Below are 269565 nucleotides of genomic sequence, written 5' to 3'. Positions count from 1 at the left end.
AAGCACCATCAGTTGTGCAAATACAGCAGCAACAAAATACCAGCCAGGGAGACTGTTGGACCACTAGACAACAAAGAAATGACAGGAGGATTTAAAGAGGAACACACAGAGACTACCCAAAGCTGAATGAATTCTCTGTGCCGGTCATCAGAGAGCTGCTTTTACCACAGAAAGCATCTATGTCAAAGGAACACACTTTGAGGATTAACTCTGGAACTTTGAGGATTAACTGACACATTTAAAAGAAACAGGATGTCTGGGAAAAAATTAATCATTCACATCTGGGTAGCATAAGCTAGTGAGTTCTCAAAGAGCTCTAGGGTGGAATTGCTCGTTTGAAAAATAGCGTGGCACCTTAAAAATTAACAACTGCTTAACAAATACTGCAGCAGAGGCTTTCTTATTCACCAGGTACATGAGGTGTTACCATGAAGTGGGCAGATGTACAAATGGAGGAAGGGAGAACAGAAATTATTTCAAAAGTGATGTAGGAGATCAAATGTATTATATCACAATGCAGAGCACATCTGAAAACATCCAGCCAGAAGAAAGAATGACCTCATCAGAGAAGATGAAGAATTCACAAAGCAAGTTGAAAAAAGAAAACATAAATCTCAACAAAGAGGCAACTTGTTTTGGGACTGAGCTGGCTGCTTCTGGTCTTGATTGAATCCAAGCTTCATAACAATAAATCTACACATTTTTTATTTCCAGTGTTGCAGACTGAAATTCTGAAAAGCAATTAATGGAGTATCCAACTAGGCTGTTCCTCTGACAGAATGGCATTTCTGTTTGCAGCAGAGGGAACAGCAATTTCTGCTACCCCCCACCACCACCACACACACACACGCTCTGTGCCCCCCCCCAACCTTTCCCTGATTCAGGGCCAAGCTACACATGACGAATGACACTTGAACAGCAAGTGGATTGAGTGGAGGGCAAGTGAACAGGGAGAAATACACTTGCCGTTCAAGTGTCATTCGTCATGTGTAGCTTGGCCCACAGTCTGTATAGGTCTGTTGACATGTGAAGCACCAGATTGATACAGCTGAAGGGGGAAGCAGGAAAGCACTGCTCTGCAGAGTTCATGGATGGTTGGACACACCCTGGGGAAAGAAATTAATTAGTGCCACAATGGCTTCATTCTGAAGTCTCTTTTTGAAACTTTTAATTAAACTTATATTATATTGAATATACAAAGAGGCTGAAATTCTCCCTAGTAGCTTAGCCCTCCCCACTCCCCTATTAACTGTCTTGGTGACTTTGGGCCATCACATACTCTCACCCTAACCTACCTCACAGGGTTGTTGTCAGGATAAAATGGAGGGAAGGAGAATGATGTAAGCCACGCTGGGTCTCCACTGGAGGGGAAAGGTGGGGTATAACAGATGTAAATGAATAAATAAATAAAATGCCTAGTTGTTTTCTTGCATAGAAGCAGTCCTGTTTGTCCAAAGCAAATGGTGAAGGCACTGCTGGCACATGAAAGCACATATTTCGGAAGATGCACAGATGAATAAATCCTAAAGATAGCAAGACTGCAATTGCTGGTCCTGTGAGAGTATAAAGAAAAAAAGGACAGCTGTGCTTGATCACTCTAAAGATGCATTTAGTTCAGCTAGGGTTGCCAGCTCTGGAGTGGGAAGTTCCTGGAAATTTGGGGTGGGAGTCTGGGAAGGGAGAGACATTGTGCTGGGGGCTAGATTCTTACAGACTACAATGACACAACCTCCACCAGTCAGACCTATGCTGATGTTTCACTGAGCACCTCAGGGGACACAGTTTTATCTACTATCTAACAACTTAATTGGGTGCCTACTGATTTCTAGGAGTTTTTCTCCCTCTCCCTTAAGTTCTCACTTTCCACTTTTCTCATCTCATGCACTTTATAAACCTCTATCATGCCACCGAAACACTTTTCTCTTCCTTGCAGAAAGAGTGCTCCAGATCCTTAATCACTGAAGTTGCCCTTTGGGGGCAATACTAGGGCTGCCAGATGCCCCAATGGGGGCAGAGGATCCCCCACTCCCAACCTCTCCCCCCACGGCCACTCACCTGGCCAGCAGGAAGAAAAGGCCCAGGGAACAGGCCTGGGAGCCAAAAAACTTCCCAAGCTAGCACACAGCTAGTGCAGTCCGGTGGCTGGCATGCTGCTGCACTTCACAGGGCCAAAACTGGGGAGTTTACACCAAGATATGTGCCAGGGGGGCAAGGGGATCTGGCAACCCTAGGTGCTACAGTATCCTTTTTGAGATACAGCAACCAGAACTGGGCACAGCTTTCCACAGTATCCCACTGCTTTCATTCCCTTTCCTAATAACCCCCAGCATGCAGTTTGCCAATCTCTCCTGCAGCCACAGACCAAATTAATATTTTAATGGAGCTACTCGCCACTCAATGCATGATCCTCCTAACCACAATAGTTTCCCACACCTACTCTGGGTAATGTATGAGATGGCCTCCACCCTCCTGCTGACTTTTTATCTTCATGCCTGCTTTAATCTTTTAACACCATATAATTTAAAATAAGGGTGTTTGTTTGGCACTGTGCAATCCCGGGTGGAACAAAATCTAGCACCCTGGCTTCCTCACCCAGTTGCTGAACGGTCTCACTTGCCTCCTACTTTTGTGCAGGTGTTGCTGTAAGTTTAGGCAAAAGGACAGGGCGAACGGTCCCAAACTCCAAAGCAAAAGGCACACGAAGGACACGCCAAAAGACCGCTGCTGCAATCCAAAGCTTTATTCACAAGTGCCGAGGGTCAAATCAAGAAGACAGGGGAGCGCCCACACTCTCCGGCTGCTCCCGGCGGGAGATTGGCAACGGGTTTGCCTGGCTAAATTGTCCCGTTTCGCAAGGCTCACAGCTTCATCAAAAGCCACAAATAAATTCTTAGTGTAAAGCGTATTTCTTTTACTGAAAAATAACCTGCTAGACAAGAATCAAGTTTCTTCTTAGTTTTAGTTGAACAGTATATATACATATACACTTTTCTTCCACATGAACAACTGATTTCTGGAATAGAAGATCAGTGGGATGCCAGTCAAGAAACTGAATGGTATGTCTTGTTTTGAAAGTGGCAATAGCAGCACTGACATCATTGGAATCGAGACGTGCTCACTGTGTAATGTACAAACAGGCCGGGTGTCAAGGACCACAATTCACCATGTGGTGAGATGGCTCAAAAAAAGCACTGGTGATATCAGTGACAGAGTTGTTTGTAGGCTGAAATAATGGGGGATAAGGCATCACATTTGTCTGGAGCTCTGTCAGGTCTACACATTTAAGGCACCATCAGTTCAGAGAGATGCAGTGGTTGAGGAGACCATCTGACCCATGAGTTGGGTGTAGGTAGAGCTATTCAATGCCCAGTTTCCTACACATTGCCTCACTGTCAACCATAAAGGGACAGTCATAATGTTCAAGGGTTTGTGGGTAGTCAGGGTAGAGTTTAAAAGCAAGAGCAATTCCTTAGCAGACCAGAAATCTTGGATGGGGACCTCTTGGGAGATCTCCAGCTTGACGATGATGACATTTGATTTATATATCGCCCGTCAGGACAACTTAATGCCCACTCAGAGTGGTTTACAAAGTATGTTATCATTATCCCCACAACAATCACCTTATGAATTGTGTGGGGCTGAGAGAGCTCCAGAGATCCAAGGACACCCAGCTGGCTACAAGTGGAGGAGTAGGGAATCAAACCCAGTTCTCCGGATTAGAGTCCTGCCGCTCTTAACCACTACACCAAACTGGACAAACTGTAAAAAGAAAGCTTAAGTGCTTTTGTTGTTACTTCAGATCTGCTAGCACTCTTAGTATTGCCATTATTTTTCTGAGAGGGCTCCTATGTGCTTAACAGTCAGAAATTCAATGGGTGAAATTTTTTTTCTAGACGCATAACTAATAAAATTTTTACCTTTTGAATTTTTGCCTCACAGCACAGGAAGCAACAGTAACTGTTATAGGGGCGCCAAATGGCCTCCAAACACTCAAAATCAGAATTTTATAGTCCTAGTACACAATTAGTACTCAGCTCCAATTGACATTTACCACAACTCTGCACTTCCTGTAGGCACAGTGGGACAACTATGGCACTGATTTGCTCCATTATAAGGGATTTACAAAGAACTGCTTTTCGATTTAGGACACAACTGCTTCCATTTAAAGTATGACAGCTTGTTTTTAGCACAGAAAAATATCTCACCTTCCAAAAGTAGTTGACTGATGCCCAAACTTTAGCACAACCCTGCAGTCCCTCTAGGCAGGGTAGGACCAGTGTGACACTAGGTCTGCTAATTTCCAGGTGGAGCTTGAGGTTCTCTTGGAATTTACAACTGATCTCCAGACTCCAGAGAACAATTCCCCTGAAGGACGTGGCAGCTTCAGAGGGCGGACTCTACGGCATCGCATCCTTGTGGACTTCCCTCCTCGTGCACTGCCTCCAAATCTGCAGAAATTTCCCACACCAGAGTTGGCAGCCCTGTGTGGCACTGATTTGCCCCATCTAAAAAGGTTTTATGAAAATCTGCCTATTTAAATTAAGGATGTAACGTTTAAAGAATGAGGGTTTGTTTTTAGAATAGAGAATGTCTCACTTTAAAAATCATCCATTCACTGGTTCCTCACCAGTCACCACCACAGATTGACCTGCCCCCCACAGAAAAAAAAAGTGGTAGGATTCCAGATTGACCTGCCCAGCTCAAGATTCCCTGTAGCTCAGGGTGGATCTTCATTATCTCCTTTATCATACATATATGAAAAGTCATCTGAAAGTCATCTCTCTTTAGCCTCACTGAGCCAGGTGGGAAGTTACTTATTTAAGCAACATTAATTCTACAAGTTTTACCAATATAGCTATTCAACTTTTTACCTTTCTGACACATTAACAATTCACAGGCAATCAAATATGCATAGGTGTTCAGGTTTGGCTAAGGTTCTGATGGTTCAGAGAAAAAAACAGATTCTCTTATTTGAATTTGGACAACCCTATCTCCTGAGGAAGGCTGGCTTCAGCCCTCTGAACCACACCCATTATACAGCTGTGAGTTCGGGGAAGAATAAAAAACGTTTAGCACGATATGAGGATGCTGCTTTACTGTCTGAGATAAATCTAGTCTCAGATATATAGCAAAGAAAAACAAAAACCTAGTTTCTTTACAAAGCACAACTAAAAAGATTGGGGGGAAATCAGTTCCCTTCCTTTATTTTCTTTTCTCGGAAAATTCAATAGTTTCTGCACATCCTCCTTTTTATCTGAGGATGAAACCCACCCACGCACCCACCTGCCTCAAGTCTTTTTGTGCAGATCAGAGATTTGATTTGTCACATCAGATTAGAAAGGCAGGGTTTCATTTAACCCTTTGGGTGCCATGATACAGAGCTTCACCATTTCCCACTCTAAAAAGCACCGCTCTTTCCCTTTCCTCGTCTTTGAAAAACAACCCTTGCCCATTCAGACTTCAATTTCTGCTTTTCAAAGCCCTGCATTAATGGAGCTCCTTTTTAAAAAAGGAAGGAAATCTGGATATCATTTCTATGCCTCCCTGTCACTTTAATTCCTTATTGTTTTTCCTACCATAGAGATTTAGTGGGCCATCTTACATAATGATTCAAGTCTGCTGCACACACACTGCAAAAAGAAATGCAAAGACAATGTGGCAGGGTGCAAATGAGAGGAAACTGAAAATAAAGCCTCTAGAGGTTGTTTCAGCCAGTTTCTGTAGCTCGAACTTCAACAGGCATTTAAAAGGTGAAGCTTATACTGTTATGAAGTTATGCAGACACTGTTAAAGATACAGCAATGGAAGCTAGTTGAACAACTGACAACCTTATAAGCAGCTTGACCAGATGCATTGGATCCTCATATCTGTGCAACTGCCACCTTCCCTATGGTCTGCTGTAGCAGTTTTGCTCATCTGCACAGGGCCTTCTGCAGATATCACCTTGCAGCTGGGCAAAATCAACAGCTGCCTGCGTATGTGCTTTCTCTGTGGTGGCGCCCACCTTATGGAATGGCTTGCCTGAGGAGGTCAGGAATGCTCCCACTCCCCTGGCTTTCCACAAACTAAGCAAAACTGAATTATTCAGGAGGGCTTTCTGCCCACATTATAGGGCTGTGCCATAAGATATAGCTCAGAGAGATGCCTTGGTAGGGATGGGGGGACCATACCCTACACTATTGGGTACTGTCTGCTGGTGTAGACATGTGCCTGCTAGGGAGTTTCCACATTGCTAAACATGCCGTGTAAATTAGTTATAGTTTGTTTCAGGAACGTTTCATCTCTGTTTGGCTTTATGCTTGTTTTAAAAATTTTCTGCTACCATAACCTATTGTATCTCTTTCACTGCAAGTCCTAACAGTTGTTCAGTCAATCCATCCATCAATTTTATTGGTTGTTGGGGGTTTTCCGGGCTGTATTGCCGTGGTCTTGGCATTGTAGTTCCTGACGTTTCGCCAGCAGCTGTGGCTGGCATCTTCAGAGGTGTAGCACCAAAAGACAGAGATCTCTCAGTGTCAATTTTATTGTTACAGTCATCGACCAGCACAAACAAAAACATATTGTAAAAGTAATCCGAAAGGTCCATTTAAAATTGGGTAATAAAAGTAATAAATTAATTGGGTAATAAAAGTAATAAATTAAGAGATAAATATTGTACCATAATAGATAAGTTTATCTATAATAACAGAACTTATTCAAGCTGCTACAGTTGTTCATTATTGTACTTTGGTCAGAGAATGTCCTAAGTGTTGATTATTTTCTATTTCACTTGCACTGTGTAATCCTCCTTGGATCTCAGTGAAAAAGGTGGACTATATAACAACAACAACAACATCTGAACTTACACTAATGTTTCTTCAGGCAGGGACTGAGAGACGGAGGAAATACATTAGTGCTTAAGGTGCCATGCAGCATCAATGATGAATGTCTTGAATTGCCTTACTCTGAGTCAGACCTATGATGCACTAGCCCCATGCAGTCTACTTTGATCAGTGGTGGTTTTCCAGGCTCTCGAGCAGAGCAAGGTCTCTCTCCCAGCACCTTCTATTTAACAGTCTACTTTAACTGGAAATACCAGGAACTGAATCTAGGACTTTCTGCATGCAGTGCTGGGCCTCTTCCACAGAGCTACTGACCCTCCTCGAGCGCAAGGCTCAGCTGATGTTGCTGTTATCGTGCCAGAAGCCAATGACAGACACATTGAGACAGGTGCTGGAAAAGCAAAGCCATACGACAGAGGGCTCAGTATGCTGCCAGGATTCCAAGAGCTGTATTAATCAACCAATCACAGTTCCCTAAAGTCTGCAGGCAGGTGACATTGTACACCTCAGCTGCTACACCAGTACTGAAGTGCTGGAGAGAAGGTTGATGCCAATCACCCCTAAGGTGGAGATAATTCCAAAGAAGAAAATGAGAATCAGCCAGGGAATAACGAAGGCTTAGGTAAGGTAAAGGTAGTCCCCTGTGCAAGCACCGAGTCATTACTGACCCATGGGGGGACGTCGCATCATGATGTTTTCTTGGCAGACTTTTTACGGGGTGGTTTGCCATTGCCTTATATATAACGAAGGCTTATCTTGTATAATAGGAGGATAGATGCATGTGACTAACTTACTCCCAGGCAAAAGCTTCAAAAATAGAATGTTGAAACCTTTGAATGAAAGCCAGCAGGGAGCGTCTGTGATGCAAGTGCTTCCCAAAGACTGCCCAGCGAAAAGTTGGCAGTAAAACAACTTTATAAACTTCTATTTCCCACCATATTTATTGATTTAATATGACAGAGATTTATAAAGTGATGCATGGTGTGGAGAAAGTGGAGCAACAGAACGTTTTTCTCCCTCTAACCACTACACAACCCTGCCCCTTTCCCAATCCTCAATCCTTTTCTGATCCTTACAGAGTAGAATTGCATGGTATGTTTTGAGATACTTGTAAAAGAAACGTGTGGGTCTTCAAATTTATTTATTCAAAACATTAATATGCAGCATTTCCACTCGAATACAGTCCCCAAGGCGGCGAATATCAGACATTAAAATGTTAAAATAACATTTAAAATGCATATATATAAATACAGTACAAATAATCACTGATGGAGACACTGCCCACAGAGAAAGTTTTCTGACACTGGAGAATGAATAATAGTGATACTTATTTACTTAATGGCTGAGTAGCTATAAAGCAGATACTAAATGCCCCTAAGGTGAAAAATAATTTATTACAGGAAATTGCAGATCTGACTGGGAATAATTGCTGCCCATCTTGTATCATTTGAGAAGGAATTCTCCAACGCCGGAGAACTGCAAGAAGGCACAGTCTTTTCAGTAGGCACCCCTCCTCTCACACCAAGGATTGTGTCCCTCCTTTGAGACTGGTGCAAGGCTCTTCCTTCTCTGCTTGCTGTATTCTGGATTTGTCCTCAATGCAATAGCTTTTCCTGTACAGGCTTCTGAAGAAACGGTGATATCAACAAACCACACCAATTTCTTTCTTTTAAAGCTTCAGAATGTTTAAGCTCACAAGGACTGGATGGCCCTGTCAGTGGTCAGATTTGCCCTCACAGTATTAAAAAGGATTATGAATATGGCAAATATCATAGGCCCCTCTTTGGATGTGTTTTAAACACAGAAACGCTGCCTAGCCAGGCAGAAAATGAATACCAGATCCCAGCTGGGAGCTGAAAAATTATGAGCATGTGAAGCGCCAGGCGAGACCAGCTTTCAGCCCCCATGCCCTGGAGATATGCAAAGTTCCTAAGACAATAGGTCTTCCCAGTGTACCTGAATTAATCAACACACCCTACCAATCTTCCCTTATCCACTCTCCTATTCTAGGCTATTCAGGGCTCTGATAGCTTCCTCCATCCAGCCATCACAGATCATCAATCATTATTGACTAGCAACAAAGCTCGTTGTGGGGAAAAATACAATGGGCTCTAGAAAGGTTAGGGCGGGTATTACGTCCTCCTCTGTCACTGATCCTGGCCGGATAAAGGCGGGCGGTGGGCATGGCCACCTCCTCTGCACCTGATCCTAGCCGAGTGAAGGGGGTTGGGCATTGCCACCTGCTCCACTCCTGATCCCAGCTGGGTGAAGGGGGTTGGGCATAACCTCCTGCTCTGCACCTGATCCAGACCAGGTGAAGGGGGGCAGGCATTGCCTCATGCTCCACTCCTGATCCTGACAAGGTGAAGGGAGTGGGCATTATCACCTGCCCTTCGCATGATCATGGCTCGGTGAAGGGGCGTGGTCATTGCCACCTGCTCCTCGCCTGATCCCAGCTGGGTGAAAGGGGGGCAGGCATTTCCTCCTGCTACACAGATGATCCCAGCTGGGTGAAGGGGGGTGGGCATAACCTCCTGCTCTACAGCTGATCCCAGCCATGTGAAGGGGTGGACATTGCCGCCTGCTCCACACCTGATCCTGGCCAGGTGAAGGTGGGGCAGAAATTGCCACCTGCTCCTTTCTTGATTCCGGCTGGGTGAAGGTCGCAGCAGGCATTGCCTCTTGCTCCGTGCCTGATCCTTTTTATTGAACACCTGTTTCTTTATTGAGGGAGTTCTCTAGAGGGACAATCCTTGTTTACATAGGTGGAGAAGATCTCACAATTACCTGCCTCTTGCTGCCTCTCCTTGCACACCAATTTCTCCAACTCACAAGCAGACCCCCCCACACACCATTTTGGATAACGGCCCATAGTAAAATATTTTTGGCATGAAGCTGAAAGGGAAGAGTTGAGTCTAGAAGAAATACACACACAAGAAAAACTTTTTTCCAAAAAAGATCTCTCAAACTTTCCCCAAAGAAAAAAACAGAGACTCAGAGCGGAACTACAAGTGACAAAAGGCACAGGTTGGACACTTGTCAGCTTCCCTCAAGTTTTGATGGGAAATGTAGGCATCCTAGTCTTGCAGCTTGGCTGTCTGACTGCTGTCCAATGCACTTTTCAACTGTCACTTGTCCAACATTCCGCCAAGCTGCCTACATTTCCCATCAAAACTTGAGGGAAGCTGACAAGTGTCCAACCTGTGCCTTTTGTCACTTGTAGTTCCGCTTTCAGATTCACCACGGAGGGGTATTAAAATAGGGACAATGGGACTGTACATTAAAGCCATTCTATAAACCTTGCTGGCCTCTCAAGCTTTTAATGTCCAGAGCCTCAGGTGGTTTATCCATTGTGCTCTAGAACTCTGTATAAGCACATCCATGAGGTGCAACTAGCACTGCTTGGGGTTCAAAGGTGAGCCGGTTCTTCGTTAGTTTCCTTCCAGTAAAGAAGCTAATGATTTTCCCAAGCAGGTGTGTTTTGCCTCTCCCTTTCCCCACCCCAAGAAGCAGCTCTTGCTTGGGGCTAAGAAGCATGGCTGCTTCTTTGACTTCATCAGCCCTTTTCAAACCAAAGCAGCTGCCTTTTGGATAGTAAAACACCATCTGCTAAAGGGACATTTTGATGCCTGTTTGGACAGCACCACGTAATACTGACTTCTCTGCTTAATGTCTTGCATCTTGCTGTGTGTTTTATCACCTGCACTCTGCCTTTGAACCTCTTTCTCTCACCTCAGTGCTCAGCTAGTCTTTCTCTGAAGACATTCCCAGCTTGATCCTTAGAAGAATCATTCCTGCTGACAACCTTACTTAGAGCCAAACTAGATCAGTCGAGATGCCAATGGCATTATCTTATCATAGGATCCTTTTTCTTTTCAAGCCAGAAACACTGGGCTGTAAAAATAAAAGCTCCTAGAGAAAGAGAAAATGTATTTCTGATTTGCCCTGCATGACCTGCAGATGATCAACAAACGTAGGTTGTTTTCTTTTTTCCTCCTCTTCCTCACACCACAAGGACACTGTCTGGAGGGCACAATGATGAAGATCTAGCCCCGTTGTATTAATAGCAATAACAAGTACTTACTAGTTCTGTTCAAGTTCATAGGCAACTTTTGTTCAAAATCTGAAAACCAAACCCACTAGAGATGGAAGCATCCTATGGGCTGAAGCTGTGCTGTACTTTGCCTGTAAATCTAGTAACTTTGTTTTTAAAAACTTACTTTACTTTAATGATACTGCTCATGCAGCCTATTCGGCTCTGAGCAGTGCCACACTAGAATTAGAAGAATTAGAATTAAAGGAAGAGTTTTTAATATATAATCTGTATAGCATTAAAAATTTAATAAGTTTTTTCCTTAACCAATTGGGAGAGAGACTTGGCTACTGCTAAAGCAATACTAAAATCCACCCCTGCTAAAAGAAGCCTTAAATTATCCTCTATATTTCCTGGGTCCTGGATATAGGGCTTGATCCATCTGTCTCTTGCCATGTTTAGAATATTGCATTCAAATAGACAATGTTGAAGAGTGTCTATTTGGCCAGAGCCGCATTGGCAGAATCGCTCAGAGTAGGGGGAAGAAGAAAAAAAACTTAAAGGAAAGCTAAACATCCAGCCATCGGCTGTGTCTTAAAGAGAGGCTGCCTTACTATAGGAAGTATATTTCCTTATAGCTAAATCTATTGCATTTGTTTTTTCATGTTACCACAATGTATACTTAATATTTTTTCTGATCTAGCAACAATGATTTACATCCTAAATTCTAGTGGCCTGTCACGGTCATTTCCTTCCATATAAGTGTATGTTTTCTTGATTCACATGGAATGTGGAGGCCAATGCTTTTTTCTTTTTTTAAAAAGGTCCCACTACTAGTATATAATGAAATGAAATCTGGCCCTCAAGTCAAAGTTGACTTATGGCAACCCCTGGTGGGGTTCTCACGGCCAGAGACTAAGAGAGGCAGTTTGCCATTCCCTGCCTCTGCAACCCTGGTCTTCATTGAAGGTCTCCCATCCAATTAATAACCAAGGCTGACCCTGATTAGATTCTGAGATCTGATGAGATCAGGTTCTTCTGGCCTATCCAGGTCATGGCACTAGTATATAAGGTTCAACTTCCCCCTCCCTCTGCAGATCCCAACTAGGCAGTTCCTCTGCGTCCATTATCTCCTTCTGGGGCTGTGGGGGGCAGTCTGGTGCATGACAATCAAGACTTGGGAGAGCCCCCCACCCCAAAAAAGTGGCAGTACCCAGTACCAGTGAATACAGTCACAAACCAAGTGCATCTACTATAGAACACCCTTCCTTCCTCCAAGGGCTCGCTCACTCCTCACTCAGCAGAAAGGAACATTGGATTTAGTTCTTTATTGAGTACATTTGGTATGCCAGTGTCTATCACCACATTTTGCCACACTGCAACGCCTGTGAATGGGGAGGGGGGGAAGAGACATGCATTTGGCTATTCAGTAAAATAACGTCCTGGGTCATATATACATTTTAATGGTGGAAATTCTGTAACTGCTGCACCACACCAGCTGCCTTAAAGTCAGACCTTTGGATAAAGTCAAAGGGCAAATATCATTGTAAGAAAGGCATTTTATTGTACTTGGGGCTGACCTGGAAAGGATTTGAGTTTCAGGATGGAGTCGTTATTCTTTCATATTTAAGTTGCATTATATCAGGCCTCACTACCTTTCATAATGTTATGTGTAATTTCATTACGTAGATCTTGTTCCTTCTGATCAACAACAACATAGAGGCTTCCTCTGTATGACCCTAGCACATCAGGAAACAGAAGACAAATGCGTTCTTCAGAAGCAGAGAAGTGTACCAATTAGGGTGTGCAGGCTGCACAGACTTGAAAGCAGGGGATAAAGGTTGTGGGGGGCCATGAGGGAAGAACTGCATGTGTTGCACTCCAGAGCATTTCTGAGTTGAGCTGGGAATGACGTTATTCCCAGCACGATGCAGAAGTGATGGTTCATGCGCAGGGATGATTTGATAAATATCACCCCCCCCCCTGCCCCAATCTAGTGTTTGGCGACAATTTTTACCAAATCAGCCTGTCACTTCTGCATCATGCCAGGAATGACGTTATTTCCAGTGCGATGTTGAAGTGCTCCAGAAAGCACGAGACCACAGTGCAGGGGTTCTAGGCAGTGGTCATGTTGGGACAGGTGTCGGAACAGGTGGTGGTGGTGGTGGTGGTGCCTATAGTGGCAACATTGGCCCAGGTGGCTGTGGCAGCAGCGGTGTTGGCTCTGGCATTGGTATTAGCTTGGATGGTCACAGCAGCTGCATCATCATCGGCATGGAAGGCAGCAGCAACAGCCCGGAAGGCGGGGACAGCAGCCCGTGACGCAGCAGCAATGTTGGCCTGGAATGCAGAGCCAACATTAGCCCGGGAGGCTACAGCACCATTGGCCCGGGAGGTGGCAGTGGCAGCCCGGGAAGCAGCAGCGGATCTGGAGGCGGTGGGGACATTGCCTCGGGATGGGGCAGCAATGTTAGCCTGAGAGGCCGCAGCAGCATTGGTCCGGGCGGCGGCGGCGGACCGGGAGGCAGCAGTGGACCGGGAGGTGGTGCGGACATTGCCCCGGGACACAGTGGCAATGTTGGTCTGGGAGGCGGTACGGATGTTGGTCTGGGAGGCGGTGGGGATGTTGGTCCGGGAGGCGGTGCGGATGTTGGTCTGGGAGGCAGCGGGGATGTTGGTCCGGGAGGCGGCGGGGATGTTGGTCCGGGAGGCGGTGGGGATGTTGGTCCGGGAGGCGGCGGGGATGTTGACTCGAGAAGCCACAGCAAAATTGGCCCGGGAGGCAGCAGCAGCAGACTGTAATGCGGCAGAACGGGAGGTGGCAGAGGACTGGGAGGCGGTGGACTGGAAGGCAGTGAGAACCTTGGTCCGGGAGGCAATGGGGACATTGGCCCGGAAGGCAGCAGGAACGTTGGCTCGGGAGGCACTGCCGATGTTGGCCCGGGAGGCAATGGCAGCATTGGCCTGGTAGGCCCTTGATATTTTGGAAGTGGAGCCATCAGTCAGCAGGAGGATATATAGAATTGCTATCCAGCATGTCATCAGGCATTTTCTCATGGTGGATATTCTGTAAAGCAAAAAATGAAGGAACCTTGTTTTAAAAAATAAACGCCTGATATTTATAATACGTACCGTGCTCCCATCCTCCGCCCCCCTCGCCTCCACTCACCTGGTCGAGGGGGGGGGCACAGGAACAAGCCTCCAGGGCATGCTCCCGGGGCAGCACGAGTGACATCATCGCATCGTCCCAAGCGAGATTACATCACCCAGAACTTACATCATCACACAGGTGCAGGAGCATGTGCACACTTTGTGCATGTGCAAGGAACAAAGAGAAAATAAGTGCCAGGTCCCCCTCTCCCACTGAGATGGTAAAGAGACCTGGCAACCCTATATCCGAATCACCTGGTGATGCAATAGAGACTCTGAACCAATATCTGACTGCTGTAGTTACATGGTGGAGGGTAAACAAGCTGAAGCAAAATCCCAATAGGACAGAGATCATGTTGCTTAGGAAAACTGAGGTCCTGAAGGACATGGTGCTCCCCACTTTTGATGGGGTCCAGCTAGGGTTGCCAGTGGCAGGCAAACTCCCAGGAATCTGCCTCTCTGCCTACTGATTGTTGGTGATCAGCAGGAGGAGGCAGGCCTCCAAGAGATCCCCCAATGTTGGCAGGCATCCTGGGCAAATGGCCCCACATGCACTCCTTCAGCCTGCATCAATACATCATTCCAGGGTACACTGGAAGAGGCAGCATCACATTTCCCAAAACATAGGGCAAATATAGCAGAGGTGATGTCGTCATGCAGAGAGTTGAAGATGTGCCTGCACACCACACGCGAGCATGCAGAGAAGATTTGAGTATAACTGCCTGCCTCCACCCCTCCACTCCTGTTGGTTGCCACAGGGGATCTGGCACCCCTAGGTCCAGTTGAGTCTCACTGATTTTCTTAAGAGCCTAAGGATGATATTTGATTCAGCTTGGAGAAGCAAGTGGATGAAGCTGCAAAAAAAAATACATACTACTAACTCCATTTAGCTCAGAAGATGGCTCCTGCCTTGGTTCTGCTGACTTGGCTGTGTGGATCCACGCTATGGTTACTTTGAGGCTAAACTACTGTAATGCACTGTATGTGGGTCTGCCCTTAAAGTCAATTCAAGAACTACATTTGGTACAGAACACCACAGATCACCTCTTATCAGACACCAAGTGGAATCTGCTCATCACTCCCTTTCTGCAGATTCTCCGTTGGTTACCTATCCATTGCCAGGTTCAATTCAAGGTGCCAACTGTTACCTACAAAGTCCTTAAAGGCCTTGGACCTACATACCTGCAGGACCACCTCTCTTGCGATCGATCCACTCATCGAGCAAGTCCTTCTAACGTTACCACCTTGCAAAAAGTTAAATTCGGCAATTCATGCGCATTCTCTCTGGTGGCTCCTAGTTTAGGGAATAGTCTTCCGGAGGCTATTAGAAAGGCCTCCACATTCTGTCATTTTGGAAAATGTGCAAAACACAGTTGTGGGAAGAACAATGCTTCAGTGTACTGGTTCAGCTCAGGAGGTGACATCTATTTGGGATAAAGTCTTTCCTACACTGACTAACTTGTAGCCTTTCACAGATGAGTTTGCATGTGTTTCCCCCCAGCACAACTGTATTATTTTATTGCACTGTATTATTTTAGATTCAAATACTATCATATCTTGTAATCCATTTATTGACTGACTGATGTTATCTTATTTTGTAATCTGCCTCCTGGTTGATGGGAAATTTGTTTCTGTTTTTTAAAACCACATGTAATATACCTTGGAAAGTGAGAAAGATGGACTATAAAGAAAATTAATTAATTAATTAATTCAAACCCCTCTCTTTTCCTAGCCCAGGGGACAAGAATTAACTAATTTAGGAATTCCTACACTATGGAAATGAATGAGTAACAACTATTTAAGCCAAGAAGTAGAAGCCATTTTTTTAAGCACAGAAAAAATTAAAGAAGTGACTGCAGAGAGAAGCTTTTGCGTTATGGGACTCGCTTCTGGATGAATGTGGGAAGGGAACTTGCTTGTGGGAGCAGGCATTGCCAGATGTTTATGAGAAACACAGCATGAGAAGAGGGGGCCCACCAAAAATGTTGCCGATTCTGATGGGGTGATGTTTGGAGGGGTGCTAAGCCAGATATCGCAATGCTTGTGGCCATCCCAGAGAGTGGCAGAAGAGGTGACACTGGGGTGGGTCAGGGCAGCTGAAAGAAGGGGAATCTCATTCCCCCTGCCTTAGCTTCCCACCTACAAAATATCCTACTCTGTTCCTTTCTTCTGCCCTCCCTCCAAAACAGCATTATTCTTTTCCCCTGAGAACTGGTCCTAGCGTGGAAGCAACTTCACTCAGCTCCTGAGGCACTTGAATGCCAAATCCCAAGAATGGTGCTGCCTCTCATTTTGACCAATTGGCACATTATGGAGAGCACAAATCAGGCCCAGGGCCCCCAGGAGGCCTTTTTCCTCCTGCAGTCACACACCAAATCAATATTTTCATGGAGCTGCTTGCCATTCATTCACCAATCACCCTACTCACAGCTTCTTCCCACACCCGCTCTGTGCAACGCACGAGACAGCCTCCCTCTCTGACAGCTTTCGACCATCATACCTGCTTTCGCCTTTTAACACCATTTAAATTATAACTAGGGAATTTATTTAGCACTGTGCAACCATGGAAGAAACAAAAGTTAGCACCCTGGTTTCTTTACTCACTCACCTCCGACTCCTACCTTTGTTCAGAGGTTGCTGTGAGGTTTCCTCACTGGGGTTGTAGAGCTGAATGGAGCTCCCTGGAAAGCTGACCCTAAATATTGTACAGTAGTAAAAAAAAAAAAAAAAACCCCACCCCCTTTGTGTAATCCAATCGCAGTGATTTGGGCTTAGATTGAAAGAGAGGGTGTGGTAATTAAGGGGAAGGGATATTGTGGGGTCAGTTGGGCACTTCCTGGAGCAGAGATCAACTTGACTTTGAAATCCAACTCTTTCTGGGCTTGCAAAAATCTAACAAAAATCCAGTGTCATCTTAAAGACTAAGAACATTTATTTCAAAGTTAGCTTTATGAGTCGGAACTCATCATGAGTTCTGTGTATGTGCTTTCTCCGCACCAAGCATAAATTTATTACATTTTAGATAAATAAATATAATAGAAATTTATAAAATTGTTTTACAGTTGGTTGTTTGCTAGGCACTGTTTGGAATGCAAATATGACATGGCATAATGGAAGATGAGAACGGGGCTGTCGCCTCACGATCAGTTGGGTTCTTCTTGTCTTCATGATATCTGCTCCTGGGATTTCTGAGCTGGGGTGTGGTCATTACCAGCCACTGTGTAAACTGAATGTTTGAGCTTCATTTGAGCTTCATTTTCTCCCACTGCAATTAGAGGGAAAGCTCCTAATACGGCAGTGTCTCCACAGACACCTCTCTATACGCTCCTGTTACAGATCTCCCTCCTAACACCTAGCCATTCCCTTTCCCAAACTGCCTTGTAGTCCCACTTCTGAGCACCATGGCTGTGAGGAGTGTGATCCATTTTTTTAAAAAAAAATCCTGTCTCTTTTTAATTCAGATAGACTTCACTAGATACCACCACTAGGAAACCCTTATTAGCGAAACCCTTATTAGGGCTTAAGACCACACTCATTTCTGGTTTGGCCATACCTTTGGACCAGCCACAGTACTGATATGAGCTGCTCCTAGACAGCTGGTATGTTTCCTTATTAGAGTGAAAAATCCAGCTTGTGTTTGTGTGTGTGAGGCTTGTCTCTCCCAAACCCACCGCACTTTCCTTTCAGCACATTTTATAAAGATGACAAACAATACAACTCTTTCTCCAAAAGTTATCTTCCATATCAAATATCCAATTTTTAAAACTTCATTGACTATGCTTACCTACTGAAAACACCAGTATTTGGGAACACTCCATACTATAGACAGATAGAGAAATAGAGAGCACTAGTAATATGAAAGGAAATACAGCTGTGAGTTAGATCCATTTAAAATGTCTAAGCATCCAGTCCCCACCACCACCAATCAAGAAAAATGAACCAAGGCTCTTCCTCTTTTCAACAGCTAATTGAGATTTTACCAAGGTTTTGCTAAAGACGTGCCAAACAATTGCACTCCAGGCCTCTGTTTGCAGAATGGGACCAACATTTCTACAGGACCATCTCTCTCAATATGTTCCCCGGAGGACTTTGCGTTCCTTGGATCAACATTTGCTGGTTATCCCCAGCCCAAAGGATGTCCATCTAGCCTCAATCAGAGCCAGGGCCTTTTCTGCACCTACTGGTGGAACTCTCTTCTAGTTAAGATCCGGGTTCTGCGGGACTGACTGCAGTTCCACCAAGCCTGTAAAATGAAGATGTTCCACCAAGTTGAGGTGATGATGCTACTTTTTCTTTGGCTTCCTCTGCCTTGCTTTCTTCTACAAATTTTGGTAGATCTTTGTCCACTTAATGCACTGCCAACTACAGTTACAGCATTTTAAATGTTTCGTGGAGGCCATCAATTTGTTTGTACTATTTAATTGATGTTTTAGATTTTTAGATAAGTTTTATTGTTACATTTATTGTATCTATTTTATATTCTATTATTTTTGTAACCCACCCTGAGGCTGCTTGAGGGAAGGGTGGGCTATAAATAAATAAATGGAAAGCCACTCCAGTTTGTGAGTCACCTTCCTTGGCCAATCAGAACTTGAGGTACAAATTCAAAATTCCCTCCAAGCCTCTCAAATGAGACACCTGGCACAAGTTGGGTAAGGGTTCCCTAATCAGACTCACAGTCCGAATCCAACTGGTGACCACTTTAAAGTGGGATTGGATGAGACTGAGTGAAAAAGCTGGCTAGATAGAACTCATAGTCAGTGTTGTGCCTTGTGCTTCTTAAATCCAAACTCATCATAGAAAAGGCTTCTACCAGTTTATCAGCTGTGATCTTGAACCAAATATAAACCCATCCATTAGAAACAGCTGGTGCTGCTTTGAGCTAAAAGGTGTGGTTGCATTTTTGGCTTCATTAGTCCCTTGCCAGGAAAGAAGTGACGAGCTTTCCAAGCCAGTCTGTTCTTCTGTCCTGCCCCCACATACATCCCATCAAAATGCAGCTCTTGCTTTGGGCTAAGGGATGTCACTACTTCTTTTATTTCATCAATATCTTCTCAACCAAAGCAGCTGTGTTTTAGGTTCCTAAAAGGCATCTGCTAAAGATGTACTTTGGTGCCTGTTTGAACAACATTGCTCCACCCTAACGACATTGACCCTGCTTGGATCTTAAGTCCCCCGAGACTACCTTTCAAGTTCCTTTTCCAACCTCAGCACCCATCTTGCCTCTGATATTTAGATATAACATTCCCATTGACAATCATATTTAAGGCCAAACCAGCTGGGGATAAATGGCGCTTCCAGTATTTTTTTTCTTTACAATTAAACCAAGATCACCCTGGTTCCTAAACCCAAACCTGAACAGTAGTCAGTAGTCTTTATAAGGGGACATTGCCTGGAGCCACCCACACAGTGAGACCCATCTCTTTGTCATACCCTCTGGCCTTTGGCAGTCAGAAGCATGATGAATACATCCATCTTTGTTAACAGGGCAGGATCTCTTAACTAAGGCAGATCTTTCTCAAGGTACTTTCAAGACAAAGTAGCCAGATTGCCTGATGTATCCAAGAGAACATTAATCAGTAATCTTTGGAGTGACCCTCCAAATCTCCTCATATTCATGGCCTTGAGTAACAACCCAAGCTTGTAGGATCATAACCAAAGCTCTTAGAATCTCCCTTACAATATGACTCTTCTTAATGATTCAATCATAAACCCAGGAAGAGCCACCAACCCATACCCAACCATTGTGAGCAGATCTGAGTCACACCTGCCATTCATCCCAGATCAGTCACCAGCAACCAGATCCATCTCCTGGTCTCCATTACATCATCCTATTATTTTTTTCAGGTGCCTCGCTTGTAACAGTAAGTTTGAACTGTCCTATGACAGCCTGGATCCTGACCTTCTCACCAGCAGGGTCTCAGAACTCACCAATAAGAGTATGAGCCCGCTTTCTACCAATGGACAGCTATGTCCTGCTCTTTTGGCCCAATGCCATCATAGAACCTAATTCTGCACCAAATTTGGCCAATAATGCCATTTCCCTTATTTGCGATCAGGTAAATTGTAGCATGATAATAACCATATAATATATCGTTGACTTATAGAATTCAGTGATGGCTATCAGCTTAGAAGGCTTTAAGAAGAAATCAGACAAATTCAAGGAAGATAGGCTCATCCAAAGCTGTGAACTGTGCTGACTATATGGAAACTGCAGTATACCTCTTAATTCCAATTTCTTAGTTATAAGTGGCTCTGGCTTCCATGTCCTCTGTGTTCATTTTCTGAGATGTCCAGTTGGTCACTATGTGAAACAGGATTCTGGGCTCAATGGACCACATGTCTGGTCCAGTAGGGTTCTTCTTATTTTCTTATAGGCTGTGAGCAAACTTAACGCTATATGAACTCAGGTCATCAGAAGCAGGCAGAAGGAAATGTTGGAGATTGCGGAAATGGCAAAACTAATGGAGTTGCTGAGGGATAAAACGACAGCCAACTTTGTGAAGACCTGGAAACCTTTCATGGACTTTCTATATGTAAAAGAGAAGTCAGAGTTAATGATTTGCAGATATGAACATTAGATTTATAAGGCAGGCAATAAATAATAGGCTGAAATATGGAAAAAAGGTGGATATCTTGGCAGTAAAGTCAAAGTTATATACTTAGTAAAGATATGGGTATTACGGAAGAGTTATTGATTATGTAATGAGTTTAAAGAAATTTTGTAAAATGTCCAAAATGGTATGTCTCCCTCGATGCTCTTTTTCATTCATTCTTTTTTTTCATGTTTATGTTCTTGTTTCTTTATGTGAATTTTTGCTTGTTATCTGTTGTAATAAAATTATATATATATATATATATATATATATATATATATATATATATATATATATATATATATATATATATATGAAAGAAGCAGGCAGAAGGAACAACAGGTCTTTGACTCATTTCTGGGCTGAGGAATTCAACTGCCCATTGGGGTTGACCCAAATGTTACCTCTCTCAGGGCCAAGCTACAAGTGACAAATGACACTTGAACAGCAAGTGGATTGAGTGGAGGGCAAGTGAACAGAGAGAAATACACTTTCTGTTCAAGTGTCATTCGTCACTTGTAGCTTGGCCCTTAGCCTCCTCTATCCAAATAAAACCTGAGAGAGGTGATCAGTTTAAAAGCAAGAACAGGTCCATAGCAGAACAGAAATCTTGGTTATGGACTTCTTGGGAGGACTCCAGCTTAGTGTGCAAGTTTTAAAAAGAAAACTTAAGTGCTTTCATTACTTTGGATTTGCCAGAACTTTTAGGATTGCCATCATTTTCTGGCAGGGTTCCTAGGCCCTTAACAGGCAGAAATTCAATAGGTGAATTCTTTTTCTAGAGATGTACCAATAAGAAATACCTTTTGGATATTTTGCCTCGTGGCACAGGAGGCAACAATAACAACAACAGAGGAATATGCAGAATATGCAGAAATGCTCGGGTTTTAGCTAAGCTTCGGCTGGTTCAGAGATTCTCTGATTTGAATTAGGACAACTCTATCTCCTGAGGAAGGTAGGCTGCAGCCCTCTGAGTTTTGCCCATTTTAGAACTACATGTTCATGATGCAATAAGAGATGAATTTAAAAATTGCACGTAACACGATGTGAGAATGTTCCCTAATTTCTTTGAAAAGCATGAGAAAATTATTGGAATAGCATGGGGAGTGGATTTCAGTTCCCTTTATTCTTTTTCTCCAAAAACTCAATAGTTGCCACATCCTCTTTTTTATCTGAGAAAGAAACCCTCCCCACAAGTCTGCATGTGCAGATCAAACACAGGTTAGACAGCCCAAGGATTTCATTTAACCCTTTTTTACAGAGCCTCATCATTCTCCACTTTAAAAAGAATTACTCTTTCCCTTTTCCATCTCAGAAAGACAACCCTTCCCTAGTGGACAAAATCAAAGACTTCAGCATATCTGCTTTTCAAATGCCCTCTTTAATGGAGCCCTGGCTTAAAAGAAAAAAGGAACCAGGGTATCATTTTTATGCTTCCCTGTTGCTTTGATTCCTTATTGTTTTTCCCATGGCAGAAATTTGAAGGGCTATTATGTAATAAATCATGTTTGCACACACACTGCAAGCATGCAAAGAAAACTGCAGGGAGAATGGAGGGCCCAAACAAGAGGAACTGGAAAAGAAAACCATTAGGGGGTTTTCAGCCACTTTTTGCAGCTGTAATTTCAACAAGAATTTAGATTTGCAAGAGTTAGCAGGGGAAGCTTTTAAGGGTATGGAAGTACACAAGCACTGTTATCTGCTAAATGTTGAATCTGCTGTAAAAGTTACAGCAATGGAGGCTATTTGATTAATTGGACAAAATCTGAATTGATGCCATTGGGAGAAAATATATCACAGAGTGTATTTGCTAATGGGCATTTGTGATGGTGCCCAGATGTTATCATATATTTTGGGTTATTGATTCGTAAAAATATTAAGTATATGGTTATGCTGAATTTTAACAAATTGATTGTGGGTATACCCTTGGATTTGGAGAGATGGGCAAGTTTAAATCTGTCACTATGGGGGTAAAGTAAATACACTCAAAAGGAATAGAAGGATTAAAGTCCAGTGGCACCTGGGTCTCAGTACTCATATATGAGGTTCAACCAATTCCCCCCTCTCTGTGCAGATCCACCCAGGCCGCTCCTGAGGGTTGACCATCTCCTTCTTTGGATGACAGCACAAAAGGACCAAGACTGGGGAGAACCACCCCAAACAGGTGCCATTACAGAATACCAGTGAGTACAGCGATACACACAGAGAGAGCGCACGTGGAGCCAAAACAGAACAACTTCCTTCCTCCAGTAGCAGATTCATCACTTGTATATGGAACCAAATTTATGAAAGATTCAACACCATTTTATCTGCCCTAACCATTGGGCAACCAATTAATAATGTCCTATATACAAAAATAATACAAAACCAAGGACAATGCCTCTTATGGGACTTTAGGAGCTTGACAAAACAATATTGCTCCTTACAATAAACTGGAGGTTCACAATACACTGTAACCCCTTATAATTCAAGGGTCCATGCACTGACGATACATTGCCGTTGCTGTTGAAGAATTTCCAATGGAAAAATCCATGTGATCTGTAGTAATCCAACAGGCTAGTAGAAGGGTCCCCACAAACACAGGATGAACACGTATTTTTCCATTGCCCAATGGTTAGAGCAGATAAAATGGTGTTGAATCTTTCATAAATTTGGTTCCATATACAGGGACGTTTGTCTTTTCTTGCTATCTTACCCGTATCAGCCCCTTAGCTGGTTCTGCAGATTCATCACTCAGCAAAAAGACACATTGAATTATTTCTTTATTCAGTCCATTTGTTTTTATTACAGTATCTATCATCTCTTTCTGACAAAGCAAAAAGACCAAATCTAGGGGATGTGCAGTCAGCTGAGAAAAACAGAGTCCCCTCTGCAACATTACCCAATCAACCAAAAAGTTATTCAATTCCAAAGTACATGCAATGCATAAATCACATCTGATAGTATAAATTCATAAATATATAATTCATAATTAAGTATACAATGTACAATATTCATACAGCCTCTGACAGATACAGTAACCAACCACTTTTATCTGCAAATGTATATGGTCAATTAACAGTCAATAAAGTGCAGAAAGTGCAAAATATACGGCAGGTGGTGTTGTGTCCTTCAGCCGGCATCTGCTCCCAGTGTTGAATACCTTGCCCTACGGTCATCCAGCCGTTTCCGTTTCACACGTGCTGTCTTCACACTGTGCTTCCTCAGGGGAAGAACACAACACCACCTGCCATCTATTTTGCACTTTCTGCACTTTATTGACTGTTCATTGACTACATTTTCAGATAAAAGTGGTTGGTTACTGTATCTGTCAGAGGCTGCATGAATATTGTACATTGTATACTTATTTATGAATTATATATTTATGAATTTATACTATCATCTCTTTGTGCCAAAATGCAAAGACTGTGAATGGGGAAAGGGGAGAAGAGGCAAGCATTTGGCTTTTCAAGAAAATAACGTTCTGAGTAATATATTCATTTTAATGAGGGAAATTCTTCCTGCCCCTGTGATTCCAGATGGATTAAGAGAAGTGACTAATCATAAGACATACGGAGTACTTGGAGCTGGAGATAACAACAGGAGTACGAAACAGGAGAGGTGCTGTCTTCCTGTTGAGGGTTCCTGGATGGCTGTGAATCTCCTCTTTCATTGAGACTGGGAGTCCCGGAGACTCTCTGGCCCTGGAAACGGCATCCACGTGAGCCACTTCCGGCTGTGGGAATTCGCCTGGGAAAGGATTTATAAGATGATTACATAAAGATTGAACATTCCCAGCCTCTGACACAAAATATAAAAGAAGAGGAAGTGGTGTGATAAGCATATTCATTGGGAAGTTACTTACCTCGGACTTTCAAAGCAAGATTGTATATGAAATTGACATTGTGATTGTACATGGAATTGTAAATTGTTATGTGAGTTGCACTGCGCACTTTAGAAGGTATTGAGCCTATGGCTCTTTAACTTAAAAAAGATATAATCGGATATTATTGCACAGTACACTTTAAATACTTGATTGTTTCCACGGTTTGTTATTGCTTGTAACGCCTAACAGTTTTAGAACAGTCCATTTAGAAAGGTCTGACAATGTCCCTTAGCACTTTCCCATGAGTACATCAAGTGGCCATTTGTTGCTGAGTAATCCATATGCCAAAATATTTAACTGGGGATGTCTTTCAATGAAAAGAACAAGGAATAGAACTGAGAGGGAAATGCATGTTCTTGATTTGGGGCTTGTTCATGCATCCCACTGCAGCTGGCAGGGTGAACATGTCTCATCTTTCATGTGGAGCATGTTCATTTTCACTTCTCATCCTTTCACATTTATTATATGTTGGAATACACTGAAGCTCATTAAGATTTGGATGTTCTTTCTGGTCTGTCAAATTTTTTATCCCACCCTTCGTACAAGGAACTCCGAGCAGCATACATACCTTCACCTCATCTCCATTGTATCCTCACAACAATCTTGTGAGGCAGGTTAAGCGAAGAAAAAATGGATGATCCAAGGTCAGCTGTCTTAAAGTGAGACCTTTGAATAAAATAAATTGAATTGAGTATAAGAGCAGACAGCATTGTTGCTGCAACTGGGGCTGACCTGAAAAGGATTTGTGTTTCAGGATGCATTCTAATAATAGGCCCCACTACTGATAAAAAATGGTAATTTTGACCTACATTTCCCCCCTTGAGTGATAGAATGAATGGCCTCTTTCCTTGCAAGCTTTTTTGTGTTGTAAAATGCAGAATCAAAGACTAAAAAGAATGAGTAAACATGGGAACTTGGATGTTCTTAATACTCTGCAGATATAATAGCTCATAATGCTACGGTACTCAAGAAGGTGCATAAGCAAGAACATGTTCTTCACAAAAAAATATGTATTACATAGAGTTACAGGCACTACAAGGGAAACTGTTCATAATGCTATGTGTAATTGCATTACAGAAGCACAGAATCACAGAATCTTGTTACACAAATCTTGTTATATAGGTCTCGTTCCTCCTGAACATCGGCTAGATCAACAACAACATAGAAGCTTCTTCTGTGTAGCCGTAGTATGTCAGAAAATAGAAAGCAAATGTGTTGATCAGCATCAAGGAAGCGTTGGCCAGAAGGGTAGCAATGTTTGAACTGAATTTTTCTTACTCAGCCTTGTTAAAATTGATGTGAGATGCAGCACTTTCTAAGTGGTTACTGCTGATAGCGGCAATAGTATCATATGCAGCAGCTTCCTCTTCCACGTGTTGCATTTCAGGCTTGGCAACTTAGTGTTCCCTGGATTGCTGTCATGATGGCTTCAGGAACCTCCTCCAGCAGTGCCCAACAGCAGCCAATACTGTTCTTTGCACATTTTGTGGACCTCCTTTCGCAACTGTTTGATTTCATCAACTGCTTGATTCCAGGTGGCTCCATAAACTTCTCCAGTGTAACATTGATGCAGTCTCTCACAAAGACATCCCGTAAGAAAGGCTGGTTGTACTCCAGATAGTAAACTTGGTCCGAATAATTATTGCAGTTCTCATATCACCACCATTCCTCATCAGTATTGTTAAAGTGAAAACTCATATTTGACATGGAACTACCCAAGAGGGAGCCAACAACGCCCCCCCCCCTTGTAGCAACTGTAACTGTTTCTTCAGCCACTTGTAGCTTCTCAAGCTTGAGAGACCAACTAGATTTCCAAGGTGTGAGCTTTCGAGAGTCAGAGCTCCCTTTGTCAGACACAGGGAGTGGGAAAAGATAGGAGTCTTTAAAGTCCAGGCGCTCCTACCTTTTTCCACTCCATGTGTCTGACAAAAGGAACTCTGATTCTCAAAAACTCACACCTTGGAAATCTAATTGGTCTCCAAGGTACTACTGGAACAAAATCTTGCTCTAGCAAACAACCAGTAGCAAAACAATCTTAGGAACTTCTATTATATTTATTTTATTATATAAACATCTATTTATTTTCTTAAAGAATAAATTCTCCTGGAATTTACAACTAATCTCCAAACTACAGTGATCAGTTCCTTCCTCTGGAGGAGATGGCATCTTGAGAGGGTGGACTCTATGACCTCACATCCTCACGGAATTCTCTGTCTTCCCTAACATTGCCCCCCCCCCCATGCTTTGCCTCAACATCTCCAGAATTTTCTGGCACCAGAGTTGGAAATCCTATGTGGCACTAATTCAGCCCATCTAAAAAGGTTTTATGAAAATGTGCCTTTTAAATTTAGGACATAGCTACTTCCATTTAAGGAACGAGGTTTGTTTTAGAATAGAGAAAGTCTGACTGTAAAAAAAATCATTAGTTGACAGGTTCCTCATCCCAACAGAAAAAAGTGGTAGGGTTCCAAATTCCACCTGCTGGACCTGCTCAGCTCAAGATTCCCCATGGCTCAGGGTGGATCTTTATTATACATAAATGACCCTAGAAGAAATCTCTGTTTAGCTTCTCTGATTGTGATCTGGGTGGGAAGTTATTTGGAACATTAATTCTTCAAGCTTTACTAGTATAGCTATTCAACTTCTTACATTTAATATTTGTATTATATTTTTATAACTGCTGTACCTCGCCCTGAGCCCACTTGTGGGAAGGGCGAGTTAGAAATGTAAATCATCATCATCATCATCATCATCCATTTATGACACATTAACAATTCATAGGCAATCAAATATGAATGGATGCACAGATCTGGCTAACCTTCTGCTGGATCAGATAAAAACAGGGATTCCCTTATTTGAATTCGGACAACCCTATCTCCTGAGAAAGGCTGGCTGCAGCCCTCTGAGCCTCACCCACTACAGAGATGTGTGTGTAAGAATAAGAGATGATTGAAAATTTGGCAAGTAGCATGATATAAGGATGGTGCTTTACTCTCTGAGATAAATCTAGTGGCAGATATATAACAAAAACAGAAGCCTAATTTCTTTAGAAAACATGATTCAAGAGATCGAGGTGGCATTGCGGGGGATCTCAGTTCCCTTCCTTTATTCTCTTTTCCCTGAAAACTCAATAGTTTCCACATCCTCCTTTTTATCTGAGGACAAAGCCTTCCTGTGCAGATCAGAGATCTGATTTGTCTCATCAGATCAGAGAGGCCAAGGGTTTCATTTAACCCTTTGGGTGCCATGATACAGAGCTTCACCATTCCCCATTCTAAAAAGCACCACTCTTTCCCCTTAGCCATTTCTGAAAGACAGGTTTCTGGATTTCTGGAAAGGAGGTTGCTGATTATGATTATGCAAGAGGTTACTACACCATTGGGAAAAAAGATAATGGACTTAGTACTTGAATATGCCAGGAAGCTGCCTGGTGTGTACTGGCTTGCAAGGATTCCTGATTTTCCACAGTTTGGGGGAAGGTATTGACTCTAGTTCGACTTCTCTGCTGATGGAACCCATCCAACCATAGAAAGAAATCGAGTTAAGAACATGCCATGCACTCAGCTCCCCAAGTTTCAACTGCTGTTTTTGAGTCATCTTACTATGCCCTGACTACTCACAACCCTTGAACATTCTGACTATGCCTGCGTGGTTGACAATGAAGCTATCTATGTAGGAACCTAGACATTGTACAACTCTGCCTACACCCAGCTCAACCACCTCAGAGGTCAGATGGTCTCCTCAGTCGCTGCATCTCTCCAAACTGCCTTAAAAGTGTAGACCTGACAGAGTTCCAGACAATCTTGGTACCCTATCGGCCATTATTTCAGCAGAGAAAACCTACCACAATCAACTCCCACAGGACAGTGGTCCTTGCCACATGGCCTGTTGTACCATGAGGATGTCTTGTCCAATGATGTCAATGCTGCTATTGCTACTATCAAAACAAGACACACTACTTAGTTTCTTGACTGATTTTAAGGTAGGCATTCATTACGAGCTCCCAACAATAGTTTCTGGTGGTAACGTGGACAAAGTCCAACAGAAAGTCTGCTCACGTTTGATATACATTGCAGAAACCTGGGCCTGCCTGCATCGTAAACTTGATGGATGCCAAGTGTGCTTTTATCTATTCATTTGTAAGAGAAGATGTGGAGGAAGGAGGATTTTCTGAGGCCTAAGAAGATATGGCTGCACTTGACATTCAGATGCTGGGACTTGTTCACAAGGTTGCCCCAAATACATAGTTGAGAAAAAATCCCTACTCTGTTGTTGTAGTCAGTCAAAATGTTTGGGGCTTGTTGAGTAAGTAGACACAGAAACAGAGTTGAACACCCTGCTAATTCCTGGTTTTATATATACATTGGACAATCCTTCCACATGGTGAACATTACATTGGGCTTTCTGCATATTCATCCCATGAGAATCAGATTCACTTTATTCATTGGTTTTGGCTTCGATTCTTGAATTCTACACTTTGAGGGAGTTGAACCAAAGTGGTGTCTGTTTTTTTTATTTCTGCACTAAAAAAATGCCCCATTTCAGATGTTTTGTTAACTGACCAGCTGAGGACTTGTCAGCTTCCTCAGTTAATTGCTCAGAAAACTAAGGCTTTTAAAATCTTTTTAAATGGCACTGACAGTGCAACGTTGCTTTTTTAAAAAAATAAAAAAATAAAATGCCAAAAAAGGATGGACTAAAAAGTACCGGAAGCACAGGTGAAAACTTTAAAATATCATGTGGGCTTCAGGGCTTTCTGTAGTTTTGCAGGGTTCCCTCCCCCCCCCCCCAGTTGATACAAGTTTTTTTTTTCTTTAAGGCATAAGTGTTGCAACATTGCTGTCTGATTCTTTAAAAATTCAGGAAAAAAACTGGATTGGTTGTTGTTCAACCAATCAGGATGCAGGGGAATAAAAGGGAGGGCGAAAGGCAGGGCCAGGGCCAGGCCTCACACTGAAGAAAGCATTCTGCACTTTAAAAAAGCCCCAGTTTGACTTTGCTGGGGGGGGACATTAGGGTATGCACACAGGGAGAAAAGCTGCAGGTGCAGCCTTTCTCCATGCGGAACGTAAAAAATCTGGGAAGCAGTTTAGAGACTGAATGGGGGTAATTTGACCGTGGGTGCAGAATTCTGTAGAGAAATCGATTCGGTATGGGGCCAAAACTGATGACAAAGTCTCATGCCGAAAAGACCTTATACGCATGGTACATAAAGTGAATCTGAGAGCCAAGCTACAAGTGACGCTTGACACAGGTTGGACACTTGTCAGCTTCCCTCAAGTTTTGATGGGAAATGTAGGCATCCTGGTCTTGCAGCTGTAATGGAGAGCCAAGCTGTAAAACCAGGATGCCTACATTTCCCATCAAAACTTGAAGTAAGCTGACAAGTGTCCAACCTGTGTAAAGCGTCATTTGTAGCTTGGCTCTAATATTGTATACTAGTAGTTAGTGGGTCTTTTTTGAATACATTTTGTAACATATGATTTGTGTGTGTTGCCATCTAGTGGTCAATAGGGAGATTCATTTGTTTAGAAGAACAGATTGAGCATGCTGAGGAAGGGGGCTGTGCTTTTCCCTCATCAGCAAAGGGGGTGGGGGTGGGAAGGCAGGTCTTTGTAGACTAAGAGCCAAGCTACAAGTGACGCCTTACACAGGTTGGACACTTGTCAGCTTACCTCAAGTTTTGATGGGAAATGTAGGCATCCTGGTTTTATAGCTTGGCTCTCCATTACAGCTGCAAGACCAGGATGCCTACATTTCCCATCAAAACTTGAGGGAAGCTGACAAGTGTACAACCTGTGTCAGGCGTCACTTGTAGCTTGGCTCTAAGTGAAACAAAGCCTGGTAGCCAGAGTGTCAGTAATCTTGCTGCTGAACATAAGCAGATCTGGGTGTGGTCACTGCCTGGATGGGAGACTAGATTCCTATACAGCTGCTTTTGAGTTCCTTGATGGACAGGTGGTGAATGGAATACATAATAATGGAAATGGAATAAATGAATTTTGCTGAGGTGGTCTTCAGAATCCTACAAAGGTAACAAGGACAGAATATTAGCAGCATGGCAGTTCTTGTTCCTAGAACTCTCATCGGCTTATGGCTGTGCAAAGGAAGCTGCCTTACAGCGAGGCAGGCCGTTGGTCCATCTAGCTCAATATTGACTGGCAGAAGCTCTCTAGCATCTTGGGCACAGAAAGGTCTTTCCCAGCATTTGCTACCTGTGTTAGGTTGATTTGTTTGGCCTGTTAGCATATCTGGATTTACTGGGACTTAAAAACTCACAGAAAAGTTGTGCAGCTTAAATGAACAAGGTATTTTCCTTTTTCTTTAACCCCATAGTTTGGCCTCCAAATGTATAAATTATGCCCCTTGACCTCACTGGGCTCCACCTCTTATCTCAAGGCCCCACCCTCTATCAGATTTCTGTTGTTCAGCAACTTGTAACACTAGTGTATAGTGAGAAGCCCCCAAAATGGGGGCAACAGTTGTAGAAGAATCTGATTTATTGACTGTGGAAGAAATCCTGAGCAATGAGGCGGGTGCATGGGTGGAAAACAAGAGCAACAGAGATGGCATCAAAAGAACTGGAAAGGAAAGAGGATGCTGGTGGGTGTGTGATTTGAATGATTCCTCCCAGCGAACATTCAACCTCCTTTGCCCAAGAACCCTCGCAAATAACAAGCAACAGCATGGAGCTTCTCCTTCCCTGTGAAACGCTGGTCATTTTGCTGCTGCTCCCCCAGACACCCCCCCCCTTCTTCAGAACTGGGAATTATTGCCCTCCCTAACTACTTTCTCCCACTTTCCTCTATTTTCCTTCGTTAGCCTTGTATGCGTGCTGTGTGTGATTTTTCTGTATATTTGCCTTGTATTTTTCTTTAATAAAAAAACTTTCCTGTTGAACATCTGCCTGATTTATTTGAGCATTCGCTAAGGGAACAATCCCTGTAAACATAGGTGGAGATTCCTAGTTATCTCCTCTCACTGTGTCTCCTTTAATGTAATTCCCCCAACCAATTAAAGAGAACTTCTATTTGGGTAACATGGCTGGTTCATCATGGGAAAACAGTACCAGGGAAGGGCTTAAGAGCCCCCTCTCCCCTACAGTGCAAGCCAATCCAAATTGACCCCTGTGGTCCTGGGAATTCAGTTACAAGCATTGAAAACACAGCATACATCTGATCACCACGACCTGGGCGGACATGAGGGAAAATGTATTGTGCTCTTAGACTTTTAGGATCCAACTAGATGGAAGCTGGGAGGTCCATGATGGAGTCTCCCTAGTGTATTTTTTAAAATGCAGTCACAAAGCAGTGATTTGGGTCAGGGCTGTGCAAGGGTGGGGACTTAATTCAGGCTTCCCTGTATGATTTTGTCCCTCAAAAGTGATGCACATCTGGAAAGAAAAAAGACTAACAGCCATCTTTTGCCTATGTTTTTCCTTCCCAAGCTAACAATGGCACAGCATAGGATCGCCAAATGCAGGTGGGGAAATTCCTGGAGATTTGGGGGTGGAGCCTGGGGAGGGAGGAGTTTGGGGAAGGGAAAGAGCTCAGCAGAGATGTGATGCCACTCCCTCTGGAGTTGCCGTTTTCTCCAGAGGAACTGATGTCTGTAATCTGTGAGCCATAATTCTGGGAGAACTCCAGGCTTTACTTGGAGGCTGGAAACCCTAAGCATGGGGGTCAATAGGCAAAACCATGCAGAGGTGGACTGATTCAACAATCTTTTGCTGCCCTGCACAGCTGTTGTCAAAATTAGAGCCAAGCCTATTTGGCTTATTTTTTAAAAGAACTCTGGACAGATCTGATCACAGCTCCCTAACCATCTCGTTTGACCATTCTGTTTTTCCATATGATGATATCAGTTTAACTTCAATGCCTTAGAAAATGTGTACACCACTCTGGAAAGATAGAAACTTTTTAAAAAAGCTTTATATGTAAAACTTTGATCTACTACCATTGTACATTTCCCTACAAATGGGGCCGTAGCTGATGTTTTCTGCAGCCTAATAGACCTTTGGGAAAGTTCCTAGTAAGCACTGTGGCTCTAAGCAGCTGAAAGATAAAACTCTTTTAGGCATGCCAAGCCCTGGCTGGGAAATCCCAGGAGATTTGGAGGTGAAATCTGGGGAAGCAGCGAAGGGACCTTAGTGGGGTATACTTTCATAGAGTTGACCATCCAAAGTAGATATTTTGTTCAGGGAAACTGATCTCTGTAGTCAGGAGATCAGTTGGAATTCCAGATCTGCAGGCCCCACCTGGAGGTTGGCAACCCTAACTGATTGCATGTGCAATATTCCTTAAAATCTGTATGCATGGGGGAGGGGGTTCTGATCCATGGAAAAGACACTGGGAAAAGAGGATAGTTACCCCACCGCCCTCCGCCTTCAGGAAAAAGCAAAACAAATAGAAATATTTAATAATCCCAGCAATTCTTGTCAATAGAATTTTTGTAATAGATTTTATACTTTCCACTATCATTCTGAACTTTGCAACTATGCAAACTAATCACAGAAACATAAGTTGAATATTTTTAAGTCGTTCAGAATAAACATTCGTGAATGAGCTAAAAAGACTTGCAAGAAACAGGCTGGAAATTAAATTTCAAGCTTTTATTTCATCTTTTTTCCACAGGAATTATTAGTATTTATTTACTTAAAACCCTTTTTAGCCACTCTTTTACTATGCAGGAACTCAAGGCAGCTTATAAGATAAATAAAATAATAATAAAAATACAGTAAAACCCCAAGAATTTAAAAACACAGCTCACAACTGCCAGTTAGGAAAGCTAATTAATTAATTAAAAGCAATCCTAACTAACACTGGGCTTTTCTGCACACTCAACTTCTGATTCTGAAATCGGTTTAGGTATGATTCTTCTGCACGTCTGCCTGCCCTTTGCATTTTTACTGTTATGAAGTCGATTTCTTTTGTTCTGCATACTCCTTAAATAATCAGGATTTTTGCATGTTTATAACACTATATCGATATAAAGATTGATTTTTTTTAAAAAAAAGAGTGAAAATGAATGCATGCAAACATTATGCAAAATGAATGCAAACATCATTTTCGTAGCACTATATTGACCTACTGTAGTAACAATATATGCAGCAGGTTCCCTGAATTCCCAGATTTCATTTAAAATAGGCTAGAGACTTACTTTTTAAAAAATTAAAGCTGGGAATTAAGCAAACCTGTTGATTGTATTGTTACTACAGTAGGTCAATATAATGCATTGAAAATGTAATTTTAGAAAAAGGCAGAAAACAAAACCAGGAAAGGGGGGGGGGAGAAGTGAAGAGGAAGAGTGGGTGAGGGGGAGGAGTTGTTTGATGATGATGAACATCCAATCATCAAAAAGTGAGTTGGGGGTGGGTGGGACAAATAAAACTGAAAGAAACATTAAGCACAAGGGAAAAGACTGGGGTAAAAGTGGTCTCAAAAGAACCAGAAAAAGGAGGGAAACCCGAAGCAAAAACTAAAGGTAAAAAACCAGATACCTAAATCAGAGGATAAATCAAAACAGTATGGGGTCAGAACAGATGGAAAATACCCATTTTCAGCTGCCTCCTAAAGACTGACAGTGAGAGGGCCAGGGGCACCTCCCTGGGGATGCTGTTCCGTAATTGTGAGACTGTCGTAATCATATTAGTATTGAATGGAAGCCTTAAACACAGGAAGTGTTTGCAGAAATTACTCCATCTTCTACTTTTTCAGCCATTGTAATGTAGTGGTTAGAGTGCCTGAATTGGACTGGTGATCTCTGGGGCGGGAACTGCCATTGGTGACAGTGTGATGTCACTTCCAGGAAAACCTGGAAGTGACATTATGCTGGTCTACAAATCACCAGAAACTCTATGGTAAAACTTCATTGGCTGTTGTGAGGAGAAAAAACAATGGGAGAACAAAGAACACTGTCCTTAAGCTCCTTGGAGGAAGGGTAGGATAAGAATATAATAAAAAAAAATTATAACTTCTGTCATTTTCAAATGTTTTTCTGTCAACTGTTGTTTTATAGTCTAGGGTTCTTATTTCAGTTACCTAGCCTTGCCATGATCTTGTCCATGTTGCTGTTAAGATTTTTCATTGAAGTGGTTCTTATTTTTATCTGCTAGGTAGCTTGTTGCTTCTTTTATTTATGTCATCCTCCTCCTTTAGTTGTTGTTGTAAGCAATTCTGCTGTAGTTTTATTTCTTTTATTTCATATTGCAAAACATGACTGCATAAATTTTCTTTGACAGCATGTTTTGATAGGGGAAAAACAGAAGAGGCCATTCTGAATTTATTGGAACTGGCCACTGTATAAAACAGTATGCTGGATTAGATGGACCACTGGTCAGATTCAACAGGGCTCTTCTTATGTTCTTATGAAACAGATGTTTCCTAGATCAGCGCTTCTGTTAGACAGCAGAGGCAAGAAATTTCAATAGAAATAGAAAAAAAGTAGATGAAGCTTTTTGAGTTATGTAACATTCGACCAGGAGTCCACAGGCTGCTTATAAGAAGTGATCATATGCTTTGTGCTTCTTTACTTCTCTCCTAGAAAATTATTTATAAAACCTTGTCCTGCATCTTTGCATCATACAAGGGAACAATGAAAGCACAGTCTGTACCTGGAGCCAGTAGCTGACCAGTGAGGTTTCTGGTGGTGTGTGGTGTTCTGATTTTTCCACAGACTGAAAATTGCCCCAGGGAATTTTGTAGACTATTTAGAATGAGGGCACAGAAACCAGAACACATTCTCAGATGGCGTATGCTCCAAGATAAACGATTGGCCAGATTTGACATCAAACACACACCACCTACTGCTATATATTTTGAGAGAAACCCATTTTGCAGAATATAGAAAGCTCCTCTCCAAAAGAAAAGATCTTCCAAAAAGGCAACTAGAAAGCCATCTAAAGAAGGTAAGTTATTCCCACATTTATCAGGTCTTTGCCATGCTCATAGCTTCTCTGTTATACTAATAACATTTTAAACTACTTCAAATGGACAAATAGTGAGCTCATGTTGTGATCATCTGGACCAGAGCATAATACCCTTATAGGGTCCAAATGAGCAGCAGAGAGCAAATGGAATTGCCTTTAGTTCTCAGCTAGCTTTGCCATGATCTTGTCCATGTCGCTGTTGTGGTTTTTCATTGAAGTGGCTCTTATTTTTATCTGCTAGGTAGCCTGTTGCTTCTTTTATTTATGTCATCATCCTTTAGTTCTGAGGGAGCTGGATTTTGTTGCACACCAGAGCAGATAAATTGCCTGAATTTTTTTCTGGAAATATTTTGCGTTCAAAAACTCTCAAGCTGGCAAGGTTTTAATGGCCTGTTATTGCACATTAAAATCCATGTGTTGCTTTTATCAACATCTCCAATCAGATGCTATCAAACTATCACTAAAGTGCATTGAAAGTGCATTATCCAACATGTTGGAAAGCAGTGACGGTTTGAAGAGAATAGCAATAGCAATAACAATAATAATAAACATTCAGGATGACTGAACACTCACTCAGAGCAGTTTACAAAGTATGTTATTATTATCCTCACAACAAACACCCTGTGCGGCAGGTGAGAATGAGAGAGTTCTGAAAGAGCTGTGACTGACCCAAGGTCACCCGGCTGGCTTCAAGTGGAGGAGTGGGGAATCAAACCCGGTTCTCCAGATTAGAGTCCCGCACTCTAACCACTCCACCAAACTGGAGCAAGAGAGCTGTGCTTGCCTCCTTCCCTGGACTTCCGTATGAGCTGCGCACTAGCAGGGCTTGAAAGCTGTACTCAGCTCCTTCTGTACATCTCTTGGAGGTCTCTTGTTTTGGGCTTGCAGAGGAAACCAAGGAAAGAGCTGAGCACAGCATAAGTAATTTTGCCCACACACACAATGGCAGGTTGGTTTGGGAGGATCATCTAACAGACTTTCCTTTTTCAAAAGCTTTCTGTGTATCTGCAGTTAGCAAAACACTGGTGCACTACTGGGGCAGGAAGAGGTTATGAAGTGGTCTCTGGGATGGTATGCCATAGTCAGACTAGTCTTCTGATATGTGCAGTTCTGAACCAAGGTTCAGTAATAATAAGATAGGAGGGAAGGCAGTATGGCATAGCCCAATCTTATTAGATTTCAGAAGCTAAGCAGAGTCAGTACTTGGATGGGAGACCAACAGCGAAGACTCTGCAGAGGAAGGCAATGGCAAACCACCTCTGCTTCTCATTTGCCTTGAAAGCCCCAGCAGGGGTTGCTATTAGTCAATTGTGACTTTACGGCACTTTATACACACACAACAATAAGATACTCTGAGGGTACTTTTGGTGAAAGAATTAAAACTCAATCTTATCAACCAGTATCAGGGCCAAACTACATGGCTAATCCATTATTGGATTGGGGAGGGAGAGGCTGGTTTGGGTAGAGGCTACACTGCTGGAAGAGAGGGATTTCCCTACAAACCTCATTCAGGACATGGGGAAAAGACAGGCACATTCTCATTGTCTGTCTTCTTTCCCAAGTGGGATTAATTGCAGCCTAGATGGGTGAGAGAGTTTGGTTTCAGTCAGGAAAACATTGCCAAGACTGCTGGAAACTACAAAGGGCCCGTCCCCACAAATATTCCCTCTGGACCTCCCTCAATCCAAATAGAAAGCAAACATCATATGGATGTAAATCACATAATTTGCTGAGGTCCTCAGCTGCCACCCGCCCCCCCCCCCCAGTTAAGCAACAGCCCCTGAATTTTGCACTCTTAGCACCTCCCTGCATCCCTGAACATTGCAAAGGAAATAGTTAAGTATCCGACTATGTTCCAAACCACATCCCCAGTCTGAATTCCTTTACCCCACCCTATCTGCTGTGTAGAGTCAAAATGCAATCACAGGACTCCATCGAAATGTCTTGAGGGGCCCAGTGGGAATGAAAACAAAAGGTTTGTTTGAGGAAAAATTCACAGAAAGGGTTTGGGGTTTTTTTGTGTGTGGTGGGGGGGTGGCGGTAAAATTTGATGGCAGTTCTGGGCAAAGGGGCATTAAGGGAGAAAGGGCAGAACCATTTAAGCAGAAGACCTCCTGACAGCTGAGACCCTGGAATGTGCAGCCCCTCCCCCAGTGGGCAAATAGACTACCACCCAGAGCCATCAGGAGGAGGAAAGCCAAAACCTCTTCTCTTTAAGTTCCCAATCCACACCGAGTCCCTGCATGCTTGGGCAATGAGTTCCATCACACTTGACATGTTGACTGTCTCGCAGTCAGGTTGGGGAAACCCAGACACTACACATTAAAAATTACAATGTGTATTTTAGCTCGTAGAGATGGAGTGAACATTTTGTCAGATATATATCAGGAGGTGGGAAGGGAAAGAGAAAAGTTCTCGCCCCCATTATAATATTTGCTGGCTAATGTCTGGCTTGGATACCAGAGCCCTGGTTTGATTTCCCACTTACAGAGCTGACTCTTACAGTCACTCTCCCTCCCTGTCTTGGAGAGTTGTTGTAAGGAAAGCAATGGGGTCCCACCATCTTGAGCTCCTAGGGGGAAGGATGGGGTACAAATATGAGGAACAAATGAGGACTTGACAGAAGTAAACAGAGGTTTTTGAATGTCTCTCCTAGTTCAGGGATGATCAATGAGCTTCTGATTGCCATTGGACTGAACATGCTTATTTTCTCCTTTCAAAGACTACAATGCAGAGACATCTGGCTGCAGCAGTCCTCTTGGTAGCCCTGTGCAGTGATGTTGGCCTTGGTCGGAGGGGCGGTTCAGCAGGTAGGCGCAACAAAAAGACCTCCACCAGTAGTGCTACCAAACATCCAGCCCCAACAACGGCATCCACTGTCTCTGGAAATCTCTGTTACGGTGGTCCAATGATTGACAATGTAGCCTTAGAGCCTCGGGATGCCAAATTTTACCAAGATAATTGGAAGGATTTTCCCCGTGGTCTTCATTACCCTGACTGTGCCTCATCTCTGCAGCCTAACATGACCAAAGAATCTCGTGTTAGTGAATGTGTGAGCTTCACAATGACTTCAAGCAAGTTGAACTTACCTGAAGGAAGAAATTCAAGTGACCAAAAGGACAGAGTGATGTGGCATGTGATAAGCCACTTGTGTGCAGAAGAATCGTGCCATCACCCATGTTCAAGCAGCGGAGGCCTTGGTTACCTAGGTCAGTTACTGTTTATCAGCCTGATAAGCTGTAGTGTTCTAGCTACAGGATAAAATCACAGGGGGCAGATCACTAATATGAAAACCATGCAGGAAATAATCAAGGAGCAAAAATTTCCTTTCGTGCTTGAGTGTCTACTATTGAGCAAACCAATGAATCAGCAGGAATATACGTTCTGTGATCTTTCCCCAAACATCATTTTTGCCAATGTACACTAAGCATTTCACATGCATGCAAATAGCTGTAACAACACAATCTACTACTGCTGCAGTGAATGGTCCCTGTGTTTATTGTATACATACACGGGAGCTATGCTTTTAAATGTCACAGACTTGCTTTTCATTGGCTTTCGACCCTACTGCTATTTTTCTTGTTCTGCTCCTATGTGAATATGTTTATCTACCGAGGACACACTTCATGTATCTGATGAAGTAGACTCTAGTCCATGAAAGCTTCTGACACAATAAATCTATTAGTCTTTAAGATGCCACTAAACTCATTTTTTTTAAAGCTGACTTTAGTGTTTATTTGGGGTTGGAAAAAACAATGCATCTGTAGCCATCCCTTGCTATAAGAGGTATGTGCGGCCAATTCAATGTAATGTTTCCTGCCAAAGAGTCAGAAAGGTATGTGGAGGAGACTTTAAGAGACCTGAAGGAGCTATGCTGTTCCTATGTTGACAGTCTCTCTGCTGGGCAAAACTTTTTGAATAAATAAGTATTAGATGTCTATCCTGCTACAGAGAGCCAGTTTGGTATAGTGATTAAGGGTGGCGGGACTCTAATCTGGAAACCGGGTTTGATTCCCCACTCCTCCTCTTGAAGCCAGCTGGATGACCTTGGGTCAGCCCCACCCACCTCACAGGGTGATTGTTGTGGGGATAATAATAAAATACTTTGTAAGCCACTCTGAGTGGTCGTTAAGTTGTCCTAAAGGGCAGTATATAAATCGAATGTTGTTGTTATTATTATTATTTTCCATACCACTTCCTACAAAGCAGTTCAAAATGACATACAAAATACAGTAGAACCAAAATTTAAAACACAAAACTACAACACAAAGATCGATAATATAGAGCAACGGCGCTGGGTTGGATTCAGACTAAATTTTCCAATGGCAGAATAAACATTTCCTGCCTCCCTCCTCCCACTGCAGCCCACTGATCTTCAAGAAATGCTGCTCCTGGGGGACAGGGAACCTGGAGAAATGACTTAAAGTCAGTCTGCAGCAGGAAGGGGGAACCAGAGTAAACAGTCAATTCATTTTGGATCTAACCCCCATGGTTTGGAATCAGTCCTAAAATGTTTCCATTCTAAAACCCACAAAAGAGAAATATTCATTTGAAATCTTCCCCTCCTTCCACCCACAAGAACAAATTATCTCAAGCTGCATCTGTAATGTTGGCCTGGCGCATTTTTATATCAGTAATGGAAAGACGGGTCCTTCATTTTCCATACACTGCAGCATGCTTTTGACCCTAGAATGCACCAGCAGAAATTAATCTCACATTTCTGACTAGCAGCTCCTTCACCAAAAAAAACCCCTTCTCCTCCCCCATGATGCTCATATCTAAAGAAACAAATGGAACAGATCCCATTAGCTGCATGAAAAGAAAGCAAGACAATGATGCTGGCACAGGGCCCAACCCACCGCTGTGCTTTTGCACCATTCCTATTCATTCCAAAGGGGATTGCTCGGAATCAGCTGCTGTAACGGAACTGGATCCATAGTCTTCTGTACTGTGCACTAATGTGATGAACCTTCTCTAATGACATCCCTTTGTTTCTCTGACTCCAGCTTTGCATTCCATATATGCCCCAGACACCAGAGATACACCCTTAGTAGTTTTCCTTCTGCTTCTATCACAATCTGAAGTAAAAAATCTGTTTCCAAACAAGTCAATCTATAGACCAGTGATTTCCACTACGCTGCCACAGGTGCCCATTTGCTTCTTTGACAAGCCATCGCTTTGACAAGCCAAAGCACAGAGCCAGTCCTTTCCTCCACCTGAGAGATTTCTTCAGAAAAATCCAGGAGACATGCAGAAGGTTCCAGGTTGCATCCCTGGTATCTTCACCTTAAGTATCTCACGTCTTCTCAGGGAGCACCAGGGAACAACCACCATCAAAGAAGGATTCTTGACTTGCAAACTCTGTTCGTTTTGTCATTGGCCCTGCACCCTCGGCAGCCATTTTGTGATTGCCCCTGTGGCAGCCATTTTGTGGAGGCCCCCAACTCTCTGTCCTCAAAATTCTAGAAGTGCCCACAGGCTCAGCAAGATTGGGCACTCCTACTAAAGATCAGGCCTTGAACATATATCTGTGTATGTGTGTGAGAGAAAAAAAAACTAGGATCCCCCACCTTCCTTCTCTTTGTCTTTAGGATAATACGAGTTTACAGAGTGGCTGAGTTGTGCAGAAGTTAATCCTGAAAGTTTCTCCTAGTCAATGTTATCAAGTCTTACAGTTTTATTGCTAAGCAGATTCAAAAACATATTGGGACAAATCTACAGAAAGCTGAAAAGTAGAGAATACAGGAAATAATAATTAAAAAACAACTGTTGCTTCCTACACTCACTCAAAATCTCAGACTGTCTTTCCATCTCAGAAGATGGCTCAGCTCCATAGTTAGTGCCTGGGCTTAGCAGCAGGGCAAAGTGCAAAGCATTCAAGGTCATAAAAGTGTTGCTACTCATATTTCCAGAGGCAAGGTGACATCATACAGCCTTAATCTTGTCAGATTTCAGAAGCTAAGTAAGGTCAGTACTTGGATTCAAGACCACCAAGGAAGAGTTTGCAAAGGAAGGCAATGGCAAAACACCTCTGCTTCTTACTTGCCTTGAAAGCCCCTTGCTGGAGTTACCATATGTCGGTTGCAACTTGAGGGTACATAAACACATTTCTAGGGCTTTCAAGAGGCAGGAAATTTTTATTTTTGGACCAATAAAAAAGCGTGGTGCTGGTTCAAAACTCCCACCAAAGAAAACGTTAACTAATACACTTTACTTTAGGATCCTAGGATGTTTGGTTCACAGTTCCAAAACTGGTACAGCATGCAAAACAACAAGCTAATTTCAAAGAGGAAGGAACAAGCGTCAGACTGGAGACATACTCCATTGATTCCCACCCACCCACCCCACACATATCATGGGTTTACAGGAAACAGTGAAAGACGGCAAAGATGCAACATTCTGTATGATGATTTCTCTCTCCTCTGACCTCCTATCTGGGATATGGACTTTCTATGTCCATTTCCAGCATTTTGGGGTTTTACTGCAAACTTGAAACAAGACAAACTTGTTCTGTCATAAAATATATAGATCAGTCCACAACAGCAACTGCAAGCCAATTTTTAAAAAATTAAATAAGCATATAGCTTCTTCCCAAAGTTATGGGCAGACAGGTAATGATAATTTTTTAAAAAAGCGTTATCAAACCACATTCAAATGAAATAAAACTGAGTCATACTAAAGCACAAGAGAACCTCTTAACTGTCTTCAGCTTATATTTGACTCCCAAATGCTAGCTTAAAAGTCGCACTTTGGGGTACATTTGCTCAGTGCGTGATTGTTCATGCAAGTCACCTCTTGAACAATGAAAACTCTCATGGGAACAAGTACAGAGAGCACTGCTAAGAGAACACCCTCAGTTTATTTGGAGGAATAGGGTGGAACATACGTCTGCCATGAACTATATCTGGGCTGTCCAGTTTTGTAAAGCAAAGATACTGTTCATCCTCTTGCTCTTAACAGACACAGCTACAGTAATGTTGGTATATTTCCTTCAACTGCAGCTTGTAGTCACTCCAACATCAATTAATGGTTCCTAGATGAATTGAACTTGGTGCAAGCTGAGACTGACTGTGATGAGACAATCCAGTTTATTAGATGGCCAGCGATTTCATACATACTTATGCTTGTGCAACCTTTGTGAGAATCCTAAAAAAACCTCTGCATGTCTATACCGATTTGGCAGATGTATCCATCTCTATATTTTGAGTATGGGTTGATAAGCAGAAATAAACACACATCCTTTGACAACAACATTGGAGAGGTTATTATTTATTCATTTATGTATTTATATCATTTATAGTCTGCCTTTCTTACTGAGACTCAAGGCAGATTACACAGCGTGAGATTAGTACAATTAATTTCAAGGACATTTCTATAAACAATGCCATAGGGTAAATAAATACAACTTGACAAAGACATAGCTTTAGTAAGAATCCAATACAAAGTTCAAATGTTGAAACAGAACATAAGCAATTCTAGGGCTGACGTTAGACCACGTGAAGCACAAGTAGCTTATAGGAGCACATATTTAAGACAATATTTAAAGAGCTGAATTTTTTTGTTTGCAAAGACACAAATTGAGCAAGGGAAAGCAAGCAGGTATATAGACTTACACTGTTAGTACTAAATGGGTGTGTGTGGATATTGGGCATACTTTAGTGCCTGCTGATTCATTAGTTGTGAGCTGATACAAATTTTGATAGCAACAATCTAGACAATTCAATTTGGAGCTCACCATGTCTAATCAACGGAGTCAAGTAAGGTAAGTTCACCTGGCAACTGTTTTTATGCAGAAGTTCACAGCGTGCCTAACAAATATGTTTTCTTCTATTTTTTTCCCCATTTAATCCATTTTTGTTGGTAAGAGTTTCCAACTTGTTTGTTGCTTTTAATGCCACTGTATGCTTTTAAACATCAGGTATACCAAAGTGACACAATACAAAAAAGCACAGATTTAATGGTAAAAACCAGGAACTGGCACACACACACAAAAAGATGACTTTTAGGTTCAATTTACACAAGGGAGAAGCAAAAATCAAAATGGATTTCCAAGTCCAAATAGCAGTGCTGGGAAATGTGGTCAACAACCATATTCCTACAGAAAAAAATAAATCTTTCAAACAGCTGTGTCCTTAGCATGCTCCTCACTATGGTACACCCACAGGTGCTCGGCTTGTGCTTGCTGTCTCCTTCTCTTTGGCATACTACTCACTGACCTGGTCTTGACACCAGTGAAGTCATACTTCTGGCTCCTCCTCTTCCTGCCTCATGACACTGTTATATGACTTCCTGTCATGTGATTGCAGCTCAGTGTGTCCCAGGTCTGGAATGGTTGAAGAATGCTGCTTTAATTAATGTAGGATTGGCAGGGATCTCCTGCTCTCAGCTGGCTGGCGGGGTGGGGTGGGGAGAGGGAGAGGAGGAAATAGGAAGGGACTTACTGGCAGTGCAGAACCTTGCCAACAACGTAACATTCTGAGTATGTTATTCCCTGCGTGCCTAAAAGTGATGTCACCATCACTGCATCCTGGTAAGTGTCTTTCACCCCCCCACACTGGTTGCCAGAGAGGACTTGGCAACCCTGAAAGTACTTTTATGTTGCCATCCACAAGTGACGAGACATTTCTTGCTGTGCGATTAAGCGCTCAAATCTTGAGCTGTTCCAAACAAGCTATTTAAATTATTCCTCTAATCCGGAGGAATCAGCAGGACATTGTGCATTTGAAACTGTAAGTCAGTAAACACTCCACTGGGGGAAGATGAGGGAGGGAGAAATTGACTGCTAATTGCAAAGACCGGGAAAGGACACTTAATGAGAGTAGGTAATTCAGAGACATCGTGATTCACTTGAAAGGCAGGGTTGGTACATCTACTTAAGAGGTCTTTATGGAAGGGAGGAAATGCGCACACACACAAACAACTGCTGCTGAAATCAAGAACATTAGTTCTGTGTACAGAAGTGATCCCATTAGTGAGGCTGCTTTTCAGCAGACTGAAAGGACAGCAAGCAGTAATATGGAATAATAATAATAACAGCAACAACAACATTCGATTTATATACTGCCCTTCAAGACAATTTAACACACTCAGAGTGGTTTACAAAGTGTGTTATTATTATCACCACAACAATCACCCTGTGAAGTGAGTGGGGCTGAGAGAGCTCAGAGAAACTGTGACTGACTCAAAGTCACCCAGCTGGCTTCAAGCAGAGGAGTGGGGAATCAAACCTGGTTCTTCAGATTAGAGCCCTGCCGCTCTTAACCACTACACCACTAGATTCAACTACCACTAAAAACCCAAGTCCCACGACAGCAGTCCATTCTTTATTTATATTCCACCATTGATCTCCAAGGTGCTTTACAGAACACAAGGTCTTTGCCCCGAGGTGCTTCCAATCTAGTATTTGACATGAGGAAGAAGAGGTGTGGATAAACAGGGGACGAAGGTGCGTGCACTCTGGGTACATGTGCTTTGGTTTCAGCAGGGAGTGATCACGATGTGGTGAATAGAGTGTCGGACTAGAATCTGGAACAGCCGTGTGCACATCCCTGTTTGTCCATGGAAGTTTGCTGGGTGACCTTTGGGGAGCCACAATTAGCCTAGTCTACCTCACAAGGTTGTTCTTATGAGGATAAAACAGAGGATGCAAAAACAAAGCATGCCATTCTGAGTTCCTTGGATGAAGGGCACAATAAAAATGTGCCAAATAAATAAATAAAAAGGGTAGGTTCTACCAAAGGCATCACAAGTTAGGCTGGTTTTGAGATGAGATTTGAAGAAAGGGGCCGCATAACACAATTTCTTGGGGGACAGTTCTAAGGACAGAAAGGGGGTGTCATCTGAGAGGGAGGAAGAGACCTTTGGATGGCTAAAGCTGGAGAAGCGACAAGAAGATCAGAATGTTCCAAAATATGAACCTGCACCTATGGGCTCTAGCTTTGAAAGAAGGAGGGGCCTGTGCTGCTCTCCTCACCCACCAGCTGCAGTAGCAGTGCCTCAGCCTTCATGTTCCCACAGCTAAGGTGGCAGGGCTGCAGAGAGGAGACGTGAAACTCAGTACTTCTATACCATAACCCACTATTTTTATTTCATGCTCTGCTCAGTTTAGCAGACGTTATATCATTGCCTAACACTAACATCTGTTCCGAGGGATGACTCATTCTAAAAAAGCACTTTTGGAGAGGAAAATATTGTTGCTTTCCTCTCCAAAAGTGCTTTTTAGAACAATTTCTAAAAAGCATACACATAGAAAGTGCTGTCCTTTACAGAAAGGAATTTTTTCATTGTCTGCTCTAAAAAACCATTGTAGGTCGATGTGATCTACACACACAGTAGGAGTTCAGGGTACTGGAGGGTGCCCCTGAATGCTGTTATCTAAGCCTGCTCCAGACAGGCCTTTCTCTGTTCCCCAACTGAGTTCTCTTGCCAAGCAAAGGGGAATTTTACTTGGGGTGTCTCCAGCAGATCTCAATGGTGTCATGTCTCATGACCTCCCAAAGCCTGATTCAGAAGGTTCATCTTCTGAGGAAGAGGGACCAGCCCCCTGCATCCCAGCCATGTATCCCCCTTTGCAGGTCATAGCAACAGAGTGCTAGGAGGGGTCAGCCTTCCCTACAGAAGACAGTGAGCAACATCCCCAGAAAGGGACACCACCAAAGGTCATCCAGCATGGCAGAGGAGGGGTGTGAACCCTGGCCTCCCAGAACATTAATTGAGTCATCCTGCTTTTCTCGGTGCTGCTCAGGAGAAAGAGCTTTGTTGTTTCTTGCAAGGCAGGGCCTGGATGACAATTGGCTCATTAGACCAATGGGAAGTCCTGTGTTCTCTCTCCCCGAGACCAATGGAGAATGTTTAGCATTTTACTTTGGTTGCACCATATATATTTTTTCCCTACAAAATCAACCGTGGAGTCAGAAATGTTGCGAAGCACAAACCCAAATGTAAACTAGGTAGGCAGGGGAAGTGTTATGATTATCACCAATTCATAAAAGATATAGCATGCACTGGGCTGTCTTATCAGTAGGTCTCCAGTTCAAATTTCACCTCTGCCCGAAACCGGCTTTCCTATTCACATTGTGAGTCTCTTGGCTTTTGGCTGGAAATGCATGCCATCCCTTTGCTAATTGCTGCCATTCAGCTCGCTGTTAAAGGGTCCAGTTCCAAAATAAGCAACCCTGAAGGGTTTGCCCTAGATGCCTGCAAGGGCATCTTTGAACATGTGCAGAGTGTTTCTGAAGAAATCTAGTTGAGTTCTCATGGAGGATGGGGGCAGGGAGTTATGTAGTAGAATGTTGCACTAAGATGAGGGGGCCCAGGTTCAAATCTCCATAGAAGCTTGCTGGGTGACCTTAGTCCAATCACACTGTCCACCTAACCTACCTCACAGGGTTGTTGTGAGGATAATTGGAAAAGGGAAGGATGTAAATTGGGGAGAAAGTTAAGATATAAACGAAATCAATAAATCCCCATCAACAAAAAGATCTTTCAGACCAGGACGTAGCCCAAAGCCTACAGTTAGTAGCTTTCATAAAACTCCAACCAGAAAGTGTTGCCTACTGAACCCTTTTTTGCGATGCGATGATGATGATAACCAGCGACTTGGCAACTTGGCAACAGGGATGAGTCACCATACACACACCAAGAAAACCCCACGCACGCTACCACTCTCCTCCTCCTCCTCCTCCTCCTCCGGTTGGCTTCCACCTGAACACTTAGTTGCAAGACACTCCACTGCTCCCCTGGAAGGACGCAACGCGGCCGCTTGCGGAGACGAGGCAGCCGAGGCCCCGCCTCCATCCCCCCACCCCGGAGAGAGCGGGCGGGGCTTGGCGAGGCAGGAGGCCGGCGCGCGGCTCCTGCAAGCCCGGAGGATGCGGCGGGTCCCGCGGGCGGGGCTGGCGCTGGCGCTGGAAGTGGGGGTGCGCGCGCTGCTCTTAGGACTTTTCTTGTGAGTGCAAAACAAAAGGGGGGGGGCGTCGTCGTTGTTTCCGATCGAGGCCATAATGCATATAATACGCGGGCCCTACACCTACTCGGATTTTGCTCTACGTGTGCATTCAAAGAAGGGGGAGGGGGAAATCTCTCTCCGTAGTGATTGCAATGAATGGCTTCTTCAAGGTTGGGGACTACCGTAATGCATCGACTATGCTGGTCTTTTCAAAAGCTGGGCAATGTCTCCGTCCCATATGCGATACAGAGGCTCGCTTCTGTTTCATTGCAGGCTTATTGCGTCTCTGTGATATTTCATGTATATGGAGCATCTTGCTGGCGACGTGGAATTTCCCTGTTGGGTAGAGATGTGCTGGCTCTGGCGTTGCTTCCTGCGTGCGTGGGAAATGATGAACCTTTAGTCTTCTAGACATACTTTTTATAGGCCTTCGTATTTCGAAAGAAGAGCAGCCGTTGCATTTTTTAAAAAATGGGGTGGGTGCCTTTGGTGCAGCCTGCCATCCATTTGCACCGCATACGGCTTAACCGAATAGAGTCTGCGTAACTCCTTCTCTGTTCCATCCTGAATTAATTACATTATTGTGATGTTTAAAAAACTAGCGTTCACAATTAAAGGGGATTTGGCTCCTTTATGGAAGGGTGAGTTCATCAGTCACCATTGGGCGTGGTGGCTAAATGAAACCTCCATGTTCAGAGGAAGTACACCTTTGAATGTCAGTTGCTGTGCACAACAAAGGGTATGAGGGCTTTGATTTCAGCTCCCTGTCCAGCTGTGCTCTTGGGGCATCTGGTTTGCCACTGTGGGGAAGAGTACCAGATGCCCTGATCTGGCATAATGAGTTATCTCATGATTTAGGAGCTGCGTGTTGCTCAGCTCCCATCTGTTTCTTCCCCACCTCCTCTTTTTGTTTTCTTTACTATTCAGCTGGAGGCAAAGTTCCAATGAACTCAAATGCCTTTCTGCTTCTGTGAGTTTTGTGTTGATCCTAATAAAAAAGATTTATGCTACTTTTGCTGTTTGGGTTAATGCTATAGAACTAGACAACTAAATTTGCCATGTAAGTCGATGAGGGAAAATCCCAAAACAGGAAGAGTATTAATACCTTTTTATTGGGACCAACCAACATACCACAAAACAGGGAGTGAAAGGTTTTTGAGTTCCCCTCATTGAGAAGGATGGGGTAGAGGAGAGAGTTTGGTTAGAGTGTCCGACTAGGATCTGGGAGATCCAGGTTTGAATCCCCAGTCTGCCATGGAAGTTTGCTAGGTGATCTTGGGCCAGTCATGCTCTCTCAGTCTAACCTACCTCATAAGGTTGTTGTGAGTATAAAATCGAGAAGAGAACAATGTAAGATGCTTTACGTCCCCGCTGGGAGAAAAGGTGGAATATAAATGAGGTCTATCAAATCAATAAAAAGATCTTTCAGGCCAGGGCCTGTAGGAATAGCCCACAGTTAGTAGCTTTCATAAAACCAAGACCAGAAAGTGTTGCATACTGCAGGGCTGACAACACTTTCCTAAGAATAAGGCTTACTGAATAAAATGGGGTTTACTTCCAAGTAGACCTACTTAACCTCACTCCCTAAATGATATTGCTGTATGAACACAGAGGACTGTAAAGCTTTATCTGACACATCTGAAGTGGCTAAGCGACAGGACTTTCCCATCACCTTCGGTCCAAGTTCCCTAAACTGGAGATGAGAAGGATTGAATCCATCGCCCTCTGCATACAGATTTCACAGATCTACCACAGTGGGTATAACCCGGGATGGTGCTGCCTCTTGGACTCTCCTGGCAGAATTATGGCAGGATAGTGGCCATTATTCATGGATGCTCCTTTGTCCGTGGTGCTTCAGTGGGGCACATGCAATAGAAAAGCGTCTAGGGATCAGCATTATCCTGTTACTTGTTTACATGCTTTTGCAGTACTAAAGCATCAGATAAACGGAACGTTCCCTGACTTGAATTAGTTAAAACATTTATAGACTTTTTCTTCACTGTCTAGGGGAGTGTGCAATTGCTAAAAGTGTGGAAGTATAACATGCCTCTCAAAAAAGCAATCCAACTCCATTAAAACAAAACAGCAGCTAGACCCAAGTTAATCATCAAACTGGTGACAATAAAGCAGAGCTATAAGGAGGGTAAGAGATGCCCCTGTCTTTCTGCAGTGACGACAGTGGATGTATTTGGGGTTGAGATGCCAGCTGGAGCCTTTCCAGTTGAACAGGCTGAGTGCCGACTCTGGCGCTATGTGGCCTTGCACATTCCCTTTCCAAATTAAGTGGGAACTTCCTCTGTGTAACTTGGGCTTTTCAGGATTCGGTCGGCACCTGCTTCTACAACACAAGTGTTTGCCACAAGGAGAGAGGCCTGCGCCCATCTTTTCTCCCCTTGAGAACAAAACTTTTGTGAACTGTAACAATGTCCCCATGAACGTTGCAGACATCTCACCGCATTGTTACATCATGTTTGTAGCCCTTGACATGTATGCTCCTCTGCGTGCCTGCTTAGGAGTAAGCCCCATGAATGGAACTTATTTCTCATCACAAGACTTGGGTGCAAGCGGCTTTAGAGGTTTTATCTGATTCATGCCCACATTAACGAAGGGAGAGAAAAGTGATTACTGCAAATGGGGAAATCAAACCCCAAAGGCTCAGACAACATGCAATTCATCCTTTACGTGATGCTCTCGATAACCCCAGAGATCCAATAACAGCTTGGCATTCTAGCTGCACATCGTGGGTGGTGGAACAGGGCTGCTCTTACCAGTAGTTACCTGTGACATGATATACCCAGCGTGGTTTATCTTGTGATTGTTTGACAACCTAGCATATGGCAGAGAATAATTTCCATTCTCTGGAGGGCAGGCTTTAAATCTGTTATAGAGACTAACATAATCTAATCCAATCTTAGCATTAAAATCTCCTCCAATGATTACATATGCCGTTGGGTTATTTAAAATGATTTGCCAAATACATGCTTCCAGTTCTTTCCATTCTGATTCTATTTGTGTTTCTGTTTTTGCTGGGGTGAAATATACATTCATTATCACACAGGTAACCGCTCTTACCAGTAACTGTTATTCATCTGTCTTGTGCTTGTATCCCCCTTTCTGTCATTGTGGAACTTTAGGTGGCTTAGGTGGAATTGCTAGGTCATGTCTTAAGCAGGCAGTGACCAGAGCCTGCGTGAGACTGTAGCCAATCTCCTTCCAGTAATAAACATGGGGCCCAAATAGCCATACCGCCGTTTGCCTTTCTAAAGCAAACAGATGAATCGGCCGTGTGTGCACTCCAGCAGTTGAGAAGGACAGAGTGCAGCCTCCAAGGGGTACTGTAGAAGGGTTGTGAAATATGGGGGGGAGGGTGGGAGGGTGATACATTCAAGTTGCTAGGATTACCAACCCCAAGGTGGGACACACAGGTCTCACAGAAATACAACTGATCTCTATACAACAAAGATCAGTTCCCCTGGAGAAAATGGTGGCTTTGGAGAGTGGATTCTATGGCATCATACCCCACTGAGGTCCTCTCCATGCTCCATCTTCAAAGTTCCAGGAATTTCCCAACCTGGAGCTGGCAACACTGCTAGGTGTGAGTCTGATCAATGCCTGGGCTGGAGTCTTCTGAATGTGTGAAAAGGAAAGAAAAATGATCATTGTTGCTCTTAGCAACATTGTTTTTAAGAACATAAGAGGTGGAGGTCCATCTAAGGCAGTATCCCACTTGACACTGTGGTCAACCATTTTATTTTACTTCATTTATATCCTGCCTTTCTCCCTAAAGCAGCTTATACACTTCTCCTCTCCTCCATTTTAGGGCCAAACTACAAGTGATGAATGACACAGGTTGGACACTTGTCAGCTTCCCTCAAGTTTTGATGGGAAATGTAGGCAGCTTGGTGGAATGTTGGACAAGTGACAGTTGAAAAGTCCATTGGACAGCAGTTGGAGAGCCAAGCTGCAAGACCAGGATGCCTACATTTCCCATCAAAACTTGAGGGAAGCTGACAAGTGTCCAACCTGTGTCATTTGTCACTTGTAGCTTGGCCCAGTGTCTCAGAACAACCCTGTGAGGTAGCTTATGCCGAGAGAGGGTGATTGGCCCAAGGTCAGCCTAACCTACTTCACAACAACTCTATGAGGTAGAGTCGCTACATGAGACACCTGGGCACATGTTCATCAAATGTCGAGAGTCACAATGTTAGCCAGGAAGTGTAACTTTAAAAGACAGAGACAGCAGAGATCACTCCAGAGGGGACAGATTTTCTCACAGCCCTCCACCGCCTCTGGTGTGCCAGACTGTCTCCCCTTCCAGAGCTTTTACCCTGCTGCCCTTGCTTCTCAAAAAACTTTGAATTAACTGAGCCTCGGCAGGGCAAAGGCTCCAGAACAGGAGATGCCAGAGGCAGCAGAGGACTGTGAAAGAATCTGTCCCTTCTGGAGCAATCTCCACTGGCTCTTTCTTTCAAAACTACGCTTCCTGAGTAACATGGCGTCTCCCGACACATGAAGAACATGTGTCAAAAGTATTGTGTAGATTAGGCCTCGTAGATTAGGTTGAGAGAGTGACTGGTCCAAGATCACCCAGCGAACGTCCTTGGCAGAGTGGGGATTAAAAACTCAGTATCTCAGATCCTAGCCCAACACTAATCAATACTTGAAGTCCTTCATCATGGGACGAAGTCTCTGGCCTGCTACTTTATATGGCGGTATCATACCTCATGGTCACCAGATTCTGTTTTCTGTAGGATCACTGAAATTCTGCCTCCATTCCAGCGGGTCATTCAGCCTGAAGAGATGTGGCTGTATAAAAACCCCTATGTGGAGTCTGACCATGTGCCCGCCAAGCCGATGTTTGTAAGTACGCCTTCATTCCAACCATTTTGTGCAGTGTAAGCTGTTCCTCCAATGTGGGTATGTGTTCTGATTGGGCGCTGCTTCTAATCTGTATCCTGTGTGGCATAGATAACGGAGCATGGATTCACAAGGTAATGTCTGTGGTACTGCAGATGAAAAAACTGAAAGTAGGGTGATAGCACTGTATCTTGATAAAGGAAGACAAATCTTTTGTGGTCAGAGTTGTTTGTTTCTCAGATCAAGATCAGTCAGTGTTGGGGCACCGAATGTATGATTTTTGATTGGTGTAAATTCATCAGTCAAACAGTATTGGTTGTCATCTTTTTTAAAAAAAAGGTAAACATTAGCATATGCTCCAGTGCAGAGCTCTGTTTTCTTGAGAGAAGATCTGCTCCACAGTTTAAATTAAGGAACTACTTTTTGTAAGAGCTGGACTAAATGGCTTGCAAGGTCTTCTCGTGATATTATCCTCTAAAAGGAGGAGTACCTAGGGTACCTGATATGGGGCACTGTATTGATACACAGTCATGCAGGGTAGGGGTCTCTGCTTACACAAAAGATTCCTTGTGGGTATGCAGAAAGATATTATCACAAGGGTGGGGGAACCCTTAAAACCAGCCTGATTTGGATGGGCTATGCTCTAGAAGACACAGAAAGTTGAAAGCAGTTGAGTGTCAACTGGGAATTGTGCAGGAGAAAAATGTATTGTCCCTTTAATGTGTGAAAATGGGCAGAAGCGTCTCTTAAAGGAATAGGACACTTTTTCTGCAGTTGGCAGATGGAATTAGCCTGCTCAGGGCCCTGAGAGTTTCTAGAATCAAGGAGGGGGAGGTTTTAAGATGTATTCACAAATTGTTTGTTTCCCAGTTCCTGCAATTCCTTGCGGGCCACCAGCTTGTTCAGCGGTATTTGCCAATTGAACACGACATTGAATGATTAAATAATATGAATAGAAACATCACCAAAATGGTGGCTTTATTTCTCTTTCTATCTGCATGCGTTCAGCAGATATATTAACAAATGTGGATTGTTTTAAGAATAGTTTGATGTGTATGTGTTGACAAAACCTGAAACTCTGTTGTGACATGGCCTAAAAGAAGACAGTAGTTTTTAGAACGTTACGTGATCTTGAAATCTAGTTTTATCGCCTTCAGTCCCAGCTAGGTCCTTTGGCTAGGCCAGTTCCAGTATTCATTCACTCCAAGCAAGGGCATACCCAGTACTTCTTTCTATGCCAGCACAGCTGGGCTGAGTGCAGGAGCTTGGTTCAGCCATGGACAGCTGTACAGGTTCAGGTTACCAATCTCCAGGTGGGACCTGGAGATCTCCCAGAATGACAACTGATCTCCATGCTACAGAGACCAGTTCCTCTGGAGGAAAGGGTAGCTTTGGAGGGCAGACTGTATGGCCTCCCTCCCATCTGAGCACCCTCCCCTCCCCCAGGAAGTGCCCCCAAGTCTCTGTGAACTTTCCAAGCTGGAATTGGCAATCCTGTGCACTGCTAGGGGCTTATCTCTGTGGTGTATTTTAGCACCATCCACAGTTGTTTGGGGGGCTGGATGGTTGAAGGCCTCACTTTTCAGCCACTGGCATTCAAAAGCAGCAGAGTAGAAAAACAAAACAGCAGGATAAAAGACAAAAGAAAAAGCCCAGCTGAGAGTGCTTTCTAAACAAGAGTACAAAATGACAATATTAAGCAATTATGTAATGCTTTTGGTATACTTCACATACATTTTCCTGATACAATTCTTACAATGGCCCTACAAGGTAGGCTGGGATTGTTATTTTCATATGGGGGGGAGGCATTGAGCCTGAGGAGAAGGGCTTAACTAAAGCTGTTTAGGGAGTTTGGGGTAAAATTTGAACTTGGGACTTCTCAGATCTCATTCCTTGGCCACTGTGCTACAAGCAGCAAGATTGATTTATTTACTTTATGGCCTTCCTTTCTCAATAAAACCATTATAAAACAATCTGGACAAAGGTAGTTAACAGAACTCTTTAAACGTTGAAATGAAGGCATAGCATTACAATGTGATTGCCCAGAATACCTGGGGAAATAGCAAAGTCTTTGCCTGTAGGTTCTGTTCCCTCCCCCCCCCCCCAGTTTTGCTGACTGTCTCTCTCTTCCATCATATTCCAGTTCATTTCCTTTTTATCTCCTTTGGTCCTGATTCTTCTGGCCAAATTCTTCATGAATGCTGACCAAGAGGATACACGGGAAGCATGTTTAGGTGAGCTTGATTGGGGGTGATAAGCAGGAGGGGAGGGAAAGCATTTTGCTGTATGGTGGCTTAGCAGGGTCAGAATTGTATTATTGAGATGAGATGGCTTTTCCACCTGCCGTATTTCTACCATCTCTGAAACAAATCTGTCCCCTCCTGATAATCCAGGTCTACTTCTAGACAGGAGAGCAAGTGTAGCGTAGTCGGTAGAGTGTCAGACTAGGATCTGGGAGAACCAGGTTCAAACCACTCTGTCACTGAATCTCACTGAGTGACCTTGGACCAGTCACTCCCAGACTAGCCTACATCGCAGGAATGTTGTGAGGCTAAAATGGAGGAGAGTGATATACACTCTTAAGCCAGAGCTCCTTAAAGGAAGGGTGGGATAACAAATGTACTTAATAAATAGATCAATGTACCTTCAGAAACTCTTGACCCCGGCAGAGACAAGTTCCTTTCCCCCATTTTGCTGAATCCCAGGAAATGCTCAGCTTTGCAGGAATCAGAACTGAGTTGGTAAGAGGGCTCCTGATGACGCATGTTCTTCTTTCTCCAGCGGCCAGCCTGGCTCTTACGCTAAACGGAGTCTTCACCAATGCTGTGAAACTGGTCGTAGGCAGGTGAGACCTTCTTGGGAATGTATCTGCTCAACTGCTTCTTCTGGTCTCTTCCATTCCAATATTTCATGTCCAAATGATGAGAGATTTGTGGCGAACACATCTTTGGAAAAGCCTGCTTGATTTCCTTGACCTCCGATTTTAATCAGATTTCAAGCTGACATCTACCCTGCCACAGCACGTGACAGGTGGTAGGGCATGTCAAAACTCCCCTGTTCAGTCTCCAGCATCAACTATTAAAGGTTCTTGGGCAGCAAGCCTAGCACATACCTCCACCCAAACCCCTGTACGGCTTCATACCATCAGGCTGTACCACTGTGACCTTCTGTTCTTCCCACTCTCAGCCTCTTCTAGAAAATCAGTTACCTGGGGATTCTTTTAAGGTGTCCCTTTCTGCAGTGATTCTCCCACTGTTTTCAGAATGCTAAAATCAGTCTTGTGGATTCCTAATGAGGATCATGCATGGGGAGGGGGAGTTCAATACTATGTGGTTATGCCAGTTGAAATGAATATTCCCCCCCCCACACACACACACACATGCATTGTCCCCAAAACGGGGATGGGGGACAGATGGACAGGCCCTCTTTTTTCCTGTAAGGGCTAATTACAGCACAGCAGGGATAATTTTGATTAGGGGAATAAACCTTCCTCTGCATGACCCCTTCTGAACTGTGCAGCTGATGTGAATGATCTTAAAATGTCAGGAGGATCCAGTCATAGTTCCAGCAACATCTGCTCTAATTTGATATTCATTCAAGCAAAGGCAGAGACTTGCACGTTCTTATGAGACCCCTGGAATTGGTTGTCGCAAAGACAGTGGATTCTTTGGCACCTGCAAATAGCATTGCATGGTGGCTGCACCCTCTTTCAGACTCTTGCTAGCACTGTGGAGTCTCATTCTTTTGCTTCCATTCCTTGCTGCAGGCCTCGGCCGGATTTCTTCTTTCGCTGCTTTCCAGATGGACGAGCAACTGTTCAGCTGTTGTGCACGGGTGACGCTCAAGTAGTGACAGAAGGACGCAAGAGCTTCCCCAGTGGACATTCTTCATGTAAGCTTGAAGGTTGCCTGGATGTGCCGCTGGCAGGCACAGGAAGCACTGATCCAACAGAAAGCTCTGATTCGATTTGATAACTGTGGGCTAATCACTAGATTTTGAGTGTGTTCCTAAGTCCCTCCTAGATCTCTTTAACTATGCATCTGCAGTGAATTGAGCTAGAGGTCCCCTCAATAGCCAGGACCATTAAATTGTTCAGATAGCATATACTAAAAAGCCATCTATGAAACTGGGCCATCTGTCCATGAGCTCTGATGGGACAGCCTATGCACGCCAGACCACAGTAGGCACAGGGTAGTTTCATTGGGAAGATTCGTTTGTAGAGCTGATGGCTCCGGGTGGCTTTGTCAAGCAAACCAAGCCAAATGCTGCAGGGAAAAGCCAAGCAGAAGGCCTCTCTGTATGACTCTAAGTGCACCATAGGCTCAGGCTTTTCCTGTGCCATCTCATGCCTTAGCATTTGGTCCTATGAACAAGGTCCATGTGCACCAGATAGTCTCTCCTACAGAGTGCATTGCCTCTTGTGACCAGCACTTCTGTTAGCACAAGGCTCACTGAAAAACCATTGATCTTGCACAAATGGAAGCACTAGTGCAAGAAGAAGCACACTCCCATGACAGAGACTATCCAGTACACATGGAACTCGTGCATAGGATCCAATCCTAAATATTCTGCAGTTTATTTTTGTTCAGGTCTGCAGGAATGTAGCAAGAAATTCTTGTGCTGCACCTGAAGCATTGTGAAAATTAGGATCTTACAGCTTCATGCCTTTTGTAATGCTTTTGGGGGGGGGGAGGGCTGATTCATGCATTACTGGAGCAGTGATTTCTGCTTCCTCCTAGTTCCTAGTAGCCGTGAGTGACAGAATCACGTGAGGCATTAGCATCCCCTGAGAGCCAGCATGGTATAAGGGTTAGGGTGTCAGATTAGGGTCTTAGATGCATTTGTGGGAAGTTTGCACATGATCTGCCTGTTCTAGGAGATTGTGTTGTTCAACTAGTACAGGGTATAGCTGTGAGAATGTGGCAGTTGTGCAGGTCCTGTAAAATATGAAGCAGCTCCAAGAAGGCACTTAACAGTATTGCCACTCTCACCACAACTCAGTACCAGCCTGCTGTATAAACTGCCCAGACGAGAGAGCACACCTTCCCAAAGCTAACCGGCTCCTGTTGTTGAAGCTGAAGAAGGCTGGGCTCTGTTGGGGTCTCACAGTGATCCCCCTCCTGTCTTGCAGTTGCTTTTGCTGGTCTTGCCTTTGGCTCCTTCTATGTGGCAGGGAAGCTCCACTGCTTTGCGCCTGGTGGCCGTGGGCAGTCCTGGCGCCTCTGTGCCTTTTTAACGCCACTCTTCATTGCAATGCTGATTGCTTTGTCTCGTACCTGTGATTACAAGCATCACTGGCAAGGTGAGTGAAGCCTTCCTGGAACTTTGAAGATACTGATGGAGCAAAGGATGACAGTGGGTTGTATTCTCTAACCGTGGTAACCTTACCTCCAAGTCAGGGATGTCAAATTGTATTAAGCTGTAGTGGGAGCCTCCCTAGCAAGAGTTCTCAGGGGCCAGACCCTCTCCGGCCTTGCTTTTAGAGAAGTGGGAAATGTTTCCCTGAGTTCACACACAGGCTCTGTGCAGATGAAAGAGCAATCCCAAGGCTCTTCTGGCTTGACTGAAGCTGGTCAGAAACCAATTCTTCCTCTTTGGTCTTGATGTCATCTGCCCTCATATCTGTGCTTGGAACCCACTGTATAGTTATGGTCATGGATGCCAGATGAACTCCTGTTGCACGTCCAGTGCTGCTTTGGGATTGCTGTCGCAAACCAATGGCAATTCACTAAAGCCATCAAGAGTTTGTGTGTTGGGTAAGGATGGGCTTTTGATCTAATGCAGTAATTATTGGGTGGGGGTGTAGAACAGACTCCCAGATGTTGTGTTGGGTCCAGACTAAATTGGCAGTTTCCACTGATTCCCTCCGTTTTGCAGACCCCCTCATGTCATTCCTCAGGGGCCCCTATCCCCAGGAGCTATTTCATGGAAATCAGTGGGATGCAGTGGAAGGAGAGAAACGGGAAAGTTTCATTCCACCAGTGGAAAACTTAGTTTGGTTCCAACCCGTTAAGCAAGTGTTTGTTGATTATGGAGGCTTAGGCTGAGAAAAGAGTTGGGTAGCCCTTCTAATGTAGATGCTACTGCCAAGATGTGCCAAACTCCAGGCGCAAAGGATGAGACATACGTCCAGGTGCCCCAAGGTGCTTAGCTGAGTAGATACTGTGAGGGGAACGGTGTTCTCAGAACCACATCCATAACACTGCCTGCAGATATGCCAGGGGAAAGTCTTATCATAGAGAAGGAACAGCTAGTCTTGTATGACCTCTAGCAAAGTAAAAGCCGTAGGAAGAGTTGCAATAGACCACACTCATTCCAAAGAAACCACTGTGATGCAACCTGCCGCATTCCTAATGCTATACACACAATGCTAGGGCCTGACTACTGTGCAACTTGCACATTTAGTGATCCCCAGCATGCAAAGGCTCGTGTCCCCCTGCAGTTGCACCTCCAGTTTAAAGCTGATGGATCTGCACTATTGCAGCAATGATACCTGTGACAGGGTGTTTTGCAAGTCAGGGATCCCAGGTTGAGTCCCTGGCATGATCTATGAAAGTGTATCTAGTAGCATGGCTGGCACACTCCTCTTCCTGACATCATGAAGAGCTACTGCATTGAGCTTAATAGGCCACTGATTAAAGCTGATACTGTCTTGTGTTGGACAGGACACTCCTCCTTTGTAACTGGATTTCCTAATGAAGGGAGGAAGCTTGGAGTTGTCCAACCAGATGCACAGCTTCTGAGATGAATAGTATATTTGTTTTAATTTAAAGGTGCTGTTGTTAGATAGCTTCCATTGAAATGACCTTTGCATTTTCTCTCTTGTTCCTCTCCAAGATGTAGTGGTTGGCTCCGCAATGGGCTTGGGATTTGCGTACATTTGCTACAGACAACATTACCCTCCTCTGACGGATCCCGACTGCCATCAACCACTGCAACGCAAGTCCAGACTCTCTGCCCCTGAAAGGCAAAAGCTAACCCTCTCTGGTTTCAACCTTGATGTATAAAGAATGCCCTGGAGGAGAAAGGGGGTACAGTCCTCCACTGGATCCTGTACCTGGAGGGGAAAAAATACATGATTTCACTTTAAAGGGCCAGCAGCAGCCTCCCTGGGGCTGTGGGCATGCTCCTTTCCTCTTCTTCATCAGCCTGTTGGCAGAGAAGAGAGTATTGCATTTGGTTTGCACTACAACAGAGGCAAGCCATCCTCTCATCCCTGACAGCTGCAAAGGATCAGCCCTGGATTCACTCTAAGGCATGCTGCAAGAAGTGTTTATCATAGAACTGTGGAGTGGCAGTGGGATCTAATGATAATCCAGTCCAGTCCCTTACTGCAAGGCAGGAAACAGCTGCAAAGTACCAGCTCTGGTTAACTCAAGCAAGCTTGGGTGCATGCTAGATCACCATGCATAATAACAACATGTATGCAGCATGGCTTTAGCATGGAGGGCAGGGTACCTTTGTTTTCTGCCTACTCAGCTAGCACCTGCCTTTTTTAATACTCCCAACTCTGTCTCACACACAGAGGTCATGTAACATTTAGATCTGGCTTTCAGGAGTCTCTATTCCTCTGGCTGCCTCCAAAAAATGGCTCTGTGCTCTAAGATCAGATTTTTCTTTGCATATTTCACAGGACAACTGTATGGATCTTGGTAAGTGATGCCGAATTTGGAATCTTGGCCATTTTAGCATCCATTTTGGAAGATTATACTGTAGCCTATGAAGCAAATCTTGGGAGCTTGGAGGCAGCAGCCATTGATGGTAGAGAAACTACAGATATGGTGGAGTGCCAAAGTCTTTCTGTGGTCAGCATGCTCCTAGTTTTGGAGCACGGCTAACTGTTCCCTAACCCTCACTGCATATCAGCTTTACTTAGCTTCCCTTTTTCTATTCATTCCCTAATCTGTATCCTGAAAGAATGCACATTCTGAAAACTTGGTAATGGAAATGCGCACACAATCTGGTTCATTTGTTTTGAATGTAGATCTTGCATATTTTTGGTGTAGTCAAGCTCTAATCGTGCCAAGACAAAAGGCATGCCTGTTGAATCAGGTCCAGGCTGATGTACCTTTACAGCAACAAAACCAGGCAGCAGGTTTATATTGAGCTTTTTAGGGATACGCAGGCTGTAAATACTTTAAAATAACTTTTTCTATCATTCTAGAAATTTAGAAATTGCCTTTAGAAATTGCCTGGGGTTGAATTTGAGGGCCAAAACCTCACAAGATGCAGGGGATCTCTATTCGGACCCCAGTATATGTGTTGTAGTTGAAAAAAAGGGCCACTGTGGGTCAAGGCCATGATGCTGGAAAGGGGTTTCTCCCCCCCCCCCCCTATTAGAAATGCCCTTCTCCATCTGCATTAAGCTGTAGGATATAAATAAAAGCCTGCACCTGGACTATTTAAATGACTTTTTAAAGATTGTTATTGATTTTACGGTTTTGTGATTAATTCACTGTGTTTTATGAATGTTGTTAGCCGCCTTGAGCCCATTTATGGGGAGGGTGGGGTATAAAATCAAAAATAAATAAATAAATAAATAAAACAGATATAAATAAAACAGTCAAAATATTGGGTACCCATCTTTTTCTTATTCAGGGGCATAAACTTAAATCCTGCCTATGCAGCCCTGCAAAATCCCCCTCTGCCTCTGAGCTCAGAAAAACAGCATGGGAGGGAGTGGCTGAAACCTCCCCCCCCCCGCCCATATAATGGCCCCGATTCAAATTGGATCCTGTGGCATTTGGGATAATAAGTTCGCTGCAGCTGCTATCTGGCCATAGGGAATGCAAGTGGGATCAGGTTATCCCTCGCCCAATTCATGCAAAAACTTAACTGTGTAGGGAGGTTGACTCTGTGGCATGTGAACATGGCCTAATTGATAACACTCAGAAATGTCATGCAATTTACAGTGCATGTGAATCAACACAAAGAATCCTATTAGCAGTGCTAGTCATTTTCCCATGGAGAAACACACCATCTGACTCTCCTCCTGACTCGCTTCTATTAGTGAATGTACGGAAATGGAGGAGAGCGTTTTTACACAGAAGCAGCATGTAAGATGTAGGCTAGCATGTTATTGCACAAAAACAGGAAAAGCATTTGCCTTTAGAGCTGGTCATGGTAGGTTGAAAGCAGGAATTATATTTCTTTAAAATAAACCAGTGGCATACCAGACAGCCCTGGGAAACCCAAAGCTGATCCAAAGGAAGGCAGTTTTCTCTTGTTGCTTCCTCTTCTTTTTCCGCATTAGAAACTAAAAGTATGTTGCCTCTAGAGAGGGACGTTCCACTCTGCTTTTGCAGGCAACAGCTACCGTCCCAAGTAAGAGAACACTTTGACACCTGCTTATTTTCATCTCCTGTTAAAATGAGGCTAGCCTAAACATTTGCCGAGGGAAGAATTGTAGTTTGTAATGTAAGAAGTACAATGTTCAGTTTTCCTTTTTAATATTTTACATGTTTTTAGACACCAAATCAGATCGTTTGAGTCTCACAGTTGTCAGTTTTTTAAGTGTCCAATAAAAAAGCCAATACTTTAAAGAACGAGAGTCAAGTCACTGTGATCCTTGAATTGGGTTTCAGATCCCAGCCTGACCTATACCTGGTAAGTAGAAGGGGGGGGGGGTTTGGTATTCAACCTTGATTAGTAATTGGATGGGAGACCTCCAAAGACGACCAGGATTGCAGAGGCAGGCAATAGTAAACCACTTGTGTTTGTCTCTTGCCTTGAAAGCCCTAGCAGGGGTAACCATAAGTCATCTGTGACTTGATGGCACTTTACCCCAGCAGCACCTTTGAGGGGATCTTCTAAGTCCTGAGGGAGGAATTGGTAGATATCATTGCAACTGTACAGATGAGTACCTGCACATTTTTAAAAACGAAGAAAACACCGAGTATAAGTATTTGTCATCTGCCTTCAGTATTACTAGTGAACGGCAGAAGAACTGTACAATGTTAAAACTGGTACATTCAGGAAAAAAACATTTTGCTGCTTAAGAGTGGCTGCTTGCTGGTAAAGGCTTTCCCTTGCAGATTCAGTACAGCAACAGATAAGAGTAACATGTGCTACTTCCATGAGGGGTAACTTTACTGTTCCTTCCATAGTAAAACAATGACCACTTGTTTAAGAGCAAAAAACCATGGACTTCTGAACTATGTATAAGATTGTATAAGGCTGGGCTGTTTTTAGTTCTCAACTAACCAATTGTAAATTGAAGGATGCTGCTTGTACCATGTTCACCTAAGCCTGGGCACTTTTCAAGCTGTAGTTTGATTTCTGGAAGAACTTCTGTGTTCACTGGGGCTTGAACATGCAAGCATAAATTAACGTTTCTCTGCACACACGTCTCTGCAAGTCTGCCTCTCTTTGGCCTCCAAGGTCATCACCTGACGCAGCGTGCACCATCAAATATTGTATCATTTAATATTTTAGTGACTGCCCTTGGGTCTGAAGCTGACTTTTAATCAGTGGAACACAGCCCAAGCGTGATAGCAGGGCCCTTGTTGGCAGAAATCTCTGTCTTATTAAGCTCTGTATTGCAAACACAGATCAGCAGGTCTGCGTCAGCAGAACCATTCTGAAAGCAGTTGCACGCTATGGTAATTATGGTTGTGGTTACACCAGTTTTATGTGAGTGCTGATTGCAACAAACATGAACTGTGAACAAGGTATGTGTAACCTTGGGTGGAGGCTCCAGCCCACAAACATGGATAGATCATTTGTCATTCACACCTCACTGTTTCTTACAACAAATTCATGAGGCAGGCAGCAACCACAACTGTTTTGTAAAACATGGAGCTGTTCTAAAAGGAAGCAGGTTTTTGTGTTTTGAAATAGCCGTGTGCTCAAAAGAGTTTAAAAAACAAAAAGGACAGCATAGAGTAGTGGTAGCAGTTTCACAGTTCGGGCTACTTCTCATCCCTTATACTGGGAAATGGGGGGAAGATGATTGTGTGGCTGGCTATATTTTGAGAATTGTTGAATATATTTCTGTCATACTGTGTATGGCTGCCTTCAAGGAAGCTAGATTGTTGGCCACTGGACTTCTGTTTTATGTATGTTAGCAATCAACTACAAATACTTCAGGTTGCCCATAGATTGCTTTTTTCCACCTTTGCTTCGGGGGGGGATCCTTGCACCATTAGTACACTTTAGCATTCTCCTTGCAGAAGACAAGAAATACGCCAAAGCCATGTGTTTACTGAAAAAAGGTTAAATAACTTTTTTAATAGACATATTTTACAAAGTGCATAAATTTCAACAGCTGTTTTGTGACCAGACTGGCCAAGGCTGGATTCTTTCCACCCCCAACTTGCAGAGTTTCTAACCCAGAACTTGGTCATACCACATGGCACTGCTCAGTCACAGCTGTGGCATTAGTGGACGATGAGGTGAGCGAGGCAATGTCAACAGTGCAAACACATAGGGAGAATAATAACCCAAGGGAAAGGATGCTTTGATACAGAGTACACAAAGAGTATATATAGCATGATCATCCCTCTCCCTCCCACCGCAAAATATCCAGGAACAGATTGACGGCTATTGCACTTGTTGAAGATGTCCTGAAATGTGAGCAAATGCCTTAAGAACAATGAACACTTCATGTGACTAAACAATCGTGCCAAGTCACGGGTCGAATGCACATGTAGTTGTGCAACCTTAGTCCAGTCCCCCGTTTACCTAATCTGCATCCACCAGGTTGGGCGCATGAAGCAGTTGTGCAATCATAGGATAGTACCCTGTGTACCTTAGTGACATCCACCATGAAAACCCAGTCCTATTTGAACAGGAACATAACTGTTTTGGTACACATCCAACTACAACAAAGAGGAGCCACTTGGCCCACTTCTTGAATTATCACCCTGGTTATATGGGCTATCTCCTAATGGACATTAGCCATGTTTCCAAGGAAACTGACCTTCAGTATAAAAAGTATAGAGCTGCCATTACTCAATGCCTTAAATGCAACTATGAAATGGGCCCTGAATAATCATGGGCCAACTTTAACATCATGGGGAGGATTCTCTGGGGAAGCAAGAACAGGCCAGACTTAATTGCTCATCATTGCATTCTATGACCCCGTCACACACTGGAAATTACATGTGGCAATATATAAAGTGGATGTCTACAAGTTGTAGTGGTTCTGCTTTTCCCCAGTAGGTCAGAGTTTGCCACACGTACCTGTGTTCAGTCCCTCATAAATGCAGTACCCGGCACCACCGATTCTCTGCCTACATTGGATTCTTCTTCCAATGTTCTCACAGCAAGACGTGCTCTTCTTGCTGAAGATGAAGGAAATATGACTGCATAGAACTAACACCAGGAGCCTCTCAAGAACTCAGGACGCTTCCTACCTTGTGGAACAGTTGCTTGCACAACGCGTTGCACTGAGAACTCTCAACAGAGCTGAGGAAGCCCACACCGGAGATCGTGCTTATCCTTGGGTGCTGAAGCTATTAGGACTATAATGAAAACACACACAGCAGGCTCACAGTGCCATAACTGGAGGGGTCACATCCTGGAAGTGTATAAAACAAGCAAATTTGCAGTTTTCCAAGCAATGGTCTGTTTCTCTGTGTATTTTTCCTGCTGCAGCAAACGTCCAACTGCCAACACAGCAAGGCTGACCACAGTGAGACCAGAGTTTAATTTGGAAAGCTTTGGTCTGTAGCTCCACCTGTTGGGCAAAGCAGCAGCAATGAAGGGAACAGAAAAAAATCCACAATAGAAAACAAAATCATAATGCTTGAATATCCAAGTGCTGCTACAGAACAAAGGTTTATAAATATTGATATCCCTCCACAGGCAGAGTGGTTATTCACTCAGACGTGACTTCACCCTAACCAATACTGCTGTCTCATAACCAGAGGTTTTCAACCAAAGAGGTGATGAGAAGTTCTAGCACCAATTTCGAGCCACATCTAATACAGTTATAGACATGACAGCTGGCATTGCAATTTATCATATGCCTCTAGCCGTAGGGCACAGCCCAGAGAGTCAGTCAGCAACAAGTACAGTATGATTCAGGCAAGAGAGAGAAAAAATGCTTGCCACACTTAGAAAGGTACTGGGATGGGGAATCCTCCAGAGCTCCAGGCAGTGGGGATGAGGCATGTCGGGCACATCAGCAACAGATGAGAGAAGGTGGTGGTGGACAACAGGAAATCCTGACAAGCTTCCACTTGGGAGTAAATCTAAGGAAAACAGGAAAAATCAGCCATGTTAAGGCAGTTTTATTTATGAAATACTGATTTGAGAAGGAATAGGAATTCTATTATGGCTGCTTTCAGAATATTGCAGGTACTGAATAGTGAGGGACTAGCCAACACTATTAGGGAAGAATGCTGAATACATCCAATAGTATAAGAGATCTCTGGAACTCTGATAAGATCCAACAACTCAGTAAGCTCAAAAAATACGAGCCAGATAGATCAGTAAACTGATACATCAATAGCACTTAAATACTGTATATCAGTTTAAGGAAAGGTGACACAACACCTTCCATTATTTTATTTATTTAATTCAATATATACCCCACCCTTCCCACAAGTGAGCTCAGGGCAGCTTCCAACAAATATACTGATAAAATACAATAAAAACCTTATTAACGCATTAACACATTAAAATTCAGATGCCATCAGACAGATTGGCTACTGCAAGATCATCAAAAGCCCCGGCACCACCATGATGTAACTCAAGGATGGCTGCAAAAGGAGCGTGTGGTGGTCAGGAGGGGGACAAAAAAGCTGGCCCCTAGTCAAAGGTCCAGTGGAACATCTCCATCTTGCAAGCCCTGCGGAACTGTAACAGGTCCCGCAGGGCCCGGATCTCCATTGGGAGAGTGTTCTGCCAGGCCAGGGCCAGGGCAGAAAAAGCTCTGGCCCTATTTGAAGCCAGCCGAATGTCCGTTGGGCCAGAGACCACCAGGCAGTGCAAGTTTCAACCAGGAGAACAGGAAGTATCTCTGGGAAAAGGGTACCTTTCCCTCCCCCTGTGCCTTCAGTGAAACCAGGTAGTCTGTGCTAGTCCTTCCGTAAGGTGAACCAACACACGCAACTCCTAGAGATTAATCAAGACACCGCCTCTCATACCATGGTTGGTGGACCAATATAATAGTCTGTGATGCTACTTACAAAGAAGTAAATTAGCACAACATACTGCTACACGGAAAGAAGTTTGCTGACATTGTTACTTATTATCTTGTAATGTATTTAAGGATTGTGTTTTTGAGACTGTTAATAGTCCCTGAGGGCCATTTGCCCCTTCCCCACATCAAGGCCAACAGCTCCCCTGCCCCCCCCCCATAACAAATTCCTTACCTCTGTTCAAAAAGACCCAAGTGACTCATCACAACTAGGCAGAAATTCACACAATACCCATATCTAGATCTGTTTCAGGTGGGTAGCCATGTTGGTCTATAGTAGAAGATCAAGATTTGGGTCCAGTAGCACCTTAAAGCCCAACTAGCTTTCAAAAGTCAGAGCTCCCTTTGTCAGATTCATATCTGACAAACGGAGCTCTGACACTCAAAAGCTCATACCCTGGAAATCTAGTTGGCCTTTAAGGTGCTACCAGACCCAAATCTTGCATATCTAGATATATTAACTATACATAGTGCCATGAAGTAGAACTGCCCCCAAAGAGACTGAAAAATTTTGTGAGCTTTTGAGCCTGCTAATGTGCCTGGCCTGTTTTGCTTTTGAAACTTCAGAAGCCTCCATCATTTTGCTTAACGGGCTGATCAAACAAGCAGAGCAGCAGAAATGAAGGACAGTAGACAATTCTGTCTGAGAAGCAGGAAAACTTACATTTGGTGACTCGACTGATGCAGCATGTCAGTCAGGCTTTACAAGAGAGGCTGGTCCAGGCTAATGCCCTGTGTTTGGTAAATCTCTTTCAGCAGCAACAGCACCGTGTCCTCCGACTCCCTGGAGGTTAGGAATAAAGAATTAAACAGAAGAACATGTGAGTGCTTATTTCATGCAAGCACACATGGCAAACCTGTCTGAGTCAGATGTGGCAAACCAATCGAGTCTTAAGCACCCAGTAAAGTGAACCAGTAGGTCAGACCCTACCACATCACTCAGATATATGCAGCACCTTCCTCCAGTGTCCCGGCTCCAGAGAAGGGCTCTGCACTAGGCTGAGAAGTAGGATAAAATGTCCCTTATTGTCTGACCTTATGGCTACTAATAGGTGTAGGGAAGAACAGGAGCGAAATTGCAGCTGCTACTACAGCTGTACCCATCGGCACTGATTTCAGAGGTGAGAATGGCAAAGGAGGTAGTGTACCTTCTCCGCCTAAACTTAATCTTTTTTTCAGCTTGGTCAACACAAAACTAGGTAGAAAGTTATGCAGCTGCCCTTGCCATTCCTTTTGTATCTTAATTCAAAGTGGCAGGAATGCCCTAACAGGTGCCAGCTGCTAGACTTCCAGAGGCTGGCTCCTACCCATAGGTGCCCACTGCAGACTCCTAATTTAAATTTTTAAAATATTAAAAAGGTTTCAATAAGTTTAGATTTCAGACAGCAAGTTTCCACTGGAAAAAACTTGATGCAGAGCCAAAGAAGGTCCATTCACTACCTGAGTTCAATTATGAACTTGCTTAGTGGCCTCTCTCAGCCTCAATTCCTCTTCAGGGGGTGGGGTGGGGACAGGAAGATTAACCACTTACTTCAAAGAAGGACTGCAAAACTTAAGTGATTGGAAAAAAAACATTAATAAAATGCCACACTGTCTGACCTGAGCTTTTCAGCAGCAAAATTTGCTAAATTTCATAGAAACAGCTTTTTCCCAATTTTTAAAGCTGTTAAAAAATTCAACAAAAGGCTACACATGAGGATTTCTTGAAGCAATTTAAATGTTATTACATACCAATAACACAAGTGGCCTTGCAGTGCAAACAAATATTCGTTAAAGCTTTCAATAGGTTTCTCTTGAAGCACATAGTCAACGCGGTGGCCCCCATTAAGCATACCCACATTAATTGGTGTGGGTTCTTCTTTCACTGGTATAGCCGGTTCGTCAGGTTTCCCATCTGAATGAATGAATAAGTAAATTAATAGAAAGAGCTAAGATGACACAAGTTCCTAGCTTGCGCAGGACAAAGCCTGACTATCCAATAGCAGTGGGCATCATAAGAATTCTGTACTGTGGGAAGCCGTCTGTATATGCAGCAAGCAACACCCAGGAGACAATGCCTGCACCCGTTCAGACAGAACCAGCATCTGTAATTTTAGCCAAAGAGCTACACTGCCGTGTGCTTGATAGATGAGGCCCAAAGGATAAAGAACAAAGATCCAGAAGGAACACTGGTTTTTTTAAAAGGATAGCAAAAGGAGCCCATATCTATAACCAAAGAAACCCAAATGCAACTCTCAAGATGATGCAAATCATTCAAACATACCTAGATTAAAATTGTTTGCATCAACACTCTTAATGGACTCTGAGCCAAGAATCTTAGCTTTTGTACAGCTCAACTGTTTTGGGGCAATGGCTACTGCATAGCAAAGGCACTACCGTAAATTTTCCTGAAACAGGAAGGATGAATGATTCTGCTGGGCAGTATCCCACACCCTGCTGCTTTTTTGCTGGCAAAGCATAACTCCTCCTTCCCCTCTCACTAACCGGTTTGCTTCTCTGAACTGGTTTCAGTTTCCAGTTCACGTTCAGCATCTCCAGTGGCCCCTGCCTCCACAGCTGGCAGTGAGGCTCTGGTGAATGACTGCCAGGCTATCCTCAAAGAACCTAGCAAGTTGTTTTTGATGTCAGTGCTCATCCGCGTGAGGCCCTCCTTCAGCTCTGAAACAGAGGAAATAGAAACGGTCTTGCAAACTGAACTTACAGGAGCCCGTGCTACAATCTAGAAAGCCTGTCATTCACAAGTTCTATCAGCATACCACGACATGTTTGCCTCCTGTGGATTAACACACTCTTCTCACTTCAGCTCCAAGCAAATTCTGACATCTTTATGATCTCCCCATTGGCCCCCTCAATTCTATTCCTGTTTCTCACATAGTTGTGTTGTCATCTCCACACATACGCTATCTTCTCCTAATCCAGCTCCAATTCTTGTTTCCCTGGATCAGTTCCAAGATAATGTTTTACATCCAGTTAAAAGCGACTGAAATTACTGTGCTGATATGTGTAAGAGGTGTCCTTTCAAGACGCATCTTCCACACAGCTTCTTCAAAGACGAGGTTAAGAGACGGTACATAATGTTTTGAGGATGTGCATTCATACACCTGCATTTGCAGAAAACATCTGAGGAACTCTCTCAGGGATGCAAAGAATCTCATGGAAACTGGATACACTTGCCTCTCCTCAGCCGCTCTTATTCAGGCAGTCACTGTCTACCTGCCTCTTAGAGGTACGCTTCTGAAAGCAGAGTCCATGCTACTAGAAGCAGCATTCGCTATTCTGAGACCATGATGACACATGGCTCTATGGCTTAAGCACCACATCTGCTTTAGGTTTGCACTAACCCCTTTATGATCAAACTTAAAAACATGGATCAGGCCTATGACATCATTTCATTTCCAAGTGAAGCTGGCTGTGTAGTTCACGGATTGGCTGGTCCTTTTAACACTTATAAAGTTTCCTGTGCTCTCCCCCCCCCCCCCCCGCCATTCAAGATCTTTAAGTTTTGTTAAAATAGTCAAATAAAATTTTAAAAGGACAAACACCCCAAATATCTAGTATGAGGAGAGAGAATTTTAAAAAGTCTGCCTGAATAATGGTGGCTGGGGGGTAGGGTGGAGGGGGGGAATGAAAATTCATAGTGGAGTTGGAGCCATAGTGGAGTAGCCATGATAATAGAAGAAAGTGGGGAGGGAGAAGCAGAGCTCATTCCGCAATTGAAAATCCCACATATACTCCTGGAAGAGGTACATCTGTCTTCCGCCTATCATGGTTTGGCTGGAAACGCACAGGCTGACAATAACCTTTCTGGAGACCCTCTTTTGGAGCCAAAGCTAGTCCCTGGCTATAGACAGATAACTCAGAGCTTTCTGCATTTTGTAATCCTGAAAAGCCGGCATATCTCTTTTTTGATGAAAGCTGAGACATCTAGAATTAATATTTGGGTAAATGCTAACAGCTATTCAAGAGGGGCAGAATACCATTTGCATGAATAAGTTCAAGCACCACAAGGAAATGCAAAGAAGTTTCTTGGAGCATGCCTGCATTCAAAAGAACAGTATCTGCAGAAGGAACATTCTCAACTTTACCTAAATGCATCCTCTTCCTGCCTTTATGATGAGGAAGCAACATAGGTTCAAACTCCACATCAGGGACAATCAAGGGCTCAATCCTGTATGCTACTGGGTCAAACTACAAAAGAAAGAGCATAAAACATTATACAGTATGTATTTGCACACATCAGGAAAATAATCTTCCTTTCCAGCTCCCTCTCTTAGAAAGACTCTGAACAACTTGCCATTTGCCAGAAGTATACAACTGCTGTGGGTCCCCTATTGTGGAAATGGGTTGCAGCCTGTGGAGGAGTAGGGTTTAACCCTTTGCCTTTATATTATTGTTCTAACCTCAGTCACCCTCACAAATCTATTCTTTAGGAGGGAGGGAATAGGAAAGGGAGAACACATGATGCCTGTTATATCTCCCTGTGTAGTTTCACTTCAGGGTGGGTGGAGGGCTGAATTAAGAAAATAGTACTGGGGGGGGGGAGTATTTATACCCCGCACTATCAACCAACATTGGGTTCTTGAAAGGGTTAAAAAAAAAACCTCTGCTACAGCCACAATCTAAATCTCTCCCACCGTAAGCCAACTCCCACAAAAACCTACTTTGACAAAGTTCACGTTTCTACAAAAGAGCAGACGATCCCAGAGATCAGTCTAATCTTGAGACTCAACTATAACCAGCTAAGCTGAACACTGGGCAACAGGCAGAGATCTCAAGTGGAACAAAGGAATAGCAAAGCTGTTTCTCTAGTCCAAAGTTCTGTGATTGTGAATCCAAAACTGTGCATAGGGAATAACATTTATGAAAATAAAAATGATGAAAGGTAAACATGACTGCCCAAGTAATTTGATGCTTATGCTTTACATTACCTTTACAAGTAACATATTTTAAAAAGCTTAGGGATGAGGAACAAAAGATCTCAATGTCTTGCAACAGTTAAGACCCAGGAGGAGAGGAAGAAAGGGAAGGCAAGGGTTGGGGACCACTGAGTTGCTTGAAAGTATTTTCATTTGGCAAGTTTTTTTTTAACGCCATGTGCTTACATCCCGTTTTGATGGGGGGATGTTGCTTCTCATACGTACCGGATGAAAGATATTGAAGAAACCTTTGCAGGTGGGCAGGCTGTAGGTCGGATCAATCCTTTTTATTCCTCGTACAGTGAGAAACATCCCAATAGGAGAGCCGAAGGCAAAGAAGTTCTGTGGCTTGTAGATCAGCTGAGGGTAGTTGGCAGAGACCTGGCAGAGTTTAAATGCAACATACTATTTGAAGGAAACAAGCAATTTGTGCATAAGACCACAAGAGCAAGATCAGGCCAAAAAAGGTCCATCTAGTCCAGCATACCAACTCCCACCCTAACTAAACAGCTACCTCTGGGAAGGCAATTAGCAATACACAGAAGGGAAAAGTCTCACACCAAAGACCCAATTATACATTAAGAGAATAAATACTTGTGTCTGAATGTACTATTCTGTTTGATTACCCCCCAAATTCTACTACATGAGAAGGAAAAAGAGGTCTGCCTATTCACTTTCTTCGCAACATGCGTATCTTGATACATCTTAATCACTTTCCCTATTCCTCTTGGTCAACCTTTTTTTTGTATGAAAAAGCCCCAAACACGTTAGCCTTCTCTCAGAGGAAGGGTGCTCTCATTTGTTTCTACTGCCCTTTTTTGCACTCAAGTATGTGTCCACTGAAGTTCACACGTGTGAAAAAGGAAATTCACTTGTGCACATGTGTGCAAGTAAAGTGACATCAAGTTACATGCGACTCCATACAATTTTCAAGGGAAGAGACATTCAGAGGTGGTTTGCCACTGCTCACCTCTGTGTAGTGAACCTAAATTTTTCTGGTGATCTCCCATCCAAGTATAAACCAGGACTGACCCCGCTTAGCTTCTGGGATTTGACAAGATCAGGCTAGCCTGGGCCATCCCTAGCACCCACATATAATACATACCTCAATTATGAAATGCAATGCTGTGGAATGTTGTGGTGGATTACAACTTAATGAGGTTTAAAGAGTGAGATTTACCAAAACCTGTACAGAATCAATCTGTCTTTTGGTTTTAAATTAGCAAGAAAACATTTTGTATTCCATCCATACTGCCTCCAAGAACTCCAAGCAGGTTTCCAAACAATCTTCCTAATAGTGACAAAACTCAAACCTATTTAAGCCTCAGAGATTAATTATACTGGGAATCTGTAGATAGCTCAATAGGTTATGCATTGCCTGAGACACCTGCCTAAATATTTGTGCCATTTTGGACACGTAAAGGCTCAGAAATGTTAAGGCAGAAAGATTCAGAACCTGCATTTTTATGGGACAGCAAATTTTTTGCAGCAGTATCCTTTCCCCTACAGCCCTGGAACTGGACAAGGACAATCCAAAACAGACGGATTTGGCCAGTGAACACAAAGGTGTTTAACACTGGGCTGCTGGAGGCTAACAATTGTAAACTGAAATACTCCGCAGCTGTGGCATTAGACACTATGCTGAAAGAATTACAGACTGGCCATTGGACAACACTGCCTACTTGGTAAACTTATAATTGATCTGGCCTAGTAACACTTTTCTGGATAGTTCAACAGTAAAGTCCAACAGGCCACCTTTCTATCTATGACGCTGTTAATGCAAGACTGACATAATATCATGACTTTAAACAATCCCAAGATTGCTGGGGGAGGGTTAGGGTTACCTGTCCCGTCACAACATCCGGACATCGGCAATTTGACTCTGCATTTAGGGGTTTTGTGGTTGCCTCCTGTTTGAAATCGCCGTCTTTCCAAGCTGCTGTAGGGCTCTCTCTTTTGGAATCCTGCAACAAAAAGAGACGGTTCTCTTCCATGGCCATTTTTGCCAATACTATCCTTCCATAGTTGTCTGCCTATGAGGCTGCTAGAGGAACGTGCAGTTCCCCTTGCAAATTAGCAGTAACAGTGCAACTTTGGCATCTCTGCATTTCAGCAGTGCACCAGACATGGTATCAGTAACTTGCTGATGGCGCTGCTTATCCAAGCCACTATAATATTTAATTTTTGTGTCTATCATTTTTCAAAGACTTGGAGTAGGCACTAATATATTTAGGTGTGAATTATTGTTTTGTACCTTAAGATCTTACAAACAATAGTTATAACTATGCCAAGCTATCTGCTAAAAATATTAACAAGGGGACAAGCTTCTGCTTTGGTTGCACCTGGGGATGGTTTTAAACATTCTGTCTCCCCAAGCAAGGTATACCCATACCTCCTCTCAAGCCAGTGGTGGCTGAATTACCACAGTGCCGGCAGCCAATGGTGGTGTGGAGCTGGAGGGAGGTGACAGGTGTAGGCAGCATTCATCACCTCCTCCAGTACCAAGGTAGCCAAGAGTCACCTTTTCGAGCCCTAGTGATATTGGCAGCACTACAGGGTTCAGCTCTGACTTGGCTACAAACGCAGGAAAGAACACCCATCAAAGCTCTCCATGCTGCACCCACTCCAAGCAGACACCAGGGTGGAGAACCAGCCCTGATTATATCAATTTTTACGCTGTTATCCAAACTGGATGATTACAATCCTGCACGCTGGTGGCAAAAAAAAGTTGCTGCTGGTGGCGAGACTGGGCAGAAAAGCAACCAACATACTTTCTCCTATCTCTACCCTGCTGAAAATCACAGCCTCCTAAGGCTTCTTTTCATCTTGGGAGAAAGGGAAACTCCATACACCTGTGTATAATAATGCACAGCTTGCCTCTCAGGAACATCAAAAAGCAGCTCAGCCTCTAGCATTGCAGAGGAATAACACCAGTAGTACCAAGCAACCTTCAGCTCCCAAAATGCAAAAAAATTCTCTTTATGGTCCCCTCCCACTGTAAATGAACTTAAAAGAAAACACACACAAGATTTAAGCTCAGATCCTAAGCATCATTTCCACTTGCAGGAGGTGTTTCTGCTTGTGGAACAGGGAGCAGGGTGATTTTTACCGATTCCTGTCCCCTCACTTTGACCTCCATGATGTTCCTGTGGGTCTATTGGCACAAAAAGGCACAATTTCAATGGACACAGAAGACTGCAGTGGGAAAGGAGGAGGCAGAAAAACCACTGTTTGTGTTTATGCAGTACAGCTCACTTACACTGCAACCTCTATTGCCAAAGAGTAAATAAAACCTCAACAGGTTTCAAGCATAGTTCTGTAAAGGACTGGAGAGGGGTATATGTCCAGGAGTCACAATTTCTTGCAAAAAGAAATATACAAGACTGTCAAAAGGGTCATTAAATACAAGTCACATTTTATTAATAGCACTCAGGCAGTTCCCTTCTACTGATATAACAGGAGTGAAATCTATATCCTGCTATTAGCAGATAAAAATGTATTGTTGGAGGAAAGACTATTCCTGAGGGCAGTGGTCCAAGCCAGTGAAGATCCATGCACTGCAACTCTTGCCTGCCTGTTATTTCATACCACAATTACTAAAGGCAAAAAAAAAAAAATGAAGAAGGACAGAGGGTGAAGGATTGAGGACTCGATTTGGCAGTATCACCAAGGCTGATGCCAAGAGATTCAAAGCATGCCTTCATTATTCTGACCCTGAAAGTAGAATTTACAGTACTTTAATGATTAGGAAAAAAACATACTTGGTTGCTGCTTTTTTTCCTTAAGTAGTGCAGGATTTTCATTCTGGGTCCCAAAGGAATTCCCATCTCCTGAAGTTCCTTTTCTGTACACAAGGCCTGCAACAATAAATCTCATATGTAAGCTCTAGCTTTGCTATAAATAGCAATTCAAAGGAATAAAGGACACTGGGATTCTCAACAGCTTCTATTGTGCTGCTCTCATTTGGTAAAGATATAGGGCAATTGACTATTTAGGCCACTGATTCTAAAGGGGCTGTTGAGCTTTTACGAAACTCAGAAATATTTGTAAATGCAGGCTCAAGGAATTCTTATGCAGAAATTACTCCATCACATCTCATGAAGCCTATGCAACAATGTACCACTGTCATATTCCTAATATAAGAGAAACAGGAAGGTACTGCTGTTGTAAGGAGAGAAGGGCACCCACTACTTCAAATTCAGCTTCTCTCTTGCACACGCCAAGAAAATTCAAGCAGATACTTCAACAGACAAAGATATAGTCCCCTTTATTCCCCTGCCTCCAAAATATATCTCAAATAAGCAACCTCAATGTTGAAGAAGCAAAGCGAGAACCAATGTTATATCAATTTACCAGTGCTTCTCTATCCACATGCTCCCTCTCGAACACAGGATAATATTCAGAAACCTCTAGTTCCTTCAAGATGTCCTTTACTGACTCAAAGTCTTTCTGACTGGATGCTGGCATATGAAGCCCCTGTGAAAACAGATGACACACTTAAGCAGCACTTTTCTAACACTATCAAAGAATCAAATCAGAAAGTTTCTGGACCTACTGCACATGTAGATTGCATACAGACCAGCACCTGATCCCACCTTCACGAGACAGACAGACAAACTTCCAAACTTAAGATATGGGTAACCAGTTCTTCCTGTTACCAACACAAGCTGGCTGGTTGGCAAACAGCTGTTTGGCTGGCTCTTGTGACGATCAAAAAGCCACTCCAACAACCTGTCCAGAATATTGTTTCATGAGGTAACATAATGTTGTAGATATATAAGACTGGATAATTTAGTAATAACCATCTCATAGCTACTGAGCCCTACCAGAGCTTGCATGTTTCTATTACAATTTATTTTACTTCTGGTTTACACCAACTGCATGGAAATAAGCCCACTGTATCAAAATCAATTTACTTCCATATAATGTAATTTCAGATTGGGGTCTCTTCTTTTAGGCAGACTCATTAAGTAATACAACTTTAGAAAGATATTAATTCTCCAGAATCCAACATGTGGAGCAGAATGTGGGACAATGTAGTAATGAAGCATCTAAATAGGAAATACAAGGGAAAATGACAATTCCAGTTTTGCACCACTATTATGGAATTTAGAGAAATACTTGTAATGTAGAAAAATGACATATTTAATCCACTTGTTACCATCCCAAGTTCACAACTCAGCAGCTGTCTAGAATAGGAAGAAAAAGATTGTCAAGGTCATGACTTGGCATCCAGACCTTTTGGCACCTACAGAGATAGGCCTCTAAGGGAGAACAATATTAAGCCTTCAGTCAGCAGGAAACATTATCCAGCTGGGTTTTTAAGCAACATCTATTACATTTTCTAAAATTAGCCTCCAGTTTTAACAACATAAAAATGATTCCCCATTTTTTTTTTAACTTCTGTTCTTCATCTTAAGAGAGGCCTCTATTCCCACCTGTACTTTCAGAGGAAAAGCGTCAATAGGGCTTCTCTATGTTACCCAAGGTCTGAGCTAATTTGTCTGAAGAAGGCTCCATTATCATATTAAGAACGGGGGCAGGGAGAACCTACAGATAGACCTTAATGCCATGCCTTCTACTAAAGACAACAGTTTCTCCTTTCAACTTCCTTGGTTAGAATCTGAGCTGACAAAATGTCTATGAGCAGTGCAAGTTGCACATTACATTGTGAACTTAGATTAATTCTAAGAAGAATGATATTTTCTCTGTGTTTGAATTGTGCTGCTAACTGCATTCAGTGCAGCCTTTTCCTTCCTAAAGAGTCATACTAACATAGATATAAAGAACTGTATGATCAGTCTCCCAATATTTTTTTTAAAAATGAAAGGCAGCTGCAGAGAGAGAAAGCTGTTAATCTTAGTCATCTATGGATACTTTCCCCATTTTGCCTATTCAAAACTTCCCCAGAGCTGCTTTCCTAGATGTGGAGGAAAGGACAAGAAAGGTGGCTTCCAATCAGTGCATACCATATGGCTGTGGATTGCACTTAGGTTATTTTTTAAACTTTATTTATACTCCATCTTACTCCCCAATGGGGACCCAAAGCAGCTTACATCATTCTCCTTTCCTCTATTTTATCCTCACAACGACCCTGTGAGGTAGGTTAAGCTGAGAGTTTGTGACTGGCCCAATGTCACCCAGAAAGTTCAGTTTTAATATTACATACTCAAACTATGACTGTATAAAACCTGGGTTTTCAAAGCCATCCCAAGAAATACTGGGGCTCCTTGGGAGCTTACAAAGGGTTCTTCATTGAGAAGATCAGAAATGGCTTATAAGCAGCCCTGAAAGTTAGCTTGCCCATAACTATTGATCTTTCCGTACAATAAATAATCAGCAGGGATACGTCACACACATTTTAAGATGGATCTACTGAAAGTCAACTCTCTCAATGCCTTTTTTTAACTTTTAAAATCAGCCATCTGGAATCTCACATTGGTTGGGGACAGTGCTGCTGGGAAGCGGGGTGTTCAAAGCGGGGTTGCTGGGAAGGGGGGGGGTAATTCCAACTGAAAATTCTCCTCTGCCACTGCAAATTGCCTTGGCTCAGGGTCGGGGCGGGGGGGACACCATGTAGATACTCTCCCCCCACACATGTCTAATAGCAGCTGGGAAAAGAAGATGTAAGAAGACACTGCAGGACATCAGGAAAACATTGTGGAAAGGAATGCTGTCTTGAATATGGGTTGCCAACTTTGTCACTGGAGCTCAGGGCATTATCTGGTTGAACACATGTGCAACTCAGAGATATGAAGAATAGCAGATTTATATACATGACACTGTATGTATATATAGGATGCTTAAAAGCCTTGTTCTAAATCCAGAAGCTGCTTCAACATGCACAAACATACCTTGTTATTATCATCTTCTCTCTCTGCAGTGCACTTTTGATTAGTGAGAAGATCAAACAATATAAGTGATCCTAAAAAAAGGGAGGGGAAACACAAATTAGTTAGCAGGATGCCAATCTCAGAAAGGTGAGAACTGCACATTTCAGGCCTTGCAAACTTTCTCCCCTCCCTTTTCTGATTTTCCTAAAATTATGAGGGGACCTTTTTTCCTTCAGAGAAGTTTTAGTTTTAACAACAAAATCCCCATTCTCTTAAACAACAGAGGAAGCTATTGTTGTGGTGGTCTGATTTTTGCATTAGCAAAGGTCCTAGAGCAACAGCCAAAAATGCGTTTAAAAATCTGAGGAGGTTGGTGAATAGCTGGAGTGAGAGTTTACAGCTAAACTATTAAACAAAGATCAAAGAGATCAAAAGAGTTTATTGTCTATAGCCATAGGCCGCCACAATTCACCAAACATTGACTAATAAACAATTAAGTCCCTTATCACAGTTTATATAAGTTACTAAAATTAATTAAAAATATTAAACAAGTAGATGCAATTTTTAAAATTTTATTTCCACACACCAAACACAAAGGTTTTGAGTTGCAAACTTTGGGGCAGACTGCAGTACACAGAATTGAAGAGTCACAGATTATAATTCAAAAGAAAACAAAATTTCACAGAGCTGGTAAGTCCGACTGGTGCATCTAGATCTCTTGACACTTAGCCACAATGGCCACAAAACATATTCTTAGCTTGTGAGCCTTGAATAACAGCTTTCTGCTAAAGCTTTAAACAAAGACAAGAGGATAGCAGATCTTAAGAGGCCATGCAAGTCTCTGTATTCAATTAAAACTTTAAAGGAGAGAGAAAGGAAGTCAAGTCACCTAAAGTCCACACTGTTCCACAAAGTTTCAGAATAAAGATCCAAAACCTTAGTAAAATGGAGTATTCAATATGCACTCTAGCATGCTTGTTTGTACATGCATTAAAAAGAGAGAGAGAGAGTTATACCTAAACTGTGACCTGCTATTGAAATTCCCCCTTTAAAATCAGGGTTCCTATGCAAGAAGAGACGATAGAGTCGGTTCATTTCGGAAGCAACTGTATCTACAATGGTCTGGCAGTAGGTGGAGCTATTATAGAAGAAAACATCCAGGATAGTGTCATTGATAAAATGTCGCAGGCGGTTTATGCTTGGCAAGGTAATTCTTTCCAAGTCTCTGAAGAAAAAACAGAGAAGGGCATTTAGAGGAGAAAGTGTTTAAGAGCTCTTTTTGCAGTTTTCATTTCAATCAATATTGCAAATCTCAGTGTGTGCCACTGAAGTTTTATTTCATTACAGAGAAGCTTCCTCCAAGACAGTAGGGTGAAAAAAACAGGAAGATATAAATGCTGCACTCTATATTCCAAGAATGTGAACCTCTATATGGTTTGTTCACAAATTAGTCCCATCGAGTTTAGTGGCCTTTCAAGTAAACATGCAAAAGACTGGGATGAACATGATCTAACAGTGTTTAAGACAGTGGCTACCATGTAGACCACACTGCATCCATAACATAATCCCCATTCAATGTGAGCAGAATGGCATGTTGCATCCCTAAGTACTCTACATCAGATCCAGATATATCAACCAAGTGATTCACATCTTATAGGGTTGGGAATAGTACCCTGAAGGTCAATTCACGTGTTACGCATTCCACTTTCTATCAAACATGCTAGGAGTTCAACACTCAGGACTTAATTCTCAGGTGTAAGGGAGTCCAATTTGGGTTGAGACCATGGAGAAAAGGGACTTATGATCCACCACCACCACCCCTTTTCCCAACCTGAAATGGCCCCAGTGAGCTGCTATTTACCTCACTGGGGAAACTTACATAAAGGTACTGACTCCCTGCAGCCAATTCAGTTTGGGAAAATGGTGTGCACTGAAGGCTCTCTGTCTTGACAATGAGAAATATAACACACTGGACAGGCAAAGGGTGGGAGATCAAGTTGCCATGGAGAAAAGATAAAGAAAGAATGGACAAGCAGTAATTAGCCATGTATGTTAAATGCATCTTTGTCAAATATGCTGCTGCATGGGTATGCAGGGTTTGCAAATGATCCAGAGCAGAGGCAGAAGATCTCTGTGGCATGCAGAAGATCCCAGGTTCAACCACCGGCATCTCCAGTTAAAAGGATCAGGTAGTCGGTGAAGTGAAAGACCTCCGTCTGAGAGGCTCTGCTAGTCTGAACAAACAGTACTGACCCTGATGGACAAATGGTCAATATAGTATAAGGCAGCTTCATGTGTATATTTGCTACACTATGTCCATGGCATCCTGGCAGACAGCAAAAATCTTGCATTGTCTGAAACAGCAATGACTTCACCACTATGCTCCAGTCAGTAGGCAGTGATGGATAGATTTACTAGGAAAAAGCAGAATTTACTTACACATCCACTCCAGTATGTAAAGTACTGTGCCAGTTCACTGGAAGGAATTCAACCCGGCCAATTTGTTGTTGTTCCTGAGCTTTCTTGAAGTGTGCTTGCAGCATGCTCAAGGAAACACTGCGGAAGTCATTGACTGAAAGACAATTTCAAGCCTGAGTGAAGCAGCTACCATACACTGTAACATACACTAAGAAATTTATTAAAGCTATTCAGCTTGCACACTCAACTCCAGACCCAATTCATGTGGACAAGCAGCAATGCTCACCACCTGCAACTCAATGTCTACATCCTACTTCCTGAATCTGAAGGATTTGCATTTTTCCACCCTCTATCTGCCACAGAGTTACTTCATACAAAATGAAACATTCCACTAATTCTTTTACCCACTTTATGCAGCAAAATGAGATGAACTAGAAACCAAACATTGCTAAGAATCTGAAAAACAATTCTACACCTAAAAACAGACTCAAGCACATGCAAAATTACAATTTATACAGAGCAGCATTAGGTGTATGATATAAGAAAGGAATGTAGAGGATTCGATATCTAAAACCAAGGAGTTCTACCACTACTTTTAAAGTCAGTTGAGCATTTAAAAATAAATTGGTCCAGAGAAAAAAGTAATCCAATGTATCTATACTGCAGATAAGAGCTATACTGAAAATAGCTAAGGAAGTCTGTCTACAAAAGAAATAGCACTCCACTTGTTCTGAAAAATTCCTGTGTTATTTCTACAAATAACAAGAAGCTGCACCTCCTCTTCTGTACACTTACCACACTGAACAATGCTTCGGAACCGAATATCACAGGCTGGTCCAATTCCATGCACAACAAAAACTAAATGATCTATTTGCAGAGGCTCTCCTGAAATAGAGAGGAAGAGAATTTACATAGTGCATATATCTGAGACTGTTGCCAAATGGGCATGATATTCATCAAAAAAGTATGGCTCACAGAAAATACTGGCCCAAATTAGCAAACATAACTTTTTAAAAATGAAACCTTAATAATTTCAAATGCTTTACTGTAATCATTATTGGAAAACATGTAGAGCATTTATAGAAAAGTAATCACAGAAATAGCTATTTCCATTTATTATCTACTATCCCTTCAGTTTTGTGCAAATCTCTTTTAGAATTTTGTTCTCTCAAAAATCTAAAGCATCAAATTACTTTAAGACTTTTTTTTGCAGCCCTTTAAATAGCCCATTTCAATTAAGATTTCCTGTGTGGAAGTTACACCACAACAAAAGACATTCAAGATAAAACAAACTGTGAAGGAAACATTCAGTTACCACTAGGGATTTCAACAGAGATATTTTCCACGCCTCTCTTCACAGTTCTTGGTCGGCCTTGCTCTGTGGGGCTTGCACCCCAATCATCAGAGATTGCTACTGGATGATAATGTACCATCAGCTTGAAAGAACCACCAAAAGAAACCGAGTTAGAAGCAGAGCAGTATGGCAAGCAAGTACAAATAATTATATTCAAAGGCCTCCATCTCCAAAAGATGAATCTAAAGAAAATCTGAATGCAGAAACATATACTGATGCTAGTAGCAACCTTCAACCTAATCCCAGTTAATCACACTGTTAGATGTACTTCTACCATTTTCCCAGTAAGCCACTTAGGAATCTTTCTGTACCATCATATATTAAAAATGGGAGTGTATTTGCAAGGCTAAAACAAATCTTAAACAAAACACACACACACAAAGATTCTAAAATGTACTAGTCAGGAAGCTGAGGTATTTTTTAGATGTTTCCAAGAGGCTGAAGTACAGTCAAAGCTGTAAACTAATAGTCTAAAAAGTGCTTGCAACAGTTGAAATGATATTAAAAAACAAACTTCTCAGTATGGGAAAGCCACTTACTTTTGGGTTATGCAGTATGATTATTTCTCTAGTAGGGGACTCTAGTTTCTTCTTCCACTCATCTAGAGTGACACAGATCATATATGTTTCCTAAGTAGGAAAAAAAGTCCTTTAACAAGTCAAACATATTCCAGGGTACCTTTCATTGTTTGGGTAACTGGTACCCAACATGAGGGCCAGGGACCCTTCAGGACTGCAGAGTTATTGCAAGGGGTCTGCCTATCCATATGCGCACTAAGCATTGCCACTTGGATCTTTCTGTCATTATGTATCTTCTCAATCAACGGATACTACTATCATGTGAGGAGCTGCAAAACTGTTTGATGTTAAAAAGTGGTCTTCATATTCCAAAAGGTTGGGAACCACTGCTTTAGGGCATACCAATATGTTACCTTAAAAGTAAGAGAGTCTGAAGCACAAACACACACATCTGATTGTAACCTTAATTGGATGATTACCTTATTTGGAAAGCACAGAGAATGACTCGACATATTTAGAATTAAATAACAAAAACCAATTTTAGAACTACGTCAAGCACCAAACCAATAAAATCCCAACTAATTTCCCAAAATACATACCACTGCACACCGTATCTTAATCCTGCCTATTAGTATCATAATCAAAATACCAAGATCTTTCACTTTGGGAACAGTCACCAAGAACATTTATGTGTGCCCTTATGGTAATCTCATCTCATACATGAGATAAGAAAATATTCTTCACTGATTTACGAAATTTCAATTTGGAATATCAAGCAGCAGATGCTCTATGAACTCTCTTGGGAAACTGGGTTCCCTTCCCCCCTAAATCTAAGGGCAGGATTGTGCTGCTTTTTAAAAGAGAGAGAGAACCTAATGGACCCTCCGTCATTTTCAATGCATACTTTGTTTAAATACAGATAATTCCTTCAAGTTGCATTTACTTGAGAGGCAACTTTTCATTATGGGCTCATACTATCGTGTGCACTGATTCTTTAATACCGAGATCATATGTGCACTATTCACTTCCTAAATTACATTTATGAGACGGTATGAGGATATGTAAAGAAGAGATTTCTATAGCACAACAGCCATTAGACTGTATTTCACCATACCCAACTGAAAAAAAAATTCATTGCTGACATGGAAAGGACTAGCCTGGAGGCAGTTTGAATATTAACTGAAATCAAATTTGAAAGGGACTCTAATGCTCCTTTCCAACTTTCACATAACTAGAAAGGGATAAATAGTTAAGAGCTGCCACAGATTGTGGCATTATGAATTTGGATATTCCCAAAGAAGTCAGAAATAATGCATTATAGGACAAGACTCATGTCCTTAGTCAACATTACCTCCAACTCTTCACTGAAGCTTTCAGAGTACGGAATATATTTATTGTCCTTTTCTCCTTTGTAAAACCAAGTGCAGCGCCTGACTTCAGAGTCCTCTTCCTCCCAGTAGACAGCACAACGGAGCCTCTTCTTCAAATGCACATCATACCTGCCCCCTTCTGTTGGAACAACCGTCTCTTCACAATCTTTACCTGTAGAACACAAGGAGTATGATAAAGCAGGAACTAAACTGAAGATACTAAGAACATCATGCACATTTTTGTTTTTTTTATTTACTTCATTTATAGCCCGCCTTTTTGAGACTCAAGGCAGATTACAAAATATTTTAAAAATTCAATCAGAAACAGTCCTCTAACCACACATCCAAAATTGCTCAAGGGTACACAATTCAAAAGGTAATATGGAGATAGAGGGTTATCTGAATGTTGTCTCAGTAGATTCTAGTCTCTTTAACAGTCAATAATGAATAGAGATTAAAACTAAGAGGAAAAATAGATTACTTGTATCTGTTTTACTATGCAAAGAACAGACAAACAAGACTATATAAGACAGGATCATTTGCCTGTTTTTCCAATAAAAGAACATCTTTTTTTAAAAATCATAATACAGTGGCTATTAACACCAGGGCCAGATCGTTAAAGGAAACAAAATTTATACTTACAACCTTTAAAGGAATGTCACCCTATCCTATTTTTTAGTTTCTTCTTAACCTAAAATAGGATAGGGTTTTTAAACAGGCTCTATGAAAATGAGAGACCATTTGCAGAGAATCTAGTGTGCAGTCTAGAATGCTACATGCTTTGTTTTTTTTAATAAAGAAACAACTATGAAAATACATTTTTAAAATGAGTATGTGGCCAGACATTGTGCCCTAAATATTTGCCTGAGCCTTCCCTGTGACTTTCAGTTACATTTCTCACCCCTATACTGCTACACACTTCCCAACAGGTCGCACAAAAGTATAAAGTGTAAGGCAGGTGCTGTTTACAATCCTGGTTTTGAGAGAGAAGCAATGTTTGACCACTTGGCTCAGTCATACCTTCCAGAGTTGCTCAGAGACCAGAAGTTAGTAAAGAATCTGACACAGAGTTTTCCAGTAGTAATGGTGGCAAACCATAGCTGCTTTCAAGTTTGGAACATTCATAGGTCTTGATATCCTGTTTCATTTGTTATAACAATCTTTGAACCCATATGAAAAATGACCCCCCCCAATAAACTTACTGGATAGGTGAAAATGTTCTAACTTCTCTGAATCTTGTCCACTAAAGGGAATCCATCTTTCTCTGGAATCCGTTACTTTGCAATAAAACCAGTGTGGGGAAACTGGCTCATATTTATTAGCTGTATCTGTTTCCACTGCTTCAAAGGAGCTAGATGAATTTGATGATGGAGAAACCTCCGCTGGTCGTGGCTCTACTTCTGACATGGCACTGCCTGAAAGAACACAAGATGATAGAACAAATGGAACATTTTTACCACAAAACGTTGGTTTATTGCCAGTATTGAACAAAAGTCACACAGTAATCAAAACAACACAATTTCTGAGAAAATAAACTAAACAAAATTGGAAGTGGTTATAAACTGTGAAAAAGCAGCTTCATGTATGACTTCCTATCAAATTTTTCAAACTGAAACAAGAATATGGACATGTATGAAGAGTGTGGAAAGAGCAAAACAGTTACATGTTTGGCTCAATGGACAGCCCCTTTCTAAATCTGACAAGATTCCCCCAGCAAAATAACTGAACCAAATTTGATAATTTATGGGGCGGGGGGGGGGGGTGCACAGGCAAGTAGGTAAGACATGAAAAGCAAGGTGGTTCATAAAGCTATGTCAAAAATAGTGTTCTATAATATGGATTCCAGATCAAGCTTTAGCTTCTTCTTCCTTGATTCCTAAACCTATATTCTATGCACATAAAAATTAAACAGAGGAATTTAGTATAAAAAAATTGTTGGGATCTAAACTTTGAGAAAGTTCTTGAATTATTTTCTAAATGACATTAACAGTCCAGAGCTATATCCATACCATATCCTTAGCAGTTCCTTTTGTCTCATGATTTGTTCTACTAGCATACTGAAACATAGTGAGCTTCTTGCTTTAAAATTCAGAGAAATAAGAACAAATCTCACCATCTCTTTGAATCAACACATATATTAGACACTCTCATAAAATACAGGATTCTATAATCACTCACTGCTTTATGTGGGAAGCGTCAGAGAAATTATATTAGCATCACTTGCTGACATATAAGAAACTATTAAGCCCATTTTACTGACATAAAAATGTCATCAAGAAGATCTCACTGATCTGTTCACAATCACACAATCCTAACCGTTCAATTAGTACTCCACTACATTATCTTTGCTTCAAAAACACTATATTATATTTTTATTCTTTTGTGAGAGGCCCTCTTGGAATGCTCACACTTGCACATCAGACTTGGTTTTATATTATGTTATTTATATCATCATTGTCACTAAACCAGTCTCATATTTTGACTTGCTACTACAGACTACTGGTGGCTTCACGTGTTCACGTTTTTTCTGGCTGATTTTTGCCTCTGTGTGGTGAAATGCTGGTAACCAGAAACCTCTCTCCAGAAATTTCCAGATGAGAAGATGCTTTGCACATATGTCTGTACAGAACCCTATGCTGAATAACATCAAATATTGACAACAGTCTGTAAATGTTCACCAGTGGCGAATGGTTTGCTGATTTCAGTAAAGATGAGAGAAACCATGGGGCATGACCCTGGCTCTTGCAAACTGACATTCTGCTGCTAAGATTTAATTCTGCGCAACATAGGGGGAGATGAATTGGATGCACAAGCATTGTCCTAATGTTAATTACACGCGTTCATCAGCAATGTTATGAAAAGTCAATTCCTGCACACAAGTAACCATGTCTGACTTCCCTTTAAATGCAGGGTTTTACTGACAACACCCAGCTCAATATCCGATCTCAATATCCTCCCACCCACTGATTTAGTTAATTGAACATACCAAATACCAATCTTAATTCCATAATGCTCACTGTACCCACGGGAGGATCTACAGAAACAATCATGACGCAGGAGCACATTCTCACACAACTTCCCACAGCCATTACTGACACTACAGATACCACATTTAAAGCACTGCTGCCTCCTTAACCAGTAGCTCACTATAACTGTTAACCTAATGTCACCCTTTCTCTAGTACCTTATTCATCGTCCTCCTCCGCAACAATCCACGTGTCATTTTAATTCAAGGTTGTTCCTACATGGTACCTAACCTCTAACAACCACTCTATAGGAACTGCGAGCCCCAGTATTTTCCCAGTTTCTTACTCTCTAGGCAGTTGGTTTACTCCTTAGACAGAGATTTTCTCTCCCCATCACCACACAATTATGTCCTCATAAGCACTGATACACTTCAGCCCAGTAAAGTAAACCTCCTTTCCCACAACACACACAGCTCTCCCTCTCCCCAGTATGGTAGCCTTTAAGCTCTTCGTCCCTAAACACAGCACCGATACTCTCCTGATCAGTACACTTGGATTGGAAAGTGTAAGATAGTGGTTAAAGGACTGGAGCAGGATCTGGGAGACCCAGGTTCAAATCCCTACTCTGCCAAGAAAGCTTAGCAGGTGACATTGGCCCAGCCACACACACTCCACTAACCTACCTCACAGGGTTGGTGTGAGAATAAAAATGAGGAGAATGATGTAAGCCACTTTTGGATTCCTTTGGGGAGGAAAACATCATAGAAATGAAGTATATAAATAACTAAACAATGAGAAAGAAACCTTGTACACATGGTCATCTATGATTTCCTCAGCCCTAATCACAAAAATAACTCTTCCCCTATATCATCTACCAGTCACATGTGACAGATTGCAAGCCTTTGGATGCAAAACCCCCACCCCTCCTCCCACTGTTACTTTGTAAAGCACCATCCATACTAGGAGTGCTACCTACACACCAATATTATTTAAATAAATAAAAGACGGCCTCTCTGCATGAAGCCAGTCTCAAGCCACTACTGACCATCATTCCCTTTGTGCCCACTTTCTTCTACAAAGCTGAACCACAACATTCTGCAATCTCATCCATTCCTACCACCCAATAAATTGTGGGACCATTGCATCATACACTGGCCAGAATGCCTAACAGGACTTGGAAAGATCTGGGTTCAAGTCCATATTCAGCCATGATGCTTAGTTGGGTAACCTTGGGCCAGTCTCTGCCTCAGCATCCCACAGCTCACAAGGTTGTTGCAAGGATAAAGCGAGAAAGTAGTTTTCAGGTGGGTAGCCATGTTGTCTGCAGTAGAAGAGCAAGATTTGGGTTCAGTAACATCTTAAAGACCAACTAGATCTAAGGTGCTACAGAACCAGAATCTTGCTCTTCTATCAACACGGCTACCCATCTGAAACTATCGTCAAGGAAAGCATCACATTCAACTATCTAGAGTGAAAATCTAGTTGGTCTAGACCCGAATGAGAAAGCAGAGAAGCCATAAAGCTCCTCTGGGGCTTTATGATCCTGGGGAATCTCCACCTTACCTTCACAACAAATCTGTGGGGTAGGGTCAGGCTAAAGCCAGGAGCAGAAGACATGAAGCTGTCTGGATGATCCTGAGCCAGTCTCTGTCTGTCTCTCTCTCCACCAGTGTGGATAAAATATTTAAAATATTTATATTCCCATTTTTCTCCTGAGCGCCTCAGGACCCACACCAAAAGGGGAAGAGGTTATGAAGCTCACTAGGGCACACTGAGCCAGTCTCTGCCTCAGCATTTCACTCTTCACGAGATTAAAATGAGAAAATAAAGGATGGGTGGGTGATACTGAGCAGTCTCCATCTTACCCTCACAACAACCCTGTGTGGTAGGATCAGGCTAAAACCAGGAGAGGAAGACACAAAGCTCCCTGGACGACTCGAGCCAGTTACTGTCTGCTTCCCCCTCACCACAAGCGTGGATAAAATATTGAAAAAAAATATTTATATTCCCGCTTTTCTCCTCAGCACCTCAGGACCCAAATCAGGAGGGAGAAGGGGCCATAACGCCCACTAAGGGGCCAGCCTCTCCGCCCAGCCGGCCTCACAGGGCTGTTGTGAGAACAAAAAAGCCGCAGAGAGTGCCACACACGCCTCCCCGAGCTCCCTGGAGGAGAGACATCTCGCTGCCCTTCGCCCACCCCTACTCACTTCACCCCAACCCGCATCCCCACCGCCAGCGCTCTGATGCCCCTTGGACAATGCCACCCGCCCGCCGGCCACTGCCCGACCCTCCGCCTCCCTTCCCCCCCTCAGCCAGCCCAGAATCGCCCCCCTGCTAGCCCAGTCCTGCGAGACATCCCCGCTCGGCTCGGAGCGCCGCCACCCCTTCCTCCGCTGCGCTCCCCTCACGCTCACCCCCGGCGGCCAAGCCGCGAGCTCTCCCTGGCGCGGGCGCCGGCTTCCTTCTCGCCTGTCCGCGGCCAGCTCTGCGGGCGAGCGCCGGGGTGACGTTCCGCCGGGCAGAGGCTGAGCCGCACGCGAGCCGGGCCTTCCTGGCGGCGGGGCAGGCGACAGCTCGCCCGTCAGCCCGCCCGCCCCTGGGCGGGGCCTAGTTCGCCTCATCCGCGGCCACCAGCGGCGCGGCCGTCGCCTGCGTGAGAGGAAGGCCGGGAGAAGAAGCCTCCCTCCCTCCCTCGGCGTCGAGGAAATGGAGGCGGGCGGGAGTTTCTTAGGGGCCTGAACGCCTCCTCGCACCCGACTAGGGTTGCCAGCTCCAAGTTGGGAAATTCCTGGAGATCTGGGGTGAGAAACCTGGAGAAAGTGGGGTTTGGGGAGAGAAAGGACCTTGGCATGGCATAATTCCATAGAGTCACCCCCAAAAGTAGCCATTTTCTCCAAGTGAACTGATCTCTGTGGCCTGGAGACCAGTTGTAATTCCAGGAGATCTCCAGCCACTATCTGAAGGCTGTCAGCCCTACACCTGACGAGAGGTTGGCTCTTGCTTACTATTAATGTAGGTAAAGCTGATTCCGACCGTTGCAAAGCCAGCCTCTCTGTTAAAACAATACTTTCATTTGATTTATTTTTAAAAACCCATTTATTTTCCAATTTCGCTTAACACAGGTGCAAGAAAAAGAAAAGACGAAACGGGATGGGGGTGGAAATCTAAGTACTAAATAGCTGTACAAGCACCCAAAGTCTGACTTTACATAGATACCAATTGCAGTGGTATCTGAAGAAGTGAGCTGGGACTCACAAAAACTGCTACCCTACAACAAGTTTTGTTAGTCTTATAGTGCTACTGGACTCTTGTTCTTTTCTAGAGATACCAGTTGCAGAGCCACCAAAACGGTTAATAAAAGTTGGCCACAGTAATTCAAATTGGGATCTTTTCCCCCCATCTCAGTAAATAAGTTAATTCTATCATAATATCAATTTCTTTAATCTTGGCAAAGCCCATCTCTTTTGATTTATTCATTCCAGCCATGTTACTCCTTTGCTTGCAGCAAAATAATAGAAGCCTAGTTTTTTCTTTTGCTCATAATACAGTAACTGGGGATGGGGTCACCAAACAGGGCTGACAGAGTCCAGGTGGTGCCTGAAGATCTTAGAATTACAACTGAGCTCGACACAGCTATCAGTTTCTCTGGTGAAAATGGCTGCTTTGGCAGGTAGTTATGCTATGTATCGTCAAGTTGCCTCTGACCGATGGCTTCACTATGAATAAAAGACCTCCAAAACGCCCTATCGTTAACAAACTTGATCAGATCTTGCTAACTGGAGGGCATGGCTTCCTTTGAGTCAAGCCATCTCATTTTGGATCTTCCTTTTTTTCCTACTGCCTTTCACTTTTTCTAGCATTAGACTCTATGGCAATATATCCCACTGAGGTCCCTCTGCCCAAGCTCCCCCCCACCAATATCCAGGAATTTCCCAACCTGGAGTTGGCAACCCTATGCAGTAGATTCAAGGCAGAGAAAAGAAAGTACTGCTTCACTTAGCAGGGTGGAGGTGATGTGTAGGACTCACCACAAGATGCAGAACTGGTTACTGTCTTAGGGGGATTTAAAAGGAACAAATGTATGGCTGTTAACCATTATATCCTAGTAATGTTTCTGTGTTTCAGAAGCTGATTGGCAGGTTCTATCTGCATTTTTGCTGTACTGTTTTCCAAACCCGGCATGAGCCACATGGCCTGTTATTAATACTTGTTCTTTTATGGCTTCCTCTTCCCTCCATTCTTGCTTCCTTTTTTGTAATGCACCCTTCCTTTCAAGATGAGGAGCCTAATCCTATTCTCAGTTTGTATTGCTCTGTCCTGCGTTGGTGTGGTCCGAAGAATATTTTGAGAGGCAGCCCTTATGTGCTGATGGAACACAGAAGTGACCTTGCTGCAGGAGAAAGGTCTTAACAGAAAGAGGATAGAAAGCAAAGATATGGTCATTTGAACAGTGATGTGGAAAGGCAAGCAGAGTGAGGAATCAGAGGAGAAGAGAATTTTTAAAAAGAATGAAAACAGGAGATAAAAATAAGGATAACGCTTGCAAGAAATGGAGAGTTCTCAAAGTAGAAAATAAACTACATGGCTCAAGATGGTCGGTGGATGAGTGGAAAGCAAGGTGTTTAGAACCTAGGCTACGTCTCAGAGGGGAAGGAACAAAGTAAAAATAACCCCCATAAAGAACACAAGCTAAAGTTCACAAGAAAGAGATGCCTCAGCAATATGTCAGGAAAAGGTAATCTACTTTTGGTCCTCATTGGGGAGAAAAAGAAAATAAATGAATTTCAAAAACCAAGATCTAACTGGACAGGTTTCAATATGGTGGCAGAAAAGTGTGGGTGGCGGGAATTAAACGATAGTTGTCGAAGAAAGAGATTAGGATTAGGAGGTAGATCTTAATATGAGGGAAAACCTTAAAACCTCAGGAGTGAAATCTGAGGATACTCAAAGTTTGGTATTTTTAAGGAAGGGAAAGATGGGAGTTGCCAGCTGCAGGAAAACACAGAACTGTGCTGAACACTAGTAATGAAAAAACAATGAAAGAGAAGAAACAGGTATGGATAGCCATAGAAAAATGCTGCAGCCATATGTGTATTTGGTTTGGGAATCCAGAATCCTTTACATAGCATCCAGGGAGGAAAGTACATTTTAAATTACATTTAGTTGCAGCCAGCCTTGCAGCCTCATTGCTGACCTCTCACCACATAAACTGCTGACCAAGAGCCTTGCACAATGGATTGTTTTTACTGATCTCTTGAGCCCAGTTGAGAAATAAATGCCCTGGGAAGTGCGACTGGGTGCTAATCTCGTTTTCTATGACACAAACTCACTAGTACATGAGACGAGCAAAACTGCTAAAAATAGATACATTTTTCTCAACTCGAAGTCCTGCAAATACTAGCTGTGTTGGACCTTGTTTTTGAGCAGATAACAAAAAAGTTAATGGCTAACCAAACTATAACCGTCAAAGTAACAGAGGTCATAAAATATTACTTCATCAGATATCATCTCAGTTAAAAGGTGTTATAAAAGCATCAGAATCAATAACTAGTGCATATATAGCCCTGCAAGCCAGGCTCTTTCTTCCTCCCACCTCTCCAAACCACATTAGAAATACCATAGATCTTCATATCAGTTTTGAGTACAAAAAAGAATTGTGACACTGTATAGGGGAAGAGGGAAATAAGAAGCATATGAACAAGCAGGAGCTTTAGAGAACCTAGTACGTGCAGAACCCCCAGCAACCTTGGATATACCAGGAATCTCCCTACCCTAACCATGACAAAGCAGATTCCTGAGCAAGGAGGTTGCAGATTTCCATTGAGGCATTCAAGGTCCCCCCCACTTTACTGAACCTTCCTCCACCCTGCAAACCTTCCTCCACCCTGCAAACCCAGGCCTTCAATTCTGGTGACCTGATTTTTGTTGCAAACGAGATATTTAACAATAACAAAAAAAATGAAACCACCTTTGGTTGGTGGCACAGATATCCTCAATGGCACATAGTGCCTTTTATCAGAGTTGGATGACATACCAGCTACAGCCATTCCTCAGAAAGCATGATCTGGCTACAGTGATTCATGCTCTAATCACATCCAGGTTAAATGTTCTGTATAGGGGGCTGCCTTTAAAAAATCTCCAGGAACTGTAGTTGCTCCAAAATATGGCAATCAGGCTGTTGATGGGGGTTGGATACTGGGATCGTATCAACCCTGTGCTGAAAGATCTACACTGGTGAATCTTCTGTTTCTAAGCACAATTCAAAGTACTGGTTCTTGTGACATCACAGTATCCATCTTAAATGAGTGCCTAGATGCTTCATACTGAAGCCAGCTATGGGAAATGCCATAGAGAAGCTGATACCCCCAGGGGATAGCTCAACTCCACAGTGTGATCAAATGGGCATTAAGGAATATAAGGAGTTCTTGGAACAACCCCCACCCAGCTCCCTGAAATTGGACTCATGGAATTCATGATGGAATTCAGAACTCTGGTAGCAGAAAGATGGGGAATCATTCAAGCTCCCCACCCTCCCCCACAAATGCACAAAAGGAAGACTTCATGGAAGACACGCTCGTGCAATCAACCGCCTCCATCCTTTATATATTAAGATTAATCTTTTAGAATTGGCTAGCTAGCATTGTTATTTTTTCTGTAAGATTTAAAACGTTTTCTTTCCAAATAACCCATAACTGCCACCTTGATTTAAGGAGCTCACTGTTCATCATGCTCCACCAGTATAGTGATATAGAAGGGTAATTAACTATCTTCTGAGATCACAAGGGAAAGGAAGAGTCTTCTGCAATTACAACTCCAGAAATTGTAAACAGACCAAATGGGAAGGTGCCAGTACAAACATGGTAACATCACAGTTGATAGCAATCTGTATCAAGATATATTGTATAGCTCCAATTTCTCTTTTTCTTCAAAGTGGTCAGGATGTAAGCCTCATACTCTTTAAGAATTTTCTCAGGATATCACATCCTTTCCACACCACAGTAATAGCGGTTAACATGTTCGGGAACGGGAAGTTTCAAATCCCAAATCCCAGGCAGATAAGACTCCTGCCTCCAGGCAAGTCTTGCAGCTTATCAATCAAGCTCCCTCTTTTCCCACTGTATATAGAAACACCACAACTTCCAATCTTGGCACAAATTAACTCAGGACACCTAACAGGTACAGAGACATGTACTGAGTGACTATATTAAGCAAGCTCATTTACATGGTTTGCCTTGGTATAAATGGAACCCACAAGCAATAGTCTGCATGCATCTTGTGCCATCCTTCTTAACGGCACTGGTTGTCTTGATACAAACCGCCAAAGTTGAGGCTTGCAGGGAAATAGCATCCCAACTGCTTTTTCAATCAAGACAGCTCATATGGTTTTCTCTCACACCCACATTTAGACATTGTAGGAAGACTTAAGATACACAGCCCCATTTTAAACTTAGACTCACGGGTATATGGTGGAAACAACTTTTTCTTACGGAATGCGTATTGGTCAACGTTCTTCTCTTTGCATACATCTTCATTGTAGTCTTCCTAGTGTTTTCCTTAGTAATCATCCTCTTGCTCTTGTATGCAATTTTGACCTAACGTTAAGTTAGATCTTAGATTCTGAAAACTTCTACAGGCTATGTGCAAAAGAGCTTCAAGCCAGTGAGTTGATGATCTTTCTACTCCATGCTTTATCCAGGCACGTTAGCACAAGTTATAGGGTTGTGGATTATAAGAAATCACTTGTGTTTGAATGTCTTCTTCGATCTAGGTCAGCCAAGGATTTCTTCAACAGTATGATTCTTTTTTTTTAGCAGCAGTCTAATGTTGCAACATGAAGTCTAAAAATGTGAACTTAAATGTTTCATGTCTTTACTTGCCAGAAATTCAGCAAATGCAGTTAATACACTGTGGAATGCATGCTGGACTCGATTTAATGTAAACGTGTTTTAATGTAAACTGCCCCCCAAAGCCTCATTTACAAGGTTTAAAAAGAGCAGCAGCCTATGCATGAGTTTCATACCCTTAGCGTTGCATAAGGGTACTATTTGCATAAGAGTACCAGTCGGTGCTAAGATGTAACAAGTTCCATACAGAGCTTCCGAAAAGAATCAATGACAATTCAGCTTCAGGCTTGCCTACTCCCTTTTTAGCTTATTCTTTCCCTAATTATAAACAGACCCAGTCAACTGTTATGAAACAAATCCATTTCAACCAATTACAAGTATCCAATTTGAATGTTATACAAGTATTAAAAGATGTAGTATTCCAAAGATCAAAGAAGTTGTTCTTCATTCTTAGAACTTTTGCTTAGTTTCTGAGCATTATTCTTAGCTTTTACTGGACAGGCAACAGTAACTATTTTTAAAAATAGGAGTTTGCAAGGATTCGGTTATGGAATACAGGGTGGATGGGTGTACGCTTCAAAACACAGTAGACACTGACAGTCTGTGCTTAGTTTGGTAGGTCACAGGCTATGCAAAAACCCAGGCTAATAAGTTTATACTTTTCACTGGCTATAACCTACTCCTTTTCCCAGTACCATTCTAGTCCCAGCCAAAATGCATTAAATTCTGCAAGGCATATGATTTGAAGAACTGATATAATATGCACTGCCAGGTTTCTGGCTTACTGCCCGCTCTTCTCGTTGTAAACTGTGTCTTGCAGAAGATTAGGACACCCGATACAAAGACTACTCAGTTTAAAACAGCAATGCCAAAATGCAAGCTAGGACAGCTTAGTCATTTATATCCTTCATCACATGCTTTTAACAATCAGAAGCACACAGTGGTTTGTTGGCATTTTCAACCTTTTCCTTAGAAAAGGGAGAAAGGCCATTGTTATTATCATTACTCATTTCACTGCCTTGAAAGTCCCTAGCCTGCAGACTACATTGTTGATGCTATCAAGAAAGAATCCTTTTATATATTTGAAAGAATTAAGCATGATAGATTATTGTAAATATTTTAAATGGTGTGGATTTGGTTTTTCACATTTTGAATTTTAGAATCCAAGTTGTCCATGAAATTTCATCTACAACAAGCAGAGGCTGCCAGTCCCCTCTATGATTTACCTTCTCTGGTACCTCTAACAGTCTGAGAAGTCACAGCCTATCTAGATGGCCAGGGTCACGAGGCCGTCAAGGAACAGGTAGAGAGAGTTACGGAGTCAGACTGTAAAGGAGTTCACATTCATTATGGATAGAGTTTGCTAGTTACTACAGAAAATACTGAAAGAACACACACTACTAAAACTAAACCTTTACCAAATTCAGCCCACTGTTTCCAAAAAGAACAATATTGCATATCATGCCTAAGTAGTGCAGATTTAATAAACCTTAAGGATGATTCTAACACTGGAACAACTATTTAGAATCATTCCATATAACTTTTCTGTGTTATCATTACACCTACATGTTATTTTCAAGGCTACAACAGAAGAGAGATTCTCATGTATGTCAGGCTAAAGATATGTAGGACTTGATGTCAAACCCAATACACTTGATTGTGCCCAGATAATAAGCAACTAGTGATTCTGGAGCACTAGTTAATATGCTGTTCTTGGCAGGTTTTGAGCTTGTTGCATAACTCATTTCAAATGGTTGATTTCCAACAAGGACAAGAAAATTACCTTTCCATGAAAAGGGGGTTTTCTAGGTTTTTAAAGACAATGAAGTGATACATGGTTCTACTGACTGAATGCAGCCCATCATAGCTGTACAGCTACAATATAGCTGTTTTTCCCTACACCCATCTATTTCAACTGACAGCATTTCAGTGTTAAAGTGCAAAAATGATACATTTGCATTTTATTTCCATCTTTAATTAAAGGCTAAAGACATGACCAATGGAATGAGATGGCAATTGGCAGGTTTGACATCAGACTCTTACATCCTAAAGACAGTTCTATGCTCTATTTCAACAAATAATTTTTTCCTTACTAGTAACTGACTGATGCCTCTTAGTTTTATATAGCAGCTGTTCCATCATTTTCAAAAGACAGTAATCCCCTGAGAATTATCTCAGAGATGGGTTGTTATATAACTGATGCAACCAACACAGAAGGCTTACCGAACAGCAGCTATCAGGGAAGGGCCATGGGTACTGTTTGTTTCTTAGTATGCACTACATTCAAATAAGTAGGACTGGATGTTATTTTCTGCTTCTTATTTAAAACTAAGATTTTAGTGAAGCAGCACTACATACACAGAGGGAGTAAAGACATCTTCTTACTCCAAAAAGACTCCACTTCCATAACGAATATCAAGATCCTTTTTACAAATATTAAGAGAATACCCACTTCCAACACATAACACTTCTTGCACCACAAATCCTTCTTACAGAGGCTGTATCCAGACATCACTAACAAGTCGCAGTTTGTAAGAACATTAAATCCTATCCATTCTCTCCCCTAGAGAATCCAGTCTGTCAGGAAGAAAAACTGAAACTAAAGTCCCTTAAACCAAATATTATAATTACCTGCAGGTAAACTGAAAGCTTACTGGTTCAGAAGTTAGCATGGAATATAAGGGAAAGAGGGAAGGAATGTCTGAATGCAGTCAGTGGATGTTAATACAATTTTTGTAGACTTACACTTCTTAGCGCTGGGTTTACATCTTAGTTCTAAAACCTGTCCCACCGATAATACACAAGCAAGCTCTGAACTTTTGTTGCAGGAAAAAGCGAACACAGAATGCTCCCTATGGCAGGGAGGACAGGATATTTGGAATAGAAGGAAAAGCTATGAACTACATGAGAGAATGAAATTCCAAAAGGCTTGGCAAAAAAAAAAGAGCAACAAATAGCTTAAGAATCCCAAACATCTTTTAAGGATTTTTTTCAAATGCCAAGTCTTTCAGAACTTCTGTTACTTATATATCTCACTGATTTGCTTATACTCTGACTATTCTGTTCATAAGTAAAAAGCAGAGCCTACATTTATTGATCTCTTGACTATGCTTACAAGAGTTAATTCTGCACATCCTCAATGTCACTCCACAGTAAAGCCTCTCTTCTGGTTCTAGCACTTATATCCCTGTTTAAGGTAGGTTTGATAGAGAGAGAATGATCAGCTCAAGAGAACCTGTCATGAATGGGCAAGGCCTTGACCTTCTGGTTTCCCAGCTCCCAGTCCAATGACTTACCACCTAATCTACAGACTAGCAGACCTGGTTTCAACTTTCATGCACCTGACTCGCACAGAAGTAGAAACTTTATTTAAGTTTGTAAGCAACCTAATGATAAACATCCACAAAATGGGAGCAACAAGGAACAAGATATTATTTACCTTAGAAATGGTATCAAAGTTAATTGTTTAATGCACATTAACCCCCTGTTGTAACAAAAAAAATCATGGAGGCTAATACAGAATATTTTATGCTTGTGTGAACTCACTAATGCACAATATGTCAATAACTAATGATGTAACTGGGCTGTAAGCATGATTAAACAGAAATTCAGGTAGAAGTCATTCTGCTGGGGCACATATCTTCTTGTCAAAGATGCCCTAAACAGAAGGTTACAGAAAGCAGCTGTAGCGTATTTGAGTTTTTATTAAATCTATCACACACCTCTGTCTCCTACAAGTTTGGCAGCTGGTCACTTAAAACACAATACCAAGCAATTTGTGTAGTCACACCCAATATCATTTTAATTGTCTGACACTAATATTGTAATTTGAAACTGTTAAGTGCATTAAAAAATCTCACGAGGTTTATTTCTCATCTTCTGAAACAAGGACCATTTTGTGATGAACTAAACATTCACAATAGTAGCCTTACCTGTCCCTCTCCAGACAGCAATTGTACAGAATCAGCTACACAGACTGAAGTGATTTTTTTAAAAAGCAACAAGTAAAAATATCACTAACACATTTGGCCCAGGACTATTGTGGACAGAGTTATTACAATCATTTGCCTCACTGGCTAGCATTGCCTCTTGCACAGGCAATGGCCAAATCTTCTTCCAGGTACCTTCCATCTATCCTATAGAAAGTATCATGATTATACCTCCAGGGTAGAGGAAAATAGCATGACAGTTATACTGGCTTTAATTGCCCTACTGACGGGCTCATCAGAAGGATGTCACTTTAGCAAGATGTACCCCCACCAATATAGAACATTACACAATTTCTATGATAAGAGTGAGAACCTGTAAATAATACAAAGAGGAGCAACTTAAGGAGACTGTGGTCTTCATTTTACTGGTGCTGTGTTGCAACTGAAATGTCTTTGTACCCTGCAGAGTCTGACAGGTAACTCAGCTGTTTTGAGAAGTCATTTGTGCTCCAAGAACTCTCTCTTCAGAGACTCTCAGATTACATCCAGAACATCCATTACAGAATGATAATCCTCCTGTGGAGCAAAAGCGTGCCGATAACTAGAGAAGCTACTACAGCTACAGTCTTCAATTATTAGGCCCAGCACTTCATCCTTTCCCCTATATTCATTTGCAGGAACACCCAGAATTTAGGTCGAAATAGTTGTTCCGTCTGTTAATTTAACCATGTGTTGTGGTTTTAAAATCAAAACTCAAATTACCACTTATTGCTTTTGATAGTCAAAAGACTGGGGGTTTGAACAAAAAGACATCTTCTGGAACTCCAGTACTTTGCCTGAGGACTGTTGCTATCCCCAACTTAAAGCCCCTTTCTTTCCAGTTCTTCCAGTATTGCCTGGATTCTATGAACAGCCTCTTTTCTTGCCTGGCGTACACTATCTTGACCACCAGTCTCTATAGAGTCTAGCTCCAAGAGCTTCTTGGTCAGCATTTCCTCCAGTAGTCGGTAGCCTTTGTCCATTTTTTTCCCTACAAATTCATCTACCTCTTCCTCTAGCAGTTCAACTCCCTCCATAACTTCCATAACCTTTTGAACTCCTGGCTGCACATCTGATGGTTCAGATGGAAGCTGCCCATTGGTTTTGAAACCTGATCCATGATCAGCAGTGACAGGTGGCTTCTTCTGCACATACAGCTGGGGCTGTGCGCTATACTGCACTTTGGTGTTGGAAGCAGATGGCTTTGTATCAAGCTGCGGCAGCTTGTAATCATTCATGGTTCCAGGAGGCAGGTGACCGGTTTCAGGAAAGTAGCTGTGCTGGTTAGTTCCTTGCTCTGATTGGTTGTAAGATGAGTCCTAAAGTGAGAAACAAGAAACTTGAACATTGCGCCTAGCTCCACCAACGCCATTACCCTACATCTTACATCGAAAAAAATGTACACGCAGATCCCCTGGCAGGCGATATAGCCAGTCTGCTTCTCTGTTCTTGAGCACGGTCTGCATGCTCTGAATGGCAGTACACAAAGGACTCAAGCACTGAAAGATACTAGAGACACTTTGAACCTGTCAGAATGACATCACAATATGCTATGACCCTATAACCTGGCTCCCATGTGACCTTCTCTATGAACTCTGCCATCCATAAACAGTTCCAAAATAAGAAAGAATGCTAGAAGCTTGGTAGACTAAGTTCTTCTGCTTCACGTGTGCCCTAGCAACTGAAGAACAGCATAGGAGTCTTGAGATGATTTGCAGAACACCTCAATTATCCATAGAACCAAGGAGAACTGAAGTACTGCAAAGCTTGAGAGTGCCCTTAATGAAGGCTCAATATGTTAGGAAGTCTGGAGGTGATCACACTGCGGTGGGACAGAAGAAAATTAACCAGCTGCTCAAGCTGGCTATATTACATACAGTCCAGAAACCCTGAGCAGAGGTAGTGCCCTGTGCCACTGTACTGTAAGCAATGTTGATTCTATGACTCAATATAAACTTAGACAGATTGTGAGAGGGAGAGCAGGAAGGATGAGACAGCACATGGCTCCCATGGCCTTTTCTTTTGTGCCCAGGAAGGAATTTTCCTCTAGGACAGATTGGCCAGGTATCCTGGAGGGTTTTTGCCTTCCTCTGAGCATTGAGCAGGGGTCACTGGGGGAGTGGGGGTGGGGGTGAATTTTCTGTATTGTATACAGGGTTGGACTAAATGATACTTGGGGGTAACTATTCAGCTCTGTGATTCTATGATCATACCTATAAAGCCAAAAGAGCCCTGAGCAGCAAAACTGCAAGGTTTATAAGGTACCAAAAATACTCTTGATCTAAAGGGAAGATAAGTGGGACACAAATTCATCAGGAGATACAACAGACTGCATATGCATATCCTGCAAGTACCAAGAAATGTAGAACTCTGGCCCATTCCAGAAGATCAAGCCTATGGACATGAGATACAGGTCAAGGCTCACACGCATTAGACATTTAAATCAGAAGCCAAAGGTGTAATCTGGTGCTAGGAAGCTTTCCTTCACCTTACTACCAAGCTGGAAATCAATGTCTGCCACTACCTGCCCAAGGGCCCAAACAAGGGCAGCAACTGATAGCACTAAGTGCAGGCAGATCAAGATGACATGGCAAGGTAGTGGACAGTCCCACCACATTCAAGTTTTGCTGAAGCAAAAGGTACTTGAAAAACCACAGCAGTATAACAGAGCAGTTATCAAATTATCCCTTTAGTATTTTTTTAAGCAGCTGTTGCCAAATTGTTGGAATTTACTTGGTTTTAAAATGCTGTTTACCCTCATTAATACAGAAGGGCCCCTAACAATGAACAGCACAGAATGAGCCCCAATTCTGTAGAGCAGATGAAGGAGTGGTGGAGCTAAGCAAGTTGAACTCTGCAGCACAAAGGAAAGGTGACCTTTTTGTACACCTTAAAAATGTACCTTTGTACTGTTAACTGGAGGATGTGAAACAGATGCTCCACTAGCAGGCCAAGATGGACAAGATTCAGCAACATATTGATTCCCATGGCCCGTTGATGCAGGAGACCAACCATAAGGAGGCTGCATCCCATAAACACCAGGAGGTCGCCATGTTGTCTCTTGAAGCCTTGGCTGGGGCGGCGGCGGTGGCCCCTGTTGAGGAATGCCATGATTGCAGTCACCATACGAATACAGTGGGATAGGAAAGCCAGGTGTCTACAGGGAGGGAAAAAATGTCTTCATTAACCCAATGAAAACTGCAATGTTCAACTCGTTAAAAACATTTTAATAAAAGAAAAAAATCAACTGGGAGAACACTTTTAACACACAAGAATGTATAAAATTGCAGATAGCAAGCTTCAGCCTAGGAGGCATTTCTGTTTTTGTTAGGGGAAAAGCCATTTTTAAGATTATACACTGATGCATTAAGGCAGGTGCCAACAGTATACTTTTTAAAGACCGCCCCCCCCAACAATGCAACTCATGTAGATTTAATTTATAATTAATTGGCTAAAGCACATATGATCAATTACAAACCCTTTAACTGGGAACTATCCTAACAGGGACACATTATCATAACAAATCATGAAGATCTACCAACTCAGGTCAAATCTGGCAGGAACTTCAATGGCCTTGCTACAGAAAGGAACATGAGCAAGGGGCTAGCAATCATACTACATTATGAAACAATTATAGGCAGTCCTGAATATTCCCTTGAAGATGAAATTAAAATCAAAGAGACTATAATATGGGATTATCTGTATAAAGTTCATCATCTCCTGAAGCTCCAGTTCAATCCTTTTGAGTATATTAGATTACGTTGGCTATGAAAATAGGATGTAGGTTGCAAACCTAAGCATACCTAATAGAAAGCAAGCCCTACTGAACTCTGAAACTCTTTTTTTGAGTAAACATGATTAAGATTGCGCTGCTAGGCCAGAGATAAAATACGCCATGTAAGCATGACCAGGCAACTGGAAAATATGCCAAGAAAAAGAGGTCGACTTTTTTTGTGCATCAGCAACTCAAGAAACATTTAAACCTATAAGTAGTACTAAACCCATCAGACCAAGTCAATGGTAGAGGGATATGACTTATCAGTTCAGCCCCTACAGAGCATACAGTTTCCCACAAGAGTTTCCTTACTGGAGGCTGGGGATATCCTGGCACTTGCCTCCTCACCACAGAAGCTTCAGGCGGGCAGTCAGGTGGGGGGTAATTCCAGTTGGAAGCAGGTGACTGAGACTGGTACATTCCAGGAGACTCTGTTGAATAAGGGGCATGAGAATGCCCTGCAGAATAGTAGGTGTTTGACTGTGGAAGATTAGAATATGGAGGTGGTCCTGTCCCAGAAGCTGAGTATGGAGTGCCATAAACGCCATTTGTATAGGAATGATCAATCCCCTAGTAAACAAGAAGGGATATTTAAACCAATCAGCCTAGTAAGCAAAATACCACATTTCAGAAATTCTTCACCAGCAGCTCTAGTTAGGACTATCAGCACCTGCCTAAAGGTAGACTCCCATACTTTTAACAGCTTAATATGAGCTACTGGAGAAGCCACATCCATTCAACTTTTCCAGATCTTGCAGTTTTTAAAGGGACAGGAACATCCTTCAGTTCTAGCATAGGAAAAAAAATGCAACCTTTACACTGCACAACATCGTTTCAATTAAAGATTTATTGCAACTCTCAGCATGAGAGTTCCCTTGGAATGAGGCAATCCTATGATAGTTTCAGGTGGGTGGCAGTATTGGTCTGCAGTAGATGAGCAAAGCACAAGTCCAGTAGCACCTTAAAGACCCAACAAAGAGAGCTTGACTCGAAAGCTTATACTCTAGAAACATTGTGTTAGTCTTTAACGTGCTACTGGACTTGAATCTTGCTCAATACTATACTGAGAGCCCTCAGTAGCTGCCTTCCAGATTCTGCTGAGTAAAAGTCATTGCACTATTAGAATTCCTGGATATCTGAATCATGCAATTCTGCAGTTTAGCCTCAGAAGTCCAATGCAAGCCCAAAGGCTAGGACCGGGCCATCTCTGCCTCTTCCTGTGTCCAGTGCTGAATGGTTACTGTAAAGTGACTGTCAGACAAGTCTGTGCTCAGTCAGTCAGTGCCCTCTAGTGAGGATCATTTTTAACTACAAGTCAACCCCTTCCAAGAGATAATGGAACCCTCAACTTTGGGTAAGCACGGTTTTTATTCAAATAAAGCCTCAGTGCCTTTCAAAAGCCACCTTCAGAAAGTTCTCTGGATAGGTAACATAGAAGTGTTCTGAATTAAATAAATTAAAATTGTGCATCAATAGGATTAATTTGTAAGATGATACTAAACTAGAGAGAAATTGTGCATGCTGCTTCTCATCCCTTCTTCTCTGTAGTAATTTCTCATTTTGAGTTTGAGCTTTTGAAAAAATGGGATTTTCTGTTCAAGATGTTTTTTGAATGAAAGGAATAGTACTTAAATTCACATCTACACAAATGAATGCTTTCATTTTCTAGGATTTTCCCCAGCTCTGAAAAGGCTTGGCTGCTTTTACTACGTGTGTTGTCCTTGAGAAGCCTCCTGTCTGTGGTATACTGCATGAGGCTAAAGATCAGGTCCTTATATCACATCAACATCATGAGTCTGTATTTCAAACACTCAAGATGCTACAGTATGTCACCTATGAATGACAGGCTCTAGAAAACCAGGTACCCTGGATGCACACTCAGCCCTCCACGCCGAGGCTCCCGCTGCCCCTGCCACCACTTGGGCCAGCATCTGTGGCTCAGAGGGCGAGGGGATGGCATGGCACGGCCAGCTGTTCCCTCAGCCGCTGCCACCCTCAGGATGGCCTGCTCTGTTTGGCGCTGCATAGGCTAGCAGTTGAGGCTCCAGAGGGACCGGTGCAGCTCTGCTGGCTGCTCCAGCAGCCGCTTGAGCTGGCATGTCTCCTCCTTGCACCTGGGCTTGCGGCCAAAGCTCAGGAGGGGGCAGCACAGCTCTACTGGCTGCTCTGGCAGTGGCCTGTGCTCTGGTGTCTTCCCCTGTGCTCCAGCTGAGTCTGTGGGCGCAGACTCCATCTCTGGGCTCCCGTACCCAGGTAAGTCCGTTGCCAACAACTCATTTTAATCCCCGTAAGTGCACCTGTGCAGGGATAAAAAGTGAGTTGACGGCAACACAGTTTGCCTTTTATATCTTAGGATTACTCTACCTGGCCTTGAAGCTCAGGTCCAGCAGGATACGGACTTGAGTAGGAGGCCCTAGGCTGAGAGTTCCAGTAATGGGAGCCATATCCAGCATAAGAGGACTGCTCCTAAGGAGAGAAAAAGAAAAAAGTACGTTTTTCTTCCTGAAATCTAGCAACACAGAAAAGCGCTGAAAAATTTTCTACTACAAATGTGTAGAATACGTTCAAACTCTACTTGAACTCAGATTTAACCAACACAGACAATGGGTGTGTGCATTGCATTTGCATTTATTTATATTAGCCCCAGTTGGGAACTCAGAGCAGCTTAGAACATCTCTCTCCTCTCCTCCATTTTCTCACAACAACCCTGTGAAGTAAGCTAGGCTGAGAGTTTGTGACAGACCCAAGGTCACCCAGCAAACATCCATGGTAAAAGTGAAGATTTGAACCTGGGTTTCCACAGATCCTAGTCTGCCACTGTATGCACTGCGCCCACTGGCTCTCATAGATGTCTGCTTGTTAACATAGTTTTAAATGGACCAAACCGAGCCAGTACACTTTCCATCAGTCCATGGCAAGATGGCACCATCCTGCAGGCTCTGAACTCTCCTTCTAACAAGCAGCTGGGTTAGCATCTCAAGTGGCTGGAGCAGTCAACTGACAAAGCCTTGGAGGTGGACCAAGTTTGATTACATAGTTTGGGAGCAAGGTATTTTAAGAGCAACAGACCTTACACAGGCTTTCCACTCCTCATATCTGACAAAGGGAGCTCTGACTCTCGAAAGCTCATACTCTGGAAATCTACTTGGTCTTTAAGGAGCTACTGGACCCGAATCTTGATCTTCTACTACATGGCTACCCACCTGAAAAGACTTTACACTGGGCAGTGACTATAAAAAGCTGAACAAGAAGGCCATATTTATGGATGTTTTGCACTCTTATGACATTTAGTGTAAGAAGAGAGGGAACAACAAGAAGTAAGCAAGTCCGGGCCAAACATTTCTCTCAGCAGTCAATATCCTACAGCAGTGCTCACCAGCATCACCAGAGGGCCTTTATTCCTATCACAGCTTCAAAACGCAAATAGTCATACAGAGTTGATTTTTAACACATAGCCAGATATGTTTTGAACAGTAGAAAAACAAATTATGCAGTGATCAAACTTTTGTGCAGTAGTGCATATAAGTTTTTGAGTTGTTATTCCTTGTGCTCCCTATTATTTCAAAACAGATCTTGCAGTCTGGGTGTGTCCCTTATTTTGAGATTTTTTTTCCAGTCCTAGCTGGTGGTTTTACAAGGGGAAACAACATAATATCAGCTAGAGTTCAGCAACACAGGACAGAACCTCAAGTCTTTAGCAAAGCTACTGGGATAGACGGCCCATGAGTGATCCGCACAAACCAATAAGTTGCTGTAATGTCTAAAGGATTTTTAATACTAGTCCACAGAACTACAGTGAAGGGCAGGCAACCCAGGCACACCCCTGGGGCTCCAGGCTTTTTGGGGGTGGGGTGGGAGAAGAGAGTGCTTGTTATGGCCATCTGCTGAACTATTTCCCCAACAGCTGAAACAAATACTACAAATATTCTCACCTGCAACAGCTAGTAGCCTGCATAGCCAGTGTTGCATTCATTTTTTAATTCACACAAAAATTTACAGCATTAGCCATTCAAATGTTGCACCTTACTGGGAAATCATCAACACCATAAAAATATTCAAACATGAGAGGCGTTAAGTATGCAACCCACATTAGCACAATGTTCATTCATCATTTAAAAGCCAGTTTGAGTGTAGTGGTTAAGAGCGCGGGACTCTAATCTGGAGAGCCGGGTTTGATTCCCCACTCCTCCACTTGAAGCCAGCTAGGTGACCTTGGGCTAATCATGGCTCTCTGGAGCTTTCTCAGCCTCACCCACCTCACAGGGTGTTTTGTTGTGGGGATAATAATGACATACTTTGTAAACCACTCTGAGTGGGCATTAAGTTGTCCTGAAGGGCGGTATATAAATCAAATGTTATTATTATTATTATTAAAAAGGCACAGATTTAATCATGCATGCAAAGTCATTAAGTGGGCTATAAATGGAATCAGGTACTCTGAAGCTGAACAAATGCAAGGAGAGAAGCACTGACGACATGTAGGGGGTGCCATCTGGTATACAACTGTCCTCGCTGATTCTTGATCAAACACAGTCAGGCAAGTGAGTGAAATTTAGTTTCATAAGTAGATTTGAAGATGTAAATAGCAACGGCTGCTGCCACGCAGTACACTTTGCTACCTCCATATACTCCCATACCACTATTTACCAGGAGAGCCTTTAATATGTCAATTATGACTTACTGAGTTGGCTGAAACCAACTAATAACTCCAAATGAAAAGCTAGAATGTTTCATCACAATTCCTCAAAGGAAGCATCTATTCTCGCTCACATAGACACAGGCCATTTTGCTCAGTATACAAGTTGCTAATCACAAGGATGAACAGTTGCTCTCTTATGTGCTCTCATATTCGTTTTATCCTCATAACAACTCTGTGAAGTAGGTTAGGCTGACAGTGTGTGACTGGCCCAAGCTTCCATGTCAAAGCATGGATTTGAACCTGTGTCTCCCAGATCCTAGTCTGACCCAGTAACCACAACAACACAATTACTTTTATATAATAATGACTTCTTAAACATATTCATGTCAAAAAAGCAACTGATTTGGTTACACTATAATGTTGGGTTAAGTCTGGAAGGTATAATAGGGAAAGTGGTGCAAGAACCATCCTTGTCTGGGAACCCAGACCAGCTCTCAGCAGCCATGAAACTTGTTAGGGAGAGCTCATTTGAACGGCAATGGTAAGAGTGAGGTGGGAATAGTTGATTCTATAGTAACAGTGACATACAGGCAGAAGAAGAGGAATACAGTATGGATGTTGATAAAAATTCTTGACCCATTAAGAGAATTTTGCGGTACAAGCACAGAAAGTGAGAGCAAACTGAAAAGCATTAAGATGTGCTTTTTAAAATGAAAGGCATATTTGTAGTCTGTATTTGGTGGATATGAAGGCTTACAGGGTTTTGCCAAAATTACAACTCCAGTATAGAAGATATATTTCTCTGGCCGCTAACACTGAATTTTAGTCATCCTATTAGTAGACAGAAAAACACAAAAAAGCAGGGTGATGTTAATGACAATTAGGTTTCAGTATGCCTTTTTCCAAAGAAGCCAGAAAGAATCCTTGTTTTTACAGGAAACCGCCCCCCCCCCAAAGGCTACTGGGGATGCAGTAAAATAAGTCTGTGAACAAAAAACAACAAGGCCCACTCCATGTAATGTACAAGCACTTGCTCCATCTTCTTCCTACTTCCCTGCCATGCTACAAAAGAAAAGCCTACAGGAAAAGATGGCAGTATTTGTGATGCACAAGCCACACTGAGTTCATCTGGAGTCATGGTTCTTCACTGCAAATGCTGCCTCAAGGAGTTTAGTATGGGAGAACAGACTAGCCAATAGATACTAAGGAAGGTTTACTAGTACTGAGGAAAGGCAAAGCAGCTAAGACAACTGAATATGTGCAGCAAGTGTTGATACAGCATGGCAACATTAAGCACTAACTGATGCAAAACACCCTTATTAATATAGCAACGGCAAAAAAAATGTGCATGGTAGTGGAAATCATGATGAGATGAAAGATGCAGAACTGTCCCGATCCATTATCCTTGTCAAGCAATGCAGCGATAACTTCCCTCTGTAGCGGCAATTTCTCAATCTCTTTCGAACACTAGCCATACAACAGAAATAAGGCAATACAGAAACAATGTCCATTTTGGCACTAAGAAAAGATACCAAACTTTCCAATTAACTTTTAATGAGGGAAAAGTTACCTGTGTTTATTCACACTGTATTCAGAATATTAAAACTATGGGTTTGGATTTTGCGAGCAAGACTGCAAAAAGTGATGTGATATTTCTGGCAAAGGTTACCACAATTTAACTGGAGCATTTGCATTAAAAGTTATGTAAAGAGTGTTTTAATCCTTAAAGCTCTTAAGAAGATTGCTCTGGTAACTTCTCTCCAGTGGAAAATATTAAATGTTTCCTGATTTGGGAACACTGCAGGGAAGGGCCGAGCATCTAGGTATGTACTGGCAACCAGTCACAAGGTCTAAAAAAAGCTTAAGCAGATAGTGAACATAACATTCAGACAGTGTTGTCTAAGCAAACTTACTTCTCACAAACCCTCCTCATCCATCCTTTTCCTTGGATAATACAGCCACTTATAGTCTCAAAAGGTCAAGCCAAAATGCCAATGTGTTTGCACTGAGAATATCTTAAGTTGTTTATGGCTTTTTAAATTTATATATTGTGCACAGTAGTGGAAATAATGATTAGAAGAAAGATGCAGTGTATATCATATATCTATGATTCTTTTCAATGTATCATCTTCCACTTCCTCAACTCTCTGTGCTACGGGACACGCCTTATTTTGCAAAGAACAACATGAGTAGTTAGCCTGCAAGTCCGATTTTTGACACTTTCCAGTTTAATAATTCCAGAGGGATAGCCATGTGGGTAGCTAAAATAAAAGAGCAAAATTCAGGTCCAGGGGCACGTTAAAGACCAACGGGATTTCCAGGATATGAGCTTTGGAGAGCCATGTTAGTCTATCGCAGCAAAATAAAACAGGAGACCAGAAGCATTTTAAAGACCTCCATTTCCTCCAACATAAGCTTTCATGAGTCAGAGCTCTTTAATGCACCACTGGGCTTTTATTTTGATCCTCGAGTTAAGAGTAGAAAGACAGCAAAGGAGAGGGGGAGGAGAAAGCGAACAGGAGGATAGAAAACAGAAGCAAGGTGTGTGTCTTACCATTTTGCTAAACTTCACTTTTTCCTTTTTTTTCCCTTAAGAGGGGGAAAGGCCGGCTTTTTGGATCTTAAGCAAGACCCCATACACACACTTAAAAACAGAAACAAAAAGCCTGTCCAGAAAATGTGCAATTTAAAAGAAAAATACAGGTAGGGTAGTCCCCAGCTCCTAAAAGGAAGCAAAAGCGCACACACAACAGTGACGTCAGAGACCAGCCGCACGTGGCAGCACAAAGCAGCGAGGGGAGGGGGAACCACTTACGTCACACACAGCTGATAATGGGCAGGGAGGATTTGACCGTTACCTGGGAGCCGCCATTGCCGCCCCGGGCGGCCCTCTCCCCCCCACTACTGCTGCCATGTAGAGGGCACCTGCGGGCCTCCACGCCCCATACTGGAGGAGGAGGCTCAGGCTCCGGCCGGACTCGTTCCACTTCCGCGCCGTGTAACAGTCTTCTCAGTGCGGCAGCCATTAGCGGTGCCTCAAACGCTCCTCCTCGCTACCACCTCCCTTCCAGGAACATTGCGCATGCGCAGCTAACAACCCGCTATCACCCACCGCTGTAGTCGTTCCCCTTCTTCCCCTAATTACATAACCGCTTTTCCAAACCAATGGGCAGGTTCCCATAATAACCCGGATGTGGTGAGACCGAGGCGAGCTAGGCCACTCGCCAACGTCGCATCAGTAACGCCCTCCCACCCACGCCAATCAGGCATAACAGCCAATCAGGTTAACCAGGTCGAGTAACTCTTGAAATGCTGGAGAGAAATAACAGTGGATGTAATTCCAGAAAAGCAGCTGTGTAGCAAAATTACATAGTAGTCCCGTAAAGCATTAAAGTCTAACAAAATTTTATTATTTTTCTTTTGCTGTCTTCTTCCTCCAACTTAAGAATCAAAATAAAAGTCAATGAGAACGAAGTTCTTCAGATCCAAAGAACTGTATGTCCCTTTGGCCTGTTTCAATGGAGGGGGGGGATTATAGAGATTCTTTTTTCTAAGCAGATACAAGCTGCAGAATTTTTATTCATTTGGTTTTATTCATTATTTATTATTTACAGTTTTCCTCTCTTACTGAAACTCAAGGCAGATTACACAGTCAAGAAGCCTTCTCCTCCCTCCCAAAGCCTCTTGCTACCAACTACTGCAAGGGTCCCCAACCTTTCTGAGCCTGTGGAAACCTTTGGAATTCTGACACAGGATGGTGGGCGCAACCACAAAATGACAACTGTGGCTGCAGCCACATACACACACAAGCCACCCAAGCACGGGACAAAAGGAGTGATTTTTAAAAATACACTAGGAAAGAGAAGCGAGAAAAGATGGTGGGGGGGGGCATACGGCAGTGGCACCTTCTGCCAATACAACTTTATTTTAAACTGCACAGCCAATCAGATCTCCAACGGCCAATCAGAGACTCTGCTGGCTAGGAGCCCCTCCCACTTTCAAAAAACACTTGTGGGGACACCAGGAATGGTGTTGGCGGATCAGGGTTGCCAACCTCTAAGATTTACAACTGATCTCTAGGCAACAGCGAGAAAATGGCTGGTTTGGAGGTCAGGGTCGATGAAATCAGATCCCCGGTGAGCTTTCTCCTCTCCCTAAAGCCCATTCCCCAGGCTCCGTCCCCAAATCTCCAAGAATTTCCCAAGCCAGACCTGGCAACCTTATGGCAGGTATCATGGTGCTCACGGGCGCCACATTGGGGATCTGTGTGCTATGGCACTGGAGGGGAGATTATTTCCCAGTCTGCGCCCGGGAGCACGGGTTGCAAGCCCCTCGGAACTCCGCAGGCCTGGCTCTTAAGCAAGCGTGCTTTTTGAACCGCGGGACTCCAAGCCACGCAGGGGATGGGGCGCGCAGCCAGTTCCCTCCAGCTTGAGCCGAACCACCCTCGCCTCGCCCAGGGCGCGCCCCGCTTTTCCCGCAGCGGATGGCAATCAGGGCTGATTTCTCGACCAGGTGGGCCTCCTTGCAGCAGCCCATATAAGCCTCCGGCCGGCGCTTCCCAGGCCTTTCGGAGCTCCATGCGCACGTACCCACCGGGCACTCGCAGCCTCCCCGCCGCTTCTCCCCGCCCCGTTGGAGCATGTGCTTCCGGACCGGGCGGGGAGAGGGCACGGGGAGGTTCCGCTTCTTCCAGGGCAGATGCAGGCGGCGGAGCTTCCGCTGCGGCCGTGGGAAACATGAATTATATGCCGGGCACCGCGAGCCTCATCCAGGATATCGACAGTGAGTGCACCCCCTCCCCAATCGCGCTTTTGGGGCGCGACCCCTTGCCCGTCGGCGCGGGCCTTCTAGGCGAGCAGGGCGCAGGACTGCTTGATTCTCTGTCCCGGGCTTTCTCCACGGACAGCTCGGGCGCGCTCGGCATGACTCGCCTTTCCAGACTGTAGCCTCACAACAACCCTGTGAGGTAGGTTAGGTGCAACGCCGGTCGCGGATCCCGGTCTGACGCCCTAACAAGGCACCTCACTGGCTCCTTCCTAGCTCATTGCTTTCTTGGGCATTCTGCAGCTCCCAAAATTGCTAGCCCTCATCTAATATTGTTACTGTTTTTATTATTGTTATCATTCTCATCGTTAGCAGCAGCAATAAACAACTTTATTTCTGGAAAAGACAGATTAGAAAAATGGGGCACCTCTCTCATACGTGGTGTTTTCATGAGTGCTTGGTTTGTCCTTATGCTAAGTTGCAACCTCTGTACCAAGGAGAGAAATTGCTTTGGGCATAACAGTAAGTTGTTTCCTTCCCACTACTGGCGGAGAATATTCCCTTTTTCAGAGGAAGGGAAAGAGACTTTATGAAATAGCTACTTTGCCATGCAGAAACTTGTTTTTATGCCTTTGCTATGATTTCTCTCATCTGGAACTTGAACTTCATATGCCTTTTTGCCCTATTTTTTCATCCAGGAAGGGGAGGTCGGTGTGTGTGGATCACCCTGCCTCTGTTCCATTCTCTCTGTAGCCCTCTAAGGTAGGATAGGCTGAAAGTGTGACTGGCGTAAGAGAGTTTAGCCAACTTCATGGCCAAGTAAAGTTTTGAACTCAGGTCTCCCTGTTCCAACACTTTGCCCACTATCAGGGCTTTTTTTGGGGGGGGGGAGAGGTGGTGGAACTCAGGACCACACAATGACGTCACTTTGGGTCAGCTGGAACAAGGGGGGAGTTTTTAAAAGTTTAAATCGCCCTGGTGAAAATGGTCACATGGCTGGTGGCCCTGCCCCCTGATCTCCAGACAGAGGGGAGTTTAGATTGCCCTCTGCGCCACTCCAGCGGCGCAGAGGGCAATCTAAACTCCCTTCTGGAGATCAGGGGGCAGGGCCACCGGCCATGTGACCATTTTCAAGAGGTGCCGGAACTCCGTTCCACCGCGTTCCCGCTGAAAAAAAGCCCTGCCCACTATACTGTTCTGGTTCAGGTGTCTTTGAATCTTTGAATCTTTTTATCTTCTTTATAGAGGTGCCTTCAGTAATTTTGTTAGGGTCTGGAAAGTGTTCTCTGTTACCTTGGGGAGGTGAAATGGCCAAAAGGGGCAGTGGATCCTTGGCCTCTTGTTGCTTTGTTGTGGTTGGATCTTTTGTAAGTATTGCACGAATGGCCTGCTTTAAGTCTTCCAACATCTCAGACAAAATAGGGGCACTCTTCTGTTGTTGCCATTACTCTTCTCTTTTGAAGGATCACTTGGCTGTGCTCCCTTTTCCCTTCAACATGTTGCGGAAAGCTCAGCTTGACCTGTTGCGGAAGGGTTGCCAACTTTTTAACCGGCCTTTACTGTTGTGGCTTGATCTGTGGGAATTAGCAGGTGAAGCTTTTCATGGCATGAGGGTCAATATTATCGTAATATTGCAGGCCAAGTTACTCTAAAAGGCACAGCAACCGGCCAGTTGGTAACCTTCACTATAGGTATTTATTCCGATGCTGATAATTAAGCCTTGTATCAGCTTAAAGAATAATGACTTACTTGTGGCATAATGCCCCAATAAGTTAGCTAGCCTTTAAGGTATCATAATTTATGCTAGAAAATTAATCTTAAGTTTTCTTCTGGCGGTGGAGAGTGCCCTCAAGTCAGAGTTGACTTATGGCGACCCCTGGTGGGGTTTTCCAAGCAAGAGATTAACAGAGGTTTTGCCATTGCCTAATTCTGCAGCCCTGATCTTCCTTGGAGGTCTCCCATCCAATTACTGACCAAGACTGACCCCGCTTAACTTCTGAGATCTGATGAGATCAGGCTCACCTGGGCTACCCAGGTCAGGGCAAGTTTTCTCTTAGGAGTTAGTTTACTAATATAGTATTCAGGAGGACAATCCTTCCTAGAATTTCGAATAGGGCACCCCCCAAATCACCCTGCAAGGCACAATGGGAATAGTGGTTTTTAAAGTGACAAGTGTCAGCAAGTAGGGCCTGCCCCTATAAGTAGGGAGAGCTGCGGGTTTGGGTGGGTGTATTTCATCAGATATATGCAGTGGTCAGGGATAGCAGGAGAGGTGGGCGGGTGTTGGTTCAAACATTGTAGAAACCAGCTTTGGAACTTGCAATGTAGAATAGCAGTACCTGTGAGCCTGTGTAAAATACACCCTTCCTCTCTTTTATGTAGTGCTTTTTGTAGCTCAGACCCAAATTAATACTCATTCTAAATAAAATTCTGTTTATGATCTCCCCAGCCTGCAAAATAGGACTCTTTAGTGCCAAGCTTGAGTAGGAATGCAGAAGTCAGAAATTTATGTTGAAAAAGAAGGATTTGGACAATAAAAACAGCCAGTGTGCTGTGGTGCTGAGCATGTTGCTGTAGTGGTGAGTCTGGGAACACCTGGGTTCAAAACCTTACTCTGTCACCATTTACATTGGGCCAGTCACATTTCCACTTAGCCTAACCTTGCAGGCAGGATTGGACAGTTTCATAGCACTTACCTTCCTTGGTGATTAAATATTAGCCCCTAGTGACTGGCTGAAATGGGGAGATTTTCTTATGGGAAGCTTGGACAGATAAGGGGATCTTTAGATCAGTTGATAGGTAATAATGTTTTGTCATTTTTCCATCTGAGGTCTAAATATGATTTGCTAACTTCTGTTGAATGGCAATATTTACAATTTCAACATTTGTTGGTGTCCAAATATGGTACAGCTGCTTTGAGTGCTTCATAATCTCCCCCATTTTGGGAGATTCTTATTGAATCAATGCAGAACATGAAATCTATAATATTTGTATATAAATATTTGAGGTTGGTTAATAAATACGGTACACAGAATCTTAGAGATGAGGCTTTTTAATCCATGTAGCTGTTGCTGCTATCGATCTTAAGTTGTGACTTATTCAGCAAAAAATCATATTTAGTTTATATTGACTTTTTACTAAAGGTTTAAGCCCAGTGTCTAACTATTAGCAGTGTAATTCACAAAATGCATCTTTTAAGCATATGCTTTGGTCATTCAGCCCTTTTGGGATGAAGTTATTAATCATATTGTGTTAGAAAACTCATTTATTAATGCATTGTTAAACTACTTGGCTGTCTTTTGGAATCTAACCAATGGTCAATGGAAATAGACCCCCCCATCCCCCCTGTGCCCTTAACAGTTGCTAAAAGACTTATACTTCAACACTGGAAAGACAAAAACTCTCTTGTAAACTACTGGATTGACAATCCTATAAACTTACTAGCATTTGAACATATCACATATAGAAGGCAACTGTGCATAGAGTTATATTTAGATATTTGGAAACAATTGATTTTGGCTTCACCACCACCAAAAGATTGTCTATTTGGTGCTGGTTGAACTTGTATTGAGCTGATTTGTGGGTTACTCACCTACTAATCTAGATTCTTCTCCCCCCAGAGAAACACTTGGTCCTCCTCCGAGACGGCAGAACACTGATAGGATATTTACGAAGCATTGATCAGTTTGGTATGCCTCCCTTAAGATTATCTTTCTTTTTTCGGTTGATGCCGAGGTCACTGAATAAGTCCACTTTGACAACAGCCTTGGGTACAAAGAAGGCAGATGCGTTTGGAGTGAAAGGGCTTAGAATCCCTATTTTGGTGATGCTAGTGACTGCTACCAAAAAAACAGTGCTGTTAAAAAAAACCTTGTCAGGTGTTGAGGCAAAATCAGGGGTCTGGATACAACCAACTTTTATGGTAATGAAATAGAGGGAGGTAGCCTCCTAGACCCCTCAAAGAGGCTATGCTAAGAATCTGGGGATCTGCAGCTACAAAGGCCACATTGGATGAAGGCTGTAGCTGAGTGCGATTGGAAAAGCTGGTTGAATGCCACCCAGGTTGGTTTGGTTCCATTTGTGCATGCTGTTACCTTTCCTCCTTTCCCATATTTCTTTGGATCGTGGTCCAAATCTTTACAACTTCTTCCTGACTTTTAAGTCAGTCATTCAGCTTCTGTTTCATAGCCAGGGTTTTGTGGTTGTGTGAAGGCTGATTTCCTGGGGGGAGTTGTGGCGGGGCGGGGGGAGCTAGATAAAGGCAGGAGAGATGACACTATTATTTAGAGACTTGCTGCAAATCAAATTTAATTGTTTTCATCATCACCCAATTTGGAGTTAAAGCAAATGACTGTTTGAAAAGTTCAACAGCAGGCTAATGCCTGTGGCTACTCAAAATGAACGCAAATTGGGAAAACTGCCATGCTTGTAATATATTTTGGAAAGAAAGACTTGGACACTTCTCTAACTTGGAGAGCCACTGTACTGGGTTTGTTTAGTTTGTGGATGTCTTGATGCACTTGGAAATTACACAAGGTATATTTTTGTACAAGCTGTGTCATGGTTTTCTGGACCCCACTCAGCATCCCTGCGGCCACGTGCAGCTGCAGGGAGCTTGTTTCCTCAAGTGCCGCAGGGGAAGGGGCTGTGCTTCAGCACAGAGAGACCCCACAAACCGGGGAGGGCCAGTGCTTTAGCAAAGGTGCCCAGAGAAAAAGTGGGAAGGGGTTTTAGGGGGAGAGGGGAAAGAATATTTGCCACGGGGAGGGGGAAGGGTAATGCTGTTTGGGGAGAGGGTAGGGGTGTTTGGGAGGGAAGGGGAAGAAAGTAACAGTGTAGGATCTTTGGAAAGGGTGGGGAGAGAAAGAGACAGTGTAGGATCTTTTGTAGGGGAAAGCTAAACTGGGGGAAATGGGATTCCCCCCCCCCTCCTGTAACTGCCCTGCCCCACCCTAGCATCACCACTGCTGCCACCACAGCTCACAGGACCTGGTGCAGCTCCCACCTTCCCCCAACATCACCTCAACACAATCCGGAACACTTAGTTGCAGGCCCTCTCTTCTAGCTATAATAACTAAATGGCACCTCCAGGTTCGAAAGTAATGGACTTCTGAATGACAGGTGCTCAGAGAGCAACAAGTAGAGGTTTTGGTCTTTGTGTCCTGATTGCAGACCTTTCCAGAGGGTTTGGCCGTCCACTGTGCGAAACAGGATGCTGAAGTCGGTGAGCTGCTTCTCCGATCCAGCCAAGCTTCTGTTACATACATTCTGTATCTTCAATCTATTCACTCTCCCGATTAAACTTTACATGCCTGCCACTAGCAAAGCCATCCTTGACGATGGATAATTGAACAGCATTTTGATGGGCAATTGCAAAGCATTCGGAGCATCTGTTGGCTGGAGTCTTGAGGAAGCAGGTTGTAGTTTCTGGAAGCTTATGAAAGTGTAATGAGAGTCCCTTTTCTGAAAAGTTTGCTGTTTATTTTTAAAACCGCACTTTCATTTTTATACTAGAGGTAGAAATAAGGTCTTAAAATGGCAAATTATAATTGTTACCAATTACTCCTCCCCCCTCCTTAAATGCAATCTCTTGCTTAATGATGCAGATCAGGATATGTTTGAAGACAGATTAAAATGCCACAGTGCTGGTGATAGATCCAGAGGAGTTAGCCGTGTTAGTCTGCAGTAGCAAAATAGGAAAGAGTCCAGTAGCACCTTTAAGACTAACCAACTTTACTGTAGCATAAGCTTTTGAGAACCACAGTTCTGAACTGTGGTTCTCGAAATGCTACAATAAAGTTGGTTAGTCTTAAAGGTGCTCCTAGACTCTTTTCTACAGTTCTGGTGATCTCCTCTGCTCCCCTTTGCCACTAGAGGGAGCCAAATATTTTGAAATGACATTTCCTACTCCTTCAGGGTACAAGTGTATACAGTCAGGCCAACACTCTTTTTAAATCTTTTTCACAAACGGCAAAACCCTTGCATAGGCTTTCTTGGGCCTTTTAACTTGACCTGATCTCTACTCTCCCAAACCATACGCAAAATGCAGTCAAGAATGGGGTGTCCTTAAAAAATCTCAGCTACTGCCTTCCCCCCTCCCCCCCCCCCCGATTGTGGTGAATTTTGTGTAATACAAGCCCAAGTTATTTAGATCTAGTTAGTAGATATAGTTTTAAATCCCCACTCAGTGGTAGAGCTCCTGCTTTATTTGCTGAACATCCCAAGTTCAGTTCCTCAGAATCTTTGGTTAAGAAGTTCTTGGGAAAGATGTTTCTCTACCCAGAGAGCAGCTGCCAGTCAAAAGACAGCACTGGACCTGTAGACTGCTTATTAGAATGTGGCTTCTTGGGAGGAGGCATAGTTTGGTTGAAGCAAACATGCGATGCAGGCGTGATCTCCAGCATCATCAGTTGAAAAATCTTGGATAATAGGTGTTAGGGGTAGACCTTTTCTTCCTGAGAACTCCTGGTAGTACTGACAGTGCTGATGGGTCTGGTTTGACTGGATATCAGGCAACTTCATATGTTTGCATAGCATCCAACAAGTCTATCAGCCCTCACAAGGCCTACAAGAATAAAGGGAATAAAAAAGGAAAGCAGTTTCCATATAATTGGGTGTGGAGGGGCGATGTCTGTCTTGGCAAGATTCAAGAAGTCAAGCTTCAAATTAACTGAAGCAGAAAGGGTTGGGATCTATTGGCACCTAGTTGTGCCCGCGCCACTTGAAAAGATGTTTGGGAGTTTTCAGTGCTTTAGAGGGGACCTGAAGAATAGCTTTGGATCTCTGTGAAATGTGAATTGCCATTTTCAGGCTGATATGGGCAAAGGATGGACCACCACAGAGTAAGAGAACGAGTATTAACTGCAGCCTTTTAAGGGATGGGGTGAGGATAATAACATTTTTAGATCCTTAGACCTTATTAGTGGTTGCTCACGATGGCACCTTGAAAGCAGATCTTGATAAGGAACGTAATACGTGGTTTTGGTTAACTGAAGCATATGGTCATCCAAGGAAACCAGTAGTAGAATAGGCCTTTCCACAAGGATCTATCAATATTTATAAATTAAGACATTTTTAGATTGACTATAAGGCAGGCTGACATTGTTAAAGGCCTATTAAAGTTTGAATTACAGCATCATCCATGCAGCTGCTCTAAGGAACTTCTAAGGAAAATTCATAATATGCTCCTAGTAAATAGCTGTTCAGAATAGTCTCTCTTGTTGTTTAAAAGGAGATGGGAGTAGGACATTGGTATAACTGCACAGAGGAAGGCATGGCATGACTCATTTTATAGCTTGAAATATGAATCGGAGACATTTATGTAAGTGGTATTTAATACACTTGAGCTTAGGCAGAATAATTTGGGGGGTGCGAAACATCTTTCTATTACATTATCCTGCCCTGCCTCCAAGCAAGGCAGGGCAGAGCACAGGATTCTTGGCACCTCTGTTTTATCCTTACTACAACCCTGTGAGGTAGGCTAAGGGCTAGGCTGGCCCATGATCACCCTTTGGATTTTTTAATGTTTTAAGTGTGGGGTTCAAAAGCTAGACCTCCCCAGTTGACAAATACTGATTTAGAATGGGACTTCTCATTCTGTCCTAAACAGTGCATGGCATGGTCTTCTGGTTAACTGCAGGGTTAAGATTTTTAGCAAGAATGAGATGCAAATAGGGTTACCTGCCAGCCTCCAGATATTGGCTGGAGATCTCCTGGAATTAGAACTGAACTCCAGGCCATAGTAATCAGTTGTCCTGGAGAAAATGGCTGCTTTGGAGGGAGTTATAAGTGCACTTATATGCCATTCTTCTAGACAGATTAGTGCCCTACCCAGAGTGGTGAACAAAGTCAGTGTATTGTCCCCACAATACATCTGGGGCTGAGAAGAGCGGCTTACCTAAGGCCACCTGCTGAGCATGTGGGAGTAGTGGGCTTCAAACTAGCCATAATGGTGATTCCCTGCTGAGTTCCTTTCCCAAAACTCGCCCACTCCAGGCTCCACTCCCCAAATCTCCAGGAATTTCCCAGCCTTGAGCTGGCAACCTAGATGCAAAATCTAAGTGTTACACAAAGCATCCAAAATGATAGTGTGTCTGTGGCTAGGGACTCACTTGAGCTGCTTTATCTTGAATAATCTTCCACTTCAGTTTACAAAGCAAGAGCTTCTGGCTTTTTTCAAGATAAGTGAGTTTATAATGAAGGTCTTGCTTGCCAAATCGTTATGCATTGTACTTAATAACGGCACATAAAAACTGCTCTGTAATTTTTAAAAGCCTTGTAAACGCTGAAGATTATGTGTTGATGTTCTTTTTCTGGCTTGCTAAAAGAAAGGCACCGAATAGGTCTTTCGACTCATTTTTTTCCCTAAAGGCATAGTTGCCTGTGGCTGTCCTTCCTCAGCTGTTGGCCCAAGGAACAGGATTGAAATTCCCCTTCAAGAAACCTGGGTCTCTCCCCTCACGTCAGCAGCAGGGTCCGCACCTCTCCTCCTCCAGCTCTTGCTCCTCCATGGTTCAAGTCAGTGGAACTGGATGTTTGATAAAACTGGTTTCTCTCTCCACAAACACGTCTTGTTACTAATAATTGTTCTTTGCTGCATTTTTCCATGAGCAAATGGAAGCCAATCTCTGTTAGGCCCTAGAAGTCAGATGTTCTATTAGACTGTTGCATCTTTGCCATATCTGGGAGTCTTATTAAGCTACACGCTGAGGCACTTGCCAGGAAAAACATCATAAATGCAGGAAGCAGTCCTATTACGCCCTGTGGCCTGTGTTCTTCTGTGTTGGTATCTTGCAGGGCAGCTGTTTTGGCAACACTTCCAGCACCATCTGGATTGTTTTGTTTCGTTCCTTGAACTGTATCTGGATGATGTATGTAAAATGGGTGGTGATGTGACTTCATTTTATCTTCGTGCCGCTTTTCCTCAAAGCTCATTGTGGTTTCCAGCATAAGATTCTGAATTGGCAAATGGAGCCTATTCACAAATTCAGAACAATGGACCCCACCAGGGCTGAACCAGACTTAAGATTCTTATCTCACTACAGATGCTAATTTCTGGTCTAATCAAGCTGCATTGTACCTTTACATCCTGATGCCTTGTAACACTCCACCCGCCTCTGGCTGGGATATAAAGGTTCAAGGATCTCCATTCATACTTGTGTCCGAAGAAGGGAGCTCTGACTCTCGAAAGCTTAAACTCTTAAAATCTTGTTTGTCTCCAAGGTGCTTCTGGACTAAAATCCTGTTGTACTGGTAATCAAAATGTCTGGTGACAAAAGAGCTGGCATAAAACCAGCAATTGGCCAAAGTCTCCACCTTGCACCTTTATTTTATTACTTGGGGACCAAAAGTGGCTTACGTCATTCTCCCTCTCCCATTTTATCACCACAACCACCCTGTGAGGTAGGATTAGATTCAGTGGCACCTTAGAGACCAACAAGTTTTTCAGGGTGTAGGCTTTCAAGAGCTCCCTTCTTCAGACTCAAGCTGCTGGACCCAGATCCTGCTGTCGTACTGCAGACCAACATGACTACCCACCTGAAACTATTCTATGAGGTAGGTTAGGCTGAGAATGTGTGGCTGCTCCAAGGTTATCCAGTGGGCTTCCAAAGTAGAGGGTGGACTCGAACTTGGGTCTCCCAATCTTAGTCCAACACGGTTGCCATTAAACAGAGCTTGCTTTTTCTATGCTGCCGAAAGAAACTGCCCTCTCGTCATCATTTGGCAGTCCATTCCAAAAGGATGGAGCTGCTGCTGAGAACAGCTTTGCCCAGGCTGAAGCTGTGTTTGTGTCCGAAAGGGAAGAGAGGACAGGTCACCGGGGCTCATCTCTTAATTTGTTGACAGCCCCATCTTTGGGCACAGAAGGACTGGGCACGAGCTTTGAACCCCTTCAGACCATTGAATCTTGGGACCCCATGAAACATAAAGCTGCCTTATATTGAGTGAGGCCACTGGCCTGTCATGCAAAGCAGATGCCCTCCCCATGAGCCACAGCTTCTTCCCTCAAACCATGTCTGATGCTGGAGGTCACATTTGAATTGTGGCCTAAGAGCTGTGGAAAGGATTAACTTCTCTTGCTCCATCTTCTTTGTGTAAAGACTCCCATCCCTGATTGCTTTAAACCTGTAGAGAGGAGGGGTGGTGGGGAGAGACACAAGTAAATGTATTGGGCCTGACTTTTTTCTTTTCCCTGCCAATGTTTACCTCAGTCTGCAGGGAGCCATTTTTGTTTAGGGAAATAATCAACTGGAGAAAACACCACCTTTCCCCAAAACTTGTCACTTTGATCCATGTTGCCTACCCTCTACACCTCCCCTTTGTAGCTCCGTTTAGAGATCCAAACACTGCTAGCTGGTTGGGATCTAAGAGATGGCATGGATGTCAAGTGTGGTGTAGCTCTTACATTTCTCAGTCTTATTGCAGAACAAAACTGGTTTAGCAAGCCATTAAGAGTTCCTTGAGTAACTCGGAAAGGTTGCCGTCTTTCCCAACAAACCAGGATCCTGCCCTCAGACTCCATTCTCCCAGGGCTGACGTTTCTCGGCCTTGGGTTGCCATTGAAGTGAATGTGGGCATTAATCCCACAAATGATTAACAAGAGTAAGGCTGCTGTGAGGTAAATCGCAGCAGGGTATGCAGATTCACAAGGGCCTGGACAGGCCTAGAGGTTCCAGAAACCTATGTCACGTTTAGAGAGGCGAGTAAACATCTTACAACCAGAGGCTTGAGTTCACAGCCACCACGTTTCTTCAAGTCAAGGACTTCACCATGGTGCAGTGCCCATAGGGTAATGTCTGCAACTCTGTCCAGCAGTTCCATATTTATGATTTATTTATTTAAAAATATTTTTACCTCTTGACATCACAGCAGACAGCAGTGATCCTTCCCCACCACCGGATGCTTTAGCATCCTCACAGCAGAGATGAGACAAGACTGGGGCACCGTGCCTTTCTACCTGTTGTGACTATCTGTAACCATTGCATGCGCAGAAAGCTCTCATCACAACTTAAATATCTGTTTAAAAGAAACTGCTACATACAGTGAGTCATGAATGATTAAAGGTTTTTTTTTCTGTACTATCCATTGAGCAAGAAAGTACTGTACAAGATGAGATCTTCATAGGATAGCGAAAAGGAAAGGTCTTGGAATTTGGGGGACTCAAGAGCTAGGAACAGTGTGCACTCTTCAGACAGCAATAGCATGTTCAAAATTGTCTGCATTTAAGTTTTGTGTACGTGTGCACTCAGGGAGCAGCTACCCACTCACTGAGCAGTTACCCACGCACTGCAATTCAACTGTGCATCTTTTTTTTTAAAAGCACGACCTTAGTTCCAATGTCACAAAGAAGCATGGTTTAATTAAATTATGGTTAGTGTGATAATCCAAACATGGGCCATGCCACTAGCTGTAGTTAGGTAGGGTCCATCAAACCAGGATCTGAAGCCATGGTATGAAGCTGGTTTTATTAACCTTTGAGGTTTTGTAACAAACACAAGCTTGGCATAATGTTGGTGTCGCCTTTGCACTGCAGGCCAGGCTACCAGCAGGAGAGGAGAGAGAAAAGGCAAATTTAATGAAATCAGTTTTTGTCAAGGCAAGCCATGACTTGAGCGATTGTGAAACCAAGATTCTGTTTGGAACCGGACTAACCATAGTTAAAATAAACCATGGCTTTATGTTATGTCTGAAGACTTTTGGTAGTAGTGCCTTTAAAGCATCTTTTGCAGGTTGGGACAAACTTTAAGAGTAAACTTTAATGAATCTTGCCATATTGGTTTTATTTGTTTGGTACATTTTTATCCAGCTTTCCTCCATGGTGCTCCGGGTGACTCCTGTTTTATTATGCCGTTGTTGACTAAGATGGCTGCCCCTCTGGAATTCTCATAACTGGAGATGCCAAGGATGTAAACAGGCACCTTCTGCCCGCAAAGCATGTGCTTTGTCAGTGAGCTGCAGCTCTGTCCTCTTACAGCACCCGCAAGGTCTGGGAATAGTAATGACTGCTGAAACTGAACAATAAGTGGGATCGAGCTCAGGACCATAATATACCACGGGCATGGCACACACTTTACAGGCCCATGGCATTCTGCCAACCTCTTAGAGTGCTGTTCCATAAAATTGTGAAGTATGTTGAGGGTGTTTGGCCACATGTGTTGGATTTCCTGTGCCCCTCTCGCCCCCACATTTCAGTCTCTTCTCTGTTCTCTTCCCTTGTCCTGAAACCTGCAGCCAACTTGGTGTTGCACCAGACAGTGGAGCGCATTCACGTGGGTAAAAAATACGGTGACATCCCCCGTGGCATCTTTGTGGTGAGAGGCGAGAACGTTGTTCTTCTGGGGGAAATCGTAAGTAAACTGCTCCATTCTCCAGCTTTCTGATTTGCTGGGATTTCTTCTGTGTCAGTTGGATGGTGTTATCTTAACTGCTGTTCATGTGTTCAGTTTTGCTGAGGTGAGGTTAGTTGGAGGCAAAGGAAGATCTCAGGTGAGGCCTGGGTGCATCATAATTTGCCTTTTACCTGTCCTTGGCAGTTCTCATGACAAGTTTACATCGTTTTTTTATTGCTAGGCTTGCTTCCGTGCAGACATGATCTCCTGGCTTTGCTTCCAGAGTGGAGCACTGTGTTTGGGAGCTTTCATGTGCCATCCTGTAATCATTCATGCCTCATTTTTTTCTCCATCTTCAGCACGCTCTTCCTCAAAGCTGGTTTACTATATTTTCTACAAGATCACATCCTGAAGTACATTAATACATTGTCTGGATGAGAAGGTGTACATTTCTGAAGGATCCTCCTGCATTGTCACCATTTGCCTTTTGTTAACCCCTTGTGGCAACCATTTCCCATGCTTACCTCTGGAGGTCCTTTGAGGAACTTTTTTTTAAAAAAAATGGTAATTGCTACAGTACTATAGCAATTACTACTTTAAAAAAAAAGCTCCCCAGTGGTATGGCAAGGGGAAAATGCAGGGGAATTGTCAACTAATTGAGGAAAATGTGCAGATAACCCTTGTTTGGATGCTCCATTGCTAATACAGTGTGCCTCTGCATTTGCAGTGGCAGTGAATGTAGTTCAGAGAATCCTCCCAATGTGGATGCATCCTATGGCTAGATCCATGCAATGTTTTGTATTTGGGTCTTTCCTCTGGCAGTCTGTTCTCCTAGCAGCAAACTCATGGTGCTATAGCTGCTTTCCTACATGAAGAATAAAAGCTGGTAGGGGGGGTTAGAGAAACCATTTGAAAAGGTATCACTTTTATCTTCTTCATATGCCATGGATCTTTCATCAAGAACATGGTATATATGATTCTCCCCTTGCTGTTTTATCCTTTCAACAATCCTTTGTAGTGGGGCAGGCTATTGGCTCTCTAAAATGCAAGAAATGCCCTCTTATACCAGTTACCTGTTGGCTTCAGTGTGTTGAGATGGCTAGATGGAGCGTGTCTTGTCTGTCTGTGTGTAAGCACATGTACACAGTCGAGCTGCACTTCAGCAACTCACAGCCAGTTGTGGCTCCCCAAAGCATTCTTCATACTAAAAGTAAGTTGCTGCTTCCTGAGTTACGGGATAGGGGCATAGGCAGCACACATAATTTTGCCTACCATAAAAGGCCTCAGAATTGTTTCTCACTGAAGTGGTAAGCCTGCGCTCAAGCTATGTTACTTCAAACTGTGGGCCTGAGTTCACATGTTAAAAATGTTTCTTCTGGTGAAAAATCCCTGCTTACAGAAAACTAGCATGCAGGGAAAAGGCTCGTCTGGAACTCACCTAGATATGCTATTTCTCAATGCACTGGGAATTGTTTTTGTACAGAGGAGTATCCAGTCATAAGAGCCTCCCTGCAGCAGTTCAAAGTGGTTTAGCCCCAGGTTTGCCATCTTTATAAGAACTGGGCCTTCTTTCTACCACAGGACTTGGAGAAGGAAAGCGATACCCCGTTGCAGCAAGTTTCGATTGAGGAGATCCTGGAGGTACAGCGGGTAGAGCAGCAAGCGAAGCAGGAGTCGGAGAAGCTAAAAGTGCAGGCACTGAAGGAGCGGGGCCTCTCCATCCCGCGGGCCGATACCCTCGATGAATACTAGACAACCTATCGGGACAGGCGGTTGGCTCTGTGCAGCAGTCGAACTGAAACAGTTTTGTGTCGATATGTTCTTATGACCAAGAACTGCTGTTCTGTTTTTTGTTGTGTTCTTTTTTGAAGGAGGGAGAGAGGGGTGCAGGCCACAATTTAATCATGGTGTTTTTTTTGCTTTCTCTTTGCAAAAATCACTGTTTCCGAAGACGTAAGCGCTGCCAGATGTCTCGTGTAACCAAATGTGATAGAGCAGCTATACAGCTTGGGACAAAACTTTTTTTAAGTTGACTTTCTTTTGTTCTGTGACTCTAGAGGAGGTGGAATGACACCCCCTGATGTGTAAATAAAAACCTGGCCATCCAAATGCTGGTGTTGCTGAGGCTGGAACCCTTTTGAGAGTTTGTGCCTGCCTCTTTAATTAACCATGTGCTTCCCCCCCCCCCCCGCCCCTTAACAGATGCAGAACAAGAGTTAAATTTTGCTAGAACTGGCCTGGCAGAGAGGCTAGTACCTGATTTGGGGAGGGGGGCGGGTTTACAGTACTGGCTGGTGTTCCCAATCTGAGATCTGTCTGTCTTAGGCGATAAATAGGGTTCAGTAAGTTGCAGCTTAGTCAGCATCTTTGGGGCTGCAATATTATTTGATCTTAGCTGGTAAAATTTTTAAATGTGGTAGCTAATCTCTCTTGCAACCCTAGAGATATACCAGGTCAGCCTACTGATAATATATGTTGCTTTTTATATACTATCCTTTCATAAAGGCACAATCAGCCATTCAGCAGGGTGAAACAGTCTGCTTTAGTGGGAAGATCTTGGGTAGTATTAAAGAACAGCAGAATGCAAGAAAGGTATGAGTTCAGTTGGATCAGACCAGTGGTCCATCTAGTCCAACATCCTGCCACTCAAATGGCCATATCCCCCATCCTTATTGTTGGCTCATAACAACTAGTGTTCAGAAACATATGGCTTCCAGATGTTTACCACTTGTATGAGCATCTGAATAGCAAAAAGTGAAACACCTTGAATAAGAATTTATAGTTGATAGAAGACTTTTCACCAGATGCTATTCCAATAGCAGTTAGCTAAATTTCTCTTATCTCACCTAAATCAAAGAGTTGAGCTGGACGCATTAAATATATGGGATTTTTTTAGATCTAAGGAAAGCTGAAGTTAGACTAAATTTGTCCAGTGCACTCAATAATTCTACTGTAAACATCAGTGCATGCTAGCTCATGACCTGAGTGGCTATCTAAGATACTTTTATATAATAAGATTAGATAAACCTCTCTAATGTGTTGGTTCTGCATCGCCAGGGAGGTCTGTGAAAGTTCTACTTTGCAACAATACTTTGGAAGCTTTATCATTATCTTTAGCTTGTTAAAGGTGGGGTTCTCTGGTTCTTTTCTGTCACAGAAAAGACCACTGTATTAAATTTTGCCTTCTGGCAAGCTGTTGGTGATTGGGGTGCTTAGAAGGAAAGCATTGTTTTGCAGCTACAGTTTCTGGCATCTCTGGATGACATCACACCAGTTGATATCATGTGTTCATAGTGTTTTTCCAAATGTATTCCTCCTGTGTTGAAGTGCTGGAGAGGCTGTGCACCGTTTGACAGGAGAAGAAAAAGAAATGGCAGCCAACATATGATATCCTTAGCATAGCCTTTGTCTTGGATTGCTTGAATTAAAATGCCACTTAAAAAAAAAGGCTGTTCTTCCTGCATTGCATATTGTGACACCTAAATTATGTGTTTGAAGAATGCAAAACCGCAAGCTGATTCTTTGCTTTTGCTGTGGAGAACTGAATTCTTTGAACATCTGATTGGAACTCTGCCTTTTTGCTCTCAAAATTTGCCCTGTCCACATTTCCTGTATTGCAAGATATTATGGGATATGCATTTGGCCAATTGTCTTTAAAAGTAAGGCCTGATTTATATGCAAATGTGTAACTTAATTCAATAATAAAATAGTCAGAATTAGATGTCCAAAAAAAGGTGGGTTGAGCAGGTTCAGTGTTTTTCAGAAAGATTGCTCATTGCTCTCGACTATCCAATTAACTATACTCAGGAATTTTATACTTAGCTCCACAAAGAGCATGTTTCATTTAAAAACTGTCAGATCGAAGATGCATCTGTACTGCAGCATTCTATTTTTAAAGCGAACTTGTTAGGTAGTACTTAAGAAGTTTGCAAGTTACGATACAATGAAGATAACTAATTTCTGTTTTGATCCCCACTTTTTTCTCATCTGCTACTCCTGGACATGGAGGTCTCTCTCTTGACTGCTAGCTGGCAACTGTTGAATAGATCTGTCCTCCATGAATGAACAAATCTTTTTGATAAAGCCATCTAAGCTAATAACCACCACTTGTGGCGATGAATATGCCTTGAGTTGCAAAATGCTTCCTTATGTGCCGAATTAATTGGCAATAAATGTTGCTGGTGAGTCAGAATATTAGAATCAATTCTGTATTTACTCAGTGCCATGAATGTGTTTTTCTTTTGCTCTGAGTTTCTAGGCTGGGCATATAACAGGGGTCTAGGCTAGCCCAGTCTCATCAGTTCTCGAAAGCTAAGCAGAGTTGGACTTGATTGCTGACTGGATTGGAGACCTTCAAGGATGTCCAGAGTCATTACACAGAAGACATTAGCAAACCACCTCTGTTAGTCACTTGCCTTGAAAACCCCAGCAAAGTCAGCTACAACTTGGCGGCGCTACCCCCCCCACACAGCACAACTGCAGTTAAATATTTTTTAAGTCCTCTTGATTTTCAGTGCTTAAAGTTTCCTCTCTGAAACCAGCATCACGTGGATTTCCTTGAGAATTCTAAGCACTGCAAATCAGGAGATCATAAGTGCATAAATTGTGACTCAGTTGAAGCCTTGCTATGTGCGCTTCCCAGATGTACAGTTGTTGTTTATAGTCCGCCTTTCTCATTGAGACTCAGGGTGGATTACACAGTCTGAGTCAGTACAGCCAATTTCAAAGATAATTCCATAATAATGTAATAGGGGTTCATCAATGCAAATTTGCAGATTAAAAACCAGCAGAAATCCAATACAGAGTTGAAGCACAACCCTGCAACAGAGCATCAGCAATTCTTAGCTAAACAACATAGAAACTACCAATAGAATCATACTTTCGACATTAAACAGTACATAGTAGTAAAGTCTATAGTCCCTGCTGCGTCTCTGGGAGACGACTTCCTTATAGCACTGCCTTTTTTAGGGATTCTGTAGTGCCATATAAGAGCGGGATGCCCAAGGAACTACATTTCCCAGGATGCAATCGAAATCCCAATTTTTTTCTCCCCTTTTTTGGGGCGGGGGAGGTGGCTGAAGGGGATTACATAACTCCTCCAGCGTTGACACCTCTCGGTCCCGCCCTCTAGGCGACGTCACCGGGCCGGGAGCCCCGCCCTCGTGGGACGTTTTGTAGCCAGTCACTTTCAGATTGCTACAGTCTTGTTCTCTTCCACGCTATTTCCTGCTGCCTTGCGGGGGGAGAGCGGGAGAGAATTCCGGCGCTCTTTTCCTGCCTCCCCTTCCACGCGTGGGGAGCCGAATTTTTTCCTCGACTTTAAAACTGGGCGTGGGGAGCCCCGAAATCGAGCCCGAGCAGCTTCAGGAACCGGACTGGAGCCTTCTCTCCTCCACCCCCTCTTGCCTGGGTTATGGTGTGCTGAGGAGTGTGGGGGGTGAGGGGGCTTTTTTCTCAGCACCCCTCCGCCCCCCCAAACTTAACCCGAGAGGATCTTCCCCCCGCACTTTGCAGGGTGCGTGTGGCGGCGGAGGGGGAGAGGCTGGGGAAGGGGGCGGCGGAAGGGATCCCCCCTCTGGCTGCATTGCATTGCATTGCATTGCGGCTGTGCTTCTCTCCAGATGCCGGCCTGGATCGCTGTGATTTCCAATTGGGGGGGAAAAGAAACCTATATAAATCCATTTTTTGAACAAGGTATAGATCGCCTTGAGTTTTAAGGGTGCTGTTGATTTCTTTAAAGAAAATTGGGGGGGATCGCCCCGCAAACTGACCCCGGAGGAAAGCTGCTGTTGGGGGGAGGGTTGGGGGTCTTACATTTGGGGTGGGGGTTGCATTTTTGCAGTTTGCATATTTTTGCATTTGGGGTCTTGCTTTTTTTTTTTTGCATTTGGGGTCTTCCATTTTTTTGCCTCGGCCTCCCACCCCCGCTGGCCGCCTCCTCTTGCAAGCTGGATCAGTATGGAGCTAGAGAATATCGTGGCCAATACCGTCCTCCTGAAAGCCCGAGAAGGTAAGCCGGGGGCTTCCAGCCTGTGCGCTGCGAGCTTGCGCTTGGGTTGGTGGAGAGGCGGGGAGATGTGCATCGCCGAAGCCGCCGAATGATTTCGGCCGAAAGAAAGTTGGGGGCCGCGCATCCGGCATCTAGCCGTTACTGAGCGCACGGGCTCCGTTTCCCGGCGGGGGGAGGTCGTGTTCTGTGGATGCGCGTCCGGTGGTGTAAGAGGGGAGGGCGGCGGCGCGTGCATCGGCATGGCTCTTCCGATCAGCAGAACGGGGGCTACTGAGGCTTCCCGGGGGGGGGGGGTTGCCAAATGGAAGTATGACACTGGGGGTGGGTATAAAGAGCCATCGACTCTTCGGGGTGAGCGAAATTGCTCGAGAACAGCGCTGTGGCGGCACCCCGGTTCCGGAATAAGGTTCAGTCGAACTTGCTCCCGAGTAAGCGTGCCGCGTAAAGACTTTTGTCCTGATGGGACTTCTCGAGATTCCAACCCTTCCGTGGTCGAATTCCTTTCTGAGACGTATTAAAATTGGCTTAGGGTTCCAAACCTCACTTCACCCACTTGTGGAGTGGAGTGAGCCCTTTGGCCTCTGTCTTTCCTCCTGTAAAATGGGCATTTTACATTTTACAGTGCAGTGCTATGCACAGTTGCTCCACTCCAAGGCTGCTGAAATCTATATGGGTTCCCATTGGGATAACTTGAGCAAGATTCAAGTCCAGTTTGCACCTGAGAAACCAACTAGATTTCCAGTTTCAGAGCTTTTGAAAGCCAAAGCTCCCTTTGTCAGAATAACAGTTATACTTCTAAATGTATCTAAAGAAGGGAGCTTTAACTCTGGAAAGTTAGTACTCTGAAAATCTTCTGATCTTTAAGGTACTACTAGACTCAGATATTTCACTGTGTGCCTCATAGCTTTATCCCAAATGAGCTGACAGGGAAGTGTCTGATGAGGAGATCTTTGACTCTTGAAGTCTCACACCCTGGAAATCTAGTTGGCCTTTAAGGTGCCATCCAACCCGATTCTACTGCAGTCCATCACAGCTATCGACCTGCAACTGTTACACTAAAATTGTGCTGTTGATAGCCTATCCTGTTGGGTCTCTGCAAATACGAGCCCTGTAAAAAGGCTTTGGATGTTAAAGGTGAAGTATGCATTGTTCCTAATCTAGCTTCTCTATCTGCTTTCCTTTTTTAAAAAATTAAAGGAAACCAAGGACAGGTACCCCTCATTGGTATCTATCTGTATGGCACATGATGCTAATCCTCATAGGCTGAGATGGCATTGGAAGGGCACATGTGATAGATCCACAGGTCAGATTTCTCATATTGGTGCTGATGAATGTAGTAGAAAAGAAGGTCAAAATTGCCCAAGAGAATTGTAAGCCTGCTTGCTTTAAACAAATTTGACCTTTATGAAAATGCAGGTATGGTTGACTTTGGAGGATGGCGATTTCACAAAGCTCTGCAAGTCAGGTTTGCATTGCCGATAGCATGAGTGAGTGTGATGCTGTCTAGCCTTGCCCTGAGACAGGAAGCTTGGCTCAGGAGATTGCTTTCTGCTTAGAATTCATTCTCTCTCTAAAAGCTTGTATTGATGGGGAAATGGAGAATGCCTTATGGAGGAGCCCTTCCAATGAGTGCATGAAAAACTGGAGCAAAAAGTGACTACAGCCTGTACTGATGCATATGAACTCCAGAGATCAGTCTCAGCAAAATTAATATGTTGATCCAGTTCTGTTTGATATACCTAAGCATGTTGGTGCAATAGATCTAATGGGATTTTTCTTCCCTAGGCTTCTGGAACAGAAATTCTCACCTTGGTAGGCTTTCTGGCCCAGCAGGGCATGCTGTGACTGGGCTCCAGTATTGCTCTTTATGTCTACTCATGATGCAACAATCCCCACTGGCCCAATAGGAACACTGTCCCAACCATTTGAATGAATGACGTGCAGGAGGCAGATGCGATTCATTGCTGAAAAGTTGCTTGTCCTCGCATAACCTCTGTTTTTTAAAAAAAGATACTACAGTTCTTGAATTCCTAACCCTTTTGTAATTGGGCTCAGAGCCTCTCAGAATGACTAATTTTGTTGGGAGTCAGAGACATAAATTTTGTCTGGTTGCAACCCGCCGAAACAAGGAGCTAATTTTCTAGTTCCGAAAGATGGCTTGCTTGGAAAGCTGCAATTCAGAGTAGAATGGGAGTTGGGTTGAGTCGGGGGCATATCCCTTGAGGTCCTCGATGGACCCAGAAGCAGCAGCAAAAGCAGATTTCTTCTATGCAAATTAGAGGTTTGGTTCCATACTACTGTTATCTAGATAGCAGCCCTGACCAGCCATTGGCTGAATGGGTGATTTGTCTTGAGGGATGTTCACGCATGACAAACTTACACCAGCATGACTTCCATGTAAGGAAACATGCAATCATGCATGCATGTACATGTGGCTATCACTATATAATCATGATGTGGGGAGCATTGATTGGCAAAGAGATCCCACAGTGAATATGGCCAAAACAAAGATGCATTAGCACATTTTTAATAACTGTTTAGAAAGTTATACATTGCTTCCTTGAGAAGCAACATCTGGCTTCAGCTTTGCATGCTCTGATCATTTTCTGATTAGATTACTACAAGGCAGTTTGTATGGGGCTACCTTGAAAGGCTGGTCTTTCAAAGTGGTCTCTAAAGAAGCTCCCGATTTTTGAAGAAACTTCCACTCGTTTGAAATGCAGCAACAGGACTAGCAGTGGGAATTCATCATTGCTCCAGCAATGAACAAACTCCACCGCTGGCAGGTTATCTCTGGGTCTAATGTAAGATGCTGACACCTTCTTTTAAAGCTCTAAAGCAGTGGTCCTCACTCAGTGGTTCTGGAGCCACGTACGGGTCTTTGACATGCCACTTGGAGCTCTTTTGAGCACCATTCCTCAGTGTAGCACCTGCTCCGTGTTTTAGGTGAGTGGGCATTGCCTTTGCCTGGTGGAGCTTGTAGCTGGCAATTGGTTCCCATCTTGTAACAGTCAGTGCCAGAGAAGTGGGTAAGATGTGAGCCTCCCTGAGTTGCTGGCCTCATGGCAGGCCTGGAAGGAAATGTTGCTGTTACGGCTGATGTGCTTCTTCTTTGGGGTAATGTGCTTCTTCATGAGACACAGAGCGAGCACCACTGCCTGAAAAGGTCTGGATCCATGATGTCTGAATGGCTGCCAGTCCAACAGATAAAGATTTTCATCCAAGGCCCTTTCTGTGTGCCTGTGCCTTCGTAGGTGAGGTGGATGGTCAGAGATGGGCTGTTTTCTGTTGGGGCTCCTTGACTCCATGAAACTCCCTCCTCCTAACCACAAGCCCAATGCCAAATCTATTGGCTTCGTCTGAGTGGAGTAAAAAACTCCCTCTCCCCGGTCATTTATTTGTATCTGAATTCTTCTATTGTATTTTCGGCATAGATTGATTTTTGATGTCTTCCATCTGACAACTATTGCTGTCATAAGTCTCTTTTATATAATTCTAACTGCCATTTAAACTTTTTAAAACTGCTGCATTGTTTTATGCTTGGCTGAAATGTATTATTTTTAACACTGCTTTGTTATGCTCGTTTTGATGGTTTTTTAATTATAAGCTGTCCCTGAAACGTTGAGTTCAGAGAACAGGGGAAAAAATCATTTTAAATAATCCGATCTTGACAGAACAGTCTCCCCTCCTCCGCATAAAAGGGAGAATTCTTAGGCAGGGAAGGGGAGCTAGTTTACTGAAGTTTTAAAAATCCAGACAAATTTGTGGCAGGATAGTTCTATTTATTGCTATGAAAGCTAAACAGAGCCTCCATGTTCAGAGGCAGTATACCTCTGAGTACAAGATCCTGGGGGCAAAGTGAAGATGACTCTCACTGTGATATTCTGAATTCAAGATTCCAGGGGTATTGAGCTGGCTACTGATAAAGTACAGGATGGGCTTTGTTTTGACTCAGCTAAGTAATTTTTAAATTCTTAAGGATAGAGGATTTAAAAGATACTTCAGAGAACAATACTATGTAGGCCTACTCAAAGTGGTACTTAGGTCTGTTCATTGTGTCTTATTCCCAGGAAAGGGTCACATTGTTGGTCAACTGTTTTATCCAAGAAGACGCAAATTAGACATGGGCACGAACCGAAAAAATTTAATGAACCAGCGGTTCGTGGTTCGGTGCCGAAGACAAACCCGAACCAGCGAACTGCAACAAACATTTCCCATTGCCAAACCGGTTCGAGGTTCGTGGGCGTCAGAACGGCCCCTGTTGGAATTAGAGAGCCCATATTCCTGGGGAGTGTTTAACAAGCTCTCCTCCAGCCATTACCCAAGTTTGGTCAAGATTGCAATAGGGATCCAAGCTCCAATTAAACTCTCTCTGTCTCTCTCCCCAAAGGCTAGCAAGTAACGAGCAACAGCTCTGTCACACGCCACTGCTCGCTGAAAGTGAAACCCAGCCTGGGAGCTCACTGCTTCTTATAAGCTGAGGTCCCATTGAGCAACATAGGAGGTTTGTGGTTGGCCATCAGAGCTGCCTGTCAGGGTTTGCAGGGATGAGATTGGAGTGCCCATGGCTACAGAACATCCCCTCCTCCTCCTTCCCCCAGGTGTCTTCTCCCAGGTTGTAACCACTTTGCAGCTCCATGGTTGGAAGGAGGACCTGCTGATCAAGGTAAGCTGGGCTTCCATTCAGGTTTCCAGGGCGACAGAAGGAGTGCAGACAGAGTTCAGGCATTCCCCCGGCTCCGTTTCCAAAGGAATTGATTGATGGTGCCTGACTGTCTGGCTTCACGAACTGCGGACCGAACCGCGTCTCTAACAAACGCTGGTTCATTGGCCATGGACGCTCACGAACCGCTGGATCGTGAACGGAAGATTGGGCGGTTCGTGGGTTTTTTTTGGTTTGTAATGTAGTTCGTTCCCATGTCTAATGCAAATACTACAGTCTTGCAACTAGTAAAATTCACCTCCAGCATGGAAATTTTACAGAAGTTCTCTTATTCTAAAAGACTTTATATTACTAACATATGTGTATGTGAACAAGTAGGCCAGTATCTTTTTATGTGTCTAGGCTAGTACTACATGTAGTTTTATTTGCTTTCTGAATCTTACAGTATTCTAGAACTATTTACATTCTCTTTCAAGCTTCCTGAAGGAACTTGCAATAAACTCCTACTGGATGTATAGTAATGGAATACCAAACTATTACAGGCCAAATGTGAATCCTAACTGTAAAACTAGGCAGGACCAACATTAAACCTCCAGCAGAAATGCAGTGGAGACATTTGAAGATATGGACCAAGATCTTAAAGAGAGATGCAAAGGGAAGGAGACAACAGCGTGCATGAATGGAACCAAATCATCTTGAGTTGGCTGCAACCAGCTTTCCCATTCAATATCGCCCAGTTCCCTCCCTTATATTACAACCCCCCTCCCATGAAGCTTTTGTACATGCAGGATCCATCATGCCCAGTACAGCTCTTTTGGTGGTCAAAGCCCTCCTTCCTTTTCCACCACTGGAAAAGCTGGTTAGATCTAACCCAGTGACATGAACAAGTGCTAAATGATGGAATCAAATAAAAGCTACCATGGGCCAATTGATGGCAAGTGACTCTAGCAATGTGCTGCTGATCTGAAGCCCTGGTCTTGTTTCAGACCTGATTGCTAAACGGGGGACTATTGGTTTTTCCTGTGCTGTGAAATTAACTGTGTTTTGGCTTAGAATGGAACTAAAGTTTCATATTGATCAGGGGGAACTCTGCTTTTACTGGGGTCTTGGAGACCCATAAGAAAGGACCAGAAGATCTGAACATTATAGATAGTGGGTCTTGCCTGTTCAGGAATGATGTTGATGTGACGTGGCAATGGGGGGGTGACTTCTCCTGAGCAAGACAGCGCAAGGAGTCCTACTCAGACTTTTAGTGCTTGATGGAAACTGTAGCTGTGTTTTCTGATTGGCCAGTTCCGAGTGAAACCATTTTAAAAAATACAAAAAGTTGGGTTGAGATTTTCCAGGGTGGCAAAGGCAGATGTTCAGATTTTTCAGTATCTTTGAGCACATCTGTTTTTAAAAAATTGGACACGTCTTTCTTCCCCCAGCTCTGTTTTGGTGTCCTGATGCTGTCAAATTATAGACAGCTCTGAATATTCCGGATATATTTTTCCATTGGCCTTAAGTCTCTGCTTGCTTACTAACACCCAGACATAGCTTCTTGGGATGTTTGTGGGTGCAAAGCTGCTGCCACAAGCACTAACAAAGGCGAGATCTTAAGGCTGTAAATCATCCAGTGATGGCCTTAGGCTAATAGAATGTGAAATGTGAAGTTTTGCCAGACAGTGACCACACTCAAGTGTACACATGTCCCAGGTTCATCATAGTACACATATATCTGGTGTGTATATACCTTCCTGACTCCAATTCCTTCTTTCCCTTCTGATGTCTTGATGATTGTGAATGTAGATTTTCCTAAATTGTTCAATACCAGAAATGGGAATCTGGTACTGGAGTAGTCAGATAAAAACATAGGAGGAATGTGCTCCATTAATAAGTACAAGCAACCTAGGGGCTGTATGGTGGTGGTGGAGAGTGCCCTCAAGTCATAGCTGACTTATGGCCACCCCGGTGGGGTTTTCATGGCAAGAGACTAACAGGTGGTTTGCCATTGCCTGCCTCTACAAACCTGGTCTTCATTGGAGGTCTCCCATCAATTGCTAACCAAGTCTGACCCTGCTTAGCCTTTGAGATCTGATGAGATTAGGCTAAACTGGGCAGTCCAGAGCAGGGCAGGGGCTGTATGGTTGGTAAGTCGATGGATATTGTATCTTCTTAAATTGAAGGTTATGCCAGCTAAAGGATAAGAAGATAGAAGGCAAAACTGGGATGCAGGACATCTTATATCATGTGTTTCTTCTCTGCTCTCTGGTGCCTGATTATTATTATAGCAGTTGGGCTTTGTGGAACATGTTACAATTCATCTGTTGCCTCCTATCCTCCACACGTCCCATCTCTGCATCAATCTCATTTTTAGTTTTCCTTTGCTTTAAGAAACCCGCGATGGAATACCTGGTACTACCTCTCCCCTCATTTTTCCTCACTGCAGGTGAGTACAGTTGCAAGAGAGTGATTGGCAGAAGATCACACAGTGAATATGAAGCTGGGACTTCTCAGTGATTCTTAATTTGGGGCTATATACTCTCTACCCAGAAAGTGATCAACAAACCCTGGGGGCCAATCAGGATTTGAGGCAGCCCCTTCCCTCCTCTTGCAATGGATTCTGTTCTGTCAAGCAGGTCTCTCTCTCAGGCCAGCACAAAGCAAATAGAAATCAAACCAAACATTAAGGAGGTGGCTGATGGCTGAACATTGAATGTATTCCAAAGATCTGTGCATTGTATGCATGCATTATATATATACACATAGTTGCTTTCTCAGTCATGTTTTTTTGTGTTAACGTTTTTGGGTTGTGATTTGGGGAGGTGCATTAAATAATGATGTTGCATACTTGATGGGCAGTAGTAGATTAAGAACTGCTGCTCTGATTACTATGCAAAACCGACTGTCTCTAACTTAAGCATTACTTGATTTTATGGGAGGGGGTGGATTAACTAGTCTGCAAATAAAATTCTCTTTCCTTGAACTTAAAAATTTCCATGCATGTATGAGACTGCGTTGCACTAAATAAGCCCATTCCACCCACCTTAGACTAATATTGTCTAATCTGCTTGACCGTGGCTGTGCAGGTTCTCAGGACAGACCGAGGCAACATTTTTGCTTCCTGAGATCTGTTAACTAGAAATGCCAGGGCACCTCTTGCATGCAAAGCATATGCTCTGCCACCAAACTGTGGGCCCTGCAACGAAATTTCTTTCCTTTTTTACAACATGCGTGCTAGGAATATGTGGTGTTTGACCTCTGTATCAAACTGCCCTGATGGGGGGGGGGCGTAAACCAATTTGTGTATAATGGGAAGGGGGTAATTTAAGTCCTGAGATTTAATTTGATGAAGTAGCCCTTCTCAAATGGTATTTCTGAACGGTGGCGCTTAAAATGGAATACTGAATTCTAAAGACAGCTGGTATTATGAAAGAAATGTCTTGATCAGTGTCCCAGGCAGGTGCAATGAATATAGATTTATAGACTGCAGGTGTCTATAAATCTTATAACAACCACACACTCCATGGATAATGCTTTTACTGCCCTGGGAGCTGAACTACCAAAAACCTTGATTGCTTTCTGAAGTTCTTGGAAGGCCCCAGTCAAGGCCCCGACCTGTATTCGAATGCTGGCTTTTCCTGGAGAGTTCCGTCTTTTATTTTTTCACCGTTGAGCAGGGATAAATTAATTCATCCACCTGATACAGATATTGTTTGTCCCTTTCTCATCATGATTGGTAGGTCACTGTTACCACCCCTGCTTATCTGAAGCATGGTTATCTCTTGCTGCTGCTTATCAGTAGGCTTGGAGCTACTTAGAAATAAATGCAGCGATCAGCTCCTTGATGCAGCAGCCAAAAAAAGTTTCACAGGCCTTCAGCCTATTTGCCTGGTATGAAGAGTAATGATGAACTGCATTTAATGGCTTTTGTAGGGAGTGAATGAAAGCAATACTCATCAATGCTTTGCATAGCACTAGAGAAATAATGAAGATTGTGTGTCAAAGCCATTTAACATATTCTTGGGCACAATCCCACTTCCTCACCTGTAGCTAAAGAATATGAAAGCAACTCTGTTGGCCAGTGGTGTATCTAGTTCAGCAACCTATTTCCTGTAGTAGCCATATGGATGTCCCTGGAATTCCCACAAGCTGTGGCACTGAGGCCAAAGCCTCTACCTGTGATTGCGCCCTAACAACTGGTATCCAGAGGTATATACTGCATCTGAACACGGAAGTTCCATTTAACCGTAATAGCTAATAGCTGTTAATGATCATATCCTCAATGAATTACTGTAACCCCCCTGTAAAAGTCAAAACCTGCACCTGGGACAATGATATGGTAGATAATGGACCTGTCCCTTAGGTCTGGCTAGAATGAGGTGTTTAACTTTTTCTTCCTATGTTGAAAATAATGGTTCCTTAAGATTGATGTTTGCCTGAGATTCTGAGCAATTTTCATCAGTCCATTCATGTTTTCCTCATGTGGAAATTGCTTGATGGTCTTACTAGTTTGGCCATAGCTGCAAAGCAGGGCCATTGCTCCACACTCCACCCCTGCCACCATCTAGTGCAATTATTTTAAAAAATATTTTTAAAGGAATTATTTTAAAAATTAAACCTTATTGTTTTTACAACCTAAGTCATAAACAGCAAACCCTCATGAAAATTAAAACAAACCTTATACAAAATAGAAATAAAAATATATGAAAATAATAATGTCAGGTCTAGGCCTAATCATCTAGAAAAGGTTTCCAAAGATCTAAAAATAAGTCCATGCACAATTGTTGTTTATGTGCCATATGTTCAAATGCTGATAAGGTTGTAAGATCCTCAATCCATTCATTTATGGAAGGTGGACCTTTATCTCTCCCATGTTGTAATACAAGTCTTTTAGCTCCAGCAAGGGCATGAAGGATCCACTTTCATTGACCATTGGTTAGCTTCCAAGAAACAGCCAAATAGTTTAGAAATACATAATGACTTTCTTCTCCAAAAGACCAAATAACTGGATATTCCCAAAGCACATATTTAAAATGTGTCCTGTAAGTGACAACACCAGCAAGTAGACACTTTACTTAGTCCTTTACTGCCCTGGGAAGCTGAACTACAAAAAACCTTGATTGCTTTCTAAGGATCTTGGAAGGCCCCCATCAAGCGAATCCAGACATGTATTTGAATGCTGCCACAGATGTGCATTTGCTGGCTGAATATGTCGCAGAAACAAGAGGTATACAGTTTAAGGCCATATCCCACTGCTTTGGCAAAAATCTGCAATTATGACCGCAGTGAGCAAGTGTTCTGCAGAGAAGAGCTCTGCTGCTCTAGGTGACTCAAGAAAGCAAGTTAACCCCCTTGCTATACAGGAACGTCAAGCGAAGACTGCCCTTAACAAACCTGGGGTAGATTGGAGAACGTGGGGCCTAACTACATGGTACATTGTTAGGGGTTTAGCCTCAGTCCTGCCAACCAGAATTGTAATGCGAGTCTCAGGTGGGTGGGGGTCCAATTTGGTTGAGGACTGTTGTGTAGAGAGAGGGTTAGTAAGCCTTCTCTCCTATGCCATTTTTCTGACCTGAAACACCCCGGGGAGCCACTGTTTGCCATGTTGGGGGAAATTGTATGTACTTAGGGGCTGCATGTAAGTTGCCCTCTGGGGCAAATAGCAATTCCCAGGAACTGTTTCAGGTTGAGAAAACGAGGATGGGTGGGTAAAGAAATTTAAGCCCTATGCATCACAGTTCTAGGAATTAAGTTCCGACATGGAACTCCCAGAGCACATCTGGCTTACAGTACTCTGGTTGAATCTATGAATAATCTCATGCTTTTTGGTTCTAATTCCTCCCCTAAATATAGGGCCCCACTATCCTTTTTCTCCATCTGGTATAAACTTGTAGCACATTCCTTTCTGCACACACCTGTGTGTCCATGCAACCATACACATGAATTTGTACATAGATACAATCTCGGGAGAGTAATGGTGTCTTTTAAAAATATGTGTAATACATATTTCTAAAAAATGTGTAAACAGAATGTGTCATGGTAAAAGGCTTGCAGCCTGCTTCCCTGAATTCCCGCAAAGTCTACCTGTTTCTTGTCATCCCTCTCTCTAGGCTGGGGCACTGCTTAAACAAAGTATGTCAAATTTAAGGGCCCAAAGCAGGAACTGATCTAGTTGCCTGCGCAGACAACAGCCATCATTATGTTTTCAACTCTGATGTTAATCCCAGAAGTTAAACTTCCAGAAATTTTGAAGGCAAGGGGGAAAAAAAACAGAATGATTTTTTCCTCCCTGGTTTTTGAGGAAAAACTAAAATATCTGCTACATTTATTTCTTATTGAACCTAAACTTCTCATTGAACAACATAAAATGTGTCATAACTTGGTTAGCATATAAAATTGTACTATATCCAGTATTACATGTGACCCATGTTGCCCAATCTCATCAGAGGTTGGAAGCTGAGCTGGATCTTCCCTGGTTAGTATTTGGTTGGAAAATCACCAAGGAAATCCAGGGTTGCTACGCAGAGGCAGGCAATGGCCAACCACCTCTGTTCATCTCATGCCTTCAAAACTTTGTGGGGTTGCCAGAAGTCAGCTGCTACTTGATGGCACTTTACACACAGACACACGCAAAAGACGATATATATCATAGGAGTTTTTCCCCCCAATATTCCCTCAAATTTTTCAATTTTTCCATCAGAAACATTGAAAAAAAGTCCGGGGGGGGGGTAGAGGAAGTTCTGGTTTTCAAAACATTTCTGTGTCCCCCACCCGTCTTCACATCTATATTGAAGACATCTCCTCCTCTGTACATCCTCTTCTCTTTCTCCCAGCGTCCAAGTGTGTCTGCTTTTCCCCACACCAGTGTCCCTTGTGAAGTTCTGCGCCACATCAAGGGCTTTTCACTATTGAACTGGATATGGACTAAACAATATGTGTATCCTCCAAAGACCTCGTTTGATCATGCTAATTCATTAGCGTGGGTAATTATTCCTGTTGAATTGTATTCTGCCCAGAGAAGCAGTCGGCTCTACTCACTTGGTGGCCTGCAAATCTCTATGTGGTGCAACATAACTTGAGTGAGGTTTTCTGTGACTTTCTTTTTTCCCCTCCAATCATGTCTGGCCTGAGGCCGCTGCCTGCCCTTTAATTATGTGGGTTTGGAACACCCGGACAGAGCTGATCGGGAGATGACCTTGCAGCAAGATGTCTGAAGACCCTTTCTCTGCCAAGGGTTCTGTGAGGATCAGTGCCTCTTGTGTAGCATCCAGACAACCCTTGCCGAACAGTGAACCGAACAGCAATTGGCCTCTGTCCCCTGAGTCACTAGCATATACCTTGCGGCATGTAAAATAATCACACTTGCAGAAGTATTAAATATGTATATTTTTTCATGATGGTGAATTTACTTGCTTTTAGGGTTTTCTTGTAGAATTTGGTATTATTACCAAGCTCTAATATGGTGATGGGCAGTGTGGGGAATACGAAGGGAGGGGTACAGACACTTCTTTGATAATGTGTCCTGGGAAGCAAGATGTAAACTTAAAAGATGTCCATCGGCTGCAAGAGCAAAAGAGGGTGTTACTTGAGAAGCACCATCCATATTTCTTGAATCCTGTAACTACAAACTGGGAGGTTTTGAGGTTGATGTGCTGTAGTGGCAAACATTGCTCAGTATACCTGGAAGTTCTTGGTTTGATCCTGCTGCCTCTGTCTAATGGTTTTTCTCTGAATGTTTCTAATATTCTAAAGTTCTCCATCTTAGGGCAGCACCCATTGTTGGGCAGAAAGTTGTAAGCAGCGCTTTTTGTGTTGTTGCTTTAAAAAAGTGCCAATTCCTGCTTCCCTCTGCAGATCCCCACTAGGTTGCACTCTCTCTTTTACTGGCTAAGTAGGGTAGGCCAACTCACAAGAATCGCTAGTGGAGAGCGCTAAAAAAAAGGTGCCACTACTTACTACTAGTGAATGCTGTCACAGAAGAAGCCATGCCTATGACTTAGGTTAAGTTGCAAGAGCACAACTGGCCGCAGTTCACCCAGTGGGATTTATAGTCATGTGGGAAATTGAATCCTCAGTCTTCCCAGTCTACATCACACTGGCTCTCTCACTGGGTTGGTTGGCCTTAGGCAATCCCCCCCCCCCTGCACATCTCTGTATCTCTGCTTGCCATCTGCAATGTAGGGACAGTAATAGTCTACTTTACAGGGAAGTTGTACAGAATTCTGAAATACTTGTGAAACATTCAAACATAAAGAAATATGTACATGCAAAGTAGTATATTATTTCCCTTTTCTTTTTAAAAAAACAGCTTTGGGAGAAAAACATAACAGGCAGACAGATTTTCATTAAATTCCCAGGTTTGGGGATTTCCTTGGGCATGGTGTAGAGATTGAAAAGTATACTGAGTGGTATACCTTGTCTGCACCTGTAGCAAAAAGAGGTAGAAAGGAGATGGAAGATTCTATAGCTGGTTGTTTGGACCACAGTAATTCAGACTGCAGGCAGGGGGGATCTTTTTTTTAACATTCCTCTGCATCTAAATCTTTCTGCAAGTAAAAAGCTAGCAGAGAGAGAAATGGCTTGGTTTAGTTCCTTTCTGTCTGGATATAATTGTTACTTGCTGGGAGTTCTTCACACAGAGGAAGCTTTCAGAAACCAATCTACTTCCAGGTTTTATCCATTCATGCTTGATCTGTCTGCTTCTTTACTCCTTGGGCAGATGGAGGTCATGTACTGTGCCAAAAAACACTGGGGCAGCAGTTCTCACTGGCTGTCTTACAGAGGTCCGAGGGGGGCAGTGCAAGACCTGCCAACGCAGCTCACCTCACCCCATTTTGTATGGAGCATAATGCACAGTGCTTGGATTCATCAGAGGTGCTTTAAATATATATAATTCATTAGTGCATATATTAAGAGACTGAACAGAAAGCATTGCACAGGCCTTTGGAAACTCTCTTGGGTAGGAAAAGGGCCTAGGGTTATCAATCTCTCAGGTGGGCTTAGAGTTCTCCTGGAATGTACAACTGATCTCCAGACTTCAGAGATCAGATGGCAGCTTCAGATTGTGGTCTCTATGGCATCGCATGTCTGCTGAGCTCCCTTCCGTCTCCAAATTCTGCCCTCCCCAGGCACTGTCCCTAAATCTCCAGAAATTTCCCAAACTGGAGTTGGCAAGCCAGTGATTAGGACATATCCTTTCCTCCGCATGCCCAAAAAGAACACTGGGAATTTTATTGCTGATTGGTACACTGTTTATTTTATCAAAATATTTTTATCCTAGCTTTAGGCATGTTGTGTTTTCAGGGCTGTTTACAAAAATACATGAGAAAAGAGCGCATAACTAAACAAGATCTACAAAACTAGCATGGTGTGTTGCTGATGGAGAAGGTCTCAGTCTCGTTTCTCTGCTACATATGGTGCAAACCCTTAATCTAAGCCCCTGCACACACAGGATCCCACACATTTGATCTCGTTGAATGGGCACAGTGTCTAACTAGGATCTGGGAGATCCAGGTTTGAATCCCCACACTGCTATGAAAATTCACTGTGTAATTTTGGACCAGTCACTCTATCTCATCCTAACCTACTTCACAGGCTTGTTGTAGGAAAGTTAAAATTAAGAAGAGGAAAACAATGTTGTCAGGCATTTTGGTTCCTCGTGGAGGGAAACATTAAGTTACACATAACTTAGTAAGAAGCTCTGTTTCGTTTGAGGTGAGTAATGGGCTTGTTGCCGAGGCCAGCCCACCCTGGACTCAGGCTCTGTAAAGTGAACCCATCTCCCCCCTCCCCATGCTTGGGTCTCGAGGAAGGTGAAACAGTTCGTCCATAACCTACACCTACAAACTTTTGTTGCTGTAGCTAAAGGCCATTGTAAAACAGGTTAAGATCATTGGTAGAAACCAAGAATTTCACATACAGACAAGTCGAAGTCATGAACAAAATCATGCACATTCATATTAGCCAGAGGTATCATTTAGATTTTAAAAAAAGAAAAACCAACAGTGTGTTTGGAGCTATTTCTCCACATACCTTGCTCAAATTTTCTTTCAGGCAATTACAAATAATGCCACCTGATGAGATACTCGTTTATGAAGGAAATATCCTGTGATGACCAACCAGTATACTGAGAAAAGAAGGGTGGAAGACAAAAAAATCCCTCTTGCGGAATCATACAGTGGGCACTACGGATTAGATCTTTGACATATACTCAGTCTGTCTTTAACAGGGATATGCTGCTCTCTGAATATGCTGTAGGCATCTGTTGGAATCTCAGTTTGGTAAACAGGTGGGTAGTTGTGTTGGTCTATAGTAGCAGAACAAAATTAAAGTCCAAATAGAGTTGCCCGGTCCCCCAGGGTCCAAACCAGGGATGGGAGGGGGTGTCTTGGAGAGAGCATGCGTGCACTCTGGAGTCTTTGCTGTCATGCCAGGAATGATGTTATTACTGGCGTAGCAACAAAGGGAAGGCCTCCATGTAGGGTTAATTTCCTTAAAATCAGCTCAAGCTCCCAGACCCGTTCCCCATGCCTTCCGCGCCTGCTAGCTGGGTAAGAAGCGGCAGGGAATAGGGCATTCCGTGTTTCCCTGGGGAACCCTAGTCCTGCAATCCCTAAAGGCCAACAAAAATTTCCCAGGTATAAGTTTCCATGAGTCAAAGTTCACTTGGTCAGATGTAAATTGGAATGAAGATCCATCAGTCCTTATACTCTGCAGATAAATATCCTTCTGGATATAAGAGCTGAAGGATCTACATTCCTATTTGTTTCTGATGAAGTGGGGTTTGACTCACGGAAGCTTTTAACTTGGAAAATTTTGTTGGTCTTTAAGGAGCTACTGCACTCATATTTTGTTCTCAGTTCTGTGGACACTTTCTTTAAATTTGGAAAAGAAAGATTCTATAAATAACTGGAGATTTAATGATTTTTTTTATTACACTAAACAATAAGAAAGCCAGTGATTTCTTATTATTTCTCTGTCCAGCTGCGTTCATGCATCATTAGACAATGGGCAATTGTTACACTTGTAGTGATCGTTCACAATGGGATTTTCCTGTGTGTTGAAACTGATTGCTAGGCTGTAGCACATCGGTAGAGTGATAATTCAGCAATGTTTGGATGCCCACGTGGGCTATTTCCAACATAGAGGTGGCAGGGAAGATGCTAATAAGCCTTGTAAGTAGCCTAATGGCTGATCTTCTGAGGCAAGTAAGTTGCTTCTAGGCACCAAAATTGGAAGGATTTTTTTTAAATTAGAAAATAATTGGTATGTCGTGGTTTTTTGTTTTACCCATCCACAGCAGTTGGAAGATGGAGTGGGGGGGGGGGTCTGGCTTCCGCCAGAGAAATCCTTAAATCACCCTAGTGAGTTATGTCAAAAATCATTATCCTTTTAATGCTGAGACGAAATTGATGTCTTGAGGCAGCAGCTTGCCATTCATGCATGAGTAGCTCTGTGAAGTAGGCCGCAACTGTTCCTGTTTTACAGGAATGGCAGTTGGGAGATTTAAGTCAATAAATAAATTTATACCTGCCATTCCCCCCTCCTCCACAGCAACCCTATGTGGTAGGTTGGCCTGAAAGTATGTGACTCACCCAAGGTCGCCCAGCAAGGATCCACAGCAGAGCGGGATTTGAATCTTGTTCCTAGTCTGACACTCTACCAGCTATACCGCACCGGTATGTCCAAGGACTCCTGCTGAGTTCTTGGCTGAAGAAGCATTTGGAGACCTGATTTCTCAAATCCTTGACTATTCAATATCATATTTTCCTGAAACGAAGATGACCAGGAATGTTAAGACAAATCCCCTAAAATGTTATACACACAAAAATGTTTTTGTCTCTGGCCCTAGCTGTAACTAAAACATTAATGTAAGACAACACCTTTTTTGTTGTTGTTGTTGGCATACCTGAAAGAAAAAAACGGGACTTGCATTTGAGTAAATACAGTAAGAACAGTAGATCATACCGAGGCAATAAGTATTTAAATTGCAGAAGGGGGCAGGGAAGTGGCGTGCCATTCTTTCTGGCATCTTTAACCCATCACTGTCTTTATTTTTCTTAATATTTTTATAAGATGTCAAAGCTGTTGTAATTCCAGAACCTCAACAGGGATGGGTGTTTGAAGAAGACTATGAGACTGGAAGGAGGCAGGAATATGGGGTGGGGGGAGAGAACGTCCCTGCAACATTTCCTGTCTTGTGGCAGCTTTGAGGCAAACGTGACCTGCGTGTACAGCTGTGCCGGTGTCAAGAAACACACAGACTGGAAGGGTTTTTTTTCCCCCCTTCCCTCATGTGAGGAGGTTTGTTGATACAACAGATTGGAAAATGCTTATGCCTTGCCATTTGGTGCGTGGGCTTTCTCTCCTCCCCCTCAGGATAATGGTTTTATTTTACATTCAACAGCTTGTCTGCTTTCACAGGTCACCTTGGCAGGGGAGGGAAGGGGGTTATGTATTTATTTCTGTGTTTAAACTGAGTAACGTGCAAGTTCTGAACTGGTGCAGCCATTGATAGGGACACCTCAGTGGGCTTGAATGCCACTGAACTGTTTGGTGCTTTATCCTGTCCTCCTGAGGCGCTGAGAGTGGTGCACGTGGATCACAACCCTGTGAGTTAGATTAGGCTTAGAGAACATAACATGACAAAGGTCACCCAGTGAGCTTCCTGCCAGCATGGGGATTTGAACTCATGTCTTGGGGTAACGCTTTAACCACGGCGCTACAAAAAGAACACTGTGCTAAAGGTCGCTAAATACAAGTAGTTACAATACAGTAAGTTTATTCATTAATTATTATGTGTGTATTTTTATAATTAAATAATCCAGCATACAATACATACAATCCAGTCAACATATGTGTGCAAATTCCAACCTTATCCTTATGTAGTGTTATATCTATGTAAATATAGCTGATGTACAGTCAATTAAAACTTGAATACTTCATGTTAAGTCCAAACACAACAAGTGTTCTCAAAGCCTCTCCTTTAATCTTCCTCTGACAAGCTTCCAGATTGTTACTCGTTTCGGCATCTTCCTCAGAAGAGGAATGAATACTAAACACATAGTCAGGCAAAAATCATTACATGGATGGCACCAATCAACAATTCCTCCAAGATAATGAACTTGAGACAATTATTCTCACTGGTAAAGCCGTGTTGTATTATAACTTCTTGTATTTCATGACCTTTATCACAGTGTTCTTTCTGTAGCTGACTGTTTATACGCTCTGATTCCTCTTGACTGTTTTGCTTTAACCATTGGAGGACACTGTTGCTTGAGTGGATGAGCAACACGTAACTCAAGCCATTCCCTCCAGTTTCTTTTTGAACAAGGGCTTTATTTGGATAGCTTCAGCTTTCTTCTGGATCATCAGAACTGAAGGCAGCCTTAAAGAAATGACAATACAAAACGCCACCTCCTAACGCCCATCTGCTCCATGGGGTGTGCACGTGGTGTCTCTGTGCATGCGAGTCACTGCACAGAACAGCCATTCAGCTTGTGGGAGTGTAGTGAGAGGCGAACAAGCTGGATCCTCTCCTGTCACAGCTGCCTTCTGACTGCAGGATCTTGTTCAAAGGTGATGTCAGATACGGGGGTGAGGAGATGTTGTTTCCTATTCTCAACAGGAATGTGTTGCATGACTCGAAAACCAATAATTATTTTTTTTTGCTTGCAAGCTGATTGTTGCTAGATTAATCATAAGTCTAAATATACTAAAAAGCAGCAGCTCCAAGCCACATGGGAGTCCTGACTGTAATCAAATTGAGCTCATTTTTCACAGGAAGAGCCAGCATGGTGTAGCAGTTAGAGTGCCTGATTATAATCTCAGAGACCCAGGTTCGAATCTCCACTATGCAATGAAAGGATATCGGGCCAGTCACCAAACTCAGCCTAACTTCCCTTGCAGGGCTGTTGAGAGGATAAAGTAGAGGAGAGGAGAAACTTGTAAGCCGCTTTGAGTCCCCATTAGAAAAAAAGTGAAGTATAATGAAGTAAATACTAATAAAATCAGGGGAAATTCCAATACATATTACTTCTGGCCATGGAACTTTTAATTTTTTTGCATTGCATAACTCCTGAGCAGATGGCTCAGTTAATGAGAAGAAAGAGAGAGATCAAAACTGTTGATCCTGACCTCTTCTCAATCTGAACCCTCCATTTTTTTGTAGAGTATTTATTGTATGTTGGTTTCTGGGCAAAGGGGTCCTTGCATAGAGGCTGGTTGTGGGGCTGGTCCAGGTCTGGTCCAGTTCCTTCCCTCTAAACACTTATTTCTACACTAGACGATTTGTCTACATGGGGCATGTGGATTCTCTCTTGCCAAAAAACAGGGTTGTAATGGTTGCCCTCCCCAACAAATTTAAAAGGCCAGCAGGAGGGGAAAGTCATGAGTTCGGAGCCAGAGGCAGGTCTGTGGGGCTTGGTGAGAAACTGCTTATTTATTTATTCATTCATTCATTTATTTATCTATCTAGGCGTATTTATTTATTTAGCCTGGCCTTCTGTGGGATCATGCCTCTGAAGTGTCTTTGATTGTTAGGAACATCCTGATCCGAATTTAATTGCTAAAGTTTTCCCCCCTGTCATATTTGCTCCCAAGCTGTTGTTTAAGCTTTGCTGCCTTGTGGTGACTGGTGATTACCCTGGAAACACTTTTTCCTCTCATGGCCTTCTTCTGTAGAAGAAACAGACAGGCCAAAATAGGATCGTACACCAGGTAAATGCCGCCATTCATTCATCACCTGCTTATACGTCTCCGGAAGGTCGAAGATATTCTGTGGTCACTTTTCCACGTTGGTGCTCCTAGAATTCCTAAAAGTGATCATCCTGTTGAGTAAGGTAATAATGTCATCCCTGGCTCTGGAGCCCAGTGTGCTGGGCAGAACCCGGTCTGGGTGGCCTGCTCTGCAGAATCTCCTTGTTTTGCTTTGAGCCAGCAAGAGCAGCAAGAGCCATTTGTGGGTCCTGGTTGGAACAATGGAAAAGATTCACAGCCTTTCCATAATGCAAAGCTTTAGTGCTCTTGGAGACAAACTTCAACAAGGTCTTCTGCAGCGATTTTGTTTTAAAGAAGGAGTCCTGTGGCACCTTTAAAGAGGCTTATTGTGGCAAGATCTTTTGTGAGTTCACGCCCACTTTATCAGAGAGCTTTAGCCAGCAGATCTACAGCTAGAGAAGGGGAAAGTGTAGCAGAGGCATACATGGCTATATAGAAATCATTTTTTCTCTCTCTCTCTCTTTGCCTGCACGCTTTATACTTGTATGTATGCCAGGGCTTTTTTTCTGGGAAAAGAGGTGGTGGAACTCAGTGGGTTGCCCTCAGAGAAAATGGTCACATGGCTGGTGGCCCCGCCCCCTGATCTCCAGACAGAGGGGAGTTGCGGAGGGCAGTCTAAACTCCCCTCTGTCTGGAGATCAGGGGGCGGGGCCACCAGCCATGTGACCATTTTCAAGAGGTTCCGGAACTCTGTTCCCCCACGTTCCCCCTGAAAAAAAGCCCTGATGTATGCTATAGATGTGCCACAGACTGTCATCTATCACATGCAACATACCTTAGGAGACTGCAAATTATGATGGCAGCAGGCTCCACCCCCCCATACCCATGTTTGCTTTTCACTTACAATTGTGTAAAGCTACTACATGCCCATAAATGACCATCAGTGTAGATACCTCTTCCCATGATCACAGACCCTGAAAAATCAGGATACTTGAAGCCTATGAAAATACATTTTTACAGACATGGGACTTTTTCTTATCCTGACATGAATGTGCATACACTGTTATTAGAATTCCACTTCCCTCCGCACTATGTTTAGTCTTTAAGGATGTGTTTAGGTGTGCTCAGAGGTCCAGAGAGCCCCCACTGCTTCCAGGTTTTGAGGCCCCTAGCCATAACAATGGTATATTTTTAAGACATTCAAAGTCTTTAATACAACAAAAATCTGTATCAGCTTTTAAAAAAAGACTTTTATCAGATCACATCTCTTATTGGCTTAAATTTGCAGCTCTAGGCTGTTTTTGATCTCATAAAGAGTCCAGTAGCACCTTTAAGACTAACCAGTTTATTTGTAGCATAAGCTTTCGAGAATCACAGTTCTCTTCGTCAGATCTGACAAAGAGAACTGTGATTCTCGAAAGCTTATGCTACAAATAAGTTGGTTAGTCTTAAAGGTGCTACTGGACTCTTTCTGATTTTGCTACTACAGACTGACATGGCTAACTCCTCTGCATCTTTGATCTCATAGGAATGCATGTAAAAACTGTGAAACTTATCAAAGGCTAAAAAATGAACAACTATCTGATTGGGCTGCTGGTTGCCTTCTTCTGTACTATTCCCAACTCTGCAGCGTCCTTTTTGAAATATGTCAACCAGAACTGTTCACAGTATCCCAAATGAGGTCATGCTATGGCTCTATACAACTGAATTACAATATTGGTTGTTCTCAGTCCCTTTATACCCAGCAAGCTTCCTTGGCAAAGTGGGGATTCAAATCTAGGTTTCCCAGCCCTTGTTCAGCGCTCTAACCCCTACACCATGCTTGACAGACTATATCGAATACGGTCTGATAGTTGCTGGATCAGGATTCAGTCTTAGGGGAGTATTATGGAGAGGTGCTTAGCATGTGTTTTTCCCAGTCTTGTAGAAGACCCTGGGCCTCTGTTTGAAGAAGGTCCTTTTATGTCATGGTTGCCGAAGATTGGCGCTAACTCCCTTCCGTCATATTGTCAATTGAGGCCGTGTCACACAGTAGATGTGTGCCAGCTACCTTGTCTTATCCTGACTTCCAGCCTCAAAGGTGGCCACTTCTCAATTCTCAGAGATTCCTAGCTGCACTTTGCATACCTGGGTTGCAAAGTGGGGACAGAGCTGCCTTTGGCTCCTCTGCAGGTGCCCCTTGCTTGCACACCTCTCTGCATTTCCATCCAACTGTTGCGATGGCTCTTGCTCCTGTCTACCTTTCTCAGGTGTCATTATTCTCAGAGACTGTAAAAGTACAGACTTTGCCATCCAGCTTTTCTCCCTCAGCTTCCCCCCCCCCCTTTAATTCCCCAAAAGCGTTTCCTTTCGGCAGCTTTTGTAGATTCCAGGCATTTCCCTTCTGAAGCTGTTTGGTGCTGGATTTCATTTGAGCTGCGAGAAGGAAAAATAAGAAAGCGCCAGCTGTCCCGCACTCTGCTTCGTGTCTGTGTGGTGGGATCACCGTATGCTCAATGCCAGGAACATTCTTCAGGACGTCGTGGGACTCACTGGGTTTCCTGTTGGAGAATGTAAATTGGAGAGGGAGGGTGGAAGGAGCCAGAGGCTGGTTTGGGCAGGTTACAGGGCAAAGCTCTGGAACGAGAAGAGCTGGGTGACTTGTTGGGGGGTTATATGGCCTCTTCCTGGGCTGTCAGATATGGGGAAGGGATTAAAGGTTTTTTCTGGAGTGCAGATCCTGGCTCTGCAGCATGAGGGTTTAATATTTCTGGGGAGAACGTTGGGATAGGGAGGATCTAAGGAACATGGGCGGATGGGAAGAGAAGAGAAGGAGGTCTCCACTTGCAAAGTGTTGGTGAATTAAGTTTTGTCCATACTAACCATTTTCCAGTTGGAAGGAAATAATATCTTTTCCCCCTCCTTCTCCAGGCCAGCATATTTTCAGGCCACTGTTGTGAAATTTCTGGGAGGGAAATAAGGGTGTTACAGGGGGTTGGGGAGGAAAAAATATGTTTGCCTTGAATCATTAGAAATGGGACTCATGCAGTGTTTTAGTGTGCATTTGGCAGTGGTTGATACCAGAACAGAGATCATCTGGGGGGGGGGGAATTGAAAGGAAGAGTGGCAGGAAATGTTTCTGCAACAGACACAAAGTCATTGAGCTATGGAAACAGCTATAACTGGACCAATGTGAGGCTCTTCTTGGCTGTTGAAACAGAAAAATGGAAATGGACAGGTTAGAGCTGCAAATGTTTGCATGCTAGCCTGGGAGTAAGTGCCACTGAACTCCATGGGACTTACATTTGAGTAAACTGGAGAGTCAGTCCATGTGGTGCAGTATCTGACAGGCAATCAGTTGCATTGCTATATATTATGAAAGGAAAGCTGTTGTGATAATGTTAACCTCCAGCTTATTCCTTCCCAGGGTCTCCATCTCTATGCATGCTTACTCAAAAGTAGGCCCCACCATTTTCAGCAGGGCTTAATGCATCCAATTTTAATCCCACCCTTCCTCCAAGGAGCTCAGGATGGCATCCATGGCTCTCTTCCCCTCCCTTTTAATCTCACAACAAGCCTGTGGGCTTGGCTGGCTCAAGGTCATCCAGTGAACTTCATAGCAAAACACGAGTTTAAGCTCCCCAATCATAACACACCACTTCTTTGCTAAACCAGGTAAGAAGTACACATAGGTGAATAATCTGCTTCAGGTCTGGCATAGTGGCTAGGCCTATTGGCAAGGTTGGCATCACAGGCAGGAATCATTGTGGAACACGCTGGACCTCGGAAGGGCTCTCGGTTACGGGTAGCAGCAGCTGTCACAGGTTGCCTCTCTTTGAGTGCTATTAATAGGGGCAGGCCTGTCTTCCTATCTCTTGACATGCATATTGATGTCACAGGTAGAGGCCAGGTAGACTGTGTGCTACTCACCTTTTAAAGCCCTTAGCAGACAGGGACCGACATACCTGCGGGACCACCTCTCGCCCTATATTCCCCAGAGGCTGCTTTGATCAGCATACAAACTACTTCTGGTGATCCCTGGCCCCAAGGAGGTTCATCTTGCCTCAACCAGGGCCAGGGCCTAATTGGTCCTGGCACTTACCTGGTAGAACTCTCTGTCTGCGGAGGCCCGGTCTCAACAAGATCTGCTATCATTTCTCCAGGCCTGTAAGACAAAGATGTTCCGCCAGGCTTATTGGGGGATGAGGCCACCCAACCAGCCCCTCCCAGGGGATGTGTGCCAACTCTACAGTGGCTAAGTTTTCAACCACCCTGCCTGTGGGCCCGAGGTGCTATGTAGGGTGCAAATATGAGCTGCCTGTTTGTGTTTATGCTGTATTTTATGGTTGCTACCAATTTAAATTTCTGATGTAAATCCACTCTGAGCTCTGAGGGAGAGCGGACTATAAATTAAATTTTTATTAACAACAACAACAACAACAACATGCAGTGATTGTTGCTAGGAGCAGCAGGTGCCAAGCAGAGGGAGAGGCCATGTGAGCAGGTGCAGGTGGACAGATGCTGACAATCAAGAGTTACAGCCATCTATCACTCCACTGTCTCCTTTATTTTTGTTACGATTGAGACAGGGAGGGAGCTTGTTGAAGGGCACCTGCCAAAGCCTCCAAAACCCCCAAATGCTCATGCTGACCAGATAATACATGCTGACCTACAGATCCAGATAATACATGTTGGCCTACAATGTTTGTGCTATAAATGCATGGATATTTCTGGAGGCAGGGATTTGGTTGTGGGACGACCTTGCAAATAAATCCACAAGCGTTACTAGTCTTCATCATTTTAAAAAGAACTGAATTTCTTTCAAATTACAAATGCTTCATTGCTTGGTCACTTGGAGGAGCTGTAATTCGGCATAAGCATGAAGCAAGTGACTGTTTTTTGAGTCTGCCATTGAGGTAAGGGGAAATTTCCCCACTTAAAATAAAGCGTACTGATATTTTCTTTTTCATGTTCTGTTACATCAGGCAAAATCCATAGAGTTCTGAAAGGAGTTTGGTCTCATGGTACTTTAGAGTGCAACAAAATTTTCAGGGAGGTCTGACTCTCCAAAACTCATATTCTGAAAACCTTGTGGCTCTCTAAGGTGCCAGTGGACTCAAACCCTGCTATTCTGTTGCAGACCAACATGGCTACCCACTTAAAACTGAGTTCTGAAAGCTCCCTAGAGTTTTGAATTCTCCCTGGAGGATCTGCCTTTAAAAGCATAGAGCAGCCAGGCTGCTAAGTGGGGTGCAGTGTAGAGTTCAGATCACTCCAATATTGAAGGAGCTTCTCTGGTTGCCAGTTTATGTTAGGGCATAGTTCAACACATTGGCTCTAACTTATACTGCCCTTAACAATTTGACACCAAAGTATCTAAAAGATGGCCTTTCCCTATATGAACCTGCCAGAAAATTTCCTCTGAAGTCCTATTCCAGATCTCCTATCTACAGAGGTTAAGTGGGTCACACTCACTACTAGAGCAAGTGCCTTTTCTATGGTGCTGCCCCAGTTCTGGAGTTTCCGCCCTGGCAAGATTAACCTGGTGCCATCATTACTAGTAAGAGCCACCAGGTTAGATGGATTTAAAGGGGGTAAAACCATCAATGGCTATTAGCCAACATGGATAAATGGACCCTCCCTGCTCTGAGGCAGCCTACTGTAAATCCCAATTGCTGGAGTACAACAATACTGCTGTGGTCTGCATGCGGGCCTTCCAGGGTGTCTGGTTGGCTACTATGGAAGGAGGATTGTGCTGCAGGTTCCTTACTGAGTTTGACTGTATTACTGCATATTATGTTCTGTGGCACAGATTGCATGATTTAACCTACAGAAGAATTGGAGGGTGGTCCTAACTTGCAACCGCTGTTATAAGGAAATGCAGGATACCTTGTTTAACACATAAGGGACACAGGTCACAGTCTTTCCTGAGAATGAAACAATGAACTCACATTTCAGACTGAGTGGAGATGGTTTCCCTTTATGGAGACAAATGGACAGGATACAGATGACTGTTTACCCACCTGCCAGGAACAAGCAACACGGATCACTGTTTGGATATCTTGAGTTAGATCCTGATTCAGTGCCTGGAACACTGACGGTGTGCAGCTTGTTAGAGTGGGGGAAGTCATAGGGCAGCACATTTGGGAATTCTAACCCAGAAACATGATAGGTCAATGAGAAACAGAGTTAAAAGGTTTAACACATTGTCTGAGTTAGGCAAGACAAGGACCAAGGAATGGGGAGAAATGAAGTCTGCATTGACCAGCCTCTATTCCAGAGTTCCAGTTTTCCTTGTGCCTATTCCTTGTAACAGAATGCCATGGTAAAAACTGTGACTTGTACAGTCTAGTTAGCTTCTTGGTTCTATTTCTTTTGATTTGTCTCTGTAACATTCCTGCTAACGTACTGATACAGTTTCTAGGGTTCTTTGCTCCTAGAAATTAGAAATATTAGTGAATAAAGAACTTTCCCCCATATTTAAAAGAGCTCAGACTGTGACCAAAGATTCTTACCCACAGCACTTTCCCATTCGTCCAAAGCTCCTGACTGGGCTAGGGCTAGTTAGCAGGCAGAGGGGAAGAGAGATATTTGTGGCGGCTACCATAACCCCCATGCAAACAGACATGTGGTCACCTCTATCAGCGCCTCAAATCACTGATAGCAGAGTTTGAGTGGTGGCAACCTAGGGAAGCAGGTAAGCCCCCTCTCATGCATGCCGATCCTCCACTGGCTCTTGGGCAAGGACAGCAAAGTAGGGGGAGTGCATCATCATAGTGACGACGGGCTCAGTGATAGAGCAGCTTCCTTGCTTGCCACTGGTCCCAGGTTCATTCTCTGGCATCTTCAATTAAAGATTTTCAAATAGCATGTTTAGAAAGACCTTTCTCTGCTAGACATCCTAGGGAGCTGCTGCTGTCCGGGGTAGAGAAGAGAATAATATGCTTGCTTGAAAGGCAAGGCTTGCATGTTTTTAACCCTTGGATAGATTGTATGATAGTGCACTGTCCCAGAGTTAGTTGTGTGTGCTTTGATGAACTCTCTGATGGCCAGTGACACAGAATAGGATGATCTGAAAGTAGATCTGATCGCTTTTGGGGTCGAGTGCAACTGCATGATGCTTGCAAGTGATGTTTCCTTTTCAAGAGAGTTAGTCCTTCTAAGGATGATAATTATAACTGTGCTAAAGCCATGCCAGCCTTTTTGGAAAATGCAATTTGCCCCAGTAGACTGCAGTCTAGGCATACTTTCTGTGTCACAGGACCTTAAACAGCAACATGATTTCCAGGATATAAGCTTTCAAGAGATACCTGATGAAGGGAGCTTGACTCTTGAAAGCTTATACCCTGGAAATCATGTTGCTGTTTAATGTGCCACTGGTCTCGAATCTTGCTCTTCTACTGGAGACCAGCATGGCTACCCACTGAAATATCTAGAAAGAAGTTCGAGGACCTTCACTGTGAAGTGTTTGGGGCTTTTTTTAAAGTTTGGAAAGATGGTAACTAAAAAGGTGGGACATGGTAGAGGTTTATAACATGAGACCTAGTGTCTCCCCATCACATGACACTTGGAGTCACCCAATGAAATTGATGGCTAGTGGATTCAGGACAGAGTGCTGCGTTACACAATTACATAACAAGCTTACAGAACTCCCTGCCAGAGGATGTAGTCATGGCCACTAGCTTGGATGGCTAGCAACAGGATTAGATAAATTTATTTAGGGAGAATAGCTGAGTCAATTATTATTAGCCATGATGGCTAAAGGGAGTTTCCATGTTCAGAGGCAGCATACTTCCTGAATATCAGATGCTGGGGTCAGTAGCAGGGAAGGCTGTCATTTTTATGCCTTTTTGATTTCTTGGAGGTGTCTGGCCATTCTTAGACTAGATGGTCCTTTGGTGTGATCCAGGAGAACTCTAAGCATAATGCCAGGAGCAGAACATGATCAGATAAAAACTGTACCATAACCAGTGCAATGGAGCATTGCACCACATCGTTTCAAAATGATTGTTGATATGTACACAGCTGGATTCCATGGAGGTATAGTGGGCAAACAAGGTAGCAATCTCCAGCTGAGAAGGAATTCATGCCTCTGAGAAGAGGCATGACTTGCTTCTGTCTTCTCTCTGTGGCTTGCATGTATTGTGCATGTGGCAAGCACTGCTAATGGAATCTCTGCTTTCCTGGCTCAGGTTTGCCCTGCTCTCTCACTGTGTAATCCTAAGAAGAGCTGCACTCTTCAAAGCCCATCAGTTTCAGTGGACTTAGACAGGTGTGGCTCTGCTTAGGATTGCATTGTGAGCTTCCAAGTGACTGCAGAAACTGCATGGCTGAGTCTCCATGGGTTAACCACACTGTGAGGTCTGGTCTTTCCTGTTTCACAGCTCCAAGAAGCTGCCTGTTCCTTGGAACTCCAAAGAATTGCCCGATGAGTTCCTCCAGTTGAGTTATGCTCCCCTTTAGCCATGTCCCAGTCGGCAGCAGAAACTTGCTGCAGTGCAATTTGTTGCAAGCTCCTTTTCACCCAGGTTCATTTTCTGGGTTCTTAGGAGTGTGGGTCTTGTTGCTGCAGGTTGCCAACTATTGGAGTTCTTTTTTTACAAAAATGTGTAATTGCTATTCAGATCTGGATATAGAGATCAGCTCAGTTAAACAAATCTAGTCCTGAACCTATCTTAAGCAAACAGCCAAAAGGCAAATACCACCCGGGCCAGCTGGGCTGAGGCGCCTATAACTGGCCATGCTACCATGGAAGAGGCGAAAGTTTGTCACTGTTGGCTGACTGCACTCTGCACAATCTGAGTCTGCTCACTTTGACACAAGGGGAAAGAGGTTGGGAAACAGAGACAGGAGATGCCCATATTCTGGACAAGGTGAGTAAAGGAATCTACAATCCACTGGTCCTCCAGAAGGGATGTATCTGCTGCAGCACAGGGTGAGCTGTAATCCAGGAAGGAGCACCAGTTTAGAATCTGTGAACACACTAGATGGTCTCAGCTAAGCCACACACTCAGCTCCTGTCGGTAGTGCAAGGTTGCTAATGGTAGTCTGTCTGGCAGGTGTTGTGAAAGGAGCACCACCAGGGAGTGTTCGTGAAGCGCTTTGAATGCAGCGCTGTATGAAGGCTGTGTTGTCATCAATCCATTTTTGTGCTGAAAAAATTGAGAGCAGGTGCAGCAAGCAGTCCAGAGCAGGGTATCTGTTCAGCAGATTTTTATCCCTCTGTCTCTCCAAGGAGCTCAAGATAGCATGTATACCCCTGCTGTCCTTTATCCTCCCCAACATCCCTGTGATATAGGTTAGGCTAACAGAAGTAACTTGCTGTAGGTCACCAACAAGTTTCATGGCCAGGGATGGGGGATTGAAACTGGATGTCCCAATCAAACAGTAAAATTACTGTACCACTTTGGGTAGTGTCCCCTTCAAATCTCACCTATACTAGAGTTCCCTGTAGATGAGTCATTCTCCTTGAGCCCTAAATCTACCCTCTTCCCAGTACAATATGAGAATAATACTGACTGACATTGCAGGGTAGTTGTAAGAATTGCAATGAGATAATGTTTGTGTAGGACTTTCAGAACTCAAAAGCCTTCTATATAAATATGCTTTTGTTCACATTTTGCCTGTGGGAGTCAAGGAAGCAGATGACACCTGTTTGCTTGTGTTGAGTCGAGATAATTTTAAACCTTTTGTTTGCATGTGACATGCTTGAATTTCTGCAGAATGCAGACAGTTTTATCAAGTGCAGGCTTGGGAGGGAGGAAGGAAGCGGAAATAAGACATTCAGGGACTGTAGAAAGTCCCCCCTGCCATGGTTTTTTTAGTTTGCATTGAGCAAATACTTCATCTGACACTTACCTGAGCAAAGAGGACCCATCCCTTGTTTAATGTGGGAACTGAGGCTTGAAGTCACAGGTTGTGTCTGATGGGGGAGCCATTGTTATTTTCATTCCTGGGCGGCACTGAAGCGCTTCCCTGGCAAAGGTTTCTGTTTTGAACTGGCACCGGCTGAAGTCAGTACCTGCTGGCCAGTCCTTAAACTTAGGTCATTCTATGGCACAGCATTGCTTTGAGAATGTCTGCATGATGTATGACTCACCAGTGGCTGCTAAAGGTCCCATCTCCAGTGACTCTAAAAGCAGATGTTTTATTCATCATCATCGGTCCTTTGAGGTAGGTTAGGCTGATCACTCCATGGCACAGAGGTGATTTGAATCTGGATCTCATAGCTCCTAGTCTGACATTCTAACCACTATGTCCCCTCATATTTGAACTTGTACCATGGCAGTATCTATTTGAAGAATAGAGCTTAGTTTTTAGAACATTTCTGGTATAAAACAACCCTCAAGGTGCTTAAACAGTCTATGAGTGAGTACTTTACAGCCTATATGGTCAGCATCTTTGGCCTGGTGGCTGGATCATCTTTGGCCGTGACATTGCTGTTCCTTCTCCCCCACCTAAAAATTTGGTGGGGAGGGACATAAATTAAAATGTTGTGAGTTTTTCTTAGTGAGGAAGACTGGCCACAGTCCTGGATGCAGCTTTTCTGACCGGGCTCACAGTGGTGAGTGTTGCTTGAAAGAGGATCAGGCCAGTATAGCAAACGTTCTTGCAAGAGCGCCTTACTACCTGGCCTCTTTATTTAACTGATTTTCTTGCAGATTGCAGTCCTCTTTTGACTGAGAGCTTCTTTCAAAATGCAGAGGAGTTAGCCGTGTTAGTCTGTAGTTGCAAAATAGTAAAGAGTCCAGTAGCACCTTAAAGGTGCTACTGGACTCTTTACTATTTTTCAAAATGCAGGAGAGAATGAACACACACACACACACACACACAAAGCAGCCTTATACTGAGTGAGACTGTGGGTCTATCAACATCAGTGTTGTCTGCTCTGACTGGCAGCAGCTCTCCAGAATCTCAAACTGAGATCTTTCACATTACGTACTTCCCGTTCCTTTTAAATGGAGATGCCAGGGACTGAACCTGGCATCTCTAGAATGCACGAGCTCTTGATCCTCCTCTCAAAGTATTTGCTCATCTTAGTGACCAGCCAAGACACGTAAATGAAACTTCTGAACTGGATCAGCAGTACTGTTCTCTAATACGTGCTAATTTAAAAACAGATGCTCTGCAAATCATGTTAAACTTTTTAAAATATTTAGGATTACAAACCTCCCTGTGCAGCCTGGAATTCTCCTGGAATTACAACTGAGGTCAGGCTAGAAATTAGTTCCCCTGGAGGAAATGGTAGTTTTGGAAGGTGAGCTCTGTGGCATTATACCCTCACTCCACCCCCAAATCTCCAGGAGTTTCCCATGCCAGAGTTGGCAATTCTACAGCTATTGGCCAGAGCATTTTTTTTAAAGTAGGCATCTTGGTCCATAATGAAATCTCGAAACAGAAGTCATGTAATATCTTTTTACTTAGATCAACCACAATAAAACAAACAAGCTTTTGAGCTCTCGAATGCTCTTCATCAGGCTGGGTGTTGATAATGTTTTTTAAAGGTGAAGAGAGAGAAAAGATCTGAGGCCATGATATTAAAGCAAATTTGTCGGCCCCCAGTTTAGAATGATTTGCTGTCTTCAATGGGGCATGGGGTGTAGCCAGTATCAGGTTGCACCCTTGGCATGCCGGGAACAAGACAAAAAATAGAAACCATTCAGTTAAAAACCTAACAATCAGATATCTTTCTGGCGCCAAACAGAATACGTAGTCCCTTAAAAGTCCAAAAGCAAAGGAAAAATGTACTATACCAAAGCAGCAATTTATCATCAGATAATGAGGACTTTTCTCATATTTGGAAGCATTACCCAGTTCTTGGAGGAGGGGGAGCTCTGTCCGATCCAGAATATCGTAATATCTCATGCCGTTGAATCCTGTTAAGAATCATGAAAGGGGCTGATTGAAGTGCTTAATTTTAGAGTTCATATGATCTTTATTAACTGCAGTGAAATTGAAGGTTTGTTTTCCTTCGAGATCACATTTATGCTTTGGTTTCTTAGAATGTGGGGCATAGCCTCAATGTTAACATTAACTAATTAGGTTGATTTTGAGTGTACTTATTTTGCATAATTTATTCAACGAAGAACTATGCAGAGAACCAAAGCTCCATCTTTTCCTTCTAGGATTTGTTAGAATTTGTCAAGCCTTGTATGAGTAAGAATTATGCTTTGATTTTCCTCTTAATTAATTCCCAAAGTGGCTTACAAATTCAGATTCATAACAGTATTCTGTTCAATCACATCAGACTGGATGTGATTGACCCATTCCACTAACTATAGAGCTTTCCTTCAGATGAAGAGGCATGTTTTTAGCAGAGGGCGACTCTTTGTGTTAAAGGGAGGCTCCTCTGTGAGCTGAACACATTCCTAGAATCCAACCCAAAGGCAACATTCATTAGAGAATCTGGGATGAATTTTGTTATTCACAAAATTCAGAAACATTGTCCATCCCTAAAAAAAGTTAATTTAGCTTTTTGTCTTTAAATATTTATATAGTGCATTCAGTCGCTCATCGGTTTGCCAGGTCCACTTACCCTCCCAGCGGGAGGTGGGGGGACCTGGCACTTGCCTTCTGGAAGTGATGTCATCGCGCATGGTGATTTGGGTCCCTGTGAAGCCCGAGAGCATGCCTGTCGCAGGGTGCAATGACATCACTTAAGAAAATGACATTGTCGTGGCTGACAGGAACATACCCACTGTGCTGGCCCAGATTTTTTTTTTTTTTTGCTTCCTGGGCCCATTCCCTTGGCCTTTTCCCCCCACCAGCCAGGTGAGTGGGGGCAGGAGGGCAGAGGAGGCTGGGAGTGGGAAATCCTCTGCCCACACGGGAGGATTGGTAGCTCTAGTTGCTCAAAGAACATTACTTTATCATAATCCCTATAACAATCCTGAGAAGTAGGATAATATTAGTCTTTGCCTCCCTGGCACCAGAATTTCCACTGATCTCCTCCTCCCATCAGAGACCCTATCCCCAGGAACTACATTTTTGGAGGCATGTGGGGCTGCTATGGGGGTGGGGGGTTGGCAAAAATTCCCCCTCCTTCTTCTCATGGAAATTCTAGGTAGGATCCAGACTATTGTTTTACAATATTTGCCCCTTCTCGTGATTCCTTTTGGGCCCCCAGTTCAGGATTATTCTACCCAACCATGCCAGAAACCCACTATCATTTTTAAAATCATCTTTCTATATAAAAGGCAAATTGTATTGGCGACAATGCACTTTTTATCCAGATGCACCTGCGCAGGAGTACCAGGATAAATCTTGAGTCGTTGCCAACATGGCCTCCAGATGGTGCCGTCGCAGAGGGAAGGCCAGGCAAGCCTGCCCGTCCCTCCAGAGGCCACTGTCGCAGGGGGGAGGCCAGGTGAACCTGTCCCTCTGGAGGCTGCTGTCGCAGGGGGGAGGCCAGGCCCATCCCTCTAGAGGCCGCCACCACAGAGGGAAAGCCAGGCGAACCGGCCTGTCCCCCCAGAGGCCACTGTTATGCAGCAAGCCCAGCATTCCCCGTTTTCTAGAGCCCATTTAAAAAAAAAACGGGCTCTGTTGCTAGTTTGTCATTAAAAATTAATAAGACCCAAACAGTTTAAATATTGGACACCCACAAATTTAAGTCCTCCAAAGTCTGTGTGAATAAGAATGCTTTTACTTTATACTTTAAAAAAAAAGTTGCCAGGGCAATGACAGAATGGCAGAGCACATTTACACACTGAAAGCCCTCGGTACAGGCCTTGATGGTTCCAGTTAAAGGATCACTGTAGCGTGTATTAGGAAAGACCTTTTTTCTGCCTGTGACATTGTGGGACCACTTCCAACAAAAGCAGACAATGCTAAGACCAATGGTCTGACTTGGTGTAAGGCAGCATCTTAAGTTCATGTAGGATGGAGTTCCAGAGAAGGCCTTGTCCCCTGTGGCTACTCACATAATCTCTGTAAATGAGGGCATACTTCTTGGGGTCTCTAATACTGATCTTAACGTTCGGGCACATTCCTATATTTTAGCACTGGACTCTGTGCATGGAATGGAAAGTACCTCTGGCTCAACCCTTGCTCTAGGTTCTGTCCCATCTTAGAGGGCTGTTCTCTCAGGCCCTAGCCTGGCACCAACATTTCTGTGTTCGAAAGTTGGTAGTTCTTAAGGACTAGGAAGTTACATTTTGCCATAATTTCAAAAAACTAGCAGTTTGCTTTAAAGAAATCAACAACAGCTAAGGACCTATGCTTTCTGCCTGCACCATCAGATCTTGTGTTAGATGATCAAATGTCATGTGTCACCAGATGCTTTGGTCCCTGCAATTTTTAATCCTGTCATCTGCATATTCTCCCCACTTTTCTTTACTCAAGATAGGTTGTTTGTACATATTAAGGAACATCCATATAATCAACTTGCACGTTTCAGGACTAAGGCCTAACAAATACAGATTTTGAGAATGAGCTTCCAGATAGGTTAAATCTTGGCAGGTTCAGTTTTCTCAGCCTCTTGTGTATGAAGTGTAATATTATATACAGTCAGGAAATATTTGACTCTGCTATACTTTGAGGAGAAGGACAATGAAGCACCCTGCATAAAGAGAACAAAAGAGCTGCACCTAGCAAGTTTGGGCATGCAGAGTCCACATGGGCGTATGAAAAAAGATGCCTTCTCTTTTGGCAAATATAATTTAATCCTCTGCTTTCAACAGAAGCATAATTTCATCCCATCTTTTGTGAACCAGTTCAGTAAAAGTCCAGGAACTGCACTGGCTTAGCACGTTTCTGCTGGGGTGCAATTCAAAAGATGTTCTCTGCCTACCTGTTGGGCACTGAAGCTTATATGTGATGATATTCTCAGAAAAATAGGAAGTGAAACCGGTGGAGCAGGAAAAGCTGCAGAAATGGGCAACCAAAACAATCAAGGGATTGGAGAATCTTCTATAAAAGGAAAGGCTTTTTTTAAGTTTAGGAAAATGACAGGTGGTGGAGAACATGATAAGAGAGTGACTTTTCGCTTTCTCTTTCAGACAAAAAGAAAGAACCTTGTAACAGGTTGATTTTTTAATTTTAATGTTTTAATTTTATGATTATACATTTAGGTGTTGATGGTGCACTTTTATTAATTGTGTTGTGAGTTGCCTTATGAACCAGGCTGGGTTGCATGCAGGATATAAATGCTTGGGGCAGGGAGGACTGAAATAAATGGCTATTAACAGGGAACAATATATATGTGCAGAAGAGAGGCCCATCAATGGCTCTGTTGGGACTTCCATGTTTAGGGGCAGTATACCATAGAGGAGCAGTAGGGGAGGGCTAGTGCCTTCTTGATCTGTTAGCGGGTTTTCCAGGGGCATCTGGTTGGCCACAAATGGAACTAGGGTGCAATTGGATGGGCCTTTGGTCTGATTCACCAAGGCATTTCTTGTTTGGTTTGTGAATGCTCTGGCACTTGTCACTAACTCCACAAACTTTTCTTCAAGATGTCCAACTGGCCGTGTGACCAGTAAAGATCAATAGTACAAGTAAGAGCTTTGGATGGCAGTAAATTGTAAGCTGGTTGCAAGTCAGCAGCATGTTGCAGCTGCCCAAAAGACTAATGTAGTTTTACGCTGCATTAATAGAAGCACAGTAATCCAAGTCACAAGGGGTAATAGTTCCACTGTACTGCATGCTAATCAGACCAATTTGGAGTGCTATGTCCCGTGCTGGGCACCATATTTAGAGAGGAAGGAGACAAACTGGAACAAGTTCAGAGGAGGTCAATGAAGATGGTTTGGAAAGCAAGTCATATTGAGGAACTGGGTACGTTGTGGCGGGGGACATGATCATCCTCATCAAATACCTCACATGGAAGAGGACAAACACTGGTTCTCCCAAGACTAGATCTAGTTGGCTTGAATCGCAAGAGGAAACAGCTTGCTTTGCCCCAGTGACAAATCCAAGAAACATGGTCTTGTCTGGAGGGCTACACTGGCCTGCCTCCATATGAGCTCCCTCCAGGCCTTAGTACAGGAATGGATGGGGTTTAATTTAAGCTGTCTGGTCCTGATCCTCTCTGGGCATTTAGAGAGCTAGAAAGGGACTCCTCCTCCTCATTTTTGAAATGCTGGGATATAAATACTCTCCAGCTACCCTTAGAGTCTCCATCTTCCTCACTCAGCCCTCATGAGACTCCCACATCTTGCTCAGCCATTGCCCTGGAAGACCTCTCACTGCTCCAGTCTGGGCCTCTGTTTATGCTTTGGGGCATCCACGTCACTGGGGTAGCTGCTGTTCACTGCCAGAGGTTCTTCCACTTGCTGCTCTCCCATCAGCTCTAGTTCCTGATCTGAGTATTGAGGGGTAGGGAAATGCCACTTCTTAACTGATCAATGCCTTTATGCCACAATTTCTGACTGACTAGTGGTGGTTTCAAGCTGTCACTATGGGCCTGGTGAAGCACTGCCACCCAAAAAAAAGTGGTCAGTGTTAATGGGGTCATGAAACAGGAAGGTAGATGGGCTCCAACTGGACACCATCCCCCACCCCTGGGTGTCAATCCCATCTTTGTAGATCCAAGAGGGAATTCAATGTTGCTGTGAGCTGTGCCCTTGCAGTATCAAACAGATTGTAACCTTTGGCTGAATAAATCCATTTCAGTGGTGTTATGCTCGGTTCTCAGTACAAAAGATACTTGAGGGCCCCATTTGATAACCTGGGTCTTACATTTTCTACAGCTGAGTAGGCTTAGTCCCTAAGCTGCAGCTGATGACCTGATACCTTCCGGCTCCTTGGCCAGCAACATCCTCAGTCCTGGAGGCTTCCTGGTAAAGAACAAAGCATAGCTTGAAGTCTGGGTGCTGCAGAGGCAGAGTTTCCAGAAGTGCTGCCTTCCAGAAGTGCTAGCCCATTAAGCAAACTTGGGGAAGAACCAGCTGTAAAAGTCAGTGAGGCCTAAGAATCTTTGTGCCTGCTATATTTGGTCCTTCCTTGGTCACAGCAGATGGGAAGGGGCCCCAAGCATCCTTGCCCAACAAGATGACCAAGGTATTACAGGTAGGCCAACCCTACCTTGCTCTTGGTGGGATTCTCCCTGTAGATCTTTGCTTAATTTGCAGAATATTTTACTTTAGGTTTTGACATCCCTGAGTTAATACATCCCACACTACAGTCCTAAGAACACTGAGAGTTAGCCCCGTTGAGAAGACTTGAGTAAGATTCTTATATTTGCTTTGGATGGCACTGCTGATGTCCAAGAAGCCGTATGCTAGCAGGACTGCTCTTCTGCTTCTGCTTCTTTTGGTAGCATAGATCAGGTTTCATGGTATGATGGGAAGGTATGTGATACAACATCCTTGCTGCAGCTAAGCCAAGTAGGATCTGCACATCATGAGATTGTAATCTTTCCCCTCTTGGGTTTTCCTGTATGGATCATAACATGCAGGAAGTGAATTTTAACAATAGCAGAATAACCAATAATTTGTGGATCTACCCCAGGCCTAGGTCTGGTTAGCTCCTGAATGGAAGACCTCCCAGGAATTCTGTGTAAGCCAACTTGATTCCATGATGGAAGAAAGGTGGGATAAAGTAAGTCAATCCTATTAGGCTTCAGTCAATCACAGAGCTGCTTCCCAAGAGTCCTGGCTCCTTGGCACATGCATTGATTTTTTTTACATGTACTGCCTGGGCTTCTTGGACTTTCTTTGATCCCTGACCCGCTTCTAAACTTACTCTATTTCTTGAGATGCTTAATTCATTGTCATCTGAGAAAGGGCAGCCTTTTGCATGAAAAAAACCCCAAGTTTGATTGCTGGAATCTCATTGAAGGGAACTCAGGTAACAGGTGTTGGGAGAGAATTTTTCCAATGGAGACCCTGGGGAAGTGCTGCCATTCAAGGCAGACAGTGTTGAGTAAGCTGGACCAATGTTGGAGTTGGGATCAAGCAGCTTCATGTGTTCAGCTGTCTTTGAGCAGACCAGTGTACATCCACTCATATGCAGCCTGCTGCTCTGTGTCCCGTGTTTGCACACAGGTCTGGGTGCTGCAATGCTCAGTCTGTGGTGTGAGCAAGAAAAGGCACTAATTTCTGTCCTCTGCAGGATCTTTCCTGGATTGTTGTGACACCCTTCTTCAAGTGTCTTATTCCCCTTCCCAGGGATCCATGCACCAGACCATTCTCTTGTTCTGGTACTTTATACCTTTTCACTACTAACAAGTCTCTCAGTCTGGAGAGATGCACACCACCTCATCGCCCACATCGTTTCTGTATCATTACCAGGCTCACTGTCCACTTTGAGTGGGTGAGGTGAAATGGATTTGTTTTATGTGTTTACATTGACACACTCATAGGATTCATTAATCCCCTACCCGAGAGCACATTAGCTGCTAATCCAGACCTCTTTTCACTGGATCCGACAGAGAGTGTAGTGGGAAGTCTGGGTGGAGGATCACACAGGAGTCAGATATAACAAAACAAGCAAGTTTATTCAGATGGTAAGCTTGATTGGCTATTCCTTCCCAGTTTCAGTCTGCTAGTTGACATTGTGCTGGAGCTAGGAGGTATGTATACTTCAGAGTTAGTTGTTCCTTAAGCAGCTTTTTAACATAACAAGAGTTACTAGACAGTATTGTTTTTATCTGGGAATGGCACCCAAACCCTGCCTGAAGAAAAATCAGTTACTACAGTTTGTATAGGATTCCCTGCCTAGTCCTGGATACCCCCCAACCCTTCTCCTTCCAAAACTTGTCTGTTGGTTGTTGACAGTTAAACGGTTCTACTTCAGAGTTCCATTTGCCTTTTGAATCTGATTAATCTGCTCTTGTCTGTCACATTGATGTCCCCTAGAAATGTTATGGCTAAAGAAGCAGGGAAAGAAGAGAAGGAGGGGCCAGAAGTGATGGGCACTTATGTGCCCGTCTTAAGAGAGGCACATACATGAGGTCAATGAACCTGTTCAGAGCTGTTGGAGCTGTGCAGAACTCCTCAGTTGCACCCAAAAATCTATCAATAGAATTGGATGCATTGCAAGAGAAGCTTTTGGCTGAAATTATGATGAAAATTGGCTGCTAACAGTGCTGGTGGGTTTTTTTTAAAAATAGATGTGATAGTTTTGGTTAAATTGAATTGTATTTTCCAACCTTCTGCCCACTCAAATAAAAATTCACATACACTGGATGCAGCCTTTCTGCAGTCGATGATTGTGTGTTTGCATTTTTAGACATGAATTGGACTAAGTATTACTGCCAGTTTCTGTCTCTTGTTTTTTGAACCAGTGAAGGTTCCTAAGAGCCAAGTATACATTCAGAAACATTGTGTGGTATAATCCTCCCATTCCAGAATGCAGAATGCAGGCAGGGAATCATTTAACTTAATGCCATTCCTTTCTCCCAATTTAATAATCCCTTCTGTATCTAAAGCTATCACATAAGTGAGAGGCAATGCCAAGAACCTAGATTTCATTGTGCAGTGGTAGAGCCACGTGGTCATGCATTTATGACATGGTATAGTCCCTTGAAGAGCTATACCACATGCCTTTTCCAGCACGTATCACTTGGCTGAAAGACTTGGATATATTGAACATGGGATCCCAAACTGGTTTCTAGTGTTTTTCATAGGCAATTTAATTAAAGTGTAAAAAATTAGCTGTTTCCCCAGAAAATAAACTTAATGCGCGGAAACTCCTTCCTTTAAAAAAATGAAGACTTTTTGGGTTTAGGGTGGTATTTGGAAAGTTGGAGAATGACGGCCAAATTAGGAGAAGTGCTAGGAGATCCACAAGTGGATCTTCCTGTTATTTTAAATTGGAAATAGCCACACAGAGCTTGGTCAGGTCAAGGTCAAGGCCAAGGTATGGGGAGAGAAAGGGGAGGCAATTTAAACATTCCAGTGTCTTTCCCATACAGTTTTACTCATTGAAACCAACATTCCAAGGGCTGCCATTAGTCCTGGAAAAGGAAAAGAAAGAGAGGGCACTTCCTTTTTCTCTGTTTTCCCCTTCCACGTCCATGCTTTAAGTGTGCTGAGAGGGAAGCCATCCTGCTTCTTTCCAAGTAGACAGAAAACCATCACAACGTTTTTTGTTTTGTTTTTTACAAATCCTTGTGAGTACAGTTTTGGAAGTGGCAACTTGGGAACCCTGTAGACTTCAATCAAGTTTGTGTAGGATAGTAACTAAGAGTCATGCTACGAGAGATGAATTACACGAGGAGGAGCACGTGAAGGGAGTCACAATGTTAGCTGGGAAGCTGGGTTTTAAAAGCCATCGGCTTTGTCAATTTCCCCTCTCTACAGAGCCAGGGAGATCACTGCTCAGAGGATTTGTTACTTTCCCCTTTGCCTCCAGAAGGCTCTGTCAGTTTCACTTTTCCTTCTAAGAGGCAAAGAGGAAATAAACCCTCTGAGTAGGGATCTCTGGACTCTGTAGAGAGGGGAAATTGACAAAGCCTTCTGATCTCTTTTAAAACTCCGCTTCCCAGCTAACATTGCAAATCCCTTCACGTGCTCCTCGTCATGTAATTCATCTCTTGTAGCTTAGCTCTAGTGATTGAGCTACAAATTCAGGGGTTATTGGTTTGAGTCTGGTCTCTGCCGTGAACCTACTTGATCTATAGTACTTACACCGTGGCTCATAGAGAACCACATTTGTTTTTTTTTTTTTTTGAAAAATTTTTATTGGGTTAGAATCCATTATTTCCACATTTACATTCAATTTTCCCCAATTTTTTCATCTCTAACCCCCTCCCTTTCCCCCCCTTTTTGTTGACTTCCAACAGCTTTCCAACCCTTTGTCCCCTTTCCCTTACTTTTATTAGCTTCCTCTATCTAAAACAAATATATATTCTCCATTATTCTAAGCAGTACATCCTTAACTATTTTTAACATTATATGCCCAAACTGTAAGCCTTTGTTTCTATCTTAGATAAACAATTTATCCCAATTTTTCAATTTCAGGTATTTCTATATATCATAAACCATATAGATCATACATTCGTTTATATCAAACAATTTGACTTATTCTCTATATATATTACTCATTCTATCTTTTTATAATAGTTCTATATATCTCTCCTCACGTAGTCAATCAATTTGACCCATCTATATCTTCAGACATTCAGTTTGGTACAAAACTTGTCAGAAAAAAAAGAAAATATTGTTAGTTAATCGCTCCTTATATTTAGTCCTTATAATTAATTATTTTCTCTATGTTCTGTTTGTTAACCTACATATATCTATATATATGTCAATCTATTAATCTGACTGCTTATTAATTCACATTTATCTCTTCTCCCCCCGGTAAAGTCTCCCCCCTCTACTTCAATACTTCAGTAGTTCTCAAACTGCCACAGTTTTCCTCCCACCTCCCATTTCTTCTCCAGGTATTGTTTCAGCTTCTCCCAGTCTGTGTTGAACTGCCCTGAGTCCAGATCTCTCAATTTTCTTGTCATCTTGTCCATTTCAGCCATATACAGCAATTTGTAAGTCCAATCTTCCATAGTTGGCACTTCTTGTACTTTCCATTTTTGCGCATACAAAAGTCTAGCTGCTGCTGTCATATAAAATATCAACGTCCTGTGTTGGGCTGGAATTCCCTCCATTCCCAAGTTCAGTAGCAGGAGTTCTGGGTTCTTATTAATTTGAAATTGTAAAATTTCACTCATTTCTCTTATTATTTCCCCCCAGTACTGCCTGGCTACCTCACACGACCACCACATATGATAGAGGGAGCCCTCATGCTTCTTACATTTCCAGCATTTATTAGAAGTATTCAAATTCCCTAGCGCAATCTTCTTTGGTGTCATGTACCAACGATAGATCATTTTATGAATGTTCTCTTTGATATTAATACATGTCGTTGTCTTCATTGTAGTTTTCCACAAGTATTCCCATGCCTCCATTGTTATTTCTTTATTAAAGTTTATAGCCCATTTCACCATTTGTGTTTTAACTATCTCATCCTCGGTATACCACTTCAACAGTACTTGGTATACCTTGGATATTCTTTTCTTATCTTCTTTAAGAAGGGTCTGCTCTAGTTCCGAATTCTCTATTCGTATACCTCCCTTTACAGAGTCCGAATTATATAAGTCTCTGATCTGTCTATACTGGAACCAATCGTAGTTAGGTGATAGTTCCTCTTGTGTCTTTATTCTAAGTTTGGATGCTTCAGTTTTAGTTATTTCTTTATACGTTAAACATTGTTGTTCATTATCAACAGCTCTCGGGTCTATCACCTCATATGGAACCACCCACAAAGGGGTTCCTTCTTGTAGATAAATTCTGTACTTCTTCCAGATTATGTATAGACTTCTCCGAACAAAGTGATGCAGGAACATCGAGTTGACCTTTACTTTGTCATGCCATAAATATGCGTGCCATCCAAATATTTTTTTATATCCCTCTAGGGCTAATAGTTTCTTGTTCTTTAATGTCATCCATTCTTTCAACCAAACTAGGCAGATTGCATCATGATAAAGTCTCAGATTGGGCAGTTGCATTCCGCCTCTTTCCTTTGCATCTTGTAAAACTTTCACTTTCACTCGAGGCTTCTTGCCTGCCCAAACAAAATCTGATATTTTCCTCTGCCATTTTTCAAATTGTTTGGAGTCTCTGATGATTGGTATTGTCTGTAGCAAAAACATTACTCTTGGTAACACATTCATCTTAACTGCTGCAATCCTACCCAACCATGACAAATTCAATCTATTCCATTTAATCAAGTCTCTCTCTATCTGAGTCCATAGTTTTTCATAATTGTTTTTGAATAGATCTATGTTCTTTGCAGTTAATTCGACTCCCAAATATTTCACTTTACTTGTTACTTCACAATCCGTTGTTTCCAGTAACAATTGTTGTTTCTGCTTAGTCATATTTTTGCATAATATCTTTGACTTCTTTTTGTTAATGAAGAAACCTGCCAAGTCTCCAAACTCCTTGATCTTATCTATCACTCTTGGCATGTTCTCCAATGGGTCCTCTACAATTAACATTATGTCATCCGCAAATGCTCTGACCTTGTATGAATAGTCCTTTATTTTTATTCCACGAATTTCATCATCTTGACGTATTTGTATCATCAGAATCTCCAATACTAAAATGAACAACAATGGAGATAACGGGCAACCTTGTCTTGTTCCTTTACTTATCGTCAATTTCTTGGTCAATTCATCCTTCACCACGATTGCTGCAGTCTGGTCTCTATAAATTTCCTTAATTGCTCTGATGAATCTTTCTCCCAATTGTAGCTTTTCCATAGTGGCAAACATAAAGTCCCAGTTTAAATTGTCAAACGCTTTTTCAGCGTCAACAAAGAAGAAACCAACCTCTTTGTCACAACGCTTGTCATAATATTCAATAGCATTGATCACTGTCCTTAAGTTGTCTCTTATTTGTCTGTCTGGCAAAAAGCCTGCTTGTTCCTCCTCTATGACTTCCGAGAGCCACCCCTTCAATCTCTCCGCCAATATCTTCGCAAAAATTTTGTAGTCATTGTTGAGTAGCGATATAGGTCTATAATTTTTCACATTAGTCAGGTCTTGGCCCTCTTTTGGGATCAATGATATATTCGCTTCACTCCAAGTTTCTGGAATCCTTTGATCCCTTAAAACCCCATTCATCACCTCTTTTAGGAATGGTGCCAGTTGAGAACCACATTTGTAATTCCCATCAGCCAAAGGAGCCACATGACTACCGTATGCCCCATATGACTACCACCCCACCAAACATGCACATACAGTGAGATATAACTATTGATATTAAACACATAATTATAACCTTTATAATTACCAGAGACCCTTTGAGCCTGTAGGATTCCGTCTCTTTATCACAGCAGAACCTAAACCAGCCTCATTTGGAGTGAGGGCTTCCCTCTGTGCCTTCCCACTCTCTCTTCAGCATGAGTCACAGGAGATCAGGCAAGAGAGAGAGATTGCCAAGGAGCATGAAGGACAACAAGCGGGCCCTGGAAAATTGGACATAAAGCCACCACCCCTTGCTCTTTTCATGGGTGGATGGTGTGGTGGCTTTACTCTCCGCAGCTAACTTGCTCTGTTATTGGCCATTACCTGGGTGCTAGAATGAGAGTACAGAGTCTCTAAGGAAGGGTGGGGAGTCGTTGGAGAGGACATACCCTTTACTTCCATTTCTGGCACAAAGTCTACAGCTTGGAGAGGTTTGCAGTACTCCAGTCTCTCCAGTATGAACTGCCTTCCAACTAAAAACCCTGCTGGGCCATAACTTTGCCCACTGTTCTAGATAGTCTTGGGCAAGCTGGTCTTTGGTTCGGTCCCCCCCCCTACCATATGGCGATAATAATACCTACCTTATAGGGTTGTTATAAGGATTACAGCAAGATAATGTGCTTGAAACATTTTGAACGCTTTTGAAGGCATTATACACATTTAAGCATTTTTACTGATAACTTAAAGAAGTAAAGGACAAAAATGGAACGTAACGAGTGCCACTATAGACATACACTTAGAACAGTTTGCATTGTTGGTTGCTGATCATTATTGTTGCCATAGAGAAAATGACACCCAGGCTCTTTGCTTGTGAGTCCTGCAGTAAAAAATGATGGCGGAGGCGGCATTCTTAAGAGCATGGAAAGATACACAGCTGAACATGCATGGGGCTGAGTTACGACTTCACACAGATGAGGTTGTACAAAAAGCTGCAGACTTTAATGGCTCTTGTTAAAGGGACTTTTGAGCTGTTTATTTAGGAAGATGAGTTTAATGGTGGCCAAACTTATTCTTTTATGCTTTTGCAGGACACTCAGCTGTGTGTTTCTATGTTCTAACAGAATCCTTTTTGCTATTTTTATATACTCACAGTGTGTGTTTGCTCAACCATGCTCCCTGCCCCCCATGCTAACATAATGGATACCAATCCACACCTTCACCTTTTTTATACATGATGAGCAGGTGAATTGCTGAAGTGCTGTATTGTAAGATCTGTGACTTTATTGTTATGACTGTATTTCTTGTTTTTGTTGCATGGAGTCCAGTAGCTCTTTTAAAGAGTATCAAGATGAGGAGGAACTGTGGCTCAGCAGCAGAGCCTTTGCTTGGTATGCAAGAGATCCTGGGTTCAATTCCCAGCATGTCCAGTTAGAATGCAGTACTGATGTTTGTCCGTGGTATCCTCAATTTTCCCCCCTGTGGACATACAGCAATTTTATTTTGAAGCCGCTGCCAAGTCATGTCTTCGTGTCTGGCCTGATTAATGTCAGTGCAAACTCTATATTTGGCATTTGCTTCTCTTCTGCCCCCTCTCCTTTTCCCCGGGAGCTGATTGGTCTGTGTGGAATTAAGTCTCCTCAGCTCTCCTTTTCTGCCATTTTTATCAGTAAAGCAAGGTAAGGGTCATAAGGCTGCTTCTCCATTGGCTTCGTTTCTCCTGGGTATGCACGCACTCAATTTTTTTTTTCACAGCCAGGAAGTATTCCTAATGTTGCTGCTTATTCCCTGCTTGGTTTAAAAGCCAGGAAAGGGTTAAATGGCTGCTTTTCCCTTCCTCCCTTGAGGTACGCACACATTCCCCTTTTTTTTCCACAGGCAAAAATGGGTTGTAACATAGTTACTGCACATTCTTCCTGGCTTTAAAAAGTCAGGTGTACTTGGGTAATAGCTCGGGTACTATGCTATTATAAATCAACTAAAAAAAAAACTATTAAAATCAACTAAAAAAACCCCACAAACCAAAAAATGTTACATACCCATAAGTATTATAACTGGATTTAAAGTAGTTAAATACTGTAGCAAAGCACCAAGTATCAAGCTAGTCTTATGTAAATGTGCTTTGGGTCAGTCATGCAATCTAATCAACCTTATAGGTGGTTGGGAGGACAAAATAGAGGAGGAAAAAACTATATAGACTGCCCTGAGTTCTTTGAAGAAAGGATTGGATAAGAAAAATGTGATAGATTCACCTTATAGTTTCCCATATTCACCATTTGATGAGCACCTTTGGAAGGAAGGCAAAAACCTGCCCTCTCGTCTCAGAGCCAAGCTACAAGTGACGCCTTACACAGGTTGGACACTTGTCAGCTTTCCTCAAGTTTTGATGGGAAATGTAGGCATCCTGGTTTTACAGCTTGGCTCTCCATTACAGCTGCAAGACCAGGATGCCTACATTTCCCATCAAAACTTGAGGGAAGCTGACAAGTGTCCACCCTGTGTAAGGCGTCACTTGTAGCTTGGCTCTCAGTCTCCCCACCCCACCCCTGCAAGATTTTCAGTAGTCTCCTTCACTTATTATCATATAATGTTGAAAGGGCTGAATGAAGTGGCTGCTCAGTAACTTTAGATTCTGTGACATTAAACACGTCATAGCTGGGAGAACCTACGGTGTGTGGTTCATTTGGCTTGCATGTGTGTGTTTTTTCATTGTGTCTGGTATTAGCTTAGAGATGTACTTCTTCCTGAATTGATCTTCTTACTGGCATTCCATATACATCTTTGTGTAAAAGGACACTGTAACGCTCTGTGTCGGTTGCCATTGATTTTAATGCAGCAAAGTCATTAGCAAACCATTCTTTGATTCACATTAGCTGTTGTGTTTTTCCTTCTCCCACATTGTCACTTTGTAGCTTTGTTTAGCATTGCACCTATTCTCAACTGTTTTAATTGTAGGTATTGCACATGACGAGCACCATTACAAGTGGGCCAGAGAAGGCCAGGTGTACATTGTCGATTATTCAGATTGGCAAAACCAATAATACAGATATAGTAATAGGATTATTTTCTTCCCCTGGGTTTTGATTCCCTGTTGTAGTGATGGGGGGTAGTCGCCTTGCCCCTTAGTTCAAGAGAGATTGGTAAGGATGCTGAAGCAGTGGTAAGGTAGAATATTACCATGGTAACAAGGTACTGGATAATAAACGAGAGAGCACATTGTACATCACCCAAGTGCTTTTAAGCTCAAGTGGCTCTCCTCCCCAATCAGGCATCTACAAGCAGAAACTTGGGGGAGGGGGGGACATGTGCAGCAATATGTTTTTTATGTACGGAATATATTCCAGCTAATGATTGGGCACATATGTTTCTGACCAGGAACTGATCCACTCAAAATTGGGTACCTGGCCCCAAGGACATTCACCTAGCCTTGACCAGGACCTTGTTACAGTTCTGCCAGGCCTATAAAATGGAGATGTTCCACCAGGCCTATGGTAGTGGTTGAGGTTTGGGCAGGCTGCTTGGTCAGCCTCTCTGCTGTGGCCGTGGTCTGCTGTTCTGCTGAGACATCTGCCGCCTGCCCTCTCTACCCTAATGAATTCCTGATGAGGTGAACTAACACCTCACATTGCCTCTTGGATTTGGTTTTGATTTTATATCTTGTACTGTATAATTGATTTTCTATTGTATTTTATGTCATTGTAATATTACCAATGTTGTTACCTGCCCTGACCCCACTTGCGGTGAAGGTGGTCTAGAAATGCAACAAATTAAATTAAATTAAATTACCTGGGCTAGATTGCTGTTGCTATGACTTCTAAGGGCCAAACTACAGAAGATGCTGGAATTCTGGGAATGAACTGAAAAAAGCAGTTGCAGGGGGGGGGGGAGGGATGACCTGGATTGGAGGATATTATTGGGGAAGAGGGAAGCCAATGTGATAATAATGGTTAGATTGTAAAGCAGGATTTGGGAGACCCAAGTTCAACCCCCCAGTCTACCATGGAAGCTCATTGGGTGACTTTGGGCCAGTCATTCTTTCGCTCACTCAGACTAACCCATCTCACAAAGCAGTTGTTATGAGGTTAAAATGGAGGAGGGGAGAAGAGGGTTGCCAGGTCCCCCAACCCCCCCCCCCAGGCGGGAGGTTGGAGGCCCAGCACCAATCATCAGGAGGCCCATTTTGTGCACGTGCAAAGTACATGCATGCTCCCAGCCTATGTGATGACATCACTTCCAGGAAGTGACATCATCACTCAGACCATGTGCACTAGAGTTTCCAGCTCTGGGTTGGGAAGTTCCTGGAGATTTTGGGGGGGGGGGTAGAGCTTGAAGTAGGTGGGGCTTGAGAGGGGAAGGGTATCAGCAGGGTATAATGCCATAGAGTCCACCCTCAAAAGCAGCCATTTTCTCCAGGAGAACTTATTTCTTTTGGCTGGGAATCAGTTGAAATTCCAGGAGATCTCCAGCCACCACCTAGAGCAGAGGTGGGGAACATTCGGCCCATGGGCTGGATACGGCCCGCGAAATCATTTGGTCTGGCCCGCAGGGCCGGCGTGTCCATTAAGGCGGAGCCGGCAGCCGCCTTGAGCACAGCTCTCTGAAGGAGGCACTGTGGCCCATGTCGGCCCCTAACGACCCCCCCCCTCGGCCCACCCCAGCACCAGCGCCGCAGGCCACGCAGCACAGAAGCAACCAGGCTGTGCCTGTTGCTTCATGCACTTGTACTTCCGGCCCAACCCAGCGGCAGCACCGCGGGACGTGTGGTGCAGAAGCAATCAGGCTGTACCTATTGCTTCGTGTGCTTGGTAGGTATTGGACAGGGGTGGCCAAACTGCGGCTCGGGAGCCACATGTGGCTCTTCTAGACATATTGTGCGGCTCCCGGAGGTCTCTGAATATTGCTGTGGCCATACATTTTACTTTAGTTTAGTTTATTTCCCTCTCTCCCTTCCCTCTTTTCTTTCCATGTCTTTCCCTCCCTCCCTCCCTCCTTCTTTCTTTCCATGTCTTTCATATTTTCAATAAAAAATGTTGGGTTTGCCAGGTCTAACTCAGAAAATACCTGGGGACTTCAGGGGTGAAGCCTAGCAAGGATGTGACATCACTTTCATGATGTCACTTCCAAGTCAAAAGTCAGGTGATGGCTCTTCCCAAGCTCCACCACTTCCAATGATGCCACTTCCAGCATACTGCACTAAAATCCCACCCCTTCCTGTGATGTCACTTCAGGACACTCCCCCAAATTCACCTCTTCATCTGAAGTCTTCAATGCATCATGTTGCAGCTCTCAAACATCTGACATTTATTCTGTGTGGCTCTTACATTAAGCAACTTTGGCCACCCCTGGTATTGGACATTGGGAAGGTCAGTTTGTAGCCCCTCAAAGTAGCTTGCAGGAGACACTCCAGTTTTTGCCACTGTCCCTGCCAATTAGAGAGCTCCTATTCCGGCCCATCCAGCCAGGAAAAGGGCCAGCCCCTCAAAGTAGCTGCCAGCAGACACTCGCGTTTTTGCCGCTGTGAAGAGAAAATGACAAGAAAGGGAGGAACCCATGGATATTGCCTTTCCCAGGGTTCAATCTCTCTGAAACTTGGTGTGGGGGGGGTGGTCTTTAGAAGACAGTGAGGACTATGTCCCCTGCAAATTTGGTAGGTATTGGACATTGGGAAAGGTCAGTTTGTCGCCCCTCAAAGTAGCTTCCAACAGACAATCCAGGTTTTGCCACTGTGAAGAGAAAATGACAGGAAAGGGGGAGACCCATGGATCATGCCTTCCCGGGGTTCAGTGGGGGACTGGCTACCCTAGGGGAGAATGATGTTATATATCTGCTTTGTAAGCAGATATATGCAAGTCTCTTCTCTCCACCCACTTTCACCAGTGCCCTAATTGTAAATACTTCCCCAGGCTTCTTTAAATCCTACCAGGGAAAGAAAAGACATTTGCTCATATTGTGGTTCTCTTTTGCCCTTCCAGTACTCAAAACAGCCTGATGGGGGGTGGGATGATCTGGTTGATTTTGCCCCATCTGATACTGCAGTGATGAGTTGTTCTTCTGTGTAAATTGAATGCATGAATCCTTAGCAGTCTGCCTTCTTTCCGCTGGGAGGGAATAGTGGAGTACTGTGAGTCCATTCTGGTTATTCAGTCTTGCAAAGGATCACAGAATTAGAACAGATAACAGAAAAGAGCAATTAAAAAGACCTAGCTGGTTGATAACACTTTCCCTGGAGGTGTTTTTTAGTTTAAAAAAGTGCCCTTCTATGCACTTTTAGTTGGAAATTAACCCCATTGAACTTACTTCAGAGTAAGCACGATTAGGATTGGGCTGCAGTGTCTTTTATAGAGTCCGAAACAAGTCCATAAAATTATGGATGTTGTGAAAGACATGGAGAGAGTCGATAAGTAGAAACCTTTTCCCCTCTCATAACAGAAGAGTACAAATCGCTCACAGTGAAACAGATCGGCCATAAATCCAGCATTGAGATAAGGAAGTATTTCTTCACACAGTGTACAATTAATTTATAGGGAACGGATTCCAAACAAGGGCTTTTGCAAACTTAAAGGTTTGTACTTCCTAATCCTCCTAGGAAATATAAAATACAGCAAGAATGAAGTTCTATTTCTGTGTCTGGGTGTGTGCTTTAAAAAAATGAAATGCAATTTTTACAATTCTGTTTGAAACCTGAATTCCAACCAGCATGCACTTTCAATATTTGTCAAGCTCTACCTGTGTATGTGTGTGTAGATTCCATGAATCCAGATGCTTGTGTATGTGTGTTAGAAACTTCCCCAGCAATTGTGCTTGTTTGGTTGCCAGAATAAAAGCAGCTGCCCTCTGAAGTGCAAATGCAGAGACTAAGCTATGACCTGCCACTTTCTGCAGAACCAAGAGTTGCCCGCTCTGGGTTGGGAAATTCCAGGAGATTTGGAGGAGGTGAAGCCTGGAGGGGGTGGAGTTTAGGGAAGAGAAGGGCCTCAATGAGCTATAATGCCATAGTCCATTCTCCAAAGCAGATATTTTCTCCAGGGGACCTGACCTCTGTTGCCTGGAGATCCATTGTAACTCCGGGAGATTTCCAGCTGGCAACCCTAACGGGACCAGTATCAGGAGTTGGGCAACATGTGGCATGGGTAGGGGGATCACTGCTTGGCAGAGAGCTCACCACCAACAGAGACTTTTAGCCCATGTGCTCCCACTGTGAAAGGAAAAAAATAAATAAGTATAAATGAAGTAAATAAACAGTCACTCTGTGCCAGTCTCCCATTTCTTGCTTGGAGACATGCTGGAGAGCTTGGAGCAGTGGCTCTCTCTTCCTCCTTCTAACCTGTTTGTGTGTGCACATGGTGGGGGCAGATGGGCCTTTCTCCAAAACACGGAGCAGTCCCAGCATCATAGCATCAGGAACTGCCCTTCCAAAAAGGAAATGGGGATCTTGGCCTGGGGTGGATGGCTTGAGAGCGCATTCAACAGCACAGAGCCTTTCTTCCTGTTCTGGGGCAAGTGAATGAGTTTATGTGAGACTGCAAATGGGTTGCAGGCCGCCTTGGTAGGAAGGCTGACTCATTGAAGGAGCTTGTCGAAGCAGCTCCCAGGGCAGAGCTGGGCAAGCGCAGGCCGTGGCGAGGAGGCTGCCTTACTGTCTTCCTTTAGTTCTTTCTGCCATTGCTGCAGGTTCTCTGTGTGACACAATCAGGCCTTCTAAGGAAATCTTTGGGTTTCTAAGGATTAAGGCTCGTGGGGGGTGGAGAACCTGTGTGGGTGTAGATGAGTAATGTAACTTTGACTGCTTTGGTTCTGTTTCTCCCTTCTCCCCTCTTCAAAATACCCCCAGCTGTTGAATGCGGGAGGACTTGTAGAGCCAAAATGGCACTTTCCTAGATTTTCCCAGACTCTATGGGTACAGATTTATCAGTGGGTGAGTCTGCCTCCTGGGAGAGGAAGCAAAGCAATAGCAGATGTGGAATGGGAGCTTTGGAAGTAGGGAGCTTGCATAGTGGCTGTGATTCAGAAAGGCATCATTCAAATCTCACTCAGCCACAAACTCTCTGGAGCATTAGGCAAGCCCCCCCCCTCATCTGCCCCCCTCATGTTTTATATAAGGATAATGATTCTGGGACCAATCACAAAATGACGGGAAGTTGCAAGCCAAGCGTCCTCCTGCTATGAAGTCAGTTGTGTCTGGGTTCTCCTGCTCCAATTAGGTGGATAAAAGCCAGGATCGGCTGTGTGATTTGTGAAAGAAGCAAATGGGCAGCAGAAGACTTGCCAGCAAGCGCCAAGATGAGAAATCACTGCTCTGTACAAATGCTAACTGTAATATTATCGCTTGACCCAAACTCTGCTTGTTCTGTCACCATCTACTTTCTCGTTCCACTTAGATGGGTTGGCATGTGGATGCTTTTTCTTGTGAACATGCAAAGCTGCCTGACACTGAGTCAAGATTTGGTGGAAGTTTCATGCGTGCTGCAGTTAACTAAAGCAGGGCACCAGTGAGAGAAGTCAACATACCTCCCTGTTTGTGTATGTTATGAATATGAATCTGTGAATGAATCTATGAATGAACATGAATCTATGAATGAATATGAATACATATGAATGAATACTTGGTCTCTGGGAAGTATGGCCTGGTTAATGTGGTAATTCTTCCCTTTGAACTTGATCTGATCTGACTGAGTGCTCCCCAAGGGGAGGGAGGGGCCATGGCTCAATGGGACAGCACCTGTTTGCTGAACTTTACTGGTTCAATCCCTGCCATCTCCATTTAAAAAGATTAGGTACCAGGTGACACAAAAGACCCTGCCTAAGACCCTGAAGAGCCTCTGCCAGCCAGCACAGACTTTGATGAACCTTCATACATGACTGCTGGTAATCACAGAATGCCTTGGCTATCCTCTCTGGGTGATGCATCATAATCCATGAAGGCTGCAGCTACTCCTGTACTATGCTGGACTAAGAGCCAAGCTACAAGTGACACCTGACACAGGTTGGACACTTGTCAGCTTCCCTCAAGTTTTGATGGGAAATGTAGGCATCGTGGCCTTGCAGCTGTAATGGAGAGCCAAGCTGTAAAACCAGGACGCCTACATTTCCCATCAAAACTTGAGGTAAGCTGACAAGTGTCCAACCTGTGTCAGGTGTCACTTGTAGCTCATTGGCCCTTGCTTCTGGCGCCACCGTCAGTTGCAGCCTGGAGGAGGAAGTGGTTAGAGCAGTGATACTCAGCTCTCTCACACATGCCACCTGGGGCTCTTCCAAGACTGTTACCTACAGCACCATGCCCCGATGTGGCACCGACCTCATGTCTCAGGAAACTGGGCAAGGCTGTTGCCCAGTGGCGGTTGTAGTTCCTACTTAGCACAGGGAGAGGTTCTAACCAGCCCATCTCTTGCAACCCTAGAGTTCAACTGGAAGGGTACTTTTAACATAAGGAAACTTTTTTTAAAAAAAATCCAGCCTGATAAAGAGTTCCGGAGAACTTTAACATTTGAACACTGTTTTGTGTCCTAAGTATGACTCACAAGTCTTGTTCCCTCATTCCAGAGACACAAGACTGACTAAAGTTCAGCTGTAGTGGGGAGAGACAGTCCCACATACTCAGAGGTACTCTGGTAATTAAAAGGCTTGTAGTTATACATGTAGTATGTTGAATATGTATCTTATCCTATGTGTGTGTTTGGTGGGGTGGGACTGAGGGCATACTGTAGGCTCTTTTGACAGATGGAATTGCAAATGTGACTCTCCATAGAGTACCACCAGGCTAGAGGAAGTCCCAGAAGTGACCCCAAAGACCTGTTGTTGTCAATTTTGGAAGCATTTCCTCTGTAAGCCCTTTCAAGCTTAGAGGTTCCAAAACTTGCCAGAGTTGTTTGTTATTTTGGTATGCCAACCAGAACAGTCAGGAGGGGCTGAGTTCTTTTTCCATAACAATTCAAGGGCTTTTTGCCATAGATTGCATCAATTACCGTCCAATTTCCCCTTTCTTACATCTTTAGCTATTTCACAACCTCCTTGTTTGTTTAAACACACACACATCCCAACCTATCTGCCTACCTTTGTGCAAGCAGCCAAATTAGCTGTAACATCGATCGCTGATACCACAGCTCTATCACTTGGAGGGGAGCCAGGGGACTTCCTTAATCACCCCTGGTGTGGGTCAGGCAAATTTGGGTAGCGTCAGCACTGACGTAGCTAGTGAGCCATTGACATGGGCCATTAACCTGTCATGCTCCAGTGAAAACAAAAGGGACGCAGACAGAGAGTCATAGACCGGTGCTTTGTGTCAATTTGGTTGGTCCTAGTAAGAGGTATTACATGGATTTTGCCTCTACTTCTTTTAATGGTTTAAATGACCTTATGTGCCAAGAACTGAGGACTAGTATGGTATAGTATTTAGAGCACTAGAGAGAGACTCAGGATCAAACTCCTAATTTTCATGCAACTAACTGGGTGATCTTGGGCCAGCTACTCTCCTTCAGCCTAGCCTACCTCATAGGGTTGTTGTGAGACTAAATGGAGGGGATAGAAGCATTTAAGCTACCATGAGCTCCTTGGAGAATTGGTGGGTTAAAAATGCACTAAATGAGTTTTCCCCTGAGCTTAGGATCAGCACAAGGAAGAGGATTAAGTTTAATGTTAGGAAAGCTAACATCTAACTGCTAGTTAGATGTCCTACAAGGAGATTAGGTTCAAATCTCATGAACCTCACTGTTGTTTACATTTACATTTTTTTTACGTTTACATTTACTAGCAAAAACTTCAATCTACCAGGACATTCCATCAAAGAGTTAAAGGTCGCTGTAGTTCAACAGAAACCTTTCAAAAACAAAATCCAACGGGAGGCTGCTGAATTGGAATTCATATGCAAATTTGACTCTGTCAAGCTGGGACTGAATAGGGACTATGAATGGTTATCACATTATCACAGGTAACAGATTTCCTTTACAGAGGCGGGGTCTGGGGGAGCCCAGTGGCGCCTGGCGTGGGCTTTCGGGGACCACAGTTCTCTTTGTCAGATGCATCTGGCAGGGAGAGCTGTGGTTATCGAAGGCTTATACTACATAGGAATTGGATGGTCTAGCTGTTTTACTGCTGCAAACTAACACAGCAAACTCCTTTGAAGCCTCACCCAAGCCAACTGACCCCCACACCAAAAGGAGATGTTTACATTTACTAGCAAAGGAATGTTTTGGTTGCATCCTCCCTCTCCCCCCGCTAATTGCATCTTCTCTCTCCTCCCCTCCTCCCCCCTCCTCTTCTATATTTGACCAGTCTCTGTATCAGGCATCTGACGAAGAGAACTTGATTCTCGAAAGCTTATGCTACAATAAAATTGGTTAGTCTTAAAGGTGCTACTGGACTCTTTTTGATTTTGAACCTCACTGAGTGATCTTAGGCCAGCCATTCTGTCCTACCCTACCCTACTTCACAGGATTGTTGTGAAGGTAAAATGGCTGAGGCTAGAACTATGTACACTACCATAAACTCTAAGGAGGAGGCGTGGGATAAAAATGTGATAGGCAAACTAGAACTGACTTTATGTGAACAAGTTATGTTAGCACAGCTACATTTTACAGTGTATTTAAGAGGGTATATTTAACTCCTGAATTACTAACATATGTGTGTGCCTGCTACTTTTTCTTTTAGGGTGTTAAGGGTCTGTTAAAATGGACCATCTGTTCTCATGAACTGTCACTGTTAAGAGGCTAGGTGACAGGCTTCCCTCATTTAGACCCAACTCTGGTTGTGGATTTGAAGCCACAACCAGACATATCCAGTGTGATATAGTGGCTGGAATGCCAGTGTAAGATTGGGGATAGCCAGGTTCAAATTGCCCACTCAGCCATAAAGCTCACTGGATGACTTTGGCATTTCTCTCTCTACCTCTTTCTACCTCCTAGGGCTGTTGTGAAGATAAAATTGAGGAGGGTGGGGGCTCCATTACTCTGCCCTGAACTCTTTGGAGGAAAGATGAATTTAAAGTGTGATACAAGAGGTAAGAACAGATAATTGGAATTTAAGGTGATGACCAAATCCAATCCCCTAATAGGTATTTAAGTCACACAGATAGGATACCTTGTTACCATAAACTCCAGCATACATCGGCACTACCATATTTGTGATGCTACATTAATCTGCTCCGGTGTGGTGTGGAGTATATCTACAGTAGAGGCTTGAATGAGCAAGGCAGTAATGTGTTTGGGGGGAAATGGTCCAAAAAAGAGCCAGATTCACCTATGCCACTGAATGTTTTTCTGCCCTTCTGTTGGTGCTGCTGTGCATATACAAAGTTTCTCAAAGATGGTTGTTGTGGGTTTTCCGGGCTGTATTGCCGTGGTCTTGGCATTGTAGTTCCTGACGTTTCGCCAGCAGCTGTGGCTGGCATCTTCAGAGGTGTAGCACCAAAAGACAGAGATCTCTCAGTGTCACAGTGTGGAAAAGATGTAGGTTATTTGTATCTACTCAGGAGGGGTGGGGTTGAGCTGAGTCATCCTGTAAGAGTTTCCCAGGGTGTGGAATGCTAATGGCGGGAGGCTTCACTGTATCCTGAGGAGGTTCTTTTGCATATGGATTGGTACTTGATGTGCTAATCTTCTCTGCAGGGCTATTGTCGGGTGTAGAGTGTTTTGTTAGCCTGGTGTTTTTCAGAACTGGCAACCATGCTCGGTTCATTCTTAAGGTTTCTTCTTTCCTGTTGAAGTTTTGCTTATGCTTGTGAATTTCAATGGCTTCCCTGTGCAGTCTGACAAAGTAGTTGGAAGTGTTGTCCAGTATTTTGGTGTCCTGGAATAAGATACTGTGCCCTGTTTGAGTTAGGCTATGTTCAGCCACTGCTGATTTTTCAGGTTGTCCAAGTCTGCAGTGTCTTTCATGTTCTTTTATTCTTGTCTGGATGCTACGCTTTGTGGTCCCGATGTAAACTTGTCCACAGCTGCAGGGTATACGGTATACTCCTGCAGAGGTTAGGGGGTCTCTACTGTCTTTTGCTGATCGTAACATCTGTTGTATTTTTCGGGTGGGTCTGAATACTGCTTGAAGGTTATGCTTTTTCATAAGCTTTCCCATCTGATCAGTAACTCCTTTGATATATGGCAAAAACACTTTTCCTGTGGGAGACTGTTTTTCTTTGGTTGTTTGATTCATCCTGGGTTTGATTGCTCTTTGGATTTCATTTCTGGAGTAGCCATTTGCCTGAAGTGCGTGGTTTAGATGATTAATTTCCTCATTGAGAAAGTGCGGCTCACATATCCGTCTTGCACGATCCACTAAGGTTTTCATTATGCCTCTTTTCTGTCGGGGATGGTGATTGGAGTTTTTGTGTAGGTACCGATCAGTGTGAGTTGGTTTCCTGTAGACCTTGTGACCTAACTGAAAGTTTGCTTTGCGGATGACCCAGGTATCCAGGAATGGGAGTTTTCCCTCGATTTCCTTCTCCATGGTGAATTGTATGTTCAGGTGGATGTTGTTGAGATGATTCAAAAACCCCATCAATTCTTCCTCCCCATGGCTCCAAATGATAAATGTATCATCCACAAACCGGAACCATACACTAGGTTTGTGGGGTGCTGATTCTAGAGCTGTTTTTTCAAAATGTTCCATGTAGAAGTTTGCTATAACTGGGCTGAGTGGGCTCCCCATGGCCACCCCATCCATCTGTTCATAGAATTCGTTGTCCCATTGGAAGTAACTGGTTGTCAGGCAATGGTGGAATAAGGCTGTTACATCCTCTGGGAAAATCTGATTAATAAGTGCAATAGTGTCTTTTACTGGAACCTTGGTAAACAGGGATACAACATCAAAACTGACAAGTATGTCTTGTGGATTGAGTTTCAGAGAACTGATTTTGTTGATGAAATCTGCTGAATCTTTGATGTAAGATGAGGTTTTCCCGATGTGGTCCTGCAGGAGATCTGCCAGATGTCTAGCTAATTCATATGTCGGTGAACAGATGCTACGATCAGCAAAAGACAGTAGAGACCCCCTAACCTCTGCAGGAGTATACCGTATACCTTGCAGCTGTGGACAAGTTTACATCGGGACCACAAAGCGTAGCATCCAGACAAGAATAAAAGAACATGAAAGACACTGCAGACTTGGACAACCTGAAAAATCAGCAGTGGCTGAACATAGCCTAACTCAAACAGGGCACAGTATCTTATTCCAGGACACCAAAATACTGGACAACACTTCCAACTACTTTGTCAGACTGCACAGGGAAGCCATTGAAATTCACAAGCATAAGCAAAACTTCAACAGGAAAGAAGAAACCTTAAGAATGAACCGAGCATGGTTGCCAGTTCTGAAAAACACCAGGCTAACAAAACACTCTACACCCGACAATAGCCCTGCAGAGAAGATTAGCACATCAAGTACCAATCCATATGCAAAAGAACCTCCTCAGGATACAGTGAAGCCTCCCGCCATTAGCATTCCACACCCTGGGAAACTCTTACAGGATGACTCAGCTCAACCCCACCCCTCCTGAGTAGATACAAATAACCTACATCTTTTCCACACTGTGACACTGAGAGATCTCTGTCTTTTGGTGCTACACCTCTGAAGATGCCAGCCACAGCTGCTGGCGAAACGTCAGGAACTACAATGCCAAGACCACGGCAATACAGCCCGGAAAACCCACAACAACCATCGTTCTCCGGCCGTGAAAGCCTTCGACAATACATCGTTTCTCAAAGAGTTGATGGCCATGAAGGAATTTGTTTATTAAGATATTTATCCTCCGATGTTTCTCCCCCCAAATAGGGTATAAATATGCCGAATTTACCCAAAGCAGCTTACATCATTATCTCCTCTTCTGTTTTATCCTTATAACAACCCTATGAGATAGGTTAGGCTGAGAGAGCGTGACTGGCCCAAGTTCACCCAAGCCAATATCTGGGGCAGAGTGGAGATCCAAAGCTGGTTTTCTCAGATCCTAGTTTGACACTCTAACCACTACAGTTACATTGCAAAGTTCCTACATTTTATGTAGGATTTCAGTCTTAAACAGGAAACCTGATTTGGGGTCCCAAATAGTGTGGGTTGTATATGGACAGAGCAGATCTAGATTCAAATCTTCTTTCACCTGTGAAGCACATGGGTGGATAGCCTTGAGTAATTTGCTAACTCTGTTGTGTTCCATGTCACAGGCTCATTGCTGTTAAATGTGAGATGTGTTATCAGTATAAAATGCTTTACAGGAACTGCTGATCTGGTATCAATGAAAGCAGCTGGGGGCCCACTCTTGGGGGTTTGATAAATATCTTGCAACAGAAAAAACCTTAGTGGAGTGCAAAAATCAACTGGTTCCATCAGCCTTTGACATTCAGGCTGAGAATAACCGAACTGGTCTAGTTTCAGGTGGGTAGCTGTGTTGGTCTGTAGCACCTTAAAGATCAACTAGATTTCCAGGGTACGAACTTTCAAAGGCTCTGACAAAGAGAGCTTTGACTCTTGAAAATTCATATCCTGGAAATCTAGTTGGTCTTTAAGGTGCTCCTGAACCCGAATCATGCTCTTCTAACTTATATACTAGCCTTCAGAAATCTGATGTTCTTGCCAGCCCAGTTTTGACCACACTTCTGCGGTCTAATGCAGAAAACCAAGTCAAATGTATAACAAAAGATCTATTCCCCGCCCCCAAAAGGCTTGAGTAGCCAGCCAGAATTTGTGGTTGTTGCTGACTTTGTCCCATCTCTGCTTGGAGAGGCAGAGGGAGAGGAAGATCTCAGATGATGGGCTTCAGAAATATTCGAAGCCCTATGCAATCTCTCATTTTTTCAGCCTGCCTTTTCTCCAAGGAACTCCGAGTTGCATATGTCGTTCCCATCCATTTCATCCTCACAACACTTGTATGAGCTAGGGTGGAGATTTGAGCCTGTTTCTTCCAGGTTCTAGTCTGATGCTGTGCACCATATAGACTCTTATCAAGAAGGGATAAAGCCTCACATACCATGGGCAAACACCATAAATGTGTGTGCCAGAATTTTAAAAATCTGCTTGCCTTTAGTGAGCATGTTTGGGGACCTGGGAGGCTGGAAATGTGGCTGTCATATTGGCAATGAACTTCTCAACTGCATGGGCTAAGGAGGCTTCCTTTGTGAATATTAAAATCACTTAAGTATGGAAACATCTTAGATGTTGGGAAAGACCTGAAACTATGGAGAGCTGCTGCCAGTCAGAGTAGGCAATGCTGAGTTAGACAGACTCAGTTTAAGGGTTCATATGTTCCTATTTCAAGCCACCTTCCCCCCAACTGATTCTCTGCTGCTGTTGCCTGCTCAATTGGAAACATCTTGGCCAGACCAGCCCTTCTTCCAGCCAGGTCTCTATGGTGTTGGTGCCCTCATTTTCATAAGCACTTTCACATTTCTTTTTGTAGTTATATAAATCAGCATAGGAGACTCAGCATGGTGTGGTGATGAGAGGGTCAGACCAGGGTCTAGAAGACCCAGGTTCAAATCCCCAGTCTGCCATGGAAGCTTGCTGGGTGACCTTCGGCCAGTCATACTCTCTCCGCCTAACCTACTTCACAGGGTTGTGACGATAAAATGGAGGTGGGGAGAATGTTATAAGTAGACATGGGCACGATCCAAAAAATAATCCCGATTTAGCTGATCATGATTCCGCGGCGGCGCCGAACCCAGGTACCTGAACCTCGCCGATCAAGTCCCGTTTCTGATACAGAATCGGGAATCGGGAAGGCCGACGCAGGAGGGCGCCCCACCACCAACACTCCTCCAGACCAGAGTGACCAGGCACTAGAGTGTGTAATACTGTGTGAGCCCTCAGCCAAGGAGGTGCCCACTGAGCTTGGCCCCAGAGCTAGACGGCAGCCCTGGAAGCAGAGAGAGAGAGAATAGGAATAGAGCCCAACCCCAGCTGCAACACTCCCCCCCAGACCTGAGCCCTCAACCGAGGTGCCCACCGAGCTTGGCCCCAGAGCTAGGCGGCAGCCCTGGAACCAGAGGAGATAGCTCCCTATTCCCTAATTCCCTATCCGCTGAAGCCCAAAGCTAAAGCTCCCTCTCTCTCTCTTGCGCTTTCTCTCTCCAAAAGCGGCAAGCGAGAGCTCGCCTCTGTCCCACTCCACCCGCGAGCAGAAAGTGAAACTTTGTTGCGCAGCACATGGCTATTTATAAAGCCTGGGTCTGCTACGCAGGAGGGCTGTGTTTGGCCGTAAGAGCTGCCTCTCAGGCTTTGCAGGGATGAGATTTGAGTGCCCATGGCTACAGAAGAACACCCCCTTCCCCCACCCTCCCCTCTCTTCTCCCAAATGGACGAGACGGGCGCGCGCTTTTCTGGCTGCTCCGTGGTTGGAAGGAAGCCCTGCTGATCAAGGAAAGCTGGGCTACCATTCGTGTTTCCAGGGTGACAGAAGGAGGACAAACAGCTCTGGCATTCCCCAGGCTCCGTTTCCATGGGGCTCCGTTCCCTCGGGAACAGATGGCTGGCGCCAGACTGTCTGCAGACTGCAATCCCGAACGTAAACCGATCGATCCGATCGAGACCCTATAGAGCGCCCCACCCGACCGCTGAACCGGGAGCCGTGGACGGAACCGATCAGCCCGGTCCCGATGGCGCAAACGCCAAAATCGGGGCAATTTTCAGACCGTAATTCCGATCGTACCCATGTCTAGTTATAAGTCACTTTGGGTTCCCATTGGACAGAGAAGGGGGGAGGTATAAATGAAGTAAATAAATAAAATTGATCAATAGCTTCTGAATGACTGTGAGAATTAGTCTGCCATTAACTAACAGTTGTAGGTTTATTTATTTATTTGGTGCTTTTTTATCTTTCTCCTTGGAACTCAGGGAGGCGTACATAGTTCTCCCTTTCTCCATTTTATCCTTACAACAACCTTGTGAAGTAGATTAGGCTGAGAGTGTGTGGGTGGCCCAAGGTCACCCATAAAACTTCCATCGCAGAATAGAGATGCGAACCTGGTTCTCCCAGATCCTAGTCTGAAACTCTAAGCACTCTGTTACACTAGCTCTCAGTTGGATCCCTAGGTAGGCTAGAAAAAAGGGGGGAAATCCTCCCGGTCTAATCCCTTTCCTCCCAGCTGTATCACTGCCCCTTTGCCATATCATCCCCTAACGTTAATTAGACCATTCTCTGCTGTGTCCCATGTTGTTCTAAAAACAGCACACTCAAAATCCAAATAAGAGGAGGAAAGGGCGAGCATGCCTGGCAGAGTCTGCCGTGCCCACCCTTTCCCCATTTTAAAAATCAATTCGAAACATATGGAAGAATGTCATTTTTATTGGAACTCCAGACGTCTGCATTCTTATCGAGGCTTCTGCTGACGGCAGAAGTGAGGTATGAATAGCCCTTAATAAGATCCTTATCAGTTGCCGTTAAAATGTAGGGGAGGAAGGAGCTGGAGTATTCAAGATTTGCATGGAGGATGATGGCGGGGCTGGGGGGTGGGGGAGAGAAATCTCTCCAGGAGCTGGCAAGGGCAAGCTGCATTATTGTTGTAAATTAGGAAAAGGGAAATCAAAAGCTCATTCATTAACCACATGGTGTGGGACTAGTGGTGAAAGCCACAGGCCAGGATGCCCGAGCCACATGTTGTTAGTTTGCATTACCCTGCACAATACAGATTTCACAGATGCAAAAATGCCATTATGTATGAACTCAAAATAGTGTTGGCTGTTTTTGCTAGCATTTCCCTGCCAATCTACCCTCCCAGTTTACTGCTATCGAGAACAAATCTGCTGCTGTAGAGTTAATCTTCCATTTATCTAACCCTTCCCCCAAGGAGCTCAGAGCAGTATTCAGGGCTCTTTCCTCTTCTGTTTTGACCTCCCTGCAACCCTGTCAAGTAGATTAGGCTGAGGAAGTAAACGATAGGCTCCAAAAGTGATAGGCATCGAAAAGTTGGGGATTTGGAACCTGGGCTACCTCTACATGGATATTTTGCTCTGCCTTGGCTTTCTTACTGCTCTGCTGCTTTCAGAAGCATTCACGTGGTGGTCTTCTATTTATTCTGCTTCTGGGTTTTTTACAGACTAAAAGTGGGGAAACCATCTACATGAAGAATGGCTTCTGTTTCCATACTTCCAGGATCTCAATGCTGTAGAATAGCAATCCTGATTAGGCATACTGAGAAACTTCATCATGAACCAGATTGCCAGGCATCAGATAGATTGTACTGTCATCTTTCTGTGCCTGCACAGTCACCAGAATCTGATTGCAAAAACTGACTGCCAGGTTAGCTAAATTCATCGGCATTCACAGGAAGTACACTGAGACACCTAAGTAGGAAGTCTCAGTTCAAAAATCTCAAATGGAATTTTGCTTTCTAGTTTTACTCTATGCTCCTTTAAAAATCAGAGGGGGCATTGGCAATCCAGGATCAGTGGTGGCAAGAAAGTCACATAAGAAAACTGTTTAGCTCCACAAATCTGATGTATCTGAATTTGCTTTAAGGGAGCATGCTGAACAGTTGGCTCACAACTTACAATTGGCAAGCAAGTGGCAGGTGATTGAGCATAATTAATTCCAATGTGACCGGTTTACTGTTTTCTAGGATAAAATCCTGTTTGGGATGATGCATAACAAAACTCTGTATTGTTTATTATTTCCAGTTGTATCCCATCTTTTCTCTAAACAGCTCAGAGTTTATACCAATGTAACCTTGCAACAACAATATCTGGTAGAATCCATTGGTTATTATTTGGTTATAGTCACCTGGCAGGCAGAGATTTGAACTCATGTATAGTTTAAGCTACTCTAGAGTGGCTAGACCATTTTGGCTGTTGTGCTCAGCCTGCCTGGGATGAAATTATCTAGACCCATGTCATTCCCGATTCAGGCCTGGTTTGGAGACCAAAATAGCTGATCTTTCCTAGGACACTGATGGGGGAGTGTGTATTTGTTGATTCTCATTGGCCCTTTTGGTGTCTCTTGATACAATCAACTGTGTTAGATCCAAGTGGTACTTGATTTTATTGATACTGGAAGATGGGAGGATATAGCAGTTAGTTTGTAGGATCAGGGTTGGGGAAATGGAGGGCTAGCTTCAAATAATGGGTATAGGAGAGGACATTTTGAGATCAATGTCTGCTTCATATGACTGGCTTACAGCAGTGAAAACTTATAGGAGTCACAGGAAGGTAAAACAGGAATATTTTGGAATAATATGGCAGAACAAAAGAAGCCCCCCCTCCTTTCGGTCTGGCTCAGTAAGTTCGTAGTCATTTATTCCTACTGAATAGGAAATTATAAACAAAAACCAAGGCACAGCCAGGCTGCATGAGGAAGAAGGAGAGGAGAACAAATAGAGACAGCAGGAGGGTTTGCATGCGCTGTATGTTGGGGACCTAAGGTGATTCTAATTTCTTAAAATGATCCTACCATTTTAGAATTTTAGAAATTGCACCCAGTATGAAGCTAGTAGGTTTCTTGCCTATTTAGGTTGATATTGATGGGGCAAAATCAGCATGCCAGCAGGACCCAGCAGGGAGACACGATGTCCCAGCCATAACAGAATGGCAGCTACCCACACTAATAGCAGTATGATCTTAACCTAGGCTAGATTTATAAATAGGCAGGCTAGACACCTGCTTAGGGTGTTTAGGCCTCTCAAAATCTCTGAAGGAAGAGGTAGGGAAGCAAGCCATGTGCAGAACCTCAATGGAACCAACCCCCTATCTAATAACATAAATGTTTATTAACAGTAGGCTCACCAAATGGTGGGGAATGCATATGAAATTTGTAATTTAATAGGTGTTTAACCCCACCCTTCCTCCAAGGGAGTCCAAAGCAACGTAAATACCCATGTCTTCCATTTTATTTCCACAACCACCCTCTGAAGTTACTTAGGCTGGGGAAAAGTGACTAGCCCAAGGTCACCAAGTAAACTTCATAGCAGGGGAAGGGAATTTGAATCCAGGTCTTCCCAGTTGCACTCTGACACTCTACGCACTGCACGCACTGCCTTTCAAACATTAATTGTAGCTCTGTTTGTAGTTGAGCAACAGCCTCCCAATCCCTTTTTAGCTGGTTTTGCTTTGCCTTTATTTTCCTTGTACTTGTATTTTTTGGGATCTTTGCCTGTATTTGTAGCCACATCTCACCCCTTTCCCCTCTTCCCTTCAGCTCTGGGCAGCTGCAGCTCACCAGCTGGTGGCCTGGCCTCCTCTTGTCCCTGTTGATGAGCAGAAGTTTGTTTTTGTCCAGAGCTTGGAGCAAACAGCAAGCATTTCTCTGCCTTCGGGTGTCCTACATTGCCTACACGGCTGTATTTCCAGACAGTAGCTGCTGGCTGTTAATTATGTCTGTCTGCCCACATTCAAGTCGAGTCAAGTGCCATTGAAAATGGAGGGGGGGGGGGGGTTACATGATTTTTTGCTTATATGCCTGTTGATTTTTGTCCCCTTTGCGTCTTTGATAGTTTGGGACAGCCAGCATTGGGCCTAACTTCACATTACAGCAAATGTGTGGCTTTGACAAATCTGTGTCTCCCCAGTAATACCAGAGAGGTAATAGCAGGGCTTTTTTTTCAGGGGGAACGCAGTGGAACAGAGTTCCAGAACCTCTTGAAAATACTTGGTAATAGTGCTTGAAAATAATATTATTTCAAAGAATCCTGTGTATTCCTCATTTCCCTCTTGAGAATTCCGCCACCTCTTTTTCCAGAAAAAAACCCCTGGGTAGTAGTATCAATAACGACAACATTTTATTCATATACCTCCCTTCAGGGCAACTTAATGCCACACTCAGAGAAGTTTACAAAGTGTGTTGTTATTATCCTCGCAACAATCACCCTGTGAGTTGGGTGGGGCTGAGAGAGCTCCAAGAAGCTGCAACTGACCCAAGGTCACCCAGCTGGCTTCAGGCGGAGGACTGGACAATCAAACCCGGCTCCCCAGATTAGACTCCTGCCGCTCTTAACCACTACATAGTCTGTAGCAGCAAACAAAAGCAGGAGTCCAGTAGCACCTTAAGGACTTATCAGCATTTGTTCCCGCTTGAGCTTTCAGGAGCCAGGGCTTCGTTCATCGGGCAGCAGTACTGTGTTGGTGAAAAGGACACATGCTGTGTTATTTCTGAGTTTGGGGCTTCCCCATGTTCCTTCAGAAGGATCAGCACATGAGGAGAAGCGGGGGAGGGGAGACACTGCGTGTTGAGAGCTGCTGTAACATAGTGGTTAAGTGACTGGACTGTGAATCAGCCGTCTGCTAATTTGATTCCCACTACTTCCATGAGCTCAATATGTGGCCTTGGGTCAACCCCAGCTCCCCAGCTGTATTGTGGGGAGAATAAGCACACTGACCTTGTTCAGCACTCTGAGTGTGGCACTAATTTGTCCAGAAGGACAGTATATAAGCACATATTATTATATATTATTATGTCACATCATGTATCTTTTCTGAGTGACACAGTACTGATGTTGGCCATTTGTCCCCCTTCCTAATAGGGCCATGGACCTCAGTCCACAAGTTGGGACCTTCAGGCAATTCGTAAAGCCTCAGCAGGTTCCAGCTTGGTGTAGTGGTTCATGTGTCAGACTAAGATCTGGAAGACTCAGGTTCAAATCCCACCTCTCTCATGAAGCTTGCTGAGTGGTTTTGGTCAGTCATACCTAACATATCTCACAGGGTTGTTGTAAAGTTGGAGAGGGGGGACCAATGTACACCACCCTGAGCTCCTTGAAGGAAGGGTAAGATAACAATGTAGTAGGAGCAGTGGAGCAGCAAGGTAAGGCCAGGCAATAAAAGAGAGGATTCCTCTTTAGAACAGACCAGTTCAAAGGAGACCCCACCCCACCATGCAGCCCTGCTGAAAGCTTGCCCTTCTCTCTCCCACCCCAACAGTCTGTCCCAGTCATTCCCCACCCCTTTCCCAGCAATCAGTCCTCTGATTATCATGTTCTATGCCCCCCAGTGGGATTGCCATGTCCCCTTACCCTCCTGGGGGTGGTGGTAGGGAACTCGGCACTCATCTTTTCCTCCTCACATGCACCATGATGTCACTTCTGGGAGTGACATCATCGCGCAGGTCCCGGGAGTGTTCCTGTGCTTTTCACCGTGATGGTTCTTTCTTAGTCTTAAGATGTTCTCAGTGGATTTTCAAGTCGGATAACTGTTTATTGTAGAATTATTTAGAAGAGCCTGTTTAATAGTTAGCAAGAAATAGGTGATGAGAAAGACCCTTCTCTTCCGGAGAGCCAGCACTGGTCAGAGGAGACAATACTTGACTGGATGGACCAAGAGTTTGACTTGTTATAAAGTAATAATATGTGAGGAACTCAGCCCTTCCCATTTTAGGTCCAGGCCATGTCCCCCTTTCCCTGATTGAAATTGTTCCCCTAGGTGCTTTTAAGCCTGGGAATGGGGGTGGGAGACAAGTACTTCTATCATACCTGTCTTGTTTTTTCTACCAGCACTTAATGTCTTTCCAGGCTTCTGTGATCTATCAATGGAGAGCTCATTAATGTAGTCTTATGGATGGGGGTAGCGGTGGTTGTTGCTTACAGTATTTGATTTAGTGGTTTTTATCCAGTAGGCAGAATATCACCATGCTTTTACTTAATGCTTTGTACTGGCACCTTGCAGAGGTTCAGCTTGTTCTCTTTGTCTGTCCTCCCCACCTCCATATAGTGTGAGAATTAATGTGTGAATAGCTTTGATTTGTGTAAGTGGTTTGCATAATGTTTTCAGATGGCAGAATTTACCCCCGCTAAGCTGAGAAATGGCATCTTTCAATTTTACTGTAAGGTAGGGCTTTTAAAAAAAAAAATTAAAAAACACACAGTAGGTATGCAATTGTAATTTGTGCATAGTATGCACCTCTGTAACGTGCCTGTGCGTTTTCTTTGTGCCTGCGTCATCACCCTTATCAAACACATTGACAACTTCAAAACGGTCACCTGTATAAGGGTTCCCTCCATGTTCTAATATGATTTAATTGTCTTTAAAACTTTGGTGAATGCTTGTTGGGAAGTGGCAGTGGAGGTTATGGGGAATGACTTTGGCAAGGGGCAGGAGAAATAGGTACACTTGACCATAGTCTGGTGTTCCAAAGGGGAGCCATGGCTCAGTGGTGGAGCATCTTCTTTTGCATGCAGAAGATCCTAAGTTCAATACCCATTGAAAAAGGATCAAGTAGGAGGTAACCCCAAAGATCTCATCCTGCAGACCCTGGAGTATAGACAGTGCTAATCTTAATAGACAAATGGTCTGTCTTCCTGTGTGCTCTTCACATGTCATCAATCACTTTTTTTTACATCACCTAACACAAGAATAAAACAGAGCCCAGTTTCACCTTGACGATAAATTTATTCCCATATAAGTTTTCAGTTCAGAGCTTACACCATCAGATGCATAGCAGTGTAAATCTCCTATGCAATAAAGAAAGGCTGGTTTGAAACAGGATCCAATCCAAACAGCAATCAGTTCACTCAGCATGGGAGTGAGACATTTCCAACTGTTGTGAGTCAAAACGCAAAAGCTAGTGCAGGATGCAGATGCAATTGGAAGTTACAGAGGTATCGCTGAGATCATTAACGCCTGTATCGGTGGGAAATGCAAGATCTTGACACCTGTAGTGAGTAACAAATGCAGGTCCGAGAGAGTATTAAACTTCTTGATGTATTCAGCATTTTCCCATCATTCTGCAGGAGAATAGTGAAGTTATGATCAGCAACAATATGCTCTGGAAGATGGTTAAGATTGTCAACCTCCAGGTAGAACCTGGAGTTTTCCTGGAATTCCAGCTGATGGCTAGAGAGCTCCCCTGGAGAAAACAGCAGCTTCAGAGGGTGAACTACATGGCATCATATCTATGCTGAGCTCCCTCCTCCCTTCCCAAGCTCCTCTCCCAAATCGTCAGGAATTTCCCAACCTTGAGCTGGCAATCCTTTGTATTGTGGGAGCGGGCTGCGGATGGACAGTCAGGCTAGTTTGCTTCTGCTGCAGCCCTGGATGCACAAGGCAGGAACAGAGGTCAAGCAGAGTAGCCTACATTTTGCACCAGGGTTTTAAAAAAAATATGCAACAGGGTTCAAAATGTGCAGATCCAGGAGCAGGCAGGAAAAGGAGAAAGACAGCCTTGCAGTTCAGACATTTGCACGTGAACATATTAATTACACCTCCACACACCTGTACACACATCTTGCCACTTATTCTTTGCCATGTAGTTCCAGCACCACCAATTGAGTGGTATGACTTCCTTTAGCAAGGAAGAAGTTGAGAACTCAATCCATGAAATACTTTTTATTAGGACCAACACAAAACTCTGCTGTAAGTTTTCAGGTTCCCCAAAACTCTTTATCAGGCCAACTGTTACAAATTAAAGAGGGGAAAGCAGATTTGGGGAGGGGGGTGTCATTGAGACCTTATAACCCTCTCATGTAGGCCTGCTATTTTTATTTTTTTTAAAAAATCTTCATTTATATGCCACTTTTCTCCTCGGTGCGTATCCAAAGTGGCTTACGTAGGTCTCTCTTCCAATTAATCCTCATAACAACCCTGTGAGGTAGGTTAAGCTGCGTGTGACTGGCCCAAGGTCACCCAACAAGTTTTCATGGTGGAGTGGGGATTTGAACCTAGGTCCTAACCGGACACTCTAGTCTCTGCACCATGCTGGCTACTAACCTCCAGGTAGGGCCAGCTTACAGAGATCAGTTCCCCTGCAACAAATGGCATCTTTAGAGGGCACACTCTGTGGTAAACCATTCTAGGTGAAACCTCTCCTCAGATTCCCCCTTCACGAGCACCGCCCCCAAATCTCCAGGAATCCTTCAGGCCAGAGCTGGCAGCCCTTTTCTCATGCTGGAGACTTCAGCAGCAGAAACAAGAGGGCAGATTAATGCTCTCTTGCATGGTATTTACTGAGAACCGGTTCCAGCTCTGACGCTCGGCCTATTCATGTAGGAGGAAGTGAATTGATTCCAGCAGGAAGTTCTTGCCCGGCCTACTCCCTGGGGAGCCCTGGAGACAGAAAGGGCTCTCTCGAAGTTTTCTGCAGGGTTGCAGCATGCTCGGACGTACTTATGGAGCAGTGCGGGTTGCCGTGTGGGGTCTTCCTTGCTTCCTGTTTGCTTACCTTGACGTCACCGCTCCTGAGATGGCCTCTGGTCAATGGGAGAGGTTGTTCCTGGAATCCTGGCTGAAGACCAGCCCCAGGCACTCAGCAGGAGTGCTGATGTCACTTACCCACAGGGATTACTTCATAATCGAAGCATTTAAGGCCTCCCTGTGAATGAGAAGAGCGGGGAAAGGCGAGGGAATGAAAGGAGGAAACAACCTCAGCCATTTGAATTTTTTTTTCCCCCAGTGAGCGTAAAAACAAAACAAAACCCCAACCCCCAAAACCTCAGTGACGTTTACCTGTGTCAGTAGGGTTGCCAGCTCCAAGTTGGGAAATTCCTGGAGATCTGGGTTGAGAAACCTGGAGAAAGTGGGGTTTGGGGAGGGAAAGGACCTTGGCATGGCATAATTCCATAGTCTACCCCAAAAGTAGCCACTTTCTCCAGGTGAACTGATCTCTGTGGCCTGGAGATCAGTTGTAATTCCGGAATATCTCCAGCCACTACCTGGAGGCTGGCAACCCTATCTGTCAGGCATATTCGGCATCTAGGTAGGTTGCTCCAACGACCCTTCTCGTGGAATAAACTTGTTTTTCCAGTTGAGTTTTTATATGCTCAGAATCATCTTTTTTAAAAAGAACAGAGTGGGATAATTAACATGAGTAATGGGTCCAAGCATCTGCCATGTGACATAACTTCATTCTTCACCCTCTCTCATAAATAATTGAACGGATTCACTTTATATCATCTTGAAGGAGAGTCAAAAGTTTTGCTTTGGTTAGGGTTGCCAGCCTCCAGGTGGTGGCTGGAGATCTCCTGGAACTGAGACTGATCTCCAGGTGACAGAGATCAGTTCTCCTGGATAAAATGGCTGCCTTGAAAGGTGGACTCTATGGCATTATAGCCAGTTGAAGTCCCTCCCCTTCCAAAACCCACCCTCTCTAGGCTTCCCCCCCCCCAAATCTCCAGGAATTTCCTGTCCAGAGTCTGAGTCTCAGCCCCTGGACTTACCAGGGAGAGGTGATGGGAGACAGTTGGGGGACAACTACCCAGCCACCCCAACAGACACCCAGGGCCAGTGTCGACCAACAATAGAAGGGGAGAAAGAGGCACCCTAGCCACAGGAGGGCTGAGTAGCTCCCAAGCCCCAGAGGGTCAGGCGGGGCAGGTAGAAGCCAGCTAGCCCTGCCCTCCAGTGGAAGGCTAGGGGGCTGGGCAGGGAGAGTGAGGAGGACCATCAGGAGGGAAATAGACCTGAGGGAGAAGGTACAGGGAGCAGGCGCAGCCAGCCAACAAGCCAGGCAGCAACCTTACCGGCAAGGGAGGAAAATCAGTAGCAAAGGCAGCTCAGGACCATGCCCCAGCCTCCAGGCAAACTAGAGAGGATTAGCCAGGACCAGGAGAAGCTGGGAGCAAAGCAACCCCAGGTGTGGTGACCTGAGGCACTCAGCAGGGAAAGCTTGGCAGCCAGCCAGGAAAGCACAGGTGTGGCTGATCAGGACAGCCAGCAGAGAAAACCCAGGTGTGGCTGCCTGAGACAACCAGAGCCATGGCTAGAGTGCAGAGGGAGGGGCATGGCTGGCAGGTGGAGCTGGGTATAGGGGAAAGGACATAAGGAGAATCCACTCACAGGGTGTGGTGGGTTGTGTAGGAGTGTGGTGGAGTGGAGGGGGAATATGAGAGAGCAGCGGAGAGGAGGTGGAGGAAAGAGGAGGAGAAGGAGAAGGAGAAGGAGTAGGAGTAGGAGTAGGAGTAGGAGTAGGAGTAAGACCGACAGCTGGATGGGGACAGCTGTTGTGGAAGGCAGCCACGACACTGTCAGGTTGAAGGGACCTGCAAGTGGACTGAGAGGGTGTGAAGGTGAGGTATAACCCCCCCTCCTTCCACAGAGTGAGATTCTGCATATTCCCTGATGGTCCTTTAAGGCTGAAGTCAGGCATTCTGGCGTCTCACAGGGCGGCACCCATGGCAGAACCTGACATTTCCAAACCAGGAGCTGGCAACCCTAGCTTTGGTCCAAAACAACATACAGGGCCTAGGATATGGCTGCCCCATGACACTCAAAGCCTTCACCACTAGCACCCATGTTATCTTTTTGGTGGTTATTTTCAGTAGGTGCTGGTTTGGATCCAGTGGATGGGATTTTGTTGCCTCTCAATCTTGCTGCAGCCCTAAGTGTCCCCCCCCACACACACACCCTGCCCAGAATGCTGCTGCTGGGGTGGAAGGGGAGCAGGGAACCATGAGGTAGAATTTGTAATGGGAGGAGTCCATTATTGGAAATCTACTGGATCTAACCCACTGTCCATACAGATGTCAACTTTTAGCATCAATGAAGACAAGAAATGCATTTTGCATTTCTAGTGTGTTTGTTTAAATAATCAGAGTTCCTCTGTGGCCTCTCAACCAGGCACTGGCTAACAAGGTCATTATTTCATGTGCCCTGACCCTGGGCATCACAGGTTTGTTGTGAGGATAAAATAGAATACAAATGTAATAATTAAATGTCCCATTCAGAATCTCCGCATCTTTATTTTAAAAGGCAGATGGAGAACTGGCTGTTTTGTGTGCGAATGTTGTGACTAACTGCCCTGGGGACAGATTGTGGTCTCCGGTGAGTTTGGAAAGCTGTGAACTGTGCCAGTGGGTGCATTGCGCCAGCACACATATCGGTCTGTGTCCAGCCCTAAGCCTGGTATGGACAATCAAGAAGCCCGCCAGCAAGATAAGGAAGCCAAATGACTATTGGCTGCTGTGCCTGGAGGATGAAGCATTGTTCTTGGAGGAAGTGGGAACCACCTTTGGTCTCCGACTTGTAGACTCTGCTCCAAAAGCAAAGTCCTTCGTCATGGCAGCCCAGCCAGCCCGCCAAGGTCACGGAAAGGCTGTCTGCGAGGAACAAAGGATTAGCTTTGCTTGTGACAAATGTGTAGACAGAAATGGAACAAACCTGACTGCAGATCAGAAGATGGGGTTTTCAGGTGGTTATGGCCGAGGGATACGTACACCATTCGCCTCCCAAGGGTTATAGTTCCACCCTTTCTCCCTTGTCAGTGGTCTATTTAGAGGGAGTCAGACTTGTCTGGTACTATTTCTAATTCTCCCCCCACAATGGTTACATTTATTGAATGCTAACAAGCAAATATATACTGGTTAGCATTAGATAAATATACACACACCCCTACCTGCCCATGGAGCTGCTTTATATGGAGTCAAAACATCAGCCCATCCAGCTCAATACTGTCTACTGAATGGCATCAACTCTCCGGGGTCTCACGGCAGAGAGAACCTATTCAAAAGCAAAGATGACACAGATTGTACTGGGGATCTTCTACAAGTAAAGGAGGTGCCCTACAGAGTAGTCTTTGCCCCAAAAGTGGGGAGGGGTGAGCTCTACCCTGAGCTCCTTGGAGGAAGGGGAAGGATAAAAATGTGATAGAGGTGTTTGGGCACCTCCAGTCATTGCTGGAAATGATAGGAAAAAAGATTCTTGATAAAGATTTCCTGATCAGGCCTGCAGCATGGGACTCTCCTCCTCTCCCCTGTACCTTTTCAATATCGAAACAGCTGGAGGCAGGCTGAAAGGGCACGAGAGGAGGGAGAGCTCCACGCTTTGTGACATTTTAAAATCACTTGAAAATGGTGATAGAGCCACGAGGACAGTTTCTGTACAGAATTAAAGATTTCTGTAACTTCCTCATTAAATTATGTTTGGTGGAAAGCTCCTTATGTGGATCCATCTCTAAATTTAGGAAGCTGCGACTGTTCTAATTAGAATCTAAATTGAAGATGACCTGGGAATCCTCATATATACTGCTCTGAGCTCCTTGGAAAACAGAGTAAATAAAAACTATTGAAGGAAGTTATCATTCCAAAGCTTAACAGTTCCTTTTATTTTTCTGTGTTTTGCAGGAGGTGGAGGAAAGCGGAAAGGGAGGAGCAAGAAATGGAGAGAGATCCTCAAATTCCCGCACATTAGCCAGTGTGATGACCTTCGGAAGAGCCTGGGTAAGTGATGAAACCAAATCAGGCAGATCTATGCAGTCTGCTGGCAACGTGAAGCGTTACTCACAGTAGTGGAGTTGGTGGCTTGGTGGTGTTGTAAGAACCAGCCAAACCTGCTTATCAGAGAATTCGGATGCCATTCTGGGTACCTATGAGGAAGAAGCTGAGCAAAATTGTCCTTCCTGTTCCAAAAAGGCAACTAAGGTGCTCCTCCAGAATTTCTGTAGGAGATTGGTGCCCCAGTATTTTCATCTCAGCAGCTTCCTGTGGGCAAATGATTGCATTGATGGTGGTTTCCACTTCAGGGCAGTGCAGTCAAGTTGGGAAACTGGGAAGAACTTTTAAGGGTCTTAACCACAGTTAGTAGAGTCATAGCAACTGTTGGAGAAGGAGCTTGGACCCAGTTCGGTAAAGCCCTTTGCCCAGTTTCTTTTGCGGGGGCTTACTTATTTGTGTAGAAATTAATACCCTGCTTTTCACCCTAGCAGTGAGCTTCCATGCCAGAATGGAGATTTAAACCTGACAGCAGAACCACAAGTGACAAAAGGCACAGATTGGACACTTGTCTGCTTCCCTCAAGTTTTGATGGGAAATGTAGGCATCCTGGTCTCGCAGCTTCGCTCTCTGACTGCTGTCCAATGGACTTTTCAACTGTCACTTGTCCAACATTCCGCCAAGATGCCTACATTTCCCATCAAAACTTGAGGGAAGCAGACAAGTGTCCAATCTGTGCCTTTTGTCACTTGTGGTTCTGCTCTGAGTCTCCCAGATCGTGGTCCACCATGGCAACCATTACACCAAACTGCCTTCCTCTGCCCTACCCCTGTGCTTTCAGCGCAGAGCACTGTGAGGCACCCTGGCTTATTTTGTTCACTATACCTCCTGCCTTAACATGGAGGTTAATTATTTCATCCTCCCAACAATCTCACGTGGTCTGTTATATGAAAACATGGTAACTGGCCCACAGGCACCAGGGTGTTTTTGAGCCAAATAGAGTTTTGAATCAAGGTTTCCTGTTGTAGTACTCCAAACTCTGTCACTGTGTCACATTATTGGTCTGATCAAGCTTAAAGCACAAGATCAGAATCCCAGTTGGAATGAGGTATCTTTGCTCTCTCTGTGATGACCCCGTTCCAGAGGGAAACACTGGACTGGTCCATGAGACATAGCTGGGTTTTCTCAGAATCCAGCACCCAGGGCTTTTTGTCAGCTGGAATGAGGTGGAACGGAGTTCCAGAACCTCTTGAAAATGGTCACATGGCTGGTGGCCCCGCCCCCTGATCTCCAGACAGAGGGGAGTTTAGATTGCCCTCCGCACCGCTGGCGCGGAGGGCAATCTAAACTCCCCTCTGTCTGGAGATCAGGGGGCGGGGCCACCAGCCATGTGACCATTTTCTCTGATGATGATTTAAACTTTAACCCCCCCCCCCTTGTTCCAGCTGACCCAAAGTGATGTCATTGTGCGGTCCTGGGAGCATGCACACGCATGTGGTACCAGGGGTACCACCTCCCGCCAAGAGTTGCCCCCTCTGCTGGCAACCCACTGAGTTCCACCACCTCTTTTCTGAGAAAAAAAGCCCTGCCAGCATCTATGTTGTTAAACTATCTTTTTAACAAGTCAGGTTATGAGTCAGGCTGGAAGTCTGAAAATGTGCTAATATAGCATTGTGACTTAGAGATGGGGCTAGGAATCCGGAAGCTCTTGGTGTGAATATTACCTTGTCTTTGAACTCACCTAATTGCCTGAGGCAGGCTCTACTCTCCCAACTTACCATTGGCAATATGGGGATCATAACGCTCACCTGTCTTACAGGGTTGTTGGAAGAATTCCAGCAAGATAAAGTTTGTGGATTTCTTTGAACGTTTGAGACGCTGATTGCCTTGTCAGAGCGGAGGAGAGATTAGTGTTCTTCGCTCTCTCCCTTTCAGTAGGGATGCTTTTTATATATAGAAACATTTGATCATGTGAACCCCCAACTTCAGCCTGAAGTGGTGCAGCCTAGAATCAGGTTTACCAAGGTTTGAAAAACTACTCTTGAAATTCAACAAGTCCTTCTCAGGTTACTTTTCCTTGCGTGAGTTCATGATGCACGTCATGAAGCTTGAGGCTTGTATGTGTGTGTGATGTTGTAATTCAGATGGGTCCTCAAGTTACAAAGGCGTGTGTTTTCTGGCTGCTTTCTGGCTGCTTTCATGAGACATGTTTTGATTAAAGGAATGCCAGAAGTTTGTGTGTATCGGGAGGGGACAAACTTCCCAAAGGCCCCACAAAGCTGAGAGCCAGTTTGGTGAAGTGGTTAAGAAGCAGCAGGACTCTAATCTGGAGAACCGAGTTTGATTTTTCACTCCTCCACTTGAAGCCAGCTGGGTGACCTTGGGTCAGTCACAGCTCTCTTGGAGCTCTCTCAGCCCCACCCACCCCACAGGGTGATTGTTGTGAGGATAATAACAACATACTTTGTAAAACCGCTCTGAGTGGGTGTTAAGTTGCCCTGAAGGGTGGTATATAAACTGAATGTTGTTGTTGTTATAGAAACACGCCCCCCAACATATTGGTTCATGTTGCCAGTGGTTAGTAGATACACAGGGCTCTGCCTATCTGACCTTTCACCTTTGACCTTTAGGGCAGGGATATACAGAGTAAGATAGGAAGCTGTTTGCCTCCCTGGTGAATTGAGCTTCCTAGTTCTTGACCATTTTATTATTATTATTATTATTATTATTATTATTATTATTATTATTATTATTATTATTAACAACAACAACAACAACAACAACAACAACAACAACAACAACAAATTTTACTCCACCTTTCTGCCCTCACAGGGCCACCAAGGCAGCTAACGTTATGTGCCATTAATTTGCCTCTGATCTATGGCTATCCTATGAATGAAAGGCCTTAGACTTGCTCAAATCTTGCAAACTGGAGGATGTGGCTTTTTTTATCGAGTCGAGCCATCTCGTTTTAGGTCTTCCTCTTTTCCTACTGCCTTCCACTTTTCCTAGCATTATTGACTTTTCCAGATAATATTGTCTTCTCATGATGTGACCAAAGTACAATAGCCTCAGTGGCTAACAAATTTAACACATACAAATTAAAATATCATCTTAAAAGCCATTAAAACCCATACATAAATGCATCATTTAAGCAATTCAAAACCAGAATTTATCATAAATATAAAATATATGAACAACAGTTAAAGCATTGGGGAGTTAAGAGGGATCACTGAGGAAATGCCAAGTGACACAAAAAAAATTTCACCCAATGGTGGAAAACGGCAACAGAAGGGGACAGATGAATATACCTTGGGAGAGAGTTCCAGAGTTCTGGTGCCACTAGTAGGAAGACCCTCTTCTGGGTTGCCATCCACCTAGTCTTGGAAGGTAGGGGCACCCAATGCAGGGCCTCTGAAGGTGACTGCAATGGTCGGGTAAGGTTCATAAGGGAGTAGGCATTCCTTCATGTATGTTAGTCCCAAACCATATGGGCTTTGAATGTCAGCACAGCACCTTGAATTGTGCCTGGAAACAGATTGATTGCCAGTGTAGAGGGGCCAATAATGGAGTGACATGGTCCCTATTACCCACCCCAGTTAACATCCTGGCAGCAGCATTCTTTACCAGCTGAAGTGTATGGATGCTTCTCAAGGGCATCCCCACATAGAGTGCATTGTAGTAATCTGCTCTAGATGTGCCCTGAGCTGTATAACCCAGGCAAGCCCAATCTCAAAGATCTCAGAAGCTAAGCGGTGTTGGCCATGGTTAGTACTTGGATGGGAGACCTCCTAAGAAGACCATGATTGAAGAGGCAGACAATGACAAACCACCTCTGTTAGTCTCTCACCTTCAAAGTCCGATCCGGGGTTTCCATAAGTCAGCTATGGCTTGACAGCCCTTTCCACCACTGCCAATCTAGATGTAACCAGGGCATACACCACAGTGGCCAGTCAAAGCTCCTTTCTTCATAGACAGGGAGTGGAGATCCCTGGCCATTATCTGAAGAAGGGAACTCTGACTCTCGAAAGCATATACTCTGAAAATATTGTTGGTCTCTATGGTGCCACTGGATTCAAATCCTACTGCCCGCTAAGCTTACTGAGCATTTGCAGCCTATAGGGTACCGATTACTTTGATATTCCATGTGCTTAGCACGATGTGTTGCCCGCTTATTTAGGAGGGTGGAAGAAGGTGTCCTGAAAACTATGTCCTGTCCTAAGTTTCCCCTCTGCAGCACCAAGCAATGCCATCACCTACCACAGTGGGCACACAGTGGTTGAGGCGGCATGCAGAGAGAGGACAAAGCGAGTTGTGTTCCAATTCCTCCCCACAGACTTTGAAGGAGCCTGCTCTTCTCCTGGGCTTCTGAGAACTATCTTAGGTCTCTGGATGTGCTGTGGATTATTCCCTAGGGGGACATGCTAAGTTGCCAGAGAGCTCGTGCTCCTACCTCTGAGAACTGTGTTTACCAACGTGCTAGGGAGCACAGCTTCCTACTTGGTAAAGTGGGGAGAGCGAGGGGACTGACAGAAACTGGAATGGACAGAGGAGCGAGTAGTCCCAGCATGTCACAGAAGAGCGAGGTCACAGCTCGGGAATTCAGAGTCTGCAGCTGAGCACAGTGTGGGACCGGCCTCCGTGACATCTGGGAAGAGGCTGTTTTGAGAAAAGTCAGCCATGCTGGCTTTTACACATGACCCATGGACATGCTGATGAGTGAGCCATATTGCTTTTCTGAGAGTTAATGTTTTGTGTGCCTTCCCCCCGCCCGCTGATATTTTAAGGCTTGTTCATTTCTTAAAGATCCTTCTGATGCCAACAGGACACATTCTAGATTTCAGGCAACCTTCAGTCTGATTCACACACACAGGGGAATCAAGGGGCAGAGACCTGAAGGGTGGTAGAATGGACTGCACCCCTTCGGATCGTAGGTGGAAGATCACATTTTGGAATGCTCCCCTACGGTAAAAAAAAAACTGCCTACAAACAGAAAATCAACACAGAATGCTCTCTCCCTGCAATTAGTTTACTATGTGAAAGCACATTAAGCATTAACCTCTGAGAGCCAAGCTACAAGAGACGAATTACATGAGGAGGAGCATATGAAGGGATTTGCAATGTTAGCTGGGAAGCTGACTTTTAAAAGAGATCAGAAGGCTTTGTCAATTTCCCCTCTCTACAGAGCCAGGGAGATTGCTGCTTAGAGTGTTTGTTAATTTCCTCTTTGCATCCCAAAGGCTCTCAGTTTCACCTCCCCTTCTTCTCCCCTCTAAGAGGTCTAGAAGAAATAAACAAGCCTTCTGAGCAACAATCTCCCTGGCTCTGTAGAGAGAGGAAATTAGCAAAGCCTTCTGATCTCTTTTAAAACCCAGCTTCCCAGCTAACATCGCGATTCTCTTCATGTGCTTCTCCTCATGTAATTTGTCTCTTGTAACTTAGCTTTGATTCTAATCAGCGACCAGAGTTAGAGACCACATAGGTCTGTAATCCACAGGTTTCAATTGTTGAGGACAACAACAGCTGAAATGTGGGATGACTAACATCAGGCTGCTTCCCCCTATTATCTCTACATCTAACTTTCCAAACTTCTCACTATTCTCTCAGGCCTTGATTTCCTTAGGAATGCTCCATTAATGTTTATCTGTTCTATAAGGGTTATTTTGTTGGAGTGAACGTCCAGGCTGGAAACCTCTAGGCAGGAACATTGAAGGTTTTACCTGCTTAAGCTACCAGCAGCTAGACAGTAGTGGGAGTGAGATTGGAGGAATAACATCTAGGACATGTCCCGTAGCATTTCTACCAACAGACTGTCTCTGTGCTGGGTCCCAACAGATGTTGTAGTGTTTTGTGACACTTTCATTTATTGCTTGGGGGGAAAACCCCAACGGGGCTGTGCATTGCAGCAACTTTTAATTAAATGTGTGGTAGCTTTTAACTGTAATCTACTTCGGGATCCAAATTGGCAGAAAAGCTGGTTATAAAGTTACAAATGAATCCTCTGAAAGCTGCCTTGAGTTCCATAAGGGGGGAAAATGTGGGATATTAAAAAATTCAAGATAATCCCAATGCTGCACAAGGAGAGCTGACTCTTGCATGCTGCATCAATCATGAGAAGTAATGAAACTGGCACACGTGCTTCTTTTGCAAAAAAAAAAAAAAGTATTCTCCTGCTGATCATGGAAAGGAGTGAGAAGCTAAGCAAGACGCTGAAAGAAGGCAATTGTCCTCTGGACGGCTGGAAATTCCACTGAGCCCACCCTGCATTTGTTACCTTTCGCCAGATGTTGCCTCCCTGCTTCCATGACTATTTTTGTAGTCATGAAAAGGGCAAGAAACATGGGCAGAGATGCCAATTGGTAATATATGCCAATAAAGGCTTGCTTGACTGACTGAATGAGCACGATGCTGCACATAAATTGTAGGTATGCAGCATATGTTTAACGTATCAAAATGTCTAAGTGATACAGTGTGGAAGTGATAATGTATTTGCACAAACACATTTTGTAAGCACATTACTACGTGCACTGTTTTCATATCCATTTACATATATACTTTAATATCACACCTATTTCCACATACACAACAGGAATCCAGTATCCATTCTGTTTGATGGCTTTCTTCATTAGTTGAATGCAAAATCAGAATTTCCTGTCTCTGATGGCACAGGGAAATCTCCAGTGCTGAATACAATAAATACTCCTGCAGGATAAAATCTTCAGGCACTTGGAATCCCTGCACTGGTCAGACTAGCTGCAATTTGAAGTACGTTCTCTGCTGTTGTGAAAATAGTACACATGGTAATATACTTGTAAAACGTGTTTGTGTAAATATGTATTTCACTTGTAACTCACACATTACATTGGACTCTTCTTTTGGTATGCTGAACATATTCATAGACTTGTAGAAATATAGAGCTGGAAGGTAGCCCCAAGTGTCATCTAGTCCAACCCCCTGCATAATGCAGGAAATTCAGAGCTACCCCCTGCCATTCCCCCAGTGATCCCTGCTGAGTGCTTAGAGGAAAGCAAGAAGCCTCAGTTCTGCACTGGAGGACAATTCCTTCCTGACCCCAAAGCAGTGATCAGCATTACCCTGGGCATCTAAGAAGGGCCATGAGACCTGAGCACGGGCTCATCCCTTCCTACCCTCCCTCTCATGATCTGCCTAAATTAAGACCGAGTCATAGAATCAGCATTGCTATCAGATGGCCATCTATCCCCTGCTTAAAAACCTCTAAAGAAGGAGAGCCCAAAGAAGGAATGTAGATTGTCTCTAGAACAGCTACAGTTTGTGTATAGTGTGATACCCATTCACAGTTCTGCAATTTTGGCATTATGCACTATGTTCCTTTTTGTTTGCTAGGAAACACAGGCAAGCATTTTCCACTGGTTTAATGCTGCACCTGTTACCTAATTCCATCCTTTCATGGCGTGAATGCACACAGAATATGCCTGATTGTGCCCAAGTTCTCTTCAATTGAGATTTCTCTTTGACTGTTGTAATAACAGCTTAGCCATCAGCATCCCTCTGCTTCACTTTCAGAGTTGATGGATGTAGAAAGTTCATACACCATCTTGTAATATTCTGTCCAGCCATGTCCTACTGGTCCATCTAGCTCAGTAACATCTACTTTAACTAGCAGCAGTTCTCCAAGGGCTCCGGTGGGAATTTTTCACATGAGACCCTTTTGAACTGAAATGCTAGGGACTGAAGCTGAGACCTTCAGCATGTAAAACATCAACTGTGCCTCTGAGCCATGTTCACCATTCGCCTTGACAGTCCCACTTGCGTGCTTGTTGCTCTCGGGGCTCAGCTCTTGAGGGGGGGGGGCAGTCTCAGAGACAGGATGCTGTCCATCCACAAATGAGAATAATCATTCTTCCATCCTCTGCTTTGCAGAACGAGACTACAGCAGCCTTTGTATCAAGCAGCCCATCGGCAGGTTGCTTTTTCGCCAGTTCTGTGAGACTCGGCTGGAACTCCTCCGATGCATCCACTTCCTTGATGCTGTGGTAAGACAATGGCTACATCCAGAGAGCTGGGCATGCATGGCTTGCTGCACCATCTTTAAAGGTGCCCGGGGGGGGGGGGGGGGCTGCACATGCCTTGAGCATAAGAGAAAAGGCAGTCCAACAGATAGGAGAGTCCAAGGTCATGTGATAGTACCAAGATTGCATCTGACCAGTGGACTCTTCTAGCTGCTCTGTTTATTTTAGCTTGCCATTTTTAATTAGTACCTATTTGATAAAGGACAGGCAAGGGAAAAAATTCTTTCTACCTTGACCTGCTGGTTTTAGGATATTTCCTTCTAACAAATTTGTTTTTAGCTGTTTTTAAAGCTAACTTGTTTTGAACTGGTCAATGGCTAATAGAGAGATAGCCGGTACCTTGAAGTGAGCCAACATCTTCTGTTGGGTCCCTCATTGATTTTAATTTGCTTTCTTTGCCAGCAATAATATTGGATCCAGTATGACCTCCTAGGCTCTTAAGCAAGTCAGCAAGGGTCAGTTGAATCTCACCAGTGGTTGGAAGTACAGTGTCTTTCAAGCTCTCCACCTTCCCAACCAGCATTACCTCTGTCTTGTCCTAAATTAATTTCAGTTTGTTCACTCTTAGCCATTTAATCTCAACAGACATGTAGCTATTCAGGACTTCTATCACCAGGAGATTTGGATAAAAAATTATAGCCAGTGTGGTGTGGTGGTTTGAGTCTGGGATCCCCAGGTTTGAATCCCTATACTGCCATGGAAGCTTTTTGGGCGACCCCATGCCAGTCCAGACTTTCAGCTTAACCTACCTCACAGGGTTGTTGTGTGGATGAACTGTTGGACAGGAGAACTATGTAAGCAGCTGAGGAGAAGGGTAGGGTATAAATAATGTAAATAAATTAGTATAGAGCTGGGTGTCATCAGCACGTTGATGATAGCCAACTCCCAAACTACAAATGATTTGTCTTAAGGGCTTTACATAAAGGTTGAATAGCTAGTGGATAAGATTGCGCCATGTGGAACCCCATAGGATAGGTCCCACACTGATGATAACTTGGTCTTTAATGGCAACTCTTTGAGTCTAGCCTGAGAGGAATGATTTGATCCAGTTCAGAGCACATCCCCTGATATCTACTCCTGCTTCCAAACACCTCATCAAGATGGCATGGCCCTCTGTATCAAAGGCTGCTGATAAATCCAGTAGGAGCGAGCCGTCTCTCTAGAATAGTGCCATACAACAGTGTGAAAACATTGGGAAAAAATCATTATAAATTATTAAAATCACTAACTACCGATCAGTAAGACAATAGAAGCAACAGGATAAAATTGCAGAATTAAAAGCAAAACAAAGCTTGGAACATCTTTAGCCAAAAGGATGAAATAGTTGGATATTGCCACAGAGAGCCAGCATGGTGTAGTGGGTAGAGTATTGGGGTAGGATCTAGGAGAACTAGGTTAGAGGCCCTGCTGCCATGAGGCTTGCTGGATGACCTTTTGCCAGTCAGTCTTTCTCTTGCAGCTTACCTACCTCACAGGGTTATTGTGAGCATAAAATGGAGGAAGGGAGAATGATGCACCTCGCTCTTAGCACCTAGGAATGAATAAATGAATAAATAAATAAGACTCGATATTGCAAAAAAAAAAAAAAAGGAGGGAGGGAGGGAGGAGTGAAAAAAGATGCTTCGTGCAGCATAAAAAACAGCATTTTGCTGTTGGTAGCAGCTTTAAAGGAGGTGGTGATGCCAACTGAATGGGGTCGGGCAATGCCCTGGATGCAAAAGCAAGTTCAGGCTTCACCATAGATGACCAGACAGAGAAGAAAGCAGTGGCTGTTTCCCTTTGAAAATGTAAAAGCCATTCAGGTCTCTCTAGCAGTAGTTGAGACACATGGGTCCCTCACTGAAGCTGAGAGCAGAAGCCCACAACAGCCTTTGTATTTGCAAAATGGAAGGTTAATTTGAGAGGCTGCACTCACTAAAAAGCCAATAGAAACCTGATTGGGCAGTATGATCTAGTGTTCACAGGCAATGGAGCCTCCATAAGCAAAGACCCATCATTAAATGATTGAGAGCCAAAAGTGCTTTGTGTGAATCAGCTAGGGTTGTGTGCTGTTAAAATATGCATGTGTGTGGCTTTTAGCAAATGGTGGATGGGGGACATAAGATCTCTGGAATGCTTTTCAAAAGAGTTCTGTCGCTGTATTTTCTTTTATCGCTGTGGCCCTGTTCACAAGCTGAAGTGAACATGTGCACAATCTGAGTACAGCGTGCACTTTTCTTTATTTATGAACCAAGTAATTCTCATGTTGCATTCAATGCACACATTAAAAACGCATGTTTTTAAATCTCATATTTATCCAGGTGCCAATCCCTGTTTTCATTTGTAAAGAGAATGTCTGTTGGCTTTTTCTGACAAAGAGAGCAGTTTTCAGTCTGAGTAGACACTACTGACTTGATGGACTAATTGATTGAGTAAGAGGCAGTTTCGTATGTCCATGTGTTCCCTATAACCTGTGAACAACGCTTGTATCGAATAGTAAAGCAGCTGGCCCCTATGTAGAGAGCATTCAGCTACCAATCCAGGCCACCCATATATGCAAAATAGGATGTGTCTGCAGATTAGAGGGACTCCCCCAAGTATGCCAAAAATAAGACTTGGTAATAAATTAACCAAAAGAAAAACACACACCTCTAAACCTGGTAAGGGCTGAGCTTGGAAAGCATGGAAGGTCGAAGGCAGCTGAACACGCTTTAAAGGGGGGATCAGTCTGCTGAGAGTTTAGAAGAGATCTGAGAGGAGGATTTCCCAGCTGTTCCTCCCACCCTCCACCCCATGGCCTCCTTGCTTGGCCCCAGCTTGAATTTGTGTATCCCTTATAAGTGCTAGATATTTTCCTTGGGGAGCCGATAGTTTAGAAACTTTGATTCTGAGCACTCCACAAACTCCGTTCCTAACTCCATACTTCTTATCGGCTTATTAATGCATTAACTTTGAGGTTGCACACTTCCTTTGAATTGCTCAGAGTGGGGGGTTAGCCTTGTAACAACCTTGGGAGGGGGTGGGAGGTAGGCTGAGATAGTGAAATTCCCAAAGACCACCCAATGAGTTTCAGAGCAGGGATTAGAATCTGAGGTTCCCCCATGCAAAGCCAACACTCTAGCAACAGCCCCATACACCTTATGCAGGTTTCTACACGAAGTTGGCGGTCGGTGGAAAGGGTTTTAACTCCTCAGTTGTTAAAGCTATGGCTTTGGCTTAAAAAGAGCCATCTGAAAGCTAACAACCCCTGTAAGGAATTTTCTTTTTTACAGGGCTGTTGTCCTCTTTTATTCATTCCTCAATTCATTCCCTGCCTCCACTGCCTTGTTGAAGCCTTGAGAGGGGAAGGTGACTTTTTAGTACAGGAGAGAACCGAATTCCTGAAGAGCGACTTTTCCGCTGGGAGAGGAGAGTGTGTTTCACAGCCTGTTCTAAAGTCAACGGTGCAAAAATTCCATCCAGCTGACGTGTAATTTTAAAAGTCAGCCCTTCATCTGAAATAATATCCTAGTGTTTTCATGAGTTTTTTCCCCCTTCACTCCCCCCCCCCCCACTTTTCCCTTTCAAAAGTTTGCTGGTTCTGGAAGCATTTTACACGCAGCCAAGCAAATTTGTTGCTCCTGGGGTCAACTCAACTCATTTGAGTGGAAGGGGTTTGGGGAGGGGGTTGCAAGCCAATGCTAGTTCTGATCTGAAATCCATTTGCTCCTGCTCTGTGCTCGTTCAGCACCAGAAGGCAATTTTTTATGTTGTTTTTAAGAGGGAACGCAAACCTCATAAACTGATCTGTGTTTCCTATTACCCGACTGCTTATGCAATCGAACGTGGCTGTTCTTTTCCGTGGATTGAAAGGCGCTCCTTAAACCCGCTTCAAGCCTGTGTGCCGGAGGCGTCCCTAGGCCTGCCAGCAAATTTAAGCCAGCATACAAAAGAGTTTAAGCCTTTTGCTTATTTGCATAAGCCCATTGGACACAAATGACAGGAATGCCAATCTCGATGGCTGTTAAATGGGAAACACATGTTTGGAAAAAGACCCTCGGTAGGGCTGTGACTGTTTGGTCTGGCTGAAGATGTCGTTCGAACTCAGTGTTGTAAACCAAGGCTTGAAATCTAGCTGAGGGCCAAATAACAAGGGGTGTTGGAAGCCTGTGATGGAGATTCCAGGCATGTTACCAGACCCCTTAGAGCGGCTGTGGGGGGGGGGAGCATTTTGAGTCAGGGAAATGACATTGTGTCGGTGGGGTGGCTGAACTTCCTGTTCCTCAGCTTCTTGGTCCCAGTTCAGACTAAGAACCCCCTGCCAATCTATGGCTGCCTTTTAGAAACAAATAAAACATTCCAACCCATAGGATTCCAGTCAGTGTTACGTGGGATTTGACTCTGAGCTTGATGTTTGTGAGGGTAAGTTTCTGTCAGATGCTTCAGTGGGAGCCTTGAGAGACTGGGAATAACTTCCACCTTCCCCTTCTCAAGTTTTGAAGACCCTTTTCTCTGAGATGGGCCTATCGGGGAAATTTTTATTCCACTCTTCCTCATGGTGGAATATTCCACTCTTTATTCCACTCTTCCTCCACTGTTTCATCCTCCCAACAACTCTGTAAGGTAGGCTGAGAGACAGAATGAAGGGTATGTGTCTATGTGGGTGTGACTGGCCCAAAGTCACCCAATGAATTTCATGGTACAGTGGGGATTTGAATCCAAATCTCCCATATCCTAGTCTAACTTCTGACCAACTTTACTGCCTGAGCTATTGAGAGACCCAAGATGGCTTCTTTGGTGGCATAAGTGGACAACCCACAAGCAGGAACACCAATGAGAGGAAATGAGGGGGGGATTGGGGTGCACATTGGCATTGCATCAGTGCACTGGCATCACTTCGGGTAAAAAACAGAAGTGATGTCTTTGATACTTGATGATTTGGAAAAACTCTGTGGTTTTATCATAGAGTTTTTACTAAAAGTGATATCACTGCACTGACATGACACCAGCATTCCAGTCCCCACCTTCTCTGATTGCTCCTGAGGGTTGCCAGCTGTGGCCTGGCAACCCTATCCATAATGCAGAAGATGCTAGCATTCCTCCATCCCCTCCTCCTTTCTTTTCCATTGCAAATCGGGTTGATCCATTGCATCTTCGTTGGAAGTAATTTAAGGTTTGCACTGAAAACCAAAATGACAATATGCCAGCTGTTGTGCAAAGTCCAAAATAAGAAGAAGAGGGGCTGCAATTTGGTGGCATGAGAGACTTCTAGTAAACTCTGGTATATGGACCTTGAGAATGACCACTTGAAAGAATTGCCCAGGGATCAATGAAACCTGGCCATTGGCCGCTGCACAATGAATGCAGGGTACCATATCCTTCAGTGGGCATCAAATGAAAATGGATCCTGATGTAACCCTTCCAATGCAGGGTAGCAAGCATGTGGAGGGGGAAGGCTGTTTCCATTGACACCTGTAGCTGCCTGATTCCATTAATATGTTTTGGGATCTTCATTTTCCTGTTGGCTGTGAAACACATATAGTTTTATCCAATCACTAAACAAAAAAAGCTATTCCTCTAGCAGATAATGAAGGCCTGCCTGAAGAATATGCTCCACTATTAGGTACATATTAAGCACCTAACACACAGAGCTCAGGTTTGAAACAGGCACCGATAAAGGCTGGAGATAAATAGTGTGATATAGTGGTGAGAATGTTGGACTGCATCCGGAGAGACCTGAGTTCAAATTTCCTCTCTGCAATGAAGTTCTGTAAGTGACTCTAGGCAAGCCACCATCTCCTAACCTACCTCACAGGGTTGTTGTGATGATATAGTAGCAAAGGGGAGGAAAACCATGTGCCCTCTCCTAAACTCCCTGGAGGAAAGAGGGGATAAACATGTTATAAATAATAATAGAACACTTCTCTTGCCAATCAATCCCATTTTGGCTTGCATCAAACAAAAATTCCTGTACAGCAGACATTTGTGTGTCCATGAGATACACATCAATCATAGTGAACATACAGGGTGCCAGATTTAAGACCTACAGGATATTGAGTCTGGATTTTTCCTGAGTTTCCTTGCTCATTATTGTCTGTTTAGCAGTCATGAGACTAATCCCTGTGCCTCCTGCCTTGCAGGATGTCAGGAGTGTATGTATGTGCTCACTCAGGGATTTGTGGCTATCCCTTGCAAATAATTCTTCCCTTGGCTATTTTACAGCTCACCCAATACGGGATCAGACTTATGTCTTCTTCCGATCTAGGACTATTGCAGACTCTTGTTCTGCTTCTGAGCTTTATGTGAGCCTCGCTACACAGGGAGCTCTCTGCAAAGCACCCGAGCGATGGAAGCTGGGTCAAGGAACTTCCCTTTGCCTCTCGGGAGCTGCTGCACATTCCTTCCAATTTGATTCTCATGGCTGTCACCCAGTGGCCTTTCCATTAAGGAAAACACAGATGTCATAGATGCCTTTGAGAATGGCAATGACCTGGGAGCCATTCCGGAGATGTCCACCCGCTGGCTTCCTATTTTGGCGCATCCTGTTTTTAAGAAAGGGGCGTGGTTTGTTTTTTTTTAAACACCTGCCCCACCTTCATCCACCGATTGGCTACTTCTCCTGTTCTAGCTACCCACTATTGGTACAGCCAGCTTCATACCTGAATTTACTGCATTCTCCTGCTGAGGTCGGTTCTCTCTAGTGCGTGCCAGGCCAATTAACCCTTCACCTGCTTCTCATCCCGGCCACTTCAGGGGTCGTTGTCTTGTTTCTCTCGTCTCCTAGCACCAAGCCTTGTTCCAAAACATTTGGGAGGGGACCCGCAGGTCAGATTTTTATAGCAGCAGTGTGCTCCTCTAGGGGTCAGGCAAACAGCTTGCATCCTGTGGAAAAAGGGCAGAAAGAAAGGCGTAGAAAGGAGAGAGGCAAAAAAATCTGCAAGGGAAAAGGGGACCTCATGCTGAGCCTATAAATTTTACACCACAAAGTTTGGCCCAGTGTCTTAGGCAAGGGTCTGAGCATGTTGAACTGCCAGATGTCAGGTCATGGTGCTGACCAGTTGGGTTTTTTGAACCATTTGTCCAGCCATCTATATGTTTAGCAGCCCAAGGGCCAGCCCCCTTATGGATAGGAAAATCTGCAGAATCTGGCCACTCACAATGACAAACTAGGGCTTGCCAGATTTGCAGGAAAATGTAGAGAAAAAGGCTAATTAGGGGTCCTCCTTCCAAAGTTTATAATGAGTTTTCTCTGTGTGCAGATGTCGAAAAAAAAGAACAAGCAGAGTTTGGTGGTGTTTGGGGTTGCTGCTGCAACCCAGGATGGGGTGTGAAAAGGTAGCAGCAGTGGCAGTGGAAGCAGATGAGGAGGGGGAGTTTGCTCCAGTTTGCTTCCTCTTGGCCCACCTGTAGTGAGAGGATGAGAAAGGGAAGGCAAGCAAGGAGAGGGGTTGCATGACAGGAGGCATGCCGGGGCAGGAGAGGGTATGCAGTGGGAAGTAAATCAGAGATGGGGGGACAAAAAGTGTGCCAAGGCTGGGGGGAATGGGATTTTCCTTCTCCTCTGAATCTTTGCAGGTTCCCTTCTTATTCATTCTGTATGCCAGAAGCTATCACTGGATTGTAGTTGCAGAGTTTCTGGGAGGTCCTGCGTGTCTCCTGGCATGGATAAAAGAATCTTATTTATCTGATGACATCGATGTGCATGATGCTTTATCAAAAAAACATATGCGCACAAGGGTCTCTGCCCCAAATGGCTTGCAATCTAAATTTTTATCCAGTGGGGATGATAAAATTGAAAAAAATCCACAGAAGGACCCCAGAGGCTAGGGGCTGCAAAGAATAAACATAAGAAAGTGTTTATTTTTATTTAACGTAATTAATACCCCACCTTTCTCCTCAAAGCGGCTTACATCATTCTTCCTCTGCTTCATCATCATCATCATAACAACAACATTCAATTTATATACTGCCCTTCAGGACAACTTAACACTCATTCAGAGTGGTTTACAAAGGATATTATCATTATTCCCACAACAAACACCCTGTGAAATGGGTGGGGCTGAGAGAGCTCTGAGAGAGCTGTGACTGACCCAAGATCACCCAGCTGGCTTCAAGTGGAGGAGTGAGGAATCAGACCTGGTTCTCCAGATTAGAGTCCTGCCGCTCTTAACCACTACACCAAACTGGCTTTCATTTTGTCCTCCTAACAACCCTATGAAATACATTAGGCCAGGAGTATGTGACTGGCTTACGGTCATCCAGTAAACTTCCATTGGCAGAGTGGGGATTTGAACCTGAGTCTCTCAGATTCCAGTCTAACACTCTAAACATTATCACACAGGCTCTTTTTAATGTATTTTAAAATGTATTTTACAAATACATGGGGCTTAGTATTGGTTACAGGCAGAAAGGTTAAGCTAAGGGCTTTATGTGGTGGCGGGCTGTGAGAAGGGATTTGAAGGAAAATGGCAGTCCCATGCCAGAATTCTGGGGAAGAATCCAGGCCTACGGGATACCAAGAGAGAAGGAGCAGAATCTTTAAGAGAATGGAGAGGCCATCAGCTAGTTAAGGGGGTGATGCAATTGGAGAAGCTAGGAAGGAGGGCTGGGAAGAAGCGTTTGTTCATAATTAATTTTAGGGGTGGCAGTTTGAGAGGAGGGCAGAAGCCAGATTGTAGAAGGTCGAGAGAGGAGCTGGAAGAGAGAAGAGCCAGATGGTAGGAGTAAACAACACGTTCCAGGAGTTTAGAGGCAAAGAAGGAAGAGTAGATGAATATATGAAGCTGCCTTCGTACTTTGGCTGGTGAAATATCTCCACAATGCCAGGGCGAGAAATGTCTTACCCAGCACTTCCTACCCAATATCCTTTAACTAGAGATGCTGGGGACTGAACTGGGGCCCTTCTGCAGGCAAACCAAGTGTTGTACCACTGAACCCATGGCCTATCCCAAAAGCTTTTCAGGTGCTGCAAGAAGGAATTAGATGGTAGGTAGAGAGGCATGATGGGTAAAGTGAGAAGGTTTTCTGAGAAAGGCGATATCATCATGATGCATTTGGACGCATTCCTGAAAAGACCAGATGATTTTCTCATTCTGTTCTGATTGCTGTGGCACACAAGTGAGCGGGGAGAATTCTCCATGCTATCCCCTTGCACTTTGCATTCCCAACCCCCTCACTGCCTCATTATGTCCTGCTGGCTATTTTTTTGTAATTTGGCAGTAGGTATATCACTATAGCGTAATCAAGCTATAAGAATAAGCTACTGATTTCAAAAGCTGGGTGGAGGGAAGCCCACCAGGTTTGGAGGAGCTTGGGATGGGGGTGGAGGGAATGGCTTGGGATGCGGAAAGTTGTGTGTTCCCATCCACGTGCATCTCAAACCCACTTTGAGTATGTTCTTCCTGGATAGATCGTACCAAAGCAGCTTTGGGGAAAGACGCAGCAAAGTGGGGGGGGGGGGGAATCTGGAAGGTGGACAAGTATATGATAGTGTCATGCCCCCCTCCATACACTGCAGGTTGGGGGTAGGGGAGAGACACAGAACACCTCTGGGTGGAAGGAACCTTTTTTTGATCATGAAATAATTCGGGCTATTGCTGAAAGAGAGGAGACCTGGCTACATGTTGCACTGGTGTATTATCTTAGATCCTCCTCTTCCTCCCTCCATTTGTTATGACGCTAGCCGAGGACTGCAGCGTTGCCTGCTACTCTGAATAGATGGAACATGGAACATTTCCACCCCCACCCCCCCATGTGCAACATGCAGTTGGTGCTGCCCACCCCTAGCACACAGTTGGCTGCCGCAGCAGCCTTGACTCAAGTGGTCATTTTGCTGGCTCTCCAGAGGAGGCGTGACATGCCTGGTGGTTGCTAGGTAGCCTTAGGAAAGCTTCCTCTGGAGTAGGGATTTTGCCAGTCACATGTTTGCCGGTTCTGTTCCATTATCTACGTTTCGATTTTGCTTCTTGCTTATTCAGTTAGAACTTGTGAATCTTCATTTTCACACTCTTTTCCCCCTTGTGCTTTCCACTTAAAATGTCGGTGTTTCCCCATATTATTTGTGCATCGATAAATTCCTGTGTAATGATTATACATATAAATGGAGTAGTATGTAAATATCATGTAAAAGGGTATTAAAATGCAGTAAGAAAACAAATGGGTCACCAGTACCAGCAGTGGACCAGAACCATTTACAGCAGGTCGCACTTTTATCTTGCTTTTCTTCCAAGGAGCTCAGGAGGGCAAACACTGTTCTCCACATCTCCATTTTATCCTCACAACACCTCTGTGAGGTAGGTTGGACTGAAAGGCAGTGACAGGCTCAAAGTTACCCATTGAGATGCATCGTTGAGGGGGCATTTGGACCCAGGTCACCTTAGTCCTATTTCAGCACTCTAAACTACTCCACCGTGTTGACAGTCCATGACCGTATCTGGAAAGAAAAATAATTTTAAAAGGGTATATTCTTTCATCCCTGCTATGAATCCACCTTGGAGCTGGCTGGGGAACGTGTCCTACAAACTGACCAGTGAAAGTGGCTGCTTTCTTCCCCCTTCTTCTCTGAAGCACGGCTGTGGGACTTCATATAGTCCAACCCTTGCCCAAAGCAGAAAATCACAGCTACCTGCCCCTCTCAATCCCCCAGTGACTGCTGCTCTTTGCCCAGGGGAAGGCAAAAACCCTCCAGGATTCCTGGCTGATCTGGCTTGGAGGAAAATTCCTTCCTGATCCCGAAGTGGCAATAGCCTGGGCATATAAGAAGGTGCCACGAGAGCCTAGCACCAACTCTTGCCTTCATACCCTCCCTCTCCCGATCTGCCTAACTTCATATTGAGTTATAGAACCATTGTTGCTGTCAGGTGGCCATCTAGCCTCTTCTTAAAAACCTCCAAAGGAGAGCGGGTCATCTTCTAAGGAAGCCTGTTCTACTAAGGAACCACTCTTGTCAAGAAGTTCTTCCTAATATTTAGCCCCAAACTCCTTTGATTTAAAATTGGACAAATCATAGAAGAAAAGCTGCAGCAGTTGTAGGAGCCACGCAGAACCATAAAGGAAGGAAGGAAAATGGGGGTGGCAGTCTGCACCGGGCCTGAAGAGAAGACTGTGGAGGGATTCAGGAAGGTGAAAGAGTGAAGGCTGGGCAACGAGGGAACTCAGACTGGCCATTTACCTTAATGGGAAAGTTCTCGGTGGGCTGCTGTCCTGGCAGTCCAGAGCAAGCCTCGTTGAGCAACTGCAGAGACTATTCAGTCCAGATCCAGCAACCACAATCGGTGTCCGCTTGCCGGAGGAGGCAACAATGTGCTGACTGCTCAGCTTTGCTTGCTCCTGGGCTGTTGTAACTTTCTGGCTCATCCCTGTTGGAAATGTTTTTCAGGTAGGCTTGCTCAGTCTGTCTTTCTTTCCTCTCCTCTAGACAGAGTATGAGCTTTCCCCAGATGAGAAGCGCAAGGAAATGGGAGAAGAGATCATCCGCAGGTTCTTCAATGGGGAGGTAAGTCTCTGGCTGCCTGGGCAGTTGCAACAGGTGAGAGATTACAGGGCCCTTGCGGCAGTTTGGGAGACTGCAGTCAGCCTCACCCCATCAGAGTGATGCTCGTTGTGCAAGTGCACTACGCCCCCTGCTGACCATTGAGAACACACAGCCACATCTTTAGTGCGGTGCTTTTTGTTCACTAACAGCATATCGTCCTGTGTAGAGTTACTCCACTCTAAGGCTACTGAAGTCGATGGGCTTAGGCTGGAGAAACTCTGGATAAGATGGCACTGTAGAAATAATAATCTACCTTATACCAAGACAGTCCGCTTATCATTCCAGCTCAGTACGGCCTCCTTTGGCTGGCAGCTGCTCTCTAGGATCTGGGGCCAGGTAATGAATGTAGGACCTTCCACTTGCAAAATGTGTTCCATCACTGAGCCATGGCCCCTCCTTTATATTGCCCCATGGTATATTTGGAGAGTGTGTGTATCTCTGCATGAGTGCATGTATATTGGAAACACCACTTACATAACTGTGTTCGTAGTAATTGGTAGCAAAAGTGTGTGAGAGCAGGTTGCTTTGCAGAATCAATCTGCAGAGGGCTAGGGGTGCCATTCTGGGTTTCGGGCCTTCATTTTTGAATCCAAAGGTAGCGGGGATGTGGTTTTTTAAAAAAAGGCTGAGGAGCCAAAGAATGAATTTGAAGATCAAGTTTGATTTACCCCGAAGGGAGCAGGGAACCAAAAGGGAAGCGTTCTGGATCTTGGCTTGTTGTGATGGGGAAATATGAAGAACTGAAACAGACACTGGGGGTGGCATGGCTGCATGGAGGGAAGGCAGGCTGTGACCTCTGCCATCCCTGACCACGTTTTCTTTCCGTCTTAGTCCCCAGGCTATATGGCCGAGATCAGCCAGACCCTTATGAACCAGTGCACAGAGAACCTCCAGAGAAGTTCCTGCAAAGACCTCTTCAGCAACTGCATGCGGTGAGTTCTGAGCATGGTAGAGATGCAGGTTGGGGTGGAGCAGGTGTGGTCTGCTCCGTGACCCTTGTGTTGTACAGGTAGTGGCGGGGTGGGCTGCACCACTTTCGACCACAGGTGGAGGATCACTTTTTGACTGGTCTGCTGAGAGGGTGGGAAGTAGGTTCTTAAATAAATGGGGAGACACACTTCTTGTGGGCCTGATCGTCTTTGGGGCCCCTGGAGCTGACCCATGGGAGGAGGCCGCTGGATCTGAACTCCTCCTGTCTTTTGCACAGCCATCTGCACGAGTACCTGAGTGGAGCCCCTTTCACGAATTACCAAGACAGCATGTACTTTGACAGATTCCTCCAGTGGAAATACCTGGAGAGGTAAAGCATCTTTGGCTTCTATCTTGAGGCTTTGCCAGACCAGCGCTTGTAGGGACAGACTTTTCAGTAAGCAATGCAACCTTGTTGTTTTAGACAATCGGTGACCAAAGACACCTTCAGGCAATACCGGATTCTTGGGAAAGGAGGCTTCGGAGAGGTAGGTCACTGCAACAGCCAGGGCTGCTTCCCGTGGTGGTTTTTACGGTGTCATAAAATAACAAAACATAGAGACAACAGGGGAATAATATAGCAGTGTGAGATTATGTACACATGAAGGGCTGCAGAGTAGAATAAATCAGTTTGAGCGATTACAGATCTTTCAGTATATCAGAAGGGCGTCAGGCTACAGCCAGAGTTGTCCCCCCATCCCGAAATAATGTTTACTATTTTTCATGTAAATGCTTCTAAGTCTATGGGTGGCAGATGGTGGTGGCAGCTGCTAGGTTAGATTACTTTAGGCAGAGATCAGACTAGTTTAGGGATAGGCTCATCAGTGGCTAAAGGGAACCTCTTTTTGCAGGTGTACTAATACCTGTGAATATCAATTGCTGAAGGGTAACTAGTAGATGGACCCTGACCTGGATAACCCAGGTGAGCCTGATCTCAGAAGCTAAGCAGGGTTGGCCTTGCTTAGTAATTGGATAGGAGACCTCCAAGGAAGACCAGGGTTGCAGAGGCAGGCAATGGCAAACCACCTCTTTTAGTCTCTTGCCATGAAAATCCTGCTAGGGGTTGCCTAAATCAGCTGTGTCTGGAGGGCACTCTCTACCACCAACAACTAGTGGATGGAGGGCATGCCCTGTGAGTTGACTTTCCACTGGCATCAGGTTGCTCATTGTGGGAAACAAGATTGTAGACTAGACTGGGCTGATTCAAGAGGGCTCTCCTTGTGGTCTCGAGAGGCACTTCTGCATCATTCTTGAAGAGGAGGGAATATTCACACACCTGCATCATTTTTTTCCTTTTGAAGTATCGCTTTATTTATATGCAGATGTCTCAGATTGAATTGATGAACTAGTCATCCTGTGATTTGAATCAACTAACACTTTGTTAGAAGTCTGTCTTTCTCTCTTTCCAAACACACAGACATAGAAGCTACAGCACGGAATCAGTATTCCGAGATACCACTCCAACAATCGTTATGTTTTTGCACAGTTTTCAAAATATTCCGATGAAACGCCCGATTGAAATACTGTGACCCGGTTGCAGATAGTACTCATATATTACTTTTTATTTAAAAATGTTAAGAAGAATCCAAAGAAAAAGAATATAAATATTAATATCAAAGAGACATATGAAAAAGAAGTGTAACCACTTCTGTTATCTTCATGGGACAATGCGATCAGATTCAGAAAAGATGACACATTGTTTGATTGATTTATTGAATTTTTACAGTAAAACTAATACAAGCATCCATTTCAATGTCTTTTTAAAAGGTGCTTGAAGAGGAAATTAGATCTCAGTCCAGGCGTGGTGGAGGGTGCTTGATGGTTGCATCTGGCCATTGGGAGCTGAATTATGCTAACCACAGGTTGATGGTTCATTGGTACATGCCTTATTTATGGAGCCTAATCCTACTCAGCAGGCAAAACAATTCCTTTCCCCAGCTGGGAATTTGAAATGCCATGTGGCTATTTAGGACTGTAGTGCTGAAATGCTCCTTCCCCCATACGGTTCTCTGATTTACACATACAAAAGTATCTTTCAAGTTGGTAGAATGGACATACAGCAGTTCAGACTAAAAGCAGGAGAATCATTTTTTAAAATGTTCCTCTATGTATAAATCTTCCTACAAGTAGAAAAATAGCACAGCAAGAATGAGTTACCTTTCTCCCTGAAGAGCTAGTTGTCCGGAATGTTTCATGTGGGGAAGAATGGGATTTCATATTGCCCAGTGACCCATCGGAATAACTTTGAAGCACAATAATGGGCCATTATTTCTGAAATGGATTATATTGCCTTTTAGGAGACAGAAACTTTTACATCTGCCGATCAGATTTTGGGAGTTTGTTCTTTTCTGATTCTGTTTGCATTGTTAATGTAGCTACATTGTGGCAGCCATACAATCTTACCTATTTTTCATATTTTTCAGTGGTACATTTTGAGTTTGCCCTTTTTCTGTGTCTTTTGAGGTATCCTTCCTTCTCCCCCATTTTTTTCCAGTTTAAAAACATCAGCCAGTTATGTACACAGAGGCCTTCCTCCCCTGACACCTGAGGTAATCCTTCTACCTGCATGAGAAAGCCCAAGGATAGGCTAGTCCAGTCAAAGGGCTGTTAATGTTTGGATCTGGGAAGCCTAACACCGGTTCTTTTTTCCACTACAGGATCCCTATGTGACCATGGTCCAGTCCTTTTAGGCTGTGATCCTAAGCATACTTACTTGAAAGTAAGTAAGTTCCATTGAAACCAGTGGGACATACTTCCAAGTAAATGGCTTTAGGATTGAGGGGGTGGGGGTCCTTACTTCTTAATACATGAATGGTTGTCTTGCCTTCTTAGAGGTACATTATTCAGAAAGATCATGCGGGGAAGCACTTCAGGGACTCTGGCCGTTTCCACACAGCTTACCTTGTTCCGGAAAACAGCGAAATCTCACATGAAATCTCGCGAGAAGACGCGATAACAGCGTCTTCTCGCGAGATTTCACTGTTTTCCGGAACAAGGTAAGCCGTGTGGAAATGGCCCATTTTAGAATTCAGTTGGGTGGGGGAGGGTAGATCTCACAACTGAATGTTCCATCATGCCAAAAACTCCCAGCCTGCTGAAGACCCATGCATCAGGAAGAAGGCTAGACTTAAAATACTTTCTTCCTGCCAGGCCATGTTTATGCCCACAGGGGGCTGTATTCAACCACACTTGCCGAAAACTTAATTTGTGGTAGGGTATGAGCTTTCGTAAGTCACTGCTCACAAGCGGTGACTCACAAAAGCTCATACCCTACCACAAATTTTGTTTGTATTATAGATGCTATAGGACTGTTGCTCTGTTCCACTGCTACAAACAGACTAACACGGCTAACCATCTTGAAAACTTAATGGTATTTAAATTTTTGGAAGAGCAGGGAGTGATTGGCAATTTTCTCCAGTTCATTCCTCCAATGGTAAAGTGTGTGGGCGAGGAAGTAGGCTGAAGAGAGAAGGGGGATCAGTGGCAATCTCTTCCCCTCGCTTCTGAAAACTTAAATCCTTTAAGTCTTTGGAATGGTATGGTTGGATACAGGGAGGATCCTGCAATAGCCGCCTGCATTCTGAAGCATTACCACCTCAGCAGGGCTGAATTACTAGATCAGACTTTCGAAGCTGGGGATCAGTCCTAAGAGTGGCTTTGGATATTAGGTAAGGTGGAGAGAAGATGGATGTGTGAGTTGCCCTTGCTGCTTGTTCTATTAATATATGGTGGAGTATCTGCATCTCCTTGTGCAAGTAAGTAAACTCTGTGTGTGATACGGCACAGTCTTAAGCCCATGCAGCTTGAACTTGGGAGTATCTTGCATGGCAGGAGACTCAACGGCTGGACTCCACATGTTACAAAGAAGCCCTGATCACAAGGGGTTGACTGCTTGTGCTTCGTTTCCTCCTCAGTGCCTGCTAGGTCCAAAGCTGCTCAGGCTCTGTTAGTGGAATGACATATTACAAATAAGCTCACGCTAACACAGCCCAACAACTCCTTTTTTGTTGTGTTAAGAAGTTGCTTGGGAAAGTGTGTCTGGTAGTGAAAGAAGTGCAGAGCACCAGCTTGTACCACACTCTAGCCTTGCTGCTTACTCTTCAGTTCCATTTACTGATTTTATCTTATTTAGAATTTCAAAGTGTTATCCTGCTATATATAATTCCCTTAGTGTCTTTCTGATGATGCACATTTATGCTGGTGCGCCTGCGCGGGCGCACCAGAATAAAAGGGGGCCATGGAATGCTGCTTCAGGAGGGCACCACTAGTGGCAGAGGGCTGGGCAAGTAGGCCCGGCCTGCTGCTGCTGGGCTTGGTAGCCCAGTTGGAGGAGGTGGGCGGCAGTGCAGGAAGGGTGGCACACCTGCAAGTCCCGGGGGAGCCACGGCGGGAGAGAAGTGCCTGTGGCCTGCCGCCCTCTGACCTCCGCCAAAGCCGAGCGGCGCCATTTTAGGCAGGGACGGGGCAACGGGGCGAGGGCGAAGTGCTCACTGCTGCGTCAGCCCCACCTGAGCCGGGTGCTCCGCTCTCTGCGGACCCGGGGTGAGGGGGTGACAGCGATGCGCCCACCGCCCTGCGAGGCCCACTGGAGCCGTGGCGCTCTGCTCTCCGCGGACCCGGGGTGAGGGGGTGACAGCGATGCGCCCACCGCCCTGCGAGGCCCACTGGAGCCGTGGCGCTCTGCTCTCCGCAGACCCGGGGTGAGGGGGTGACAGCGATGCACCCACCGCCCTGCGAGGCCTGCTGGAGCCATGGCGCTCCGCTCTTCGCAGACCCGGGGCAAGGGGGCGCAAGCCGGGGATGTGCCAGGAAGAGCAAGCCCGCCTGCCCGCTCTCCCTGGCTCCACATCCCACCTGCCAGCTGTCCCCACACACCCCTTGCCCCCCATCTGCCAGCCGTCCCCAGACCCCTCCTGCCTCTCCACCCTCCTCAAACCCCCATTGCTTCCCTACCTACCATCCCTCCCCAGACCCCTCCTGCCTCTCAGCCCTCCCCAAACTCCCATTGCCTCCCTACCAGCCATCCCGCCCCAGACCCCTCCTGCTTCTCACCTCTCCCCAGACCCCCCCCCCCTGGCTCCCCACCTGCCAGCCCTTCCCAACCCGCCCCCCCCCCCCAGCCCCAGCTTTCTAGAGCCAGTTGTATTTATTTGCACAATGGGCTCTGTTTCTAGTTTAGTATAAAAGGATAGCTTCGCTTTTCAAGGAGAGGTGCGGCATAACTGCAAAAAGCCACTTCAGAGCGCTAGAAGGATTGCATATTCTAATAAAGGACCCTTAATGGTCTGACTCAGGAAATGTGTGATTTTCTTGCGGTCTCACAATGTGTTCCTTATTTTGGAGCTCTTTGGCTGACAACCTGACTGCTCCCCACCCCTCACACACACACGCATACACATTCCCATCTCATAGATACAAACGCATGAATCAGGAAAGAAAACATCATCTATTTTATTTTTGAAATGCTATATAGAGACTGTGGCTGTGGCCCATGCTAGCCCTATTTCATCAGAACTCAGAAACTAAGCAGGGTCAGCCGTGGTGAGTACTTGGATGGGAGACCACCAAGGAAGTCCAGGATGCTATGCAAAGACAAGTTATAGCAAACCACACACACACACAGAAAGACCGAGACCATATCATGGTAAGAGGCTTAGTGGACTAGGTCCAGCTGGGCCTAAAATGTACCCTTCTCACATGCTTGGAGCTAGAGTGTGAAGGGGCATGTGTTTTAATTTTTCCCCACCTGCCCATGACCCAATTCCCCTTCCCCGGCAGCTTATTGCTCCCAACACTTCTATCATTCTGCAGAATACAGAGAGCTTTGTAGTTTGTAGGCTTTGTAGTTTTAATGTCTGTCTAAAGTTTTAGGCAACTGGATCACACTTATTGTATGTATTATACACTTTTTATTGCATTATGTTCTAATTCTAGTAACCTGGTTTAAGTGCTGTGTCTAGTACATGTATTACGCTGTTTTTTATTCCATTGTTTGTCAATTTTGCAATCTGCCTTCAGTCGCAGTCTCAGTGAGAAAGAAAGTCTATAAAAGAAATGAATAAAGGAAACATTTTAAAATTCCTATATGTCAAACCACTGGAAGGATGTAGCATGAAATGGTTGGCTTGCTAGGCGTGGATTGCTGTGCAATGTGTAACTTGGCTCTGAGGTTTTCTGACATGGGGGATGTCAGTTTTGTGAGGTTCCTAGTGCTTCCGTTTGGAGGACATATGAGATCGGCCCTCTGCACTTAGCACTCAAATTCAAAAGAGAGTTCTCGAGGTGTTTGGTTTTCTCTTCCTGGGATGTGGCACAGGAGGGGCCTCGGACCAGCTTGGCAGGTGAGGAAGCATCTTGAATATTCTGCAGATGCCACAGATAGTGCCTGGCCTTTCTTTTGAGCATGCCAGGCTTCCTTAGTAAGCCCACCCTGTCTTGTCCCCAGGTTTGTGCATGCCAGGTGCGAGCTACAGGGAAGATGTATGCTTGCAAGAAGCTCGAGAAGAAACGCATTAAGAAGCGAAAAGGGGAGGCCATGGCTCTGAATGAAAAGCAGATCCTAGAGAAGGTCAACAGCCGGTTTGTGGTGAGTGACCGCCCAGACTGATCCCACTACACAAAGCCTGAGATCATCATCTGAGGCTCTGCTCTTGATATTGCCACCCTTAGAGGTTGTATGGTGGGCAACTTTGGACAGGGCCTTCTCTGTGATGGTGCCCAGTTTGTGTATTGCTCTTCCCAGGACCCTTGATTGGCACTAACTCATTTTTTTTACATGTCTATTCCTAGGCATTTGTTTCTTGTTTTTCAAATAGTAGAGTCCAGTAGCACCTTTAAGACTAACCAACTTTATTGTAGCGTAAGCTTTCGAGAACCACAGCTCTCTTCATCAGATGCATCTGATGAAGAGAACTGTGGTTCTCAAAAGCTTACACTACTATAAAGTTGGTTAGACTTAAAGGTGCTACTGGACTCTTTACTATTTTGCAACTACACTTACGTGGCTAACTCCTCTGGATCTCACTTTTTTAAAAAAATTGCTTCTTTTCCATCTTTTTTTTTTATTACTTATGGGGGTAGATTTATATTAGTGGATTCAAATCAGTAAGCCCCCTTGTGGGCTGTTCTGCCATCAAAGTCAGGACCTAAATATCATTCAATACCTTGGTCTCTGTCTGTGCTCACAGGTTAGCTTGGCCTATGCCTACGAGACCAAAGATGCCCTCTGTCTGGTCCTCACCATCATGAACGGCGGAGACTTGAAGTTCCACATCTACAATATGGGCAACCCCGGCTTTGACAATGAACGTGTCACCTTCTACGCTGCAGAGATTTGCTGTGGCCTTGAGCATTTGCACAGGGAGGGCATTGTGTACAGGTGAGATGATGGAGCCATTTGCCAATCCCAGGGAGCCAGGAGTTTGGGGAGAATGGGAGCCTTTCTTGTTCAACTCCACTCAAAAACATTACAAAGCCAGATGTCAGGGAGGAAGCTGAAACAGAACCAGTGTGTGGTGTAGTGGTTAGAGTGTGGGACAAGGATCAGGGAGGCTGAGATCTCTGCTGTCCAATGGAAGCTTACTTAGGTGACTTTGGGCCAGTCCTATACTCTTGGCCCAGTCTACCTTACAGGGTTGTTGTGAGGATAAAATAGAGGCGGAGAGAATATTATGTAAGCTGCTTTGGGTTCCCTTTGGGGAGAAAGGTGAGATATAACTGAAATAAATAAATAAACCCTCCCCATCCTAATTTCCTTTATGGAGGGAGCTTGCATGTCTGTGTGTGTAGAGATGCATTCAGTCATGAGATACCACCCTCACATGAGGTGGTACAGTCCAGCCTTAGCTATACCACCTAATCTGCTTTTTGTGAGAACCCGGTAAGCTGGTTCTAGGGTGTTCTTATTCTCCCTCCTGCCCCCGGTTCTGTATTCAGAAGGGGCCAAGAGTTCTGCCTTCTGGGCTTCTCATTCTGGGTTGTGTTCATATCTCCCCTGCAGGGACTTGAAGCCAGAGAACATTCTTCTCGATGATGATGGTAAGTGCTGGATCCTGGGAAGTTCTGCTTTGTCTGGTTCTGGGGCTCTGAGCCTCATTCCCTAGTTCCTGGTGTACTTGCCTGCACATTGAAGAGTTGCTGTAGTCAAGAAACTAGAGGAAGAGCTCCGTAAACCATCTTGAATCAAACCTGGGAAGAAATGCCATCTGCCAAGATAGCCTCGGAGCTGAGAGCTTCCAGGACCCTTTTTCATGCTTCACATCATATTACTTTGCCTCTGAATTATTTTTATTTATTTATTTTATTTATATCGTATTTGTATTCCGCCCTCCCTGCAAGCAGGCTCACGGCAGATAACAACATTAAGTACATTCCATATTAAAACATTTAAAAGCATCATACAAAAATATCATAAAAAATAGCAGCACTCTTTTTCCTGATGGCGACAATACAATCGATAACAAATAATGCAACAGTACAATTGAATATAGCAGCAGCTTAAGAACAGTGGTGGGCAGCTCTCACTGGGGGGGGAGGGGTAGATGTTGTATCCTCCAGCCAGCGGAGGATTACTCTCTTGTCTCTCCACTAGTGGGCAGAGTGTAAGTGAACATAGAAACTGCATTATATTGAGGACCAAGTAGATAAGCCAGACTGGTGTAGTGGATGGGTTAGGAACTGGGAGACTCAGGTTCAAGTCCCCCATTGTGCCACGGAAGCTCACTCGGTGATCTATTTTTTCTTTGCATAACCTACTCCACAGGGTTGTTGTGAAGGTAAAATGGAAGAAGGGAAATTAATATACACCTTCCCAAGCTCCTTGGAGAAACAATAGGGTAAAACTGCTAAAGAAAGAAAGAAAGAAGGTGCTTTGGAGATCTGCAAATGGCTCTCCCAAGCCATTTAACTGGTCAATAACAGTCTCAGGGTGTGGGTGGCAATTTGGATTGGTGACACAAGGAGAATGAAGCTCCAAGGGAGAGGGGGAAATAGGGGGCAAGAAAACCAGTTCATGTAAGGGGGGAGGAATGGGTTAAATCTCTTCTCTTCTGCCTTGGCCCCAGTCTGAACTGCCACCCCACCCCTAACCTTGGCAGGCCTGCTGTTTACCAATGAAAGGAGATCCGTTCACAGTCAGATCATCCAATATCTCACCTAATTTGGCCTTTGGTTAGATCCCCCCCGACCATACACTGTCTGCTCGGACTGACCATAGCTTTCCAGGGACTCCAGCAGAGAAAGGTCTTTCCTGATACCTGCTCCCCCCGATCCTTGAACCAGTGGTTCCAGAGGCTGAACCTTCTTTGTGCAAAGTATGAGCTCCATCACCAAACCAGAACTTCTCCTCCATCCAGTGGGGTGGAGAACGGAACTGCTCACTCAGTGCCCTACACCCTCTTTCTTCCTTCTTCCCTGTAGGACACATCCGGATCTCAGACCTGGGGCTGGCCATCAAGATCCCAGAGGGCGAGACCATCCGTGGCCGCGTAGGAACTGTTGGCTACATGGGTGTGTATTGTTGGGAAATTGCAGAAGCCATAGTGGTGCTGCATGTTTGGAGTACTTTTCAGTTTGTAGCCTTACAAAACCCCTTCTTGCTGCAAGAAGAAGACAACCCTGATCGCTCGTGGCCGGGAAAGCTTATGTTTGAGGCCCTGATATTCAAGAGGCCTGAGTTTATGGCCTGCTTGGCCATGAGCTCTGGATCCAATCTGGACAGTCTTTGCAGATGTAACCTCTCCTGAAATTCTTTGCCAGTTACGCAGAGGTTAGTTGCAGCGATTAAGGGATGATGGAAATGTACTCTCTCCCATTATCTGCTTTATTATCTTTTCATATATCCTAGGGCTGGCAACTGGCTGGGGTGGAAGGGAATAAATTTTGAACTATAAATGTTAGAAAACTGGTTTGTTTATTTGGGGATCCATCTGAAGTTTGGGGTAAGGAACAAAAAAACGGCAATTAGAATGTAATCTGCAGGCTGTCTGCGTTGCAGAAAGATGAATTCTTCACCCCATACCACCTTCTGTGCTTTTTCTGTGCGGCAGCAAAATTGTAGTTCACGGACAGCTCTGAGAAAGCTCTCGCCCATTCTATCCTCAGCTCCTGAAGTGATTAACAACGAGCGCTACTCCTTCAGTCCAGATTGGTGGGGCCTGGGCTGCCTCATCTACGAGATGATTGAGGGCCAGTCGCCCTTCCGCGCCCGCAAGGAGCGAGTGAAGCGGGAGGAAGTGGAGAAACGGGTACAGGAGGAGCAGGAGCAGTACTCGGAGAAATTCTCAGAAGACGCCAAGATAATCTGCAAGGCGGTGAGTGGAGAACAAGGGAGGACCAAAAAGGGGGTCTGTCTAACAAGCACATTTTTATCTTCTTCGAGGAGAGCAGGGTGATGAATGCGATTCTGCTCCCCCCCCCCTTTTGATCCTTTTGGGATAGGTTAGGCTGAGAGTGATTGGCTCAAGGTCACCCCATGAGATTCATGGTACAGCAAGGATTTGAACCTGAGATCCTAGTCCAACATTCAAACCACTACGCTGTGCTGCCTAGAGGCTCCATAGCTGTCCTTCGCTGAGCCGTCATAGAATTGTCACTTACGTTTGACAACACCTTACAGCATGTGTGCCTGTTTAAAATATTTATGTCCCCTCATCAACAACGCTTTTGAGGTAACTTCCTGACAAGATGAAAAAACACCCAAAGCAACAAAGCACATTTGAATAAATGGACCCAAGCAAATAAAGTAGCTTCACCAACCAAGAGTAATCCCTAAACCTTGATAAAACCCAATTTATACCAAAGGGAAAGGGCAGAGAATCAATCAAAGAAAAGCTAACAATAAGTGAGGGAGGGAAAATAAATATTTTTGTGGATATTCATTACTCAATAATACTCAAACGTGGCAACAGGTGAACTATCACGCTGAGAGAATTCCAATTATTTCCACAATTTTAAACTCATCTATTACTGGTTTATTATTTTATATGTTTTTGAATTTGTTGCAAAACTGAGCATTTTTTCTTCTGGAGTTAGATAAACCTTGATAAACCCAGCTCAGTATAGAGCAACTTTGCGTGCTCCCACCATATTACAGCTGGTATGGGAACATGCTTTGTTTTTCAGTCATAGCTGGTGAGCAGGTTTATACAAGCAGTACTTGAAATATTTTGGTCCGCAAACGAATAGCCTTATAGGGATCAGGACTTGGAAGGACAAGAAGTGAAACTGTGTGGCAAATACAGCAGGGCCGTGGAGTTACGGAACTTTTGAACATAGTGTTAAGACCCTCCTTTGTAGATGTCTTATGATGGAGTGGGGAGGGGGGCAGCCTCCACCCCTACCTCTCAAGAAAGACCGCCCTATTGGGACTGGGTGGGAGAACTCTCATTTTCCAATGGCAACAGCCGGCTATCTGTTAGTATCTCATATTTGAGCAGTGTGATGCCCAGTATAGTCGAAACAGTCCTTTTCCATCTGTCCTGTTTGGAGACAAAGAGCAATAATAGCTTCTCCCAGCTCTGCACGCCATTTGCAGCTTGCATTGATAGAAGAGAGGAACAAACCATTTTACTTGCTTCCCCATAGTCCCTCCCTCTGATCCTGTGGTGCATTTTGCTTGTGAGGCCTGTCCTACACTTCAGGGATGACTTCTGGGACACATGATAGACAGTTTCAGGAAGGGGAAGGCAAGGAAAGATCTGCTCTTCAATCCCCTTCTGTGAATTCCTTCCCTGGCAGGTGATTTCAAAAATAAACTTGGTTCATGCAGCAATGTAAGGACTGTCAGAATGACACCATGGGATCCAAGGCATTGAAGGTGGAGTCTAATGATACAGTCTTAACTCATTAAAATTTAGACAGCATCCATCCCAGCCAATGTCATTCCAATCCCCCAGCATAATTACAGCTTCCCCAGACTTAGAAGGGTGTGTATGTGCATGCACACACAATAGCTTGTTTGCTTTATTTAACTTATGTATACCCCACCGTTCTCCCCAATGAGGATCCAAAGCAGTTGCATTGTTCTCTTCCATTTTATCCTCACAACAACACTGTAAGGTAGATTAGGCTGAGAGAGTATGACTGGCTCAAGCTTCCATGGCACAGGGAGGAGCTGAACCTGGATCTCCCAGATTCTAGTCTAACACTCTGACCTCTACATCACACGAGCTAATCATGGTTCCACCCGCTGTAAAACCCACATGACCAGCAGCCAAAAGTTTTGTTAAAAAGCAGCTGTTTGAAATCTTTTCACTAACCAATCATGGAAACCAAAATAGCCCAAACAATATACATTGGAAAGGCAAAGGAGTCAAGTAGGGAATGTGGGCTGAGGGTCCTTCATGTTTCAAGAGCCAAACAGGAAGGATCCAGGTTCCTGAGGCATCTGCCCGAGAAGTTGCTCCATTGATGGCTTTGGAATCCATCCTGTCCTTTCCCTCCCTCCCTCTCCAGCTCCTGACCAAAGATCCCAAGCAGCGGCTTGGATGCAAGGCAGATGGAGCCGTCCAAGTGAAGTTGCACCCTTTCTTCAAGACCATCAACTTCAAGCGACTAGAAGCAGGGATCATGAAACCCTCCTTTGTGCCAGATGTAAGTTTGGGGGGCACTGCTGGAGCATGTGGTGAGATACTGATGGCAGTCACAGAAGAACTCTGTCAGTGGAGATGATGGGGAGAGGGCCAGTAGAAGAAGCACATCAGGTCCACCCTTTGCACATGACTAAATGTGCTGGCTCCCATATGTAGACTCAGTACATACTTGCTCCCTCCCCATGATTAGGAACAGTTGGGACAAATGATCCTGAATTTTGTACACAAGTAGTCATTGTGCCCACAGGTTGTGAACATTGTAGAATGGGGGGTGGAAGGAACAATGCTTTTTCCCCCAATGTGTATATGGAAGTTGGCACCTGGCAGTATTTATGGAGGCTTTCATTTACACATAGAAGCAATATCTTTCAATCTAAAACTGAGCTCAGAGGAGACAAGAGAGAGAAAGAAGGAAGATAGAAGCACAAGAGTCAATAGAGGAAGAGTAACCATTCAGTTTGCACCTCCTGAATCTTCGTCCCTGAGCAAAACTAAACCTCAAAGTTGTGCAGGGGCGTCCTGGAAAGAAGGGCTTCAAAGGAAGAGAAGTGGTGCTGTGTATGCATCCTGGGAATCAGTTCCAGGCAGAAGGGGCAGTAAGGGGGAAAGAAGTGGGTCATTTAGATGGAGTGGGAGGTGTGCTTTCTCAAATGCACAGTGTGATGTGTGAGACTTTCAGAAATCAAGTCCATCTGTTGGTGTATCCTGCAGCCCCGGGCCGTGTACTGCAAAGACGTATTGGACATTGAGCAGTTCTCCACGGTGAAGGGGGTCAATTTGGACCAAACTGACAATGACTTCTATGCCAAGTTCACCACGGGCAGTATCCCTATCCCCTGGCAGAATGAGGTGAGGAGTTGGGACTGCTGGTGTGCAGCTACCTTGTATCTGGGTTTGTGCTCAGATTGGAACTGTAACTGTGTATGCCTTCACCCAGGAGGTCTGAGTTGATTCACACCAAAGGATTTGTTAACTTCGTCAGGTGGCCTTAAAGAAGCCGCTATCTCTTAGCCTCAGTTTTGCAGTTTGCAGATGAGAACACAGGTCTACCTTACAGGGCTGTTGTAAGGATTGCTGTGATCACATATGTGAAGTGCTTTGAATATTAAGAGCATACTATAAATGTTAAGTATTGCTTTAGGGGGTGTTGGTCTCAGTTTCTCTCCATGGGTGGTCTTGTTAAATGATTTAAGAGACAGCAACAGAAAGAGATACAGAAGACAGCTTGTTAGTTTGCAGTACTAGAGGGATAAATGTATCTTTTTATGATGAGGCTTATCTAATCAGTTTACAAGCCTTGAGGCATTCCTGGACCTAGACCAGCTTCTTAGGAAGGAGATTATAGTTGCTGCCAGGAGTCTCCTTTCCATCTTTATTAAATACATAGGCTTCCTTCCTTTCTAGGTAGACTTTGTTATGCCAGTCCATGTGTCTATAACATTTTTGTGCTTGACTACTGAAATAAATTGTGCCTGGGGCTGCTCTTGAAGACTATTCAGAAGCTTCTACTGGTGCAGGGCATACCTGTGGTGGGGGAGTTGTGCTCATATACAGGCTGTCCTATGCTAGTTACATCAGTTACCAATTAGCTTCCAAGGTCCAAAAAGATTCTATTCCCGGTGGATGCCAATCTTGCATCCCCTTCAGTGGTATTCTGAACAAGGTCACATTGTCACATCTTAAAGAACAGGAAGCTTCATATGAGAGTTGAGATGCTTTGAGACCAGACCATTTAGGGTTTTGAAGGTCAAAACGAACACTTCTGAGTTGTATCTGGAAACATGTATGCAACAAATGGAGTTATTAGCATGCTTCCCAGCAAATGATGGGCAGCTACACTTTGAACTAAATTTGAGTCCAGTAGCACCTTAAAGACCAACAACGTTTTCCAGGGTACAAGCATTCATGAGTCTAAGTTCACTTTGTCAGACTGCAAAATTTCCAGGCAGCATGAAAGGGCAGCCCCATGTAATGCACATTTCAGTAGTCTTAATCTTGTAGTCTCCTCTCACAGATGATGGTAGAAGCATTTTTACATGGTAGTCGATGGTGCAACCGATGAAAGTCACACCTGGTTGCAACCACTATGGTGAATCCAGAACAACCTGAGTGCTAAAAACTTCCCATCCAGGACAGGCATTTTCTAACAGGTCATTGGCTTGGATCCTAGGCCTTTGCATATGCTGCACTCTGCTGCTCTTCCTCTCATGCTAGGCACAAGGCCAGCATTTTTCAAGGTGCCTGTCATGAGTCAAATGTACTCCACAGCAAAGGACCACCTCCCAGCAGAAATAGAGAAGTTCCTTTGGAGCTGGGGCATGGGATATCCAAGCCATTGTCTCCCCACATCAGGTGCATAACCTTTTTACTCTTCCTTAGATGATCGAGACCGAGTGCTTTAAAGATCTAAATGTCTTTGGGCCAAACGGCACCCGCCCCCCAGATTTGGACTGGAAGCAGCTCCCCGATCCACCCAAACGTAGCCTGCTGCAGCGGCTCTTCCGACGAAATGTAAGAGTCTGCACTATGATCTTGCTCACCTCCGTGATGTTTTCTCCCCAATCTTGGAATGAAGATAGACATTCCTTCTAGCAGAAGGGTCTTTTTCTCCAGCTGTGGACTGAGTTCTTCCTCTCATGGCCCACACTCTGCAGATGCATTTACTTGGCTCTAGCTTAGGGTTGCCAGCTCCTGGTTGGGAAATTCCTGGAGATTTGGAGGGTGGAGCCTGGAAATGGCGGGGTTTGGGAGGGAGAGGGATTTCAGCTGGCTATAATACTATAGAGTCCACCTTCCAAGACAGCCATTTTCTCCAGGGGAACCAATCTCTGTCACCTGGAGATCAGTTGCAATTCCAGGAGATCTCCAGCCACCACCTGGAGGCTGGCAACGCTACTCTAGCTGCACCACATGGGTTTGGCATTCTCCCCCATCACATTTATTCTTTGAAATGCTTACTTGGTGCCCCATCCCTTTACCTTTGCTCGACATCACAGATCCTTTTCTTAAACCCTGGTCTGTGCACCACCACCCACAGTGGTAAGGTGGGTGATGACCAGAGACGGGGCTTTTTCAGTGGTGGCACTTCACTTTTGGAATGCGTTTCCCCTTGAAGCTTGCCTGGCTTTCCTTTTAGCACCAGGCCAAAACATTTCTTTTTATTCAGGCTTTTAACTTATGGGTTCCAGTTGTTACTGTGGTCTGCTTCTAGTCTATGAGACTGGTTTATGGATATCATTTTGGGCTGCTGAAACTTGTTTTATGCCCCTTGCTTTGTTTTATAGCTTATGGACAATTTTTGTGCTGCTGTCTTTATTTGTCTCTATTGTTTGACTTTGTGAGCAACCTTGAGAGGGTCTCTGGAAAGGAAGCATATACGTTTTCTAAATAAATGAGTAGGTAATATGTGAGGCCAACGCAGCTTCCCCTGGTCAGTTCCCATTCAGTGTTGCTAAGCATTCTGGGATACCCTCACCCAGGATTGTTGCCATGGCTGCTTTTGACTGTGATGGTTGCCGATGGGGCTTTTCTTCTCTGCTCACACGTTGTGTGTTTCGTATTTTTCTGCAGCCAAGTGACTTCACCATCAGCACCAACGCACACTCCAACCTGTCTGCAGCTCCCTCGCCAGGCCGACCCACAGCACAGGCTCCTTCCTGACCCTCGACTTCGAGGCCCCCTGGAGCCGCCACCTTTTTATTGCCTTCTCAGGGTTGCCTTAGGCACAAAGCAGAAATTAGGACATGCCTATCCTGCTGGGCTCCGTTACTGGCTAGGAACTGGGCAATGCAGCCCTCGGACTGGCAGGATAACTGAGCTGCTGGCCAGAAACCCTCACTGCCTCCCAGTGCCGACATGGATTGTGACCGTCAGGACTCTGGTCGGATTCAGTTACCAAGAGACTGGCCTGCTCTTGGCTGGGATCCTTCTTCCTCTTTCGCACTCTCATCCAGTGGAGAAACGCTCCAATTCAGCTCGTGGCTGCCCTTTGTTCTTTCTCTCCCTGTGACACAGAGGTCCACATCGGTGATGTGATACTGTCAGTTATGGTGTGTTTTGAGGGGAGATGTTTGTTCCTTGGAGTACAAAAATGGTCAGGGAGGGCAGCTCAGTGCAAGTGGCGTCTCTCAAGAAGATGACCACCTGTTGCAGCACCCTTTTTCCCTAGAGCTGGAGAGAGGGATGTGAAGCTTAGTCATGTCTTTGGGTTCCTCCAGGGCTTTTCAGGAATAACTCTGTTCCTTCCAAACCAGAGCTTGGGATACATGTAAAGAAAGCCTGGGGACCATTTCAAGAATGGGCGAGGTCAAAGATGGCCAATTTCAGCTGCCGTGCTGGGAGTACTACCTGTGGGAGGACTGAGTCGAGATGATTAGCAGGGAGTGGAAGGAGCTGTGGGATGTACTTTAGAGCTGAGCGGAACAAAAAGAAAGGAGCCAATCAAGTTGAGGGGCTTTCAAGTGTCTTGCCTTAGAACCTCCCTTGAAATCCAACTTGGATCATGTAGCTCATTTTTAACCCCCTGCCCTGCTATATTATTTTACATTGGCTAGATCCCTTCCCCACACCTCTTCCTGTTATCTCCCCCTTTTTTTCTCTTTTGATTTCTCTGTTTCATTGTCTGTCTTCATCTCTCTTTGCAAATGGAGGTTGCAAGTGTCACTTGTGCAGTTTATCTACGGTCAGGTCAGAACACATCAGTCCAATGGCAGTGAATTAACAGATGATTGTCTCTGTACGTTTATGTGCCCTTCCTAAGTGTCCAGCCCCCTCTGATTAATGTAAGCTTCACCAAGAGCCAATTACACACAATGGCAGAAGAGATGGAAGGGATAGAATTTTGGATTCTGCCACTTCAAACTGCAGCCTGTGAAGCTTGGCATGGAAAGTTTGGCTTAGTGGTAGATCACATGCTTTGATTGGTGAAGATCTCAGGCTCCAGTCCCTAGCCTTATTAGTGAAAAGGATCTCATGATGTAGCCAGTGCTGGTAAGTGCCTCTACCCATGAGTATCTGCTGCCAGTCAGAGTAGACAGCCATGATCTAAATGGACAGCTGAGTCAATATGAAGCAGTTTCATATGCCCATCTTAGGGTCGGGGGGCGGGGGATGTAGTGTTTCTAGAATATTTGCAGAGCAGGAGAGTGGAGAAGATCAGGAAGTACTAAAGCTTGGGTTGCAAAATTACCACTTTCCTTTAGCCTGAAATATTCAAAATCCATCTCCATCTTTTTAAAGAAACCAGACCATTCCAATTTGTTTGCAGAGGCAGGGTAGGTTTTGAGCTTGGCCTATCAATAGCAATTGGGGGCAGGGGGGTGAGACTGAAAGTGCATTGTTTGGAGCCTTAAAGAGCTGTGGGCCAAAACAATTGTATTGATTCCATCCAAGGTTAAAACAGGCTGCCAGGTTCTTTGCTTTCCAGGGCAGTCAGATCTAGTATGTTGTATTGGAGGCCATCACTTGCTGGTGAGGCCAGTGGGAAGATGGGTCTATTTTTATTGAGAGTTTCTCCATTTTATCTTATCATTGGCCTGTTGTGTGACCTACTGCTGGAAGGGCCTGCTCCATGCCTGAGACTTGGTTTTATCATTTTTTCATTTTCCAAATAGCAACAGATCTGGCCTTGGGGGAGGAAGGGTGAGCCCTGGGCCTTGGCAGGGACTCCCCAGGCCAGCTTCCCCATGATTAGCCTTGGGCACAAGAATCTCGTTCTGAAGTCATTCAGCTCCCAGCTGCAAAACAGAAACTTCGGACTCTGTGAGCAGTTCTCAGTCAGGTCAGGCTAAAAAGACAGTGAGCTTTGCCTTTTAAACATGACACATCTGTTCTGTCTCCCATCCCCAAATGGAGAAGTGGCCCTCCTAGAACTGCTGGTGCTTTGTAGTGGGAGAGGCACGTGGGAAAAGGGAAGCTCATGTGCTGTTCTGTAGCTGCATGGTAAGCACGTGCTGAGCAACATCTGCAGCTCATCTCAGGAGAAACTGCAACCTATAGACTGGTGCACATAAAGATGCACATATGACTCTTATGATCAGACTGTAGGAAGCCTGCTGTGGAAATCAACCCTTCCCATCTGTGCTGCTGGCTAGAGAGCTGGGAAACTTCTCACGTCATTGTTTTGCATGGGTGAACTAGGCCTTAGACAAAGCCTGGGTAGCTTCTGTCAAGTTGCAATCCGTTCTTGCCGTGTTTTCTGTTACCCGCAAGAAAGGTGGAGAAGTCTTGTATATGTTCACTTTCACAAGACAATCAGACACCTCGAAATGTGTCAAAGTTGGATATAAAAGTTCAAACAGCTTATCTTAACAATCATAATAAACAAACTTCAAGACCAGTGGGCTAATCGCCAGACAGCTTTAGGCTCAGACGCCAGAATTCCTCCTAGACCAATCACTGCCAAATTTCCCCCCACGTTCTCCTAGGCAAGGAACTTTTTTAAGCCATTGGTTAACTTGAGACTTTCAGCCCAAAGGGGAGAAAATGTTTCCTTTCATGTTTCTAAAAGGCTAAACTGGGTATGTGGGCTCACACAGGTGTGTAGAATCAGGTATGATGCATCAAAGGGAGCGCATGGGAAGTTTTATCTTGTCCTGGCCTTTGCAGTTGTATGCGTGATTCTGTTTTGTATTGTTGGACCATCTTTTCTCTGTGAAGAGAATCCTTTGTCTTATGGGTGTGGCGATTCCAAGCCAGACTGAAACTTCACCTCATAAAAGGACACATATTTTTCTAAGGGGTTTTGCCCCCCTTCTCTTTTTGCAGTGATGTATTGACATTGGTTTGTTGCTGTTTTTTTTTTAAACACACACTGTTAATTTCTGATTCTGATGCATTTTGGTTTACATTTTTAAGCTTTTGATTTTGTACATTTATAAATATTTATATGTCGAATGCCTGGATGTACATTTTGAAGCTTTAAAAGCTGCAAGCCAAGCCATGTGGTAATGTTACCCAGATGTGTCAGGGATATTTTTTTATTGGGGGATGTGGGGGGGATCCAACCTCTCAGTAAAGAGTAGCTGTTACTTTATCCCAGTTGAAGGGGAGGAGGGGAGGAAAGGGCCTCAAATCAATTAGGTTTCCTTTCCTGATTTTAAAATTTAATTTACAGAACAATATATACTAGGGTTTTTTTTCCTGTTTACTTATCCCCAGGGCTGTGTGTACTCTGCACTGAAAAGAAATAAAAAAAAATCTGCACCAATCAAAGCTGACTTCTGTGTCATTTATCGAGATTGCAAATGAAGGGCCTTTGATCTTCTGCATCATCTTCTAGCGAAGAGGGAGGTAGAAAGCAGCATTGAGCACTGAAGTATATCTTTACAGTCATGTGGACTAGAAACTTGCCTTTAAAAAAGAATCTCAGGATACAGATTTTAACAGCCAATCCCAAATTCTGTGGTATGAGATTGTAGAATCTACACAGCCCTTCTTATATCACTGAGGCAATAAAATAAAAAAGCAGAGTTTTCATGAACTGGGTATGGAGAAGGTGGATTTGTGCCTTTCTGGTAAGTTCCACACATCCACATCTCATCCATTATTTTATTAACTTTGTATTTATGAAAACATTTTACCAACAGACAGATCCAACACAGTTTATGATAGCATAAAAATATAATAGAACCAGTCATTACAATAGTGTAGCGTTTTAAAATAAAGTCACATAACAAAACCAGCAGTTTCCCAGCACCACATCCCCAAATCAGTCTCCAACAAGGTCAACGTAAGCTGCCCCAGAGACTTATATAACAGAAATGTGTTTGCTGCCATTATAAACAGCACAAAGGAGGCGGTTCATCATGCCTCACAGGTGAGGGAAGTCCATCATCTCAGCACCGCAACTAAAAAGCCCGTGCTGTGTGGGTTCCCACCAAACTTCAGAATGGCAGTGCTATTCCTCGGCACCTGGAGAGATGTGACAACCTAATCCATTCCAATCCCTTTCCTATAGAATCACACCTGAAAGATTATTTATTTATTTATTATACATCACCTTTCCCCCCCACTGGTGACTCAAAACAGTTCACTTCGTTCTCCTTCATGCTATCTTCACAACAACCCTATCAGGGAGGTTACGCTGAAAGCGTGTGACTGGCCCAAGGTCACCTGGCTAATTTCCATGGCAGAGTGGGGATTGAACCTTGGTCTCCTAGATGCTAGTCCAACATATTTAACCATTACACTACACTGGCTCTCAAAAAAGAAAAACCCAAACTTTTCTTTCACCCCAGTATCCAAGCTAAGCATCTGCTGCTATTCATGATAAAACAGCAACATGAGAAGCTGTGCTGGATCAGACCATGAGTCCATCTATTTTAACATCCAGTTTCCCATACAGTGGCCAACTACATAAACCAAAAAGCCTACAAAAGCAGGGCACAGATGCCTTTCCCTCCGATGGCCCTAAGCCACCAGCATGCAGATACTGCCTCTGAACACAGAGGTTCCATTTAGGCTTAGCATCATTAAAAGCCAGTGATGGAGCTATTCTCTGCGATTTCAAACAACTCCATGAGCAACGCCAGGCATTATATGGTTGCACAGATGGGTTGGATTCAACCAGTTTTTCTGCTAGTGTAAAAGGAAAGAGGCATCCTCCTTGACCACTCAAAAGGGTTATGCTTAGGATCATGGGCTTCTGTATGTACAAAAGCCATGTGAGATGGGGGCCAGGTATGGATGGGAACATGATGAGATTGAATGAGAAAGCTGGCTGGATCCAAGCCAAGGAATTCAGAAGCAAGGAAGTTCTCCTGACAGCTGCAACAACGTATTTATTGACAAGCATTCCAGAACGGCTGCTGTTCCCTCTCCACCTGTCAGTTCTCCAGTAATCCCTCCCCCCCCCCTTTTCCTGGCTCTGTTTCTTCAGTGAAATCCGAGCATATGTCACCCAACATACAATTGTGCAGTGTTTGCAGCTCTTCGGCCAGAATACAGATTTGTGGCAACACAGAATATGCAAGTAACACAAGGTTTTACTAATAGGCATGCCACCCCATCTAAACAACAGACCTGGAAAAATAGTTTATGCATGTTTATTTCTTAGGGAGGCTTGTCCAAAATCTCACTAGGTGATCAGAGTTGAGTAGTAAGGCTGTAGAATACCAGCATGGTGTAGTGGTTAGAAGGCTGGACTAGGTTCAAATCCTGCCTGAGTCACACAGCTCACTGGATCATCTTTGGCCTGTCACTCTCTGCCTAACTTGCCTCACAGTGTTGTTATGAAGGTAAAATGAAAATGAAGAGAACAATATATGCCACTGAGATCCTTGTAGGATGAAAAAATTATATATAATAGGTAGAGGCAGGGCTTTTTTTCTGGGAAAAGAGGTGGTGGAACTCAGTGGGTTGCCCTCGGAGAAAATGGTCACATGGCCGGTGGCCCCACCCCCTGATCTCCAGACAGAGGGGAGTTTAGATTGCCCTCCGCGCCACTCGGAGGCACAGAGGGCAATCTAAACTCCCCTCTGTCTGGAGATCAGGGGGCGGGGCCACCAGCCATGTGACCATTTTCAAGAGGTTCCAGAACTCTGTTCCACAGCATTCCAGCTGAAAAAAAGCCCTGGGTAGAGGCCATGAGGAGAGGGATTCAATTCTGGGAGACTTTTCCCCTCATAGTGTTTTGGTGAGGGATGAAGTTGAACCAAATGTCCCTTTCTCTACCAGTCTTAAAGATATGGAGCTCCTCTCAGGATTAGGAGTTGGCAACTTTGTAAGTAGGATCTCATTGTGCCTACGCTGGTTCTATTAAGAAATCAAGCACTTGTGTAAAAGATCTTTAAACAAAAAACTACTTTCAGAGATCATCCCAGTGGCTGAGAAAAGTCAACCAGACCACAAGGGGGCCCCATAGGTCAGCCATGAGGAACGCTGTGTTGCACCAGTCTTTGATGCTGGTAGTCGGACTTGGTTTACCCATGCAGCATGCAGAATGAGAGATTTTAAGGCGACAGGCTGTTGTGCTATTTATAAGTGCAGAGGAGTTTGTTTTAAATGTTCCCCCCACATTAAAGAAACAACTACAAAAACCCTTCATGCAAGTGAAAATGACCATTTCATGGAGAAAGGCCCAAAGAAGCCTATTCTGTACTCAACTCACATTCTCCTTGTATTTGTATTTGACCAGTTTCTGTACCATGCATCTGACGAAGAGAACTTAATTCTTGAAAGCTTATGCTACAATAAAATTGGTTAGTCTTAAAGGTGCTACTGGACTCCTTTTGATTTTGCTACCACAGACTAACACGGCTAACTCTTCTGCATCCTTGTATGGAGTTATTTCTCATGTGGGAGCATTCAAAATGGTATTGCCCTATCTGCAATCTGAAGTGGTACAGTCCACACTACTATTACTACATCAGGACCATTGCCTCGATTTGTTGTGTTGCAGAGTAGGCCTTAGAAAGAATAAGAGTATCTCCTAGGCTTAAGTTGTGACCATGGGGGACTGTCCACAGTACCCCAGGGTGGGGTGTGGAGCAGGCCAGCCTAGAACAAGTCCCCAAAGATGCTGTCCTTTAGATACCAGAAACAAGGACAGGCAGGACTGGGGAACTCTAAGGTACCAAAAGGCCAGGCCCAGGCAAACACTCCCAGCCTCCTTGGGAGCAAAGGCTGCCATGGGAATAGAGACCCCCCTCTAGGGAGTAAAGGCCTACTCTTTGGGCACAAAGAGCCAGGGAGTGGCTTGTGACAGGAAGAAGGGGTATACAAGGTCAGAGTAGGAGGCAGGAAGGGAAGAGAGACAAGGAGCAAAGCCTGGGAGGTCAGAAAAGACCAGGCCTACCCATGGATTTGGGGTTCCATTTTCTGGCCAAGAGGAATCCCTATTCTGCCCTGAAACTAACTAACAGGGTTACACTAAGGAGAAGTTGAAGGGTTTAGACAGAAGGGTGAAACTGTAATTAAGATTGCCTTGGGGCTGACCTTGAGCTAGTCACTTTCTCTCAGCATGACCAATTTCATGGGGTTGGTGGGAGGATAACTTGGAGGAGGGGAGAACTCAACACACTGTCCTGAGTTCCTCCTGAGCAGAAACATGGGATAAAAAATATGACAGACATAACCAACAAGTAAAAATAGGAATGGTGCAATCCTGAGGAGAGTTATACCTTTCTAAATCCACTTAAGTCAATGGGTTTAAAAGGCTGTAACTCTCCTTAGGACTGTACTAGAAATCACTGAAACCCCAACAGAACAAGGAATGCAACTGAGCAAATTAAAAATCAGCCAACAATAATAAATGCAGCAAAGCGATTAAAAGCCAATCAAAGGAGTGCCATTTTTTTAAAAAATTAGTGGGTAGTGATGTAAGTGTAAAACTCAGTGCTTAAAACCTAGTAGGTGAGATGTAGGGTTGCCAGCCTCCAGGTAGTGGCTGGAGATCTCCCGGAATTACAACTGGTCTCCAGGCCACAGAGATCAGTTCACCTGGAGAAAATGGCTACTTTGGGGAGTGGACTCTATGAAATTATGCCATGCCAAGGTCCTTTCTAGGGCTGCCAGCTCCAAATTGGGAAATTCCTGGAGATCTGGCGGAGGGCGGGGGGAAGGAGTCCACTCCCCAAAGTAGCCATTTTCTCCAGGTGAACTGATCTCTGTGACCTGGAGACCGGTTGTAATTCTGGGAGATTTCCAGCCACTACCTGGAGGCTGGCAACCCTAGTCCTTTCCCTCCCCAAACCCCACTCTCTCCGGTTTCTCCAGGTTTCAACCCCAGATCTCCAGGAATTTCCCAACTTAGAGCTGGCAACCCTAGTGAGATGCCCCATCAAATATCTCTGGAAGGGAATTCCCTAAATGGGGTGCCACCTCAGCAAAGGTCGTTATGCCAGTCACTACCCTCTTGACCTCTTCCAGCCACCTACCTGCATGTACTGAGATAGTCTATGGACCACTTCCACTGAACCTTGTGAGATTTTCTTCTGAGCAGATTTGTTTAATATCCCACTGTCAATGTTATGGTTCTTTCTGCTGCAGGGTATAAACTCTGGATTCATTATAATCTATAGGAATGCTGCCATAAGAAGGGGAGAGATAAGTAGGAACTCCATAGCATGGGAGTTTGGATAGCTGCCACAGCTGATTGCCCTCAGGAGATGCTCTTGGGCCTTGTGGTGCTAGCAGCCAAGTTCCATCTGCTCTTCCGAGGCTGCATTCAATGCCAGGGCCTTAACCTTCTGCATTCTGCACCCCATTGGGAGCTCTTTGAAAAGGAAAGAATCCAGCAGCTGGTGACCTTTCAAGGCTGCAGGGTGAGCACGAAGCAAGTGATTTTTACTAGTCCTTTGGATTTCAGGCCTGTAACCTTTGTTTGCAGGTTTATGCTTCCTTCCCTGTGATCAAGTGGAAAATGGGTAGGTAAAGTGCAGGGACGGGGGATGGACAGAACAATTAACATTGCCTCTTTGTTTCTGGCACAGTTCACATACCTTTAATTTTTCAGGCAGAAATTCATCCTGTGAAGTTCCTCACAATACGGCGGTGCAGTGATGAAAAGTGTTGCCCTGTGGAACTTTTGTCTGTGTGATTGTTAGAGGCACAGCTGTCCCACCAGAAGCAATAATCCTGTTGGAGGGGCTTTGTGGAATGCAAAATGGATTTGCTTTTGCCTGAAATGGAATGAGCTGGGATTTTCTGGAAATGTTCACATTAGGTCATGAAGTGACAAAAGTCCAAAGAACTACAATATGTAAGCAGGATATCAAATTTAACTACTCTAACGTATTACAGCAGCCATAATCTAATTAAATTTGAGAACATTACTTAGCCCACCTATTCAGTTTCTCTTGTCTTGAGTTCCCTAAATTGTTGCCCCTTTGAGAATTCATGCTAGAATGAAGTAAAGCGATAGCACCATTTGCAGATATATAAACGCATGCATTTCAATGTACTTTTGTGCTGTTCTATTAGCTGTAATGCACTTTGGGATGATCCACCTAAGATTTAGGTATATATGGAAGCCAGAAATACATGCCATGTATACAATTTCTTCTTGTGTATATGTGAAGAAACAAGTGCATGTATTACATATCATATCATTGTGGTGGATGTATTGTTGTCTCTGACACAGACGCAATTTTCTGAATCAAACATCTTTTATGAAGTAGCATTAATACTGTGTGGTGATATAAATGGAGAGCAGAGCCAGAGTGTTGAAGCGGTTTGAATGTTGGATTGAGACCTGAGAGGCCTGGGTTCAAAGCCTCACCCTACTTTAAAACTCTCTGTGAGTGACTTAACCAGTCACTCTCCTTCAGCCTGACCTGCCTCACAAGGCTGTTGCAATGGGAGCAACATTGCATGCTGCCTTGACTACCTTAGATGAAAAGATGGGATAAAAGGGGGTAGGAAGGAAGGTAGGTATTACTGGCTTCTAAGGGGTCTTATCTTACTTCCTATAGCCCTGGCATTGTAGCAGAGAAGAAGACTGAAATTAGTTCAGCTGACATCAGAATTCTGCTAAGAAGAGACAAAAAATAACCCCCAGGCTCCAAGCAGACACATAAAGGCCATAGCCTCCCTCCATCGCTTACTCTCTGACACTGGCCTACAGATACACCGCCTCTGAACATGGATGTTCCATTCAGCCATTGTGGTTAGTCATTGATGAATGAACCTGTCTAATATCCTTTTAAAGCCAGCTATGCTAGCATGGTTGTGTCCTGCAACAGTGAATTCCACAAATTCTTTATGTCAAGACAGGGATCCTTTTTTCTGTCTTGGCTCTCTGGCAAGTCATACTCTTCACTGGCTGCTGTGGAGCTCTAGTATCACCAGAGAGGGAAGATCAGACCTGTGGGGAGACCACTGGAAGCAGCAACGCTGTGAGAATCTGCTTCAGGACAAGACTTGGCCAGGTTCTCCTTTGGCCCAGCTGTGCTCACATGTGGCTGAAGCACCAGCTTAAAAGCTGCTCCAACAGGGCACATTCTTTAGGTTGCTCTCGTTCCCCTTGCTTTCCACCTGGCTGTGGGCAGTAGTACCCAAGGAGGAGGAATGGAATGTGACCACCTCATTCTCCTCCAAGGACTTCTGGGTGGAGGCTGGGCTGGGATGCCTCTGGCTCCGGAAGCAGATGGCATAAATGAAAGCCGACAAGTGCAGCAGGCAAACGCAGCAGAAGATGCTCACCGCAATGATGGTGGGGGGCTCCCACATTGACGTCTCCACAGCAGGGGCCAACGAAGCCTGGGTGATGTTACCAGGTTCTTGAAGACTGCCCCGAGTCATTTTGGATCATTGACTGGATGCCTGGAAAATTGGATTTCAGAAGCTCCTGAGATGGCTCTCTTGTCTTCCAGGCGGCGATATCCTCTGTGCATTGGGGGAAAGAAACCAGATTGTGAAAGTATAACACCACAAAGTTTCAACTGCTGCTTCTCATATGTGTCATGCATTAAAGCTGCCCTCTTTTTAAAATTATGGACTGCCTGGACCTTTGACAGCTGCCTGCCAAGCAGAAGTTGAGCAGGTTCAAGCCACTGCTGTAGACCAGCAAGATTTATTTATTTGGATAATATCCTGTTTTCTCCCCAGTGGAGACCCAACATGGCTTACAGCATCATTCTCCTCCCTTCCATTTTATCCACACACTAACCATATGTTGTAGGTTAGGTTGAGCAAGAGTGATTGGCCCAAGGCCCCCCCAATCCTAGGGCTGCCAACTGCAGAGAGAGAGAAAATGCCCTGTCTCTTTAACAGAGGCTTGTTTAGCAGGTGATGTTACTTACCTCCACCCCACAAAAAGTTTCAACTGTCCATTTCATCACATGAAGCCTCGATTAAAGGGACAGGATACTTTTCCTGCAGGCAGCTGAGACCCTTAGAGCCTGGTCCGACACTCTAGTCCGTACATCACACTGGCTGTGATTCGGGATGCAGTGATGGGGATCTCTTCTCACGCCACAGAGGACATTTTTCCAGAAGGAGCAGGGATCACTTCGAGAGATACTAGTTAGCATACTTCCTTAGCAGTTTTTCTTCCCAAAGTGTTCATCTGTTATCTTCCCAAAGATAACAGCTGTGTATGTTTCTGTGGGGGATCACTTTTGACTAGAGTAACTTTCTGGAAGTTTGCTGGAATAGTATTCTTTTAGTCTAAAAGCTCTGGCTGTGGAACTGATGCATCCATTGGCTGCAAATACAGTTGCCAGCCTCCAGGTGGTGGCTGGAGATCTCCCGGAATTATAACTGATCTCCAGACCTAAGAAATCACTTCCCCTGGAGAAAATGGCTGTTTTGGAGGGTGGACTCTATGGCATTATACCCCGCTGAGGTGCCTCCCCTCCCCAAACCATTCCCTTCCCAGGCTCCACCCCCCCCCAAAAATCTCCAGGAATTTCCCAACCTGGAGCTGGCAACCCTAGCTGCAAGTCAAGAAAGAGACACGGTGGTGCAGGGGTGAGACTATTGGACTCCCTGTGCAGTGAACTAGGTTCCAATGCCCATTCTGCCGTGGTGACTTTGGGTCAGTCCAGCTAAGCACGTGCATGTGTGCTGTTGAGAGGCAGTAAGCTTACATAGAGCCAGCTTTACTTCAGTAACAAAGAGTCCTTTTATTTTAGGAACACCACTTAGGATCTGATCTCTCTATGTGAGGTAGGATGCTGGTGGATGCCAGAAGTATGCATGGCCTCCGTGGTGGCAAGAGGGAGAAAAAAGGAAGATAGCAAGTGAGGGTGAAGCCGGAAGGAAGTCCCAGAGAGAAGCACATCAAAGGGATAGCTCCAGGATAGTAGAAAGGTGGGATGCACAGACCTTGACCTCTCTACCCCTCTGTCTCTATTGCATGTCCCCCTCTGTAACCTAAGACAAGGGACGGAGTAAAGTGCTTCACTTCTTACATCTTGCAGGATTGTTATGAGGACGTAAGAGGAGGAATGGGGGAACAGTGTCCATTGCCTTGAATTCCTTGGAGGAAGAATTATGGATAGATACAAGCCAAGAGCATGAAAGTTTTGGTTTCTGTGGAAAAGATGACAAGACATCTCTAGAACAGTGAGTGATGATTCAGTTAACCTTTTCATGAGTTTCTTAGTACCTGGTTTGAACAAATGAAAACATTACTTCACTCATCGGTATAGTAGTTAAAGTGTCTGGCTAAGACTGGGGAGAACTTTAGTTCAAATCCCTGCTTGGCTCTGAAGCTTACTGGGTAACTATGGCCACTAACTTTCTCTCGGCCTAACCTGCCCTCACAGGGGGTTTGTAAAGATAAAATGGAGGAAGGGACAACCGTATTTGCCACCAGAAGCCCCTTGGAGGGATGGTAGAATAGAAATGTCCTGTCAGAAAAGACAGGTCACTATACTGGATTGTGTAACTTCCACAGTCCTAACCTATAAGCATGGTGGATAAAGGATACCTAGGCCATTTCCACATGGATTACCTTATTCTGCAAAACAGCGAAATCTCACGAGAAGACGCTGTTATCGCGTCTTCTCGCGCAATAACAGCGTCTTCTCGCAAGATTTCGCGGAAACGGCCCTACATTGATTAGTAAGTCATTTCTTGCTTTCTTCTGGTAGGAGTTTTTGTTAATGCATTTAATTTATTTATGCCCCATTTCCCCCCTCAATGGGGACCCAAAGCAACTTAACGTCAGCATTCTCCTCACTTCCATTTTATTTCATTCTTCCCACTTCCATTTAATTTCACACCTATGATGAAAGTTAGGCTGAAAACGACTGGCCTAAGATCACCAGCAAGCTTTCATGTCAGAAAGAGGATTCAAACGCGGGTCTCAGAGATCCAACACTGAAGATTGTTGCAGGTGGGTAGCCCTGTTGGCCTGCAGTAAACGAGCAAGGCTCAAGTCCAGTAGCACTTTCAAGACCAACAAGAATTTCCAGAAATCTCTTGTTGGTATTCAAGGTGCTAGTGGACTCAAACCTTGCTAAGCCAACCCTCCGACCACTAGACCACACTGACTTTTCCCTCGTTCCCAGCTTTGTATGCACACATTTCAGGAACTTAAAAAAAGCTTACCTCTTTCGTTGCATCAGGACGTCACGCGCTGTATCTCACCACCGGTCCCTCACATTGCAGTGGCTGCCTGTTAGCCCACAGTCTTGTCTGGTTGCCCAAAGCTCTACCTGTCCCTCTAGAAAGCTTCATTAGAGGCTTTCTGATTCTGCTCCAGGTCCCCTCCTTTTGCCTGGAGTCCCCTCCTTCAGCATCTACAGCTTTTGCCAAAGCCTGGCTGCTCATAGGCTATTGTGAGCAACGAAGCCACTATTTCTGTTGCTCTGGAAACCATGCAAGAGAGACCATCGGGGATTTTCGGCTTGAATGGGAAGGAGGCTGGGCTTGTATCACCTAGCAGATTTGAGCAATACTCATGATGGCCCATGGCATGATCTGCCACCTTCTTAGGGCCAAGCACGGTGATTACCCTGGGGCTCCTTTGACCTGACTGATCCTCTCACAGACAGAAGCTGCTGGGAACCAAGTCAGATTGAGACTGCAGCATGGGAGGAAGAGGCACTTCAGCCAATGTGGTATAGTGGTTAGAGTGTCAGATTATGATCTGGGAGACCCAGGTTCGAATCCCTGCTCTGTCATGGAAGCTTGCTGGGTGTCCTTGGGCCATCCAGCAAGCTTCTCTTAGCCTAACCTACATAAAGAGTTTGTTGTGAGGATAAAATGGAGGAGAATGATGAAAGCTGCTTTGGGTCTCCATTGGGGAGAAAGGGGGAGGGGAGAAAGAAAGGCTATAATGAAGTAAATAAACAACAACAACATTCAATTTATATACCACCCTTCAGGACAACTTAATGCCACACACAGAGCGATTTACAAGTGTGTTGTTGTTATCCTTGCAACAATCACCCTGTGAGGCGGGTGGGGCTGAGAGAACTCTGAGAGAGCTGTGTGTGACCCAAGGTCACCCAGCTGGCTTCAAGTGGAGGAGTGAGGAATCAAACCCAGCTCTCCATATTAGAGTTCTGCTGCTCTTAACCAAATTCCCCAATGAGAAACAGGTAGGGGAGCCATTAGTTGCCCAGTTGCAGAGCTGCTCGAGCACAGGAAACTCCAACTAGACTCATGGCAAAATAGATTACTAATAGTGTAGTTGGCTTAGACTGGAGTAATTCTCCTTAGGATTACACTGGCCCTTGGTGGTAGGGTTGCCAGTCTCCAGGTGGTGTCTGAAGATCCCTGGAATAACTGATTCTCTAGGCCACAGAGATCTGTTTCCCTGGAGAGAATGGCTGCTTTGCAGAATGGACTCCATGGTATTATACCCTGCTGAGGTATAATACTTCCTCAAACTCTGCCCTGTTCAGACTCTATCCCACTCCCACAATCTCCAGGAATTTCCTAACTCTGGTAACTCTTCTTGGAGGATTGAGAGCTCGGCAGGCTTATGGTGTCTTTTTACTATTGGCAAATGTACAGGTGAATGTAGAAAGAGGTGCTCCTACAGGGCATCCACTACCCCACATCAGATCCCAGAAAGAGAGAAAAGTTGCATCTGCGTGGAGTGTGTGAAAAATGTGACATTGCTACAGCAGCAGCAAGCAGGGCAGTAGCAGTTGAGAACGGAGCCCACACACCCCTGTTCCCACTCTGCTTGCTGCTGCCTCTACCCCTTTGGTCTTTTTTGGGTATACCACAGTGAAGTATGAGAGCCATTGTGCCTGGCCAGGAAACCCCTCCTTTCCCTTCTGTTTCTCTTTTCCAGCCTACCTTTGCTGTTCAGGAAAGGGCAAATGCCCTTAAAGGGCTAGAAAGTGGGGGGATGTGCAGGTCAGCATGCTGCCCCCTGCCCTTTGGAAAGCAGGGCTGGTCTGTGCCCACCTCCCATAGTGGCTATGGGTGATGTGATGCTCTGTGCACTGTCACACCGCAGTTCCCCCACTGAACTTTAGCAAAGAGGGTTTATTCACCATCATGGGGACCCTATTTGGGTAGAAAAGTGGCATAAAAATGTTTTAAATAATTTAAAAATGATCCAGTTTAAAGGGGGAGCCCCTAGGAAGCCGATAAGTTAATCTCAGCATGAGCATAACCTCATGTGGCTGTTCCTTCAGATGAAGTGGTATCCTGCTCTCCGTAGGGAAGGGAATACCCATGTGGAAGAAGCCAGTGAGAGCTGGCTTTATAAATATACAAGTCGAATATCCTGTGTGAAAATGAATTACCTCTTGGGGGATGCAGCTGTTGCAGCTGTTGTGGCCCCTTATCTTGGGCAAATTAAATAAGACTGATCCAGTTGTGTGTCTTTCTTTGCCGGGGGTGATGATGGCAATACCCTCATCAAAAACAAGGTATTATGGCTGCTATCTGATCATTCCTGTATTTAATAGATTCCTGATTAATATTTTAGGACTATCAGTGGGTGTTTCATCAGCCAGAGCTAACAGTTGGTTGATGGACGCCTGAAGGTTACATGTCAAGCTGTCTCCATTTCTACTGTCAGTTTTTACCTGTGTTGTGCAAAACTTGCTGGGCAGTGAGCAGTGCTGGCACATGAAGCAGAGCCAAGCACCCATCTACACAAAAGGTATTTTTACCACCACCACCACCCCTCAGAAGTGACAACAATCTTGCAACAATTTGCAGATCTTGCAATTTGAAAATATCAGGCGGACAAATCCATGGAAAGGCGGAGGGAATACAAGGACAGCCACAGCCAGTGAGGGATCTAAAATGAGATCTGCCCTCCCTTCAGAGGCACAAGGCTGAGGTCAATGTTTATAACCTCTTTGGGGATATTCCCTTTGTTCACAGCAATGTTTTTTCCATTATAGATGAAAAGGGAAACCATCCAGTTCTCTCTGTGCAACATGGCTTTCCAGCAGAACTTGCCTTTAGCTAGGAGTTTGTTATGCATGTGTGTGCAAACAAAGAGACAATATGGTGAAGTGGTTAGAGAGTTGGACTAGGATCTGGGAGACCCAGGTTAAAATCTCTACTCTGCTGTGGAAGCTTGCTGGGTGACCTTAGGCCAATCACATACCCTCAGCCTAATCTACCTCACACAGGTGTTGTGACTCGGAGAATGATGTAAGCCTCTTGGGGTTCTCAGCGGAGAAAAAGGCAGGGTATAAATGAAATAAATAAATAAATGCAAGTGTAGTGCCCCATAAGGAGGGGAATTGCACAGCCAGAGGGAAGGGGCCTTTAGCATTGTGTGGACTCAAGGTCTAACAGGCAGTTTAAGGAGGTTTGCTTTCTTCTCAAGGTCCTCTAGAGAAGGAGTACAATCTCAAGGTGAAAGAACAGAATCAAAGGGCTATTTTCTGCAAAGCGTGAGAGCACCTGTTATTTACTCTGCCTTCACCCCTTTATTTATCAGGCTCCACCATTAGGCATCGGCACAAGGCCAGCCCTTCCCTTGACCTATCCTTCAAACCTCTTCTTGCTTTGATGCTTATATTAGTTGGTGCGATAAAGGGATCTCACCTCCCAAAAGAAAACAAAATGGGATGCAGTCTTCTTCCACTGAGAGGGTAAAATGTGAATCAGCACCATGACTCAAAACTAGGGTCTGACTGATCACCATAAGGACTCTCTATATTTGGAGCTATGAAGAAATTTTGCTCTGTGTCAGCTTAGCTAATCAGTTAGAATGTTCTGTACTAGATGTGGCCTGGCTCACTTCTTTAAGTAGCCCATCTTCTCCTGCACAAATGTACCTGTCAACTATAATCCACTGCACAGGCCCTTTTTAAGATGCCCCCACTGAGCACAAGGGCAGGGCCTTTTTCGTTGCTGCACCCTGATTATGGAACATCCTCCCTGCATCAGTTTGCCTAGAGCTAGTCTTTTGGAGTAATGCAGTTTTATTGCATTGTTTATAGTTTGTATTTTGCTGGTTTCTCTTACATTGTTCTGATAATTCTGTAGTCCATCTTGGGTTTCAATGTGGATAGCAAATGAAGTAAGTAAGTAAATAGGAACCTTTCTGTTTATTCAGAGCTTTTGTCGATTTGTTTCTTCTTTCTCTTTCTGTCTCTTTTCACTTGATATTTGTTCTTTGCCTTGGACCACCATGTGGATGCATTTAATGCTCCCAAAAATCCAGTGTGTGACTTTTTGGTATTCTTGGGATTTCATTGAGATTTTGCTGTTCCTTGTTTTTATTCTTATCCTGTTTTTTGTGTTTTGCATTTCTGTTGATTATATTTTACTTTTTTTGTAAGTTTCCCTATGTGAAGGGGGAAGGGCAGGAATCAGGATAGAATTTTTTAAAAATAAGTCCTCTGGAAGTACTTCCTCTTCTGGCCCACTTGGGTGGTGGTGGTGGGCCTGTTCTTTGGATTGTGTTGTGCTGTGGTTTGCATTGTGTAGATGGACCAGCAAAGGATTGATTCTGCTTTGTAACAGGTCCGCTTGGTCTTTTGGTCCAATCATTTTGAAAAATGTGGTTTTATGCTGGCATGCCTGTAGGTTGCAGTGTGGGATGTGGGCCCTGGGAGAGTGACCCCTCCAGATGTCCTGCAGAAGAAGGAACCTTACAGATTATCTAGTCCAACTCCCTGACCAATGCAGGGAATCCAAACTACAGCATTCCCAACAGATGGCTGTGCAACCTCTGCCTGAAGACCTCTAGCAAAGGAGAGCCCCCTTGCCCCAGCCAGCAAACTTCTCTTACTGTTAGGAAGTTCCCTCTAATATTCAGCTGAAATCTACCCTGCTCTAACATACGCCCATTAGATCTTGGCTGATTCCACATGGTGATGATTCTCCATGTAGTTCTTGTTGCTTCCTCGAATGCTGGTGAGTTCACAGCGGCGGGGGGGGGGGCATCTATATGGCATTTTTTCCTGCAGTGTCCTTGCCTTGTCCCCCTGCTCCACCCCAGCAGCCATTTCTCCCTGCCACTGGTGACTTTTGCAGGCTTAAAAAAACCAGCAATTGCTAATGTAATGATGTTATAAAAATTTGTTGGCTTAATCTACTACCTTCTCTGCATCCCCAGCTTTTAGCTTTTTTTTAAAAAAAAGGGTCTCCAGCCCTTTCGATTGTGGAGAGATAGAGGGTTCTATGCATGATCGGTAGGGTGGCAGGACTTATTTTCTGAGAACTGCCTTTTTGTAAAAGAACAGCCCCTTTCATAAGGGCATATATGTTTCGTTGGAGCATTACACACCTCTGTTTTCTTGCAGTTTGGGCAATCAAAACTTTTCACATACATTTCCTTGGTAATCTTTAGAGTAACCCTGGAAAGTAAGCCTTTGATATTACCATCATATTGCAGTTGATGGGGAGTATCTGCATATATTGATATCAAAATGGGGTTGTTTTCATTGTTTTTTCTATTTGTTTTTATATTCCATAGTAATTGTAAATGGATTAGTATGAGGATTTTTTTTTAAAAAAGATTCAGTTAGAAGAATTTCTCCTGTTTTTAATAGCAGGTCTTCTCTTTGGCATTTCAGATACAGGTCTGGACTTGGGACTGGCCTCTGGGCCAAAAAGAATGTGATTCAGCCCAGAACTCAAAGTGCTGGAGGCAAAACTGATAGCTTTTTTGTTCAGGCAGTGTGACGCTTCCCATGGGCGGTCAATTTCCCGATTATTCTGTCACATGCTTCTTGCTGGGCAATTCTACTACCAAGGACAAAACTGCCCATTACACTGTGATTTATGGTGATGATGGTCCAGCTTGCTTGGATGGGAAGCTACGCAAGGTTTTTGGAAAATTTTACTATTGGAATCCATTAATTTCCACGATTGTTTTCAAGGGCTCCAGAATTGAGCAGTGATTCCAGTGTGGGTATCCTATTTCCAGAGCCACTTGTCTAGCTACTACACTATGGTGGTTATTTGTGAGAAGCTTGGGGGATATAGTGGTGTTTTCTACAACTTGCTTGTCATTGGATGGTGAACTTTGCTGCTGATTCCTTGTTGTCAAAGCATCCACACAGTGATCTCTTCTGTGCTTCCATTCCATTTTGCCCGCTTTAAAAAAAATAGTCTGTATATCACTGTATGCCATCTGCTTGGTGGGCAAACCTGGGTTGACTATGATCTTTCATAGAAAGAGTGTACCAAAGCAGGCAGGACAGGTGTCAGTGACCATCAAGGCAGGGCAGCTGCCTAGACCCATGCCTCCTGATTGGGCCCATCCTTGCCTGCCTCCTCTTTGCTTATCTTTGTGCAGCATCAGGAGTGAGTGCCAAATGAGTAGTGGAGGCAGGCAGTATGCACCATCCCTCCTGTTGCTGCTGTATGAGGAATGGGCAAGCGGCTGGGTGCCCAGGTGGGCAATTCCCCAATCAAGCAGTGGGATAAGCAGGCAGGCACATGGGTGAGCCACTGCATGTTCCTACACACATTTTCTCAGAAGCAGAGCCACTGAATTAAATGGAGTTTACTCTCAAGTGTATATGGGAAGGCCCTGTGAGTGAGGGAGAGGTGTGTGTGTGTGGGGGGGTGACTCTGCATCCAGAGGTGAGTCCCTCATAGGGGCTATGCTACCACAGCAGTTTGGGCCCATCAGCACTCTTTGCTCTGGACCCATCAAAAACCTGGAACCATCACTGAAAGCCGGTTTTGGAAGGAATGGAGCAAAGCAAGGGAAGGACTTGCGTTTAGGAAGTGAACCACTAGAGGACAATAATATTGTGTGGATGCTCCATAAAAAACAACAACAGCTTGAGACCCAAAATGGAACAAAACTCCCATCTGGAAATAAAATGACTTTAGTCTGATTTTTGGCCTGTGAACTGTGGTGGCTGATGGACCTTACTATCGTTTGGTTGTTTTTGTTTAAGATAGAGCAGCTTTGGCCACCTCTGGCTTGGCTTGATGTCTTGCTTGATTGGGCCACTGGAAGATTTTTATATTTGCACGCTTCCCACTTGTTTGATGAATCTGAATGCAGGAAATCAGCATTGCTAGCTGGCCAAGGGGTGACTTGGAAAGGGAAGGCGGACTGTAAGGCACTCCCCTCACACTAATTCTCTTGCATTTTTAATACATTTCACAATGCAATTATGCTTTGCATTCATACAGCACTTCCAGTGTCCCAAGCACCGCATGTACGTCATGACAGTAAGCTGCCTCACAAGGGAGACCAATATCACCATATTGGAGATCTGGGACTGGCTGGCCTAAGACTACATAGAAAGTCCATGAAAGGGATGAGTCAGGTTTGATCCAGTGCAGTTTCCATCTTTCTGCATCTAGTTGAGTTGTCTCATTGTAGGAACTGTACATTCTCTGTGTCCTTTTCCAGAAGGCTAAGTCCAGGTTTGTGGCTTTGGCAATTAAAGTGCTGCTTTTCAAAACATCTGGGCGGCCGTAAGCTTTCCTGCAATTTGCGTGTGTGGTTTGCAGATAGACCCAGGACTTTATCTGCTCATTGGCTTGATCTGCCTCTGCCTGGGCTCATCTATTTTAATGGCTCCCTTAAAAGCTTAGCAGTCGGTTATCTGCGATGAAAGAAAATGTGGTTTGCTTTTGATATGGTGTCCTTGGAGCACAGTACTACATACTACTTTGAGAAGCCGAACAAGAACTTTTAGGCTGTGAGAGGGTACTCGGGGTGTGTGTGTGAGAGAGAGATATGATTCAGTATGTGAGTGTGTATGGGGAGGGGAGCTCTACAAATCTGCATGAATGAGATGTTGCTTATATTTATCTATAACACTGATTATACCCCCCCCCCCCCCCGTATGCTGCACAGAAGAAAATCTGGACATGTCTGTAAGACCCCATTTTTCATGAAATGCCCACATCTCCGCATTGATGCATCCCTGAAGGTTCTTTGCCACTTTGGCAATATCCCACTCTTCCTCCAAGAAAGTCAAACTGGCATGCACAGTTCTTCCTGTTTCCTCTTTGCTCTCACAACAACCCTGCGAGGGAGGTTAAGCTCACAGAGAGAGACTGGCCCAAGATCACCTGGCAAGCTTTCATGACAGAGTGGAGAATTGAACTTGGGCTTCCCAGATTGCAGTCCAGGGCCATTTCCAGACGGCTTACCTGCCTCTGGAACGTCGCGCCATGTTGCGGGGGAAACGTGAAATATCGCGTTTTCTCGCGTGAGTTTTGCGCGACGTCGCATGACGTCGCACAAAACTTGCACGAGAAAATGCGATATTTCGCGTTTTCCCTGCAACATGGCGCGATGTTCCAGAGGCAGGTAAGCCATCTGGAAACGGCCCAGCTCTCTAACCATTATGCCCACCCTGGCCTTCATGCTGCAACACGCTTTGTAAAACATTTGTTTACTCTGCGATCTCCTGTATTCTGTCGGCTTAAAAGTTAGAAGGATGTTTATTCCTTGGGATAAAGAAACATTTAAGAAACTGAAATAATAATTTTTAAAAGCACACAACAATAGTACTTGAAAGAAGTTAAACAATCTGAAAATAAATCAAACAAATCTTTGAGTCTAGTCTAATGTCAAAGAGCTGTTGCAGAAAGCAGGCAGGCAGTGGGAGTGGGGGGTGTCTGCTGTGAAAAGACCAGGGCTTTTTTTCAGCTGGAACGCAGTGGAATGGAGTTCCGGAACCTCTTGAAAATGGTCACATGGCTAGTGGCCCCGCCCCCTGAACTCCAGACAGAGAGGATTTTAGATTGTCCTATGCACCACCGAGCAGCGCGGAGGGCAATCTAAACTCCCCTCTGTCTGGAGATCAGGGGGCGGGGCCACCAGTCATGTGACCATTTTCTCCGAGGGCAACCCACTGAGTTCCACCACCTCTTTTCCCAGAAAAAAAGCCCTGGAAAAGACACTCATGAAAAACACTACAAGGGTGCTCAGTACATGAGAGTAATGGCTGCAGGTGAGCATCCCTATTGGTCTGGCCATGTAGGTGAGGGAGCCCTTGAATGCCCTTCTTCCAAATTTGCTATATGTTCAAATGAGCTGGTGGTTCTTAGTCCCATCCAAGGAAGCAGCTTCTGCTCCAGGTTCTCCCTTTGGTATGTGTGTTGTGGGGAGAGACATTGCAATAGCCAGGGAGCTTGGGAAAGGGCTGTAGCTCGCTAATAGGGTACAGGATTTTATGTAGAAAGGCCCATCCTCGGTCCTTGGCACTTAAAGCAGCTCAAGTCATAGGTGTCTGGAAAGCTGTCCAGGCTCCCAGGCAGTGAAAAAGCTGCTGCTAGTCAGAATAGGCAGTGCTGAACTGGATGGGCCAGGTGTAAGTTTAGAGGGAAGGAAGAGTAGGGCCACACATGCAAAAGGTCCCAGTTTCCGCCTCAGGCTAAAGAATCTATCACAACAGGAGGTGGGGAGCCCCTTCTCCATTGGAGAGTCATTGGCAATCAGAGTGTTGCGCCAGATGGAACATGCATTCCCTTCTATACAGTCCCTTCTCCTAGTATATGAAAACATACCATGGCAACATGAACAGGGCTACTGAGTCAGACCACTGGGTTTATCAAGGTCACTGTAATAATAATAACGTTCGATTTATATACCGCCCTTTAGGACAACTTAATGCCCACTCAGAGCGGTTTACAAAGTATGTCATTATTATCCCCACAACAAAACACCCTGTGAGGTGGGTGGGACTGAGAGAGCTCCAGAGAACTGTGACTAGCCCAAGGTCACCCAGCTGGCTTCAAGTGGAGGAGTGGGGAGTCAAACCCGGCTCTCCAGATTAGAGTCCCGCGCTCTTAACCACTACACTCAAACTGGCTCTCTGTGAATTGTGGTCTACTCTGACTAGCAGCAGCTCTCCATGGTCTCAGGTAGAAGACTGTCATATCACTGCCATCTGATCTCCGTTTTTCAAAGCTTCTGCACGCAAAGCAGATGTTCTACCATTGAACCCCACCTCAATATAGGTGCACTATGTGACAATAAGAGAAGGGGCTGCGGCTCTGAATCAGAGCGTGTGAAAGATCCCGTGTTCAATTCCTGATATCTCCTGTTACGAGTTCTCAGGCAGCAGGTAGTATCTAGGAACAATGCTGCCCGAGATAGACGAAGGAACTGCTTCTGCACAAGTATCTGTTCCTTCAGCTCCCTACCAAGCTCAAAGATATCACACGTTATCTTCCCTCCTGCCACGTACTTGTAATGTTTGTAACATATAATTCCATTGATTACACAGATGAGTTATCTTTATATTGACAAATATTGGAAGCTGGCTACAAATGAGTAACTCCATGACTCAAGGGGAGGGGGAGGTCATGCGAGAAGAGGGGGAACCCAGAGGAAAGCAACAAATTATACCTCCTGGCTTGAAGCAATGATGTATTCTGTCTGTGCTGCAGATAACCACCATGTGACAGCAGAGTTCACTCGCTTGGTTCCTTTTCACAAAGGGTGGCAGTTTTTGCCTCCCTCTCTTGAGAGATGTGATATATGTTGGGAGGGGGAGGCTAACGGGGAAAAGTTTTCCTGAGTATGGTACATGCAACGCACAAAAGCAGTTGGAGAATATGGAAATGTATAGATGTGCAGTAGAGTGTGCATAAAACTTCCTTGCACAGAATCCAGAACTAGTCCAGATCTTGCCCAGTATTGTCTGCTGTGGTCAGTAGCAGTTCTGATTTACTGCCTTTGTTCATGGGACAATTAAGCAGGTACTTTCCTCGGAGAGCAACCTCGTCAATTTCTATCCTTGCTTGGTAAGATGGAAAACTGTCTGTAGTAAGGCATTTCTCCCATGACCTTCTGCACTACTGAGCTCCTTTGGTGCAGGAAGAAATAATCTGGTACCTGGCATGTCTTCTGCAATATTAGTAGATAAAAGCTGTGTAGATGGACAGTTGAGAAGGCCATCCGGCCTCAACCTCCAGTCCAACAGGCAATCCTGCATCTGATCATCCAGGCCACAGCTTGGCATAAGCAGGGGGGTTGGTTCCAGCCAACTTCCCCGCTCAATCTTACCTAATTCCCATGTAGACCACAGATTCCATCCCACATAGGTTTTGTACCAGCAGGTCCCATGATCCCCAACATAGGCTTTTTGAGTGGTCAAACAAGATGCTTCCAGAACAGTTGGTTGGATCCATGCTGCTGAAAAAGTATACACAGTACAGGAAATCCCTTTCCTTCCCCCATTTCCATCTCTAGACCCTGATTTAAAAATAACAAATCCTTCTGGACCCCAAATATGGAATAATATGAAACTTCCCCTGATTACTGGGCGATTGGCTGCTGGTCTGTACCGGTTGGACCCGGATGAGGATTCCTGCGTCCTGCAAGTTCCATGGAGTCCAGATGGGCATTATGTGGTGGGTGGGCCTGAGCTTGTAGATGCTCATTTTCATCATCCATGCATGCAGAAGGCTGCTTCTTTGTGTGGATCTCTATTGAAGGGAGACATACAGTTCTGGGTCAAAGGGGAAAAAATAGAATCAATTTATTATACTGGTTAGAGCATTGGACTAGGATCTGGGAGACCCAGGTGTGAATCTCTGCTCTGCCATGGGAGCTTGGTAGGTGGCCTTAGGTCAGTCTCACACTCTCAGCCTAAGCTACCTCACAGGGTTGTTGTGAGGATAAAAGGGAGGTGAGGAGAATGATGTAACCCATGTTGGGTCCCATTGGGTAGAAAGACGGAGGTACAAATCAAGCAAATAAATAAATCAGAGCCAAACAGGAGAGCCAATCTGACATCCAATCAACTGTTTAGAATCTGAACATAGACACCCTGGCTTCCAGGACAGCTGTCTAACCACTGGGGTGCATTGCCTCCAGGTCTGGCACTGGCTTCACTGAGAAAGCAGAGCCGGCCTCATCCCTCCTCTGGGTTCTTGCCACAGTAACCTGGAAGGTCAGGTTCTCAGCAGAAGTGCACGAAAGCTTACGTCAAAGGAAACAGCTGGTGATTCACCGGCTCTTTGGAGAGAGCATCCCTTGGGCAGTAACTCATCTGCAAAATGTCATCTCATCCTTGACTGTTATCATCTCCCTTTTGCCATGTTGCTAGTCTGTTTGGGGAGAGGGGGGGTGGGGTGCATGGAGATGATCCAGTTTGTGCTTCTAAACAGAGGAAAGAGGCCGCCTGGTGTTGCCAGTGTCCCCTTTTTGTTTGCATCTTTGCACTTGAGGCTCCGCTTTGTCCCCCTGCATGCACAGCCCAGCCTTGCAGAATTCCATGTGAGAAATAGGATAGTATAACTCAAAATCTTGCTTCCAGAGATACTTTACAACGATATATAGCTGGAGGCCATGAGGAATCCGGGGATGAGGAATATGGGGAAATTGTATGTAACCAAATCTTCCTCTTCAAGATTTGTGAGTCTTGGAGAGGAATTCCCTTGTATTTTCCCCTTTAACCAAGTCTTCACAGCATTCAACAGTCTGTGCCTCCTGGAGCACATTAAGTCCTCCTAACATTTTTTCCCATGCGGTTAATCAAACTCACATTTTCCTGCAAACTTGAGTAATCTGCTACCTGTGTAGAAACTTCTACCTTGTCTATGGGTGGCTTGGCTTTGCCACTTTCCTAATTGGCACATCCACTTCACTGTTACATAGAGTGATGCAATATTGATCACAATATACTGATCATCTTATAATACTTAATACAAAACCCTTGCTCCTACCTGAGAAGTTAATGCCAACGCCCAGTCCTTTTGGACTTGGCAGTACAATTACAAATACTATGTAATATGCATGATGCTAATGGCAAAAGATCACTTGGAACTCTTTGAATCCTTGATTCCTCCCCCCCCCCCGCCCCAGGGTTTATAATATTTCTTAACATTTGTATATCACTTTCATTTTTCAAAGTGCTTCACCTCTCACAGTAGTCCTGCAACATAGACCGCTATTATCTTTGTTATATTGCAGAAGGGAGATAGATGAGAATTATTTACCTAAGGCTACCTAGTAAGTTTGTGGTAGAGATGAGATTTCAGCCAGCAGATCAGCCTCTTCACCACTACCTTCTCATTCTCTCCATTTCCATTCATGTCTACATTTCCATTCTTCAAGGCAGCATACCGAGGGTTCCTAGATGGTTTCTTCTCCAAGCACTGAACAGACCCAAAGCTCTTTAGCTTCAGCAAGATTGCTCTAATAGATACTTTCAGACCATATTCTGGGGCAGCATCACCTTCTCTTACTCTAAGTTTGTTGTTCTTGGATGACTCGAGAAGGGGATGGTTACCTAAAGTCATTATAATAGATACCATCACAACCATCACCACGATTTATTTATTTAATTAATTTAGATCCTGCTTTTCTCCCCAATGAGGACCTAAAGCAACTTACATCGTTCTCTCCTCCATTTTCTCCTCACAACAACCCTGTGAGGTAGGTTAGGCTTAGAGCATGTGACTGGCCCAAGGTTGCCCAGCAAGCTCCCATGACAGAGTTAGGATTCGAACCAGGAATCTCTTAGATCATAGTGCGACACTCTGACCGCTACATCATACTGGCCCACCTTTCTCACCGAGACTCAAGGCGGATTACAAAATACAAAAAAAAATTCAAGCAAACAGCAAAGATCTCTAATAAAACGATGCAATGAGGCTAAGCAAAAAAGACCCCAAAAAGCAAGCAAGGAAGGAAAACAAACTGCTCCAAGGCATACTGTGCCTGAGAAAGGTAGAAGCCATTGACTTGCAGTAACTGCAAACCTTGTGATGAGGGTACCTTGTTAAACAACAGGGATGATGAATGAGCTGAGCCTCCAATCACCTTGCTTTGCCGCTGCATGACTCCAGCTACTGCCAAATAGCTTTGCAGCTGCATCATTGCGTGTTGGTAGAGTTTCATTTCCTTCTGGATTGCAGCCTCTTGTCATCTGCCCTGGAGGTCAAACCTATTCTCCCTCAAGGGTGGTGGGTAGTAGGGTCAGATAATTAAATGACATTAGAGAGACTATTTACTTATTTATTTAAAATATTTACATGCTGCTTTTCCACCCAAAAATAGCATCTCCAAGGCAGCGAACCACAGATAATTAAAACATTAACATATTTAAAATACATATATAAATACCGTAACACATTGACATATAAACACACACAGACCACAAATCCCAGAAGGTTGTGTGAAAATACTCATGCATGCAATAATGTCAATGCCAACTTAGAAACCAAATGGTAAGACTTTTTCAAAAACAGTGTTTGTTTATAAATGACTGATTTACTCACTCTTTACTTTAAAAATGGCAGCAGAACAATGTGCAGCAATGACATGTTTTGGGAGAAATTAGGACCCTTATTATGCTGTTTGAGAACATGTGCATGAAATGCTGCAGATTGCCCTGTATTGTAACCTGCAGAACAGGTGCGAGCTGCTAACAAACAGCTGAACTGCCCAATGAAAAATCAGCTTCTTGCTTGCAAGTGGCAAGCGGAATGTGACTTGAACCAGCGAAGACTAAAGCATCCCTAGTTATAGGTGTGTTCTTTTTACTAATAGTAACAATTTTAAATCAACTTTAAAAAAAAGAATAAGAAGTTAGTAACTGCCATAGCTGTTTTGATCATGACAAGCGCTTTCCATAACAAGCCGAAGAATTTCCATGCCCATTGTTAATACAAACAAAAGCATCTTATTCATTCAACAATGTTCACATCTCTAAGCTCTGTAGTCCACATGTGATGCTTATCAGAACATCTGTGTGCATCATCATAGTGCAACTGCCACGAGACAATTATTCCCTTTGGCTCAAGGGTATGTAAACAGACAGCATTGCTACTTGTTTCCATTTCCTTCTCCTTCTTTTGAAAGTCTTTGGACAGCTGTGCAGTTACATGTTTCCTGTATGGACTAGATACACAGAAAATACAGAATTGAATTGCTGAGTGTTTAAAAAGTCATTAAACATCTTAACCAAGTCAGTGATGTGTTGCACCCCCTCCTGGCACACCTCCCCCCAATATAGTAGTCTATAAAGTGCCCCAAGTCTCTCTGTTCTATTTGCTGTAACAGAGTAACACACTGGTTCCCCTGGAGAAAATGGCTGCTTTGGAGAATGGACTATATGGCTTTATACTCAGCTGAGGTTCCTGCCCTCCCCAGATCTAGCCCTCCCCAGGCGCCATCCTCAAATCTTAAGGAATTTCCCAACCTAGCTCACAAGCCTAATTGTATCCCCTTGGGGGAGAGAATCAGAAGTATGCAACTCACTGTCCATCTGCCAGCAGTGAGATGAGTACGAGGGAATGAAAGTGTCTGAGAGCCAAGCTACGAGTGATGCCTGACACAGGTTGGACGCTTGTCAGCTTCCCTCAAGTTTTGATGGGAAATGTAGGCATCCTGGTCTTGCAGCTTGGCTCTCCAACTGCTGTCCAATGGACTTTTCAACTGTCACTTGTCCAACATTCTGTCAAGCTGCTTACATTTCCCCTCAAAACTTGAGGGAAGCTGACAAATGTCCAACCTGTGTCAGGCATCACTTGTAGCTTGGCTCTGAGAACAGCCACAAGAATCCAATGAGGCTGGGTTTTGGGTACCACTCCAAGGCAAAGCAACAGGACAAGAGCAGTCCTGAGGGTTTTTTTTGTTAACTTATACGCATCACTTTGGGGATCCTTCTAGACTGAAAAGCAGGATAGAAATAAATAAAACAGACAAAATAATTCCCTTGGATTCAGAATCCTTTTAGAACACACAAGAACACAAAGTTTGCAGGAACTTCTTGGATTTAATCCAATTTTACAAAATCCTCAGATTTAACAGCTGCAGTATTTCAGCAGCCACATTTCAAATGAAGACTGGGAGAGAGAGAGCATTCATATGCACATCTGATCCTACCAGGCTTAGCTGGGGGGCTAGCTCATCTCAAAAAGTAATGGTTCTGCCCAGGGCCTTTTTTCTGGGGAAGGAGGTGGTGGAACTCAGTGGTGCAACTCAGGACCGCATAATGACGTCACTTTGGGTCAGCTGGAACAAGGGGGGAGTTTTTAAAAGTTTAAATAGCCCTTGGCAAAAATGGTCACATGGCTGGTGGCCCTGCCCCCTGATCTCCAGACATCAGAGATCAGGGGGCAGGGCCACCAGCCATGTGACCATTTTGAAGAGGTGCTGGAACTCCGTTCCACCGCGTTCCCACTGAAAAAAGCCCTGGTTCTGCCTTATAGGTTTATGCACAGAGTCATCTTACTTTGCCAATTCATCTACAGTTTGAAGTGGTTCATGTCCGCTCTGAGAGAATGCTTTACCTTTTGATTGGATTTTCTTTTGATCCGTGCAATGTGATCCATATAATAAGAAAAACTGGATCTCCTGCCTTTTTTTTTTGTGATAACCCCCCCCCACCACCACCACCACTTCTTCTGGTGTTCCTCACTCTGGGTATAAACTCTCTGCCAACTGGATGTAACACTTGCTAGGGTTGCCAATTCCATATTGCAAAATTCCTGGAAATTTTTGGGTGAACTCTGGAGTGCAGCAAGGATGTGACGCTATAGAGTCCTCCAAAGTTGTCATTTTCTCCAGGGGAACTGATATCAGATATCCTGGGAGAACTCCAGGCTCCACCTGGAAGTTGGCAAGCCTACACTTTATGCATCTGCC

General features: G+C 44.2%; 5 protein-coding genes across 7 annotated transcripts; 3 read left to right on the top strand and 2 right to left on the bottom strand.

The window, feature by feature from the left end:
* The first annotated feature begins 47262 nt into the window (after positions 1 to 47262).
* PLPP5 (phospholipid phosphatase 5) lies at positions 47263 to 61741 on the top strand. The gene is made up of 7 exons (XM_054997899.1): positions 47263 to 47339; positions 52091 to 52199; positions 54340 to 54430; positions 54978 to 55041; positions 55963 to 56087; positions 57328 to 57498; positions 59034 to 61741. The coding sequence occupies exons 1-7, from the start codon at positions 47263 to 47265 to the stop codon at positions 59201 to 59203; spliced, it is 807 nt and encodes a 268-aa protein (XP_054853874.1). The 3' UTR covers positions 59204 to 61741.
* A 1687-nt stretch (positions 61742 to 63428) lies between these two features.
* Positions 63429 to 89338, bottom strand: DDHD2 (DDHD domain containing 2). The gene is given in 19 exon segments (XM_054998337.1): positions 63429 to 65392; positions 67007 to 67126; positions 68074 to 68236; positions 68827 to 69000; positions 70428 to 70530; positions 71484 to 71639; positions 73103 to 73222; positions 75020 to 75115; positions 75612 to 75734; positions 78113 to 78183; positions 79108 to 79316; positions 80531 to 80663; positions 81305 to 81394; positions 81825 to 81945; positions 82403 to 82492; positions 83733 to 83923; positions 84954 to 85166; positions 89132 to 89269; positions 89272 to 89338. Coding segments are annotated over 18 exon segments (2340 nt in total). The 3' UTR covers positions 63429 to 65392; positions 67007 to 67044.
* Positions 89339 to 98247: 8909 nt separating this feature from the next.
* BAG4 (BAG cochaperone 4) lies at positions 98248 to 109992 on the bottom strand. Of its 2 annotated transcripts, none has more exons than XM_054998044.1 (5): positions 109802 to 109992; positions 104669 to 104770; positions 102617 to 102874; positions 101432 to 101686; positions 98248 to 99848 (listed from the first exon to the last, which is right to left on the bottom strand). In XM_054998044.1, the coding sequence occupies exons 1-5, from the start codon at positions 109967 to 109969 to the stop codon at positions 99351 to 99353; spliced, it is 1281 nt and encodes a 426-aa protein (XP_054854019.1). In that variant the 5' UTR covers positions 109970 to 109992; the 3' UTR covers positions 98248 to 99350. The 2 variants fall into 2 exon arrangements, with proteins under 2 accessions (XP_054854019.1, XP_054854020.1); XM_054998045.1 differs by lacking the exon at positions 109802 to 109992 and adding an exon at positions 109498 to 109547.
* Positions 109993 to 111614: 1622 nt separating this feature from the next.
* Positions 111615 to 128231, top strand: LSM1 (LSM1 homolog, mRNA degradation associated). 2 transcript variants are annotated; one of them, XM_054998046.1, is made up of 4 exons: positions 111615 to 111728; positions 115331 to 115399; positions 123942 to 124057; positions 125621 to 128231. In XM_054998046.1, the coding sequence occupies exons 1-4, from the start codon at positions 111683 to 111685 to the stop codon at positions 125789 to 125791; spliced, it is 402 nt and encodes a 133-aa protein (XP_054854021.1). In that variant the 5' UTR covers positions 111615 to 111682; the 3' UTR covers positions 125792 to 128231. The 2 variants fall into 2 exon arrangements, with proteins under 2 accessions (XP_054854021.1, XP_054854022.1); XM_054998047.1 differs by lacking the exon at positions 115331 to 115399 and having other exon boundaries at positions 111625 to 111728.
* A 1665-nt stretch (positions 128232 to 129896) lies between these two features.
* On the top strand, positions 129897 to 243309 carry LOC129342267 (G protein-coupled receptor kinase 5-like). The gene is made up of 16 exons (XM_054997948.1): positions 129897 to 130049; positions 202969 to 203064; positions 210958 to 211070; positions 222481 to 222558; positions 223429 to 223529; positions 223805 to 223897; positions 223991 to 224054; positions 230012 to 230152; positions 230754 to 230944; positions 231566 to 231603; positions 232984 to 233073; positions 233668 to 233876; positions 236020 to 236157; positions 236868 to 237005; positions 238536 to 238667; positions 239727 to 243309. Exons 1-16 carry the CDS (start codon positions 129998 to 130000, stop codon positions 239814 to 239816), a joined length of 1764 nt encoding a protein of 587 aa, XP_054853923.1. The 5' UTR covers positions 129897 to 129997; the 3' UTR covers positions 239817 to 243309.
* The last annotated feature ends 26256 nt before the right edge of the window (positions 243310 to 269565 follow it).

Source organism: Eublepharis macularius, chromosome 14 (assembly GCF_028583425.1).
Source record: "Eublepharis macularius isolate TG4126 chromosome 14, MPM_Emac_v1.0, whole genome shotgun sequence".
NCBI classification, from domain to species: domain Eukaryota; kingdom Metazoa; phylum Chordata; class Lepidosauria; order Squamata; family Eublepharidae; genus Eublepharis; species Eublepharis macularius.
The sequence above is the reverse complement of the archived record's forward strand: the minus strand, read 5'-3'. Positions and strand labels throughout refer to the sequence as shown.

Bases quoted from the DNA above. Each gene is read 5' to 3' on its own strand.
- BAG4 (XM_054998044.1), bottom strand. From the start codon at position 109,969: ATGGCTGCCGCACTGAGAAGACTGTTACACGGCGCGGAAGTGGAACGA. The intron at 104,771-109,801 runs GTAACGGTCAAA...TTCTCTCCTTAG, and splicing joins GCGGCAATGGCGGCTCCCAG to GAGCAGTCCTCTTATGCTGG. The intron at 99,849-101,431 runs GTACATTTTTAA...TTCTCACTTTAG, and splicing joins CTCCAGTTAACAGTACAAAG to GACTCATCTTACAACCAATC.
- LSM1 (XM_054998046.1), top strand. From the start codon at position 111,683: ATGAATTATATGCCGGGCACCGCGAGCCTCATCCAGGATATCGACA. The intron at 111,729-115,330 runs GTGAGTGCACCC...TTCTCCCCCCAG, and splicing joins CCTCATCCAGGATATCGACA to AGAAACACTTGGTCCTCCTC. The intron at 115,400-123,941 runs GTATGCCTCCCT...TGAAACCTGCAG, and splicing joins ACGAAGCATTGATCAGTTTG to CCAACTTGGTGTTGCACCAG.
- PLPP5 (XM_054997899.1), top strand. From the start codon at position 47,263: ATGCGGCGGGTCCCGCGGGCGGGGCTGGCGCTGGCGCTGGAAGTGGGG. The intron at 47,340-52,090 runs GTGAGTGCAAAA...TGTTTTCTGTAG, and splicing joins CTGCTCTTAGGACTTTTCTT to GATCACTGAAATTCTGCCTC. The intron at 57,499-59,033 runs GTGAGTGAAGCC...TTCCTCTCCAAG, and splicing joins TTACAAGCATCACTGGCAAG to ATGTAGTGGTTGGCTCCGCA.
- LOC129342267 (XM_054997948.1), top strand. From the start codon at position 129,998: ATGGAGCTAGAGAATATCGTGGCCAATACCGTCCTCCTGAAAGCCCGA. The intron at 223,898-223,990 runs GTAAAGCATCTT...TTGTTGTTTTAG, and splicing joins CAGTGGAAATACCTGGAGAG to ACAATCGGTGACCAAAGACA. The intron at 236,158-236,867 runs GTAAGTTTGGGG...TGTATCCTGCAG, and splicing joins AACCCTCCTTTGTGCCAGAT to CCCCGGGCCGTGTACTGCAA.